A 288,358-nucleotide genomic window follows, 5' to 3' on the forward strand; every position below is an offset into this window, starting at 1 on the left:
TCCCTACAAATAGCAGGTTTGACATCAATGGAAAAAAAATGATTGGAAACATTCTTTTACAACAATCTCCCTCTTTGATCTTACAAAACAATGAGCTTTTCAATCAGATTTCCAAAAATCTCCCTCTTTGGCATTGATGAAAAACCAAGTTGACCAACCATCAGACTAAACTATTCCACCAAAAGCTTACTAGGTTAGAATAGAAAGTCAAATGCCAAAAAGTAAATTGTAACATCACATCTCCTACTGCTGTTCTGATTGTTTCATTTCACTTCTCCCTCTTTGCTATTGTATCCTTTATCTTTATCTTTCTCCCTCTGTATTATTCATCTTCTGCTATTCTAATCAACCTCTGAAATCTCCCTCTATCTTTATTCTAGTTGTCTACTATCTCCCTCTTCTTTTCTTATCCTTTATCTTGAATAGTTTTTTTATCACTTGTTCACTTCTCCCTCTTTGACAATAATGCCAAAGACATATTAGCATCTTAATATGCAGATGTAGCTCTTACAGGTTCATTTAATGTCTCCCTTTATCACCTTTCTTATGACTGATTTGAAGTTTCAACACTTCTACTACTTTAGGCATGGATCCCAAAGTAAACATCCTTTGCATCAATGTGTAGAATCTTCATCATTCAACTTATTTGATGCAAGGCATTCTTGCTTTTTGGTTCAAGTAGCCTTAGCTAGGGGTATCACCCCTAACTTACCACTAAGATGCTCAAAAGCATCTTTAGGTAGTGCTTTTGTGAAGATATCAGCAATCTATTCCTTTGAGCTGACATATTCGATCTTCACTTGTATGTCTTCCACCAGTTCTCTTACATAGTGATACTTGATTGCAATATGCTTAATTTTAGCATGCATTACTAGGTTCTTTGATATATTGATAGCACTTGTATTATCACAATAAAGTGTCACAGGCTCAATTACTTCTTCCTTCATACCTTGTAGAAAATATTTGATCCACACAATATTGGTGTAGTTTATAGCAGCTGCCGCATATTCAACTTCAACAGTAGACTGTGAGGTGCAACTTCAATTTTTGCTTGTCCATGTAATCAATCTCTTTCCTAAGAAAAGTGCTCCTCCACTGGTGCTTTTTCTATCATCAATGTTACCTCCCCAATCTGCATCAGTGTAAGCTTTTAGTTCAAACTTCTCATTTCTCTTGTAGTAGAAACCAAAGTCATCAGTTCCTTTCAGGTATCTCAATATTCTCTTCAGTACCATTAAGCGATTTTCTATTGGATTGGTAGAAAATCTAGCTACTATTCCAACAAATAATGCAATGTTTGGTCTACTATGTACAACATATTGTAGCTTTCCAATCATTGACCCATACAATGTTTGACTTACTTTAGCAGATTCATCATTCTTGGATAGTTTATGGCCTGTTGCCATTGGGGTGCTAACTAGTTTTGAGTCTTCTAGCCCAAATGTTTTGAGTACTTCCTTGATGTATTTGGATTGGGTCACAAATATGCCATGGTTCAATTGATGTACTTGTAATCCAACAAAGAATTTGATTTCTCCAAACATTGACATCTCAAATTCATGCTTCATTTGATCAGCAAAATCTTTGCATAAAACATATTTTCCTCCAAATATTATGTCATCAACAAAGATTTTTGATATCAAAATCACTTTACCTTCCTCAAATTTGATGTATAAATTGTTGTTGTCATCTGTTCTTTCGAATTCTATCTTTACAAGATATTTGTGCAACCTTTCATACCATGCTCTAGGTGCTTGATTTAATCCATAAAGTACTTTGTGCAACTTGCAGACCATGTCCTTGTTCTTCTCATCAACAAATCCCTCTGGTTGTTTTATGTAGACTTCCTCTTCCAATATACCATTCAAAAAAGAAAACTTTATGTCCATCTGGTAGACTTTGAAGCCTTTATATGCAACATATGCAAGTAATGTTCTTACTGCTTCCATTCTTCCAACAGGGGCAAATGTCTCTCCATAATCTAGTCCTTCTTCTTGTGCATAGCCTTTGCAAACTAATCTAGCTTTGTTTCTTGTTATTTCACGATTCTCATCAAGTTTGTTTCTAAACACCCATTTGGTACCAATCACATTCTTATCAACTGGTCTGGGAACTAGAGACCAAGTTTTGTTCTTCTCAATCTAATCTATCTCTTCTTTCATGGCCTTATACCAGTCATCATCTTGTAGTGCATCTTTGACTATTTTGGGTTCAACCTTACTCAGTAGACATGATTCATTCCTCAGTCTATTCCTTGTCATTGGTCTAGCATCCTTATCACCAATGATTTGATCTGCTAGGTGATATCTTCTTACATACTTGGCTAATCTAGGTTCAATCCTTCTTTCCATATTTGATCCTTCAGCTTCAGAGTCATTTCATTCTTCTTCATCTAGAATTTCATCATTTCTTTCTTGCATACTATTTTTAGAATCAGTATGTGCATTTTCTACATTCTACAACTTGGCCTCTGAATGTAACTTGACATTCACTAGTTGAGACTCAACATATACTGAAGTTTGTTGCTGATTCCCAATTTGATTTGCAACATTTTCTTCAACTGTCATTCCTTCGTAGAAGTATACAAAGGATCTATAATCCTCTATTTTCTTTGACTCATCAACCTGAACTTCAGCATGCTCATCAAAATTTACATTTTCACTCTTCACAACTTTGTTAGTGTTAGTATTCAAACACTTATATGTCTTACTTCTGGTGGAGTATCCAAGAAATATGCCTTCATCACTTTTTGCATCAAACTTGCCATTTCTAGTGTCTTTTAGAATATAGCATTTACAACCAAACACTTTGAAATGTTTAACATTAGGTGAATAACCATACCACAATTCAAAGGGTGTTGCATTTGTACCTTTCTTGACTTGAACTCTATTTAGTGTGTAGACTATAGTACTTACAGCTTCTCTCTAGTATTTTAGTGCAACATTTTTCTCCATCATCAAGGTTCTAGCACAATCAATCACTGACCTATTTCTCCTTTCAACAATACCATTCTATTGTGGAGTTCTTGTGCTGATGTTTTCCTTTTGATACCTTTGTCATTGCAAAATGTTTCAAACTCTCTTGATGTGAACTAACCTCCTTTGTCTAACCTTAGGCATTTCAAGTTCTCTCCTGTTTTCTTCTCAACTCTAGCCAAATATCACTTGAACATTTGGAATGCATCAATTTTTTTCTTTAAAAACATAGCAGTCATCACCCTGGAATAATCATCTACAAATAGCATTATGTATCTATCTCCTAGGTAGCTTTGCACTTCTATTGGGCCACATAAGTCTGCATGAACTAACTCTAGTACTTCTTTGGAAGTGTATGTTTTTCTTTTGAAACTAGGCTTAGTCATTTTCCCTAGTTGACATTGTTTACCCATTATGTTTTTAGGTTTCTTCAACTTGGGCAATCCTCTGACTTTCTCTTTCTTGCTGATACGAATCAAATTATAAAAGTTAACATGACATAACCTTTTATGCCATAACCACACATCATAAAGTCTAACAACAAGACATGTTGCTTCTTCCATATCTAGGTAAAATAGATTACTCCTAGTTTTTTCACCTTTTCCTATCAGATTTTCATCAGTGTCATAAATCTTGGTAGTTTTGTTTCCAAATTCAACTTTGCAACCTACATTGCCTAATTGTGATACACTCAACAAGTTGTAGTTCAATCCTTCAACATAGTATACATTATCACAGGAAATTTTCTCTATAATTTTGATAGAGCCTTTTCCTTTGATTTGACATGGAGCATCATTACCAAATCTAACACTATTTCCATCTTATTGAGTAGAGGTAATGAAGTTACTTTTATCTCCTATCATGTGATGTGAGCATTCACTATCTATGATCCACTTGTCATTCTTGTTCACATAGGTAACTAATTCTATTGCTTCATCTTCATCTTTTTTTGATTCATCCTTCATGGCTACATAGACTACTTCATCATCATTTTCATCATATTCTTCATCAACAATGTAGCATCTCTTGCCTTTATCCTTGTAATCTTTGCTGTCATCTTCTCTTTTGTTCCTAAACTTGTTTCCTTCTTTATAGTTTTTCTTCTGTGGACATCTTGTAGCTATATGACCTACTTCATTGCAATTGAAACATATGATAGGGAGCTTACCTTTGAATTTTCCTTTACCTCTATGGAATCTCTTGGCCAGTAGTGCTTCTAACTATTCCACATCTTCCTCATCTATGCTACTATCATTGGATGCATGTTTTCCTTTTCTTCTTCTCTTGCTTGATGTGTCCTCCTCAATATCTTTTATTGTCATCTTGGCCTTGAAAGTAGATTCAAGGTTCTCAGGTTTGTAGTTGTCAAAATTGGATAGCTCAAATGCAGTAAGTCTTCCAACTATTCCTTCAAAGGTTAGTGTGTTCTCTTGTACACACCTCAACTCTTGGATGGCTGAAACTCTTATAGCATAGATAGGGAGCAGAGTTCTTAAGTATTTACTAATGGATGTTTCTTCTTCTAGTTGTCCACCTAGACTTCTTATTGCACTCACTAAGTCTTTTGTTCTTGCAACATACTGAGAAACATTTTCACCTTCCTCCATCTTCATGTCATCAAACTTCCCTCTTAGGCTTTCTCTCTTTACTCTCTAAACATTTTGATCACCTCCATAGATATTTGATAAGGTTTTCCACATTTTGAATGCAATGTTACAGTCTTTGATGTCATCATATTCAACATAGCTGAGTGTAGATGCAATTTCCAACATTTCTTGGTTATGCTCCTTTTTATTTAACTAATCTGTAGTGAGGGGTCCTGTAGGAGTTACATGCTCTGTTCCAATTGAGGTTTGTGCATAGTCACCTATTGATCCAAGGTAAAATTTCATCAAACTCTACCATGCAACAAAATTGTCTTTGTTGAGCTTGGGAACTTCTCTCTTGGACATCTTGATCTTCCTACTTCTAGTACCTTGAAACTAAATTAGCAAATGGCTCTGATACCAATTGTTAGAATTGCTTTAGAATAAATAAGAGGGGGGAGGGGGGGGGGGGGGTGAAGCCTATCCTATTAAAGGCTTACAATAGACTGTTAAATGTGACCTTGTTAGAGGATTTAACCACCCTATTAGAAGTGGGCCTGGTTAGAGGACTTTAGAACATTCACTTGGAATGCCACCCTATTAAAGGATTTACAAATGGTTGTTAGGCCAACCTAAGTCCATAGGATTTTAAGATCTAATACAATTACTAGAGAATATTATAAAATCTTGACCTGACTACAACATACAACTTATCTTGCAGATCTTAGATCACTTCTTAGTTTATACCCTTGCTTGGCCTTCAATCTCTGTAACTCTTAACAGCTTGCCTTTTCTTTCAAGCTTTGTCTCCTTGAGTCTCCATACTCAATGTACTAGTGCAATCATCTCTTCATGACCACTCATAGAAGTAGAGCCTCTATGCTCTTCCTTCTCCTGGATGTCTCCTTCTTGAAACCCTTTCAACCACTTCGCAAATTTGGCACTTCAATAACAACATCATCAACAACTCTTTGCTTCTTGGTTTATGACTTCTTAAATAGAAGTCTTGGAATTCCTTTTCCCACTTGATTCTTCCATTTTTCAATTTCAATTCACATGGATTAGGTAGGATTCCTTGTATCTAACTCATATTCTATTTCCTCTAGAAACTTCTTGAATAATCCTTTAGAATTTGCCCAAAAATGGTTAACAAAAGATTCTATGCCAACAACTCATCATCCTTATCTTCCAACTCATTCAGAAAATTCAATGCAACCACTATGTGAACTTAAATTTGGAAAATCTTCACCATTTGAAATAATGCAGCAGCTTAGCACTATTGAACTACTGGTGCTCGACACATATTGTGTTAGTTAGCATCAACTATGTTTTTCCTGATGCTTGGCACTTGAACATCACTCGACATCAACTACAAATTTTTTGATGCTCGACACCTAATCTTTACTCAGCACTTGGAGATCACTTGGAACACAATAGAAATTTTTGTTACTCAGCTTTTTCTAATAATTTTCTTCTCTTCAACTACTGATGATCTTAGTTAAAGTTTTGCAGTCAACCTTGTTACAACTTCTTCTTCCAATGTATCTAAGTGTGACCAACCTCTGTATTTTTGAGTATGTCATCAATACATTACTTAACCATTGTCTTAACTAATCCTTGTGCTTCATTAGAACATCATAACTCAACCTTTTCTTTAGGTGCTCTTATTACATCTTGTTGATCAAATCCTCTTCATCAATCAACTAAGTGATAGTACTTGGATCTTATAAGCAAATATCATACCTAAAAATTGTAGGTTTGACATCAATGGAAAAATAATGATTGAAAACATTCTTTTACAATAATCTCCCTCTTTGATCTTCAACAACAATGAGCTTTTCAATCAAATGTCCAACATAGATGTCACTTCTTTCATAGCATGAATCCAAGGTCATCCTAGTATCATGTTGCAATTCATTTCAATGTCTAGGGCCTGGAATAATGTATTCTCAATAGATGGACCAAATTTGATGGGTAATATGATAACACCCTTAGAGAACCAGTCACCATCATCATAGGCCTTTATTGTGATTTTTCAAGATGGATCTACATATTTTTCAGAGTAACCCAAACCCTTGACAACTTTAAGGGTACAAATTTTCAGTCCCGCTCCTCGATCTATCAAGACACATCTAACCTTGGCATTATGGATAAAGACTTCAAGATGAAGGGGGTCATTGTGGTTGGGTTTTTCTTTAGGAATATCTTGAGGGGAAAAGGTGATATGTTGTGATGCAGATGGCTTCCCAACCATGGCCTAGAACTAGGGAACATCAATGTTATCTAGGACTACTGAGTCTTTAAGGGCTTGATCCAAGATCTTTTGATATTGAGGTGATGCATGTAGTAGGTCCAAGATGGATATTTGTACATGGGTCTTGCTAAGATGGTCAACAATGCTATAATCAGATGAAGTAGGAGCATTAAGTTGACTAGGGGGTGCAAGTCTAGTAGAGGCAATAGGTCTAATTGGGGTTGTAGGTCTAGTTGGGGCTCTAGGTAAGGTAATTTAAGTGTGGTGGGTAGTGATAACACAATGAGGGTATTCAGCTTTTAAGGTGAAGGAAAATATGCATGAATTAGACCCATTGAAATAGTTGATGGTGTAGTCATATCCCATGCATGTGTAGTTTACATTAGCCTGGGAGTTTGAGTTTGAATTGGAGGCCTTTTCTTTGTCATGATTACCCAAAGGATCTTTAAAGATAGTGTGATTAAAGTTGGATGCTAGCACTGAAGGATCTAAAATAATTATACCATCATCAATAATGTCTTGTATTGCATGTTTTAGGTGTAAAAATGATGAGGTATTATGTCCTTTGGTGTGGTGGTAATCACAAATTTTTTTGTTATCCCACCATTCTACTTTAGTTAATGGTTTATTTTTGATTGGGGGTAATTGCAGGAAGTTATTACTTAGTAATTGTTGAAGTTTCGTGTCGAGAGTTATCCCTAAGGGTGTGAATTTTTTGTCTTTGGTTCTAGGATGTCTTCAAGGTTTGTCCTACATGGAAGTCTTAGTTTCTATTGTTGAGGTAGTATTTGATTGGGAATTTGTGAATTTGTAGGGTTTGCACCTTTTAGAGTCAGTTGAGGTTGTACTGCATTGATTGTTCATGCATGCACAATGCCATCATTGGTTACATTCTTTTTTTTGGAGAAAATTTTTGCCTTGTCAGTAGATGAATTTGTGTTGGTGTTTTCCTTGTTCATTTTGAGGATGCCCTTATGGATGAGAGCGTCTTCAATACTAGCCCCCTTTTTCATCAACTTGGAAATGGTACTTAGAATTTTGATCTTGAGTTTGTACGTTAAGTTGGGGACTAGGTTTTCAATGCACATATTAACTTGTTATTCTTTAGGAATGTTTAGTGAGAATTGACTGATTAGGTTTCTCTAGTGTAATAAGAATGTGATAAACAGTTCTCTCTTCTTCTATTTAGATGAGCACAAATCAGAAAGTCTCACCTCATTTGTAATGTTGAAGGAAAAGTGGGAGATGAATTTGATTGCTAGTTCTGAGAAAGATCTTATGACACTAGGAAGTTTGGAGTACCATTCTAGTGCGGGCCCACCTAGAGAATGAGGGAACAGTCTCATGAGGTAGGTGTTCATCACTGAGTTTGGTACTAGAGGCACATAATTCTCTGATGTGATCAATAGGGTTTCCTTTTCCTCAATATTTTTTGAATCTTGGTGCCTCAAAATGTTTTGAAATAGAGGCATATACAGATATTTATCAAATGGATTAGGACATAAGTCCTTTTTTGTGTATAGAGCATGTTTCTTCTAGACTCCCAATGCCTCAACTTGTTTGGAAAGTTCTTTGAATTATTGTAGTAACTCTTCATTAGGGTTTTACATGATAGTCTTCTCTTTGGGTATTTTGTGTCTATGAGTAGATCATTTTCTATGGTGAGAACTATGCATACTCAGTTATGACATTTCTATGTTTGAAGAGTTCAGTGATGCATTACTAGGTGGTGGAGGTATGTTAGTACCTTGAAGAAAAAAAGGTCCTTGTTATGGTATTGATTGTGATTGTTGTAGCATGTGCTATTGTTCCATCACTTGTTGTGGTCATTGTTGTGACATTTATTATGGTTGTTGTTGAGATACCTCTATTGGTTGCGTGTGAGACCATGTATGTGACTATTGTTGAAGAGGCATCTATTCAAGTTATCATGGCATATGTTGTTGTTGTAACAAGTGTCATTGATAGAAAATGTGTTGCTTAAAGCATCTTTGGTATTCCAAATGTTGTTTTAGTTATTCTTGTTGTTTAGCAAACATGGCTTGTTATTGTTGGAATTGTTTCTAGTACATTGTGTGAAAGTCAAGTGGATCTACATTGGGTTGTGCATTAGGAATGTTGGATCCTTGAACCATTTGAGGTTGTTGTTGTGGTTTATGTTGTTAATGATATGTTGTATGCATGTTAAGTGGATTTTGATTTGGTTGTGCATTAGAAATGTTAAGTCCTTGTACCACTGTAGGTTATTGTTGTCTTGGAAGTTGATTATGTCCTTCAGAATTGAACATCATGTTTGGGTTGTTGATTTGATACCTTTGTGTATTAGATGTTTCTCCTTGGGACATCATATTGATTTGGTAATGAGACGTATTCTTTTTGAGAATGGGTGAAATGTCAATAAGGCTCTTCCTTTGTATGTCAAAAGGGGTTGTTACAATTAATGTTTCACATGGTATACTCATGGGAGGCTCCATAACATTTGGTAAAGTTAGGATCAAGGGTGTGCTTTGTTGATTTTCCTCTAAAGGATGTATGTTTGGAATTCCTAGAGTGCAATTGTGATTGAGATCAAGTCTAAATGTCCTTTTGGGATATTTAGGAAGAGTCTTGTTGCCATTTATTGATGGAGGTTCATCAAACAAGGGATTGATTTTGATGTGTTCAAATTCACTTTAGAGGATTTTAATGGTTGATTCTTGATGGGATCTTAAAGGTGTCATCATTGTGTTTCAAAATTCCAAAGGTTGTTTTCTGTTGTCCAAGTCCAAATTAATCATGGTTTGTATGTTTTCAAGTGTTGGATTGTTTTTATGTTTGGACTTAGGTCCCTCCAAGTGTGGAATAAATTTGACAATTTCTTGGGTTGCCAAGAGTTTGATGTTTTTACAGATATTCTTATCATGGAAAGCCCTAGCCATTTCTTCATCATTGATGCCATAATTTGTGTCAGAATCATCACTTAGGTGTAAAGTACCTTGTATATTTAGAGGATTGAAGGTACTTGTGTTAGGTTTACTAAATTTGAATGGGTGAGTTTCTTCATCCTTGAGAATTATAGGTACACTTCCACATCTAGGTGGTATAGGTATGAATATGGGTTCAAAATTAGGACTCCATTGAACCATTCCATGTGTAGGGAAAGTGATTGAAGGAAACTCATAGTGTTGTTTAAGGTTGGTGGTGTCATTCCTCGGTGGTTATGATCTTGTGGATACATGCTTAAGGGGTCCACAAGTAACAGTTGTGATGCTTTGATTTGGTCTTTGTCAAATGTTTGTTGTAATTTCTTGCCTTGCTTTTTCTTTTGATGAGATTTTGGTTGTGCTTTGGGTTGTGTTTGTACCTTGGAAAACAAGGATTGATATAGTGCTTTAGGTCTTTGAGCTGATTGTGTCCTTGTAAGTGCTGGCATGATACCTAAGGATGCAGATGCAATGGAGAAAACCCTAAATGGACACTCTTCCTCCCAAGTGTGGACCTAAGCTACCAACTATGATATGAAGTTAAGTAGTTGGGAAGCATAAGGTATGCAATTGGTAAAAAGAGGTGTTAGGCTAACCAATATGTAGAATGTGAATGATTTGAGTTTTTTTAGGTGTTTTCTAAGGTATAGGGATGTAGTGAAAGCTATAAGGATGCAAATTAGGGTTTTTGAATCTATAATGAAGTTCCTAATTACCAAGTGCACTTTGAAACTACCAATTATGTACTTGAAGTGTGTAGTTGGTAAAATAGTGGTGCAGTTAGAAAAATAGGGAAAACCTTGGAAATCTGGAAGTGGGTATGGAAGATATGAGTGTTTTTTGAATTTTTAAGTATTTAGGGATGTTATGCAACCTAAGGAAGTGGAAAATGAACTATGATTTTGATATGAAAGGTGTAAATTTTCTAGGGACACTATGAAAATGTAGATATAAATGACTTTTTGGATTTTGACTAAAAGGGATGAAAATGACTCTATGGTATGCAAAATGAAGACTAGGGCTGAACTTTGAAATTGGAAATGATGTTGGAAGTTGATGCATGCAAATTGGATTATGAAAAGGATGGTATCCTAAGGTTTATAATGATGTTTGGGATGTGTAAAATGAGGATATGAGATCAAGAAAATTTATGAGTTTGACAATGACAAGTTGATGGGATTTGATATTGGAGATGATGCCAAGGTTTTGAATTATGCAAGATGAAGGGGATATGAAACTAGGGTAAGTCAAAATTATATTTTGAGAGACTGAGAATATGATAATGCTATGACAAGGGTGTATGCAAGGTTTTGAACTTAGGATCAAATCTTTGGAAAATATTTTGTCTAAGAGTTTAACCTCATGAAGATGGACTTTGAATCTTGACCAAAAAGAGATAAAGACAAAAATATCAAGTTGATAAAGAAAAAAAGGTCAAATCCATCAAGACATAGATAGATTTTGACCAAAGAAAAATGATAAAAAAAAGACAAAAGGACTAGTCAAGATCCACCATCCATCAACACTAGGAGATACTCTAGGACTCATACTTTGTTCTAATTTTCAACTAAGTTTAAAGGTTTTGGGTTGAAAATGACATTTAAGGTGATAAAAATGATGGTTATTCTAATTAGATATGAAATATGAAAAGGTCCTAAGATTTTAAATGAAGTTTTGGGTTTAAGATGATGTTTTGGGTCATATGTAGAATGAGGACCTATAGATACTTCTAGATGCATATTTAGGGTCCCAAAATGTAGTTTGGAGGCCCAAACCGGTCTTCCTAGTCACCAAGTGTGCCCTGATAGCATCAATTGCACCTATGGTGCATTGAGGAAAGTTTGAGTGTAGTTGGTAGTTTCATGGCACAATTGGGATACTGGGTTGAATGTTTGCTAATTCTGGGCTAGGTGATTGCCAAGTTTCTATACGAGAGACTTAGGATGTTGGGGATGATGTTATGATTGGATAGGATGTGAAGAATGAAGGTTATGACCTAAGGAATGAATCCCTAAGTGATGATAATGATGGTTAGGACATGAAAAATGTAGATCAGGACATGCTAAGAAAGGGGGGCCTATTCAAGTACCTAATGACACTCCTAAGGTTTGAAAATGATGTCTAGAAGTCTAAACTGGGTTCTCAGACTACCAAGTGCACTCAAATAATTCCAAATACATACATGGTGCACTTGGGGCCAGTTAGAGTGTAGTTGGTAGTTTTAGGGTGTAGTTGGTAAGCTGGGCTGAAACTAAGGTGATTTTGGGTTCTATGGTTTCCAGATTGATGTGACAGTAAGCCAAATGGTAGAGGACAGTGCTAAGACTAGAATGAAGGTACAAAATGATGGTTAGGACACCCAAAATGATGGTTAAAGTATGCAATATGAATTTTGAGTAATGCAAGAATGCAAATGGGGTCATGCAAGATGTAGATTTGGGGTTGAAATGTAAAGATAAAGGGATACAAAGTGAACCCTAAGGAAGAAGATATGAATGATAAGAGACACAATATGAGGAATAAGAAGATATAATATGAGACCTAGAGGATGCAAGTATGAAGCTTAAAATATGGTAAATGCAAGTGGATGCTATGCAAAAGTTGAATCTAAGTCATGTCAAGCACTCCTAAGGTTACAAATTGTCATGTTTTCCAAGTCTTGAATTATTTGGACCATAGTTTGCAATATTTTGACAAGAGCTATAGTGTTTTGACAAGGTTTCAATAGTATCCAAGGTGTAAATTTTCCAATTTGGTTTTATCTTGATTAATTTTTTACACACACACAAAATACAATAAATAAGAATCGTTGTTGTTAAAGTGAAAAAAACACACCACAACCTAGGCTTTGCGACTGTATCCACTGAATTCCCACTAGAACTAAAGTTTAGTCATGCTTATGCAGAGTAGAAAACCTAGGATCTTGTCACCATAGGCTTCCCCTTACAACACACTCACTTCTCGGGGCTACCAAGATCTGAATCCCAAGGGTCATCACTTTCCAAGGGACTGTTGCCTCTATGAAGGACCGCAAGTATGTGGGATGTCTTCATGGGTGTAGGTGACCCCTAAGCCAGTGGATAGAAAGGTTTTTGGCCTCTAAGAAAAAGTATTTAGTGTGGGTATTCTATTTAGCAAGTGAATGATAAACTTTCTCAGAAGGTCTCATAGCCCTGAGAAAAAGGGTTTGAGAGACCACAAGGGCACTGGAGGAGAGCTATCACACAACAATACCACCAACATGACATTAATCATATCAAGTTTTTTTATAGCAGCTATAATGTTGACCTAGATTTTTTTTATTACCACTTCAATGTCATCCCCTAGGGCTCACCAAGTGGTGTGTCTTGGGTCCAAGGTATCTCTCTATAGAAATTGCATAGATTTCTCTTTCACCCAAGACCCATGAATGGTGAGGGGAGAGGATATGTCCATGTAACTCCTAGGGTTCTAAATAATGTAGAGACACCAAGTAGTATAGAAATTTCATTTTAGTGCATGAAACAAAGTGTTATCTAATCTAGAAAAACCACATATAGAGTTTGGACAAGAACACAGGTCTTCAAAAATGTCTTGCAAACAAGCATTAGTAGTTTTTCAATGAATGTCTTCTCCCAACGATTTCCACAAGCTAGAAATAGATCATTAGTAACACAAAATAATCTACTCTAGGTCCTAGAATGAAATTGAAATCCTAGATGTAGATTTTGACCAAAATAGGTGCTTTCTATGAACCAACTGCGCTTTGATAGAGTAGACTGCACCCCAGAAGGCCAAAATGAATTAGGAGGTCCCCAAGTATGCTTAGATAGTGCTAACTATGCCCATGGTGCACTTAGGGCCTAGAAGGGTGCATTTGGTAGTTTTGGTGTGCAATTGGGAGATCGGGTGTAGACTGTGGGGAATTGGTGCCTAAATAAGACCCAAAACTTGAAATTTGAAACCTAGTCAATCAAGTGCACTAGGATAGTGTAGACTACACCCATGGTACACTTAGGGCCTAGAAGGGTGTGGTTGGTTGTTTCTAAGCATAGTTGGTATGCTGTGAACAAAAGTTGGGGGTTATGGTGACTCCTAGGCCCCTAAAACAACTTCCTAGAAGCCCCACGTGCACCTTGACAGAGTAGAGTGCACCCTAGGACAAAAAGCTAACAAAATGCATAAAGAGAGCTTAGAATCATATTACTAGGCCCCCTATTTAATCTAGGTGTGATAAGAAAGAGCAGATAGTCATTATATCCTTCTGATTGAGCTCCTTCCTTGCACCTACAAGCACAAACACAAGGAAAACCCATGTTAGTTAATCATGATCTTCATGTTAGGTTCACCAATTGTAGGACCAAAAAATAGGCTAATATCTAACATACTATGAGAAAATCACAAACTCATTAAACATAAATTAATACCCTCTAGTCTACCATGAAATCCAAATAAAAAAAGAAAGCAACATAAAGTAAAAACCCCCTCTTTAATTTGTAGCTCCCATGTCCTTCTTTCTTCTCCATATGATGTAGCTCTAATTGCCTACAATGCACACAATTGAAAAGAAAAGTCTATGATTGGATATGGTATTGAGAATACTAGAAGAAGTGATTTGAAGCTTGATAATTATGGACTAAGGCATTAGGATCAAGGGACTTGAAGGACTGGAAATGAGAGGAAGAAAGCTTAGTTTATAGTCATCACACAAGAGGAGAGCATTGGACTTGTCACCTTGGATATGCAACTTGACAAGAGATTCCTTTAGGAAATCCATGACACATGTGACACAAAATGCCAAATGTAAGATTGTATGATGCTTGGAAGTCAAACATGGCTAAAAATGGTGGACGATCTCTGACGTGTCATGTGACACCTCAAAGCCACTTAAAGCCAAGAACCTATGAGAATGATGACTAAATATAGATATGTGTAAGGAATACAAATATATGGATTCTAAAAATTCTTAGCTAAGTGTAGATGGATAATTCATGATGTAAGATGCCCATGTCTCATGATGATGTAAATATTATGTGGAATAATTTAATTAAAAACCCATATATCCACACAAATGGAAATTAATGATGGAAAAAAAGACTTAGGAAATTATTAATTTCCATGGTTTGCAAATGATGAATCAGTTAATTAATAAATTAAATTAATTGAGGATGTTAGTTAGAAAGAATAATTAGCAATGCAAGATGAAAATGATTGGGATGATATAGGATTAAATTATGGGTCATCTAATCCTACAGAGAAAATTAGTAGATGATTGGCCAACTTGATTAGACAAGTGCAACAATATCCTTTGATGAAATGTGATGATTATGAAAAGTGACTTGGATGATGATGGGTAGATCAAAGCCATGGTCAAATTGATTGATTAATTAAAATTGATAACATGCCAAGGACACATGACATGAATTAGGGACATGTAACATTTAACTAACATTTCAAATGCTATGGGATTGAGATTGATTGATAGGGTTGATCATAATAACATCGACAAACACTGCCAATATTATTAAATGGTTGATAATGTCATGATTTGACACTTATGAACTCAAAAATGTCAATGATCATATGACAAAAATGATAGTTAGACCTAACACTGAGAGTCATGATAGTACTAAGGTTGAATTGATAGGTTTAATAGACTGGTAGGTTTCTAAGGCATTGAAAGCCACAAAAATTCCTAGGATTGGATAGATGATGATTGATTTAAGGTATTTGACATGTTTTGAGTTGATTAGGACTAATTTTAGGTATTTTTGAGTAGATTTGGGGTGATTCCAGGTTGATTTGATATGATTTAGAAATTATCTGCAATTGATGTGAAAAAGGGATATGAATGATGAAGAATATTGTTGAGATATATCAAGTTGGCCAAAAGATCATAATTAGTGAAATAAGAAAATGGGATGATTAGTATGAAAATGTGATTAAACTCTAGATGCGAACCATTTTTGAGTGTCTACAGTTGGAAGCAAGTGCCATATAAGATTCAAGGAATGGAAAATTGATGCAAAGAGTGATGAAGGTATATTCTTAGGTTATTCCACTAAGAGAAAGACATACAAGTGTTTGAATAGTAGAACTAACAAAATTGTGGAAAGTACAAATGTTAGAGGTAATGAATTTGTAGAAATAAATGAAGAAGAATGCAAGAAGGAACCTAAATATTACAAATTTTTTTGTATACTTCTATGAAAGGGAACCAATTAATTTACCTGAACAAGAAAAAGAGGTTGTCAAGCATTAGCAAATAGGTATTTTGAGTTACAATAGAGAATCTCTACCGAGCATCAACAAGCTACCGATTGTCAAGCTATAGAGGCTAAGTCACAGATAGAGGAGACCAAACATCAGACAAAGGAGGATGAGTTAAAAAAGGAAATTCCCTGAGAAGACAAGAAAGCTAGACCAAGTAAACTATAAAAAGAGAAAGAAGATATAAACCTTTTTTTAATCAAAATATGTAAGAAGACACCACACACCTTATCAAATCATTGGAGACAAAGATTCAAAGGCTATGAAAAGAAATTAGTTGAAGAAGGATACATGTCTACTATGTGAGTTTAAGCCAAGAAAATTCAAAGATGCATTGGAGAATGAAGATTGGATCAGAGCAATGAATTAGGAGATTGATGAAATAGAGAAGAAAAAAATATAGACATTGGTACCAAGGCCAAAGGATAAGACTGTGATTGGAACCAAGTGAGTATTCAAAAACAAGTTAAATAATAAAGGTGAAGTCGCAAGGAACAAGGCAAGATTGGTTTGGAAGGGATATGCACAAGAGGAAGGAATTGACTTTGGAGAGAGATTTTCTCTAGTTGAAAGGTTGGAAGGAGTAAGAACATTACTTGTATATGCTTCTTACAAAGGATTCGAGGTATATCAAATGGATGTTAAATCTGCATTTTGGAATAAAATCATTGAAGAAGTCTACATTGAACAGCATGGAGGATTTTTTCAACCTAGAAATAAGAACATGATATATATGTTGCACAAAGAATTTTATGGTTTGAAACAATTTCCTAAAGAATGGTATGAAAGATTACATACATATTTGGTAAAAATTAGTTTTGCAAGAACTAATGATAATAACAATCTATATTTTGAAAAGTGAATCTGAGGATAAGATATTGTTAGTTGATACCATATTTTGATGACAAGATTTAATGTGAAAATCATTTGCTAATGAGATTAAGAACAAATTTTAGATGTCAATGTTTGGAGTGATAACATTCTTTGTTTATTTGCAAGTTTATCAAGTGAAAGGAGGCATATACATTACATAATCAAAGTATATTAACCTTTAGAATGGAAGATTCAAGACCATGTGGAACACCATTGACTAATGGACATAAACTTTCAAAGAATGATGATTCTACTGAAGTAAACCAAACCTTGTATAGATCAATGATTGGAAAATTACAATATATTATTCATAGTAGACCTAAAATTAAATTAGCTATTGGGATTATTGCAATATTTTCTACTAATCCTAAGGAGAACCACCTAATGAGTGTGAAAAGGATACTGACATATTTGAAAGGAACAAAAGACTATGGTTTATGGTATAAGAAGAATGGAAAGTTTGAGCTGAAAGTTTACGCAAATGTTGGTTAGGTTGGAAACATTGATGATAGAAAGAGTAGAAGTGGAGGATCTTTCTTTGTAGGCAAGAGATTGATTTCATGAAAAAAGTAAGAAGAATTTTTTTATTTGACAATCCATAGCAAAACCTAAATATGTTGTGGCAATAATTATTTGCTCAAACATAGTGTGGATCAACAAAATTATTGAAAGGTATGAAGGGAGAGATTACTAAACTTGTGGTGATATATTGTGATAACACAAGTGCTATAAACATATCCAAGAATCCTATGATGCACACAAAGACAAAGCACATTGCAATCAAGTATCATTACTTAAAGGAATTAGTGCAAGATAAAGAAGTAATATTGGAAGATGTGAATACAAAGGAACAAATAGCTAATACATTCATTAAGACATTACTCAAGGATTCATTTGTGTATCTAAGAGGTAAGTAAGGGGTCATTCCCCTATCTCATGGAAACTAAAAAGGTATGGAACAATGCATCAATTGTTATGATAAAAAATAATTTATAGATTTATGGAGGAGATCAAAATTTAGGAGCTACCTAAAGATGTGAAAAGGACAATAGGATGAGTTAATAAGGATGCAAGTAGGCACATGGTGATATAGCTAAGGGAAAAGATAAGAAAAGATGAAAGAGGAATAGATATTTCAAAGATCAATTAGTACAGTGGATGATGTCTTGTCAAAGAGGGAGATGTGTGTCAAGTTATGATCCAATATCTAAAGAGAATGTAAGAAATGTCAATGAGGAAGCCAATATAATTGGTATTACAATTAGAATCTCAATTGGTATCATAGAGGGATAAGTGCAAAGAGGTAACATATCAAAGATCCATATAGATGAGAATCAGAATGAAAGTAAGCATATTGATGAGGATTTGATACATACTACATAAGGAGTTGACAATGAAAATCTAGAGAATAGTTTTGGCATTGCATGGTAAATAAAGGTGTTGCCATTAATGTCAAAGAGGGATATTGTTGGAACTATAATTGGAACAATTTTTACATTGTCATTGATATCGAACCTTTCAATTAAGACATTTTCTAATGGTGTAAAGTGTCATATTATTTGGTTGATGAAGAGGACTTGAAAAGAGAGATAACAAGATGAACTAGTAAATTAGTTGAGTAAAGAAGAGTAAGTGTGATGGATCTGTTGGAATTCTTTAGATTAACTAAGAGGAGGGATAAATCATTTATCCAAGGTCCAAATGTACAAATAAAAAATTTCAACACTTAACAAATTCATATCCATATAACCATATCATGCATGCATCCATTAGATCATCAAATACCTTAAACATTTGCATATTCTTGTCCTAGGTTAAAATAAATTTGTAGTAATGTAAACATAAAAAACCATGAACTCATTCACACATTTTGACACAAGGATTTTACATGGAAACCCAATTTGGGAAAAAACACTAGTAACTTGCTACCAAATTTAACTCTTCTAAAGTGATGCCCTGTGAAAAGCCAATCTTATTAAAGGTTACAATACATACTGTTAAATATGACCAGGTTAAAGGATCTAAATCACCCATTTGAAGTGAGCCTTGTTAGAGGACTTTAGACCATTCCATTAGAATGTCACTCCATTAAAGGATTTACAAATGACTGTTAGGTCAACGTTATTCCAAAGGATTTATCTAGACTGATACAATGATTCGAAAGTAACAACAGGACTTGATGTGATAACAAAACATAACTCACTTGTAGATTATAGATCTTTGTTTCAATCCTCCATTTTGCTTGGTATTCATCCTCTTCATCTTTGATAGCTTGTTCACTATTTAAGAATTCAACTTCTTAAGCCTTCTTGCTTAGCATGCTAGTTGCAAATTAACCCCTTCAGCCTTATGAAGCAACACCTTACACTTCTTGTCTTCCTTAGGTTATCACACATGACAACCTTTCCTTCTGACTTGCTATCTCTATAAATAGAGAATTTAGGTATTTTTCTACTTAACCACAATTTTCCATTTTAGGGTTAGGTAAGATTCAATGAATCTACCAACTTTTCCATTTTAGTCCCTTCTAGAAACTTCCTCTCTAATCTTCTTTCAATTTGCCTCAAAATGGTTTACCTTGAATTTCGTGTCTCTAGCTTAGCAAGCTTATCTTCCACATGCTTCACATATTTCAAGAAATCAACTTTTTTGGCTCAGATTCATCAAATCTTTGATTTAACACATTTTATTGTCACTCGACACTTATAGTTTTCTATCACTTGGCCAATGCTAGTTCACTTGGCACACACTAAACTTTACTTGGCATATACTAACTTTCACTTGGCTTCTAGTGTTTTTCTTCTTTGCTCTACACCTATTGATTTTCAGTTGGCTTGAACTAAATTTACTTGGCTTGCACTATTTACTCGGTCAAGCTTAACAAACACATTTTTTTACGTGATCTTCTTCCAATCTTTGATTGAGTAACCTTTCATTATGGGCTTTAAGTAGATAAACAATACACTATAGTATCAATGTCTTACTTGGTCTTAGTGTTGCTTTTATACACCAAATAACTCAACCTTTCTCTAGGTGCTCTTGTTATCTTTTCTTTTCAAATCATCTTCATTAATGAAATAAATGATAACATTCAAACCAAAAATAAATTGTCTCACCATCAGGTAGCAAGTTTGACATCATTAACAAAATAATGAATGTTCCTTGATAGGTTCCATTAATCTGATCTCAATAGTCTCCCTCATTATTGATCTCTTTCTCAACAATACTACCATGAACAATCTGAACTCAATAATTTCCCTCTTTAGCATTAATGGAAAATAAATATCAACAACAATACCAAAAATAAAAATTAATATCTTTAAAATTTCTCCCTCTATCAATATATGTCCTTCCTCTGTATAGGGTAATGTAAGCTTTACCAATCTCATTTAATGTATCTTCTCCCTCTGACTTATATCTTCTCTTTTTAGGAATTTCTCCCTCTTTCCTATATCTCTCTTTCTATATATCCCTCTTTGACAATAATGCCAAAGACTTGTCATCTATACATGTAGATATAATCGATTTAGGATCTCCCTCTATCACATTGCATGTGACTGTAAATCTTTTGATTTAGCTTTGTCATTACTTTAGGCAGCTTCTAAAGTAAGATCCACTACATCAAGTTATAAGATACAACATTTAGTTTAGTTGATGTAGGGCACAACACTTTCTTCTCAAGTAGCTTTGGATAGGGGTATCACCCCTAGTTTTCCTCTAAGATATTCATTGGCATCCTTAGGTAAAGCCTTTGTGAATATTAAAACTATCTGTTCTTTTGTATTCACATATTCCATTCTCACTTCTATGTCTTGAACCAATTCTCTCAAGTAATTACTTGATTGAAATGTGCTTTTTCTTTGTGTGCATTATAGGATTCTTAGATATATTTATAGCACTTGTATTGTCATAGTAAAGTACCATAGGTTCAGTAATTTCTTACTTCATTCCTTTGAGTAGTTATTTGATGCATACTATATTGGTACAATTCACTCCAGCAACCACATATTCATCTTTAGCAATCCAGGTGACCAATCTCTTTCCTAAGAAAAATGCTCCACTACTTCTACTTTTTCTATCATCAATATTTCCAGCCTAATTAGCATCTGTATAGGCTCTTAATTAAAATTTAGCATTCTTCTTGTAGTATAGATCATAATCTCATATTCCTTTTAGATATCTCATAATTCTCTTAACAACCATCAAATGATTCTCCTTAGGATTTGTAGAAAACTTTGCAACAATCCCAAAAACTAGTGCAATATCAGGTCTTCTATGCACCACATATTATAACTTGCCAATCATAGATCTATACAATGTTTGATTCACTTTAGCACAATCACTAGTCTTTGAAAGTTTATGTCATATGACCATAGGAGTGCTAACTTTTTTTGAATCTTCCATACCAAAAGTTTTCAACATTTCCTTTACATACTTAGACTGATTGATGCAAATAGCATATTTCATCTAACATACTTGCAAACCAACAAAGAACTTTGTCTCTCCAAACATAGAATTCTCAAATTCTTTCTTCATTTCATTTGCAAATGTTTTACATAATGCATTTGATCCACCAAATATGATATCATCAACAAATATTTTAGCTAGTAAAATTCCTTTACCTCCTTTAATCTTCAAGTATAAGTTGTTGTTATCATCAATCTTCTCAAAATCGATCTTCACAAGATAATTGTGAAGACTTTCATACCATGTTCTTTCTATTGGGTTCAAAAAATCCTTTAGGCCATTCTATGTAAACATCTTCTTCTAATATGCCATTTAGAAATGCTAACTTCAATCCATTTGAAAAACTTTGAAACCTTTGTATGAAAACTAAGCAAGCAGAGTTCTCACTCCTTCCAATCTTACAACATGGGAAAAGGTCTCTCCATAGTAAATTCCCTCTTCTTGTGCATACCCTTTGCAAACTAGTCTTACCTTATTCGTTATGACTTCACCATTCTTATCTAATTTGTTCCTAAATACCCACTTGGTTCCAATAACATTTTTGTTCTCTAGTCTAGCTATCAATGTCCAAGTTTTTTTCTTCTCAATATGATCAATCTCTTCTTTCATGGCATGATTCCAATCTTCATTGTCCAATGCATCCTTCACTAACTTAGGTTCATGCCTACTTTACAAACATGATTCATTTCTCAACCTATACCTTGTCATTGGTCTATTTTCTTTATCTCCAATGATTTGATCAGTAGGGTGATGTCTTCTTACATACTTTGATAGTTTTGCCTCTATTCTCCTTTCCTCAACATTAGATCTTTCATTTAGTTTAATCTTACAATCATTGTGCACTTCTCTATCAGGTAACTTGACATTCCTTTCATGCAAACTAATCTCCATATCAAAATGTACCTCAACTTCTAATTACAACTTGGCTCCTAAGACATCTTAGCTCTTGAATGCAACTCGACATTCATTGTATGTGACTCGACAGTCATTGATACTTGCTACTATTGATTTACACCTTGGTTCACATCACCTTCATCAATAGGCATATCTTCATAAAAGTACACAAAAGATTTGTACTCTTGAAGTTCCTTCTTAGGTTTAGCTTCATGTACCTTTGTATATTCATCAAAATTTACATTTACACTTTCCACAAGTTTGTTAGTGTTAGTATTTAAAAACTTATAAGCTTTTCTTCTTGTGGAATAACCAAGGAATATACCTGCTTCACTCTTTGCATCAAATTTACCCTTTACATTATCCTTGTGAATGTAACACTTGCTTCCAAATACCTTAAAATATTTTACATTGGGCAAGTATCTATACTATAGTTCAAAAGGTATGGAATTTTTACCTTTCTTGACTTGTACTCAATTCAAGGTATAGATAACTATAATTATAGCTTCTCTCCAATATTTCAAAGCAACATTATTCTCCATAATTAGTGTTAGAGCAAAGTCAATTACTAATATGTTCCTCATTTCAAAAATCTCATTTTGTGGAGGGGTCCTAGGTGCAGAAGTCTATCTTTTGATTCCTCTATCATTATAGAATATCTCAAACTTATTTGATGTGAATTCTCCACCTCTATTAGATCTCAGACATTTCAAGATTTTTCTAGTCTCCTTTTCAACTCTTGCCAAGTACCACTTAAAAATTTGAAAAGCATTAGATTTTTGTTTCAAAAACATAACTGTCATCATCTTAGAATAATCATCAACAAATAGTATAATGTACATGTCACCTTTGTAGCTTTTCACATTAATTGGTCCACACTAATTAGTATGAACTAATTCTAGAACTTCTTTTGAGGTATGAATCTTACTTTTAAAACTATATTTTGTCATCTTGCCTAATTAACATTGTTTGTGAATCACATTATCAAGTTTCTTCAGTTTTGGTAATCCTCTGACCTTTTTCATGTTACCAATACTGATTAAGTTATCAAAATTAACATGACATAACCTCTTGTGTCATATCTACACATCATCAAACTCTACAACAAGACAAGTGGCATCATTCATGTTGAGATAAAACACATTACCTCTAGTCTGATCTCCATTTCTAATTAGTTTTCCATCAGTGTCATAGATCTTTTCTTTCTTGTTATCAAATTCAACTTTACAAGCTGAACTATTCAATTGTGACACACTCAACAAGTTATAATTAAGTCCTTCTACATAGTAAGCATTGTCACACATGATCTTTTCTATCAACCTTATTGATCTTTTTTCTTTTATCAGACAAGGTGCATCATTACCAAATCTAACACTATTTCCATTGTAATATTCAAGGGTAATGAACTTACTTTTGTCTCCAGTCATGTGGTGTGAACATCCACTATCAATGATCCATCTGTTACTTTTTTTTACATAAGACACTAATGTAGTTGCCTCATTTTCATTAGAATCACCCTTCATAGAAACATACACAACTTCATCATCATGATCATTAGATCTATCATTTGATTCCTCTTTAGCAATGTAGTAGGATTTCTTTCCTTTGTTTTTATAATATTTTTTGTTCTCATGTCTTTTATCTCTATATTTGTCTCCACTTTTATTGTTCTTCTTCTTTGAACACCTTGCAGCAATATGAAAAACCTCATTACAATTTAAACACATGATAGCTAGCTTACCTTTGTATTTTCCTTTGCCTCTATGGAATCTCATAGCCAACAATACTTCAATCTCTTCTACATCATCTTCATTTATATCATTGTCACTAGAAACATGCTTAACCTTTTTCTTCTTCTTATCTTTAGGTTCTTTCAATGTTAGTTTAACTTTGAAAGCAAAGTTAATACTCTCAAATTTGAAGTTATCAATATTAGAAAGTTCAAAAGTAGTGAGTCTATCGACCAAACCTTCAAGATTTAGATTGCTACTAGGGGCACATATCAGTTCTTGAATTGCAGAACCTCTAATAACATGGATAGGAAAAAGTGTTCTCAATACTTTCTTATTATAGTCTCATCATCAATGGTTCCATTTTCTCCTGTGATTGCATTAACAATTTCCTTGACTTTTGTACAATACTTGACTATGCTCTCACCTTCTTACATTCTCATTTCATAGAACTTACCTCTTAAACTTTGAACTTTGGCTCTCAAAACATTTTTATCTCCTCCATAAATTGTTTGTATAGGATCCCACATCTTCTTTGCATTATCACATCCTTTGATGTCATAAAAAATCTGAGTAGCTTAGGGCAGAGGCAAGCTCCTTCATTGCCTGATTGTGTTCTTTCTTCTTTTTTAGAACATCAATAGGAGGGGCTCTAGTAGTGATGAAGGTTGCTCCACTTAATATCATAAACCCATAATAGAAACAAAGAAACAACAACAAATGCAAGAACACAATATGGACTTCTTTTTATTGCCAAAAATGTAGAATTACATAATTTACAAGTACAATATGCTAACCCACATGGCCACCTTTATTACAGTAATCTGTAAGAGAATGCTGTGAACTACACCTAGTAGACAATGTTTGGGCCTTTCTTAAATATGCAATCTTATGCTGCTCGGGAAGGTTTTAGACATTGAAACTTAATACCTAGGACCAAAAAATCCTAACAATACATATAGAGTTGACCAAATACATCTTTGACAATTATTTTATATATTTTGAGTATCCAAACTTTGGAAGGCCATAACTCTCAAACAGTTGCTCCGATTGGCTATTATAACCACTTTTCAAAAATGCCAGTTTTTGATCTACATGCCTTAAATTGTGTTAGCACCCTTTTGTCAAGTTCTTGAACCTCATATGGGCATTCTAAAGCCTTGAACAGTGCACCAAAATATTTTTTTGCAAATATTTCTACCAAAAATTCACAATAACTTCTTTGATACTTAAGTTGGAGCAATGCGATTTTAATGGTAGGTTTATAACTCTAAAATGAAACTTCTTGTAGAAAATGAGAACATTCTGAGATCATATGAAGAATTTACTAAAAATATCAAGTTCCTAGAAATAGAAACCCCCTTTTCTACTAGTCCTTTTTGAAATAAAAAAGACTGATATAAAAATATTTTTGGGGGAAGCAAGATTTCTCTTACACCCAGGGTGCTCTTGCATTAGACACCCGAGGTAATTTGACAAGTGACTCCATCACGTCTCAAGTGTTTAGAGGAAAACCAAGATGGTCAACCTCCTCCCTTGCTAGCCATGATGAATCCTCTACTTATCTCCCTTTCCATTTTATCGAGTATTCCTAATAAGTTTTATTTCTTTTACTTTTTCCAATACTACTGTCCAATATCTCCTCAATCTCCTTTTGTAGTTGAACTAGCTGCTAGAATACTTTACTATGCTTCTGCAACTTCATCTCCATCATCTCCTTCATAATACTCTGTCAAGTCTGAAATATTCAACTCAATAGGAAACTCCACTTCATAAGAATTTCTAGAATCATGTCTTTTCACAATCTTGCATGGTCCAAACTTCTTCATCTTTAGTTTGTTAAATGTACCCACTAGAAAATGCTCCTTTCACAAATGAACCATGACTTCATCTCCAATATGAAATTCATTATACCTCCTTTTCACGTCTACCTTAGCCTCATATTGTGTATTCATCTTTATGATGTGCTTCCTCACCTCCTCATTGATGTTCTTCAAGTGCTCAACAAGTTCTTCTGCTTCAGCACCACTTATGTCTCCTTTATCCAATGGCCTCAATTCAGAAGTATTTCTTGGAATACTCCCATATACAATTTGGAATGGTGATTTACTAGTACTCCTATTGATAGAATTATTATATGCTAATTTTTCCTATGGTAAAATTATATCTAATCCTTTTGGCTTATCTCCAACCAAGTATCTCAACAAGTTTCCAAAACTATGATACACAAATTTTGTTTGTCCATCAGTTTCTAGATGATGCAATGAACTAAACTTCAAATCTATCTTCAACTCCTTCCATAATGTATGCCATAAATATCCAACAAATTTGGTATCTCGATTTGAAACTATACTCTTTGGCAGATCATGTAGTCTCACCACTTCTGTGAAAAATAACTTTGCCACATGAACAACATCACTAGTTTTCTTGCAAGGACTAAAATGTGCCATCTTTGAAAACCTGTCAACCACCACAAAAATAAAATGATTACCACACTACATCCTTGATAATCCAAGAAAAAAATTGATGCTGACATCCTCCTACAACTTCTTTTGTACAGGTGATGGTTGATACAACCTTGTATTCTGCTTCACTCCTTCTACCATCTGACATACTCTACAACTCTATACAAACTTCTTCACATCTTGTTGCAACTATGGTTAGTAATAATTCTCAACAACCAAAACAATGGTCTTGTCTCTTCCAAAATGTCCAACCAATCCTCCACTATACTTCTCCTTGATCAAATTCTCTCTCATTGAACTTCTAGGAATGCACAACTAACTTCCTTTGAACAATAGACTATCCTAGATCATATAATCCAACCACATTATTCTATACAAGCTTTCCACACTTCACCAAAATTAGGATCATCTGGATACAAAGTACTGAGTTCTTGGAACCCAACCACCTCTATCTGCATTTCTTTCAGCAAAATTTGTCTTCTACTAAGAGCATCTAAAACTTTTTTAGACTTCCCACTCCTTTGTTTCAAAACAAATGTATAACACTAAAAAAATAAACTCACTTTAAAATGCCTTTGGTTAAATTTTCCTTGACTGTTCAAATATTACAAAGCTTGATGATCACTACACAAAACAAAATCCTTAGGAAGAAGATAATGTCTCCACTTCTTCAATGCTTGAACTATAACATAAACTTTTTGATCATAAATAGAATATTTTTTTTTTGCATCATTAAAATACTCACTAAAATAAGAAATAGGTCTACCTTCTTAGCTCAAAACAACTCCTATTTTAGTACCACTAGCATCACAATATACTTGAAACACCTTGTTAAAATCAGGAAGTGCTAAACCAAGCTACTTAGTAACTTTCTATTTCAACAGATTAAAACTCTTATCTTCTCCTACAATCCACTTAGATTATTTCCTATCCCCTCTCATTGTTTTAGTTAGGGGTCCACAAATACTGCTAAAACCTCTTATGGACTTTCTATAAAAACTAGCTAGTCCATGAAAAGATCTTACCTCTATCACACTCCTTGGAGTAGATCATTCAAGGATAGCCTTCACTTTCTCTAGATCCATTTTCAGACCTTCTACTAAGACTAAAAATCCTAGGTACGCCAACTCCTTCTTTACAAAACTATATTTCTTCAAGTTTATCATCAACTTTTCTTCCCTCAACTTATCAAACACCTTGCATATATGGACCAAATGCTCCTCCAATGTCTTACTAAAGATCAAAATAACATCTAGGTAAACAATGAAAAGCTTACCTAGAAAATACTTCAATACCTCATTAAGGAGCCACATGAAAGTGCTCAGTGAATTGGTTATCCTAAAAGGCATGACTAACCACCCATACAATCCTTCCCTTTTCTTGAAAGAAGTCTTCCACTTATCACCTTGTTTGATATGAATCTGACGGTACCCACTCTAAATATCTATCTTTGTGAAATACTCATCCCCAATCAAATAGTCCATAATATCATTCATCCTTGGTAATGAAAATATGTACTTGATTGTGATCTTGTTGATCATATGAGAATCTATGCACATCCTCCATCCTCCATTCTTCTTTGGTGCTAATATGGCTGGTACAACATGTGGAATGAAACTCTCTTGAATCAACCCTTTCTACACCAACTCATGAACTTTCCTATTCAACTCTTTACTTTTTGCTGGTGTGATTCTCTATGCTGCCTTGTTTGGAAAATTGGCTCCTGGAACCAAATCAATCTAGTGACTAATCTTCCTCATTTAGGGCAATCCATCAGTTACATTATCTAATACAATATCAGAAAACTCTCTCAACATATTTGCAGCTTCTGCAGGTACCTTCTCTACTTCTTCTTTACTATATTTTGGAATTATAGCAAAACACATATGCTCACACTTCATACCTTTGAGAAACTTTTTTTGATCAACAAAACATATTCTAGCAACACTACATACCTTTTCTTCTTTCTCCTTCAATGACTTCAACTAATGCTTCACTCCATCCTTGGTTAGAATGTAGTATTTGCTTACAAATCATGTACAACATGCCTTTCAAACTACCACAACCTACCTATAGTGCCTCTTATGTTTGCAATCTATACATTGTCTATTTTTATTCGAGGGATAGTTGATACTCTTATTGTTATTTATATTTTGAGATTTCTTGAGCATGGATGATATGCTTTGATTCAGTACCATATATGCTTTACTGCTATGTTGTTTAGTTTATCATATTTGCATGTAGATGCCATTATTTGAAATAATGGATCTTTACGCTTTCTATTAATGTGAGTGGTGTAAATGGAATAATTAGTTATTTAATGCATTAAGTGCTTCAGCTATTATATTTTATGAAATTGCACTTGATCATGTGTTTTAGTGTGCAAGATTTACATCTCTAGTAGTGGCACATGGAGTTAGTGATTCAAGCATTCATATTTTACCAATGTCATCCATGTATGGTCAATGTATCCTTATTTAATTGTTTTAAATTAAAACCTTTTAGTGATTAGTAAATCCAAACTCATCTGCATTATGTGATTAGACTAGTGAACATGTTCATGCATTTAGAGGTTTTCTCTGTCGCAAAAATATTAAGTGATTTTCTATGATTTTCGGTTTTCAAGTTTTAAATCTTTTCAGATTTAATTTTTTGCAGCATTTCTTTAGGTGAATTCCCATTATGGAGAATAACCTATTTTTGTTTGGGTTGATTCAAAGTCTAGCTACTCTAGTTGGCTATTTTTACCAAATTGACTATTCACTCGAAAAGTGAATAAGTATTGAAAAAGTAATATTATTATTCACTTCTCACTCTTTGAAATAGAAAATTTGAGAGCTTTTTGAGAATCCTCTTCTAAAGGATTCAAATTCTATTCATTCTGGGAGCTATGAGCATGGGTTTTTTGCAAGATCAATCCCGTCAGATTCGGCTTGGGGAGTTCTTACTTTGCCATAACTTTCAGTAGTTTCAGTGGGATATTTATTTTATTATGTGGGTTTCAGTTTCTACCCCTTTTGCTGTGAGGTACGACCTTCCTATTTTGTTGTTTTTGCTTCATTTCAGCTTTTGTTTCTTGTAGCAGTATGTTAGAAGGCTGAGAACTAGTGTCTCCTTTCGTTTCTATTTTGTAGTTCTACTTGGTTGGTTGGGTACAAATATTTTCCTTATTTTTGGGATGGGGGTTTGGGGTTTTGAGCTGTTATGTTGGCAATTTTTGTATACGGTGTTAGAACTCATTTATTATTGGATTTTTGTGATTTTTCTGCCCAAAGGTCAAATGGGTTTTAATTTTGAAAATTTTCAATTTTGGGGTTTTTACCTCATTTTGCATGCCACCCGATTTTCTCAAGTTTTCTTTGCATGAGTTGGGTCGTGGACCTAGATTATCCATTTGGATATCAATTAGACCTTTATTGAACTTTTATGTTGCATTGGGATGCATGTTGCATCCATTTTCTTGATTTTATTTTTGGTGCAGTGACTTATGCTTTGTGTTTTCATCCAGTCCTTGTGTTATGATCTTCATGATGGTGGTGTGCCACACACAAGTATGTGTGTTTACATCTATTAGGTGACTTGTGAGGCTCGATCTTTTGTGGTACTTCCCCAAGTTATGATCATTAAGGTTGGGTTGGGAATTTGCATGCTTACAAGTACTCATCATTAGATGAGCATGGGTAGGGGAGGATAGCATATGGAGGGGGCTTCTATCTCATAGCTTTGCATTCATGGTGCTGGAGGTTGGAAGAGGAATCTTTATATAAGTGATAACTAAATAAAACACTGGGTGGTAATAAAAGTTAAGATAATGAAAAATGATCTATGCTAGAGCCTTTTTGTTGAGGGAGCTAAATTTGCACAAACTGAGCTTGGGCTTGTTGATGCCATGCGACTCTCCATGATGTCAGCCCCTACTTAGTAGCCCATTGAGTGTCTAACTAGGACCTATAGTTTCTGCATTATCTTTGTCTTGGATTCAGTCATCATACTACTTGGCGTGTGTGTTAGCCATGGATGTTTTCTTTGTGTATGTTTGTGGTTGGATCATTATCTCCATCAACATGGTGGGCATGAACCTATGGGTGCCACATGGTTTGGAGGTGTAGCTACCTTCACCACTACTTGGGACTGGTGTATAGAGATGGTCTATTGTTCTAGCATGACTATTGTTTGGATGTTTTCACTTGGTACTTCGAGTTCTAGAGTATGCTTTCTTGTAATTTATGCTATCATTGGGATGCTTGTATATCATGTTTAGATGATGTCATATTTGATGAATTTACTTATTATGATGATTAGCATGTGATAGGTGATGTTATCTACTCATAGGATTATCTTATGCTTTACTTCTAGCATATTAGTTTTCCTTACGCTTAGTGATGTCCTTATTAGGATAATACTAATAATTTGTTTCATGGCTTGGGATGTTACACACGAGGGATGACTAGGTCACACACTAGTCTTATGATGCCATTGGCAGTTGGGAGTAATCACACATTTAGTTTGATGGTTCTTCTCATTGTGATGTTATTTTAGTACTCTGCGATGTTTCCCTTATGTTCTTTTTCTTCGCTATATTATTAGATGGTTAGATGTTATTTCTAGTTTTCTGTCTTTTAGCTTTGTTTGAGTGTTTATACCTCAAATTGTGGATCCATTACTCCTTGGTGTGGAGGAACTTTGTTTCTTAGTTTCCTTAGTTTTAAACTAATTTTTGTTCTTGCATGCTGATTTGGGATCTCACACAAGATTTCACTTTCTTGCACAAGGATGCAAGTCTTTGAACAATGTGATGGGTTTCTTCACATGGCTTGGCACTTTCTCATGCAAAACCTTACACTAGTTCTTGGGTGTCTTTTTTGTACAGCCAAACACTTACTTGCACCCTTGAGCACTTCTTTGCACGAAAAGACACTTCTTTGCACAACATGATGTACTTCTTCGCACAAAATTCTGGTATAGAATGTTCTCATGCGAAAAAATAGGGGCTATCTAGGCTTGTCAGAGAAAAGTTTGAAAGTTGGTTTTGGATACCCTTTTAGGTTTAACACCTTCCTAGTTCAAAATAGATTTCCTATGGGGTTTAAATATATCGTTTAAGTATAAGTTGACGTATATTGATATATATTTAATTCTCCTTTCAGTATTCAATGTTTAGTTTTATGTGGCAAAAATCTTCTTGTAGCTCTATGTGGCACACATTTTATTGTATATTTTGACACAACACAAATCTTTTCTTGTTATAATTTCTGATCAATTTTGATATTTTGAAGTAATTTTTTTTTTCTAATTTTAGAAAGATTATAATCTAATAATATGAATATGATGCCAAAATTTATTTATTCTATAATTCCTTATAATGCGAATTATCCCTGTTTTTGTTTATGCCTTAGATTGTAACAAATTACAACAAGGTATTTTTGTCTATGAATTAAGCAACACTTTTTGTAAAGTTTGCAAATAGAAGCACGTATTTTCATATCTTATACTTAAGATATATTTTAATATATGTAATGAGTCTTTTGATGTAGGTTCCATACCTCTGCTGGCTAAGATAAAGATTCTAGGAAATTTTAGGGCTTTAGAATTTCAGACTTAGCCAATTTTTAGGGCTTTAGGATTTCAGACTTAGGCAATTTTTAAGAGTTAGCATTTGTCTTTTAGCTTGGTTGATCTCTTATGTTTTCTTGTTTAAGTTTTAATCAGTGGTGATGCTTGGAGATCTTTGGTGGTTGGTTGTTGGTTAGTTTCTATTGTGACCTTTTTGATCCGCGTATGATAGTTGGCTTGTGCTTTCATACTTGTTTATTAAAATATCTTGCTTGTATTTCATCCTTGTTTCCAAGGATCTTTAGGTGGGACATTACATCTGGTATCAGAGCCCATGTTGCAACGTTGGGATCTCTATGTTATGCTTCCACTTTTGTTTTGTTTTCCATTGTGTTTTATTATATTATGATTGCTAGTTTGATATCTTGTTAGTTCATGGTTTTGACTCTTATGCTTGTGATCTAATTGTTCTGACATTATCTTGTTGTTCCTATAGTGATGCCTCCTACACATAGTCTTGGTGGCCATGGTGGTACCCGTAGTGATAATTGTGGAGATGAACACCAAGAAGAAGGGCATTAGGAAGGAGGGGGAGAACAAGGTAATACTGCTAATCAAAATGGCATGGAGGCATTGTTACCAGTGCGCCAAGAAATTCTTTTCTCAGTTGGACCCTTATGTTGAGGAGCACTAATATGATCATAATTAGGAAGAGGGATTAGATCATGGAGACTCCCATTATTCAAAGCATAGAGAGGAGGAACGTGAACATGAGTGTTCTTGTACTCCACCATGTGGTAGAGGACACCACCGGGGTGGTTGAGACCACAACAATGATGATTCCATTAGTTTGGATATCATGAAGTCTCTTCAGCAATCCAAATCACCATTGTATGATGGCAAGGGAAGTGGCTTCAAGGCTGAGACTTGGTTGTTGAAAATGGAGTGCTACTTCACCATGTATCCATATTCAACCAACACGAGGGCCCATTGTGCAATTATGTAGATGAGGGATCACACATTCATTTGGTGGAATATTGAGAGTCAGAAGATTCAAATTAGTGTTGTTAATCTAACCTAGGAGATCTTTGAGGAGAGGTTTTGAGAGAGATTCTTATCTCCTTAGTTCAGAGAGGCTCGTGCTGATGAGTTCCATGTAATTCAACAAGGAAACATGTCAGAGGATCAATATGATATCCGATTCTTTGAACTTAGGTAGTATTCATGCTACAACAATGATGATCTACTCCTAGCTCATCATTTCATATGAGGCCTTAAGGATGCCCTCATTAGAGAGGTCTATATGCATCAACCTAGGACTCTTCACACTATAGAAAAGACACAAATTGTAGAGGAAAATCTGGCTAGAGGTTTCAATGAAAGATCTGGTTCTTAGAAACAAAGTGCTCAAAATTTAGGATAGGACACACAGTATTCTCAGTCCTCAGGGAAGGGCCAAGCCTAGACAGAAGCCTCTCAAGGTGGTTATCATGGTAAGAGTAAGAAGAAGCTTTGGTAGAAGGGTGGCCAGCTTGCTAGTACCACCTAGAAGAAAGGAGATAACCAAAATTGAGGACAAAATTATCAGTAGGATCATCCTGATCAAAGTGCTCAATAGAATTCTAGTAGGGGTAGTGTACCTTATCCTAGTGCTACCTAGGGTGGTCATGAAACAGGTTCCAACTTTGGAGGAAACTATTATTCATGTGGCCAACTTGGCCATAAATCTTTTGAGTGCTCCATCAAACCATCCACAAGACTTGGTAAGGGTGTAGCCAAATATGAACCTACTATAGGAGCTCTGGGTCAGAATCATAGAGTCTTCGCGATGGTTGACAACCATCAAGAAGATCATCAAGGTATGGTAGTTGAGGCTATAGGTACATTGCATGGTATTTCAACTTCAATTTTGTTTAACTTTGGTGCTTTAGATTATTTTATATCACCATCTCTTGTTCAACGATGTGAGCTAGTGGCAGTGCATTAGGTTGATAGGTGGTAGGTTGAGTTAGCCATAGATTCCAATGTGGTTGTTGACTCATTGGTTCAGAGCTATTTTTCGAATTTGGGAACCTTCACCACTACAATGGATCTATGCATTCTACCTTTGGGATCGTATGAAATTATGTTGGGCATGGATTGGTTAGCCACCCATTAGGTGAATATCAATTGTCATTGTAAGACCGTACAGTGTGTTGATGACACAGGTGGGTAGGTGGAACTTTTAGGAGTCCAAAGACTAGTCTCACTTTGGATGATCTCAGCTAATCAACTAAAGTGGAGTGTGTGGAAAGGTTGTCAATTTTTTCTTGTTTCTATCAATGATCTTGAGGAAGTTGAGAGCCATATGGTAACACTTGATGATCACCCACTCGTATGTTGATGTATTTCTTGATGAAATTCTAGGTATGTCATTGCAACGTGACATTGATTTTCAGATTGATCTTGTATAAGGAGCAAAGCTGATTTCATGAGCTCCTTAGCACATGAATACTTAGGGGTTGAGTGAGCTCAGATTGTAGTTGGAGAAATTGTTGGCCAAGGGCCATATTCATCCTAGTGTATATCTGTGGGGTGCACTAGTCATCTTCCTGAAGAAGAAGGATGGTTCTTTGCATTTGTGCATTGACTATTGGCAGCTGAACAAGGTGATGGTGAAGAACCATTATCCTTTGCCAAGGATAGATGTCTTGTTCAATTAGATGAAGGGAGCATGAGTGTTCTCAAAGATTGATCTTAAGTCAAGATACTATTAGCTTCATATCTAGGTGGCTGATATTCATCAAACAACTTTTCGTACATGGTATGGGTATTATGAGTTCACAGTTCTACCCTTTGGGTTAACCAATTCACCATCCATATTTATGAGTTTGATGAATGGTGTATTTTACACTTACCTCGATCAGTGTGTCATTGTATTCTTGGATGACGTATTGTTCTATTCAAAGACTATGGAGGAGCACAATGTGCATTTACAATAGGTATTGCAGTGCTTGAGAGACCATTAATTGTATGACAACTTGAGTAAATGTGGGTTCTTCTAGTTAAGGGTGAAGTATTTGGGACACATCATCATGGGTGATGGAATTGCAATGGATCTATAGAAAATTCTTGCTATCATGGATGGGCCAGTTCCCACTAATGTCTCAGAAGTTCATAGTTTCATGGGATTGGTGGATTACTACCATCACTTTGTGAAGGATTTCTCACTAGTAGCTCATCCCATCACTTCTCTTTAGCGAAAAGGGAAGAAGTATGTTTGGTCAAACTAGTGTGAGGAAAAATTTAATGCTCTCAAGGAGTACTTGACAAATGCACCAATCCTTGTAGTGCCTAACCCTATAGGTGATTTCATGGTATGCACATATGCTTTGTTGGAAGGCATGGTGTAGTGTTGATGTAGGATGGTCGAGTGATTGCATATGAGTCTAGAAAACTCAAGGAACATGAGCTTAACTACCCCACTCATGATTTGGAACTAACGGCCATAGTGCATGCTCTTGTCCATTGGAGGTATTTTATTTTGGGACACAGGTTTGAGTTGCATAGTGATCATAGGAACTTGTAGTATGTCTTTACTTAGGCAAACTTGAATGCACGACAACATCGCTGGATGGAGTTCTTGCACAAGTATGACTTTGATGTACATTATATTAGAAGGAAGGAGAATGTCATCATGGATTCCTTGGGTAGGAGGCAACATGAAGTATCAATGATGTCACTGGGAGTGGATTTGTGAGGCCATATCTTTGAGGTTTTTCCTAATGACACTTGGTATCATGAGGTGAGGGCAGAGATTGATTCTAGACGTACCCTTGAGGGGAGATTTTTAGATTATGTGCTTGAGTTTGATGGACTACTACATCAGATGGGATGTATGTATGTACCCATGTCAGGTGATCTTCGTACCTTAGTTTTGTCGAAAGTGCATCATTCACTGTATTCCACACATCTTGAGGTCAAGAAGATGCATGCTGATCTCAAATAGTTGTACTTTTGGGTAAGGATGAGATGCGATGTTGCTGATTTTGTTGCTAGATGTCTTGAGTGCTAGAGAATGAAGGTAGAGCATCAACATCTGACGGGTCTTTTGTAGCCACATACCATTCTAGAGTGGAAGTGGGATACGATATCTATTGATTTTATCACAAGGTTGCCTATGTCATCATAGAGACATGATTGTATCATGGTGATAGTGGACAAGTTGTCTAAGGTAGCACATTTTTCACCCATGAGAGCATCCTACATAGCTTCTTCTATAGCACATGTTTTCTTGGTAGATATTGTTCATTTGCATGGGATTCCTCATCAGATTATTTCAGATAGAGATCCAACATTTACTTTTGCATTGTAGATGTCTCTCCAGCATGCTTTGGGCACTCAACTCAATTTTAGTTTGGCTTATCACCCAGAGACCGATGGTTAGACTGAGAGAGTGAATTAGGTTTTGGATGATATGCTTCACATGTATGTTATGTATAGACAGGCGAAGTGGGAGGACTATTTGTACCTTGTTGAGTTTGCATACAACAATGGGTATCATAGTTTTCTTGGCATGTCACCTTTTCAAGCCTTGTATGGTAGACTATGTTGTACCCCTTTGAGTTGGGATCACTTAGAGGACTGAGTTTTTTTGGGTCTAGAGATGCTTCAAGATATGGAGCAGCAAGTTGTTCACATTAGGGAGCATTTAGTTACTGCTCAAGATAGGTAGAAGAAGTATGCAGATGCCCATAGGTTGGACTGTCACTTTTCTATTGGTGACAGGGTGTTTTTTTGAGTGCATTTGAGGAAGAGCCCCATCCATTATGGGAAAGGATCTAAGTTGGTGGCACTTTTTGTTAGACCTTTTGAGATCCTTAAGAGGATTGGTCCTATTTCTTATCAAATAGCATTGTCACCTAGTCTATCACACATCCATGATGTTTTTTATGTTTCTATTTTGAGGCAGTATATTCTAGATGTGACCCATGTTCTTGATTGGGATGCTTTGCAGTTAGCGTATGAGTAACTTACTTTGGAGCCCATTTGTATCCTACAGTAGTGGAGGCTAACCTTACAAGGTTAGGATGTAGAGCATGTAAGGGTTCGATGGGACCTGATCGATGAGACCTCTGAAACTTTGGAGGATGCTACGCGACTGAGGGGATTGTACCCCTACCTTTTTGCTGGCTTCCAAGAGTAAGCCTATGCTAGTGGGGGAGGATGTAGTGCCTCTCATGTTTGCAGTCTATACCTTGTCTATTTTGATTCAAGAGATACTTGATACTCTTATTGTTATTTGTATTTTGAGATGACCTGAGGGTCAAATGATATACTTTGATTTAGTACCATAGATGCTTTACTGCTATACTATTCAATTTATGATATTTGTATGTACATGTCATTTTGAGATAGCAATAGATCTATGATGATATCTGGTTATATGGTTTTTCTTGGACATATTTATTTTTGATAAGATAAATAGGATTTGAAGGGACCCTAAAACCCTTTACAATTCAAGAATTTTTAATGAAGCCCAAACCAAAGAAAACTATAGTCCTAAGGAAGAATAGGTCATGAAATAGTAGTGACTAGAGTGACATTTCAGATAACACAATACTCATTAGCCACACAAATAGGTTTTGAAGGGTGCTTGAAACCCTATAAGAGTAATGTCACCAAACAAAAGGTGACCAATGTGGAAAAAAATAAAATAAGAAAACAACAACCAATTTTTTTTTTTTATTGGGCTCCTAAAACCCTATAATGAAACACACTGCCAAGAACAAAAGGCCAAAAGAGCTAGGGAAGAACTGGTCAAAAGCTAGGAGAGTTAGACTTTCCCTTTTGAATCCTTCTTGTAAGACCTCAGTGCCATATCAAATGAGGGAGTGGATGACTTTACCTTTTTTCCTTTTATTGTAGTCCATCCATCCTCCACCAAACTAGCAGCCTTCTACCACTAAAAATCAACCACATCACAGCCAGAACCTGAAACCCTAGAAGCCAGGGGAAAGGTCATAGAAGAGGATGTGATAGTAGAGACTTGAGACAGAATAGTGGCACCCATAAAAGCTACCACAAGAGAAGCTTCCTTGGAAACACTAGAAGATAGACCAGAAACCACAATAGAAGGAGCAAAAAGCAGATCCATCAACAAGAAGTTAGGAGTGGGCAGACCAACAGAGATAGGAGTAGAGTCCAAACAAAAAACTGAGAAATCCAGAGACATACCTACTATCACCACTAAAGGAGCAAAAGGAGGGGACATAATAATAGAGACAAAATCTAGAGATAGACTTGTAGTCACCATGAAAGGGGTCGATGGAAGAACCTTCTTCAAGATGCCAGGATAAGATAGATTCTGAGAAGAGACATTCTTAGTAGCCTTCTTATATGTGTAGTGGTCATCCGAGACACCCTTCCACCAATAAGAGGACATTTTTAGTCTAGATTTACTGGAAGAGCACCTAGTAGCCAGGTGAACTATCGAGTAGCAATTCCTGTAGCAAAAGGGGATACCCTCATAGTCTAGAAGAATATTCCAAGAACCAAGAGGAGAATCCACCAAAATCATATCAGGGAGTCCCTTAGAAATGTTGATCTCAACTAGCATGCAAGCGAATGTTGTCTAATACAAGCCGAAAGTAGCTAAATCGAATTTGACAAAGTCTCCAACAACATTCCCCACCTCCTCCAGGAAAGGTTCTAGCCAAAGATTATGTTATGAGCTGGATTTTATGCTATGGTTATTTACTTCATTCATGTATCTTTATGCTTTCTGTGAATGTGAGTGGTGTAAATGGATTAATTAGTTATTTAATGCATTAATTACTTAATCTATTATATTTTATGCAATTGCACTTGATTGTGTGTTTTAGTGTGTAGGATTTACATCCCTGGTAGTGGCACATGGAGTTAGTGATTCGACCATTCATATTTTACCAATGTCATCCTTATATGGTTGATGTATCCTTATTTAATTTGTTTAAATTTAAACCTTCCCATTTTGTTGTTTTTGCTCCATTTCAGCTTTTTTGTTTCTTCTAGCAATATGTTAGGAGGCTAAGAACTAGTGATGTCCTCCATTTCTATTTGCTAGTTCTACCCAGTTGGTCAGGTACGAATGTTTTCCCTATTTTTGGGATGGGGGTTTGGGGTTTTGAGCTATCATGTTAGCCATTTATGCATATAGTGTCCAAACTCATTTATTATTGGATTTTTGGGGTTTTTGTACCCAAAAGTCAAATGGGTTTTAATTTTGGAATTTTCTAATTTTGGGGTTTTTACCTCATTTTGTGTGCCACCCATTTTTCTCAAATTTTCTTGACATGAGTTGGGTTGTGGACCTAGATTATCTATTTGGATATCGGTTAGACCTTCATTACACTTTTTATGTTGCATCAAGATGCATGTTTCATCTATCCTCTCAATTCTATTTTTGGTGGAGTGACTTCTGCTTTGTGTTCTCATCTAGTGCTTGTGTTATGATCTTTGTGATGGTGGTGCACCACACACAAGTTAGTGCACGTACATCTGCTGGGTGACTTGTGAGGATTGATCTTCCGTGGTACTTCTAGAAGTTATGATCATTAGGGTTGGGTTGTGAATTTTCATGCCTACGGGCACTCATTGATGGATGAGCATGGGTAGGGTAGGGTAGCATATGGAAGGGGCTTCTATCTCATAGCTCGATGTTCATGGCACTGGAGGTTGGAAGACGAAGCTTTATATAAGCGATAACTAAATAAAACACTAGGTGGTAATAAAACTTAAGATAATTAAAAATGTTCTATGATAGAGCCTTTCCATTGAGGGAGCTGAATCTACATGATCCGAGCTTGGGCTTGTCAATGCCAAGCAACTCTTCATGATGTTAGCCCCTACCTAGTAGCCCATTGAATGTCTGACTAAGACCTATAGTTTATGTATTATCTTTGTCTTGGATTTAGTCACCATACTACCTGACACGTGTGTTAGCCATAGATGTTTGCTTTGCATATGTTTTTGGTTGGGTCATTATCTCCATCAGCATGGTGGGTGTGGACCTACAAGTGCCATGTGGTTCGAAGGCATAGCTACCTTCACCACTGCTAGGGACCGGTGTACATAGATAGTCTATTGTTCTAGTATGACTATTACTGGATGTTTTAACTTGGTACTTCTAGTTTTAGAGTATGCTTTCTTATGATTTATGCTTTTATTGGGATGCTTGTATATCATGTTTATATGATGTTATATTTGATGCATTTCCTTATTATGATGATTAGCCTGTGATAGGTGATGTTATCTACTTATAGGATTATCTTATGCTTTACTTCTAGCATGTTAGTTTTCCTTATGCTTGTTGTAGCATGTGTTAGTAGTGATGTCCTTATTACGATAGTACCTATGATTTGATTGGTGGCTTGGGATGTTATGCACGGGGAATGGATAGGGCTCACGATGGTCTTATGATGTCACTAATGGTTGGGAAGAACTATGCATTTAGTTTGTTGGTTTTGCTCATTGTGATGTTATTTCACTACTCTAGGATGTTTTCCTTTTGTTCTTTTCCTTCGTTGTATGATTAGATGGTTAGATGTTATTTCCAATTTTCTATCTTTTAGCTTTTTTCAAGTGTTTATGCCTCAAATTATGGATCTGGTACTCCCCGATGTGGAGTAACTTTGTTTCTTAGTTTCCTTTATTTTTTACTACTTTTGTTCTTACGTGCTAATTTGGGATCTCACACGAGATTGAACTTTCTGATGCGAGGATGCAAGTCTTTGTGTGATGTGTTGGGCTTCTTTGTGTGGCTTGACACTTTCTCATGTGAAACCCTACACCAATTCTGGCATTTCTTTGTTGTGTGACCAAACACTTCCTCATGCCCTTGAGCACTTCTTGATGCGAAATGGCACTTCTTTGAGCGACATCATGTACTTCTTGTTAGAATTCTTTAGAATAACTGAGAGGTGGGGTGAATCAGTTATTCAAGGTCCAAATGCCCTATTAATACTTTTTCACTACTTTTTATGAATCCATACACTTTTCATCCATCCAAACTTTTAAATCAACCATATTAGCAAGTTACAGTAAATCAACATGCAAAGATAAAACATGCAAGATCAACACATGACACAATGATTAATGTGGAAACCCAATTTGGGAAAAACCACTAGTAACATGCTACTTGATTCTCACTCTTTTGAAGTGGTGCCCTATTAAAGGCTTACAACACACTGTTAAATGTGACCTTGTTAGAGGATTTCACCAAACTGTTAGGAATGGGCCTGGTTAAAGGACTTTAGAACATTCACTTGGAATGTCACCCTATTAAAGGATTTATCTCATGACTGCAACCTAAGTCCATAAGATTTAAACTTTACTGTTACAATTTCTAGAAAGTAACGATAATGATCTTTTGATCTAATATAACTTACAACATACTTTGCAAATTTTAGATCACACTTTCAATTCAATCCTAATGCTTGGCTTCAAACACTTCAGCTTTGACTGCTTGACTTCTTCTCAAGCTTCGTCTCCTTGAGTCTTCTAACTCATTGTACCAATGCATCCATATCAGGGGTCTTCTTACTGAAACAGAGTCTCTATGCTCTCTTATCTCCTTAGCACCTCCTTTAGCATTTCATGCTTTCATGCTTGACCGCCTCTCTCTCTCTCTCTCTTTTCATTAACTTATGACTCCTTAAATAGAAATCTGATTTGCCTTTGTCGCTCATTTCTCCCTTTCCAATTTTAGGGGTTCGAATGGATTAGGTAGGATACAATATATCTACCTCATATCTTGTTCTTATCTTCAAATTTTGTTAGTTGTAATCTTAAAAATGTTTTACATGGTGTTCTATGCCACCAGCTCATCATTTTTATCTTCCATTTTAATTCACAAACTTTTAGATAACAACCTTGTTAGCTTAGATTTGGTGAATCTTCAATTTTTAAAATAATGCAGCAACTCAGCATTATTGATTTACTGCTGTTTGGCATCTCTGTGTTACTCGACACTATTGGTTTTACTGGTGCTCGACATCTTTGTGTTACTCGGCAATATTGGTTTTACTGCTGCTCGACATCTTTGTGTTACTCGACACCTATCTCTTCTCGACACTCGATATCACTCGGCACTTGAACTTGCTCGGCACTTGAAATTTACTCGACACTTGAACTTGCTCGACACTTGAACTTGCTTGACACTTGAAATTTACTCGGCACTTGAACTTGCTCGACACTTGAAATTTACTCGGCACTTGAAGTTTATTCGGCACTTACTAGGAATTTGCTCGGCACATACTAGCTTGCTCAGCTCCTTCTCTCTAATGAACTTAGTTGAGCTTTACAAATGTCTTAGCTAAAACCTTACATCTTTGATATGTTTTAGTGTGCCAATTCTCTATGTATTATAGTATGTCATCAACACACTTTTTCATCAATGGCTTAGCTGATCCTTGTACTTCATTACTGTACACTCGATTTGTGTCACACTCTAAACCCTTCTATCCAAACAATTCCATGAGTTTGAAATGTTTGGATGCCAACTTAGAGCTCTCTATCCATGGAGTGCAAGAGAGTATATTTCAAGAATAAGAAGGCTCTCAGATGAGCCTTAGAGATACTCTTCTTTCTAGTAAACCATGCAATGAGAGGTTCCAAAGACAAGATGCAAGAATGCAAATGAAGATTAAGCTAGAATGAGATGCAAAGTGGAGTTATGCTAAAACATGCATCAGAGTGTTACAATACCATTATTAAGCTATGTGAGATTAAGCTACATGTAAAAATGAAAGCTAAGCTAAGCTAGAATGCCATGATGCCATGGATGAGAGAATGTAGACAAGAAATAGAAGTTCTCCACAAAGCTCCAAAGAAACCTGTTAGAAAACCTGCAGCATAACAATATTCAAAATGAGAATTGGATCCATTTGAGGAGGAAAGCTCTCTCCCTTTTAAATTTGTATAGACAGTAGAGATCAAGATGAAGATGGTGGATGATCAACGGTGGAATTCGAAAATAGGTGTGATCCATGTGCACACACAACTAAACCAATAGAATATAAGTTGACTTTTCATATAAGACAAAAGTCTCACAAGCCTTTTCTTTTAATTGCAAAATAGAAAAAGGACTTTATGTGTGCACTTTAAGTGGGTTAGAAGAATGGGGTCTTTTATTTAATTAAAAGGGGACATGTTCTTTTAATCAAATAATGAACTTAGGATAGCATAGTCAAACTATAGGTTATAATCAAATAAATTGATTATTAGCAATTTGGTCTAGATAAATGATTAAATTAATTTAGCCAAAATGTTGAGAAGGGGGCTAATAGTCTAGATGACCATTTTTAGGTGATTACATTTGCCCCTCTTTGACTAATGCGTGATCGATCTGGGAACACATTATGTCAGAGAAAAATCAAAGCCAAGTAGGCGATGATATATATAGATATCTGATTCTAAGGAATGAAATGCAGAAATAGATAGCAAGTCTTGAATGCACAGCCTAATAGCGGTAGTACTGAACATTAGGAAGATGATGTTAGGATCCGAAAAGAATTCTAACATCTAGCAAAGTGAATAGATCGAGAGAAAGTGATAAGGTTGAACAAATGCTCCTAAGAAATAGATAGCTGTAACAATCAGCAATAGAGTATTTATGCCCCCTCAGGATCGAAATCGAAATGAGGTAAGAGGATGCAGAAACTAGCTAGACATGAGAAAATTAGAATGTAGCAATGTCTAAGATGAAAGATAGATGATTAGAGCCCAAGAATGACTATAAGAAAGTGATTAAATGCCCCAGTTTGACTAAGAGTTGACCATGAAGGACACAGTTGAAAATTATGTCAAATCTAGTAGAAAGATGATTTTAGACATGAAACAATGAATTGAGGTAGATATGAAGTATGGAAATGATGAAGACATGAAGAAATGAAGATGCCCTAGTGATGATTCAAAGATTAGACCTCAAAAGGTCAGTTAACTGCTTAGAAGAATGTAGAATTTTAAAAGACAATTTTGACCATCAAGATGAACTCGAATTTGGATTTTGATCCCGAAAATGAATCCAGGATGTCAAAATTATTTAAGAGGTAAAAACTTTATATAATGTGATGATAAGATAGAAAAGAGATGAAGCGAAAGATTAAGAAGGTGAAAAGACATGAACAATAAGAAAGTAAAGAAATATATGAAAGGAGTTAGCCAATATGTCTATGAAAAGATGAAGAGAGAGCTCTCCCCATATGCAAGAATGCAAGACTAAGCTAGAAAATGAACCCAAAATGAAAGCTAATATGCAAAGTGGTTTACCAGCAAGAAGCGCATAACATTTAGACTCTTAATTTCATCATTGAAGATTTATTAGGGACATCATGAGATCATACAACCATCACTAGTATAACTATGAGGATATGAATATGATCGATATCAGATAGGCATGTGGAAATCAATTCTAAGCATCAGAGACATGTAAGTCAAGATAACTACGCGATTAGATTCCCTAAGTTTAATTTAGCAAGATTACACCTGTATCAAGGCATAAGTGCCAGGATAAACCCTAAGTGTGGTCTTGCGAAATAGTCAAGGAATATACATTTGTAAGTCAACGTGTTGAATAGGACCAGCATAAATGCTTACAACACTATAGACAAACAAAAGTATACCCACAAGGAGAAATCAAGAAAATATGTCCCATGTCCCCAGTCTTCTAGTCAATGACATCCTTGAAAGACTATTAGGGAGGGAACACATGGCAAAGAAATCATTATAGATAGCACACAAAGTAGATAAAGATCAGCATAGCTCAGTCATTTAAGTGTTAAAGTCCGTGTGTGTAAGTCTCTTGGCCATTTCTTCTAGACTTGATTCTGATAATGAGAAATATCACGACATCGGAGACCATAGGTAAACTATCTGTAAAGTGTTGAAAAACACTTGATGTCAAAGTGGGTGGGGGTAGTGTTGAGAAAAATTGTTTTGTGAGTTGTCAAAGAAACCCTAATGCACAAGAATATCTCAATAGGCTAAGTAGATATGCCCCCGAGATGAGGACAAGAAAAAATTCCAAGCTAAGAAATGTGTAGTGAAGTGGATGATTGAGACTGATAGACATAGGTGCAAAGGTTTCAAGTAGTACCTGTTTCCAGGTTTTCACCACTTGACAATTTTTTTAATTTTTTTTTCAGGACTTTTTTCAATTTTTTTGTATTTTTCAATTTTTTAATTTTTTTGGTGATACATCAAAGTGCCTATTGCTAGGTTTTCACTAAGAAGATCTTTTTTTCAGGACATTTTCTAGTTTTTAGGATTTTTTCAGCATCATATATGATTTTTTGGATTTTTTAGAAGGTTTTAAGAGATTACTAGTTCTCGAGCAAGATCACATCATTTTCTCCTAATGTCTAGCAAGGTATAGGACACGATGGAGAAACAAGCTGGTGGATAAGCAAAGATGGATAAGAAAGGAGTATGAAGCAAGTAAAAGTGATCCTCAAGGACTGACTCCTCAAGAGTACCCAAGCTAGGGAAAGAGGTGAAATAGTCATATGAAGCATATTTTGGATAAGCAATGGAAGAAATGAGCAAGATAGCATGTAGGATAAGTAGTGAAGCCAACAAGTGAGATAGCATGAAGTGTGTAGTCCAAAAGAGTAGCCATGTCAAGAGACCTATGAGAACCATGTTTCATTTATTATGATCAAGACCAAGGGGTCAACTAGATAGTATGGCAATGGGATAGAGCAATAAGAATAAAGCTAAAGATAGAGGCTATGAGTGAATGGGAGAGCATAATAGAAAATCCGGTGGATAAGATAGCCAATATGGAAAGATAACTCAACATTGTCAAGATCAAACAGAGAAGAGGGGATAGATGGATGATGGAAGAATTACGCATGATGCCTGTTTGCCAATATTTCACCATGGTACTTACCCAAGGTGCCACAAGAAGTAGTTTTCACCATAGGATAAATTTATTTCTCTTTACTTTTGCTACCAAGGTGCCACAAGAAGTGGTTTTCACCAAGGCACATTTTCATTTTTTTTCATTTTTTCAATTTTTTCTTTTTCTTTTTTTGAATTTTTAGAAAGAGCTCAAGCTTTTTGAATGTAGATAGTGCTCCTATAGGAAAGATAAGTCATGATAAGCCAAGACCATAGAAAGGTATGCTCAAAGATGTTTATAGGGTGATGAAAGAGAAATGGTAGTAGGAAGAATATATTGAGGATAAGAGTTCATGTATAAAAGTAAGTGTAAGCTTTAGAGGATTTCATGAGGGTAGCTGAAATACTGGACAAGATCAACATTGACACACACCTTGAAGGGTATTGGAACAATGGAGGAATCATGGATGAAATAGCTTGAGATTTAGATGTATGAGGTGGTAGAAGAGATTTAGAAAAAAGTGGAGTGGAAGGCTTTGGAATATTTTTAGGAAGATTTTTGGAAGAAGATGGAATGGAAGCCTTTGGGAGCTTGAATGTCAACTTTGAAATATTTTCAATATTCAAGATTTTTAAAAGAGACTTGGGAATCAACATAGCTTTAGATTTTCCTCGTTCTTTGGGTGCTTGAGAGTGCCTTTGTATAATGATGGATTTAGGAACCCATATTTTCTTTGGTTTAGCTCTTTGAGTACTGGACCTTTGTGGTCTCTTTTGTGCATTCTCCTTCTTAGCATTCACATGTCGATTAGATGGGACATAGTGATCTTTCTTTTTCAATGGATTCTTATGTTTATTCTCACTTCCAAAGGACTTGGGATTTGTGGATGAATAAGGATGATATGACTGGTTTAGATGTATAGATGGGTGAAAAGTCATCAAGGATGAGTGTCTTTGTTGATCTTGAGGTAATATAGGAGAGCTAGGGAATGAGCTATGAGTGAATGTAGGAGATGGAGGAACATAAGGCCCCAATATGGATGGAAGGTTTGAATGCTTTAGCTTAGATGGATAAGGACTAAGGATAGATTTAGAGGATGCAAAGGGATAGTGGGAAGGGATATCAACATCTTTAGAATGAGCAACATGGTCAAAGCCATCAATAGACTCACAAGTACCTTTGATAGGAACATCATTTTTAATAGAAGCACTTGAAGCTTGAGCACAATTTTGAAGTGGATGTGGAGAAGTAGAACATGAGGCAATGCTTTGATCTTGACAAGTAGCTTTGGATAGCATATGAAGAGAACTTTTCTCATAATTTTCAGTAAGCTCAAGGGAGATAATGGAAGTGGTATCTTCATCATACTTGGGGGGTGGACAAGATATAGGATATGGAGGGGGAAAATATTGAAAGAGATGAAAGGGTGTTTGATCTTGATTATTCTTGACATTTATAGCTTTTTCTTTTTGAGAGTCCTCTTGACAGGGAGCCACTTCTAAGGACAAGGGAGAATGAAGAGTGAATGGAGTAGTGCTTGGATTAGGCATAGTAGTGCATGAAGGTTGAGGATTTTTAGGATTAGTAGCATGGAAAAGGTTTGCAACCAAGTGAAGGTTAGCTTGAGTTTCTTTTAGAGGTAGCCCTTGAGGATACACGTAGTCAATGTGGAAATCATTAGGTTCCTTTTTTGATAGAGGCATGTTGGAAAGATTTGAAGTGTTGGGAGATGCATGAGTGTTGCAAGAAGTGGAAGATGTAATGGAGCCACTACTAGACATAAGTTCATCAATGTAATCTTGCTCAAGAGAAGTATCCTCAGCACATGAGTCACTAGAGGTTCCAAGATCAACAATCTCATCATCAATGAGATCTTGGATTTTATGTTTCAGCTCTATACAATCAGAAGTAGCATGGTCATTAGATTTATGATAGGTACAATAGGTATCCAAGAATGGATTTCCATAGGAGCTAGACTTAGGCAACATGATGAGCTCAGTTTCAAGAAGTGTTTACAAAATGTCATCATAAGAATGTTCCAAGGGAGTAAAAGTCCTCTCAAAAATATGTCTAGGATATTCTTGTTGTTTCTCAAGTGAATAGCATGTGTCCATATCTTCATCATATTGGTCAAAGATAGGTTTTTAATGAAAACTTGGCATAGGATCAAAGGAGGTATCACTTTCTTTATCTCTAAGGAGGTCTTTAGATCTAGAAGATGAAGACATTTGATGTCTTAAGATAGAATATGCAGACCTAGAAGAAGAGGATAACCTTAAATAAGGTGACTCACATGCATGTAAAGACCTTAAGGAAGATTCATGTAGTGATTTAATCTTCTCCTCTAACCTTTTCTCAAGTTTAGAATTCATTTCCATCATGTGCTTAGAGAGATGAAGGTAAGAAAGATCATTTGTCCCTTCTAGTTCTTTGTATTGTGCATATAGATCTTGAAACTCTTTAGTGACATGGAGGATATCATGATCATCTAGATTTAGTTGAAGTTTGGTAGAACAAGGTTTGAATTCCATAGTTTTAGATGCAAAGCCAAGCATAAAAGAGCCTAGAAGATAACTTGATGTTGAAACTATAGGAGGTAGAGTGTTCACTTGCCAAGATAGTAGAGAGAGATTAAAGTGACTTGTCAAACAATATGTCCAAGAAACTTACGACATGAATGACTCAAGTCAATAGTTAGGCAAGATGTCCAAATAGCCAAATAGATAGAGCAAGCAGGGTGACAAGTGAACAACTCTCCAGCCCAAGAGTGTAGTCAAGAAATCAAGGCAACCATTTCAGCAAAAAGATAACTAGCAAGTGGACATAGACCATGAAGATAGAAAGACCAAGAGTGCTAAGACCAAAGAGCCACTTTAAGCATGTTTAAGCACTAGAGACATAACAAATCATAGCCAAATGATGAAACCCCCCTTAGTAAGTAACACAAGAAAATTTTTGCACTCGACATTTTGACTTGGTTGACAAAGTTTGACAATAATTGATAGCATAGCAAGTTTGATGTTCAAAAAGAAATTTATTTCCAAGAAAGATAGTGACACATGGAATAGTCTTCAAAAAATCAAGCAAGGGACAAAGAAACCTTGCATAATACAAGCATATCTGGGGTCTCAAAATAATTCCCTAGAATTATCATCATGTGTATGTTCAAAAGATTTTCACAGGTATACCACATTCGAGAACACATCAAGCAATATCTACCTAAAAGACATGGTTCATTACTCAAAAACTTGGCCCATGCTTGATGCTACTTTGCCTCACACCAAGTGGTTTCCCACAAGAGATATTGGCTTTGTCATGGAAATGCCATAAGCATAACCAAGGGAACACAGATGGTGAGTGTAAAATCTTGGGGTGATCCGGGTAGTCCACTAGGATCGATCCTTGCACCAAGAAGTTGAGCGGCTAAAAAAGGTAGTTACTAACTTAGGGTGTTTAGATAGGGCTTCCATTTATAGTGTTCCTCTTGCTCCCAATTATGGGACACCTCACCTTGCGATGAGTAACCGATCTCGCGACCACAAGAGTACCTTAAGCATTCTTGCCTAGTGATCTCCCTATGGTCGAAATTCCATAAGTGATCATATTAGGTGAAGAAAAACACTATGTCTACCAAGGTTTTGTGTCCTTGATAGCTTTGAGTTTATAGTGGGTTGGAAGAGCTGGGTAATCTACTTATCCCCACTTGGGTCGTTCCTCTCAGGTTGTCCAAGAGCAGGCTCTCTAAAGGATTCTAACTACACAAAGAGTGGATCAACTTTCAGAAGTCAAGATTTTTTATTCACCACAAGGGTGAAGAGAATACTCTCCTATTCCAATTATTTTCTCCCGAACACACCAGGAAGATTCAGTTACCCCTTGCTTTTGAGACCAAATGGCAAGTCAAGATTTCTGATTCACCACAAGGGTGAAGAGCATACTCTCCTATTACCAAAAGATTCCAATCACAAGTTTTATGTGCTTATGAAAAATAAAAAATTAGTCAATGCCACACATGAAAATGAAAAAGAAAGAAATTTTGAGTTTTTATGCTTTGGGCAGCCCTGCAAACAATGTTAGTAGCCCTTGCGCATTTGAAGCTTTGACATGTGTTCTTTTTATGCAATGTTTCAATTTTTTTTCCATAAGGATGGCAACCTGTAATCACAACTTGTTAGCACCAAAAGTTAGTGTGAAATAACATAAAAATATACAATAAAAAATGGTTAGTTGCCTCAAAAATCCAATTTATCTTCCAACCAAGTGCATGCAAAGAAAGTGCAAGTTAATCACAAATGCTCTCATTTTTACTCTTTGATTTTGGCCTAGTCAACAAGATTGGACTTGTTTGCTATGATTTCAAATCCAAAAATAGAAATGAAAAGAAGAGATCCCTATTAAAAATTAGAGAGCTTTCCAAAAATGTAAGAAATTCAAAAAAATCTCTTCATTTGCTCCCTAGAGATAGATTTTGTCAAAATAGGCTAGATTTATCAAATCGAGTTTTTGATCCCTAATATGACCTCAAAAGTCAAAACACAAAGAAATTACCCCTCTTAGAATTCAAAAAAATTTCTGAAAGTGTAATTTTTTCTAAAAAATGCACTAATTTGCGATCAAAAATGGCTTTTTATGAAAAATAAAGAAAAAATCATAAATCATGCCAATCACATCAAAATGCTCTGAAAATCGGTCTGCAACATGTTGGACACATACTAAACTTACAAAAAATATTTTAGAACTAAACTCCTAGTGGTTTAAAAGATATGATCAAATCTTTAAACCAACTAGATTTTTGGCCTTCAAACCAATCTACTTATGGGTTGGCCTTAAAATCAAAGTGATAATTCTACAAAAGCACTTGATTAGATCCAATATGCTGCTGTAAAAAATCAAAGATAAAAAATGAAATCAAATGGAGCTAGAAACTTGATTCAAGCCCCACAGTGGGCACCAAAAATGTACACTCGATTTGTGTCACACTCTAAACCCTTCTATCCAAACGATTCCATGAGTTCGGAATGTTCGGATGCCAGCTTAGAGCTCACTATCCATGGAGTGCAAGAGAGTATATTTCAAGAATAAGAAGGCTCTCAGATGAGCCTTAGAGATACTCTTCTTGCTAGTAAACCATGCAATGGGAGGTTCCAAAGATAAGATGCAAGAATGCAAATGAAGATTAAGCTAGAATGAGATGCAAAGTGGAGTTATGCTAAAACATGTATTAGAGTGTTATAATACCATTATTAAGCTATGTGAGTTTAAGCTACATGTAAAAATGAAAGCTAAGCTAAGCTAGAATGACATGATGCCATGGATGAGAGAATGTAGACAAGAAATAGAAGTTCTCCACAAAGCTCCAAAGAAACCTGTTAGAAAACCTGCATCATAACAATATTCAAAATGAGGATTAGATCCATTTGAGGGGGAAAGCTCTCCCCCTTTTAAAGTTGTATGGACGGTATAGATCAAGATGAAGATGGTGGATGATCAACGGTGAAATTCGAAAATAGGTGTGATCCATGTGCACACACAAGTAAACCAATAGAATATAAGTTGACTTTTCATATAAGAAAAAAGTCTCACAAGCCTTTTCTTTTAATTGCAAAATAGAAAAAGGACTTTATGTGTGCACTTTAAGTGGGTTAGAAGAATGGGGTCTTTTATTTAATTAAAAGGGGACATGTTCTTTTAATCAAATAATGAACTTAGGGTAGCATAGTCAAACTATAGGTTATAATCAAATAAATTGATTATTAACAATTTGGTCTAGATAAATGATTAAAATAATTTAGCCAAAATTTTGAGAAGGGGGCTAATAGTCTAGATGACCATTTTTAGGTGATTATAATTACAACATCATAACTTCAACCTTTCTCTAGGTGTTCTAGTTACATCTTATTGATTGCCTCCTCCTTGACAATCAACTAATTGATAGTATTTGGATCACTAAAGCAATTGTTATTCATGCAAGTAGAGTGTTTGACATCAATGACAAAACAATGATTGAGAACATTCTTTACCATTTCCATATATCATTCCAACAACTTTTCTTATGATCATTTCAATCATTTCCAACACTTCTTTGTGTAGAATTTTGGCAGAGAATTTTCTTGTGTGAAAAATAGTGGCTATCTAGGCTTGTCAGAGAAAGGTTTGGAAGTTGGTTTTGGAAACCCTTTTAAGTTTTACACCTTCCTAGTTCAAAATAGATTTCCTATGGTGTTTAAAATATATCATTTAATTATAAGTTGACTTATGTTGATATATATCTAATTCCTTATACTTAAGATATATTTTACTATATGCAATGAGTCTTTTGAGATAGGTTCCACACCTCTACAGGCTAAAATAAAGATTCTAGAAAATTTTAGGGCTTTAAAAATTCAGACTTAGCCAATTTTCAGGACTTCAAGATTTTAGACTTAGCCAATTTTTAGGAGTTAGCATCCATATTTTAACTTGGTTGATCTCTTATGTTTTCTTGTTTATGTTTTAGTTAGTAGTGATTCTTGGAGATCTTTGGTGGTTGGTTGTTGGTTAGTCTTCTGTTGTGACCTTTTTGATCCACGTATGATGGTTGGCTTGTGCTTTCATACTTGTTTTAAGAAAAAATTTATCTTGCTTGTATTTTATCCTTGTTTCCAAGGATCTCCAACCGGGGCATTATACTACCTAGAAACATATGAAATATGTCCATAGGTATGATATCACATAGTACCTCATCTTGGTAGCTTCCAATCTTGAACCTCACTAATCACTACTCATTGACCATAACCTTTTGGTCATTTTGTACCCAATCAATATGATATGGACATGGGTGTTTTTTTCTCTTCAGCTTCAAATTTGTTACCATCATTTCTAACACCAAATTTTTAGTACTTTCATCATCTATGATCACATCACAACACTTATCTTCACATTTGCATCTTGTGTGAAACAAACTCCTTCTTTGATCAAGTTCATTCTGAATACTCAATATGACTCTTTTGTTAACTAGGACTTCTCCTCTTTCAACATATTCAAAATGTGATGATCTAGCATCTTCATCAACATGTGCAAATCTATCCTAGCCTTCTATTCTTTAATCTGTCCTTCCTTGGGACTGGGAACATTCAAATGCTCTATGCCCTTCTTCTCCATAGTGAAAACATTTCTCACTGAAGCCTCCTCTTCTAGATCCTTGTCCTATGCCTCTTCCTCTCTGATCTCTATTTTTCTAATCATGGAAACTATTGGAATTAATTTCCCTTTGGTTGTGACTGCTACTTTCAGCATCATCCTTTTTCTTTTGATCATCATTATGGCCTCCATAAGATCGTCCACCAGATCTTCCACTGTGACCTCTTCCACTATTCTTTTTGTAAAACTTCTTGCTCAATTTCTTCTCAACTCTTCGGGAAAACTATTATGCCTCTTCAATATTGTTCATTTGAACTAGACTCAACTCATCCTAAATACTTGGCCTCAACCTATTAAGATAACAAGTCACTTTTTCCTTATCACCTTTTGCATGGTCGGTTCTAATGAGAACTCGGTAGAACTCTTAGGTATAATCTTGAATAGATTTTCTTGCTTGCTTCAACCCTTGCATCTTCTTCAATAGATCAAGCTCATAATCCATGGGAATTAATTATCACTTTAGTTTAGCTATCATTTGATCCCATCTGGTGATTTTTCCCTTTCCCTTTCTATTTTGCTCCAACTAAACCTCCTGCCACCATATCTTTGCATGTCCCTTCAAATTCACCTTCACAAAATTGACCCTATTAGGATCATAAATATCCTCATACTCAAAGTAATCCTCTAGTTCATTGATTCAATTGATGAACTCCTCTAGGTTAAGATTTCCCAAAAATGTGGGCACTTCAAACATAGGTCTTTTTCCAATCTTGGAGATGGCCCTAAAAAATATCTCTTTATTTGGGTTTAGAACTGCCTTTGGTTTGACATTTTCTTCTTCTTCTTTTTCATCCTCATTTTCATCTTTTATGGCAAGATTTATTCCTCTGCACATTTGTTCTTCCAAATCTTGCATTTGTCTTTGGAGGGATCTAAAACCCTCAAGTGTAACACCTACAACTCTTCCACCATGCTCTCTTCATGGAGGCATTTTTGCACTTCTGCTAAATCCCTAGTGCAAATTGCCTTACAATTGGCAATCTATCTACATGCTTAGCCCAAATCACGGTCCTGATGTCATAGTTAGTGATCTATCCACACACTCAAGAATTCTAGCTTTGATAGCACTTGATGAAGGGTGCTCCCTTAATACCATAAACCCATAATAGAAATAAAAAAGCAACAAAAAATGTGAGAACAAAATATGGACTTCTTAGTATCACTAAAAATGCATAATTACATAATTCACAAGTACAATATGCTAACCCACATAGGCACCTTCATTACAATAATTTGTAAGACAATGCTGTGAACTACATCTACAACTATCTTAGACAATATTCAGGCCTTTCTTAAATAGGTAATTTTATGTCACCTGAGAAGGTTCTAGAAATTGAAAGTTAATACCTAGGCTGACAAACCCTAACAATACATATAGAGTTGGCCAAATACATCTTTGACACTTATTTTAGATATTTCGAGTAGCCCAACTTTGGAAGGCCATAACTCTCGAATCATTTCTCTAATTAACTATTATAACCACTTTCCAAAAATGCCATCTCATGATCTACAAGCTCAAAACTATGTTAGCACCCTTTCATCAAGTTATTAGACCTCATTCGAGCACTATAAGGCCTCCAACGGTGAGCCTGAAGAGTTTTTTGCAAATATTTTCTTCAAAAATCTGCAATAACTTCTCTAAAACTTAAGTTGGAGCAATGAGATTTTTATGGTAGGCTTATAACTCTAAAATGAACCTACTTGTAGAAAATGAGAACATTCCAAACTCGTATGAAAAACTTACTAAAAATATCAAGTTCCCAAAAATAGTAACCACCCTATCTACTAGTCCTTATTAAAATAGAAAAGATTAAAATAAAAATATTTTTGGGTGATGCAAGATTTCTCTTACACCCAAGATGCTCCTGCATCAAGAAAGATCAACATTTTCAATAGTGATAGTTGACTAAGCATAATCTCCAAGTCCTCCTAGGTGTAACTTTATCAAACTTTTCCATGTAGGAAAGTTGTCTCTCTTAAGCTTGGGTACCTCCTTTCTATACATCTTGATCATTATCTTTTAGTACCTTCAAATTGTCCACTCACAAGTAGTTAGCTCTAATACCAATTGTTGGAATTATTTAGAATAACTAAGAGGGGGGGTGAATTGGTTATCCAAGGTCCAAATGTTCAAATAAAATTTTCAGCACTTAACAAATTCATATCCATATACCCATATCATGCATGCATTCATTAGATCATCAAGTACCATAAACATTTGCATATTCATGTCCTAGGTCAAAATAAATTTGTAGTAATGCAAACATAAAACACTATAAACTAATTCACACATTTTGACACAAAGATTTTACATGGAAACCCAATTTGGGAAAAACCACTAGTAACATGCTACCAAATTTCACTCTTCTGAAGTGATCCCTAGTGAAAGGCCAACCCTATTAAAGGTCACAATACACACTATTAATTGTGACTTGGTTAAAGGATATTAATCACTCTATGAGGAGTGAGCCTTGATAGAGGACTTTAGACCATTCCATTAGAATGCCACTCAGTTAAAGGATTTTCAAATGATTGTTAGGTCAACCTTAATCCAAAGGATTTATCCAAACTGATACAGTGATTAGAAAGTAATGGGACTTGATCTAATAACAAAATACAACTCACTTGCAGATTATAGATCTTTGTTTCAGTCCTCCATTCTTCTTAGCATTCATCCTTCTCATCTTTGATAACTTGTTCACTCTTTAAGCATTCAAATCCATAAGCCTTCTTGCTCAACATGCCAACTGCATATTCATCCCTTCAACCACCTTATGAAGAGAAACCTTAGACTTCTTGTCTTCCTTAGATTCTTGCACATGAAAACCTTTTCTTCTAGCATGCTAGCTCTATAAATAGAGAATTTAGGTTTTTTTCTACTTAACCACAACCATCCATTTTAGGGTTACGTAAGATTCAATTAATCTACCCACTTTTCCATTTTAGTCCCTTCTAGAAACTTCCTCTCTAATATTCTTTCAATCACCTCAAAATGGTTTACCTTAAATTATGTGCCTCCATATCATCAAGATTATCTTCTAGATGCTTCACATAATTCAAGAAATCAACTTTGTCAGCTCAAATTTGTCAAATCTTTGATTTAAAACATTTTACTCTCACTTGACACTTATAGTATTTTGTCACTCGACCAATACTAGTTCACTCAGCACACACTAAATTTTACTAATGCTCGACATCAACTAAACGTTACTTGACATATACTAACTTTCATTTGGCTTCCACTTTTTTCTTCTTTTCTCAACACCTATTGATTTTCACTCAGCTTGAACTAAATTTTCTCAGCTTGCACTATTTACTCGGTTAGGCTTGGTAGACACATTTCTTTACTTGATCTTCTTCTAGTCTTTTCTTGAGTAACATTTCACTATAGACTTTAAGTAGATAAACAATACACTATAGTATCAATGTCTTACTTGGTCTTAGTGCTCCTTTTATACACCAAATAACTCAACCTTTCTTTAGGTGCTCTTGTTATCTTTTCATTTCAAATCCTCTTCATGAATCAAACAAATGATAGCATTAAGACCAAAAATCAATTGTCTCACCATCAAGTAGAAGGTTTAACATCATTTACAAAATAATGATTGTTCCATGATAGGTTCCATGAATCTAATCTCAATAGTCTCCCTCATTATTGATCATTTTTCTCAACAATACTACTATGAACAATCTAAATTCAATAGGAACTACAAAGGGCACTTGAGTAGTTAGTATTTTACAAGATAATATGTTGTTTCATCATTGTATTAAGTGGAGAAGAATGACAAGTTTAAGTGTAGAAGAGATGCTTGATGCAAGTCAAGAAGTTAAGTTAAACACTAGTTTGATCGAGCAACAAGTTACTAGGTCAATGAAGAAGTTAAGAATTAATGAGCATAAGATTAAAGAGCTGAAGTATTAGCTGAGAAAAATAAGTATTAGTTGAGTGATGGTAATGATCAAGCAAGATGGTGATATGGGAAAAGTAAAGACAAAAAAGTAAATTTTAATGGATAATAAGGTTATGATGAAAGGAGGAGCAACCATAAGAAAGAAAGAAAAATTGGATTTATAAATATAGTTTTTCCACCAGTGCCAAAGAGGGATATTGTTACTTTAGACAAGATCTTAAACCCTATTAGTATGGTTTTTATAAGTTTTCATTATTGGTCAAAACTTTATATTATGTTGTGTGATATGTCTAAGACAGGAAAGTTCTATCAAAGTATAATATTCTATTAAGGACATAACTACATAACTAGACTTGATGTATTAGAGAAGTTAAAGATCTATTGGTGTGTCAAGGAAATGGGAGATCAAGGGAAGCATATGGAAGATTTTAGAAACCCTAATTAGGTCAGAAAGTGAAATCGGTAAAGGATATGGATGAGGTAAAGAAAAGTACTTGAGATGTTGGTTATGGGAAGACAAGAGGTAAGATAATAATCTATAAAAAGTAGTATTGGTATGAACAATTATTGGTGAAGGGACAAAGGAGAAGCTATTGGTGATATGTTTGAACAACAAGCTATTACAAGATGAATATTTAAAGCAATAGACCTATCAAGAAGAGGATAGGAAAGTACATGTCAATATTATTCCTAGATAGTTAATCAACAAGATTGTGAAATCCTTTAGCAAGGTGGTCTTTAATAAGACTTTGTAGTTCTATTTTGAACTCATTATGTGAATCTTTTAATTGGGTGAACAATGTAAGAGTAGGATAAAATCTCTTAATAAAGTATTTTTTAATAGGATTTTTTGTACCCTTAATAGGGTATTAGACACTTTTAATAGAGTGTAGTCATTAAGAAGATGGCACTATTGTAAAGCTCTTAATCGAGAACATTGTTACTACAGTGATGAGTTGTAGGTATCATCCCCACCACAATTTTTCCCTTTTACTAAAGGTTTTTTGTGATACCAAAACTAGTGTGTTATGTGTGTCAACTTTATAGTTAAATTATTTTATTCTTATTATTGGAAATTTACTAACTATCAGTATATTGAGAAGGTTATAAATAAAAGTATCGGTTAAATTTCTTAACTTGGCTATTGGTTAAAGAGAAAGAGAGAGTTTAAGAGTGAGATAATCAAGGTACTAATTCACCCCCCAGTACCTTACCATACTTGTAGTTACCAAAATTTCATAGACTAGTTAGGTCCACTCGATTAAGACATTTTCTCTACTACAATGGCAAGAAAGTAATAGTCAAATCATATGTTTAGGTTTATCAGTACCTTTACTTGTTTAGATCTCTACATTTCTTGGTCTTCTTCTTTCTGATATTTATCTAGCTAATTCACATGCACTTCCTCTACTTGATCTTTATTTCTCTATTCTGCTTGGTTCACTTTATTAATAATATCAACTAATAATCAACCAAAAATAGTCTCAATCATCTCCTTAAATAGTTAAATTATGACTTCCACATCCTTCCAGATATTTCCACTTAATTACATATTTAGATCTTCATTTTGGTTCAAGTTCAATGCTTCTATTCATTCGATCAATACTACTTCACCTCAAAGTTTGTGCTATTCTAAAGTAATAATTATTCTCTATATGATCATCTTTGAATTATTCCAACCATAGATCTCATAAAAAAATTTGTCCTTATCCTTTATGCTACTCAAACACTCTTAATTCTCATAATTTGTCAGCCTCAAATCTCATCTTTATATTTTCTCTCCACTCAGTGAACATTACCACTTCACTCGAGAAATAATATGCTTAGTTAACACTAAGATTACTTGGTTGATGATGAATTCCATCTTTACTCCATAAAGTGCTTGATTATTACTTTAGTATCTTGGGAAATATTGTAGTCCTTTCATTGACTCACTAGTCGTGATCTTAATCGAAAAATAATATGATTGCAAAACAATCAAACCAACATTATACTATTATTTTATAACTCATTCAAGTGCCTAGGGAATACCAATACTTATCAAATCTATCATCATCATTCTTTCTTCAATTACTCTTCATCAATCAAATGATATGGCATTCTATTGAATTAGTATAATGTCTAACCAACTAAGGTTTAACATCAATGAATACATCATAAATCATATGAATCTTTCACATACAATAATAGCATTCTTAGTTACATTATCAATTGGGGCTACAAACCATCTCTTTCTATCATTTGGGGCCTACAAGGTTTAAAATATTTGTGAACTTAGAAAACCTAATGATATTCCATCTTCTTTCCCTAATTCTTCCTACACCATCTACATTTCCTATGCATGCTTCTAATCCACCTCATATTTCTTCTAGATAAACTCCCTAGGCTATCTCTCAACCTAGAGTGATTCCTTCCATTATTCCTCCTAAAAAAGAAAAGGTTTAAATTTTGATTGATCTTGATCAATTTTTTTATTATAGAAATATCAAATTTAATCATCATGCTTGCAACCTTGATTGCAAACATTGTGCTAGAACCCATAAATGGGACTCTAAAAATATTGCTTCACCTCATGCACCTACTCATACTTTTCTTCCCTTTTACCATCCAATTCTTAAGTCCATAAAATAAGTACACTTAGAAATGATAAAAATTAGTAGACATGAAAAATCTATTCATATCTTATATTCTATTATAATTAATCTAGAGGAGGAAGATACTCTTGATGATGATGTTCTTGATGCTGACAATGATAGTCATGCTATTGATTCTAATGAAATGTATGAGACTATTGAGATTGATCATAATTTACCATTGAGGATTTCAAAAAAATCATCTATTACTCATGGTGACAAATTTTTTATCTATCTTTATGACATGGCCCTTTCTTAGAATTGGTGATTGTTCCATGTGTTATGTTCAATGTCTCTCCTCTAGTGATTTTCCCACCTTCTATGAAAACTATATAATTAGATGGGGGAGGGAGGATACACTTGACTAGATCCTCTTATCTAGTGGATTATATGTGTTTTCATTTTGTAATGTTCTTCTCCTGTGATGTGATTCATGTTATATTTTCTGTCTAAGTTTCTTTAGATGACTCTTTTTTCTCTATTGGTGTGAGATGATAAAGAAATCATAAATATAATACATATTATTCTATTTGTATCTCACTTCTTCTATATGTTGTTACATTTTATTTCATGTACATGTCATTTTTCATAAACTCTCCTTTTGTGTTTTCTAATTGAGGATGATGCAAAATGGCAACCAACTATTCTTTTTGGTCTCTATGATGCCAACCCAAACATTATCTTCTTCGTAACTCTTACATACTATTATTACATATTTTTTCTAGTTCTACAACCTTTAAGGGATGAAAAAATTTCATTTTGATATGATATCTCATGTATTATCATATGATCATATTGACCCAAGTGTTGGCATATTTATTCATGTTTTATTTGTTGACGCTCACATTTCCCTTGAATTTTCCTTTCTTGGGGGAATTTCACAGAGGAAACACTTCTTATGGATACATGTATGCTATGTTTGAATCCATTGCTCCTTTTAAGGTGTTTCTAGTCACTTTGACCTTGGATAATAAAATCCTCTCTATACTTCACATTTTTAACATAGACACACACATACAAATTGAATCAATGATATCTTTTAGTGGATCATTAGATTGACAACTCTCTTTTTATTTGGTCCTTGTTAGAAAAATGGTCAGCACTCTCCTCAAAATTTGTGACAAGAGACTATTGATCTCTAAGCCTATGTTGTTGATTAGTGACCAAAAACTTAGTCGTTTGAAATTTATTTAATAGGCAAGATTAAAAGGTCATCACTATGACCCATCAGTTATCTAGTAAAGGATGAGCAAGTTACACTTAGATTGATCAGAACACTGATTGTTGAGCATTTAATAGAGGCCAAGTAGATATATGAGCCAATGAATATAATATGAGCTAATAAATTTAATGACAACCAAGAATATTGAGAAGTTATCAAGTGTCGAGCATACAAACTTAGAGAAGTTGAGCAACATAATACATGACCGAGTGTTAGGAGCACTCAAATGCAAAGCAATATAGTTTTTTTATATGAGTTGTAATGACAAAAACTCATATGTGAATCATTTTGGTTGATATATCTATAAGATTTAATATTTGTAGAGGCAAATCAGATTCTATTTACGTGTCATTAGAAGAAGGTGATGATCCCTATAAAAACAATTCAAACAATAAGAAAAAGGGACATAAAGGGAAAAAAATGATAAAGTTTAACTGTTGATCAAGATCTAGAAGCTTCACATGAAGTCTATTTAAGGAGTATTTTAACCCTAGAATCATAAGTGGGATGAAATGTGAAAGGAAACATACACATGAAGGATTTGAAGAGTCGATTCCAACAGAGAGAGAAATCAGTGCAGTGAAGGATTGAACAGATTTATCAAATTAGGAGAATCAAATTAGAGACAAAGGAAATAGGAGATTGAAGATCATATTATAGAGAATACTGATGGTCAGGTACTAAATCAATTGTTTTGTAATTGAGATAGGGATACTCTCTTAACAGAGTGGTCCTATTAAGCCTATGTAAATATCCTAACAGAGTTCTTTTTTTATTGTAAGTGTCAAGCCCTTTAACAAGACAAGACCTAATAGTATTTTAGTCTTTAACAATACATACCTTTCATTGGGTAGATCATATCTTCATAACCTTAATAGGTTAACTTTATTGTTGCAATAATGAAGATTTGTGGGTCTCATCCCTACCCCAGTTTTACCTTCATCTTGAAGTATTTCTGGGTAACCAAATCATTGTGATATGTGTTGAACTATTATGGTTGTGAGAACTTATTTTATGTTTTAGTATTATAGTTTTAATGATGAATTAGGTATGATTTAATCCAATTTTAAAGTCAAAAGTTTAAGATCTTGATTCACCCCCCAACCCTAGTATCGTGTTTCCCATATATATTCCAACAATTGGTATCAGAGCATAGATCTCTTATCAGCAAGCTTAATAGCTTGAGAGTCTAAGATCATGGAGATGGAAGTATACAAGATGGGAAAGATCATTAAAAATTAGATAATTGAAATACAAATTGGGTTGCAACAATTAGAGTCAACAAGAGAAGAATTGAGAAAATCCCTCAAAAGGAGAAGAGAGATGGCTACAAAGCTTAATGAAACTCAATACAAAGAAGTTGACACAAAAGGCTTGTTGGATAATGAAAAGACTAGTAACAAAGATGAAGTAATGACAAAACTACTAGTGAAGAACAATGCCCTACTGAAGGAAGCAAAAGATATGAAGACAAAACAAGAAATACAATCTATCACACTACATGAAGTCATTGAACAAAAGAAGGAAGCAATAGAAGATAAGATCATAGCTAAAGAAGACAAAAGGAAAATATCAAGTAGACTTGAAGAAACATCATTTGAAGTTTATAAGCTTACATATACTCAACTTGATATGATAAATCAATTGGCAATTACAAATTAGGAAGGAAACATAAAAGATTTGGAGATCACAAATCTAAAGTTACAAAATGATAAATTAAAGAATGAGTTAAGGCATGAAAAGGAACACATGGAAAGGATGAACATACCAAATGAAGCAATCAAACATTTTGAAGACATGATGAAGTCACCAAGAGAAAAAGAAACATCAGGAGTTGGATACAAGTAATCTTCAACCATCGAAGAAGGAGAATCATCCAAAAGTGGAGAACAAAGGAATGCAAACTTAAAAAGGTAAACCTACATGCCATTATTGCTGAAAGATTAGACATACAACAAACATTTGCAGAAGAAAAAAGGTAAGAAAACTCTGAAACCTAAGCCAAGTGGTAATTGTTCTAAATGCAAGAAAGTAGGACATCAAGTTCATGAATGCAAAAAAAAAAAACACAAATTCAACTAGAAATGTATCTACATTCCAAGCTCACTGCTATAATTGTCAAAAGTATGGATGTAAGGTTTATGAGCACAGTATTAAGAAGAATTCACAATGGTCACCTGGAAAAAAAACTCATGCAAAAAAGAAAGGCAATTCCTACGATTGGGATTATAACACATGATACAATTGTCACTATTGTGGAGAATATGGACACACTCTAGAGAAAAAGGTAAACCTACATGCCATTATTGTGGAAATATTGAACATACAAAAAACATTTTCAATAGAAAAAATGATAAGAAAACTCCTCAACCTAAGCCAACTGGTAATTGTTCTAAATGCAATAAAGTAGGACATCAAGTTCATGGATGCAAAATAGAAAACATAAATTCAACTAGAAATGTATGTAGATTCCAATGTCACTACTATAGTTGTCAAAATTATGGATGTAAGGTTTATGAGTGTAGAATTAAGAAGAAATCAAAATGGTCACCTATAAATTCATGCAGAAAAGAAAGGCAATTCCTATGATTGGGATTATAAAACATGGTACTGTTGTCACTCTTGTGGAGAATATGGACACATTCCAGAGAATTGCTTTAGGGCACATTTCAAAGGAGATTACAAGAAATGGCTAAATGGTGAGATAATATGTTTTAGCTATCTTTGAGTGGGACACATTAGTAAGAATTGCAAAACTAGGACACCTACACTAGCATCAAGAAATGCAAATGACAAAGTAGAGAAGAAGAAGACATGGATAGAGTAGTAAGAGCAAGAAGCAATAGAGTAGAAGATGTTGTGACCACCCAATCTAATTGATTTTGTGATCAAACCACATCTCACTATAAGAAAAGAGGTATGTAGGAACTATATACTTGAATGCTATATTCTACATCAATTCCTAGCATTAAAGTGTTGAAAATATATATTTGCATAGTTAGAGATGTATGGAGAAATGTTGGTAATTAAGCATCAGTAAGTACTAAGCATCAGTGGTACAATCTATATTGACTGAGTCATACTGTATAGATTAAGTGATTAGGAAGGATCACATACTAACCAAGTGAGTTGGTTATGACCAAGTACATAATGTTGATCGAACTAAAGTCAAGGCCAAACATAATTATCATACACTATCTGAGTATGAAGACATTTATTACAAACCTAAATTGAAAGATCAAAGGTATATATCAAATCTGAACAATTATTTTTCTTACCTATCAATCAAAGAATTCAAGAGAAGACTAAAGATGATCTCAGAAACTAGAGCAAGGAATCACAACAATGAATTATCAAATTTGTGAAAAGAAGTAAGTATTACTCTTATTGTCAAGTAAGGTATTTTTTGAAAATATTTTATTGAAAATCCTAGTTCACAATGACGTTTGGAAGTAAAATGAAAAAGGAAAACAATGCACAAAAAATAAGGAATGATCACAAACCTCCACCAAACTTTAGAAACACAATTAATATTGAAACCCTTGATGATAATGTTGGAGCATTTTCATCTATTCCATCTAGATTCTTGACTATGCAAGACATCAGATCATGTTATCAATGCAAAATTGGAGAAATTGGATATTTTGAAATTGGGACAACTTATGAAAAGTTTTGTGTAGATGGAATTCTAAAAGATAAATTCAAAATCATTACAGAAAAGGGTTGAATTGTGCCCTATATTTTCCCAAAGTGTTCAAGAATGAATGGATAAAAAATATTCTAAGACAAGTTCATGACATGAAAGTATGGTTGGAAGGTGGACTAATCAAGATCAATAGGGAAATTATTAAAAGAGTAACTAGGTATCCTACATTGGATTGACCTAAGAGAATAAGGAGTGGCATACAAAAAGAAATTAAAAACCTAACTAAGGAAAATTGAATGGATGTGGAATTTCAATAGACTACATTGAGGACCCACTAGTTGAACTCATTGTTCATGTGATTGCACACAAGTTTTATCTATCTAGCAAATTGAACAATGTGTCATGTGTTGTAGTTGATTTGGGATATAAAATTGTAAAGAAAGACCATGAATACCATCTTGCTGAGTTGTAGTTACAACAACTTACAAAGAACTTGGAAGCAATCGGAAAAGCTAAGAACACATCTTGTAAGTTTGGATCTCTATTAGTTTGTATATTTTTCTATGTATAGAACTATTTTGTCATTGTTAGAAGGATTGCATGGGATAAAAATATAATTGTTGTAGGTTAAATGAATGAACTAATACATAGATTAGGATATAATTTTGTAGAAGTCATGGACAACTATTTTGATGAATTCAAAACTAAAATGAAGAACAAAATGAGGATTCCAAAATCATTTGTGATAAATATTATGATGAAATTTTTTTCATTATGGATGTACATTTTGTGTACACACAAGTAGTAACACCTAGGGTAGCATGGTTGAGACCTATGCCCTATGAGGTAAATGTTGATGATATATTAGCAACTGTCACTACACTATTGGCAAAAGACATAGAGGCTAGTGCCAAGAAGTTTGGCACATATAAAATAGTTATTGCTGAGCTAATTATTCAAGCTAGCGCACCTAAGGCAAGAAAGAAAAGAAAAAGAAATGTTTCCAAGGCTAGTCAAACTAAACAAGGAGAAGGGTCTGGAATTTTAGAAACAATAGTTCACCAAAATAACCGAGAGGGGGAGTGGGGTGGAATTAGTTATCCAATAATTAAAACACTTATCTTCATTAAAAAAACTTAACCATTCAACAAAAGTAAACAAAAACCATAATAAAGTGCACATAGACAATTACACAAGATATATTGACTAGGGAAACCCTTGATCAGAGGGAAAACCTTGGTGGGAATGATACCCACAAGATGATGTAATAATATAAATATTCCTTGTTAGAGGATGGATCCTATTAGGAGTCTATTACAAAATTTAGTACAATGAGTCCCTATTAGGAGACTTTGAATCCCTATTAGGAGATTTCAACCCTATTAGGAGTTGTGCCAACCTTGTTAGGAGTTGTGGTATAACATATGCAGGAAAAGCCCACTACCCAAACATGCAATTTCAACTACAAGAAGAGCTCCCTGCTCAAACAAGTAATTTACTATTATATTCATATTTCCTCTATCCTTTCCTCTATCCTATCAACTAAACCAATCACTACTAAACCTTGTAGACTAGGTCACAAACCTCAGATCCAAAGACCAAACCTCAAATCACTCAGCAAAATCTCGGCAATGAAGTTTCCTTCACTTTGGCATTGCTTTTCTCAACTTTGCATTCTGTACTCTTTGCTACTTATCATCAATCATTCAATCATATATTCACACTACTTGATAAAGGAAAATGTTCTCCCTTTATATCGAGTCCATAAAACAATTCCTGAAGTTGGCTATTAGTCCTTCTCAATTAATTATTATAGGACCACATTAAGAACATGTTACATTTAGTGATAACCTTAATCTTCCACCTTGTAACTTGAATAACTTTTCGTACACACAATATTATGATGAGTGAGTTTAGCCACATCATCGTCAACATGTCTCTTTCATATCCTTAACCTTGATCCTCAAGATATCAACTCTGTTAAGATATATAACAAGTTTACCAGAACATGATTCTATAAACTCTATCTTAGAAAAAATATCAACAAATCATACATAACTTCTTCTAGGCCTATCCTTTCTATTTCCAACATTAAATACATATACCAGATACTTAGAAGTATCTCCCATAACCTCAAGTGGTTATCATGCTCAACTAGCCATTTGTACCAACTTGATCTTTCTGCTATACTCCTATTAGATACCATAGAAAACATCAAACATACCATGTTGACATCAATGAAAAACTCAATCATGAACGTAACATATCAACATTCATGCTCAACATGATCTTTCTACTGTACTCCTATTAGAGACCACAAAAAATATCAAACATACTATGTTGACATCAATGACAAACTCAATCATGAATGGAACATATCATCAACATTCATGCTTCCAACCAATCTTCCAACAATCTCCCCCTTTGGCATTGATGGCAACATAGATGAAAAACATCTAGTTCTAGGAATACCAACAAAAGACTATCCAACTTTAAATCCTCCTCATCAATCATACTCCCTTATTGATATACCTCAATGTGCTTGTAGCAAATTGTTATTACAAATTCATGCAAAATTTCATTCAAAACTTCTCCCTTAGTGTACTATTTTTCATGTAATACTTCTCCCCCATTGACATCAATGTCAAAGGTTTCTACAACCAACATCTCTACATCAAAACATTTCAACTACTTAGTAGCTCAAGTGTCAAAAGAAAATTTTCAAAATAACATCAACAACAGTCCTAGATGACTTTGTCCATCACAGGTACTCCCTCATATGGGAAGCATCGACATCTAGTCTAGAAAAGTAATGGTGCTCTGTAATCTTGGACTGATGCACTCTTGCATCTTCTACTCTAATGTAGGAAAGGGTATAACCCTAAGCATACCTCGTAAATACTCAAAAGTCTCTTTGGTAAGCGACTTAGTGAATATATCTGCAATCTACTCTTTAGTGCTCACATACTCTAATCTGATTTCCTTTTCTGCAACTTTTTCTCCCAACATATGATACTTAATAGAAATGTGTTAGTCCTTGAATGCAATACTAGATTCTTAGACATGTTTACCATGCTTGTTTTGTCATAATGTATAACAATAGGTTAATTGATTTCTATCCTTATTTTCTTTAGCAACTGCCTCATCCAAATGACTTGATTACAATCATTTGTTTCTACAACATACTCTACTTTTGTTGTACTTTGAGATGTACAATCTTGCTTCTTTCTTAATCAAGAAACCAATCCTCCTCCAAGAAAGAAAGCTCCTCAATTGGTGCTCTTTCTGTCATCCATACTGCCTACCCATTCTGCATTAGTATAAGCACTTAAGAGTAAAATCATTAGATTTGTCATACAATAATCCAAACTCAGATTTTCCCTTCAGATATCTAAATATCCTTTTCACTACTACATAATGTGCTTCTTTGGGATCAGTGTGGAATCTTGCAACAATTACAAATTCATTTGCTACATCTAGCCTTGTGTGAGTTAGATATTGCAACCCTCTATATCTGGCCTTGTGTGAGTCAGATATTGCAATCCTCTGATCATAGATTTTTACTTCTTTTTCTCAATAGTAGGTGTCTCATCCTTTGTAAATAACTTATGTCTAGTTACCATAGGTGTTCAAACAGGTTCACATGTTTCCAAACCAAACCTTTTCAATAAATCCTTCAAGTACTTAGTCTAAGAAATAAAGATTCCTTCTTTATTATGTACTATCTACAATCCTAGGTAATATTTCATCTCCCCTATCATACTCATTTCAAATTCCTTCTTCATCTCTTCTACAAACTTCTTACTTTCTTCATCATTTCCTCCAAATATAATATCATCAACAAATATTTACCAAAATCATCAAACCATCATTAGTTTCTTTCCGATACAAATTACTATCTGCCTTACCTTTGCTATATCCAAGCTTTGTCAAATGCTTGTCCAACCTTGCATACCAGGTTCTGGGTGCTTGCTTCAATCCATACAATGCTTTTCTTAGTCTACAAACTATTTCTTTGTCATCTATCAAAGGACATCCTTCAGGCATCTCAATATATACATCTTCTTCAAGGTCTCTATTCAAAAATGTTGATTTGACATCGATCTGATATACTTTGAATTTCTTCTATGTTGCATAGGCTAAGAATAATCTTATTGCTTCTATTCTAGCCACTGAAGCATAAGTCTCCTCATAATCTATTCCTTCTTTTTGTGAGTAACCTTTACATACCAATCTTTTTTTGTGTCTTACAACTTCTCCTTACTCATTCATCTTGTTCATGAATACCCATTTAGTTCCTATCACATTCTTGTCTGCTGGTCTGGGGATTGCCCATGTCTCATCCTTTTCTATCTGATCCAATTCCTCTTTCATAGCTTGCTTCCAATAGTCATCTTTACATGCTTCATTTGCATTCTTAGGCTCAACTTGAGATATCAAGCATAGTTCTTCATTCACTCTGCTTCTTGTCATCACACTTTTGTCTTTGCTTCCGATGATCTGTTCAAATGGGTGATTCTTTATCATGTTTTTTGGTAAAGTAGGAGTTGCTATCTCAACTCTTTTCTCTATTGAAGGTTTTGAGTTTTTCTCTTCTTAATTCTATAAACCACTGTTAGTCTCAAGAAATGCCTCATCATTCCTTGGCTTAGTAACAACATCATCATCTCAATTGTAATAAACTATTCTCTCTTGTATTCTAAATTTCTCATGAATTCTCACATAGGCACTTTCCATAATAGTCTTAGTTCTCTAATTATAACATCTATAAGCCTTTCTTTTCAATGAATAACCAAGAAACATACCTTCATCACTTCTAGAATCAAACTTACCAATGTCATTATCTCTCTTTATGTAACACTTAACTTCCAAATATTCTAAAACACTTAACTGTAGGTGAGTGACAAAACCAAAATTCATAAGGTTTCTTGTTTGTGTCCTTCCTGACTTGTACTCTATTCATAGTGTAGACTATTGTATTCATAGCTTCTCTCCAAAATGTCTTGGATACATCATTCTTTGCTAATATGGCTTTTGTAGCTTTTGTACTTGACTTGTTCCTTCTCTTAGCAATGCTATTCTATTCAGGGGTTCTCAAAGCTGATAGCTATCTTTTAATTCCATTTTCCTCACAAAAAATGTTAAACTCATTTGAGGTAAATTCTCCTCCTCTATCTGATCTTAAACATTTAATCTTTACACCAAATTTATTCTCAATTCTATTCTTGAATATCTTAAACTTGTCAAATGCCTTAGATTTCTCTTTAAGAAATTCAACCCACATCATTCTAGAAAAATAACCAACTAGAATCATAAAATACCTTTCACCATAGAATCCTTTAGTCTTTTTAGGACCACTGAGATATGTGTGTACAATCTCCAACTTCACCATAGTGTTAAACTTCTTAGTGGGAAAAGAAGTTATGTTATGCTTTGCCAAAACACATTCCTAGAAAATGGTGTTAGTAGGCTTTTCAATCTTTGGCAAATCTCTAAAAACAAACATTCTACTGGTTCTCACAATACTATCAAAGTTTATATGGCAAAATATCTTATGCCATAGCCAACTATCATCTATCTTTGCAACCAAACATGTCATTTTAGTAGGATTCAATTGAAATACATTACCTCTAGATTTGGTTCCTATTCCAATTACCTTTCCATCTTTATCTTTGATCATGCATGTATTTTCTATGAACTAGAACTAATAACCTTTTTCTACTAGTCTTCCAACACTCAAAATATTGTTCTTTAAACCATAAGCAAATTATACATCCTCGGTATTAGTTTTACCATCAAGAGTTATAGATCCAATACCTTTTACTTGGCATGCTACATTGTTTCCAACTTTGAAAATTTCTCCATCCTGACTTTTGAAGTCAACAAACTTGTTCATATCACCAGTCATATGATGTGAACAACCATTGTCAATTATCCAATTAGATTTATTCTCAACCTATGATACCAAAGCTACCTTCTCTAGAACTTCTTCTTTAATTGCCACAAATCTAGTTTCATCATCACTAGCACATAATGCTTATTCATTAGAATCATTATCTTCATTTGCATACAAATAAACTCTATCTTTTCTAGGTTTATGATTTCCCTTATACTTTTTCTCCCTTTATGGAAACTTAGATGCATAATGACCATATTCATCACAAGTACAACATTTAAATATTTTCTTACCTCCTTTCTCTCTTCTTACCAGAAGGGCTACTACTTTCTTAATATTTTTGTCTTCCTCAGATTTGCTACTACTAGAAAAATCTCCACTAACACTTGTGCTCCTTGATAACTTAGGTCATATATTCAAGGCACTGAAAGTTATCTCTATTATGGTCAGTTCTCTAGACTATCTCAGTTCATTTTCAACTGCTTCAAGTCTTCCAAGCAATGTCTCCTTTGTGAAATCTTTGGTACATGATATCAACAACTGTATTATCTAAACTGCTGACTTGAATGGTGGTGTTAAAGTCTTTAATATCTTCCATATAACATCATCATGTTCTTTGGTTCCTCCTTGAGCTTTAATACCTATAGTAATTTATGATAGCCTACCTATATATGTTCTTACAGATTCATCTTCCATCATTTTACCATCTTGAAATGCACAAATTCAACTTTGTAGCCTCAACTTCTTTGAATGTGCATCACCTTCAAAACTATTTTCCAAGTCTTTCCAAATTAAATGGGAAGTAGTAAGTGATTTGACCTAATTGTACTCACTTTCAAGAAGTGCAATCAATAGTGCTTCTCTAGCTCTCATGTCACCCATGAAAAGATCTCTTTCTACTTTGGTGCAAATTTCCAAATCTTTTTCGTCAATGATTATCTTTGTTGATTTTTTCAAGATCCAATATCCCACACCCATACACAACAAATGTGTCTTCATCTTTTCTTTCCAGCTGTCATAATCTATTCCATCAAACTTTGGACTATCTTTCTTGAACATGTTTGCTATGGATCTCCCAAAGATATTAAACTTTTTCTTCAAGGACCAGAGGCTCTAATACTAATTATTACAAACAATAGTCCACCAAGATAATTGAAGGTGGGTGGGGATTTAGTTATCCAACAATTAAACAACTTATCTTCATTAAAAATATTAACCATTCAACCAAAGTAAACAACAACCATGATAAAGTGCACATAGACAATTAAACTAGATATGTTGACTAGGGAAATACGAGCTGTCATAATCTGTTCCATCAAACTTTGGACTATCTTTCTTGAACATGTTTGCTATGGATCTCCCAAAGATATTAAACTTTTTCTTCAAGGACCAGAGGCTCTAATACTAATTATTACAAACAATAGTCCACCAAGATAATTGAAGGTGGGTGGGGATTCAGTTATCCAACAATTAAAAAACTTATCTTCATTAAAAAAATTAACCATTCAACCAAAGTAAACAACAACCATAATAAAGTGCACATAGACAATTACACTAGATATGTTGACCAGGGAAATCGTTGATCAGAGGGAAAAGCCTAGTGGGAATGATGCCCACAAGATGATGTACTAATATAAATAGTCATTGTTAGGGGATGGACCCTATTAGAAATCTATTGCAACATTTAGTACAATGAGTCCATATTAGGAGACTTTGAATCCCTGTTAGGAGCTGTGGTACAATGTATGCAAGAAGAGCCCACTGCCCAAACATGCAATTTCAACTACAAGAAAAGATCACTGCTCAAACAAGTAATTTATTGTTATCTTCTTCTTTTCTCTATCCTATTAGCTAGAATAATCACTATCAAACCTTGTAGACTAATTCATGAACCCCAAATCCAAATACCAAACCTCAAATCATCGACAAAACCTTGGCAATGAAGTTTCCTTCACTTCCACATTGCTCTGCTCAACTTTACATTCTGTACTCTCTATTGCTTATCATTGATCATTCAATCACATATTCACACTACTTGATAGAGGAAAATTTCTTCCCTTTATATCAAGTCTATAAAACAATTCCCTAATTCAACTATTAGTCCTTCTCAATTAATTATTATAGGACCACATTAAAAACACGTTACATTTAGCAATAACCTTAATCTTCTACCTTGCAACTTGAATAACTTTTCGTACACGTAATCTTAAGATGATTGATCTTAGCCATGTCATCCTCAACATGTCTCCTTCATTTCCTCAACCTTCATCCTCAAGTTATTAGCTCTACTAAGAGATATAACACATTTACTAGAACATGCTTCTACAAACTCTATCTCAAAACAGACATCACCAAAACATACATAACTTCTTCTAGGCTTGTCCTTTCTCCTTCTGATGTTAACTACATATACCAAATACTTAGAAGTATCTCCCATAATCTCAAGTGGTTATCATGCTTAACTAGCCATCCGTACCAACTTGATCTTTTTGATGTACTTTTATTAGATACCATAGAAAATATCAAACATGCTATGTTGACATCATCGACAAACTCAATCATGAATGTAACATATCATCAACATTCATGCTTCCAACCAATCTTCCAACAATCTCTCCAATCTTCCAACATGGAAAACCCTTAGAAACCAAGGAAGGCAAAGGCAACGAACTTGTAGTTGTGAAACAAAAGGCACCAAAACAAAGAAAGGTTGTGATTATTGAACCTAAGATAAAGGAAGACCTCTAGAAGAACATGAGAGAAATGTTAACACCATCAAGGCCAAAGGGCAAGGTGTTCATCAAAAGAAGGAAATCAGCACAACCTACTATCAAGATACTACCAGGAAGCCCATTAAAGAAGAGAAAGTAGTCAGATGTGCAAGTAAAGACAAAGAGATTGATAGTTGCACAAGAGGATGAGGAAGATGAAGAAAGGACAAAGTCTCATAAGACTAGCAATCTACAAGTTGTAAATAGAGTCCCTCAAATGAGTATGGATTAGGTTTGTGAAAAATTGATAGAATCAAAAAATATTTTGGCTCTTAAATAATTACAATATGATACTTTCAGCAGTGAAGATCATGATAAACTTGACGAAGCTTTAATTAATATATTGATCAAGTTTATAGGTACACCTATGGAAGTGGAAACTGGAATTCCTATGGGATTGTATAATAGAGCGGATGCCAAATGGAAATGAACATTGACCACAGAGAAGAAAATAAGAGAAATAACATTGGCATAAATCATGCCAGATTTGGGAAAGACACATATATCTATAGCCCTTAAAGATTCTATTAAGAATCTTATGCCAAGGGACATGGCATACAAAGTTATAAAGAATAAAGTTCCTAAAGTAGAAAAAACAAGTATTGAATTTTGGAAAGAAGTATTTGGAGTACAAAAATTCAACTGTATAGGTGAGAGAAGGTCAAGATAATACAAAACTTATTGAAGAAGAAAAGCAAGAACTAGTCAAGATAACAATAGAAATGGATGAACTTAAAGGAGGAATTAAATTTAAGGATACTGTCACAATTTAAGATGATACTAATATCTCTCCAACTAATCCAAATGTAGTCACTAAAGAATAAATTCAAGGATTCATGAAAGAATCAAGAAAACTCTATACAAATCCAATTTTGTTATAGGTAATTGAATATCCAAGGCTTGAAGTTAAGAAGACTGATAATGTGTTAGTCACACTAGTTATAGAGGCTACAAGTGCTGAGCAACTTGGTAAGGCATTGATTGTATATTCACCATCAATGAATTGTATGAAAATATTGGAGAAGGAAGTTAATTCAGAGAAAGTTTCAGGTACAGTGATGGTAGATGAAGGAATTACACAAAAAGAGCAAGAGGCAAATCAATCTCTCATTCAAATATTGAGTGCAAAGGTTGTAGAACCTACACCAGTGACACCTATACAACATGTGATTTATACACTAGTGTAGAAACTAAAGGAGAGATCAAGGGAGAAAGGAAAGTAAATACAACTTCACTACCAAGTGATACATCCTCAAGATCTTAGACTATGACTCATGTAGAACAGGATGATGATGAGTCAGTAGACTTTAATGAGGTAATTACATTACCTACATATGATTTGAATAGTCTTACATTAGAGAAAATACAATAACTACAAATATTGTTGAGTGAAAAGGTCAAACAAGAACAACTAAAGAGAGAACAAAAGAGAAGACATGCATTGCATACTGTCAAAGACATTTTTATAGATGTTTTTGGCATTATAGATATCAATCTTCAACATACAAATTTTGATCAACTAGTATATGTTGTTGATAAAGTTCAGATAAGGGACATAGAAACAAATGAGAAGTTGTTACAATGGTCTGAAAGGAGAATGGAGCATAAATTTTTACAGAAAGTCTCACATGAACTTGTACAATGACAAGATGAGCTTTCTACAGCTATTACACAATTGGAAATAGTTTTGAAGATAGTAAAATCTTTATATTTGAGATTGTGTGATGTAGATTTCTTTACAGAAAATACTCAATGATCACAGTTATTACATTCAAGCATGAATACTAATGTTCACTCATTGAGCAAGAACACAAGTTCAAGTTCGTCTTCATTTGGTGAACTCATATGTAATCATACAAGGTTAGATGAATTTATAGCTAAAGATGCAAAAATATAGACCAAGCTAGCATTAATTCAACTTTAGTTATTGCCATGCATAGAGATAATTCAGAAGGTTATTTCTATTGCCCAGGAAATTTTGTAGAAAGGAAAAAAAATTGCACATATTTCAAGATTTATTGACCTAGCTATCGAACTAGAGATTCAGTTTTAAATTTTGGACAAGGTACAAGAAAGATGGAACCAAGGCTATTCTAATATTGTAGCAAATCATCAAATTTTTTTGAGAAGTTCCAACCCACCCCAATAGCCCCAACTACCATCAGTGAAAAAAAAGGGGGATATGGTAAGAAGGGAGAAGTAACAAGTAAGGGGGAGTCACAACTAGAGATTTATAAAGAAGAGGATATCAATCAGAAAATAATTTTTTTGGTCTCAAGGGAGAATATATTTTTGTAAGGAATGATTTCATGAAAAAGTGTTTTTTCCACTAATGTCAAAGGGAGAATTGTTGATCTCTAAACCTATGTTGGTGATTAGTGACCAAACACTTAGTCATTTGCAAGTAATTTATTAGGAAATATTACAAGGTCATCATTGTGACTAAGTTATCTAGTAAAGGTCGAGCAAGCTACACTTAGACACAGCAAAACACTGATTGTTGAGAATTTACTAGAGACCAAACAAATATTGGAGCTGAGGAATATAGTATGAGCCAAGAAATTTAATGGGCACTGAGCATATTGAGAATTTGTCAAGTGTTGAGCACATAGACTTATAGAAGCCAAGCAACAACATATATGACCAAGCATTAGAAGCACTCAAGTGTCGAGCAATATAGTTTTGTTATGTGAGTGTGTAATGACACAAAATCATATGTGAATCATTTTGACTAACATTTCTATAAGATTTAATATCTATAGAGGTAGATCAGATTATATTTACCTATCATTAGCAGAAGGTGATGATCCCTACGCAAACAATTCAACCAATCAAAAAAAGGGACATAAACAAAAAATGATGATGAAGTTTAAATCATTGATCAATATCTGGAAGCTTTAAATGAAGTATATTTAAGGATTATTATAACCCTAGAATCATAAGTGGGATGAAATGCAAAAGGAAACACACATGTGAAGGAGTTGAAGAGTCAGTTCCAATAGAGAGAGAAATCAGAGCAATGAAGAACTGAACAAATTTATCTAGTTAGGAAAATTGGATCAGAGACAAAGGAAAGAGGAGACCCAAGATCAGAGTACAAAGCATGCTAAGGGTCAGGTACTAAATTAGTTATTTTGTAATTGAGACTGGGATAATCTCTTAATATGGTGGTCTTAATAGACCTACATAAAAATCCCAACAGATTCATTACTTTATTGCAAGTGCCAAGTCCTCTAACAAGGCAAGACCTAATAGTCTTTTAGTCTTTAACAAGACATAAATTTAACTAGGTAGATCATATCTTATAGTCAAAATCATAACCTTAATAGGTTAACTTTATTGTTGCAACAGTAAAGATTTGTGAGTTTCATCCCCACCCAACCTTTACCTTGATGTTGAAGTGTTTCTAGGTAACCAAACCATTGTGTTATGTGTTGAACTATTATGGATGTGATGAAGTTATTTTATGTTTTAGTATTACAATTTTACTGATGAATTAGGTATGATTTAATGAGATTGATTTTAAATTCAAAAGTTTAAGATCTTGATTCAACTCCCCTCCCTCTCAGTATCTTGTTTCCCACATATATATATTCCAACAAGGACTAACCACATCCTATGGATTCTATAAGTCTAGTGTTTGTATAAGGTATTAATAGTTTGATCTTTTCTTGCAAAAACAACCACACTTGTAACAAGTGGTAGCAAAGCTTGGTCATAGATTCAAATCTAAGGGGGGAATTTTTGACAAAATGGTCAATTATCCCCTCAAAGTTTGTGAAAAGGGACTAACCACCAACTGTAAATTCTATAAGTCTATCAGCTATATCAAGAATTAATAGTTGATTGTTTGGTGCAACAACAACCACATTTGTAAGAATCCTTTAAGTGACTATCTTTTGGGTCCCTTATTGGACACACTTTCCTTAAGAGAAAATTATCCTTCCCTCTTTGATCTCTAAGGAAGCTTAATTACCCTTAGGACTGATCATTCCTTTGTTGGACCCCCTATTTTATACACCTTCCTTTAAGGATAGATCCTAGTATCCATTATCAATATACTTTCCTTAAGGGTATATCCTTGTTGATGGATAGAACTAGCATAAGGCAATTTTCTAGAGATCTAAATGCTAGATTTTGTAGAGCTTTCTTTTGTGTGATCCATAGTGAGATAATATCTTATTGGGTTAGTGGTCACACTTATCTCTCTTGTTATGATTCATAGTAAGACAATCTCTTACTCATCTAAAAGTCATACTCATCTCTCTCTCTCTCTCTCTCTCTCTCTCTCTCTCTCTCTCTCTCTCTAGATGCCTCTCTTATTTTGTTTTTGCATTTGATGAATACTTAATTTAGTTGGGGGCTTGAGTTTTCCTTTTCTTTTTCTACTTGAACTTGATGAGATCATCCTACACATTTGATCTACTTTATTGTGAACATTTTTTTTGCTAATACTCCTACTAAATTGGGGCATAATTGGATTATCCTTGAAAGTTAGCACCCATAATTGGAGGCTCTAGGGCTTATTAGAACCCATTTGGTGAATTTGAGGTCTAAATGTTTGTTCTTCTTTATTGTAGAAATATATAATTTCTCCCTCCATATTAAATAACATCTCCTTGATATCAAGAAGATTTGAAGAAAAACTACCAAGACTAGGTTGACCATGTTGGCCTTGTCCTAGACTAAGTCAACTAGGTCAACCTTGTCCTTGGCTTTTTTTCTTTAAATTAGTTTAGGTCATGATGATAGCATTGTATTCCAAGGTTTTTAATTGTGGTTGGATTTGATGAAAATTGAATTTCAAAATGAGCACAAAAGGACATCAACTCCTCTCAATCTCACATAACAGACTTCATAATCAAATACATGTAATTGGTGATTTCAAGAGAAACTGCAATTAACTAATCGAGAATATTGAGCATTTGGATTTAATATTTGAAGACAAGAATCCAATTTAAGGTCTCCATTTCTTCAAGATCCATTCAAGAAAAGGAAATATTCTCTCATTTATGCAATTTTCTTTCCCATGATGAACAAGTATAGGAACTCTCAATCAATAAAGAATATCTAGACATCTAGATTCTTCTTCTTTCTCCTTCTCCATCTAGGCTATCAAGAATTTCAACATTTTTTATCTAGGATTGGTTATCATAGATCCATTCATTTGTTAAGGCATCCTTGACTCTAAAATGTATTTCATTACAAGATCTACACAGACAAGCATCTTCGTGGTTTTATTGAATCAAAACATCCTTCCATGATAGTTTTTCATGCAAGATAAATCTAAAATTTATCTTGTTTTCATTAACTTCCTTTATGAAATATCAATTTAATTTCAAGGTTAACTCCTATATAGGGGGTTGACTAAGTAAAACCCCTTTCCACAACCTTTTCCCTTTTTTCTCTATGCACATGAATAGTTTTGGTAGTTTTATATTGCATTTAGGAATCTTAGACATAGCTATATGTCCTTGGAAATATTCAAAAAAATTAAAGTTACATGGACTAGACCTAATTTTGAAACACTTTTCTAGACTAGGCTTCCCTAGCCAACCTCGTCCAACACTTTTTGGTTAAAATTCACAAAGGAGGTAGTTATAGGAACTATAGTCCCAGATCTAGAATTATACCTAATTTTGACATTCCTCTGATAGAAAACTTTAGTTTGAAGTACATTTTCATCTTCTAACTTTAAGGTGAAACCATTCTATCCATTTATTTTTGCACTTAATTTTATGAACCAAATCTACATTCTTTAAGCATCAATCAAATTTACATAATAATCACAATATTATTTAAGCAATACCCAAGTCCCCTTATTACCTAGATCTTGCATTAGCATCCCTTCATTATTTTGGGTTATGCTAATCATATTGGTTTAAGGGTGGGTTTGATATTCCAATGTACAATATACCCCACATGTAAATTAGTGAATGATATAAACCCTATCATTTCTCTTCATTTTATATTATACAATAGTAACAAAAACTCTCTTGTTGATTCTTTTTTGAGTTTAAACAATTTATTCAAGATTTTGTTGATAGATCTCTTCTTTGTGTAAAAATCTATCTTATATATTTCCTTGATACCAAGGATAGACCTTTACATCCCTCTTTTCCTATTATGTTTCTCTTGATTATGTAACACTACACTAGTACATTTGAGGCCATTTTTTGACCAAAATTGGTCAAAATTTTGACCCAAATTTTGACCAAAGTTTGACCAAATTTGACCAACCTATTGGTCAAAGTTTTTCTTGTCAAAATTTCAACCAACCTACTAGTTGGTCAAAATTTTGACCAATACGTTGGGCAAAAATTGTCAAACATGTTGGCCCAAGTTCTGCCAAGCACTGGTCAAAATTTTGACCAACACTTGGTAGTTCTCGACCAAACATTGGTCAAAATTTTGACCAACACTTGGTAGTTCTCGACCAAACATTGGTCAAAATTTTGACCAATACTTGGTAGTTCTCAACCAAACATTGGTTGAGAACTATCAAACATGTTGGCCTAAATTCTGCCAAGCATTGGTCAAAATTTTGACCAATGCTTGGATGTTCTTGACCAAACATTGGTCAAAATTTTGACCAATACTTGGTCAAAAACTCCAAGTATTGGTCAAAATTTCAACCAGTGTTTGGTCGAGAACATCTAAGCATTGGTTGATCAAAAAAAAATTTAGGCTCACACTTGTTGAGGTCCACTGTAGCAATGGCCCTTCCTGTGAAATTGTTGTCTAAAACCTTTCTAATGAGATAATGTGTTATGAGCTCTTCATCAGTGGGATGGAATTTGAATCCAGGAGGCAGTTGTACATCACCCATATCATGACTGTAACTAAAGTTAAGAGCCTCTATTATTGAATTCTCTTCCCTATCACCCATATTCATTTCCTTTGCTATGGGAAATAAGGAATAGAATTCAATAATAAAGGCTCTTAACTTTAGTTATAGTCATGATATGGGTGATGCACAACTACCTCCTAGATTCACATTCCATCCCACTGATGAAGAGCTCATAACACATTATCTCATTAGAAAGGTTTTAGATAGCAATTTCATAGGAAGGGTCATTGCTGAAGTGGACCTCCACAAGTGTGAGCCTCAGGGAGGGTTCAATTCCCTCCTTTATTATTCACTATGCGTATAATCCCACACACCTATTTGATTTTGAATGATGATGTACTGAATGTTGAGTGTCTGTGCTGAGTGCTCCAAAACCATCAATTTCATGCCTTCATCTGTACACAATGTCTTTCTAGTTTCTTTCTACTCGCATGCCCATTTCATTTCATATGATCATCTGAAAATTGTGTCACTCTAAGCTCTCAATTGTTTCCTCTTGATTGATCATCTCATAACTGTTGAATGAGAGCTTTGGGATAAGCTATAGGCATCCATCAAAGCATAGGATTTTGTCAGATGGTGTAGATGAAGTAGTAGCATTTGGCTTGGGAGATATGCTTGCACAATGGAAGCATAGATAAGTCATGTGAACTAGTTGATAGGATGCCTGAACGTAATGTGGTCATCAAAAGCCATGGTTGCTAGATATGCACAAAATAGATATATTGAGAGAATATATTTGTTTAAGTTGCAACTGCCCTGGTAGACATGCATGCAAAATATGGAATCCTAGATGAATAGTTCAATTGAATCCTCCTCTTGGAGGAAGGCTACAACAAATACATAGTTTAATTGAATGTGTTGGTGTTTGAAACTGAGCAAAAAAATGCTCAATATCACAGTGAAATTACTCACACAATCTAAGGATTAGCCAATTCCTAGTAGCAATTACATGAATAAACCACTTTGACCCAACTTCAACAAAACCAAAAATGGTTTTCTACTCTTTAGGCTTTGCTAAACCAAGGTGGGTATACCTAGGGATGATTCTAATGCAAACTGTGGTATGAAATTATCTTAGTTTCATTCTAATTCTCATCTTTTACCCTTAGGCACATACATAGTTTATCAATTTTCTCTAAAAACTTCTCAAATCTATATGCATCCCCTATAAGTAGATCTAGTTACAAATCTCCTATTAGTTTACAAGTATTCCTAGAATTAGTGGCTATCTAAGACTTAGAAAACTATATACAAATGAGTGGTAACCAGCATTTGTAACTTTAAACAAAATTGAATTAAATAATTTTGATTTTTTAAAAGTGATTTGATATGTAGCAGCAGAATTCACCCTTGCCCATTTTTGACTCATGTGACCAGTGCCTTATCATTTGGGAAAAAAATTGACTATTGGCAAGAGATCTAATTCAAATAACTTGCAAATGAATAAATCAATTGTAATCACCCATTTCCCTTCTTATGAAATATCGCTTTTGTAAGCTCAAAAACCCTACTGATTCACTGAAGCATTTCCATAATTCCTTGAATTATAAGAAATAATAAAACCAACATACAGCCCATCTAGATTGTATTTAGCCAATTAAACCTTATTTAAGTGACTTAAAAGTAAACAAACTCATAAAATAGAGATAGAAATTGGTGACAGCAATATAGTGTTAATACCCCTTTGGATTATCCTTTTGAATGACTAATACAATAACCAATAGAATTCAAAGAAAACTCCAAAATATCTTGCCGATTCTATCATTTCAATATCACTAGAGAGTACAAGTGGAAGCAAACTCAAAAAAACTACACACTATTGGACCGACTATCTATACTTTTCTTAAGAAACAAAAAAATTATACAAGTTTTTGGACCATCACATTGCCTTGAAAACTCATTTATATGGACATGAGTTGCAACAAGAAAAGGGCAATTGTGATTGACAAGTGTCCTTCCAAACAAGAAACAAAACATCATAACAAGAGACAAAAATGAGCATAACAGAATGCTAAGCGCATCAAAAATTCTTTGGGTAGGCCCATTTCTGTTATTGCTGCAAATCATCAACTTTTGATTTGTCCCCTACTATTTAGAATCTTTAGAATACGTGGCTACCAAACTAGCCAACTAAGGGTTATCCTGTGGTGCCTCCGAATCAATTTTTTCCTATGGATTTTCACTGCTTTCACCTTGAACATGCAATATTACTTTTTCACCTTCATCTTCTATCAGATCTGGTGTTGATGTGTCAATGATATGCACCTCACCTTTCATTTCTTCATCATCATATATAACACCTTCTTCTAATTGCTGATTAGAAGTAATATCTGCCATCCAAGTGTTAAACTATGCATCATTAGGCCAGCTGAATTGCATGATATCATCTTGCTTCTTTAAATATAGTTAACCTCATTTTTGAGACCAATAAACTCTTGTCTCAAAGAATTAAAAAAACTAGACTTTAACCAATTCCTCTGTCGTGATGGCCCACCAGGCATGTCCCTTTTCATTTACAACTTTATTTATCCTAATGTAGAATAGGTCATCTAGTTCTTTACTCCATGCATCTTTATTTTTCAATTTACTTTTTCTATCCAAGGCACAAGGAAACAAATCAAATTTTTGATTCTTGTACTTGCTTAAATATGAAGCAATTTTTAGTTGTAGAGCAATTCTCCTATTATCAAAATTTGACAGGTCATTAGCAACATCATACATTTTTTCAATATGGTCATGGGAAGACCTTATAACTAAATAACATAAAAGGATGATTTCTTTCTCCCTTTTTCCCCACTTATTAACAATAGGCTTGAGGGTTTCATCATGGGTTTTTAGTTCCTCCCATATACTTGTTACTCTTGCCAACTGATCATAGAACAAGGGCCATTCAATTTTATCTACTAAATACATTAGGGCCTTTCTAAGCTTATCCTCATATTGCATATTTAACTCTACATGTAAGGCCCATAGCTTACTTTTCTCTTCTTCAAAATCCTCAGTTGTGTAATATTTTGGCCTTTAAGGCGTGTCTGGTATTTCTACAAGGGGGTGGATTTAAAAGGTTCCATTGGAGGATAGGGGTATGTTATTCTTGGCTTGGTAGACTTCTCCATTACCTTGTCTTCAAGCTCAATTCTCCTTTTTACCTCCTTATTATAGGCCTCAAGAATTGTTTCATATTTATTCTGTAACTCGAACATAGCTTGTTCCTCCTTCCTAGTAGTGGCCAAAAGAAATTTGGATGAATCCACATTCTATTGTGCTACTTGCACATGTGAAGTATCAACAACCCTTCTTACAATTATGTTTCCCATCAATCCAGACTCGTCTGATTTTGATGGTATGACTCTAGATCCTCTTGTTAATGACCAACTGATCAATGCAGCTTGATCCTTAAAAAATCTAGTGCCCCTGAAATCCTTTTCATTGTGATCTTGCAAATTCAATTTATTTGAAATAGAACTAAAAATTAAGGCATCAACAATATCCCAATTTGGTAACAATAAAATGTTAGATGCCTTCACCATTTTCCTCCCCTCCTCAGCGCTTATATTCTAAAATTATTTCATCATTTCTTCTTTATTTTGTTTCTGGATGGAAGCTTCATCCATTTTTGGATGCTCTATTTTTAAGCTTTTGCATCTCTCTTCAAAAATATCCTTGTTTTCCCTCTGTGCAAACTGTTGGAAAGCCCGAGATCTCATGAAACTATCATCAGCCAAAAATTGATGACTTGCCTATTCTAACACAAGGTCCAATTCCCTACCTCTATAGTCTACTACTGTTAGACCCAAACTTGGGAGGGGAGATTCTGGAGGGTTTCCCTCATCTAATTTTGCTTGAGTAATAAAAATACCTCCCTGTGATCCCATCTGTTCAATTTTCTCACCAGTGAGCTGTTCTTCTCCAATCCTCAAAGCAGATTGAGTGGGTGAATATTCCTCAATTTTAGGCTTCTCTTCTTTCATTACCTTCTACCTCTTGGGACTAGGTTCATTAGGTCTCTCCTCTTGGACTGTACTAGTGGATCCCATGATTTTCTTGCCCTTATCTATAGGAGCCCTTTTATTTTGAATTATAATGTAACTAGGCTTCTTTTGTACAATTATTTCACCAGCTCCTATATTAGGAGTGAAACCCAACCTCCTCATGACTTCTCTAGCCTTATCAAGATAAGAATCAATAAAAAATTGTTTCTTCTCATTCATAGCTTCCATTATTTCAGGGAAGTTATTCATGAGCTTATTTATTTTATCAACCTCTATATTAACATTATCTAAAGGACTATATCTCTGATCAAAACAATGAATGAATTCTAGGACCTGAGAATAAACTCTCCATTTTTCTTTTTAAGTTTCCTACTCCTGCAATGATAATTCATTCCTTATAATGTCCTCTGGATAATATGAATCATGCTTGACCTATCCCAGCTTAATTCTATGCCTCAAGGTCTGATCAAAAAATTCCTCAGAATCACAAAAATAGGGATGGGAGATAGCCATCATATACTGATCCAAAACTTTATTCAAAAAGATCCAACCCCCTTTGGTAATCACAAACTAATGGGCCACTATACAGGTAGGGAAAATTGACCCTAGTTGCCTTTTCAACAGAAACATTTCTTCTACTCCTCCTAATTGCCACAAAACTTTAGCCATTCCTACCTTCAAAGGTACTTGGTAAGGCAAGACATGAGGACTCCCTTTAAAACCATAGATTTTGAAAACTATAGAAACATGGTAAGGAATGATATCTCCCCAATTATGTGAAACTTTCAAGTTATGGGGTTTTTCCATAGGTTTGAGGAGGTCCATTAATACCTTAGGGATTCTAGGATTGTCTCTTAATATGAGACATCTCAATTTAGAAGCAAAATACCTATCAAATTTGAAAAAATTTGCATTATTTGCATCTCAAGTCATATCCGCACTCCACAACTAGACTGGTAGTTCTTCTCCATTCTCTTCTCTGTTCAATTTCATCTCATTACCAAAATATGTCACCCCCTTGAACAAGAACATATGCATCAATAGAGAATAGTGGCCAAAAGTTTTCTCCACTTTGCCCTTCACAATTCCAACTAAACCAATATGAATTTCCTCAGCCAAAAAGGAGGCAAAATCAAAGATAACATCTACACCGAAAGAAGCAATCTGAACCATCATATACATAAGGCCAATGGGCATGAAATCTTGCTCATCCTCACCAAAAACATGGCACAAGGTTCTATATATTTCAATAGCCCAGGAAGTGAAAAGAATCTTCTTAAAAGGTTCCCTAGAGGTTGTGGTAATTATCAAAAAAGTTCCTATTGTACCAATGTGTGCCCTCAGAGAACCTCCCCTAATCACATCCTTCTTTGCTTTGTATTCATTTTCTGGTTCTGGCAGATTTATTGGCACATGGTAAACTGACAATAGTTCTAGGTGAAAAACCTCTCTAATTTCTTTAGGACTAATAAAGATCAAAGGCACACCATCATTTCTTCTTACCACCTTAATAGCATGGTCATAATTCTTGGAAATGGCTTCAAGAAAATCATAATCCATGAAAACACTTGGGACTACTAGCTTAACCAAATCAAAACTCCAAACGTAAGCATGTGGGGCAAACAAATTCCTCTCTGAAAACCACTTTTTAAACAAGACAAGACCAGTTTGTGTAGTTGTTGCATCCCTAACCCAGTTCCCCTTGTCATATAGGCCATCAGCAATCTTAAGCCTAGGGTTTAAGGAAATTAACCTTTTGACTTGTCCAGGCTTGGTGGTGGATTCTAGGAGTAATTCTAGCAAATCATCATGGACATTTATATCCATATAATTAATTTGCCCAGAAAATGCTTTCTTAGGAGGCATCTTGATCATAATAATAGGAACTGGAATGCTACAGAGGTTGTATGTGAATACTTACTTGACTTTCTAGACTTGTTCTTCTCTGAACCTCTGCAATTGTTCTTCGAATAGATAAGAAATTGCCTCATGTCTTTACCAGGCTTAACACAATACAATCAATAGGCTCTTGTGCTCAGAAAATGCAAAATCTTTGTTTGAGTGAGACTGGAAGTGATGAAATCTCCTATATTGTACTCTATTTTTCTCACATGCGAAGCTTTCATTCATCATAAATGCACAAAACAGAGAAACATAGTGGCACCATACTTCCTTTTAAATTTGTGCCGTCAATCTTTGAAAACTCCTATGATCACAGAATGAAAATTGGGTTGACTCACATTTCCTCTTTGTAGACACCTAAAAACCTTTAGAAAATAAAGTATTTTTATTTTCTGAAAAATTCCTGATGACATCATCATTTATTAATTAATTAATTATTTAATTAATTTATTTATTTTTATGCCATTAAATCCCTTTATCTTAATTAAAAATATTTAATTAAGGAATCCCTCCCAAAAATGTTTAAATCTTATTTAAACATTATTTCCTTATTTATTAATTATTTTATTAATAAATTGACCAAAAAACCCAAAATAAATAAAAAAATTATTTTTTGCCCAAAACTTGGCCAATTTCCTTAAGACCACTAACCTCTTCCAAAATCTTCTAATCCTTCTTTAATTTTGATTAAAGGCTAATCCCATCATTTCCTACCCCTAATCCCAACTCAAAATATTTAATTAAGATTAAATATTAATCCTCATGTTTATTAAAAAAGTTTTAATAAATATCTTCTCAACCCAAACCCTTGAAATAAATAAAACTTTATTTATTTCCTAAAAATCTAATTTATCCTCATCCTAAGAAGTTCTAGACTCTTCTAGAAAGTCTTCATCCTCATCCTAAGAAATTCTAGACTATTCTAGAATGTCTTTATCCTCATCCAAAGTCTAGACTCTTCTAGAAGATGTCTTTAAACCTAATCCTAATCCCCTCCTAACCTTGTCACATTCTCTAAACATGGGTTAAGACTTACTAACCCAAGCCAAAGTTAACAAATATCTCCTCCTTCAGTCACCCTCATTAAATGCCATCCACTTGCCTATCTTTAAGCTAATCCTAAACCATCCTAATCCATCCTCTAATCATTTGCACAAGCCTAAGCAAGCTTAAAACCTTCCTAATCAAGCCCAAGTCAAAATTCCTCTCATCTCCCTCAAAATATCCCAACCATAAAACTTTATGAAGCCCACTAGGCCATAAATGACTCTTCCAAAGCCCTTTTATTGCTCTTACAAGCCATTATGAGGGTCTTTATGAAGATTTTATCCCTTGAGCCTCCTTTGTTGACTCATCCTTCCCCTTTCCTCCATCCTCTCACCCTGTGACATGTGTCACTCCTTGATTGGCTGTAAGGAAGCACAATCCATGTGCTCTCCTCTCATGCAATCTGAGCCCTCCATGAGCTTTTTCCCATCCTTGCATCTTAGCCCTCAATCCCTCAAGCCTCTTGCCTATAAATTGGATCCTTCCCCTTTGCAAAATAACACAATCCATGAAGTAAAGTCATAATGCCATTTTAAGAAGCCATTTTACATCAAAACCATACACTCACACCCAAATTCCAACTCCATTTGAAGCCCTTTTTGAAGCATAAGCTTGAGCATACATCCTATCTATTTAGACAAAGCCACTCAACAAGAGAGCTTCTCATTGAGAGAGTCCATTAATGGCTCATATTCTCAATTGAGAGTTCATCTTAGTCTATCTTGAAGTTTATGAATTTTGTTTAGTTTGTAGAAGCTTTATTTAAATTTGGTTTCTATTAGCATACTAACATTGCTCATATACACTCTTAACATGCTGGCGGTCAACCAAATAAAATAACTCCATTTGTACCTTTCCTCTAATGCTGGTATTTCAAAATGGGCCCACAGATGACTGAGGAAACATATCATCAACTTGCTACCTTGCTATACATAACTTTCAAGCACCTTTCTATAGCGAGCTAGTGATAACCATTGATTTTACTTTGATCCTGTGGCAGACATTTGATACAACCCTTAAGAGAACAATGGTCGGTCCCTCACTCACTACCTTGCTATACATGACTTTTGCCATCTTTCCATAGTGAGGTAGCAAGTATTGTCAATTTATGCTTGATCTAACAATTTAGAATCATTTACATGTTCTATGTATGGGGAGTGGGTCCAAGATACTGCTGTTGCTGAGCTGGCTTAACATGCTGGCACACATATATATTATTTAATTTTGAATGACATCATTTTTCCTTGACTCTTCTATGTTTGTCATTTTTAGGCATGTCGCTACCTTGCTACCAGCAAAAAACACAAACTTCCTGGTAACGACATAGTGAGCTCCAACGGAGTTAAAAATTTTGGCCTATAAATGCTAAGTAGGATGCCACCATGTCATTTAATCTACACAACTCATTTTTGATGAACCACTTGTTCAGGGCCCATCTCTTTTAAAATTTCCATTACATCACAACCCTCCAACTAGTTGCTACCTCGCTACCGGTGAAAACACCAACTTCCTGGCTAGTGAGATAGTGACTTTTGACGGAGTCAAAACTCTGGTGATGGAGAACAAAAACACATTGATTGAAAATTTGTCAATTAATACTAGTGTCAAAGAAGGTGGTCACTCATATTTATGAACTTGCATGGGAATTTCCACAATCACATTAGTTTTTAAAACAAATTGCCACTTCCTTTAAAATTTGGGCACTCACTATGTCACTACTGGCAGGTCACATAGATTTTTTGATAGTGACTTAGCGAGTCGCTAGAGAAACTTCAATTCTGGTGACACCATTTGTGGATTCCTCCTCATGCATCCTTTTTTGATACTAACAATCCTAGGCCAGTTCACTAAAGCCTTCTTTAATACTAACAATCCTGGTACATAGCATGTGATCATAATGTCTTCATATTAACACACCTTTTTTGGCACTAGACTTCATTTTTCAGCACCAGGACATAGTTCTTTGATGGTCACTACATTGCTATAGAAAACAACCTCACAACTTTTTATAGTGAGCACGTGACATCCATTGATTCTAACAAGATCCATCGGCAGGATAAGATTTTTCAAAAGGACTCAACAATGACCTCGACGTAGGTGAGAAATAATATTTAGTTGATGTTAAGACTTTCATGCCAAAATAAGATTTAAAAGGCAAGACCTAGGGTTTTACACAGATTTTAAAAAATATAAAAAAAATGAGACCAAAACCTGAAACCCTAGGACCTAACAAAAGAACTCACATCTAATTTTTTCAACATGATTCTAACAAAAATTAATATGTAAAAAATTAGACCAACAAAATGGTCTATAGATACCATTAGGATAAATCACAACTATGGATAAATCATCATTTAGAACTATTTTCACTAGTAGCTAAGATATCAATTTGCATCATACATGGAAGAAGTTGAAGAGTAGTCAATACACATCAACATCATGAGAAGAAGTGATTTGGTTAATGAATCGATTACTAAATCAATATGGAGTGATATAGAATAGCAAATGAGGAATCCGTAATGGGTATTCTGGTTCCCAAGTGCTGATTAGTATGATAGCTACTATGAAGACCAAAAACCAATTGATAATTGATCAATGATCATATGTATATCCAATGATGGTCCATGATTACTATGTAATAGGATGATACACAAATCAGGAGAAGTTGTATCAATAAACATAAATAATCAAGAGGACATCAATCAACATATGACTGAGCAATAATAAGCATACAATACTCATAAATGATACCGATATGGAGGAACAACAATATGTTATGATAATGATTAAGTGAAAAAATGACAAACTTTGAGATTTATTAAACTAATGAACCATATTATTATACTAGCTCATGCACACTGACTAGTGAGATTATTACTATTGGCATCCAATAAGGAGAATATTATAATCAATAACTAAAGGTTGATTAATTATTGAATGAAAGAATGCAAGTCTAACAAGGAAAAGGTGCGTCTAGAAATGAGCATGAAGGGATACAATCTTCATTATTAAAAAATGTTATACTAACTGATCTTATTTTTAAAAGACTTGTAACAAAAAGGTGTGATTAGAAAAGGAAACGAAGGGACACAAGACATGTCCCATACAATGGCACTCCTCACTCAAGGATGCAGATATAAGAAATCTTTTCCATTGATCATTCAGAAATACAATACAAATTATTCAAAACAAAAAATAATTTTAACACAAATGTCTTATATTCATTTAAAGAGGTTCTTCAAAATCTATTTCTTCTTTCAATCATTTTATCTTTATTATTCCTAGCTAAAAGAAATGAATATTTCTAAGTTTTGAATCTACATGAACAGTGCACAACTTTTATTCAACAGAGGTATGAAGAATACTCATGATAGATAGTCGTTGTCAGTACGCTCCAGAATACTGTCAGTTGGCTTCTTCTCGTATGTTTTGATTGTCTCCAAGTAATGAGCACATTCTTCCACACTACAATCTCCAAACAACAATCCTAATTAAAGACAAAAAAATTCTCCAATTTAAAAGAAAATAAAATAGCTTTTCATGCATGTTTGACCCTATGTTTTGAGTGTTCCTTGGTGGGGTAGTACAAAGGATCTGTGGTATATTCCTAGACAAGTTTGCAAGAGGTTGGAACACAGTAAATTAGAAACAAATCCTAGTAACAAATGTATAATGTATAGTAATATTAAAACTTGGAAGGATTGCTACCGAAGAGGAAAAAATGATGCTAAAGATAAAAATCTGATTTTGGAAGGTGAAGTAAAAGCAATTGCAATAGATGATCTAGTACTCAATTATGAAGTATTTTCCAAGACTTCAAAAATTGTGGCAAAACATTCATGTGAGCCATTATTTTAAGAAAGAAGCCCCATTTTAGACATTTGTGAAGTTGTATATTAAAAGTGTTACTCAACATTTTGAATTTTACTAGCTTTGAGGATGAGTCTCTTTAAGGAAAAGGGCATGTTGTGTGCCTAGACACAAAATACCATTATACTTGTTTTCTAGCCTATAGCCCTAGTTCCCAAAAATAGATCTCTTCTTTTCAAAATGCAATAGACAGAACCACCATTGTTTGAGTACTCTTTCTTTATAGTTAGGAATTTGTAGTTGTAGTTTATCTTAGGAGAGCATGTACATCCCATATTTTGAAAATATGGTGTTGTTTGATATTTTTATACAATTCATTCTATGAAGTTTTAAGGAACTCCTCAGAATCCACACTATGAAGGAAAGAAAAATATATTCAAAACTAAAATGAAAACCATTTATTTCATTAGTAAACAATAGGGAACACAGTCCTCTAATGGTAGAAATGATAGCTCAAGGTGAAAAAGGCTTCTAAGGAGATGCAAGCAAGATGATTAAAGAAATTTTTCATTCTTGATAGATAGAATCATACCTCAAAAATCTATCCACAGGTTCAATGATAGGTTCCCAAAAGTCATGCTTTTCATTGTATAACCTTGTCACTAATGACATATTTACTATTGAAATTAAGTAATTGACTCTTCCATGTAAACTAGACATGATGCCAATGAAACAAATGTTCAACAATGGAACCATCTACATGGACAAATGAAAAGTGAAAACCAATGTCAAATCACTGATGGATTCCATGATTTAAACATCAACATATAGATCAAAACTATTGAGATATAAGATTTACATAGCCATTTTCATCACTAAATTGTGAGTGTACATGCAAGTGAAGTGTCACATCGCAACATTATTGCCCATGAAATGCTTACTAGACCCCAAAATCATCAAAAAGTGTTTTTGAAATCCTTTATACTTGGGCATCAATCACTAAGTCATCTAGTTCATGGGAATTGGTCTGATCAGCCAGTCTTAGAGAAAACCTTCTTAGTGGCCTTTTTATTCCAATTCTTACAAGAAATGTACCAGCCTATAAATTTCCTCACATGGTCAGATTCCAAAAAAATAGAAAAAGAATCTCAATTATCCTTCTGCAAAAGTGATCAACAGATTATACCTCACCATCTAGCATCCATATGCTAAAGTCTTCTCTTGTCTGTTTAATTTCAATTGCATCCCAAATATTTTTATCAAGGAACTGAGCTCCAGTTACTAAATCATTGCAAATACAATGCAATGAATTGAATTCACTTGGTTTTGGGGGAGATTTTCTTGCAATGCATCCTCTTCATTTTAACAACTTCCCCTTTGTTCTTTACATGAGATTGAACTTTGACTCTACATTTTAAACTCCCTTGTTTATAATCTATGGCTTGGTCTTTGCTTTGGCCTTTTATAGCGTAACATTCTTTCTTTTTAACATATTGGTTCCTCTAACCCTACCATTTCACTCGGCAACTGTGGATCTTTTCATGCTGATGTGTGGGTTCTTTTTGGTCACAATGTGAATTTCTTCTTTTTAATGCATGGGTTCCTGCTTAACGCTGGTCTACCCTATGATTCAGCATGAAAACTTGCTTCTTTGTCTGGTCAAGTCATCCCTGTAGCTTGTTCCCTTTTGTTTTCATGCAGCGCATTTTCCCTGCTTCCATTCTTTACGTGAGATTCCTGCTTTGTTTGCAATGGATTCCTATGACTTCAACTAGTGATTTCTCATGACTTCTGCCTCTTTCACACCTTCTCTTTTTTACCTGCAAATTTTCTTGAGTGTGGAGCTCCCTATTCTTTGGAGGTAGTTTGCACACTTTCAATACGTGAGTTCATTTGTTTGACTATGGCCTCATGCTCCTATGATCATGGCATTTTTTTCTGGACCAACTGGTGACTGAGGACATGTGTCGATAGGTCACTACTTCACTATACATATAGAACAAGCACCTTGCCATAGCAAAGCAATGATAGCCATTGATTTGATCTTGATCCTATGGATGACAAATTACCACATTGCTTAGAAGAACAATGGTGGGCCCTTATTCGCTACCTCACTATACATATCCTCCGAGAAACTCTTCATAGCGAGCTAGCGATAACCATTGATTTTACTTCGATCCTATGGTAGACATTTGATACAACCCTTGAGAGAACAATGGTGAGTCCCTCACTCGCTACCTCGGTATACATAACTTTTGCACATCTTTCCATAGTGAGTTACCAAGTATCGTTGATTTATGCTTGATCTAATGATTTAGAATCCCTTATATGCTTTACAAATGAGTGGTGGGTCCAGGGTGCTAATGATGTAGGAAATTCTGCACTGCCGACAACAAGAAAAACCCTTTTTAATCTTAGTCATCTTTCCATGTTTCTTGAGGTCCCACCATGTGTTCATTTCATGGTGCCTCGCTATGACACGTGGCACAAAGGTGCATTCCCACATTCCTTAAATTTTGAGTAGTTCTTTATTGTTGGCTTGCACTAGCCCTTAATCTTTGAAGGATCTATGGCTAACCAAACTTTGATCACATTTGATAGGGAAACCTCCTTAACGACACAAATAGTAGTACATGTTAGAAATCACTTTTCAATTTGGTACACCACAGCATAAACTAAGAGCCCCTGACCCCACCTTGCTACGTGTCCAAAAAATTACTTGCCTACTTTATTTAAAAGCCTTGCATCTCAATATTGCAAGAATGCACTACCCATTGATCTGAACGAGATCAACAGTTACACAAAATTTGTATCACATTGGGCTTTTCTAAAGAAAATAATATGGTCAATAAGGTTTTAGACAAGCTTTTAAATAAAACCATGCTCGCATAAGCCCGACCTTAGGGTAAAATGATATATTTTCAAAATCATTTTTATGAAAAACTATTTCAAGGGCATTTCAAAACTAGGGTAAAATAAGGCATGGTACTAGGGTTTTCTGAGAAATTCTCTAAAGACAAACCTTGAGAATTTAATAGGATTTCAAAGACACAGAGATCAAGCTATGAACTAGGGCAATCTAAGGGTTTGAAAAATACAAGTAAAAAAACCCTAATTTGTAAGACACAAAGACTCAAATGATTTTTCACTAAAATTTTTCAAAATTTTTGCATTGTGAAAAATTAGACTCAAGTGATACTTGGACAGTTATGTGAAGTTTTGGTTATGATGATGAGATTAAGCTAAGAGATGAACTCCTTCCAACTGCACAGTTCAATCGAGCACCTGACCAAGTTTTTTTAAAGACTATATAATTTTTTAGGGTCCTAATTCATGTTTGAATATTACCTCATATAAATCAATAATCCACTTGGATATAGAAACTGAGTGACTATTACTTGCCAAATAAGGGTTCGGCAATAATAGCAACTGAGAGTTGTGCAGCATAAACAAGATATGGCTGGGAGTAAGGGTTCATGTATTTTGTGCAGTTGGATAGTCTATGAATGTCCCAAAAGGGATCAAACATATGTCATAAACAAAAGCAATGTTGTATGGTAAATTTCAAAATGTTATCCAATATGAGCAAGCCTCCTTCATGATGCTCCTTATTTTCCTATTCGAATATTGCCAGTTTTTTAAATGCAAGGTAAATACCATTCAATCACCTTTGATTACTATATTATCCATATTAAAAGCTTTGATCATTTGGAGGAAAAGAAGCGGAGCTTCAACACCTATTTTTCTAGGACGAAGTACCAATGGTGGTCAAGTCTTAATTTCATAATTAAGAGAATGTTGAACAAAAGGACATAACTTATATATATATATAAAGTTATATAATAATAAGCTAATACAACTTCTCTGAAAAGACTAGATAAAATTTTGTTGACATTGATCCTACTTGGACATTTCATTGATCATCATGATCTTCATCCATGTCATCATCATTATCACCACCATCATCGTAGTTGTCACTTTGATCATCATCGTCACCACCACCATCTTCATCACCATCATCATCATCTTGATAACTATCATCATCATGACCATCATCGCCATGATCATCACCATGATCATGATCTTCATCAGCATCATCATCATCATCATTATCACCATTATCATTACCATGACCAAAATCATCACCATCTTCTTCTTCTTCATTAGTGGGTAACTATCGTTCTTGATAATCATTTACTTCCTCTTGCACTTCTTCAATATCTTCTTCTTCGATCACATTATACTTTATCGGCCTTCCTCTTGGGTCATGTCTAACAACAAATAACCAACCTAGTTTGTGTGGAACACCAAAGTAAAACACTTGCTCGCATTGGCTTGGAAGAAGATAGGACTCATCTCTGACTGGCTCAAATGACCTTGTATTAATCATAGTAAATCCACTATCATGTTCAATAATAGTCCTATCAGGATCATTTTGATTCAGTCATAACCTGAACCATTTGACAACAAATAGAACTATTTTGAATGAATTAAAGAGTATATCATCCAAAATCTCATAATATTGATTTTTAGATTGTTGAGGATGTATACTAGTTCTAGATGAAATATTGGTGAACGCAAAGACAACACTTATCCTGAAATAACACGTTTTCTTTGTTTCATCTAACTTTTTTGTGTGGAATTTATAACTATGGTAGTACATAGCTTTGTGGTGTTTGACCTACAATTATTCAAACATGTTAAGAATCTTCTTATTGATTTGTGAGTTGATATTAAACTTATGTCTCATGACTAGTAATCTTATGTGTAACTTTGTCTCTCGTAAGCCATATATTAGATCAAGTACCATTGGCGTAACATTAGGATCTCTATTATGATGAGCTTCTTTAACCAACAATTTAACACCATCCCATGTTAATGAGTGACCATTTTTTTGAGACTGTTCAATCGATACTGTCATTCAATAAAGATTGTTTGCAATATACAAGTGTAGTGCATCCCACTCACAAACAACTATAAAGAAGACAATTAGACCAGTTAGAAACAACTTATCTATATTGATGATGGATAAGAATTATTAAATTACTAAAAAAAACTTATAATTACCTCTCACCCTCCTCAATCTACCTTTCCCTATCAGGTACTCCCCTTTGAATTTATCATTACTATTCGGATCCCAAATGCAATCTACATGGATATCTGCTACAAACTTTGGAAGATATTCACTAATAGACACCATGGTCTGGTATATCATATATCCCTCTATTATAGAACCCTCAGGACATTCTCTTTGTTGAACCAAGCCCTTCATAAATTTCAAGTGCCTCTCAACCATCCACATTGATCTAGCTTGTACAGGTCCACACAATTCAATCTCCTCAACTTGATGTATGAGGTAGTGTTCTTGAGCATTGAAAAACATTGGAGGTAAACACTTTTGCATTTCACACGTAAGCTGTGGAATTTTTCTCTTCCAATATTTTATATCTTTTTTATCAATTTCTTTAGATGATAACCACCTAAAAGAGATTCAACATGCAAAAACACATAAAGGAGATTTCAAATAAAATTATTCAATAGATTTTAGATAAAAAGTTACAAATCTAAAAAAAAAAACTTCTAACCTCATGTATTTTCCAAGATCATATATATAACTTGTTTAATACTATTGTCAAACTGTTGTGGAAGAGATAGAGGTAGGACGAACTGTAATCATTAAAAAATGATCATTTCAATATATTATTAAATAATGCAATTGGTACTACATTCAATCTTACAAATATACTATAAATAGAGAATATGACTTACCTTGAGGAAGGTATGCCAATCATGTGTTTTCAACCCTAGCCCAAAATCACCTTTCTTTGATAGAAGAGTGCTTATATTTGCAGCAAATCCTGTTGGAAATTTTTCTTTTTTTATGACTTCTTTTAATGCATCACTTTGTTGCTCCATTGATAACCAAGGAAGGGCACTTGTATTTATGCAGTCTCCATTGCTATTTGATTCAATGAAAAATTTTAGTGCATGATTGGATTCATGAATGTCAGTACAAATTTTGGCAATTTATTCTCTATCACGCCTTCCATCCAATATTTTTCATAGTGTCTGTATTACATTCTTTCCAATATGCATAACATCAAACAAATGCACGATTGGGAGATCCTTGTAGTATGGTAACCTACTAAATTGAGTAGGATAACTTTTCATTCCTCTAGGAAGTTGGTCATTAATGCCTTGATGACCTTCACGAGCATCAATTATAGCATTAGTAAATATAAGACAATATCAAAATACAAATTTTAAACTTTGGACAACAAATTGGACATTACCTCGACAATTTAGTCAATCATATTCCAACTTGCATAAATGAGGTGTCATTCTTCGTGGCCTTGATGATGTCTCTTCTTTCCCATTGAAAAGATTTTTTTTGGCAATTCAATACCTGTGATTATTGTGGAGAAAGTGTCTAAACTCATCAAACACTTGCTTTTCTAAATTTCTCAAATGACAACATTTCATCTTCGGACCACAAATTGGACATGCAAATTTTCCCTTTGTCTGAAGACCTAAAAGGTCATGTATAATTGGATCATGTACAATTATCATGCACAAATTAAGCATTCAATAGTAATGTGTAAGCACTATAATAGACCAAAACTATGTGATCTTAACAATATAACATACCGCAAAAATGAGTTAGCCCAGGGGCATCATGTATTGTCCATACAAGCATTGCATGGAATTGAAATTGTTGATGTCCTATTAGTCTAGAGATTTCATACATAGTGATGTCATTCCATAACTTCAACAACTCATCAATTTGGGGCTCAATATACACGTTCATATCTTTAACTTGGTATTTACCTAGCAATTGAATGAACATAAAAATTACATAATTATAATAACCATTTTCATGCACCATTTATAAATTAATTTAGATAACTATAAAAAAAAAAAAAAACTAGCACAATCATTAACAACATTATGTGCTTGCTCTTTATGGACATCCAAGGAGGAGTGTTATTGTTAATAACAAAATAGGCCACACTGAGTAAATAGATCGCTGTCAATGAAAGCTTCAGATTATGAGGTTCTTCTTTAAAGTGTGACCATGTTTCTTCTATCTCTTTAAATGCAAAACCATCGGTAGGCATTCACATAATGGCATCCTGACTTCTATTGTGTGCATGGTAATCCATAAATTGTGCCAAGCTAGTGCACCTGAATAACCGTTGAAGATGTGGAATAATGGGAATGTATCGAAGAACCTTGTGAGGAACTTTTTTTTTAATTTGATCTGACCGATATCTACTAACATGAAAACTAGGGCATTCTATTGCAAATTCATGTTGTTTATGATATAGAATGTGATCATTGGGATATGAATGTATTGTCTGGTACTTCATTCCAATCTGATCCATAATGTTAGATAATTCTCAGTACGAACAAGGCAAAATGTTTGATGGTGGTGAAAAAACTCACTAATCAACCTACAACAATAAATATGCATTATTAATATAATGAATAGTAATTGTATGCTAACACTGAAGATGAAAAAAATGACATACCTTAGCATACGTGACATTGCTACATTGGATATACCATTCATAACCTTTAAGTTCACTAACAACACTATAGCCGAGAGTAGAGTTGTTTGGGAGCCTTTGTATAAGGGCTCGCATGCCTTCTCAAGTAAAGGTATATCAAGACCATCTTCATCAACATTATCAGATTCACTAGTACCATTATTGTGAGCCTCTTCATCACCTGCCCCAATAGCATCTTCTTCAATCATGTCCTCTGGCACATTATCATCTTCTTCCATGGGAGTGTTATCCTCAGCTTGGATATTCACACCTCCATGTTCCTTTAGTAGGAAATCCACATTCAGAAATGGACAAAAATTGTGGCCCCCTTCAACATGACCATATTTCCAACAATGACTCTAGGCTATTGTCATTAGAATTCTTTGATTCTTTAAGCCCTTACACTTTTTGCAAGGACAATAACATTTATTAGGTTTTCTTCAGAACTAAGCCCACAATGCAGCCATTATCTGATTATTTTGTTCTAGGTTCATATTGTCAGGCGTGGTCTTTCTTCCAAGAAAATATACCTGCAAATAAATTGGACATGTCGTAGTTATTGTTTATATCTGCACATATGGAAATTGTTGATTAATGTTTTCAAATGTAACTAAAATGATCCTACAATTTTTAGAAGGCCTAGATGTTTGCAAAATGTGGATTTATAGACAATGTATCTTAGTTATTTGCAAAATGCCTCAAAGAGATGTCACAAGGTGAAATTTACTTAGGTGCTAACAATAGCATGCCATAACTAATCCTGATAGCAATGACTAATGTGATTAATGCATCAACTAATGAAGATGAATAAAAGATTGAAACATATTAATGCAATCTTCAATCAAGAATATGTGAGCTCAAAAGATGGGTAAATCTCAAAAACTTGTGAGCCTAAGATCATTACAATTTCAGCCATGAAATAATTGCAATTGAAATTTGTTGAAAAATAGGCCTAAGTGGGTTGGCCTAAGGGTCAAAAAAAGAAATCAGATTTCACTTAATTAGAAATCAATTAGCTTATGCAAGTTTGGCCTCATGATGGCTGCACAATTTTAAAAAAACTTAATCCTTAGACCATTTGGGCGTAACATCAAGGGACATGAATTTAGGACTCAAACATCTATAAAGGTTGGATGTTGAAATTCTTTGTAACATCCAAAACAATTCCATAAGCATATAAGAAGAGCAGTTTGGTAAGTTCCACCTTGGAGGATAATTTTGGAAAAGAAATTAGAGATCAAGATATCTAAACTCAAATGGATTTAGTGTTTAAATTAGAGTTTATAGAGGAATATTATATTTGGAGGGTTCAAATGCTTGTAGATCTAAGTTTAGAAATGTAGCATTGTGTTACAAGCAACAAGGTAATTGTTGATAAATATTTTGTGGGAATCATAGGTTTGGATGTGTTACTAGGTGTTGGGATAGTCATAGGTCTGGAGGTTCCATCTAAAGGAGAATTATATTTTATGACAAAGAAGGTCATGTTAGGACTATATGAAGGTGTTGGATCCATTGGAAGGATCAAGAAACATTTGGAAAGGTGAGTTTTGTAAAACCCTTGGCTTAGGCACCTAGGAAGGAGGGTTTGTTGGTTGGGTGTGTAAAACTTGATGAAATCTCATATGAATTTGAAAATTCTTTGTTTTGGATGACAAGACAACTTTGTTTAAGGTCAGATGGTTTTTGAGATGAGATATGTTAGTGGTTGCTTTGTAACATAAGGGCTAAAAGAGGGTTAATTGTGGGGCAACAGTGTTGGTTTGGGCATTTGGTCCAAGGGAGTAGCATTAGCATTTGAAGTATATTGTGTAGAATCCAAAAAAAATCTAGATATGGTTTTATTTTTCTGAGAGTTTTGGGAAAAGTGAGTGAAAAGTGTGAAAAATTGATTAGGCAGGGCTAATTGGGAAATAGGCCTAGTGAAGGGCTTGTAGTGGGTTTTTGGTATCAAATAATAAGATGAGCATTTGGTAACCTTGGAAATAGGTTAGTTTAAGTTGTTTGAGATGTGTGAAGGTGACAAAAACACCTAGTTGAAGTGAAGTCAAGATTGGAGCCTACTAAGGTATTGTGGGCATTTTATGGTTATTGAACAAGATTTCTTGGTGAATCCATTTGAGGGACATGGGATGATATCTAAGATGTAGAACCTATGGTGGCACAAGAGAATGGTATGTGCACTCTAATAAGGTTTGGAGTTGATTGGATCAAGGAGAGTGATCCTGTGAAGAAGCTTGATTGTGTTATGAGAACACTAGGAAAGTCCCTCTTATTATTTATAACTGAAAGTCCACCCAGGTCTTTGCATCAATGTCGAGAGCTACAGGTGGAATGATTTCAAGGTAGGAAAGCAAGCTCCAATAATTCCTCTTTAGAATTGTAGCCAGAGTCCTAAGTATTCCAATCCAAATGATTGTGTATCAATAAGATTTAACACAAAATAATCCTAAGAAAATTAAGTAAGTTAAGCTGAAACATATAAGAAAATGAATGAGAGAAATTTTGTTACCTATTACCTAAAAATAAAACTAGTTGAGGAGGCAAGGGTGCATGAGTTGTCAAAACTTCACGTGCTTCTCAATCAGTTTCTATGGATAACAGGCAAAGTCTTCAGATACCCTCATACATTTTAATATTGAAACACAATCAATATTTCATTGATAGGGAATGTTTAGTAAAATGAAGTAGAGAAAAAGAAACATAGTTGCAGTAGAAAAATAAGGTTAAATGTAGTAGTGATCATTGCAAAAATGCCAACAAGATCACCATGAACCATCTGAGAATCAAAAAGATCAAACATAGAGGCAGCCTAGTGTGGCATCATGCTCTTACAATCTTATCCTGATTTTCTTCCTATATCCAAATAACCACATTTTCTCACTGTGATGCTGACATTCTGATCTGATACAAGCCACAAGAAATTGGAATTTTTTTAATGTTTTCATTTGGGAATATTGTTAAGGCAAATATATGGTAAAGGTGATGATGAAGCTAGAATGATGAGAATTCCATTAGTTTCCTAATTTCCTTTCTTATTCATGTGCACTATGTTGTAATGTTATTATATTATCTAATCTACTATCCCCTAGTTCTTTATTGTATTCATCTCCAGCAGCTCAAATCTCTTGGACTGTTATATCCATTACATATTTCCCTTTTTAAATTTTAATAAACCTTCATCCTATATAAATGCAACTATATTTTCTAGGTTTTTGTCACAAAACATCCAGCTGCTCTGTGGTGATTTGCTAGTTTACAAAAATTGGTTTTGCCAATATGGAAAAACAATCCCAAAATCAGTCTGGTTGGGTTCGCTGTACAATATAATATATAATTTGATATTCCTATATATATTTATATATAACAATTTATATGTAAATACAATAATGAATAAACTAATAGGAAGATATATATTTCACATCCCTCCTATATATCTTTATAGGATTACAAGAATATTATATTAATTAATCAATTTACTAATTTATATATAATTTTTTATATAACATGATTTTGGGTTGCACATATTACACACATGTCATTGGCTATCCAATGGGGAGTGTAGATTATTCAAAACATCCAAAGCTATTGACGTCAACTCCATGACAAATTCCTCTACTTCAGGTCTGTCATACCAAACTCTAGCCCACTTGAAGCATTCAAACATGGTTGTTAAGCCTTGGAGAACCTTCCATAAAATTTTAAACAATGGGCACCTGGAAATTTTTTATTAATAGCATTTTGAGCTCCTAGACCTACAACATTATCTCCTTCACACTCTCCATGCTTTCTTTCTATAGATGCAAACAAATTTGTACTGGTCTTGCAACAACAACACCAAATAAATCTCAAATGCTTCGAATGTATGAGGATCACATGGATGCAATGAGTGTTAGGTGGACTATATGTAATCACAAGAGATGAGCTCTCTTAAACCACTACTCTTGCAATTGTTTCAAGATCGATACTAATTAAACATCACATAATTTGACATGACAAAAAATACCACCCAGTTGTTAATGAAGGAACTAAGCAGATCTATGATCAATGGTTCATAGGGCACATAACTTGTTGAAGGTTTTGCAAATGGCATGGCAAGCTAAGAAGGCTTAATCTTGGGCAAAACTTTATGGTCAAGGAAAGTTGGATTATCATGAAATTGAGTAGGCAGACCTTCTAGGAAGTTGCAATACTTCAACCTTGTAAGTGTCACCTCAATGCAATGGGTACTAAACAAACAATTTAAGTTGATGAGAAATGGTTGTTATGGATTCAACTTGTAAGCATCACCTCAATGAATTGGATATTAAACAAACAATTCAAGTTGATGAGTATGGGTTTTCATGAACCAAAACTCATGAAATATGCATTAAGTCCTAATAATGCATCCCAGTTAAAAGCCAATGATTGGTATTTATGAATGAAAATGGAAAAGAAGAATTAAGTCCATAACCAAAACTTTCCAAGATTCGACATCACCTAGAAATGAATGAAAGTTATATCTTTATTTTCAAATCTGGGCCCCATCCTATAGGATGAAGGGAAGGTTAAGAGGGAATCAATAATAATAATAATAAATCATATTTCATAGTGTAGCCTGTGGATTATCTCTCATATTCTACATAAATAACGAAGAATATAAAAGATTTATTTTGTTCCATATTCATATTTGAAAGACTAGGAGAGTTTCATTAGGACCAGCTACCCCATAGTATTGGAAAGACTTGTAACATATTATTTATCATGGTATCAAAAACAAAGATGAATACCTCACATTGAGTATGAGTATCAAGACATTCATTTGCAAGTGGATATAATATATTAATCAAGATCAACATTTCCCCAATAAGTGTCATCAACTATCAATTGATACCATGGTATAAGTAGAGTTTTGGTTTAGAAGTATTCTCTTATAATCAAATCATGAGTGAATAGTCCCTTATTCTTAGAATATATATAGAGCAAGGACATTACAGGTATAAACTGCCACCATTGCAAGTATACAAGTAAATATCAGAGGAAGAGTCAATAACTAATAGTTCCATCCATAGATATCTGAATGATTCTTTCCATAAACCATTATAAAGAGTCTGATCTGTTAGTAAGACTAGAAGATTATATTTGAAGGAGATTCTAAAACAAGATTCAGTGATCAGATTATTATACAATGAATACATCAAGTCCTTACCAAATCTAGTGACCATCAGTAAATAATTTAATTACTTTTCAAACTAAAGAAAACTATAGCTGAAACAATATTGATTATGTGTGAAAAAAATACTCTAGCAGATACATAAATATGATATGCAAATTATATTATTTAAAAAAATTGTTAACTAGGACAAAAATAACAATTGAAATGATGTATAACTTTTTCTACTCAAGTACGAGAATGGCCAGAGAGAGTAAGGAAAGTAAGTTATTGTCTTAATATTCAAAGGCATATGATTAAGGATGATTAAGATCCCAAATTTATTTTATTTCTTTCCAAACTAAGTAAATAATTTGAACAACTAGTGCATATTGAACAATTCTCTAGTTAAATGCCCAGATCCTAGAAACACTCAAAACTATGTTATACATCTAAGTCGAATGTTCAAAGATGTAGTGGAAGATATTGCAATAAGAAACTGTGCAAGAAGAAAATAATCCTACCTTGTCTATGAATAATGTCAAGAATCCTACCTTGTTTTGTGAAGAAAAGACATAGTGGAAGATAATGTCAGCCCTAGCTGAGTAAATGCCTCCGACTGCAAGGAGGAAGATGCAAAAAATGCACATAGTGACTGTTCTTGCCCACATCCACTGCTATAGTAGATTCTAAAATCTTCCCGCACGTACAAGTTTCTCATAACAATGAAAGAGGGAAACTGACTTTTTTCATTTTAACATAAGAAGCCCATGTTGGTCAAAATTTTGACCAACACGGGCTTCATTTAAAAAGAAGAAGATATTTTTTCTTGCATATACCGACGAATCTAAAACATTTTAATAGATGGTTGTAAATTTTGGTCTAAAAATGGGGTCAAATGTACTAGTGCTATTTACACAATGTGCATTAAGGGCATCATAATAGGGCATGCTCCTTGATTCCTTACTTGGGGGGTAAGATCTCATTATATTATGCATTTCATTATTTCAAATAATCTATTATCTCTTTTGACTATGATGTAATCCAATGCATGGACTCTTTGTGTAGGAGCTTAATCTCTAATGAGATTGACATCCTCTTTTGTAATTTCTTCCTTATTAAAAGTGTATATCTTATATAATTTTGTTGTCCACTAAGTTGGCATAATGTGGAATCATTTATTTTCCCATCTTCATCACCTCTTTATGGATTTTTATTATTTTATGATGGTAAACCCTTTCTAGTATGAGATAATTTGTTTCATGAAAAATACTTACATCTCTACTTACCAATATTTTTCATGCCTCCACGGGTATATCTATCATAAAATAGTCATCCATTTAGATACTATACAATTTCTATCATTCTTCTCTTCCTTTGATGACATTATTACTTTATAATGTGATATTATTTTTGAATTAAATATGTTTTTCTTACATTAGGAGATTTCAATTGTTTACAACTTAGTTTTCTTGTAATTGCATATAGATTAGAAAATTACTATCATTAAGGGTGCATAATATATTATATCTTTCTTTCACACTTGGGAGAGAAGGTTTTTTTTTTTCCATGTTCTTTTTATTTTCTATGGATCTACTTTCCTTAATATAGTGGAATTTTTATTAATATGTGAGAAAATTTTCTTGTAAATAATCATTTTGATTTAAGATTCTCTTTTATACAATAGTTGTAGATCCTTGATCACAAATTTTTATTTATTTATAAAACTATGTGTTAGCATGAGTGTTGATGATACTACTTTGGGGGAGTATCCTAAGCATTGAAGAGTATTGACATGTTGCATTTATGACTATGTTTGTCATTCATGTCAACATAGCAGTAAGTCTATAAAGACTGATAGAGTAACAAAGAGCGACTACAATTGTATAGAAAAGGTTTTGCTTATCTTGTGATGCATGGTCATGGAAATGTTCAGTACAGTGTCTTGATGATGTGGTTCAATGTGCAACATGTAATTTGAAGATGTATCAAAGTTGTACCTAATTTATAGAGAGCAGTACATAAATAGAGTATTAGGAAAGTAGTTCTCAATGTTTTTTTTCTATCTTACATCTGAGATGTAATGAAGAGATGTGTGGTTAGCTAGTGACATAGGATAGTTTGTTGGTGACGTTAGTAAGTACACAAGCTCTAGTATCAGATATGTGAATTTTTGTATAGACTATGAGCCAATAGTGCTATTGTAATTGTAATTAATTAATTATGTTGTTATAATTAATTGGGAAAGCCTCAAAGCCAACTCAAGGAATTATTTTGAAGATGTGGTAAAAAGAAATGTGTCTTCCTTGTTTGTAATGTGGTGCATTCAATTGTTGAAGTGCAAAGTACAAAAAGGAGCAAAGTGTTTACTGAATGTGAGTAAGCAATCCAAGGGATTATTGGATGTGAGATTTGTGATTTGGTTACAAGATTAGAATGAGAAGAGGTCCGGTTGATAGGATAGAGGAAGGAAGTACTATTCAATTCTATTATTTTGCAAGGAATAATACATAGATCATTTGGACAGAGGTTCATTGGTCTTTCCCTTGAAAATATTTGGGAAGTGGGTGTAGCTATCTTCCACAACTCCTAACAGGTTTGGAATCTCCTAATAGGGACTGATATGTACTAAATGTTGTTATAGACTCCTAACAGGGTCCATCCTCTAACAAGGAATATTTATATTAGTACATCATCTTGTAGATATCATCCCCATTGAGGTTTTCCCTTTGATCAAGAATTCCCCTAGTTAGCATATATGGTGTTATTGTGTATGAGTATCTTGTTGTGGTTTCTAATTATATTACTCATATGGTTAAGTTTGTTTAAAGTTGATAATTGTGATATTAGTTGGATAACTCATTCCGCCCCCCACCCCCCCCCCCCCAAATTATATTGGTGGATTATATATTCTAACAATTGGTATTAGAGCATCAAGTCCTTGAAGGATAAGCTTAACAACTTTGGGAGATTTATGGTGAATATTTTCAAAAAGGATAGTCCTAGATTTGATGGGGCCAACTATGATAGTTGGAAGGAGAAGATGAAGACTCATCTTTTGTGCATGGGTCCAGGTTACTAGATCTTGACAAAGAGTGAGAAGATAATTGTCGAAGAAGGGAAACTTGAAGAATGCACTAAAGCAGAGAGATCTATTCATGTCCAACAAGAGAGCTAGAGAATCCCTACTATCAACTCTTCTAGAGAATGAATACAGTCAAGTAAGTACACTTCAAACATCTCATAAAAATTTGGAAAGCATTAGAATCCATTTTCGAAGGTGATACACATACAAAGAGAGTAGGATTGCAAAATTGGATATGCACTTTTCAAGATACTAAGATGATGGAAGATGAATCTGTAAGAAACTATATTGGTTGGATATCAAAGATTGTTGTAGGAATCAAGTCACATGGTTCAACCAAGCAAGAAAATGAGGTTGTGTGGAAGATCTTGAAAACTTTGACACCACCTTCTAAGCAAGTTTCTCAAATGATTCAATTATTTATACCCTGCACTAAGGAGTATACCAAGGAAACATTGCCTAGAAGATTGGAAGCAAAAAAAGAAGATATGAAGAAATCAAGATGATTAATAAGAGTTGAGATAACTTTCAATGTCTTTAATGTTTGACCAAGCCTATCTAGAAGCACAAGAACACATGGAGATTTTATTGGTAGCAGTAGAACCAGATTTGATGAAGACAAGAAGATTGAGGAGGGTATAACTCTTCTTGTGAGAAAAGAAAAAGATGGTAAGAATATTTCTAAATGTTGGACATGTAATGAGTTTTTTCATTATGCATCTAAATGTCCTAAAAGAGAGAAAAAGTATAAGGGAAATTTTAAGCCTAGAAGAGATAGAAGTTGTTTGTATGCTAATGAAGATGAAGAATTTGATAAAAGAGCTCAAAGTGAAAGTGATGATTGTTGGAAATTTAAGAGGAGTAACTAAGAGGGGAGGGGTGGATAGTTACCACTAAAATAAATCCTAGATCCCTTAGATGTCAACATAGATCATAAACACTACTAAAGAATATTGTTGCTCAAAAAACACATAGGCACTCAATTAATACTAATAATATGTTGTAACTTGGTAACCATTGAAATAACAACTGTAACTTGACAAATACTTAACTTGAAAATACTAAGATATTATCTGTGATTAACCTTAATTAACTTAGTTGCATAGACATGAAATAAATAGCATGAACACAAGTGACACCAATATTTAACATGGAAACCTAATTTGGGAAAAACCACCAATTGTAACTAGTTACTGATTTTCACTCTTCTGAAGTGAGCCCTATAAGAAGCCAACCCTATTAAAGGTTACAAAACACACTATTAGGTGTGACCCTATTAGAGGGTTTAATCACCCTATTACGAGTGGTCTTGTTAGAAATCTTTAGACACTTCAATCTAGAAATTCCACCTTGTTAGAAGATTTAAAAATAGTTGTTAAGCTAACTCTATTCATTGCTACAATGGTTAGAGAGTAACAATGAGATAACCTAATTTTTGATGCAACTATATTGCTGATTTTAGATCTCAATTCTGGCTCAAATAATTGATCCTTCCTAATCAAATGTACCTTTGCAACTCCTCAATGATATTCTGTTTATCCTTCTAATTTGCTTCCTCTTAGCATCTTCTATTCTTCCATACTCTCTTACATTCAATCCTAAACTTAACCTTATATTTATATCTTACACATTGTCAAGTTAGCTTGAATACAACTTAGAATAATTAATATTCATCTCCTCATTTAGCTAGAACCAGCAAAAAAATCAATTAAACTCAATATGTAGAAATAAGGCAATCCTTCGTTAGCTGACCCTACTCGATAGACACTAACTCAGAATTGATTTTTCAGTGTTAACCAAGTGAACTCGGTTAACACTGCATCTTCAAAAACTTTCTTTGGTAACCAAGTGATCTTAGTTAACATTGGTTCCATCCAACTTTCCCTTTTTACCCAATCGAGCTCGAGCAACACTCAACTTCTGTGAACTTCTCTTTGACGCCTGAGTAAACTCGGTAGACACTGTCTTCTAAACTTGGCAAACACTAGAATGCTCAACAGACACAATAAATTGTCTTCATTTCCTGAGTGAGTTCGACATACACTGACTGGTAAAAATATGACATTTTGTGTAACATCAAAGACAATACAAAATTAACCAATTGTTTTCAATAATCTCTCGCTTTGGCATTGATGGAAACACAACATGTCATAATACAATGAAATTTTTAGAGAAAAATAAATTAAGGAAAATATCCTTGGTTTCATTTTGATTCTCATCAATGAGAACTCCCTCTATCAGTGTGATCTCCCTCTGCCTTCAGTTTCTCCCTCTGTCAAAAAACTTCATCTTTAACATCTTCTTCTAATAACAAACTCTACCTCTTCGATATCAGACCAAGTTCTTCTTTGACATCTCTACAAATTATTCCTCATCAAGAAACTCTCCCTCTTTATAAAATTTCTATGAGTATGACAACAAACTCTCCCTCTTTGACATCTTATGCCAAAGATAATATTCAGTGAATATCAATGTACCGTGTGTGTAGATTCATATGTAATATGTCCTTTCATTACTACATCAACTGACTGATCTTCAACATGCTCTAGTTGATGCATCACTAAACTTCATTTAGTAAACTTCAGATAGGGGAATGACCCCTAACTTACCTCTTAGATACAAAAATGCATTCTTAGGTAATGACTTAGTGAATATGTCTACTATTTGTTTTTTAGTATTCACATATTTTAATATTACCTCTTTATCTTGCACCAATTCTCTTAGAAAATGATATTTTATTCCAATGTGCTTGGTCTTGGTATGCATCATAGGATTCTTTAACATATTAATTGCACCTGTGTTATCACAGAAGATAACCACTGGATTCTTGATCTCAACCTTCATACCTGACAATAGTTACTTCAACCAAACAACATTGGAGCAATTAATTGTTGTTACAACATACTCTCCCTCTGCTCTCATGCAATTCTTCTTCTTACTTGTCCAAGACACTAGTCTTTTACCAAGAAAGAACACTCCACCACTAGTGCTCTTTCTATCATCATTCCTACCCAATCAACATCTATAAAGGCTTATAAAGAAGATGAACTTGATAGAGAAATTAGAGAAGAAAAAGCTCTAGTTTCCCAAGTTGAAAATAAATCTAATTGGATAATAGATAGTGGTTGTTCACATCACATGATTGGTGATATGAATAAGTTTGTTAAATTTAGGAACTACGATGGAGGTATTGTTAGAGTTGGTAATAATGCATCATGTCATATTACAGGGATTAGATCCATTACTTTAGATGGAAGAACTAACACTGACGATGTTTATTTTATTGATGGATTGAAGCACAATTTGTTGAGTTTTGGATAGTTGGTGGACAAAGGGTATCAATTTCAATTCATAGAAAAGACTTTCACTATCAAGGATAAGGATGGTAAGATGATTGGAACTAGAACTAGGTCTAGAGGTAATGTATTTCAATTGAATCCCACTAAAATGACTTGCTTGGTTGCTAAAGTGGATAACAATTGGTTATGGCATAGGAAATTCTATCATATAAAATTTGATAATATTATAAAGGTTAGTAGCACATTTTCAATTAGAGATCTACCTAAGATTATTAAGCCTACTAATGTGGTTTGCAAAGAATTTATTTTTGCTAAGCAGAATAAGGTATCTTTTCCCAGCAAGAAGTTCACTACCACAGAGAAGCTAGAGATTGTTCACACAAATCTGAGTGGTCGCTCAAGAAAAAGAGGATTCTATGCTTAAAGGTATTTCATGATTTTTGTTGATGATTCCACTAGAATGATGTGGGTAGTATTTCTTAAAGATAAGTTTGAAGCTTTTGAGAAGTTTAAGATATTTAAGAATAGAGTTGAGAATGAATCTAGTGTTAAGATAAAATGTTTGAGATTAGATAGCAGAGGAGAATTCACCTCTAGAGAGTTTAACATATTTTGTGAAGAGAATGGAATCAAAAGGCAGTTATCTTCACCTAGGACACTTGAACAAAATGAGATTGTAGAAAGAAGAAATAAATTAGAACCAAAGGTAGCAAGAGTGATGTTGTTTGAGAATGATGTATCCAAGACTTTTTGGAGAGAAGAAGTCAATACAAAAGTGTACACTATGAATAGAGTACAGATCATAAAATGTATGAGTAAGACACCCTATGAACTTTGGTTTGGTCATTCACCATTAGTTAAGTATTTTAGAATATTTGGATGTAAGTGTTATATTAAGAGAGATGATGATGTTGGAAAGTTTGATCCAAGAAGTGAAGAAGGTATGTTTCTTGGCTATTCATTGAAAAGTAAGGCATACATATATTTTAATCATATAACTAAAATAATAGTTGAATACACAAATGTTAAGATTGATGAAAACTTTGAAACTAAAGAAAAGATGGTAGATTACAATTCAAATGAAGAAGAAGATAGTTATGGAATTGTTAGACAAAATACAAAAGGTTTTTTTTGAGACTAACAATGATTTGTAGAATGATGTGTTAACTATTGTGCACAGAGCAGAGAAAAGATCTAAACCTAGAGATGAGATAAGGGTTGAAATGTCAACTCCTACCCCTATTAAGAATCTAGCAAAGAATCACCCTCTAGAGAAGATAATTGGAAGCAAAGACAAAGGTGTGATGACAATAAACATAGTTAATAAAGAGATATGTTTGATTTCTCAAGTTGAACCTAAGAGTGCAAATGAAGTATGTAAAGATGATCATTGGATTCAAGTAATGAAGCAAGAATTATATTAGATTGTGAAGAATGAAATATGGTAGTTAGTTCTTAGACCTAAAGATAAGAATGTGATAGAAACCAAATGGATATTTAGAAAAAAGATGAATGACCAAGGTGGAGTTGTGAGGAACAAGGCTAAACTTGTATGCAAGGGATATTCATAGAAATATGGCATAGAATATGAGGAGACATATGCACCTATAGCCAGAATGGAAGCAATAAGAATATTCTTGTCTTATGCAGTGAATAAGAAGTTGAAGGTATATCAGATGGATGTTAAATCAACCTTCTTAAATGGAGAACTTGAAGAAGAGGTATATATTGAGCAACCTAAAGATATTCCTTTGACATAAGACAAATAAATATCTATATGGTATGCAGGCTAAAGAAATATCTATATGGTCTAAAGCAAGGACCTAGAACCTGGTATGCAAGGTTGGACAACTATTTGGAAAAGCTTGGATTTGCTAAAGGTATGATAGACAATAACTTATATTTGAAAGAAATTAAGAATCGTTTGTTGATAATAGTAATATTTATTGATGACATCATATTTGAAGGAAATGATGAAGCAAGTGATAAGTTTTTTGAAGAAATGAAAAATGAGTTTGAAGTTAGCATGATAGGAGAAATGAAGTTTTTCCTAGGATTGCAGATTGTGCAAAATAATGATGGAATTTTCATTTTACAAGATAAGTACTTGAAGGATTTGTTGAAGAGATTTTGATTGAAAAGTTGAAAGCCTATTAATACACCTATGATAATTGGCCACAAGTTATCTAGAAAAGATGAGACACCTATAGTTGAGCAGAAGAAGTATAGATCCATGATTGGAGGTTTACAATATCCGACTCACACTAGACCATATATAGAAAATGCAGTTTGGATTGTTGCTAGATTTCAAACTGATCCTAAGGAATATCATTATGTAGTAGTAATGAGGATATTCAAATATTTGAAAGGAATATCTAACTATGGAATTTGGCATGATAGATCAAGTGATTTTATTCTATGTGCATATACTGATGCAGATTGGGCAGACAATATGGATGACAGAAAAAGCACCAGTGTTGGAGAATTTTTTCTTGGAGGAAGATTGATTTCTTGGCTAAGAAATAAACAAGATTGTATTTCTTAGAGTATAGCTAAGGCAGAGTATGTTGCAGCAACAAATAATTGGTACCAAGTAATGTGGGTTAAACAGATACTGAAGGATATCAAAATTGAGTTTACAGAACCTGTTATCATTTACTATGATAACACAAGTATTGTGAGTATGTCTAAGAATCTTGTATTCCATTCTATGACTAAGCATATATATATATATATATATATATATATATATATATATATATATATATATATATATATATATATATATATATATATATATATATCCATTAAGTATCATGTATTGAGAGAGAAAAGCAATAGAAAAAGAGATCAAATTAGAGTATGTGAGTAATAAAGATAAGATTGCAGATATTTTACCTAAAGATACATTTGATTATCTGAGAGGTATGATTGGGGTTATTCCCCCACCTACTTCTGAGTAGATGACACAGTAAGTGCATTAGTCTAGTGGTACAAAGAAATATTGTTATAATGGACTAAATGCTGATGCTTCCCATATGGGGGCGTATCTGTGATGAGTTGAGTCATTGAGGACTCTTGGTATTTGGTCTTGAACAATGTCTTTTGACACTTGAGCTAGTTGAAGACTTGGAGCATTAAATTGACATAATGAGGACTTTATCATTGATATCAATGAGGGAGAGAATATGCATGAAAAATACCCTCTATTTGAATGGGGGAGAGAATGCATAAGAAAAGTATGAATGGAAGAGAAATCTCTACTTTATTAGGGAGATTTAGAAAAATTCATGTAAAGAAGAAGGAGGAATATCTCTATGGGGGAGATATGTATTGCGATTTTTTTATTGTGAATAATTGTTGTTGATCATAAAGAAGAAGAATAGTGTTATGTTCTAGAGGATTTTAGACTTGATTAATGAAGAGGATTTGGGAAGATGAGAACAACAGTAGCAACAATAGAGTACTACTTTGGTATTCTTGGAACTTAGATTTTTTTCATCTATGTTGCCATCAATGCCAAAGGCAGAGATTGTAAGCATGAATGCTGATGATACTGCTATGGGGGAGTATCCTAAGCATTGGAGAGTATTGACATGTTGCATTCATGACTATGTTTGTCATTGATGTCAACATTACAGTAAGTCTATGAAGATTGGCAGAGTAACATAGAGATATTGTAGTTGTATGGAGAAGGTTTTGGTTATCTGGTGATACACGGTCATGGACATGTTTAGTACAATATCCTGATGATGTGGTCAAATGTGCAACATGTAAGTCAAAGATGTATGGAAGTTGTACCTAATTTATAGAGAGCAATATAGAAATAGAGAATTAGGAAAGTATTTCTTGACGTTTGTTCGCTATCTTACATATGAGATGCAATGAAGAGATGCATGGTCAGCTGGTGATAGAGGAAAGTCTGTTGGTGATGTCAGCAAGTGTGTAATCCCTAGTATCACATGTATGAAGTTGTTTATAGACTGTGAGCTAACAATGCTATTGCAATTGTAATTAATTAATTATCTTATTATAATTAATTGGGAAAGCCTCAAGGCTGACTCAAGGAATTATTTTGAAGATATGATACAAAGGAAAGATTTTTTCCTTGCTTATAATGTGGTGTGTTCAATTGTATGAAGTGCGAAGTGTGAAAAGGAGAAGAGTGTTTAGTGAATGTGAGTATGTGATCCAAGGGATTATTGGATGCAAGATTTGTGATCTGGTCACAAGATTAGGAGTAGAGTTTTAATTGATAGGAAAGAGGAAGGAAGTACTATTTAATTCTATTATTCCATAAAGAATAATATAGAGATCATTTGGACAATGAGTTCATTGGTCTTTCCCTTAAAGCTGCTTGGGCAGTGGATCTAGCTATCTTCCACAACTCCTAATAGGGTTGGCACAACACCTAACAAGGCTAATATTTCCCTAATAGGGATTCAAAGTCTCCTAACGGGGACTGATATGTACTAAATGTTGTTATGGACTCCTAACAGGGTCCATCTGCTAACAAGGAATATTTATATTAGTACATCATCTTTTGGGTATCATCCCCACTAGGATTTTCCCTTTGATCAAGGGTTTCCCTAGTTAACATATCTAGTCTTATTTTGTATGAGTATCTTGTTGTGGTTTCTGATTATATTACTCATATGGTTAAGTTTTTTTTAAGTTGATAATTGTGATATTAGTTGGATAACATATACACCCCCTCACCCCTTCTCAGTTGTATTGATGGATCATATATTCAAACACTATGTTCATCATAAGAAAATTCTCTTACTTTGGGTTTCAAAGTGTGTTATCCTTCATCAATAATCCCCTTTTCACCTAGCAATAGGGGGATAAAAGGGTGCATAATTTTTCTCTTCACTTATTCTTCTTCAAGTTGTTGTCTTTGTCCAAGAACTCTTCTTGAAGGTAGATGTCTTGTGACTACAATCTCTATCTTTCAAGGGTCTCTTCCCACAAGAATTCTATCCTTTCATTATTATATATTCTCTTAGACAACACATGTTGTCACCTAATGCTAACTTTATGACACACATTTTTGTCTTAAGGATATCATTCTTTTTAAAAAGTAGGTATCCTCGATTTTCTTTCATTATGATGCCATTTTTGTTTTTATTATAAGTAGGGAGGTATGCATGTAGCCTTCAATTTACAATTTATGAAAGTTTTTTTTTACTTGACCCTATGCATAAAAAATTCCTAAACTACCTTTGTGCACAAGATATTACAAAGCATCTTATGTGCACAAACTTTAAAGGTAGAATTGACTACCAATACATAACTTTCTATACTATAAATTTTCCTTCCTCTCTTTGAGATGAGTAGAAATAGGGTATCACATATTTATATTCTTATCCCCCCCTTCTTCTTCCATAGATCACCTAGAATAACATAACTTGCTAGCTCCCTTCTCCATCATCTCTCCCTCCCTCCCTCCATGCTCTCATATCTATGAAAATGGGTTAGATCATAGGGTTTTGTATTATCTTTGAAGATTCTTTTTCTCTTTCAATATGATCACTTATGCTCTTGAAATAATTTTCTAATATGCTATCAGTGGATGGGACATTTCGATTTGAGGTCTCTTCTACTAGATTATTTGGATTTTTATTTTTAGTACTAACCTCTCTTTGTGTTTTCATGCCTTTCATTTTTTTTTTTCTTTTTTTTTTTTCATGTCCTTGTGAATAGATTTTTGAGGTGAAATTATTTGTTCTTAAATTTAGTGATGCATTACCTCTCTTGAATTCTCCCATGATCATATTTATCTCATCTTTCTTTATTTTTTCTATCTCTTCCATTACTATGAGCATGGCATTGTATCATATACACTCTTTCTAAAGTGGGGGCCTAAATTGTATAGTCTTAAATTTTAGGCATATAATTTATGATCAATTTAGTATCATTTGGTGCTACTTTAGTGTATTTTCTATGGTAGGACCTCATCTAATACCAAAAGGATACATAAGTTCAAGAATGGGTTCTCTATTCCTTTTAATCCTTCTTTAACTTAAGATTTGACCTTATTTCTAGGAATGTTTTCTTATTTTCCATATGATCCCATAATTCATTTCATTACGCAGGACCTATCCATTTATTTATGTATTGTGTAATCTACTCTGACAATAAAATGAGTTACCACTGGAGAACTTGCACTAACCTTAAATCTTGAGAACCTAGACAAAATCTAGGCTCATTCCCTAGGTACACATTGTCAATGGAAACCTATTCTTGGGGACACGTCACCATTGGAAACCTAGCCTTGCAGACATATTTACACTAGAAACATGTCATAGGAGAATGGATCCAAAATTCATCCTAGAAGACCACACCAAGATTTAGGAGGGAGATTTGGTCTCATGGTTAACCTACTCAACTCTTGACCCTCAAAATTATATGATATGTATATAAATGATCTATCTCTCCTCATTTGGTATCCATTATTGACTCTTAGCATCGACCATCCATTATTGACAATCAAGCATTCAAGATATCGAGTGCAAGGAAGAAAATCAATAAATTAAGAGCCATTAAGTTCAAGTGGTGAAGTATTCACTATTCTCAAGAATCCAAGGTGTCTTCTTCCCTACATATAGATTTTTTCTCCATTGGATGCTAAGAAAAGGAGTTTTCTATAAAGGAAGGAGATTCGCATTCATCCATCAAGCTTCATCTTTCTCTTTCTCCTCTCTAATCAAATATTGTGGTGGATTTCAAAATCTACTCCATGAGGTTTTGTCTTGCATGTATACCTTTTAAGTTTTTATGTTTAGTCAAAGATATTGCATCAACATATTTGATCACATCTAAAGAAGTATTTGCATCTACAAGATAAGATATGGTTCATTGTATAGTTTTATCCTCTTGTACATGACAACACACTTTCCTTTATTTCATTTCATTTCATTAAGATTGATACCTATACATGTGTTTGATTGAATACAAATCCCTTTTCAACCTTCTTTCACATTTTTCTATGTACATGAATAGGTTGTAGAGTCACCAAATTAGGTTTTGGAAAATAGGTACAATTGTAGGATTTGTGAAAGTTTTAAAGCCAAAAACATCAAGAGAACATCACCAAACTCACCATGTTCCTAGTAACACGTTGCCACGTTCATGATACCCCTGCTATTTTGAGCTGAAAAATCTATCACAAGTATATTTTTCTTTTGATTTATGTTTTTGTCATTTTTAGCTCATTTTTTATTTGTATCAGTATGTTTATAATCTTTTTAGTGACCCTTCTAATAAAATAACTACATCAATTAATCATTCTACCATTTCCACAATTCACATGTGAAGGAAGGAAAATTCTTATCCCCATTTAGAGATTGATTCAACTCTTGAGCCTAGTGGGGTTATTCTTCCTTCCTAATATGAAAACTACAAAGTGGAAAGTAATTTACACATGTATACCCCATTATAAAATTACTTCATACAATATATAACTCGTACTTGTAAAGTTTTGTTTGGAGAACAAATGCATGATTCATTTCACACACTATTAGGATCTAATGGATGAGCATGCTATAGATATCAATCTCTATAGATATGAATTTATTGGAATTTGACAAATGAATTATTGTGAACCACTACTCATGAAATATGGGTCAACGAGCTTGACTTAAAAACTGCATAGTTCAACTTTGGTAGCAATAACATAATTTGACTTGTTGTGGAAACTAAATCCTACTATTTGTATTAGTAACTATTGAATAATGAATCAATACATGCTTGGGAATATACATGTCTATTCACAATTCACATCAAAGAAAAAACTAATTACATGGTAAGAGATAAGTTTATCTTTTTCTATATAAATTCTCCAGTTTAACTTGTTTTGAAGTGTTTTGGGGAACCCAACAAAGACATGGCTAGTTGAATTATAATTTTGTTACCTATGACCATAAATAGTAGCTTTAAGATTTTAATTAAGACACTTTTAAAGAGATACTATTTTATAATAAAATATTGATGTATTATTTAGAAATTTTATATGTATGATATTAAGGTACATGGCTACTAGATCCTCTCCCTGCTATAGTTGTCTTGAAGGCCAAACTAATGTTTATTTATGTTATTAAATTAATGATATGTGTTTAAGTGTTGTTTCTTGATGTAGGTGCACGATGAAAATATCAACAACCAAGCCAATTGTCCAATCTAAAATTATTTAAAATTTAAATGGTAGTGCTAATTTTTGGAGTCATTTGGCTTGCTATTGATTACATTTATTTCCACAACAAGATAGAAGAAAAAGATAAGGTACTTTTGAATTCATCAAATCCACTAATACTTGGATCTAGTGAAAAATGGTAGGTTTGAATTGGCCTCAAACTCTATTCAAGTCCATTTGTAGAACCATTTTTGAGCTCCTACATATTTCATACCCAATTGTAAGAAGGTTTTTCTAAGTTCTTATATAATAGTTTACTATTAAAATTTATTAACATATAATCAACATAAAAAAAAATACAATAAAGTGACCATCAACCTATTTATATGCTAAATAAAATTATAATTTATATAATAAGAAAACCAAGTTTCAACACATAGAGTCAAATTTTTGGTATCAAAACATGTAAGGTAGATGAAATGAGTATCACTAGGAAAAATTAAAAATCTGGGAAACATCAAATTCTAAATTCCATCTTTCTTTCATTATACTAGGAAGGGGAAAGCGCCTACTAGATTTAAGAGGAATCAAGTACTAGACGAGTGTAAGGTTTTCTCCCTAAGAGTAGATTGAATGGTGAAATCTAAAATGAAGAGCTGAAATAAATATGATAAAAAGGATGCAAGGGAGATGCTTTATGCAAATAGATAATAAATAGATTGATGTGCCGATTCCAAGAATAGATCTGAGAAGTAGAAAAAGCCATTGATCTACATAGAAATTTTAAACCAGATCTTTTTGTTAAGGCCAACCTAGGCAGCATGGGATGAGTAGTAGACTTTCCCTTTCTTATAGATTCACCCTTGAGCTACCAAAAAAAGATGAAAAAATCTAGGATTAGAAGAATACATTTATGTCTTCATAAATTCACATCCAAAAATGTCCCACCTATTAGTTGCACACAAAAAATGAGAATTTTTTTTAAGAGAAAGGGGTTAACCTTGGCCAAATCCCTACATATGAATTAATCTTGAAATTTAATTGAAAATTTATAAAGTAGATTACATAGGAGACACATGAAAAGGGAACACTACCTTTGGAGATAATCTATATGAGGATTTTGCCTCTCTTGTTCTTGGCTTGAAAAATATATTATAGTGATAATGGGTGACAAAATTCTCCATAAAATTTATAAATTTGGTTACTAAATTAAATGAAAACTCGAGGAACCGCTAAGACTTTTTAGGAATAACTAGAGAAGATAGTTATCACTATGTGCAACATCTTGGCATGACACATAAAATTCCTCAATATGAAATTATGAGGGTCGCCTTTTTCAAGAGGATCCACTAAGAATTTTGGGAATAATTAGAGAAGATGGTTATCAGTATGTGTAACCTCTTGTCATGCCATATAGAATTCCTTGATATGATTGTGAGGGTCAAGTTTCCCTTTGTATTTATCAAATGTAGATTTTTCAACATGCTTAGGAAAAGGGAGAATAGTTATTGATTTTTCAAATAGATATAGAAAAATTCTTAAAATTTATGTGTCTTCCCAAAGTTGTTATCTAGGAGATCTTTGAGAGTTACCTTCATCTCTTCTTATCTAATAGTGACTAGGAGTTGAGTCAGTTGTCTACACAACATGCTAGGATCTTGTAATGTCATGCCATATTGATACATTAACATTTTATAATTGTCTTGCGATGAATATGTGTAGCTATGTTGGGTATGTACTTTTTCATAAGTGGGTGTGCCTAGTTGGATGACTGGAGGTTATTTATAGGGAGCCATGTACTAAATGGTATGTGGAGGTTGTTCATGCGTAAAAATGTGTAGAAGCTTGACAAGATATTATACCTTCAAAAATGTTCTAGTGATGTTCCATGAATCGTGAAAATGCTTGAAAATTATCTTTATATAGCATTTACCTTGGATCTAGGATAGGAAGAATGTGAATGCCTTTAGTAAACATGCTAGGATCTAGACATAACTCCGTATCTTCCATTCTTGAAAGATCTTGATTTCTCCTCTAATGATTAATTTTATTGCCACTTGATTCTTAATTTTTAGAATGGAATGCTTCAAGATGGATGCCAAAATAAGGTCAATAGCCTTCTATTTATACACATCTTAGCCATTTTGAGGCTCAAAGTTGAAGAATGATGATTAAGGATTTGAAATCCTTCTCAGAATTAAAAATCAAGCCCCAATTAAAATTTGGTCTTATGTTAGCATGTAAGGGGTGTTAGAAATTTGTTCAGTGCTGCCCTCGAGATTCATGGCAAGGGCTTAACCACCTCCTGTGTACTATAAGTTGAGTGGTTGTATCAGGCATTGATAGATTGATCATTTGGTGCAATGAAAACCCCACTCTAACAAGTCCAGTATCAAACCTTGGTCACAGGTTTGAATCCTTAGACCCTCAAATAATGCTGAGGGGGAGATTGTTAGAAATTTGTTCAACTCTCCCCTTAGGATTCATGACAAGGGCTTAACTACCTCCGATTGTGTACTATAAGTTGAGTGATTGTATCAGGCATTGATAGATCAATCTTTTGGTGCAACGACAACCCCACTCTAACAAGGGGAACCTTCTAATATAGGGGTGATTTTTTTACAATGCGTACATCCTAGGTTGCCCCATAGTTTTGCTTTACAAGGTAAAAAGGCTTAAATTTTAATCGGGGATTAATTTTTGTATAAAGATTTTGAAAATATGTGCCAAATGAGGTGAGATCAAATATAACATGCATGAAAGCCTTGAAGAATATAATAGGCCCCAACTAAGGACCAAAATTATAAGCGCTTATAATTCACAATGCTACAAAACCTATGAGATTATGGTAGACCATACAAAAACCCTTTTTTATTGGGAAATAATATATTCCCTTTTCTTAATAGAATTATTATTCGTCCTCAAAACACTATAATTTTGGAAAGCATGCATTGGCTATTGATAGTTTGAAAATAATTTCTCGCTAGAAAATCAAGTGCAATCTATTAACATATTGTTATTGATCTTGGCTAGCTAACAATAGTGTGACAATATTTTAAAATTTTTACCCTTCAAGGTCAAGGATATCATTTGTAGAGATCTTTTTAGGTTAAAATAAAATATACATGTTAGAGAAAGCATGCATACCTTGTACATAATGAGCAACCTCTAAAAGGTTGTACAATTACATATTTGTCATGCTATCTAGTGGTTTTCAAGATCACAAATCTTTAAATAAACATAGTACATCAGGTTACCATGATCTGAAAACATATATCTAGGCTAATATTCTCAATATAAATTCATTTAGAGTTTTATAATTCAAGTTTGATTTGATAAGCTAGATAGCATAAATGTTTTAAAATATTTATTCAAACAAGAGTAGGTTCTTATAGTAATTAGAAAAATAGATAATATTAAATTCTATAAAGTTGGTAAGACATAAATTATAAGTAATTAATAGAGAATAAATGATATGTCATTTGAAAAAGTTGATTATACAATGAGCAATACAACCCATGTCTTATTAGTTCCTGCCATAGGGCAGGAAACTATTGCTAAGGCATGCATCATAACTAGTGATTAAATTTTGTTCCAACTATCAATCATCAAACAATTCTTAAGATATTTTTTTGGATTCCCATCTTTACTAGGAAGCTTGCATATTTCTTAACATGTATATTAATTAATATATTTTCTCTATTCTCCTATTGGACTATACAAACGGTTGTAGATGCTGAAGAAAGATATCATATTCCCTATGCAAGAGAAGACACGTTCCTCAAGACATTGTTCTGTCATAATTTAATTTGGAGCCATGACTGCAGAGGCTGTGGGCTAAGAGCATAATATATGCACACAAGTCTACATGTAAAAGAGACATGGCAATTATCATTTTAATGCCATGATCTTCTAAAAAGCTGCCTTATTATAGTTTCCTTCCTTAACAATAAAGCTTTCAATATATTCTGAATTCATCCAGCTGTGGAGCGGAGGTAGGCATTTACATTGTTTAAGAGCTATTGAAAGTGGTGAGTTGGGGATCAAATATTAGTCTTTCGTTTGATGCAACTCCACAATTTGCAACATTACAATTCTCTAGCTTTCGTAGACTCACCCATGTTGCTATGTTATAATGAACAGGACTCAGAGCTGATAAGATGGCTCTGTCCGAACAACATGTTGGATGTGAAGTCCAATTGTCATGTCCGTTCATTTCACATTCTTCTTATTTGACTCTTTGTCTTCTTTTGAAGAACTAATGTATAAATATACGGGCAAAGCCCTATGTATGTAAGCTGTAATGACTAAATAATATATTTGCTTTGCTCTCGGTGTAGAAGTAGCTACAGTTGTGGTGAACCACGATATATTCTGTCTCTTGTTGTATTTTGTGTATTCTTAGTTTATATCTTAAATTAACAATTGGTATCAGAGCATGTAAGATCTTGGAGAGTAGAGTCGACTTTAGGAGCCCAAGACAAGTAAAAGCCTATTAAAATGGAAGATTGCAGAGGAAGAATGGGATTTACCATAAGATTAGAAAAGCCCTATTCAAGATCCATTGCAGATACTCTCAGAAAAAGAGGTCTGAGACAACAAAGAGAGCAGTTCAATCAAAGGATTTGGTTATCATATTTGAATAGGGGGAAAATTGATTCACTACGGGTGTGTAGTGTTACAAAACTGGAGATGATTGAGATGAGTAATTGATTTTGAATTGCCCAGAGAAGATGTCGATAATTTTTTGAGATTTCGTAGGCATGACAACCATGAAAGGTCCTCATCATGTTGCAATAAAATTAAAGGAGGGCTATCTTTAAGGAAAGGAATTCAGAAAGCTTTTGACCGCAAGTTTGATAGCCTCATATGTTTTCTTGGAATTGAGATTAAGCCAAACCAGTTCCCTTGTCAATTAAGTTAGAGTACCGATAGAGATGAAGCGGGGAGAAACAAGGCACATGTTTAATAAGACAACAGTAGATGCTTCAAAATGACATCTTCTAATGAGAAGCGGAGTCTCAGGCAGTGATTTTTTGTAGGTGAAGATGAGAAATTTCCATAACAATGAATCTAGAAGTAGTTATGAGGAGGAGCAAGGTGTTCCATAATGGGCAATTTTTTTTTTCTCTCTTCCCTAGCAAGGAGAATGAGAAACAAAGTGCACATAGAGCAATTGGAGGAAAGGATATTTCTAGGGTCGAACTTGTGACTATTGGGATTCCTTCAAAAGAGATGGGCTCCTAGAACGTAAAGACACAGTGATTTGGCTATGGTGGTACTCTGTAGAGTGAAGACAGAGAGGAATTTTTTATGAGACTCTGTATTGTTTTAATGGATTAGCGAAGTAGAGGCATCGACTGTTTAAGAGTGGACAAAGAATGTTCATCAAGGTAGTCCTGTATAAGGAGACAGTTATGGGAGACTTCTCAAAATTTTATTGCAAGATGTCAGTTTTTCATTCTGCTTGTTCGGATTATGGAGAAATTGTAGCTTTAGTGTGATATTTGGTATCATTTATTATTATTTTTTGATACCATGGAAAGTTCACTGTCATCGTGTAGTGGGAGTTTTTAAAAATAAAATAATAAAAATTGTTGTCATGAGATGTTTTCCTCCATGTGATTGGAGATGTATTGTCATGGTGAGCTCTTGATTCTAGATTAGAGCATTGATAAGATAGGTTATGCAGGCATGTAGTGGAAGTTTTGACAATTGATCTTGGTTAGTGCTCTTGGTATCAGGTACTTTTGCGGATTGACCATGGAGGTGCTCTTGAAAACTAAGAGGCTTGGGTGAGGCTACTGTTCTCTTGGTTTAGAGAATATTTGTTGAGATGGTTTCTCTTTGGAGGTTTCAGCATGAAGTCCGAACAACCTACACCCGTAGATGGGCGCAAGTTCATTATAGACCTAGTAGAGATTGTTCTTGGAGAAGAGTCATTGAGACTTGGCATATCCTGGAAGAGCATTCTCACTCCCCATGCTTGGTCTATTTAGCAGATTTATCTCCTCGTACATTTAGGAGATGGTTGTTATTGTTCCTAATTTTGGAATGTTTGGAGTTTGATCTTCTGATTTATAGGAGCTTTCATTCATGGTGTTTGGGTGTTGTAAATGCTCTCATATGGGGAGGTTAAGGAGATCATAATTGACATAGTTGGGAACTTGATGGTGTTGGTAGAAGGATGAGTTATGATTTGTGTTAGTGTTCTTTCAAAGATTTTTTTGAGGTCATCTATTGTTTTTGTACTTCATTGTTTTTTAACAACAATACGTGGTCTTTTCATGAGGACTTGGAAGATGTCATTTTTGCAGCAGGTTGGTTGTGGTTCGTAGATCATCTCAAGTTAATGCAATGTCTTTTATGTGCTGATTGGTAGATTGAGTCAGCTTATAATTGACATTGCTCATGCAATTTAAATATCCTTATAATGGTCTTCTAGTTTTTTGCACATCAATAATCTTTAGGTGTGTTTTGTTGGAAGATGGTATATTTGGTGAGTTATTGTATGGGTTGGTTATGTGGTTATAAATCTACTACTATTGTATGGATAGTTGGATCTGATTAGCGATTAGCTATAGTTGCTATTCTGGCTACGAAGATTGTCTTTTGGCAATTGCTTACCATGGGATTTGGTAAGGGAAAGTAGAGTTTAAGTGGGAGGATATTCAGATATGAGGTTGTAGCATAAGTTGAACTTCAAGTGGGAGATTGTTGGATGTGAAGTCCAACTGTCATGTCTGTTCATTTCACATTCTTCTTATTTGTCTCTTCGTCTTCTCTTGAAGAACTAATGTATAAATATAAGGGCAAAGTCCTTTGTATGTAAGCTGCAATGGCTAAATAATATATTTACTTTTCTCTCGATGTGGACATAACCACAATTGTGGTGAATCACGATATATCCTATCTCTTGTTCTATTTTGTGTATTCTTAGTTTATATCTTAAATTAACACAACAATCTTCAAAATCCTTGAAATCATCAAACTCTTGTGCACAAGACTTGGATCTAGTTTGTGACTTCTTCTTTTTTTCTAGTGCACTTCTTTGATTCAGAAGGTAGACCCATTTTCTAAAAGAATCTCCTTACTTTTGCACAAATTTAACTTATTTTCATTTGCATTATGTTTAGGAGCTACAACAACGACATCCTTTCTTGGTTTGCCTCTCCTTTGCTTCTCAGAATGCTCCATGCCAACCAATTTGATTTCCACTGCCTAGGTGCCTTTTTCCTTGGCTACCTAGAATTGTTAGCATTCTTCTTTGGTCTACTACACTCCTTCCATACTGCTAAATTCTATACCAAACAATTTGATTCTACCACACCTAATGTACCTGCGTTTATGTTTCTGCTAGCATTAATAATTCCACATGCTTCCATTATGCTACCTATCCCCATAGCCTTCTCTTCCTCTTCATCGTTGCCTCCAGCCACATGATAATCATTTTTTTCTTATGAAATTTTACTAGCCTCAGAAGCCTTAAGAGGCCTTGTAGATTTGACTACCTTAACATGTTCCACAATTTCAACTGGCTTTGTGATTTTCTCTGCAAGGGTCTCTATGTATTTTGAAGCATTCACATCATCTCCCTTTTTAACACTAGTATTTTCCTCAAGACCTCTGCATTCCGCTAAACGTTCATCAAGATTCAAATCTTCTATCCTCACAAGATCTTTCTTAGCACAAATCCATTTAGACTTCTTACTACATCGTTTCCACTCCAATTTAACCTTCTTGTCCTTGAATTCACCTTTCATTTCTTCATGAGAATCCAAAATCTTACATAGCTCATGAAGCTCCAAATCCTCACTATACCCAGTTCTAGGATGGGATATTCTTTATAGCAAATCCATTGGAACTGCTCATGGTATGTCATACCTTTACCATAACTAAAATTTGGCAATTATGCATAGAGATTTAAAGTCCAACAATATGCTCTTGGATTTAGATATGTAAGCTCACATCTCTAATTTTGGTATTGTTCAACTCATTGGCAGATCCTTCTCTATTGATTCTTTCTCTATTTTGGGTACTATAGGCTACATTGTGCGTGGTGAGAGCATTGATATACCAATTTTGATGTAAGCTTTTTCTTCTTATTTTGTTTTTGCTTGGATTTCATTGGCTTTTGTTGTAAATCTCTATCATTTCTAAATATCATGGGCTTATCATGGGCTTTTGACAATCGTTCTGTTGACCATTGAGAAAAGAAGCCTCAACAATTGAACCTAAGTAAATCATTTTTTTACTCTAGATAAAAACTCATAGCAAGGAAGAAATGATTTCATATTGATTGGGCCTTTATTTGTTGGAAAAAATTAAATCCCAATTTTCCAAAATTTCAAACTCAAGCAAGATCCCATTGATGAATTTAACAATTTCGGCTTATTACCATCACATTTAATTTCAGATCAAGAATGTGAAATAGTTGATTCAGCAAAGTGCAAAATCAATTCCCTCAAGGTTCGGGACAAATGGCTTATCTTTCACCAGCATTGCCTGCATTTGTGGGACAATCTCTTCCCATTCTAGTCCCTTTCTAGCCTATTTATAGACCTAACCCCGATGAGTGACCACCCAAATTCCAACATTTTCGAACCTACAACAAAGATTTCGAAGGCTCCAGTAAATATTGATTGGGTTACAGGCATTTTAGAATTGAGTGTTAGCAAACTAGTAGGTTCAACCGGACCGTCCTGTTAGTGAGCATTTTGTGTAAACCCTCTAGACAATTTGCATTTCACGCAAATCTGTCTCTCAATAATAGTAGTTTCAGTTCTTCTATCCATCTCATCCATCTTTCTTAGGGCCCGTTTGGTTGCTGGCATAGGAATTAGAAATTAGACTAGAAAATCGAGATGGGAATGGAAATAGAGAATAGGAATGGAAAATTGCAATTCAAATCTTGTTAATCCCTTGTTTGGTTCCTAGTTAGAGTGCACTTGCATTCTGTGCTCAGTTAAGTGAAATGAGTCGACAAGGGCAGATTGGCTCTACCTTTGATTAACACCCCAAGCCCAGGATAGTCGAACCCTAATATGTGATGCAGGCTTCAAATTTTGATCCGATCCGAATGTTGGAAGATTTGGCCATGATGATGGCTAGTGCATAAGCTTTGCCTTCCCTTCCATGGCTACCGAAATAGTCCCTATCCCTATCACCGCTATAATCAAGGGCTCCACCTATTGCAGAAGCCATTTGATTGTCTCTCCATCAAATTTATGGCCAAGCTCCCGCGTGAGCTGGAAAACCCTAGCCATGCAAGTCGCAAGCATCCAAATCCTCCGCCCTCATCCGTGCACTAACATTCCCAACAACACTGAAAACCTTGGAGTTAATATGGGGAAGAACCAATTTGGTTTTTATTGACTGTGAATGATAGAGAAGAGGTTTCTCACATTCAAATTTTCAAGCATAAACAAAGGTTTCTCACGTTCATCATGTTACACTTCGCCCTCTTTAGGACCCTTTCTGTACCACGGATCTGAAAATATAATGCAATATGAAAAAGTCAAATTGGGAATAGAAATGGCCCATTCCAATTACAAGTATTTTTTGGAATGGACAAAAGCTCATTTTGGTGCTAAAATAGGAATACGAAATCCTATTCTCCATTCCTATTCCATGCACCAAACAAAGAATACAAATTATATTCTAATTTCCTATTCCTATTCCGATTGTATTCCAGCAACCAAACAGGCCCTAAGTCTTCTTCGAGAAAATGAATTGCAAAAGGACTGGACTCATTTATGGATCACCAATCATGCATAAAAATCAATTCATTCTATGGCAAACACGGTCATTGGTACCGTTTACAAGGCTGTAATAGTTTGAGGTGAGACTTATGTGGAAAGAATCCTGAGTCAGGAAAGGGCTCGGACTTAGAGAACTTATTTTTGTAGAATGAGATTGGAATCCTGGGTGAAACGAGATTTACATTTTACTTAACATTTTAATCTGATACATAATCAACCTTATCTCCCTCTATCCCTCTTTCCACAAGGCAGGAACTAGGCTACTTTGCGGCTCTTGTTAACTATTGGTGGTAGAGAGTGAATTTAAATAATTGTAAAGTCATAAATATAAACCTAAGTCTAAAAGCTAGATATAAAACAACTAAAAGCATAGAACTAGAATTACCAATAATTTCACCTAAATGGAATTCAAATAATCAAGAAACTTCACATGACCAAACACTCTTTATCAATCCATAAATGAACAAACAATGCTTTATGATATTAATGGAATTTTTTTTGCAACTATTGTATGAATGAATTTTTTTTGCAACTATTCTAATAAAATTCTAATTAGAAATATAAAAATGCTAACAAATGTAGCCCCACTCATGAATTGCATATTTCCTAAAAAAATTTAACTTATAGAGAATTTTTTGTATTCAAACATCTTCTTTAGATTCATAATCTTCACTAGATTAACAAAACAAATAACAAACAATACTGCAAATTTGAAATTAAAATTTGATAATAGAAAATAGGTTACATTAAAAAAAAATTATAAAATTTGTAGAAGATATTTATTTGAGTCAAAGACAAACTCCATTTTCATAACAAAATATTACATTTAACATATAATATTACAACATATAATATTACTCACTGTAATAATCAATATCCGTTTCAGTCTACAACTGACTATTTCTTATAACAAAACGAAGAACGTTAAATCTATTAAACACTCTCTGTAACCAAAAAAAACTATTTTACATTAAAACTTCATAAGAAACGCAAATGTTCCATCCATTCAACCCAAACGATATATTATTACAAGTTCTAGTGGCACGTGTACTTGTCTTATAGTTGAATTGTATTTGTATTAAATTTATCAAATTGTTATATGTTTTATAAATCTAATTTAATCTAAATATATTATTCGAATGTATAAAACTATGTGAAAAAGTGAGAAATTTAAGGGATAGCATGAATTTAAAAAATAAAATCAGTATTAAAATTTATATATTTTCTTATTGTATTTAATATTTATTTGTCTATGTTTAATTTACAATTGACCTTTTTAAAATGTATTAAATTCACTTCAATTATGTATTAATATTTATTTTGACATTGACTTCGATTTAACTATTTCATGTTTTTATATTAAATTTAAACTTATTTTTTAATAGACTCCCACTTTCTTCCTTCTCAATAAAGTCTAACATAACACAACTTACTAATTATAAATAAAATATTCCAACATTCCTTTCTAATCACAACACATCCACCTATATACAACTAAGTAATTTTATTTTATTGCATTTTACTTTCTACATTTTGGTATCAAAGGATATTGCATAGTTATTTAATGTTATTAGTAATTGATTTTAACTTTTGTTTTCAAACTAATATGCAAGGTTTTTAACTATACAATTTTTAGAAAATATTTTTCTAAAATTTTATTGGGTGAATTCATTTAGCTCTTATATTGGTCGGGTTTGATGGATTATATAGTTTTTTTTATTAAGTTGAATGTAATTCATTTTTAATATTTTTTTAGTACAAGTGGGTTGGTTTATATTTTTATATTTTAAGATTGCATTTTTTTATAATATAATATTTGTTCATAGCGCATGTTTTAGCATATTTTTTGTAGGTTAAATTTCCATTTTAAAACTTTAATAATTGTATATGTATTTTAAGATAGATAATCATACATTATAATAATATAATGAATAATTTGATCTTTCATATTTTAACTATTATAAATATTTTCTAAGAATTATAAATAAATACATTGAATTTTTTTTATTTTTTTAAAAGATTTTAAACATTTAATCTAATTACTTATTACAATTCTTAGTCAAGTCTATTCCATTCGATTCAATTTTTATTAATTAGAGATATTGTGAAACAAAAAAATATTATTCCACTTATATAATAAAATTAAAACTAGTACTATTAAAGGCAAGTACTAACCCATTGTGTGGCACTTGTTAGTGTATATTTTATTATATACATTGTAAAGAACTAATCCAGATTAAATATAAGCCAAGAGCCTACAAAAACGCATAAAGCCTCTTGAGGTTTGGGTTTGAATCTATTAGAGATTAACACATAATAATAATTCATCTTAACAATAATGATAATAATAAATAAATAATAAATAATCTAGGCTCATTACCTATAAAAAAATAATAATTTATTTTTATAAATTTTTTATCATTTATTTTTTTAAATTTAGATTTTTCATTTTTTATGTCTTTTTATATACATAAAAAATGTGATTGTAGAAATATTTGAATTATTCAAACATAATTATTTATGATTAATAGATAAATGATAAACTAATTAATACAATAGTTCTAGTCCTACAATAAGTACAATAATAAAATGTAAACTTGCTTTGTTTCAATTTTAAAAAAATAAACAATAATAAAACACCAAAACAACAAACATGATTTTCACTCATATATCTCTTTAACTTTCTAACACCAAACTCCAAAATGCACAAGGCAATTATTAGTCCCTATTGACTTGAAAGGTAAAATCCCACCTATCCACATATACTTCCAAATGACATAACTCTTACTTAAATTAAACTTTGGTACTCTCCTTGCATAGTAATCTACTTGTTCTCTTTCAACCAATTAAAAAGAACTACATGTTCTGTGTACCTTATTTGAATATGTTCTCTACACCTTGGAAAGTACACACAATCTCACTATCACTATTCCAACAATATGTGATAATGATTTTCTATCCATGCTTCTTCATCTACCGGTCCATCACCAACACATTTCACCTATTAAAACTAACATAAAACCACCACTTATATACTAAAATTCATGTGAACCATAGACTTATTGTTGAGTTCCTATGATTTAAAAAGTATATGACAACTTATAGACTTAAAGGTGAATATCAGAATGGCATATCACTACAATGTATAATATGCATAAATGTTACCACACCCAATACTTTTTCTCAACTCATATATTGCTTCATGAATAGAAATAATCACTATTGGATTGCATAGTACCATCAATACCTAGGAATTATTTGGTCTGACATTCTAAAGTTATATCTTTTCACCAAATGACTATGGTCATTTCATGTGTCATGAATTTATTCATTTTATATTTGAAATATGTTCAACATATTTGATATTTTGCAGCTTTTAACCCCTCTTGTCATTCACCTTTTTCTCCTCACTTCTCAATAATGTGGGTACTCTTGTAGGGCACTAGTTTACTATCAGCTTTGGAGATTTCACAAAAGCTATTGCAATTGTAATTACCTAGAAGAGTCTCTTATTTTAAAGGGGTCTAACTAAGAAGAAAAATGAAGAAATGGTTTAGGTTCTTCCTCTTATGTAGATTTCTTAGAGGTAGAATGAAAATTTGAAGTTTATGTTGGAAATGATAACCAAAAATTTACATTGTAGATATAATATAGTTTTTTTATTTGGATGCCTGTTAAATTTATATATTAATGGTTTTGAATTACATAGACTTTGTGATTCATTATCTTGATAAAAGATTAAAAGTATGTTTCAATTATTCTATAGTAGATTTCACATATTAAAATTTTACTAGATAATAATCTATAAGTCAATGGCCACTTCTTTCATGGGAAATGAAGTTAGCGATTAGATAGATTGTACATTAGTACTTATAGTGTACAATTATTAGAACTTTTGTACAAAAGTATTGGATCAATTGTACAAATTTTATAAGTTGATAATAAGAAAATAAGAAATATATTTCAAACAACACTAAATGACCACTTTTTGATCTTTTGACACAATGAATGCCACAACATTTATCTTTAAAAGTTAGAAACCAAAACAATAGTTATAAAAATTCTAATTACATTAACAGATAACAAAAATAATTATAAAAATCACATAATATCATTTACAATCTATAAATACACAAAATTTAACTATAACAACTACTACTGTAAACTTCTTTTAATAAATTATAAATAGATAAATAACCAATCTTATATTTTAATATGACTTTTATACAACTTTATGAAAAAAAATGAACTACTAATATGCAATGTGATATTGTAGCTACCTTAACAAGTTTTGAGAATCAAGGGCTTGCTAGATTGTAGTTGAGCAATAAAATCATATTTTTCAAGATAAAATTGAGTTGTAGGACGAGTTGATCATCTTAAATATCATAGTTTGACATTAACTTTATAAGTCATCATTTTCTAAGATGGAAATTTATATATATTATAATAATATTATATTATTTTAGAACAGATAAATATTTATCAATTGTCCAAATTATTTTTAATATTGAGTAAAAGTCCCTTTATCCAATTTATTAGAAACTGATAAGTCTCCATCACAATCAGTTCACAATTAGAATGATATTTTATTGTAGGATTAATGTGTACAGATGTAGGAGATTAAAAAATTTGACAGTTAAAAATGATTTTTAAAAAAAAATAGTTCCATGAAAAATTAAACATAATTATGTTTAAATTTTAAAGATGTTTTTGAAATAAAAAGCAACTAAAACAAGGGGGTCGGTTCTTACAACTAAAAAGTTGACAACCAGCACACTGACAATAGAAACAAGTAGAGGGCAACCATTGCTGTAGAGAACAACAACTAGTAACCAAAAAACACCACCCGATTAAACACAACTAACAGATGTTAGAAAAATCAATTTATTATTGTATATATATAAAAGAACTTAAAACATATTTTATTTGAAAAAAAGAGATTAAAAAATAAAAGATTATACTAAACATACTATATAATAGTATGGTTATAAAAATAATATATAACAAGAACTTGTAATAGTACTTATTTCATATTTATGAATGAAAATGCAAACAAGAGCCATGTAGTGGCATGTGTAACATATAGTTATAATTATGATTTTCATAAAATTAAATTTCATGTATATGACAAAAAAATATTATTATTAGCACTAAAATTACAATTAACAAATGTTCTCAAAAATGTTGAAGAAAGTGGAATATGGAGGAAGCTTTGAAAAAAAATAAAAAATCATTTGAACAAATGATAAATAGTGTATTTATTGAAAAAATAAAAAATAAAAAATAACACATGAATAAGGAAGAAGCGTCAAAACCTACCAAAAATGGTGGCCAATAGAGAGCTCCACTAGCCTACAAACTCTGATTCAGCAAGACTAGGAACTGGATCAACAACAAAAGTCAATATCATGACACATGATCTAACTGCCTTCTCCGTTACCTGAAATGTGGCTTCATAACCTTTCAAATCCTCGATGTTGATATCGATGATGATGTAAGTGTAGGAATGGTTAATATAGTCCATGTAAATGAGCTTTTCCTTGACCCTCAAAATTCCACCACCTGAGGACTTGGAAGGCTTGGACAATAGGGAGTTGATGCAGAGGCACATAATATATTGGCCCCACCATCACCATTTCTACAGATCCCTGACATTTGATGCATTTTATTCATCAAGAGTGGCAAGAGAAAACCCTAGGTTCCAATTTTAGGGTTTCAAAGGTCTGGAAGATAGGGAGTTGACACAAAGGCACATGCACTGGATATCAACTTCTGAAAAGTTGCATCAGAAAATTAGGTTGGATCAAGGAAAGTTAGAATCAGATTTGCAACCCAGGATACCAAATTGTGACTTTCGTTAATCATTAATTTGCTACTATATTTACATGAGAGGAAAACAGGATTTGTGACCTTCAACAAATCCAAATCTGCGATTTTGTTTACATTTACTAAGGTCTATAATTAGATTATTGAAACACAGATATGGCGCAAAGTGGGAAAAAGATCAAAAAGGTCAAGTGGTTTGATTCACAAAAGGGTTATGGATTCATTACCCTTGATGATGTCATCAAAGATATTTTCATTCACAAGACATTGATTTGCTATAATCGATTTAGATCCCTGGCAGAAGGGGAATTGGTTGAGTTTTCTATTGAGCATGAGTGAGGTGGAAAGACAAGAGCTCTTGATGTGCATGGGAGGTTTTTCAAACCAAGCTATTTTTCCTCTTCTTCTTCATCATGGTGGAAAAATAAGTGTAAGGGATTTCAACATATCATATGGCTCTGGCCATAGTTGATGTGGTGCAAAGAATAAAAAACATGGTCTCAAGGCTACCAAACCCCATATCTAACCAATTTTTGACATTTGTCATGGGCCACTTTAATGGCCCACACCTATTTTTTCTAAAATTGGTGAGGAGATCAGACATTTCAACTACCAACTCTCTTCTTATGTGTCATGGCTAAATAACATCTCCATTACCGATCCAAAAATTTTGTCTTATCCTAATAATATTTCACTTGGAGGTAAAAAATCTGCGGGAAATCAGTTTGCCAAAGTTTGGAGGGAAAAATTGGGGTCTACATCTTCAGTAAGATCAACTGGTCCCAATAATAATCTAGATAGTTCAAATGCCACACTTATATATGGTGATGCCCAACTTCTTGTGATTGAAGATGGACTTCTCGAACCACAGATCTCTTACATGCTTGACACAACAATCATTGGTAAGATTTGGTCCTTCCTCCCAGCTATAGATCTTCTTTCTTAGGTGAAGCATTACTGGTATGGTGTTACTAATTTATTCTACATTGATCATGAGTCTTCTTTTTTTATTGCTATATTTGATTTAAGCTTGCTCGGGATAATGTTCTTCAAATTAAGAGTTGGTTTTGTAAAGGATTGGGAATATATACCAATGCTTGGTTTCCAAACTTTAAACCAAGTCATACAACCTATGATTTTATGCCATTTTGGATTGATCTTCCTGCTTTACCAATGAAATATAGAGATCTACAAATTATTGAATTAATATCAAATAAAATTGGGGTATAAATCTAACATGATCTAGTGCCTTTTGATGAACCATCTCTTTCTATAAGGTTTTGTGCCTTGCTAAATCTAAACAAACCATTACCTTCTTCCTTAATTATGTCATCTAAATATGACATTGGAACCAAACAATTATTATTCAGGATGCACAGACTATGGTTAAGATGGCAGGATGGTTGGGTCATTTTACTAATCAATGTCGAGATCCAAGTTGCTCTAATCTTATAGTTTGTAGTAACCATAACTCTAACCCACTGAAGTGCACTTTTAGGACATAGTCTATTCCTTCTGCCTCTAATGATGCTAAACTATCAAGTGACCCATATCATTTCTCATTTGTAAAATCTAGTTGTTTACCATTTGCCAAAAGGTTGTTGTTATACACAAAAAGATCAATCCCATAGAGACTGTTTGGGTCCTAATAACTCCTAGTGTTCGTTTTCATGGAATTCTTTTTCTCTTATGGATTTTCCCAATTTAGGGTCTTTTTCCTCTAATTTTGCTAAAAAAATTATGTTGTTTTTGACCCATTCTTTTCTCTAAATGGAATACTCATCGAGATAAGTATATAAGTCTAGATTAGTCTCTTTTTACGTCATCAACATCTTCTAAACTTGCAATTACATATCCAATTGCCAATGAAGAAGATTTTATTTATCCCTTTCAGATGGATGTTGTTGTTAATGAGCTCATTTTTAATGATCAACCTCTTTCTTTCTTGTCTACATTAGAAGCTGCATCAATTTCCCAAGGACATTCATTGTCTTCTAAATATGCCCAAATTTTAGAAATAGAATGTAGTATACCAATTCCTCCCAAATTCTTTGATGAAGATAACATGCTCCATGACCTACCTGAGGATAATGCTCACTTTAAATTGGATCCCTTGTCACCTAGGATGGAGGGCTTTATGAATGTTTTAGATCTTGGCTTGGCAGTAAAAAAGACTCCTGCAAACAAATAGTTTTGGTTAGACTAGGTCTTACGTTGCTGATCTACTTCTTACTAATGTTATTTTTGATTTCTCCTAGAAATTGTCTGTGCTACAATCCCCCTCTCATCATCTCCTATAACTAAGAAATCTTCTAAGCCTAGGGGTAGGCCATCGAAAGCATCAAAAGCTAAAAAAGAAGTTGATGCAGGGATCCAATCAACTTTGGACAATAATTTTCCTACCTTTAAATGATCGACAAGGAGTGCCAAATGCACTGCTTGTTTGTTATGAAGATCTTTTCATGGAATGTCAGGGGCATTAATGCCCTTGACAAATGTAATAGGATCAAGTAGTGTCTTGATTCTATCCAAAGTGATCTAGTCTTGCTTTAGGAGACTAAGCTATCAACAAATAACTTTCAAAAATCTGTTGGATGTTGGTCAACATGGAATTCCTCACATGTTCCTAGCTTAGGTGCTTCTAGGGGCCTTGCTGTATTATGGAATCCTAAGACTATCAAAGCTTAACATCTTCGTCAAGGAACTAATTGGAAAATGTTATCCATTCAACACTATGAACTTTCATTCCATTTGATTAATGTTTATGGCCCTACCCTATGTCAAATAAAAAAATTTTATGGCTTACTCTTATAGGTTTGTTCCAAAAATCAGTAGGTGCCACATTTATTATTGTTGGTGACTTTAATGCCATTCTTCATCCCAGGGGTAAGTATGGGGGTATTATTCCCCCTCCCAAAGCTACCCAGAACTTTAATGGCTTTGTTGACAATAATACTCTATTTGATATTCCCCCACAAGCTGGACCTTTCACTTGGACTAATAAAAGAGTTGAGTTCCACTGAATTGCAATTAGATTGGATAGATTTTTGTGTTCACAATGTTTGAAATTGGTGAATTATGCTATCCAATCAAATATACTACCATATTCAAAATCTAACAATTTCCCTATTCAATTGTCCATTCTTCCATCAGATTCTCCTCTTACTAGTTTTTCTAGACCATCTTTTAAGTTTGAAAGTGTATGGTATCATCATCCCCACTTTGACAACCTCTTAAAACAATGGTGGAAGGATGCTCCACTAGAACTAGGTGTTAGATTGTGGTGACTGATCAAGAAAGTACTGTACATACTTCATAATTAGTGGAAAAAAATTTTTGGTACTATTCGCCAATCATTTTGGTACTATTCATCATTCGTAGGTTCACCACTAAAGTTATGGCTAATTATGGCTGACATGTTATAAACCTAAAGTTGTTTAATACTTGTATAAAAGGGTTTAGGGTTGGGTATTTTTTCATTATGTTGTGATGCAAAATTGGTTCTTGCAGCGGTATTGAGTTGTAAGGGATTACGGATTGTAATCAGGTTGTAATCACTAGATTGTAATAAGATCGAACTTGCTATTTGGTGGACGTAGCCTAGGGATTGGCTGAACCACGTTAAATCTTGGTGCCTTGTGTTCATTTTTGTGTGATCTATTATTTTCTGTTATTGGTTATATTTGCATGTAGTTTTTATTTCTGTCCGTGGTTTATCCTAACAAGTGGTATCAGAGCCAGGTTGTCTTTCAATTATCCTCTGCAGGAAAGTCTCACATTTAAGTGGGAGTCTCACAGTTGAGTGGGAGCAATGGCAGATGAGGGTAAGCTAAGGGTTGACAGGTTTAATGGGCAAAACTTCCAGTTATGGAAGATGCAAATGGAAGACTATCTATATCAGAAGGATTTATGGAAGCCGTTGGAAGGCAAAGCCAAGAATTAGGGAACTATGTCAGAGGCTGAATGGGATCTTTTAGACAGAAAGGCACTCGGAAGCATTCGGTTATGCTTGGCACCATCAGTGGCATTTAATATTACAAAAGCAAAGACGACAGAAGATTTGATGAAAACCCTAGTGACACTGTTTGAAAAGCCCTCTGCTTCAAACAAAGTATTTCTCATCAAGTATTTATTTAATATGAAAATGGTAGAAGGTGGATCTATTGCAGATTATTTAAATGAGTTTAATACCAATACTAGTCAGTTATCTTCTGTGGGTATCAATTTTGATGAAGAAATTAGGGCTCTCTTGATTTTGTGTTCTTTGCCTGAAAGTTGGAATGGCTTGGTAATGGCGATGAGTAATTCTGTTCCTAGATCTAGTACCCTAAAATATGATGATGTGATGGGTGTTGTTTTGAGTGAGGAAACTCATAGGAAATCCTCAGGTGGATCTACATCAGGAAGTTCTTTAAGTGCACAAAGCAGGGGCAGAATGACTGAAAGAGGAAGTAACTCTGAAAATCATGGGAAATCAAGAGGAAAGTCAAAGGGGAGGAGGTCTCAATCGAGAGGACCAAATGATTGCTGGTACTATGGGAAACCAGGGCACAAAAAGAAAGATTGTTGGAATCGAAAGAAAAATGAAGGAGATAAATCAGATGGAGACAAGGAGGCAAATGTGGTAAGTAACAAATCTGAAGAGGATGCTTTGCTTCTGTCTTTAGAGAGTGTTGATGATTCATGAGTTTTAGATTCTGGTGCTTCATTTCATGCTACACCTCGTAGAGGTTATTTCATTGATTATGTCCAAGAGGATTTTGGGCTCGCTTATTTGGGGGATAATGATCCCTGTCAGATTGTTGGAAAGGGAAAAATTAAGATTAAGTTATAGAATGGGAATCATTGGCTACTACATGAGGTAAGACATGTTCCAAGGTTGAGTAGAAATTTAATTTCAGCCAGGAAACTCGGTGATGAGGGTTGTATAGTTACTTTTAATGATAAAAATTGGAAGGTTTCAAAAGGTTCCCTAGTAGTAGAAAAAAGTGTGAAAGTAGGCACCTTATATCTTTGTACAGGTCATATTATTCCTACTACTTTGATTGTTTCAGAGAAAAATGAATGTTCAGGAACAATTATTGTAGTTGAGCAGCGAGAACAAATAGCTATTGTAGATTCTGATATAGTGTTGTGGCACAACAGACTTGGGCACATGAGTGTGAAAGGTATGAAAGTACTTGATTCAAAGAAATTTTTACCAGGTCTGAAATGTGTTAATATAGATTTTTTTGAAAGTTGTGTGTATGGAAAATAAAATAGAGTGAGTTTTGTAAAGACTAGGAAGGAAAACAAAAAGGAGAAAATAGAGCTTGTGCATACAGATGTATGGGGACCAGCTTAGGTATCTTCCCTTGGTGGCTCTAATTATTATGTTACATTTATTGATGACGCAACTAGAAAAGTATGGGTTTATTTCCTTAGACAAAAATCTGATGTATTTCAAAATTTTAAGAAATGGAAATGCTTGGTTGAAAATGAGACTGGTAAGAAATTAAAATGTCTCAGATTTGATAATGGTGGTGAGTATTGCAGTCATGAATTTGAAGATTATTGCTCCACTAATGGTATCTGTAGACAAAAAACTGTTCCAAGGACTCCACAGGAAAATGGAGTGGCTAAACGCATGAATAGGACTATAATGGAGCACGCAAGGAGCATGAGGTTGCATGCTAGGTTGCCCTAACACATGTAGGCGAAGGTTGTCAATATTGTAGTATATTTGATTAATAGAGGTCCCTCTACTCCTTTGGGTTGTGGTATTCTAGAGGAAGCATGGACTAGTAAGAAGGTGAGTTATTCTTTTCTCAAGACCTTCGGTTGTGAAGCTTTTGCTCATATAGACTCTGAAAATAGAACCAAGCTAGAAGCTAAATCAAAGAAATGTGTCTTTGTTGGATATGGCATTAATGAATTTGGTTATAGGCTATGGGATTTTGAAAATCTTAAAATTGTTAGAAGTCGGGATGTCATATTCAACGAGAAAGTGTTGTACAAAGATCTATTGTAGCAACATGAGAAGAAAGAAGATGATTATGTAGTGCTGGATGATACTCTAAATGCTGATGTTCTAGCCATTCCTCATGATGTGCAAAAACTGAAACAACAAATACCACACACACCAGTGAATGTTAGATGGTCAATGAGGCAAATTAGACTTCCACAAAGATTTTCTCCCTCTTTGCATTCTATTTTACTTATTGATGCTGGTGAACCTGAAAGTTATGATGAAGCTGTGCAGGTGTATACTAAGATTCAGTGGGAGTCTGCAATGAAAGATGAAATGGACTCTTTGCTATAGAATAAGACATGGGATCTTTATAAGTTGCCTACAGGTAAAAAGGCTTTACAGAATAAGTGGGTTTACAGGTTGAAAGAAGAGGAAGGAGGTAAGAAAAGATTTAAGGCCAGGTTAGTTGTAAAAGGATTTGCAAGAAAAATGGAATTGATTTTGATGAGATCTTTTCTCCTGTTGTTAAAATGACTTCTATCCGTATTGTTTTAAGTCTTGTGGCTATAGAAGATTTGCATTTAGAGTAGTTGGATGTTAAAAAAACCTTTCTTCATGGTGATTTGGATGAAGAAATATATATGGCCCAGCCACGGGGATTTGAGGTCAAAGGTAAGGAGAACTTAGTGTGCAAATTGAAGAAAAGTTTATATGACTTGAAGCAAGCACCTCGGCAATGGTATCTGAAATTTGACAGGTTTATGCATGAGTATGGCTATAACAGGTGTCATTCAGATTATTGTGTTTATTTTAAGAGGTTGGATGATGATAGCTACATTATTTTATGTCTATATGTTGATGATATGCTTGTAGCTGGGTCTAACATGGATCATATTAAGGGGCTGAAACACTAGTTATCACATGCATTTGCTATGAAAGATTTGGGGGCAGCAAAAAAAATCCTTGGTATGAAGATTTGCAGAGATAGGAAGAACAAAAGATTGACACTATCTCAAGCTGATTATGTTGAGAAGGTGTTGCAACGTTTCTCTATGGAGAATGCTAAAGCTGCCAGCACACCTTTACCTAGTCATTTGAAATTGACTAAGGAGATATGTCCCAAGACACAGGAAGAGGAGGATAAGATGTCCAAGGTACCCTATGCTTCAACTGTAGGAAGCTTGATGTATGCTATGGTATGCACTAGGCTAGATATTGCACATGCAGTGGGAGTCATTAGCAGGTATATGAGTCATCCAGGATTTGAGCATTGGAATGCTGTCAAGTGGATTCTCTGGTATTTGAGAGGAGTATCCAATAAGTGCTTACACTTTGGGGGCTCTACTACTGATTTACAGGGCTATGTTGACTCAGATTTGGCAGGGGGTATTGATACCAAGCGGAGTACTATAGGTTATGTCTTTACTTTTGGTGGGGCAGCTGTAAGCTGGGTTTCTAGGTTACAAAAGATTAATGCTCTATCCACTACAGAGGTAGAGTATGTTGCTGCTACAAATGCAGCCAAGGAGATGATATGGCTTTAGTTCTTCTTGGAAGAATTGGAACATCCTTAGAAGGATAATTATTTGTTCACAAATAGTCAGAGTGTCATTCATCTTGCTAAGAATTCAGCTCTGCATTCTAAGACCAAACACATACAGTTATGGTACCATTTCATTCGGTCAGTTTTGGAGGATGGATAGTTAAAGCTAGAGAAGATACATACCACTGACAATCTAGCAAATATGTTGACAAAGGTTGTAACAAGGGAGAAGTTGAACTCCTCTTTAGCTTCGGTTGGTCTTTTAGACTAAACATTAATAAAAGAACAGCAGGGGTGGTTTGATCCAGTGGGAGCCCCATGTGGTAGTGGTATTGCTATAGGATCAGTCTCTAAGTGGGAGATTGTTGTTTACTGTGGAGCCTGATCAGTCCCCAAGTGGGAGATTGTTAGATTTTGGTGACTGATCAGGAAAGTACTGTACATACTTCATAATTAGTCAGGTTCTAAAAAAAAAAAAATTGGTACTATTTGCCAATCGTTTTGGTACTATTCGCCATTCATAGATTTTCCACTAAAGTTATGGCTAATTATGGTTGACATGTTATAACCCTAAAGCGGTTTAATAGTTGTATAAAAGGGTTTAGGGTTGGGTATTTTTTCATTATGTTGTCTTGTGAAATTGGTTCTTGAGGCACTATTGAGCTGTAAGGGATTACGGATTGTAATCAGGTTGTAATCACTAGATTGTAATAAGATCGGACTTGATATTTGGTGGACGTAGCCCAGGGATTGGGTGAACCACGTTAAATCTTGGTGCCTTGTGTTCATTTCTATGTGATCTGTTATTTTTTGTTATTGGTTATATTTGCATTTTGTTTTTATTTATGTTCATGGTTTATCCTAACAATAGGAACCAAAATGTTTCAATTTCACAAGAAAATGCAGTATGTCAAAGGGCTTATCAAGATCTGGAATAAATATGTTTTTAAAAATATTTTTGAGGAGAAAAAGGCAATAGAAGAAAAACTAGCTAAGATTAATGAACATATTTTACTCCATGGTTTAAATGCTGATATGCATTCAAGATAGAAGAATTTGCAAGAGCAGTGGTTTGAATTATGTAAGTGAGAAGAAAAGTATTGGAGACAAAAGTCTAGAGAATTGTGGCTTCAACAAGGAGATCAAAATACTAAGCTTTTTCATGCATCTACCAAACAAAAGAAGGCTAACAACACAATCTTTACAATTCATGACCATCTAGGAAATTTGATTTATGACACTAAGGGCATTCAAATTGAGAGTGTAAGGTTCTTCTCTAATCTACTTTCCCCTCCACCATAAGTTCCCCCCTCTTCTCACCTTGTGGATGAGATCTTCGATTCCATTCCTTCCTTGATTATGCAACAATACAATCTAATTATTATGACCCCATTTACTCCTTCTAAGATTCATGTTGTAGTCTTTTCTATGCCTACTGATAAGTCACCAGGCCCTGATGGGTTCACTGCATTATTTTTTCAAAAATGTTGGGATGTTGTCTCTTTTGAATTGCTTGAGGTTCTTGAAGAATCCAAGAAAAATGTTTCCATTTTGAAGAGCTTTAATACCACCAATATTTCTCTCATCCAAAATGTTAATGATTCCTATTCTTTTGTTGATTTCCATCCTATTTCTTCATGTAACAGTATCTATAAGATTATCACAAAGGCTATTTGTTTGTGACTTAAGCCTATTATTTAAAAAATTATATCGACAGAACAAGGGGAGTTTTTTCTTGGTTAAGAAACAATTGAGGGAGCTATGATAGCCCATGAGACCCTTCATTCCATCAAAGAACATAATATTTCAGCCTTTGTTGCCAAATTAGATATGATGAAGGCTCAAAATAAACTGAATTAGTCTTTTCTTCTTCTAGTCCTTCATTGGTTTGGTTTTTCTTCTAAGTGGTGTAAATGTATTAAAGCTTGGATTTCAGGTGCACATTTTTCTATTCTCATTAATGGTGCACCAATAGGTTTCTTTGCCTCTTCCCAAGGAGTTTGTCAAGGTGACCCTTTTTCTCCATTCTTGTTTATCATTATGGCAGAGGCCCTCAGCAGAATTATTAACTCTTTTAATCAAAAAGGGTTGTGGAAAGGTATCAATATTATAGGTACATCTTTGTCCATAACCCATTCTCTTTTTGTTGATGATACTTTACTCTTCAGATCATCTACATATCAAGGAGCACAAAGTATGAAGAAATCCATTGACCTATATACACAAATTTTAGGTCAATGTATCAATGCAACTAAATCTAAAATTTATGTTTTTAATACATTCCAATTGGTTACTCAAAGAATAATATGTCTTCTTCATTTTCCCCATGATCATTTACCTTCTACTTATCCTTGTGTTCCCTTTTCTATGGGATTAAACAAACCCTCTTATTGGAAATTTGTAATTGATCGTGTCAATAGTAGAATTAATGCTTGGAAGGTTCGTTGGTTATCCCTCTTGGGTAGAAATTTTCTTATGAAAATTGTTCTTTCTACCATTCCTAATTATTACTTTTCCATTCTACAAGCCCCCAAAGGTATCATGTCTCAAATTGAAACTTTAATTTGCACCTTTCTTTGGTCGGATAATATGAATAGTTAGAAGAAAATACCGCTAGTTTTTATTCATGCCTTGTTAACCTCTTATAGAATAGGAGGTGTTGGACTTCCCAACATTACCAATAGGAATAGGGCTTTTGGTGCTAAACTTGTTTGGAAAATGTATGAAAAATCCTTTGCCAAATGGTGTCACCTTTTACAAGAGAAATATTTAGATAACTTGGAACCTTCCAGAGTTCTTACTATGCTAGACCCGCCAAAGGGGTCTATCATTTGGGATTTCATGATGTCTTCTTGAGAAGCTATTACCTCATTCATATCATGGCAAGTGAACAATGGGGATAGTGTCAATTTTGGGTTTGATTCATGGAATGGGTTCCCCCCCCCCCCCCCCTTGCCACTATTGATTCTCTAAAGGATTTTTCAAATAGAGTGATTCAAGCTTGGGGGACATCTTTATTCTTTTTCTACTTATGTCTCAGCTATTCGTAGATTCACAGGGCTAGTCATTTGGAAAGACCACTCAATTCTTCCTATATCCCACAATCAGGTTACTTCTTTCAAACAAGTACTAGGTGAAAGGAATAATTTTATGTCTAATCAACTAGATTGCCTCTTTTGGGTTCCAACTAAAGATAGTAAATACTCTATTAAACTAGGATACTTGGCTCTCCAACATAACCAGTTTAATTAGATCACATATTGTGCTTTTGAATTTTGTTGGAATAGCTTAATTTTGCCAAAAGCGGGATGTTTTGTATGGCCCAAACTAAAGAACCAAATTTTAACTAGTGATCATCTTCATAGATTGAACATTTCCAATCCCTTTAATTGTGTGCTCTATCTGCAACTTATAGAAACAAAAAATCACCTTCTCTTAAAATACCCTTTTGCCCAAGATTGTTGGCATTTTGTCCTTAATAAGCTTAATTTCAATATGCCATTACCTAATTCTCTATGGGATTTATTCCAAGCATGGCCAATCTTATACTCTAAATCAATATTTTCATGGTTTTCGAAGTCCATCCCTGCATCTGTAGTATGGGCAATTTGGTGGGAAAGAAACAGGAATTTTTAGACAGATGTCATCTCCAATCCCACAATTTTTGGAAGGATTAGAGAGATCAATTGTTGAGCTTATTAATACTTCACTGAGTAAATATAAGGGTAAATATGTTTTTTCTCCTTGGGATGGCTATGTTATTCATTGGTGGAAGGGTTTACTTTTTCCTCATCTTCTTGCTCCATTGTGTCCATCCAAGATTCCTCTTATCCGAGCACAAACCAAGTGGATTCCTCCAAGTGAGGATTATTTAAAACTCAATTTTGATGGGACCTATAGAGGAAATCCAAGCAACTCTGGCTATGGCATAGTCATTAGATATTTTAAAGGTCATGTGATTGCAACAAAATCATCTTCTCTCCCTTAGTGTACTAATAACAAAGCTAAGGCCTTGGCCTTACTTTTTGGTTTGGAACTTGAAAAATTACTTTCTATATCTAAGTTACATGTTGAATGGAATTCATCCATTACTATTAATGCATGTATTAAACTTCATGTATATAATTGGTCCATACAATATATATTGCATCAAGTATGGTCTCTTCTTGATTCAATCTCTGAATGTTACATCATGCACACTTATAGAGAAGGCAATCTTTTAGCTAATTGTCTAGCTAATTTGGGTACTGATGAGGTTTATATTAACTCTTTACTTTTTCCACTTAACCTCCTTGAACTTGGTTAATATTGTGACAAAATAATATGTTTAGAATAAGGTTGAGTCCTTCTCATATTTTGTTTGATAGTAAATCACGACTTCTCTATGATTTTGCATGTTTTTTATTTTATGGATCTCACTTATTTTTTTGAGATAATGTATGTAGGTCAGGATCTTGGATTGCACTTTCATCAGATGGCTTTCTAATATCATGGTCTCAATTGGAGTTTTTGATGCAGATCAAGGATGGTAATATTTATGATAGTTTGTTGGCTGGGCTCTTGGTTTTGTCTCAGGCACCAAACAATGAATTGTATTCATATGCATTTTGGGCTCTTTGTATCACTATATTATCAATTTGAGAATCTTGAGGACAAGATTCATTAGTGTTGATAGATACTCTCTCTTGATGCAGTATTTCTTCTTCTACATCTTTTTTGTATCAGGCAATGACCGGAGTTTTTCTTTTCTGATTCTTTTCTCTAGGAGCTATTTTGAACTAGTTATTATTAATATAAATATAATGTTCGCCAAAATAATAATAATAAAAATTAAAAATTAAAACTTTACAAAAACTATGACTATTTCTAAAATAAAAAAATATTGGTGGCAACTAATTGAGTAATGGTAGAAGTGAATACAATTGTATTGCCTTATAGCAAGTACAACAATAAGAAAAGTCATCTCTCATATTTTTGTATCCTAATTGATAATTATTATTAATATTTTTGGATAGGCCAAATACTATTGCAATCAATTTTCATTAGCTTGTGATTAAAAAGTATTATTTCCACCAATTACAATACACTCTTTTTTATTTTTTCAAATTTTGTATGAAAAGTCTAAAGTCTATATGTGAATTGTTTAATTTATAAAACTATCAAAACTATTTATCTTAATACTTATTAGAATTCAGAAGCACTACTTGTATTTATAGAGCTTTTTATTCTTAAAATAATTCATAACTTTTTAATGACACCACATAATTATTTAAGTAGGAAAAATATATGTGCACACTAGAATTTTTAATTTATATTATTCAATATTTTATATTTTAAAAAAAAAAAAAACCATATTAAAACAATATGTAAAATACTTTGGAATCCAAGAACGATATTAAAAAGTGTATATTATAATTCTAAATATACAAATTAAATATTAAAATTTTATCTTTCTAAAATAAGTTTAAAAAACTCATTTGTAAATTATTATTATCATAGGACCTATTAATTTTATAAAAACTTTTTTATAAATAATTATTATTATAAATAATTTTATTGTCATTTAAAAATTTATTAAGTTTTGATATTCATTTATTAAAAAATTATATTATAGGACCTATTTTAAAAATTAAGTTAAATGAACAATAATAAATTTACTATTATTATTATTATTTTGGGTGAATTCAAGATTTAAATTAAATATCAAACTCCAACATGTCATAAACAAATTTGGTAAACCCTCCTTTAATCTAATTTTTAACTATTTTGTATGATAATATCTAAACAAAGTTAAAATTAAATTTTATAATACTATTTTTTTTTTCATGATCCAGAATTTATTTGAATTAAAGTATATATTTGTATATTATTATTTTTACTTTAATTAATATATTTCTAATTACTAAATTATAATATATTTGTGAATTATTATAAAGATATAATATTGTAACAAAAGTACTAAATTTATTATTTAAATTCTAATTTCACTTGAACTTTATTATGACATCAAATATTCAATTGATTAAATATATGATAGGCCACTGAATAAGATATTATGAATAGATTATGAGTTTGATCATGGAATAATGTTTGATATAATCAAGAATAAAGTACATACACAATTCATTGAATTGAATTGGTGAATGATATAAAGTTAGTTTTCAAGTGCATTATGTGTTAATTATTCAATAAAAAGGTTATATATTGCTTATTCTTATATTTTGATATGAATATATTATGTACTTTTTATTTTTGGACTTTGGTTTGAGCATATCATCTACTTCTAATATGGTAAATTAGTCGTACCAAACATGCGTCTACTTTCTAAGGTTGATATTAGTAGTAGATAATTTTATATTGATGAAGGGTGCTCCCCTAAATACCACAAATACATAGAAATAGAGGACAACAAATTTTTTGCAAGAATAGAAAATGGGCTTCTTATTATCTCCACAAATGTGGAATACATATGTTCAAAAATACAATATGAAAATCAGACAATTTCTTTGCAATATTATTCAACATAGAGCCACAAACCCAAATAATAATTATATTCTTATTTATTACATAGGGTTGGCCCTAACTATAATCTTAGGTAGCCCAACTTTTAGAGGCCATAACTTTTGCATACGGGCTCCGATTTTCAACCATAAGTACTTTTCAAAATCATGAGCTCTTGATCTACAACGCATGATACACACAAGCACTAATCAACCTAGGTTTAACATCAATTTGGAGCCTCTAAGGCCTTCAAAATTGGGCCCAAAGGTTTCATACCCAAAACCTTGAATAACTTCTACAACACATATGGTATGACAATGCAACTCCACTAGTAGTTTGATGTGACTAATATGAACCTCCACCTTTGAAACCTGAACATTCCAAGATCTTATGACCTACGTACTAAATATAGTAAGTTCCCATAAATAGTAACTTTTTACTGAAATAGCCTTTATTGAAAATGATAAAACATGTTTTGTTTTGGGTGATGCAAAATTTCCCTTACACCTAGGATGTTCCTACATCACATATTCATCAAATGAACAGAATATTTTGATTTGGGTGATTGAGAAAATCCTTAATCCTATTTGGTCTTTCATTTGGTTTAATGATTTTTATTTGATTCTAATTAGTTGAAATATTAGTCTAGTATTTTTGAGTTGAGAAGGTTTATATGTCACTTAGTCTATTGATAAATATGATATTAAAAAAAAAAAAAAGTCTATAACAAATTATATATTCTTTATGACAAGTTTTGTGCCCGACTGGAAATATAAGAACAATAATTGTGCTTTCAACATTCCCAAGGATAAAATAAATAGAAAAGGTGGTGATCATACCAAAATCAACCCAAATCTTCTTTTTTAAAATTCCCATGAGTATGATCAGTTGGGTCACATTAGGAGATGTTACTTTCCCTTGACGATCATAATTATGATAAAAGTTGCCATTATGACAACCATCATAAGGAGTTTCTATTTTTTATAAAGAAAGAGCCTACCATTTTAATCTATAGTTTCATTCAATTATATTATCTACATTTTCTTACTATGGGTGGAGCTAAGCTAGAGATAGAACCAAACAAAATTAATGAGGTTTTCACAAAGAAAAAGAAAAAAAAGGGAATTTTTCCCTATATGGAGAGCATGGCTACAAAACATGGTGAAATTATGTCCTAACAACTTGCCTCCTCATGGAATGAGTGCAGGGGTATTGTGTGGGGCATCAATTTTTTACATAAATGAGGAGGTTATTGCAAACACTACTGACCTTTCCATAGAAGGAAAAAAATGGATAAACAACAAGAGTAATATCTGGCTCTAAAGTGCTCAACCATTTCTTAGGCCCCCTAAGGAAGAACCACTCAAAAAGAAGGGAATATATAGTAGGGAAGACCTTCCAGGCATTTGGCTGCATATTTGTCATGTCATTATGCAATACTTCACTTTCGAAGGTAAACTCACTATTTTTTACTTCATCATCTTCCCTTTCTCAATCATCTTAGAAAGTACCTCATCTCCATTTCATTCTTTTTGTTACACTTGATCAAAACTAATATTGAGGCCATTCATAAGGGTACATAGAAAATCATTCTGCATTAAGGCCTAATATATAGATTGTGCAAATTTCATCTTTCTCTATGTCCCCTTGTCAATGTTTCTATGCATGTTGTGAAAGAAGATATCCCTTCTAGCTCAATCGAGGAAGCTGGTACCTTATAGGCTAGAACCAACCAAAAATGGAGTATGAAAAATTTAGTAAATTTGAGTTTTCCTCTGCCCTTGAGCTCATTGACTCTAAAAGGAAGAGTGTTGAGCACACTCGATCACCAAAAAAAAATTAAAGAAAGAGGTCTACAAGGTTGATTTGGGAGACCACATTGAGACCACTGGTTTCTGCACGTCTAATAGAATTTCCAAGGAAAAATGCAAACATGCTCTTAAGGAGAATGGGTCCATGGAGTCGGATGACTCTGTTGTCAAAGCCACTGATGAGTTCTCCACCCATTAATTTAGCCAAGGAAGATAGACTACCAACCTCCCTAAGATAAATGTCAACCTAAGGGATACCCAATCCCCCATCCATGGAACCCTGTGAACCCTGACCCCAAGCCTAACTCCCACATAGATTACTTTTTAGGGGTTACCAAAAACTAACACCATTCCCCCTAAAATGAGTGGGATGATCTGAAATTTCAAAAAATATCTCGTAATTTTGGAGGGTTTTGTTTAGGGGCTGAAGAAAGATGTGGATGAGTTCAATAGGAACATTCAAGACTCCAACAAGTTTTCCATAAAGGTCATTGATTCCTTCTTTGTCACACTCTACATTATACAAGAGTGGGTTACTAGAAGGAAGTTTGAGGTTGATGAAAATTACAAGGAGCTTCTTGAATTCTTCAAGGATGAATGAGCTACTACACTCTTGATAAAGTAATTGGGATAAGATGCTAAACCCTAGACATTATGGTTTTTTGTTAATTTTTTCTTTGTGATTCATAACAACCCAACATGGGCTATGCAAACTTTATTTTAAAGACTATTATAATTTGCCATGTGTGGTGTAGCATGTATGTTATGTTTAGTTTAAAGACTTATATCTTCTTTGTTTGACTATTTTGAATCACTTTGGTTTGTACTATGTTTTTTAGAGAGGCAAGAATAGGGTTGCTCTAGTTTTGTGTGAATTTTCGAGTTGTGGTTAATGTGCTAGTTTTATTTGTACCACGAGACATCAACTTCTTGCTGCTTTTCATTTTAAAAATAAATCTATTTTTATTCTCAACTATTATTTAGTTCTTTAGTTCAATTTTCTATAGTTAAATTATAGTAATTACAAATTTATTTAAATTTTATACTTTCAAATATGCATTATAAAAAGGATATCAATTATTTTTTATTTATTTTTAATCATATTCTCTTTGATATACTTTTATATCATTAATAATGTATTTTTCTTATGTCAAAATGAAATGAATTATAATAATTGTTTAACCTCTTGAAAGTATTTGAAATTCAAAAAATTATGAATAGAAATTTGAATGAAATCTAGAGTAACTCAAAAAAATGCTATCATATTATATAAGCCTTCACCTTTTATTTTTGATAGGCAAGAGGTCATAGGCCCCAATATTGTGTTTAGATTAAAAATCATCTCAATTGTGCATCAAAGATCAGAGATGGATTGGTATCATTGGTGCAGTCCTTACATAAATATCTTAGGTAATTTAACCAATCTTAGCTCCTATTTGTGATATCTGAATTAATAGTTTTGTTGTTGATAATTCCTTGTAAATATAACTTGAAAATTAAACTTGGCTACAATCAATTTTTTAAAATCAAATGAAGTATGCTTCATAATCAAAAGGAAACTTATCTCTTTTTAACTCTAATTTTAATATCAAATGGCATATAAGGAAAAGTTTTGAATAACCTAAAATATGTCTCTTATTAACATTAAACTTCCATGATATCAGCTAAATTGGTCAATCATACAACTTCCACATAGACATACATAACCTATCAAAAGAAATTAACATGTTTATTTTGATAGTAAATCTTCTAAACCAAATTCACTGTAAGAACAAGTATCTAACTTATCATATAAGCTTTTCTTATTATAATCTCCTCTCCACATGCTCCTTTGTTAGTGAGATTATCTACTTCCTTATTACCTTCCCTATAAATATATTTTATGATTGTTTCTTCAAATTGATCAATGATGGCTAGGGCATATTTGAGTTTAGAATTAAGGATCCAATTTGGGGTTTCTCTTTTTCTTAACTCATTTAGGATAATTTGTGAGTCTACTTTGATCACTAATTTGTTGATACCTATCTCTTTACTTAGATTTTAGTCTTCTATTAGGGCCTCTAATTTTAATAATTTATTAGACATCACTCCTAAAGGTTTGGTGTGTGTAGTTAGGCATGATTCATTATATCAATAAATAATACATCCTAAGCCTATTGGTCCTAGATTGCCTCTAGAGGCCCCATCAAAATTTAACTTTGACCATCCTATAGAAGAAGGTTCTCATTTATATTATTTCCTATATATCTTGTTGGATTTTATGTATATCATTGGTGGATTAATTAGTTTAAACCAATTTTTATGCATATCTGCGTCCCAGTTTGAAAAGGAACCTTCCTCCTTATATGAGCTTCTAAGATTATTTTTAGGTACCTCAATAACACAAGCCTCCAATTTAGTACAAAAGGATGTTGGATCCATCTTTTCATTAAAAAATATTATTCTATTCATTTCTTTCCATATTCCCATAGGAGCATGGAAGGGGATATTTTTCATAAATTAATATAAACCTTAGAACAACCATGTTTTGGCCAATTTTTTTAAAAATTTAATAGGCTATTAGGAAATGTGGTTTGCTAATTTAATTTCTTACATAACCACTTGATCCAGATTATATCAAAGATCAAATGTTTGAAAGTATTTTTTAATATTTTAAAAAAGTTTTTCTATATCTTTTTGTTTTCCTTTTTCGGAGGTCTTCTGCTCAAAATTTCAAGCCCAAAATTTCATCTTATCTTAAAATTGGGCAGCCATAGGCTCGTTGTTTTAGAACTAAAATTAGATTTTTAGTTCTTCTTTTCAACAGTGTAAGTGGTTTCAAAATCCAAGTTCTAAGTCAAAAGTTATGACCCTGACAAGTTGGGATAATTAAACACCTAGTTTTAAATAGTTTTAGTTTAATTTTGTTATCTTTATTATAGCCACATAAACATTTCAAAGACTATGGTGACTATTGATATTCCATAATTGTATATATTCTTTTAATTTCAATCAATAAGATGGCTTTTGGTTTGCATACAACTCTTTCGAGTTTTGCAAGATTTTCCAAAACTTGAACATTGGTATCACAGGTATTTTGATTCACCAGATATCATGTTTGTAGCCCACTAATTAAATTCAAATCACCACTAGAAAAAATTCTTGGAAAATTGATAGTCATAAAGCAGGTGTTCAGAAGTTTTTGAATCTTTTTCACAAAGTGGACATCTAAATGGTCCTTAAAAACTCATCTTGGTAAACCTATCTACTGTAAGAATTCTCTTTTGAAGAGAAGCCCAAAGGAAGATACCTTCTTTCAAAAGCCATGCTGGATCCCAACATAGACTTAGAGGGATGCCAATCTTATCCCATTATTGAGAATTTATTATCCTTTCATACCCTAGTTTGACTTTATAATTTCCATCTTTCGAGGCTACCCAAATTACTTTATCTTTCCTATATTTATGATTTGTCTGTCCACTTTCTAAAAATTGATTAAAAATGTATTTTTCATGTGATGATAGTGGAGTTTCAGCTAGGGTTTTCCATTTCCATCCTCCATACTGATTATCATTAATTTTAGTTTTATAATCACTCACATTCTTTCCCCACAGAGCTAAAAGAGTAATTTTAATGTTGATAGGTAGATTTACACTATCTGGAGAAGGAAGCCCATCCCATCAATCTTCCCAAAATAAAGCATCCTACCAAAAATTGATATCCCAAGTTAATTGATTAGTTATTAATGGGTGATAGTTCAACATAAACTTTCAAATTCTTGAACCTTTTGGAGGATTTTTAGTCCTAAACAAGGACAGAGGATTATTTTCAAAAATATTTATGAAATAAATTTTTGGCCCATTTCTGTTATGTTCTTTAAACCTTCTCCAAATAAGTTTTTCCCCTAGTGACTCATTTTTCCAACTCAATCTTTTAATGCCTAGGCCTCCAAATTCTTTAGGTTTACATATTTTTTCCTATTTTATCAAAGCTTATTTTTTCTTATCTCCAATACCTTGCTAGAAGAAGTTTTTAAGTTTAGAATCTAATTTTTTTTTTACACCTTTGGGTAATGGAAGACATCACACATGATATGTGGGGATGACCAAAAGTACTTCTTTGATCATAGTCATTCTATCAGCTTTAGTTAACCATTTCCCTTTCCAACTTTCTATTTTTTTATCTAAATTTTCTAAAATCATATTGCAAGCTTTATGTTTTGTAATGCCCTTTTCAAGTTGAATACCAAGGTATTTGCATGGAATGGTTCCTTTTCTAAATTCCATTATTCTATAAATTTCTCTCTCCACTTCCTCTTTGGAATCAATAAACAAAATCTCTAATTTTTTAGCATTTACTTTTTGACATGATGCTTCCATATAATTATTTATTATTTTCTTAAAATTTTGAGCGATGTGTTATTTTAGGGACCTCCTTAGTTACTGTGACTCCTTTAATTTACGTTTTAGTTTGAGCCTTTATTATAGCTCTAACAAACTCTTATGCCATAATAATGAAGAGAAAAGGTGGTATAGGATCTCATTGTCTTATTCCTCTAAATATGCTAAGAAAATATTCAAGTGTGCCATTTATGAGGAGGGAGATTTTAGGTGGTGAAATACAATTATATATTAGACAAGAGAATCCAAAAGCTTTGAGTGTTTTACACATGAATCTCCAATCCACTTTATCGTAGGCTTTTTGGATATCTAACTTCATTAGCATACAAGGTTCCTTGTTAATTTGTACAAAATGAAATAACTCTTGGATTATGATAATACTATAGAGAATTGACCTATTAGGAAGAAAACATGTATGTTCCTTTGAAATGAGCTTCGGTAGTACTTTTTAAAGTCTATTGGCTAGTGCTTTTAAGAGTATTTTTTAGATTGTATTACATAAGGCTATGGGCCTAAAATCTCCTGGATCCATATGTTTAGTTTTCATTGGAATTAAAGCTAGGAATGCATTATTAATTTCAGTTAGAAGGGATCTAGAATTCCTAGTTGCCTCAATAGCCTTCCAAAGATCATCTCCCAAAATTTCCAAATATTTTTTTAAAGAAAAGGGCTTGAAATCCATTAGGGCCTAGAGATTTATTGAGATTAAGTTGAAAATGGGCATCTTTAATTTCTTTTTTGGTAAATTTCTTATTTAAGTTTTTATTATCTTATGTAGTTATTATTTCTGGAATAGATAGATTAACAACTTATTCAGAGCTATTAAATTTGATGATTCAAAATTATTAAGGATATATGTATAATAATTCACAAAGGATTTTGCTATCTCATTTGGGTTTTCAATTACCCTTCTTGAATTATCTTTGGTTTTTGTTATTCTATTAATATTTCTTCTATTAATTGTACTATAATTTTTTGGTATTTCTATCACTTTTTAACAACCATGTTTCTATTGAATTTTGCTTCTAGAATATTTTTTCTTTAGCTAGGATATTTTTCTATTAAGCTTGAAGATATTTTTCTTTGATTTATTTTTCATTATCCATTCCTACCATAATGATTTCTTCATTTAAGTTTTTCAATTCTTCTTCATTCTCTATTTTTTCTTTAATGTGTTACATCATTTTTCCTTTAAATTTTTCTTTGTGCCACCACTAATATATATTATTAAAAATTCTTTATCTAGAAACCACTTTTTTTCACAGTTAAATGGATTTTTTGAGGGTAAAAGCACAAACCCATGTCATCTTTTATAAAGAAAAAGGATCCCTGAAGGAAAACTGTTCAACTTTAATTAGAATTTGAGTGATAATTTATCCATTTTTAAATAAAAATTGAAGTCTTTTTTCTACCATGAAAAATAGGGCATCTTTAATTTCTTCTTTGGTAAATTTCTTATTTAAGTTTTTATTATCTTCTATAGTTATTATTTTTGGAATAGATCTTAACAACTTATTCTGAGCTATTAAATTTGATGATTCAAAATTATTCAGGATATATGTATAATAATTCACAAAAGATTTTGCTATCTCGTTTGGGTTTTCAATTACACTTCTTGGTTTTTGTTATTCTATTAATATTTCTCCTATTAATTGTACTATTATGATTTTTTGGTATTTCTATCACTTTTTAACAACCATGTTTCTATTGATTTTTTCTTCTAGAATATTTCTTCTTTAGCTAGGATATTTTTCTATTAAGCTAGAGATATTTTTCTTTGATTTATTTTTCATTATCCATTCCTACCGTAATGATTTCTTTGCTTAAGTTTTTCAATTCTTCTTCATTCTCTATTTTTTCTTTAAATGTGTTATTAGAATTTCTTTTAATCCATTTGTTTATTTTTTCTTTTAAATATTTCAATTTTGCTATAAAACAAAACATCATTTTTCCTTTAAATTTCTTCATGCCACCACTAATATATATTATTAAAAATTATTTATTTAGAAACCACATTTTTTCACACTTAAATGGATTTTTTGAGGGTAAAAGCACAAACCCATGTCATCTTTTATAAAGAAAAAGGATCCCTGAAGGCAAACTGTTCAACTTTAATGACATAAAAATGGTATTTATATTTAAAATTTGATTAATAATTTATTCATTTTTAAATAAAAATCGAAGTCTTTTTTCTACCATGAAAAATACAAGGTTTAGTTCCTGTCAAATGAGTATATGCAATTCATCTTCTTCTTCTTTTTGCTCTTATTAGAAAATATGTTATAGATGACATGTATAGCTAGGGCACAAAAAAATATTGATTTAAGATGTGTATTTTTTTATATAAAAACTCAAGGTCGACCTTATAAAAAACCAACAATTTTTCCCCATCACAACTTCCCTATCAAATCTACACTTTTTTGAAAAAAATTACACATTCTTTTAAAGGGCTCTCTCCTCTAGGTTAAATATAAATTTTAAATTTTTTTGATATGATTTACTATTTTTTAACCTTTTTTGAGGGAGCATCTTCTCAAATGTTAAAATATCTACTTATAATATTTTGAAATTATATAATAATAACTAATCAAAACACTATAAAATTTATATAATGATGATATTAACTCCAGGATCTATAAAAGGGTATTTTTAGTTTTTGAAGAAAGTTGACTTTTGATAGAGGGATAAGATTTCACCAAAATAGGTTTAGAGATCCTAAAAAGGTAACACAAATATGTACTTTTACCCTTGATGGTTTTTGTGATTCACCTATTTCTAGTCGAACTAGATAGTGATCACATCCTACATTTGGGAGAATGATTGTATTGAAATGATGGTTAAAATATATTAAATTTCCTTTAAATATAATTCTGTCCAATCTTTTTGCTGTATTATAGAATCCACCTTGTCTATTATTCCATGTAAAGACCCCATTAGATGTTGAACTGTCAATAAGGTTATCTTTTGCAAACCATGCTTTGAAATCTAACATATAACCCAGTTAATTGTTGTAGATCCGACTACTTTTTCTCTTGAATCTAGAATTGCATAAAAATCTCCCCCAATAAAAATATTTTATTGTGGATTTAATTCTAAATAAATGTGAATCTCATTCCAAATTTATTTCTTATTCATTATTGGAGTTGGCCCATACACATTAGTAAGCAGGAATTGAATTTCACTTTTGAAGCTTTTTACCCCCCCCCCCCCCCCATCCATTTATTATCAGATACAAGTGAAGTGAAATCTACCCTCCTTGGATTCCATATCATACCAATCCCACCTATGGCCCCTACTGAATCAATTAGTTATGTTTCCCAAGAACCTAGTTTTCTTCTAAATTTTTCTCCTTCTTCTTTGTTAAGTTTTGATTCTTGTATTGATACTATGTCTAATTCAAATAATGTTAAATTGTTCTTTAGTAAGCACTTTGTGTTCTAGGGGCATTTAGGCCCTTAACATTTCATGTTATTATCTTCATGACTATGTGCGAAGGAACTTCCCCTTCCATGCATTCAAAAAATCATTAATCTTTTTCTTATTACCAACCAGACATGTAGCTTCTCTAAGTCCATCTACGGATTTATTTCCTTTTTTTCTTTTTTCCACATTTTGGATATTCTTTACGCCTTGCAAATTTTCTACAATACCAAGGTTGTCTAGATTTTTAGTAGTATTATGCACACTTGTAGCAATAGATTCAACTTCCTATTTATCTAAATATTAATTTTCTAATTCTTTCATAACTTTTTAACTAATTCCTCTATCATCCTCGTTCATATCTCTACCTACTATTTTCTTAATTTGATTATTTACTCCATTTATTTTATCCATACCTTGCTGAAATACTTCTATTTCCTAGATCTTGAACTCCTCTAATTTCTCCTACTTTATCCCTATGTACATTATCTGAATTCCAATTATCTAGAAACTCTTCTTGATTTATCAATTCAAATTCTCTTTAAAATGTGTCTACCTCAATAGGAATATATCTACATGCACCTTCTCTCTTTTTAAAAATTTTTCTTAGAAGGGTGGAATAGATACTCTATTATACTTTTTTTATTGTTATTATTATCTAGACATTTATATTTCCCTACGCCTACTTTAAGACTATATTTTTATTTGACATTGACACACTATATTCCTTGGTCTCTACTAAATTGATGTTTTCTATATTTTTCTCTAAATCCCCATCTTCAAATTCCTCCTTATCCATTTCCATGATTCTATCAATTAACCAAATTTTCTCCTTTATCGCTTCTTCACTTTTTCCATCTTCTAATTCAAAATCAAGATCCTTAAAGAAGTATTTTTTAATCTAAGTCAACTTCAACCAAAAGAGATTTTGAAACTATGTCGGAGTTGTGTTTATCTTGGAGTACCACAATATATTTTTCCACTCTATGTGTGATATAATCTGTTGTTTTGGAATCTTTTCCCCCATTATCATGAAGCTTGGGAAAAGCCATTTTATTAGTTATTTCTTTACTTTGATCTATAACTCTACCTCTAGATTGAAAATAATCACTATTAGAAAATCTCCTTTGAATGGACCTATTCTCCAAGGATGTTTTATGGGTTTCAACTAATAGATGCTCTTTGTGTGCTTCCTCTAATAGAACTTTTTGATCTATCAAATAATCTTGAATAAGAATCAAATCCTAAGTTAGGATTTTATAAAAGTTATATTTCCTTTAACATCTTCAATAAAAGAAATTTGACTTCTGGATTGGTCACAGTGTTGAAGTTTATTGATATTATCTTCCAAGCCAGGGATTCCATCTTTCTCCAAAACTAGGATTTTACTTCAAGTTGTTGTTGTGACATTTCTGAAGTCTTCTTAATTTTCCTCTTGGGATTTTGTCTTTAGATTATTAAGGTTTAGTGAGTTATCATAGTTTTCCTGCTCTATTTCTTTCACTATTTAACATTCTTCATGCACTTCTTCTAGGAAACATATTACACTTGCCAACATTGATCATGACTTGTCTATGTTATTCTAATTCAATATTGTAAGATTATCAAAAGGTTGAAATTGCATACTTCTTTGGATATGTGTTACCTTATCTTAGTTTCTATTGGGAGGATTTGGGAGATCTAATTTAATATTTGTTTTTATGTCTATAGATTTGAATCTTACATTATCGTCATTCCTTTCTATTAGCACCATGTCTTACATATGACCTTCAAATTTCACTATTTGAATATTATATATAGACCTAAATTAGTAATTATTTTTATGGGTTTAAAATCATGTTGATATGATCTAATATTACCTAAAATCTTAACATAATATTTTTTTATATTTAGCATCAATGTCACAAAATTCTTCAATTATAGATCTTATACATTTAAGAATTTAGAATTTTAGTAGTTCTATTGGTATAGATTTAATTACCACCTAGGTTGGTAGTTTAAGGTTTTTGATAGAATCCTCATCAAAGTTAGGGGACCATTTTATAAAATTAATGCTAAACCTATTATAAAATAAAAAAGGACCTAAAAGAAAATTATCTCTAGTATCCTTATTGCTGCAATGAAAATAAGCAAGATGATTAGACATGGAGGATATACTTGTTGCTTGTAGAAAATTTTCAACCATATTGTTAGTTTAGGATCCTTTGTTTTATGTGACATGATTCCTATCTTTTATCTCATCTAATTGGAGGTCTTGGAGGATTATCTTTTGGATTCTTTCCCTCATCTTTCTTTGAATATTTGGTTTTGGAGAAAAAAATTATTTGCTTCTTTACTGCATTGTCTTCCACTTCCTTTTGGGCTAGGGTTGTTTTACAAGTGGAGGGTTGAAGAATTTTTCTTATTTTAATATTCTGACTGACCTCATCAATTATTTGGAGAACTTCACTTTTGTTTGATCACATGATCGATTTAGCATATTTCATTTTATTACAGTATCCAAATGATTTCACACCAAAATTTGCACTTTTAGATTGCTGCTCCATTTTCCTTTTTTAGATTGAGGATGATTTATTTTTGGTAACTCTTTTTTTGGTTCAATGAAAGAAATTTTCATGCATTGTGTTTTTTTTTTTTAATTTGGTTCTTATGCACCTACCAATGCCTTGTTGACAACCTTGAACAATAACCACTGCCTTTCCTAGAAAATCACTACCTTGTTTAGTACCCAAGTCTGCCAGTATGTAAAACACAATTTGCAAACATCTCCAACTAATAATTGTAGCTCACAAAAACTCACACACAAGCCACAACAGTGAATCAGTGGGTGTAATATATAGAATGCGATTCATTGGTGATTGTCACTTGGAGATAAACGGTTGTGGAGGGTTTTTTGATGCACAAGATTTCTCTTAACAAGAGGAATTATTTTGGTAAATGGAAATTAAGTGGGTAGGAAGATTAGGGTTTCTAACATCTTGAGAAGGAATTAACTGGAATAAAAAAGGGCTAAGGGATCCAGGTTAGACACATGTTTAATAACATCCTAGGAAGGAGAGGTTGAAGCAGGTGAAGTGCATCAATGACCACTCGATCAAATATTATTTACAAGATTCCTCTAACTGTTGTCTCCTATTAATGTAAAGCTTTGGACAAATTGATTTAGATTTCCATGTTCACAAATCACCAAGTTCGTAGTTTCTCCAACTAATATAAGAGGTCTATTTTCTTCATAGGCAGTCACACATTTGACAACAACAAGTTTATTAGCATGGATTATGCAACTTCATCTCTATTTTTCAAACCATACATAGGATTAGGTGAGGTTTAATGAATAAATTAATTGGTTTGTTGTTCGTATATTATCTTTTGATTGTTCACTGAATTATCTTCCCATTGTCGCTCTTATTGCAAAGTGGTTTTTATTCTTCCATATAATCTTCACCTTTATTTTAAATAGTATATTGATTTAAATTTTGTGAAGTTAATTAAATTCTATTCTAAATAGTTTTTTGTTTATTAATGCATTCAATTTTTTTAAAATTAATTAACAATTAGGTTTTGTTAATCATAAGAGCTTTGACATGCTTAAGGGATGATTCTCATAGTGTCCCCCAAGTGAATTTGGTAAAATAGGTACTCCTTAGATCTTATTTCAAAGTAGAAGGAAGATATAATTTGAATGTTTCCAACAACAAAATTACCAAAAAATATTGTAGAATGTTTCAAATATTATAATTAAATAAGTTGGAGGAACAAAACAAAGTAAACATATGCATTTCTTTGAACTATAACTTCTTCTAATGAAGAAACTATTGCAAGTCTTATTTGGAAACAAGATACTGAGAGGGTTGGGGGGTGAATCAAGATCTATAAAAAATTTCATAGATAAAAAAATTAATTGTATTCACGCCTAATCCATCTCACATCTTAGATCACATACCATATTATCATAAACTTGTAATGCTGAAATGAAATCTATCTTTAAGAATAACATCCATGAAAATATAAACACATAACACAGATTTTGGTAACCTGAAACACTTCAAGATGAAGGGAAAATTGGGGTGAGGATGAAACCCACAAATCTTTACTACTGCAACAATAAAGTTTGCTTATTAGGGATACAATTTGATCACTTTTGATGATCTACCCTATGAGGGGTCTTCTCTATTAAAATATTTTAAGACTGCTAGGTCTTACCTTGATTAAAGGATTTTGCACTTAAAATGAAGTAAGGACTCTATTAGGATATTTCAATAGGTCTATTAAAACCACTTAAGAGATTTTCCCTGGCTCAATTTCTCAAAATTGATTTGGTACCCAATCCTTCAGTTTTCTAAGAAAGCTGTTTACAGATTTCTCTCATCAATATCTCAAACTGATCTCCTTATCTGATATGCTCCATTTTTTTTTTCACTACTCTAGTTGTTCTATCTAATTTCCTTAGATGACTTAGCCCTCCTTGTTATGTACTTTTCTTGCTCACTCCTTCATGCTTGCTTCCATGCACACACTTCTCACTCATAATGATTTACGGTTAGAACCATTCTTAAATAGATAATCATATAAAGTTCTAGATCTTGATCAACAATCCATTTTTCATTTTGTCTTTCTAATTTTTTGATTGGTTAATCTTCTTTTCTTGGGATTAATGCCTTCTAACAAAAAACAACTTCTCCTCAACCATCTCTACAATCTTTAAATGTTGTGTAGTTGTCAACTAAAATGATTTGCATAAGTGTTTGTGCCATTATAAACTCATATGTCAAAATTGGTTTACTCAGCACTTGAATGTTCCGACTTAGGTCATAACTAACATTCATGATGTCACTTGGCTTTGTTGAAAATAGATTATTTGAAGTGTAGAACCTATCATGAAACAATAATTATTTTGTCAATGATGTCAAACCTATTACTGTCTAGTGAGACAATTACTTTTTTGTTTGAATGCTATCATTTGGTTGATTGATGAAGAGGATTTGAAAAGAGAGGATAATAAGAAAACCTAGAGAAAGTTTGAGTTATTTTCTATATAAAAGGAGCACTAAGACCAAGTAAGAGATTGATACCATAGTGTATTTTTTATCTATTTAAAGTCTATAATGAAAGGTTACTCAAGAAAATACTGGAAGAAGATCAGGTAAAGAAATGTGTCTGCCAATCTGAACTGAGAAAATAGTGCAAGCCGACCATAAAACAATAGAAGTCAGGTGAAAATCAATAGGTGCTGACCAAAGAAGAGAAACAATAGAAGCCAAGTGAAAGTTAGCATATGCCAAGTAAATTTTAGTTGATGTTGAGCATCAATAAACTTTAGTATGTGCCAAGTGAATGAGTATTGGCTGAGTGACAAAACACTATAAGTGCCAAGTGACAACAAAAAGTGTTAAATCAAAGATTTGATGAATCTAAGACAACTAATTTAATTTCTTGAATTATCTTATGCATGTGGAAGATAACTATGATGAGTTGGTTGCACAAAATTCAAGATAAACCATTTTTAGGAAAATTCAAAGAAGATCATAGAAGAAGTTTCTAGAGGAACTAAAATGGGAAAGTGGGTAGATTCATTGAATATTACCTAACCCTAGAATGGATGATTGTGGTTAAGCAAAAAAAGATCTAAATTCTCTATTGTAGAGATAGTAGGCCAAAAGAAAAGGTTGTCCTACGCAAGAACTTAAGGAAGACAAGAAGTTGAAGGTGTTGCTTCATTTGGTGGCCTTACAGAAGAGACTGTAGTTGGAATACAAAGAAAGAAGGCTTAAGAGGATGAATGCTTGATGGGTGAACAAGTTGTCAGAGCTGAAGTGTATGAATGCCAAGTAGAATGGAGGATTGAACTATACATCTATAATTTGCAAGTGAGTTGTAATTTTTTATTAGGTCAAGTCCTGTTGTTGCTTTCTAACAACTATACCAGTGTGAATAAATACTTTGGATTAAGGTTAACTTAATAGTCATTTGCAAATTCTTTAACCAAGTGACATTCTAATGGAATTTTCTAAAGTCCTCTAACAAGGCTCACTCCTAATAGGGTGATTTAAATCCTTTAATGAGGTCACATTTAACAGTGTGTATTGTAACCTTTAATAGGGTTGGCCTTTCACATGGCATCACTTCAAAAGACTAAAATTGGGTAGCATGTTACTAGTGGTTTTTCCCAAATTAGGTTTCCACGAAAAATCCTTGTGTGAAATTGTGTGAATGTGTTTATGGTATTTCATGTTTACATTTATGAAAATTTATTTTAAGCTAAGATAGTAACCTACTAAGTTAAGGTATTGTATGATCTAATGGATGCATGCATGTCATGGTTTTATGGATATGAATCTATAAAGCACTAAAATGTTTTATTTCTACATTTGTACCTTGGATAACCTATTCACCCCCCTTCTTAGTTATTCTAAAGAATTCCAACAATTGGTATCAGAGCATTGCTTCTTTTGAGGAATAGGTTGAAGGTACTAAAAGCTAAAGATCAAGATGTACAAAATGGAGGTGCCCAAACTGAACAAGGAAAACTTTCTTGTATGGAAAAACTTGATGAAGCTACATCTAGGAGGTCTTGGAGACTATGCAAAATATATTATCACCATTAAGCATGATGATCCCATTGGAGCCCTTATTGTTGGTGACTTGAAAAAGAAGAAAGAACACAATTAGGAAATGTTAGAGCTTGTGTCTTCCCTAAGCTACTCAGAGTTTGATGATATCAAAGGATGTGATATTGCAAAGAAGATGTGGGATGCTATACAAAAAACTTATGGAGGAGATAAAAATGTTCTAAGATCCAAAGATGAAGGTCTAAGAGGAAAGTTTGATGACATGAGAATGCAAGAAGGTGAGATTATAGTCCAGTATTGCAAAAAAATCAAAGATGTTTTGAATGCTAGCAGAGAAGTTAATTGGTATTGTTTAAGATGAGATTGTGACTAGCAAAGTATTGAGAACCCTACTACCTATCTATTCTATTAGAGTCTCTACCATACAAGAACTAAGGTGTGCTCCTGGTAGAAATCCGACCCTTGAAGGACTAATGGGTAGGCTCACTACTTTTGAACTCTCTAATTTTGATAATTTCAAAACTGAAAATGTTGAATATGATTTCAAAGCTAAATTGTCACTAAAAGAACCTAAAAAGAAAACGAAAAGAGTAAAGCATGTTTCTAGTGACAATGATATAGATGAGATGGTGTAGAAGAGATTAAAGCATTGTTAGCGAGGAGATTTCACAGAGGCAAAGGAAAATACAAAGATAAGCTACCTATCATATGTTTCAATTGTAATGAGGTTGGTCATATTACTACTAGATATCTAGACAACAAGAATAATAGAAGTGGAGACAAATACAAAAGTAAAAGAGATGAGAACAAAAAAGATGATAAAGAAAAAGGAAAGAAGTCTTGCTACATTGCTAAAGAGGAAGCAAAAGATGAATCTAATGACCATGATAATGAAGTTGTGTATGTTGCTATGAAGGATGATTCTAATGAAGATAAGGCATCTATATTAGTATCTTATGTCAACAAGAGTGACAGAAGGATCATTGACAGTGGATGTTCACACCATATGACTGGAGATAAAAGTAAGTGCATTACCCTCGATTAACACAATGGAAATAGTGTTAGACTTGGTAATGATGCACTCTATCTAATAAAAGGTAAAGGATCAATCAAACTAAAAGAAATATCATGTGTGACAATGCTTACTATGTAGAATGACTTAACTATCACTTGTTGAGTGTGTCACAACTAAATAGTTGAGGTTGCAAAGTTGAACTTGAGAACAAGAAAGCACATATCTATGACACTAATGGAAAATTGATTGGAAATGGACATCAAACTAGAGGTAATCTGTTTTACCTTGACATGAATGATGCTACTTGCCTTGCTGTAGAATTTGATGATGTGTGACTATGGCACAAGAGGTTATGTCATGTTAACTTTGATAACTTAGTCAGTATTAGCAACATGAAAAGAGTTAGAGGTTTTGCAAAACTAAAAAACTAGATAATCTGATTTGTAAACAATATCAGTTAGACAATATGAAAAAATCTAGTTTTAAAAGTAAGACTCATAACTCTAAAGAAATTATGGAATTAGGTCATATTGATTTGTGTGGACCAATTGATGTACAAAATTATAGAAGTGATAAGTATATTATCCTACTTGTTGATGATTATTCTAGGATGATGACAATTATGTTTCTGAAATAAAAATATGATTCTTTTCAAATGTTTAAATGGTACTTGGAAGGAGTTGACAAGGAGACTAGCAAAATCTTGAAATGCCTGAGATATGAAAAAGGTGTAGAATTTACATCAAATGAGTTTGAGATATTATGTAATGATAAAAGAATCAAAAGACAAACTACTACACCTAGAACCCCTCCACAAAATGTGATTGCTGAAAGCAGGAATGAATCCGTAATGGACTATGCTAGAACACTAATGATGAAGAAAAATGTTGCTTTGAAATACTAGAGAGAAGCTATAAGTATACCTTTATATACCTTAAACTAAGTACAAGTCAAGAAAGGTACACATTAATCCACACCTTTTGAACTATGGTATGGATACTCACCCAATGTAAAATATATGAAGGTATTTGGAAGAAAGTGTTACATTCTTAAGGATTTTAGGAATGGTAAACATGATGGTTAAAGTGAAGAAGGTATATTCTTAGGCTATTCCACAAGAAGTAAAGCTTATAAGTGTTTAAATACTAATACTAACAAAGTTGTGGAAAGTGCAAATATAAATTTTGATGAATATATAGAGGTACATGAAACTGAACCTATAAAGGAACCTAAAGAGTACAAATCCTTTGTATACTTTTATGAAGATATGCTTGTTGATGAAGGTACTATGAACCAAGGTGTGAATCAACAACAATAAGTATTAGTGACTATTGAGTCAAATACAATGGATGTCAAGTTGCGTTTAGGAACTGAGTTGTAGACAGAAGTTGAGGTACATTCTAATTTTGAGATTAGTGTACATGAAAGGTATTTATCTGATAGAGAAGTAAAAAATAATTTTGAAGTTGATAGACCCATTGAAGAAAGAAGAGCAGAACCAAGATTTCCAAAGTATGTCAGAATACATCACCCTGTTGAACAAATTATTAGAGATAAAGAAGGTAGATCAATGCCAAGAAATAGGTTCAGAAGTGATACACATTTTTTGAGAATGCATGAGCTTGAGTCATTAAAGTATGCATTAGAGAATGAAGAGTGGAGTAAATCCATGAAAGAAGAGATTGATCAGATTGAGAAGAACAAAACATGGACTCTAACTCTAGTACCAAGACCAAAGAACAAGAATGTGATTGGAACCAAGTGGGTGTATAGAAATAAACTAGATGAGAATGATGAAATCAGAAGGAATAAGGAAAGATTAGTTTGTAAGGGGTATGCACAAGAAGAAAGAATTGACTATGGAGAGACATTTTCAATAGTTGCAAGATTGGAAGGAGTAAGAACTCTACTTGCTTACTCTACATAGAAAGGTTTCAAAGTTTATCAAATGGATGTGAAGTCAACATTTTTGAATGGTACACTAGAAGAGGAGGTATACATAGAAAAACCTAAACGATTTGTTGATCCAAACAATAAGAACATGGTATATAGACTACAAAAAGATTTATATGGATTAAAGAAAGCTGCAAGAGCATGGTATGAAAAGCTTCACAATTATCTTGTGAATATTGGTTTTGAGAAGATTGATGATAATAGCAATTTGTATTTGAAGACAGAAGGAGGAAAAGGTATTTTACTAGCTGAGATTTTTGTTGATGATATCATATTTGATGGACCAATTGCATTATGTAAAACATTTGCAAATGAAATGAAGAAAGAAAATGAGGTGTCTATGTTTGGAGAGATAAAGTTCTTTGTTGGTTTGCAAGTATATAAGATGAAATATGGTATTTAAATCACTTAGTTTAAGTATGTAAAGGAAATGTTGAAAACTTTTGGTATGGAGGATTAAAAATTAGTTAGCAATCCTATGGTCACAGGACATAAACTATCCAAAACTAATGATTTTGCTAAAGTAAATCAAACATTGTACACATCTATGATTGACAAGTTGCAATATGTAGTACGTAGTAGATTTGACATTGCATTAGCTATTATAATTGTTGCAAGGTTTTCTACAAATCCTATGGAGAATCATTTGATAGCTAATAAAAGGATCATGAGATACTTGAAAGGAATAGAAGATTATGGTTTATACTACAAGAAAAATGGTAAGTTTGAATTTAGAGCCTACACTGATGTTGATTGGGCTGGAAAAATTAATGACAGAAAAAATACAAGTGGTGGAGCATTTTTCTTGGGAAAGAGATTGGTCACCTAGACTAATAAGAAACAAAATTGTATATCACAGTCTATTGTTGAAGCTGAATATGTGGTTGTTTTAGTAAATTGTACAAATGTGGTATGGATCAAACAACTACTCAAAGGAATGAAGAAAGAAATTACTGAACCTATGGTACTTTACTGTGATAATACAAGTGTTATAAACATATCAAAGACAAAGCACATTGCAATCAAGTATCATTACTTGAGAGAGTTGGTTTTAAGATAAAGAAGTGAGAATGGAATATGTGAATACAAAAGAATAGATAGCTGATATATTCACAAAAGCTTTACCTAAGGATGCCCATGAATATCCTAGAAGTAAACTAGGGGTGATACCCCTATCCAAAGCTACTTAAGAAGAAAGAGTAGTGCCCTACATCAGCTGAGTTAAATGTCATATTTTAAAACTCTTGTGTAAAGAGTAGTGCCCTACATCAACTGAGTTAAATGTCATATTTTAAAACTCTGGTGTGGTGGAGCTTACTTTAGGAGCTACCTAAAGTAATGAAGGAGCTAAATTAGAAGATTTATAGTCACATGCATGATGATAGAGGGAGAAAATAAATTGATTATATTTGTATGTAAAGATGACAAGTCTTTGGCATTGTTGTCAAAGAGGGAGATATAGAAAGGGAGAGATACTCTAAGGAAGGGAGATATTCCTAAAGAGGGAGATATAAGGTTAAGAGGGATATAAGTAAGAGGAAGAAGATGCATTGAAGGAGATTGATAAAGCTTACATTACCCTATATAGAGGAAGGCACATATATTGATAGAGGGAGAAATTTCAAAGATATTAATTTTCTTTTTGGTGTTGTTGTTGGTATTGGTTTGCCATCAATGCCAAAGAGGGAGATTGTTGAAAATAGATTGTTTGAAATATAGAACCTATCATGAAACAATCATTATTTTGTCAATGATGTCAAACCCACTACTTCCTGGTGAGACAATTTTTTTTTGGTTTGAATGCTATCATTTGGTTGATTGATGAAGAGGATTTGAAAAGAGAAGATAACAAGAGAAACTAGAGAAAGGTTGAGTTATTTGGTGTATAAAAGGAGCACTAAGACCAAGTAAGACATTGATACTATAGTGTATTGTTTATCTACTCTGTAATGAAAGGTTACTCAAGAAAAGACTAGAAGAAGATCAAGTAAAGAAATGTGTCTCCCAAGCCTAGCCAAGAAATAGAAGTTGAGTAGAAAATAGTAGAAGTCGAGTGAAAATCAGTAGGTGCCGAGCAAAGAAGAGAAATAGTGAAAGTTAGTATATGTCGAGTAAAGTTTAGTTGATGCCAAGCATTAGTAAACTTTAGTATGTGCCGAGTGAACTAGTATTGACTAAGTGAAAAAATACTGTAAGTGACGAGTGCCAACAAAAAGTGTTAAATCAATTATTTGGTGAATCTGAGCTAACTAATTTGATTTCTTTAATTATGTGAAGCATTTGAAAGATAACTATGATTAACTAGTGGCACATAATTCAAGATAAATCATTTTGAGGTGAATTTTATGCATCAATTTTCAGGAATCATAATTTTTGACTCAAATATGGGTTTTAGCTAAAAATTTACAAGCAGTTCTACGAGGAGGATTTATTTGGATTCTTGATTGAGATTAACTAAATAGGTGGTCATTTCAACATTTTTTGGGAACCTAGAATATTGTATTGACCTTCGAAATTGATTTTTTAATTTTTTTCCAATTTTTTAGAAAGTTGTTTTTTTAGTAAGTTTGAAATCATACCCTTGATTTTATAGATTAGTTGGCAATTCATCTTTCTTTAGTTGGGGGCTTTTCTTGGGAAAAATCAGGATTCATAGGATGGATTTTGGAAATTACCAAAAATGAAAAATTTTATTTTTTCCAAAATTTTTCCAAATATGGTAATTTTCATAATTGTATTAAGTAGGTGTTTTCTTTCATTGTAAGGTAGAATAGATTTGTAGAATTTGAATGAAGAATCTGGTATTTTGAAAATTTGTGCTGTGTTATTATTTTCTTAGTATTATTTTGAAAGGGGTTTGGCTACATCAGAATTCAAAGAAGATTGTAGAAGTTTCTAGAGTAACTAAAATGGAAAAGTGTGTAGATTCATTGAATCTTACCTAAGCCTAGAATGGACGATTGTGGTTAAGTGGAAAAACATCTAAATTCTCTATATGTAGATATAGAAGGCTAGAAGCAAAGGTTGTCATGTGTGAGAACCTAAGGAAGATAAGAAGTCTAGGATGTTGCTTCATTTGGTGACCAAATAGAAGAGACTGCAGTTGGCATACAAAGGAAGAAGGCTTTAGAGGATGAATTCTTGAAGGGTGATCAAGTTGTCAGAGTTGAAGTGTATGAATGCTAAGCAAAATGGAGGATTGAACTAGAGATTTGTAATCTACAAGTGACTTGTAAGTTTTTATCAGATTAAGTCCTGATGTTACTTTCTAACAATTGTATCAGTGTGGATGAATCCTTTGGATTAAGGTTGAATTAATAGTCATTTGTAAATCTTTTAACTAGGTGATATTCTAATGTAATGTTCTAAAGTCCTCTAACAAGACTCACTCCTAATAGGGTGATTGAAATCCTTTAACTAGGTCATATTTAATAGTGTGAATTGTAACCTTTAACAAGGTTGGCCTTTCATAGGGAATCACTTTAGAAGAGTGAAATTGGGTAGCATGTTATTGGTGATTTTATGTAAAGTCCTTGTGTCAAATTGTGTGGATGTGTTTATGGTATTTTATGGATATGAATCTATTAAGCACAAAAAAAAATTATTTGTACATTTGGACCTTGGATAAATGATTTAGACCCCCTCTACGTTATTTTAAATAATTCCAATAGGCTTCCATACGCTTGACATAAACTGATTCACTCAATATTAACTAACTTTCCAATGCTCGATCTTTACTATGTTACTCAACATGTATGCTAACTCAGTCTCTACTGGGGTGCTTGGAAACCTTTCACTTGTTCGACATAGAAAGAAATGTAAACAAGTCCTTTGTAACTCAATTTTCTTTGGATGGCTTAGCCACAGTGATGAATGACCAACATTGCCTTGGAAATGACTAAGTGTTAGACACTAATAGGCAACTTGGACTTAGAGATGTTGGAAATGATTGAAAAGCTCATTGATTGAAAAGCTCATGAATGAAGAGTAATGGAACTGGTAAAGAATGTCTTTAATCATTTTTTTGTCATTGATGTCAAACTTGCTACTTGCAGGAATGACAATTGCTTTAGTGATCCAAATACTATAAGTTGGTTGATTGACAAGGAGGTGGCAATCAATAAGATGTAAATAGAGTACCTAGAGAGAGGTTGAAGTTATGATTTTGTAATAAAGTATAAGGATCAACTAAGCCATTAATGAAATAGTGTTTTTATGACATACTCTAAGACACAGAGGATGGACACACCAAGATATATCAAAGATAAAGAGCCGTGCAAGCTAGTTAGTGCCAAATAGATTCTCAATTGAAGCTGAGAAAAGTTCAACTTAGTGTATATCGAGTGGTCTTTAGGTGCCGAGCAGTCTTTAGGTGTCGAGTGAAGATCAGGTGTCGAGTAGCAGAAAAGAAATAGGTGCCGAGTAAGTTTTCAAGTGCCCAACAAGATATAAGTGCCGAGTGATATTGAAGTGCCAAGTGAATTTCAAGAGCTGAGTTTCATAGAATTTCTTCAAGTGCTGAGCATCAGTAAATCAATAATGCCAAGTTGCTGCATTATTTTAAAAATTGAAGATTTTCCAGATCTGAGCCGACATGGTAGTTATCTAGAATTTTTTGAATCAGATAGAAGATAAGAATGATGAGCTGGTGGCACAGAACACTATGTAAAACATTTTTGGTAAATACAATTGGATTCTAGATGAAGTTTCTAGATAAGAGAAAGATAAGTGATAGATACATTGTATCTTACCTAATCTGTTGAAACCCTACAGTTAGAGAGGGAGAATCGAGCAGGAAAGGTATTCCAGATTTCTATTTAAGGAGTCATAAGGTCGCAAAACAAGTGGTGGTCAAGCATAAAATTATGAAGTGCTGAAGAAGGTGCTAAGGTAGAAGAGAGCACAAATACTCTACTTTGATAGGTGACCATAGATATGATTGCATTGGTATGATGAGTAAGAAGACTCAAGGTGACGAAGCTTGAGATGACAAGCTTACAGAGCTGAAAAGATTAAAGCCAAGAAAAGGATTGAATTGAAGTGTGATCTGTAATCTGCAAGATATGTTGTAAGTTGTATCAAATCAAAATTCATTATTGTTACTCTCTAGCAATTGTAATAGTTAAAATAAATCCTATGAACTTAGGTTGGTTTAATAGCCATGTTGTAAATCCTTTAACAGGGTGACATTCCAAGTGAATGTTCCAAAGTCCTTTAACTAGGCCCATTCCTAACAGTATGGTGAAATCCTCTAACAAGGTCACATTTAACAATGTGATCCAGCCTTTAACAGGGCAGACCATCAGAAGTGGATTGCACAGTTATTTTTGTGGGTATCATCCCCACTCCAGTTTTACCTTCTTATTCTTGGAGGGTTTCTGGGTTATCAAATTCTTAGTGTTATGGTGTGATGCATGTTTACTTTTCATAGTTGTTTAAATGTTCAAATTGCATGTATGATAGTTTCAATTATGCACCATTAAGAATTTGTGAAAAAATGGCATTGGACCTTGGATAACTAATTCACCCCCCCCCCCCCCTCTCTCAGTTATTCTAAAGAATTATAACAATTGGTATCAGAGCATAGCTGCTGACCTAGTTTAAATGGACTAGAAGCATAAAAGATCAAAATGCCTAAAAGAGAAGTTCCCAAGCTCAACAAAGATAACTTTTTTGCATGAAAAGCTTGATGAAGCTACATCTTGGATCCATAGGAGATTATGCCCAAAATTCAATTGTTACTGAACATGTTGATTCAACGGGTACTCTTACTACAGAAGATTTGAAAAACAAACAGGAACACAATCAGACAATGCTGGAAATTGCTTTTGCACTCAACTATGTTGAATTCGATGATATCAAAGGATGTGATACTGCATTCAAGATGTGGAAAGCCCTATCAGACATTTATGGAGGAGATCAGAATGTCCAAAGAGAAAAAAGAGAAAGCCTCAAAGGAAAGTTTGATGATATGAAAATGGAAGAAAGTGAGAATGTTGTTCAGTATGCCTCTTGAATAAAGGAAGTGGTAAGTGCAATAAGATGTTTGAATGGTCAATTAGATGATGATATTGTTAATAGTAAGTTTTTAAGAACCTTTCTCCCTATATATGCTATTAGAGTATCAGCTATACAAGAGCTAAGATGTGTGCCAAGAAACAATCTAAGTTTTGAAGGTAGAGTGGGTAGACTCACTGCATTTGAGTTATCTAACTTTGACAACTACAGACCTGAAAATGTTGAATCTATTTTCAAGGCCAAGCTATCATTGAAAGATGTTGAACAGGTAAAATCAAAGAAGGGAAGAAAGATGAAATATGTATCCAGTGACAGTAGCACTGATGAGGAAGACGTGGAACAATTAGAAGCATTACTAGCTAGAAGATTTCACAAAGGCAAAGGAAAATTCAAAGGTAAGCTGCCTATCATTTGTTTCAATTGCAATGAAGTAGGACATATTGCTGCAAGGTGTACACAGAAAAAGGAATATAAAGAAGGAAACATGTACAAACATAGAAAAGAAGATGATAAGAGAGATTACAAAGACAAAGGAAAGAAGTGCTATATTGTTGAAGAAGATTCTGATGATAATGATGATGAAGTTGTTTATGTGGCCATGAAGGACCAATCTGATGAAGAAGAGCCTATAGCACTGGTAACATGTATGAACAAGAATAATAGATGGATCATAGACAACAGATGTTCACATCACATGACAGGAGACAAAAGTAAGTTCATTGACTTCATTCAGTATGATGGAAATAATGTTAAATTTGGTAATGATGCTCCATGTCAAATCAAAGGAAAAGGTTCCATTAAGCTTACAGAAAAAATTTCATGTGATAATGCATACTATGTTGAAGGATTAAACTACAGTTTGCTAAGTGTCTCACAATTAGGCAATGTAGGGTGCAAAGTAGAATTTGGAAATAAAACTGCAAAAATCTATGATACTAATGGTAGATTAATAGGAAAAGGAGTTCAAACAAGAAGTAATATGTTTTATCTTGATATGGAAAATGCTTCTTGTCTTGTTGTAAAATTTGATGATGTGTGGTTATGGCAGAGAAGGCTATGTCATGTCAACTTTGATAATCTGGTCAATATCAGTAAAATCAAGAAAGTCAGAGGTTTACCTAAACTGAAGAAACCTAACAATATCATATGCAAACAATGTTAGCTAGGAAAGATGACCAAGTCAAGTTTCAAAAGTAAAAACTATACATCTAAAGAAGTACTTGAGTTAGTCCATACTAACTTATGTGGTCCAATAGAAGTAAAAAGCTACAAAGGAGATAAATATATAATGTTTTTTGTTTATGACTATTCCAGGATGATGACTGTTATGTTCTTAAAGAAAAAATCTAATGCTTTTCAAATGTTTAAGTGGTATGTGGCTAGAGTTGAAAAGGAAACAGGAAAGAGTTTGAAGTGCCTGAGATCAGACAAAGGTGGTGAATTCACATCAAATGAATTTGAGACATTTTGCAATGACAAAGGAATCAAGAGACAAACATCATCTCCTAGAATTCCCCACAGAATGGAATTTCTGAGAGAAGAAATAGATCTATGATTGATTATGCCAGAACATTAATGATGGAAAAGACTGTTGCTCTGAAATATTGGAGAGAAGCTGTAAGTGTGGTTGTTCATACACTAAAACAAGTACAAGTCAAGAAAGGTACAAGTGTGATGCCATTTGAATTATGGTATGGTCACTAGAAGTAAAGCATATAAGTGTTTAAATACTAACAGTGACAAAATTGTGGAAAGTGCAAATGTAAACTTTGATGAGCATGCAGATGTCCAAGTTGAAAAACCAAAGAGAATGGATGACTATACAACCTTTGTGTATTCTTATGAAGGAATGCCTATTGACGAGGATACTATTAATCAAATTGGGATTCAATAGCAAGTTTTAGTCTCAGCCGAGTCACAACTAGTGAATGTCGAGCTACATTTAGAAGCTAAGTTGTAGAATGAAGGAAATACTCATTCTGACTCTGAAATCAGTACACATGACAAAAATGTAGAACTACCTAAAAATGAAGTGCATAGTGATCCTGAATCTGAAAGATCAAACATGGGAACAAGGATAGAACCAAGATTGTCCAAATATGTGAAGAGGCATTGTGTGCTAGAAAATGAGACCTGCAAGAAGCATGGGTTAACAAACAAATATTAGCTAAAAACCTTGAAATTGCATCAAAGATTCATCAAAATGAAAAGAACAAATATCAACTAATGCTTGCTTGGGTTTTGCAACCCTAAGCAACAAACAAATCCAACCTTCTAGCCACCTCTACAGCTCAACAAAGGCACCCATGAGAGGCCTTGTTGGTGTGTTAAGATGGGGAGGTATGTTTGGTGTGCTCTCCCAAACACAACAATAATGAAATCTCTTGAGTGAGTGAGTGCAAGTGTGTATGTAAGCAAGATATGTATCTAGACTAAATGAGATGAATAATACCTCAAGAAATGGCTATGGAGAGAGCCATTCTTGAAGGCATTCAAGGATGGAGATGATATGCAATGAAAGAACTAACTAGATATGCAAACTATGATAAAATGCAAGCTAAAACTACCATGAAAGCTCAAACTATGGATGCAAGCTCAAATCTCAAATCAACATGATAACAATGCAATAATGGGAGATGCAAATGCTTGAGACAAGCCCTCTATTTATAGGCTTGAAGGAGGGCTTGGTGAGGTGGCATCCAAGTAAGTGCCACATAAGGTGACATGCAAGCCATGCAAATGGTCAAAAATTCAAAGTTTTCTCACACATGTGTGAGAAAACTTGAGAAGAAGAGTGGGAGACAAGAGTGTGTAGGCATGCCATCTCACACATGTGTGAGCACACTCTTAGGCTAATAAGGGGGATTAGGTAGATGATTAGGAATTATTAAGTGGGATTAGAGAATAAATAGGCTGAAGAGGATGAAAATGATGGGTGTAGACTAAGCTCTAGGTTAGGCTTAAGACTAAATTAAATGAAATTTAATTTAATCATGGGTTTAGAGAAATTAATAGGATGTGGGGAATTTAAATAAATAAAATTTATTTTAAAATGGGGGAAAGATGGAGGATTATGTGTTAAATTAATTTAACACACTAGAGCTAGGAGTATTTAAATTAAATTTAAATACTTAGGAGAATGAACTCATTTAATTAAAATATTTTAATTAAATAAGTAGAGGAATGTGATCAATATAATTAATTAATTAATAATTAATTAAAATGTCACAAAAAATATTAAAATTAATTAATATAGTCTTTAGGGACAATTTTAATCATCTACAGGCATCACCCTGCTAAACAAATAATTTGTGACAAAGATGCAAGACCAATGAAAAGGAATAGACTAAGAAATGAATAATGTCTATTAAGCAAATTTGAACCTAAAATAGTGTATGATGCATTACAAGATGGTGACTGGTATAAAGCTATGGAAGAAGAGATTGATCAAATAAAGAAGAACAAAACCTGGAGTTTAGTTCCCAGACTAGTTGACAAAAATGTGATTGGCACCAAGTGGGTATTCAAAAACAAGCTAGATGAGAATGGTGAGATTACTAGAAACAAAGCCAGACTAGTATGTAAGGGTTATGCTCAAGATGAAGGATTAGACTATGGGGAAACATTTGCCCCTATTGCGAGAATGGAAGGAGTAAGAACTTTACTTGCATATGCTGCATATAAAGGTTTTAAAGTCTATCAGATGGATGTAAAGACTGCTTTTCTGAATGGTATATTGGAAGAGGAAGTCTATATTGAAAAACCAGAGGGATTTTTTGATGAGAACAATAGGGATATTGTTTGTAAACTACATAAAGAACTCTATGGTCTGAAACAAGCACCTAGAGCATGGTATGAGAGACTTCACAAGTATCTAGTGCAAATAGGATTTGAAAGAATTGATGATAATAGCAACATGTACATCAAATCAGAAGAAGGTAAGGATATTATTGTATCTGAAATCTTTGTGGATGACATAGTGTTTGGAGGAAAGGAAGTGCTTTGCAAAAACTTTGTTGACAAAATGAAACATGAGTTTGAGATGTCTATGTTCGAAGAAATCAAATTTTTTGTTGGTTTGCAAGTACATCAACTAAAACATGGTATATTTATGACACAATCAAAGAACATCAAAGAGATACTTAAAATGTTTGGATTAGAAGACTCCAAACCATTTAGCACACCAATGGAAACATGACATAAGCTATCCAAAAATGATGTATCAGCTGAAGTTAATCAAAAAAAGTACAGATCCATGATTGGAAAACTACAATATGTTGTACATAGCAGATCAGATATAGCATTAGCAGTTGGAATAGTGGCTAGATTCTCTGCTAATCCTAAAGAGAATCATCTCATAGCAGTAAAAAGAATAATGAGGTATCTCAAAAGAACTGATGATTTTGGCCTATATTATTAAAAAAATGAAAAGTTTGAGCTCAATGCATACACAGATGTAGATTGGGGAGGCAACATTGATGACAGAAAGAGCACAAGTGGAGGAGCATTATTTTTAGGTAAAAGACTAGTTACTTGGACTAGCAAGAAGCAAACATGCACATCTCAGTCCACTGTAGAATCAGAATATGTGGCAGCAGTAGTCAATTGCACAAACATTGTGTGGCTCACACATTTATTGCAAGGAATGAAAGAAGAGGTAACCAAACCTATGATATTGTATTGTGATAATACAATTTCTATAAACATATCCAAGAATCTAGTAATGCATGCAACAACCAAGCATATTGCAATCAAGTATCACTATGTCAGAGAATTAGTAGAAGACAAATAAGTGAAGATGGAGTATATTCACACAAAGGAACAAACTGTAGATATCTTCACCAAACCATTGCCCAAGGATGCTTATGAATATCTTAGAGGAAAGTTGGGGGTAATGCCCCTAACTCAAGAAGTTTAAAGCAACAAAGAAGCTACCCTACATCAACAGGAACAAGTCATTGAAATATCATCAAGTGATTAGTTTGGTTTGCCATCAATGCCAAAGAGGGAGATTGTTGGAAATGATTGAAAAGCTCATTGATTGAAAAGCTCATAAATGAAGAGTAATGGAACTAGTAAAGAATGTTTTCAATTAGTGTTTTATCATTGATGTCAAACTTGCTACTTGCAGGAATGATAATTTCTTTAGTGATCCAAATACTATAAGTTGGTTGATTGACAAGGAGGTGGCAATCAATAAGATGTAACTAGAGTGCTTAGAGAAAGGTTGAAGTTATGATGTTGTAATGAAGTATAAGGATCAGCTAAGCCATTGATGAAATAGTGTATTGATGACATACTCTAAGACACAGAGGATGGACACACCAAGATATACCAAAGATCAAGAGCCGAGCAAGCTAGTTAGTGCCGAACAGATTCTCAGTTGAAGCCGAGAAATGTTCAACTTAGTGTATACCGAGTGGTCTTCAGGTGCCGAGCAATCTTCAAGTGCCAAGTGAAGATCAGGTGTCGAGTAGTAGAAAAGAAATAGGTGCCGAGTAAGTTTTCAAGTGCCGAGAAAGATATAAGTGCTGAGTGATATTGAAGTGCCAAGTGAATTTCAAGAGCTGAGTTTCACAAAATTTCTTCAGGTGCCGAGCATCAGTAAATCAATAATGCTGAGTTGCTACATTATTTTGAAAATCAAAGATTTGGCAGATCTGAGCCAACATGGTAGTTATCTAGAATTTTGTGAATTAGATAGAAGATAAGAATGATGAGTTGGTGACACAGAACACTATGTAAAACATTTTTGGCAAATACAATTGTATTCTAGATGAAGTTTCTAGATAAGAGCAAGATAAGGGATAGATACATTGTATCTTACCTAATCTATTGAAACCCTAAAGTTGGAGAGGGAGAATCAAGTAGGAAAGGTATTCCAAATTTCTATTTAAGGACTCATAAGGTCACGAAACAAGTGGTGGTCAAGCATGAAATTATGAAGTGCTGAAGAAGGTGCTAAGGTAGAAGAGAGCACAGATACTTTACTTCGATAGGTGACCATAGATATGATTGCATTGGTATGATGAGTAAGAAGACTCAAGGTGATGAAGCTTGAGATGACAAGCTTACAGAGCTAAAGCGATTAAAGCCAAGCAAAGGATTGAACTGAAGTGTGATCTGTAATCTGCAAGATATGTTGTAAGTTGTATCAGATCAAAAGTCATTATTGTTACTCTCTAGCAATTGTAACAGTTAAAATAAATCCTATGGACCTAGGTTGGTTTAATAGCCATGTTGTAAATCCTTTAACAGGGTGACATTCCAAGTGAATGTTCCAAAGTCCTTTAACCAGGCCCATTCCTAACAGTATGGTGAAATCCTCTAACAAGGTCATATTTAACAATGTGTTGTAGCCTTTAACAGGGTAGGCCTTTAATAGGGCGGACGATCAGAAGTCGTTGAAATTAATTACACAATTATTTTTGTGGGTATCATCCTCACTCCAGTTTTACCTTCTTATTCCTGGAGGGTTTCTAGGTTATCAAATTCTTAGTGTTATGGTGTGATGCATGTTTACTTTTCATAGATGTTTAAATGTTCAAATTGCATGCATGATAGTTTCAGTTATGCACCATTAAGGATTTGTGAAAAAATGGTATTGGACCTTGGATAACTGATTCACACCCCCCCCCCCCCCTCTCAATTATTCTAAAGAATTATAAAAAGAGATCAATAATCTCCCCCTTTAACATTAGTGGAAAAAAAACTTTGTCATGACTTAGCTATCCATACAAAAAATATCAAAATGTAGCACTCCCCCTAAAACTGTAACTTGATCTTCAAAATATATCTATGTTATACAATATATACATATCTATAAACTCTGATGTTGACTCATCCAATAATGTAGTTAGGAGATTTCCACAATCCATGAATTATGCAACTATTTTTCTGGGCCAAGATTGTGTATAAATTTTTTTGCCATCAACATTTTGGATCATACTCTATGATCCATTCATCTAATAATTTTTGTTTTCTCATTTTTGTCTCCCCCTTGATAGCTCCTATTTTCAATAAGTGGTGAAAATATTGAATTGATTTTTAGGGTTGCATTTATCTTGTTTCCATTTGTAAAAGAAACCATAGAATTTTTTGCCTTGATCTAATTATTTATGTTGATTATCCTAAGTGTGAGGTTTAGTGCTCTAGGTTTTGATCTTCATCTCATATTGCAAAATCTTCATGAATTTGGTCTAAACCCTAACCCTAGGTTTTTTGAAATTAGTTTTCATTTTTTATTTTAACATCTTCCCTTATGATGTTATGATAAAGGGTTTAGTAGAGTATCATAGATAATGTATTTTTTCTTTCCGATCTTACATCTTCTTTTTGTTGTAAGATCATGTCGCAAGTTTTAAATGTTTCAATGAGTATCCATCCTCGATATTACAACAAGGGAGGTCATCAAGGGATCGGGAGGAATGAAAAGGAATGCTACAATATTATGAAGCCATGTATATCGTAGGATTGTGAAAGACAGGATGGAGTGTTGTGATGATACGAAGTACCAACAGTCATAAGATTGTAGAAGTCTTGAAGTTAAGCAATGATGATGGTGTGTTGGTAGATAGGTGTCTAGTTTTTCATTGGTCAAAATAGAAGGTATGGTACTAGGTGTCTACTGGGTCAAAAAGGGTGGGACCAAAGGAAATATTTTATTAGTTTGAAGTGGCATATAACATTCTTTGATGCTAAAATGAATGGTTTATTGTAGCATCTCAAAAAAATAAAGTGTGGCCCGATGATATGATGAAGTCATGATCGTAAGATCACACATCAAAATTATAATGATTGTGATGCTACGATAAAGGGTTAACCATTATTGAAGGATCGTAAGAGTTCTAAATGTATCTTGCAATGTTAGAAACTAGAAAATGAGACCATGATTGTAAGATCATATGATGGGAAAGGTCAAGCTATAATGCTACGAAGATTTTTGTCGAGAGATCATAAAGGGAGAAAAGGCTAGTGCAAATGCCGCAATAACAAGGTGATCATAAGATCATAGAAAGGTTTTTCCATGGGACTTGACTGATCGACAACAATTTTTTAAGGGTTTTCATAACACTGAAAAACTATTTTTGCAACAATAAGATGTTACAAAAGGTCTTTTCATCTATCTTTTTCATAGCATCATAGGCCCTTCTTTGATATTAAAATGAAAGTCATTTCTCTAAGCTAGAAACAATAGTAAAGTTCTTGACCAATAGGATCTGAGTGTAGTACAAAAAGTGCATCATTGGATAGTCATGACAATGCTCCATTGAGTTGACATAATAGATTGATATCATATTTCAAGCATGCTAAAATCAATGCAAAGTGAATGTTGATTTTCATATATTAATTTGTGAAGATCTTCCCTTTTCATAATCACAGTTTGTCATTTGCAGAGAGAAATAATTTGAGCAATTCTAGAGTTTTTAGTTCATTCCAATTTGTTATTCCAGAGCTCTTGAGAATAGATCAATTTCTATATTCAGTGTTTACTTGCATAATATCAAAATTTCTAACAAAGAAGTAGAAGAGATTCAAGCTTCAGACATGGCAGTTTTAGAAACTTCAACCTCTAAAGGAGGCAAAACCAGATAGAAGAAACCATAAAGATTTGCTGAAGAATGGATAAAGCTTTTTCCTAATTCTTCCAATGCAAATTTTGTAGATGATCAAGCTTTCATTGATCCGTATGCCCTATGTAGAGATGCCATATGCCCTAGTGTTATGGGTTCAAAGCTTTTCAAATACTTCTCTCATAACAGGGAGAAGAAATTCTTGTATGCAACTCGTGGAAGAAGAATCTCACCAAGTTGATATTTCCAAAAGTCTTTGTAGATGTAGACCTGATGAAGGCCCTATTTCAATGCTACAATCTAGCCAAAAAATCTTTCCATAGGAGCGATGGAACTATCCTATGCACCCTAGACCAGGAATCATTCATCAAGGCCTTTGGATTGGATGGAGCTATGTTTCAGCCTATAGATTTAAATGGTTTATAGAGGAATTTTGAAGCAAACACCAAGGCATACACTAGGAGATTAATGCTACAACATATTCCCATGGACTTGAAGGAAGTGGGTGATTACCCTAAGAAGGTTGATAAGATGATACCACTAGACAAATGCAAGATTTTTTTTGTTAAAACTATATATGGTGTCCAAAAGGTAGTTGGCAAGGATAGGACTGATATGGTCTATGGAGCAGAATTCATAATTGCAAGAAATGTATGGGACACCTACCATGGTGGGGAATATGATTATGTCAATCATATTCTAGAAGTGATGAAAGAGAATATTGTCAGGGCTCAGAGTGGGGAACTAAAGGATTTCACCTTCCATCATTATTCATTGTTGATGCACTTGATTCTATACAAGAATATAGGGTACATGAGCTTTGATTTCATTGATCAAACTTTTGATATAAATGGAAACCTACCAGTGTAGCTATGGACACGTGTATGGGATAACACTTATCACTTTTCTGATTCAGTCTCATTTTAAAATAATTTCAGTGCTATAATCATGATAATGTTAGATCTAGGATACTTTAGGGCTCCTAACATTTTGAAAGGCCTTTTGAGACCATCCTTGCTTCCTGAGGGAAAGAGACTTGACCATAATTGGGGAGATATTTTCCTATTTCCCACATTTTATTTAATGAGAGTCTATGGTTGTCCTCAACCACCCCATATATTGCCTAAATTTATCCCTCCTAGATTAGGAATAATTGAATTTATCTGGCCATTATTTATGGTCAATAGGGAATACTTGGGAACCAAAGTGCATAGAGGAACATTTTTGTGTCGATGTTTTAGGATTGGTGATTTTACAATTGGCAAAGAGACCTTAGAACCAATTCATTCTTTCCTCCATCACTACAATTTTTCTACTGGCCCTTACAAAATGTATGACCCTGATAATTAGATGAGGTTCACCCCTAAGGAAATGAGAAACTATGTATTTCTTAGCACCAAGGAATTGCCTCACAAGGATATTACTCCAAACATAGTAGCAAAAGGTGATGCAACTAAAAAGCTAGCAAAGCTTGATGATGTTTTAAGGGTAGAAAGAGAACTGAAAAGAATAGATCCCAAATTTGTGGGATTCTACATGGATATCCCTTATCCTCAAAGGATTAGGAAGATGGTCATGGACCATGCTAAGATCATGGCTAAAATTCCAGAGGGCCCAATAGGAGAAGAAGATAGAGTTTTCCCTAACAACCCTAAGCTAGATGTAACCCTTGAAGTAAAGGAGGATGATGTACCTCAGGTATCATGGATGGAAAAGAGAAACAAAAGGTAGAAGATTGTCCACATCCCTACTCAGGTCAAACAAAGGACATTGCAAATCTTGCTAGGAAGTAGTAAGTATCTTGCTGACTTAAGACAAAATTATTTACAAAACAAAGTTAATGCAGCAAAAAATACTCTCACAGACTTGGAATTAGCAGCAACAAGTCTAGATGATAGGATCATCCAAGCATAGTAGTTCTTAGAGGATAATGAATTCATCAAGTCCACTGAATTCAAGAGTTTCTTATATAAGATAAAACAGAGTGAACTTGTGTTGAAGATGAAGCCAAGAGAGTCTAATGAGCAAAAGATGGAACTTATTGAGAAGTTGCATGCCTATGATCCTAAGAGTGAAGTAGTGACTCTAGAGGAGGCTAGGAATCTAGTGTAGAGAAGTGGCATGTTACTGGTGCCTAGATGGGATTTGGAACAAGCATTTATGCTTGATCAGATAAGGAGGTAGGAGAGTACCATTTCTTATGAGGCAATTAGTGCAGATGGATTGAAGAGAGGAACTAGTTTCAATATTGATACTAAATCCCTAGTAGTCTGGAGTATGGCCCCTACCTCAAATAAGAAAAAATTAATGAATATAAAAAGTACTAAACAAGGTAACATGATTGTATGGACTCTACAGGGCACCTCTAGCATAGAAATTTCAAAGGCATTCAAACATTTTTCATTTCTGAATGAATAGAAAGTAGAGGAGATGGAAACAAGATTATCCAAATCCATACATGATTACATTGATGTTAGGAAGCTCTATGAAGATGAGCTTAGGAGCAAACATGTATATAAATAGAGAATTGCAAAAATTGAGGCCAAGGTTCAGGAACTTGAAAATGAGGTTGCATCTCTCGAGGAGCTACTTGCATAGGTAGAGCAGAGGGTTGTTCTAGTTCAGAGAGAAGAGGAACATGAAAGACAACAGCTAGCCAAGGATACTATTGAGGCCCTAGTGCAAACAGAGGATATGGAAGAAGAGGAGGCATCAAACCAAAGAAGAATGAGCATTGATGCTCCATCTACTCAATAGGGAGGAGATATAAGGACGAGTGCCCTTTGAAATATGATGAGTCACAAAATTGAAGTGTTGAAAAACATGTCTCAGTAGGCTCATCATTTTTATGTTACTTTACAAAGTGCTGAGCAATTTTGCAATGAGGCACTGTCATGGCTCTCATCCACATTCAATCTTTGGGGGCCATATATTCAATTCTTAGAGAGGCTAATTGTACTAATGCCTAACAATCCAAATTTTCCTAACAAAATAATTACAGTAAAGGAGGGACTAGAGCTAGTGAAGGAATTGATGGGTTTCTTCACTGAAAAATTAGAAGTTATACAAGGGAAATTGAATATTTTATCTCAAGGAATACAACCCTATATACCATCAATTTTGGATACTTCTAGCACATTGAAAGACTAGGAGTGATCATCTTCATTTGAAAATATTTATACCCAAGAGGCTATAGTGTCAATTTTTGAAAATGTTTCAGATATTCCTTTTAATAAATTGATTGATTCTCTGTTTAAGGCAGCAATATATTTAAATAAATTCATTATTGAATCTAAAGCAGTCATGGATGCTAGGTGGACTAAGGCCACTCAAGACTTACAAGAAGTAAAAGCTACAAAATGGCCCACCAAGAGGGAAATATATGTATGGGAAGCATTAGGAGAAATTAGAGCTCTTCCAATAGGAGGTAGTTGAGATAATTTGTAAACAGGATGGATAAAGGACAAAGAAAAAAAAGATTAGATGCCCGATATAAATGTTCCTTTACTTCCTCAGCTACTTATCTTTTTTTGATTGATGTTTTGGAAGAATGTTCTGTATACCTTTTTTGTTCCCTTCTTCCAAAGTTTTTTATCCATTAATATCTTGACATGTGTCCTCCTCTCATCTGTAGCTTGTTGCAATCCTATATATGCATTTCCAAGATGAGAAGTAGAGGTCAATTGTCTGTAGAATTTTTCACATATGTCATGTATTATTTTGCGGTCCATCCATTTGTTTTGTAGTTATCTGAATGAGTTCATTTGTATGCATACTTGAAAACAAAAAGTGAACATTTGGGACCTAATTCTTTGTCTCTATGTTGTATTATGAGTTTTTATTAGCAGTATTAAGATCTAAATGAGAAGGATTTATGTTTAATTATCATTATCTTTGAGGTTTTGTCTCTTTTCCATATAATTGTAGCCTTGGGACTGAATGGATAGGTTTCCTTCAGTTTAATGCAATTCAAAAGGTTGTATATCTCTTGTTGATTGTTGCTAATTTAAAGAATTGGGTAATTGCTTTCTATAATTGATAAGGTTTAGGGTTTTTGAAAAGGATGAGAATCAAAATGAAACTTATAGTTTAATGTTGACACTTCTAATCACAAATTGATTATAAAGGTCCAAATCTTCTAATCTTTGATTCTATATCCCATTAGGCACTGGTCCATTCCAAAGTTCAAGGTTACACTGATGATTCATTTCATTGCTAAACATTCACAACAAAAAATCAATTTACTTTTTAATGTATCAAGAAATTAATTGTTGGTCATCACTTCTTTTCATTTACTTTTCTAATTATAGTTAGCTACTATTTTCAAAAGGTTTATCAACAAATTACAGAAGAATAAAGACCATTTCTACTGTAAGGAATAATCTTAAAAGAGAAAGTGTTAAGTTAATTAGATTAATTCCTTAGGTTTGGCCACCTTGGCCTTGCAGAGCCAAAAGTGAAGTGATTCCTGGTGACTCTATTAATGATTGGCCTAGAACTAAGTTGTAACCTTGCTAAGCATAGGATTTAGCTACTCAGGCTTGTCCCTGACTTTGTTACTAGGTATCAAGTTTAAATCAACTTGATATGTTTTGTACAAAAAGAACTCCAACACCCCCTTTGTCTCATCTTCCCTTTTTGTGTCTTTCATGATTGGATTTATGTCTTGTTAGAGTATTTTCCCCTTATGTTTCTCACTTATGGCTTGGGCTTTGCAAGGGTTATCTTGTATTTATCCAAAAATGTTTGATGACTGGCAAAAATTTCTTCAAGTCCCTTATGTCATCTATCTATTTTTGATTCCATGACTTAGATGTGAATTTATAGCTAAGTAGCTAGATTAATTAGGCTCTTCACAGTTGAAAGATGTGGATCTTTCCTTGTTAAATTCCAAGCCACAGGCACAGATAATTCCTTTTGAATTATCTCCAATGGGGTAGTAGAATGAATTGAATTGAAATTAATTTATTCCTTATGCCACTATCTCTAACCATCAAGTTAGCTAATTTTTGTTGATCAAATGTCAACTTATTATATTAAAGTGAGCTTGAACTTGTGTTCTTGCTCAATGAAATTGCACATGCCTTCATATCTACATGTATCAAATCAATAGAACATTGATTCTCCAATGTGAAGAACTCAGCATCACAAAGTTTCATATACAAAGAATGAATGAATTGCATAATTCTTTCCAACTAATTGGTAAGATTAGAAATATCAACCTGCCTAATTGCAAGTTCTATTGAGACTTTCTCAAAAACTTTGTGCTCAAATTTCTTTTTAGACGATCTCATCATTTTTTCACTAGTCTCTATATCTTCTGTCTGAACTTTATTAACTAGGCACACTAGCTTATCCAAAATTTGGTGTTGCTCATTAGCATAAAAAATATCAAAAGAATCAACAAAAATATCCTTTATTTTTTGTAATACCTATTTCTTCTTGCATTCTCTTCTTAATTGTTCTTGGTTTGTCTCGCAACTCAACAAGGTTTGTAATTCTTGCATTTTTTCTAGTGTCATGTTATTCAAGTCATGCATAGACAATGTAATTACCTCATCTAATCTCAATGTCTTTCCTATTGTATCATCTTTGTGTGACATTATCTATGATTGAGGGGTGTTATCACTAGGTAGTGATATTTGCAGTTGTTTTCCCTTTGTACTCAATGTAGGTGTCTTCTCCTATTGAGTTGATTTAAGCTATTGTACAGGTGTAATAGTCAGTGTCTCTATTGACTTGGCACTTGATAGTTGTATAAGAGCTTGAATAGCCTCTTGTTCTTTGGGTTTCTCTATCTCTACCATCTCTTTTTCTTCTTCTACCTTTCTCTCATCTCGTTTATCATTTGTGACATCGATAAATTGTAAAAATGCAATTATTTCCTTGCCCTGTTGCTCGACACTCATGTTAGAAATCACTATAACTGATGTGACTTGAAAATCATCAATCTTTGCACTTTTAATGCTTGGCTAATCTTGTATCTATAATAACACTAGATTGGTGCATGGTAGAGAGGGATCTGAAGCATCTAGTGTAGCATTTTTTAAATCTTTCTCAGTCAACACATTCTAATTATATGGCAATGAATTAGGAATGTCCTTAATTGTGACAACAACTTGTTGTTCACACCCTTCTACCAATTGCCTCATTTCTTCTACTAGCTTGGAAACTTCATCATCTTGACCTTTTAGCTCTTCTTCATCTCTTCCTTCTTTTACTTCTTCTTCTTCTTCTTCTCCTTCATTTCCAATGGAACAAGAAATCCAAATGCTTCCTTCCATCTAAGAATGCTCTCTTTCTCAACTTTATGAGCCTTAATCTTTAAAAAATTGTTGGCCCTCTCTTTAGGTAAGAATTACTTTACAAAATCTTTTAGGGCTATAGACATATGTGTTTTTCCCAAATTAGTCATTCTCTGGGCTAAAGTGGTCTCCCTTATTTATCGTTTAGTGGAAAATGCCCACTTCCACTTTGCATCTACTTTATTATATAAATTCTCAGGAATGCCTTCACCTAACTCTATAGGTGTGTATTTAAACTTTATCATGATATTTGTCTTATCTTTTTCAAGCTTCACTTGATCATATTTATTTAAAGAATCAAAATTAATTGTATTCAATGTTGTTATAATAGTTGATTCTTTAATCATTTCACATACCTAGGTAATAGTCATTGGAGGTGGTCTGGGTACACTCTAATTTTTTCTCAAATCATTAGACTTTGTTTCTTCATCATCTTCCTCCTCATCAGGTGTTATGACCATTTTTCTCCTCGATCTCTTAGGTAAGCTTTACTTCTATGCTTTGGTCAACTTCCTCTTTGTTGGGCTATATTTTTCTTTTGTAGCTAGGGATTGAGCTAACTTTGATCTCATGATCACTCTTCTCTTTGGATCTGGCTCTGGTGTTGTAATAACCTTCTTCAAAAATTTCTTTAGATCCTCTTTCACTTTTGGATCAACAATCACTATTTTCTTCTATTTTATTGCCTGCGGGTTGGCAACAACTAGGTCTTTGCCCTTTGATGTTTCATTTTCAGCTTCTCCCTCATATTCCTCATCCTCACTTTTTCCTTCAGTTATCTGAAGCTGACCTTGGCCAAATTTTCCCTCAAGATCCTTAATCATCTTCTTTCTTTTCCTATCCATCTTGGGAACTTTAGTTTCCATCATCATCTTAATCTTCATTGTGTCACAAGTAGCAAATGGTTTGGCATTCGTGTCAATCTCTTCAAATAATAATGCAATTACTATTGTTGTAACTTCATCAACATTAACTTCATATTGCATCATCCTTAGCCATGCAACCCTTGGTAGTACTGCCTATGCATAGATGCAATTTGTATCTACCATAAAACATATATTCTCAAAATAGTTGTTTACAACCGTATCCTCATCCTATTTTTCATCTTGTTCTTGAATTCTTCAAAATAATTATCCATTACAGCTTCAAAATTTTCTCCCAATTGATTGATCAAATCACTTATTTTCTCAATAGTTGTTATGCTTCTATCCCATGAAATTGTTCCTAAGGTGGGGAATTAATTATGTACATAGAAAGATATACAGATAAGTAGGGAATCAAACTTACATGTTGATTTCTTCGCTTTTTTTATTGCTTCAAGATTCTTAGGTAATTGTTACAGTTGCAACTCGACAAGATCATAACTATGATCTTTCTTTACAATCTTATATCCTAGGCCCACTATAATGCAAGGTACACTATTTAGTCAATAAGATTGATAGAACTTTTTTGCAATGACATGTATTGTAACTTCAATAGTTGGATATGTAATCTCATCGATCGACATACCATGACCATTGCATTTTGCCTTTCTTTTTTTCTGCTCAATATTATCCCTTGCGACACTTTTTATCTTCTTTAGTCTATCCAAAGTAGGATAACTAGTAACTCAACTAATGATTGCCTTGTTAATATTCACTGGTCCTTGCTCGAACCAAATCTTAATGTCATGAACTTGGTTCGACACATTCTTTATCCACTCAACCTTCAAAAACCTTGGAAAGGCTAGAGAACGGGTCAACCCTTTCTCGGTAACAATGTTTTGTTCATCCCACAATACTCCATTATTACATAATTTCTCATATACTTCTTGAAGTTCATAATCTCCAATTTCTATCACTTTGCACATGTAACATGATCTTACATTGTGAATCATAAATACTCTAGGTGTAATTGATGATAGGGTGCCAAATTCATCACCAGTCAATGCAATGTTAGGATATTCCCTGAAATTTGGTGGACATTGATTGTTCCTCATAATTTGTGCATTGTTCTCCCTCAAAATTTCCTTAGTAGACACAAATGTAGAGGATGCCATTTTCAAACTAGGGTTCAAACAAATTTTCTTCAACAACTTCGAAAATAACTTAGCTCGGTATTGAAAAATTCACTTAATGATTTCTTCAAATTTTGTTAATGGCATGTTGAGATTCACTTTTGATGTCATTGAAATCACCTTAATCACCTTTGAATCACTTGGTAAAATGAAAATGAGTACCAATATTTGATATGTACCTTCAATCTTGTTTATTTAGGTCTACAATAAATGTATTTGTACTCTGGTAGTGCACAATAGTTGTCTTGGCCTTAAAAAGTTATTTTTGTACTTCTTTTATTCCAATACTTAGACACTATCACCTTGCTTAGTTAATACCATTTCATTCGTCCCATACATCAACTCGGTCAATGTAATCTCTTGTTCAATATAGATTGTATTACTGCTACTCGACACTTGATAGTGAAACATATTCTATTACACAATTCTTCTCTTAGAATTTTTTCCTAATGCATCTTTATTCATATTGATGTGGACTTTTACTCACATTCCTTATTAGGAACTAGTGTATGATATAGCATTCAAATATATATTCCCTTACATACCTTCTTTTCTTAGTTAGATGTAATGTGATCACTTGATCCATTGGATTGGGTGATCTCAACCTTGTTTTATCTACTGCTTCCAAATTCTACTATCTCTTTCCATGATTTATTCATCTCAACTTTCCCTTTTACTTTGTTTCTTTTATTGTTTGGTGTTAGTGCTCAGGTCCTCAAGTTCTTACTAACATGTCCAACCTTAAGACAATTAAAATAAACTAGGTTTCCATTTAACCATTTCTTATAATTACCTCTGAAATTTGTCTTAATGCATTTATCTCAAATGTGCCCCATACTCTCCACAATAATGAAAATTATACCATGTGTTGTAATCTAAATTGTACAACAGTTATCTTGCTTAGGTGCATGTGTTTTCCTTTTAGATGTCTAGTTGGATTTTTCTTTGGATTTGCATTCATAATCTATACGTCCATATTTCTGATAGTTGTAAAAATGTCCTTCAAATCTAGGTGTAGTAGGTGCATTACTTGTCTTTGACTTGCATTCATGTGCTTGGTGTCCTTGTTTCTTGTAATTAAAATAATTACCAGTAAACTTAGGTTTAGGGTTTTGCTTACCATTTTTGCTTCTACAAATGTTGGTTGTATACCCAAGTTTGACACAATGATGACAAGTAGGTTTGCCTTTGGATTTTGTATTTCTTTTCTCTCTACTCTTTGATGAATTTCCTTCCTCAGTAGATGTAGAGTGCTTGTTATGTCCTAGACCAAAAGTATCATTGGATGACCTTGGTGATCTCATTAGTTCTTCAAAGTAGCTGATAGCTTCACTTGGTTTCTTCATTCTTTCCATAAGTTCTTTCTTGGATCTCAACCCATTCCTTAGTTGGTCACTCTGTGATCTCAAATTTGTGATCTATATGTCCTTTTTGTTCAACTCCTAATTTACAAGTAACAGTTAATTCATCATATCCAACCAATTATTTGCAAGATTTTGCACATCAATTGTATTTATTAAAGTCTAGTAGCCATTTGTCTTTTTTCTTCTTTTGCCATGATCTTTTCTTCTTCAACTTTCTTCTTTTGTTCAGTCACTTCACATAGTCTTACTGATTGAATTTCTTGTTCTCTTTTGAGTTCTTTGACTTCTTTACCTATACTGTTGTTATTCTCCAATAGATCTACTATTGTTGCATCATTGTCACCAGTATTTCCACTATTAAGAAAGTCCATGACATCAAATTCATTATATAGCATGTCATTCTGTTGAATGATAATGTTTTTCCTTTTCTTTAAGGATTTCCTTAACTCCTCTTTTTCTCCTTCAATTTGTTGTAGTATGATTTGGATTTCAATCATATGGTTCTCAATGATCTTTCCCAATTTGTAGTCCTCCATTTCCAAGATCTAATCCTCTCAAGTTGTTAGACTTCTTTCAAGAGAACTAAGCTCTAATATCAATTGTCTGAAGTCTTATTGGGAAACAAGATACTGAGAGGGGGGAGTAACATAGGATCTATAAAACTTTTCACTGATTAAAAAATAAACTGTATTCACACCTAATCCATCTCATATCTTAGATCTCATACCATATAATCATAAACTTGTAATTCTGAAATGAAATCTATCTAAGCATAACATCCATGAAAACATAAACACATAATACAAATATTTTGGTAACCCATAAACACTTCAAGATGAAGGTAAAACTGGGGTTGGGATGAAACCCACAAATCTTTACTATTACAACAACAAAGTTTTCCTATTAGGGCTAAAATTTGATCACTTCTGATGATCTATCTTATGAGGGGTTTGCTCTATTAAAAGTTTTTAAGACTACATTAGGTCTTACCTTGATTACAGGATTTTACACATACAATGAAGTAAGGACTCTACTAGGATATTTAAATATGTCTATTAAAACCACTTTGTTAAGAGATTTTCCCTAACTCAATCTATCAAAACTAGTTTAGTACTTGATCCTTTCTCAGAAAGTTCTTTACAAATCTCTCTTCAATATCTCAAACTGATCTCTTTATGTGATATGCTCTATTATGTCCTTCACTTCTCTGGTTGTTATGTCTGATCTCCTTATCTGACTTAGCTTTCCTTGCTCTGTACTTAGATTGTTCTCTCCTTCACACTCACTTCCACTCTCACACTTCTTTCTCATAATGATTTAGAGTTATAACCCTTCTTAAATAGATAATCGTAGAAAGTTCTAGATCTTGATCAACGATCCATATTTCATGTTTTTGTTATTTTATCCTTCTAATTTTTTGATTGGTTAATCTTCTTTTCTTGCAATTAATACCTTCTGACAAAATGCACAATCTTCTCCTTAACTATCTCTACAATCTTTAAATATCATGTAGAATTCAACTAAAATGATTTACATAAGTGTTTGTGTCATTAAAAAATGATATGTCAAAATTAGTTTACTTGGCACTTGAATGTTCTGATGCTTGGTCATAACTAACATTCATATTGTCACTTAGCTTCTATATGCTCAGCATAAACTAATTCACTTGACATTAACTAACTTTCCAATGTGTTGTCTTTAATGTGTTACTTGACATGTATGTTGACTTGGTCTCTATTGTTGTGCTCAACAACCTTTGACTTGATTGGCATAGAAATAAATGTAAACAAGTCCTTTGTAACTTAGCCTTCTTTGGATGGCTCGGTCGTAGTAATGACTGACCCACACTGCCTTGGAAATGACAAGTGTTAGACACTAATAGGAAACTTGAGCTTAGAGATCAATAGAAACAACCTTGTGTTCCCTTTGGTTCTTTTATCAACCATTTCTTTTCCTCACTACAATATATTTTGAACATGTTGCTTTGTCAGAATGCTACTCTCTTATTTATGGAATTTCAATTTACATGATTTCAAAATCATGCATGCAAATAATGTTTAAGAATAATTATTATCTTATATGTATTCTTGTATTATTTAACAATGTACATGGTGATGAAGAGGCACATAGAAACTAATAGATTCCACCCACAATTCAATAACTTGTCTCAAACTTATTTATAGCACTTTACTTGAGACACTTATGAACTTAATCAATATAGTTTAATTTGGACCAATGAAACTATGAAAATATTTCTCATTACTAGGAAACTTTCTATCAATCACCCAATCTTTATAGATACAACTTCTTACATCAAGAATCACCTCATGTTGTCTGATCGCCCTTGATTACACAAGTACATGAGTCCACTTTTTTTGCATAAATATATTAGACATATAAAAGTTGCATTTATAGACCTTAGGGACCCCAATTATGAAGAAATAAGGACACTTACTCAATACCCAAAGCCAACAAGGATTACTTGTACACACAAACAAGCCTTTTGTAAAATACAATACAATTGAGATAAGTGTTATGTTGTCATTGATGTCAAACCTTATTGGTAAGACAATGTTAGCTAATTTGAGTGAAATATCAAGATGATTGATGAAAAGGACTTCAGAAGATGGACATAACAAAAGGATCTAGAGGAAAGGTTGAGTTATGAAAAGAACTACAATGGAGACTTGATTAGTTAGACCTTGGCAAGATAAAGTCATTGTTTAATCATAACATAAGTTAAGAAGATGGGTGTACTAAAGCCTAGAAGAAGTGATCAAGGAATGTCCAAATGCATAGGTTTGACCGAGCAAAAGGGAAGAAGAGTAAATAATTCAAAGTTTAAGCCAAGTGATGCTAGTGTTGATCGAGCACCAGTACAAGTTGAGCAAAGATAGTGTCTTCAAAGTATCAGTATAAGTGTTAAATAGAAAATTTAGTAGCGACTGAGTAATCTAGTGATAACCCAGTGTCAGAACAAAGTGTTGGTCGATGGACAACATTTGATAGAAGATGAGGAAATAATGATTTCGAGCCAACATAGTTGATTTCTTGGAAAATGTAAAGTGTGTGGAAGATAAGGATAAATGACTTGGAACATTTAATTCAAGGGAACCATGTTTGATCATTCCTATGCAAGAATTCAAGGTGAAGTGTGGAAAATTTTCTAGAAGAGAAAAGAGGAGATAAAATGATGGAAGAATTTGATCAATCTGATCTAACCCTAAGATCTAGAGCAATGTTTAAGTGAAAAAAGATCAAAATTACCTATTTAAGGAGGTACAAGAGCTAACCTAAAAGAGGTTAGAGTAGTTGTTGATGCTATTGATTAGCAAACTTGAGCAGAAGGATGAGAAGATTTATGAAGAGTTGAAGTGTGATTTCTTGAAGGAGTGTCAAGAAGATCAGAGATTGAGATGACAATGAAGGCTAGTTAGTGGATAAGCATGTGAACCGAGCTATGATATGTATTTGCAAAGTGAGTTGTATTTGTCAAATCAAACCTGTTGTTACTTTCTAATCATTGTATAAGTATGTAAATAATTTAATCAAGGTGGCATTCTAATGGAATTTTGTGAAGTCTTCTAACAAGGCCACTCCTAATAGGGTGATTATATCCTTTAACAAGGTCACATTTAATAGTATATTTTGTAACCTTTAATAAGGTTGACTCCTAACAGAGCTCACTTTTGGAAAATGAAAAATGGTGACACATTACTAGTGGTTTTTCCCAAATTGGGTTTCCATGTTAAATCTTGGTGTCATAGTTGTGTGGATGTCATTTGAGATGTTTTACTGTTAATGTTTTACATTTTGCAAGTTTGATAAATATTAGGATAGTGGACTGCAAGTTTATGTAACTGATCATTTACTATAGAGATCGAGGTATTGTGTAGTGCCTGCCTCTAGTTTTCATTTTATTATTATTGCTAAACTCTTTTAGGCCAGTTTATGCTTGTTGATTAGTAGCACTATCTTTCAGATTATCATATATTGTTTCATATTCAGTTGATTTTATGATGATTATTATAGTGATTTCAGTTATTGATGATGATTAGTTAGATGGATTATCATATGTGTTTTCTTATGGATACTTACCGGATATTGCATGTGTATATTTTCTTTATGAATGATGTTTCTGATGTGGTTAAGAAAGGGAGTTGTAGTCACTTACTAGTCAGGATCTAGACAATGCACAATTTCCTGCCTTTGCCTATTTAGTTTAGTATATATGTTTTTGTACATGCGTGAATTTTATGCAAATTGCAGGTATTGGGTATCGACTTCCCTGAATTACCAGGATGAGCATACCCTATCACATTATCTCAATGATAAGAGAGGGGAGATAAATTCTTAAGTCCAAATCCTAAACCTTTAAACCATTTGTCCTAGAAAATTAGGACAATTATTTGAGTTGTTTACCTTTTGAATACATTGGATGACGTTAATTCGTGATTATAACCCATTAGTTTGATCTTGTATGTGTTTTTCTATGATGGGTTTTCATATTTTGTTTTATAAGTCTTTGGTGATTTTTCTATTAATTAAGTCAAATTAAATGATTTAATTAATGGAAAATTATTATGATATTTTAATATTTAATTAAATTTAATTAATTGGAAAATTAATTAAATAAAAAGAATTAAATTTGAATAAAAGTAACAAGTTTAATTTTAGAACGTGATAATATTTATTTAATTTAATAATAATATATTTAGAATTTATTTTTAAATAAATGATAACTGCTATTATTATTTGAGGTAATAAATATTTTATCAATTAAACGTTCGAAAATAAATTAAAAAGTAAAAAAAAAAAATTAATTTATTACAAGTTTTAAAATTGCATAATGCGTGCATGAGATTAAAAGTTAATAAATTAATTGGAAAGAGAAGTCAAGTGAAAATTAAATAAAGTTATCTTATAATTCAATAAACGTGCATGGAAAAGATTAAAAAAAGATAAAGAAAAGTCAATAAAGAGTTGAAGTCTGGTGAGCAGGGAGTCCTCTCGGGTGAATGCATAATTAGTGCCCCGATTTTAGGAGAGAACTCCTTATCACCAATTGAGGGTTCATTTTTGAAGGATCGCAAATTTTGGAAGAGGAAAAGAATTTCAGAAGAGAGAAGGTTTTGAGAGGAGAAATTTATCTCATGATCTTCTTGGGCATTGCAATTAGCATTAGAGTCTAGGTAGATGCTTGTGATTATTTGCATAGTTTATTACATTTCTTCTTTTCCTGTCTTCTTCGTGTCTACGAATGGTTTTCTGAATGATTCCTTGTGATGAGTGTTTCAATCTGGTGAAATTATAGTATGCATGTGAAATGTTCTATATGCAGAAAAATTAATATATCAAATAATCCTCCTTCAGTAGATTTAAAAGTGGAAATTGAACGGGAAGGGTTTGTATTAAATTCAAAAATTTAAATAGAGAATTCGATCAATCGATCGTATTTTCTCTATTAGATTAAGGCTGGAACTTTTTATTTAAAAATATATATTATAAAAAGGAATTTGTTTGATTTAAATTTTGTATCTATAAAATTTAATAAAATAAATTAATTGAAAAATTTTTTATTTTTTTTTAAAAAATATATATATATAAATAAAAATTAAATTAAATGAGGAAGGCATGGGGAAAAAACCCATACCCCCCCACCTCCGTACGCCAATAGCCACTGCTACTGCAGGTACTATGATAGTAGTACTATCACAGACCTACATCAATAGGTCTCCGCCCTTTTTAAAAGGATCGGTGGTTGTTTTAAAATAGTGCCTACTTTATTAAATCGTAGGGTTTAATCTTTATTAAATTTTAATTTTTTAAAAATGTTTTATATGTTATTTAATATAAATTTTAACTATTATTTATTAAATAAAGTTATATTAATTGTTTTTAATTTTTAATAATTAATTAAATATTTTTATTTATATATATAAATTATTAATTAATTTAACATAATATTTAATTTAATTTAATTAATGATTGGTAAATATTATTTATTAAGAAATTTGTTAATATATCTTTTTTATTAATTAATTAATAATTATTAATTTAGTAATGTAAATAATTATTGGAATTAATTTGAATTAATAATAAGTATCAATTAATAATGTTAATTATATTTATTATTTAATAATTCGATTATTAATAGAATTGGGAGTATTGTATTTAATAATCAATAATTATTAATTTAATAATTTAATAAATGATTATTATTACTTTTAAGCCATCTTATGATTTGTAATTGTAAATATGAGAATGGGATAAGTAGTAAGGTTAAAATATTAATTTTATGTACTCAAAAAATTATATTGAAATGAAATTGAAATCTTACTGTAAACTAAAACTATGTGTGTTCCAAAATCAAACCAAACTGTGAGACTATTTTGCTTTCTATGTTTTGTCTATGCTTTTGGGTTTTAGGATTTGACCTAGCTTTGACCAGTCTTAAGATGTTACCAAAGGCTTGGGGGTTATGTGATTGTGATGTTATGATGTTTGATTTCAATCTTTTAAACCCAACCATGGTAATGTGCCTAGTATGCTCTATGATGTGTGTTGGTCTATTGATTGTTATTGCTTTCAAGTGTTCTTGCGTGATGCTAAAGTGAATGTATGACCTACTTGACTTAACCTTTTTGGAGTCCTCAATCAGTTATATTTGGATTGCTTTCTAGTCACTTTTATAGGACTGAGGTGTTTGGTATGATTTGTTCTTGGTGATGTCATGTTATGACATATTTGACCTAACCATTTTGAGTCTTCGATTAGTATTTTTGGGATGCTTTCCAGTTGCTCATTGAGAACTGATGTGTTATTGTGAATTATCTTTTGATGTTTTCTAGTCACTTGTATAGGATTGAGGTGATTTTATATGATTATTTGATTTGTGTTTTTATGAGCCTAGGGTAGGTTATCTATATGTAATGTCAGGAAGTGGCTTGAAATGGAGGTCGGGGCCCTAAGTGGCTACTAGGGTAACCCATTGTAAGTTGTTTAATAAGTGAAAACACTACACTAAATGAGAGTAAAATGAACCTAATAAGATTCTTTATATGTTCTTGCCCATGCCTCGAGTGCTAGTATAGACTAGGATGGGAGTAGAGAATTCTTGGTTGTGACCTTGCATTCGTAATATGCCTTATCAGTACAAGAGGATATTAGTGGCCACATAGGCATCACTAGGGGGTCGAGTTCCTGAGAGATTGCTAGGGTAACTCTAGTGTGATTCATGCGATGACACTTGCCCACTTATATAGTAGGTTTCCTACGTGTCTTTATGTGCCTTTGGGTTTAGATGTCGATTTATCTTGGAACCTTTGAGTTAGATTACTTTTAGGATTTTCTAGACTTAGAGAGTACTTTTGATATTTGGATTGATATCCTATTTGGGACTTGAGACTATCTCCTTAGTGCGGTGGGAGTGGGCTTTTTGGGGTTACCATGCAGTCGGGTGGTAGTGCTTTTTACTCTTACCATTGAGATCCATCTATTGATACCGTGCTGGAGTTTCCTTGTCTGCATTTCCTTTCATTTTATCTTTGTATCATTATGATGGATGGTTATATCTTATATAATGGATGGTTTCATTTATTGAATTTACTTTGTGTCATGGATCTGAGGAGGAGGATGTAATTCTATTTTTATAAATGTATATTCCTTTAGCCTTTCATACCCTATGACATGTATATTGGATGATTGAGCATTTGAAATTTTATTTGCCAAGTGGCATTTGGAACAAATGTATATTATTTAAATGGAAATTGGACTTTTAATTATTCTTTCATATGGATGTGGTATTTGTTAGACTTAGTATTAATTAAATTTAAATGTAATTCAATGTCTTGGGTTCCTTAAGGAATGTAACCTGTTATGTATGCTTATTGATGATTGTATGTTATTGCTTCCGCCACATTATGTTTAACATGTATGTTATTCTATCTTTAAAAAAAATGTTTGGAAAACTTAGTAAAACTTTAGGTTAATTCTTTTGGATCCCTTGGCAGGCAAGGTGTTACATATTGAATGTTTAGATTTGAAGTATTTGAAGTGATTAAAAGATCAATTGGTACATCAAGACCAAAATCAAAATCTATCATATGGGTACACAAATAAATTACATATTCAAAAACTAGATTTCGAACACTAAAAATTTTATTTTTGAAGTTTTTTATATTCAATCTCTAAATACCTCAAATTTTGAAATCAATTGACAAGAAATTTCAAAAATATGAAAAACACTTCCACTTTTTGCCCAAAAGTGAGACCCAACTTCTTGCACAGAAAATAGTTTGGGATCAAGAGTTGTATCTTGGTTCAGCAGGAAGCAGAAATCCGTGGCTCTGAGTTCAGTAGAAGTAGAATACATAGCAGCTAGTGTGGCGACATGTGAAGCTATATGGCTTCAAAAATTGTTAGTAGCTTTGTTTGGTCAGAAGGTTGAGACTTTTGTGATACACTATGACAATTAGAGTTGCATCAAGTTGTCATGTCCCCATTTTTGGGTGACAGTTCGATTTAATTAATTTAATTAATCTGGTTGTCTAAAATAATGAATATTTTAAGGACGACTAATTAATTATTTTAATTAAATAAATAAATATTAAAAGATAACTTTATATTTAATAAAGTGACTTGGATTATAAAAATATTTAATAAAGTCACTTGAGGGATAAGATCAAAAATGTTCTAGAAGTCTCTGGAGAGGATGGAGAGAAAAGAATAAATAGGCACCCCGGGGCTCCATTCGAATCAGGCAGTTATTTTATCTCTCTTGTTTTCAGATTGTGATTTAATCACAGGTGCATTGTGGAACCTAGGGTTTCTACAATTGTCACAGTTGGCCATCGAGAACGATAACTCTCAATTGGTACGCAATTTTGAGGGTGTGAAATATCATCTGAATTATTGCAGATTGGAGGTGATGTTATAGTCATTTCATCAAAGAAAGAATCTGTGGGCTAAGGCCAAATCTAAGGATCATTGATTATTGGAAGGTTAGCTAGAGCAGAATTGATTGTCATTTAGACAAACTATTGCAGTATTGAGTGGGAATTCGAAGAGAAGCCGGGAAGAGAGTTAAAAGACAAGAATTCGATTTCGGTCAACATGTCAAGGAAATGTTCAAATTTTAAAGGACATTACTAGAAATGATTTATTTCCAGCAAGCAAAGTTTCGGTCACCTGTGTCGGCATCTTTTCTCATGATAATTTCGCCGTTTGTGGTCTAGCAGATATCGCAGGATTGAAGGTTTTGTATTGTAGATGAGCTCCTGTCATCACATCGAAGTTTGCCACACTTAAACGTATATATATATTGGTCGATCCATTTTAATTACTGAGGACGCATTATCTCTGGAGTTATCAGATTTAGCAATCTATGAGCCGGCAGCTACTACAAAAATCTAATTTGAGTGACCAGCGATGGCAAATCCGATAGCACTTTCACACATTGTCAGGATTCTGCACGGTGGCAGCAGCAACACCGTTTTCATCAGTCTAGGGGTTCGAAAATGAAGGTGGTTAAAAAATAATAGATAATTTGCAGTGGACGCTGGAATTGGGCAAGAAGCCATCATGGGTCAACAGCTCCGATTTGAGATTGTGGTGTCAGTCGACAAAGAACCTGTGCGATAGTTAGAGTGGAAAGCAGGTCAAGAAAATATCTAAGATCCAAGCCACCAGCATCCATCACCATTGGAGGTTGGGAAAAATTGCAAATTTGGATAATTTTGCAGGGGTCAGTATAATTTCTCCGCAAGTGGCAAATGCGATCTTTTCCAGATCAAGCGGAGTTCGAGTAGAATCAAGACTCAGACAAATTCAGGTTTCTTCTTTGACATTGCTTTAGATATATATATATATATATATATATATATATATATATATATATATATATATATATATATATATATATATATATATATATATATATATATATATATATATATATATATATATATATATATATATATATATATATATATATCATGTCCGGGCTCTGTATTCAATTATTAAATATTGAAGGTTTTTGCTTGTAATGAGAATCTTTCCTGAACATTGTTGGTTACACTGTTACTTTATGAATTTTGCTGGAGACAATACAAAATTAGCGAATACATCTCAAGTGCTTGACAAATTGTTATAGCTCAGTTTTGGGCATAATATTAGTAGCACTTTAAGACAGGATTATCTCAGTGGTATCAGAGCGTGTTTGCAAATTATTTGACAAATTGCCACAGTACAATATCAGGATTTAGTGCTTTTATAGTAAGGGTCATCACAGTGGTATCAGAGCGGTTTTCTTGCCATCCTGTGGGGTGAGAACCGACTTACATGAGTGATCAGCACTCTACTTCAACCAAGATGGACAGGTACAACACAAAATCTCTGAGGACACAGTCTTGGTCAAGTAATAGACATAGTATTCAGAGTCGGAATTGTGGAAAGGAGGACTATTCATGCATTCAGGATGAGCTCAGAAAAATCAGACATAACATGTCTGAACTGTTGGTTAAGCACCACCGTATGATTGACAGGCTGTCCGTCCCAGCTAAGGTGAATAAATCAACTAGATTCCATTTTGGAAAATCTTCTCACAAAGCGTTGACTGATACAATGAGAGATGTTACTAGGAACCTTAATGAGGAGTTCGAGAAACAAGTGTGCAACCGGTCAGAGGTTTCAGTTTGGTCACAGGAAGAAGTGGTGAAGGATATTACGCTGATGGATAGTAACTGTCAACTTGACACTCAAGTTGAGACAGTTGAATATGAGTTTCCCAAGGGTGATGTCTCAAGTACTCAGGGTAGTTTGGTTCTGACAAGCAATGATTACAGTGAAGTGAGTTCAGATGATGATGAAGATGTCATTGTGCATGATGATGAGATACCTGGTGAAAATGAGCAGACATCGAGCTTTTATGATTTTGCTGACAGAGAATACCAGGCTCAGTTAGATGCTTCGTCACATGAGGATGAAATTGGTGGTACTTCACATGATTGGTCCAGCCAGCTGAGGGTGAGCGAAGATAGTGTTGTGACTTCTTTATCTCATCATGACAGGATGCGGGAGATGATAGAAGAGCATATCTGAATGATTCAGTCACAAGGAAGACATAAGGGAGTTCAGGCAAAACCTTCTTGGTTTGACTTACAGGCAATTAGTGAAGGAATGGGAACCATGAAGTCAAGCTATTTACATCTTCTATCAGACCGTGACCATCTTCTTAGCCTTACCAAAGACTATTCAGATGCCTTGAGGAGGAAGGAGGAAAAAGTTTCCAAGTTTTCTTGTGAGCTTGAGGACAATCAAGCAACCTTGGTAAATACTCCTTTGGCTTTACAGGACTGGGAGAGACATGGGAATGAGCATGGCATGGAGCTAAGCTTAGTTTCATCTGGCACGTCTGACACTCAGCTTTCTACATTTGATGGGTCATATGTGGTTGTTGATAAAGTTACGCATTCATCTAGCATTCACATCCAGGATACAAGTACAAGGTCAGACAGGTTCATAGAGCTAGTTGATCACATTACTCAGGTAAGGAGTTTTCTTGAGCTACCAGCTGTTCCTTGTTTACGGATATGGACTCAAGAATGTTTCAGGGGCATTTGGGGTTCAGTTAACTGGAGATCTTTAACACTTAATAGTAGAAATGTTTGTTTGAGTGCTATCATGGATTTGATTAGCAGAATACACGGTGTTGTCTTTCCTAGTGCCAGCAGCTTGTCCGATGTTGGTATTGGTTTTTATACACTGGTATTGGGTCTGGTTTATATATGCAGACGACTGTTCTTGCTAGAAGGTGTTGAAGATTTTTCATATTTGGCAATGTGTACGGATGAGCCCTAGGATCATTTTGGCCTTGATGACATCTAGGAGGATGAAATGGACAGTTTTGAAGACACAACTTCTTTGACAGTTTCTTTGGGTACAGAAGAGCTTGACAACAGTACTACAACTTTTGACAATTTGGATATTGATATGGACCTTGGAGATGATTCGAGAGATATGGATGTTAATATTGAGGATACTCCTTTAGACAGAGCTCCAGAAGAAGCTTGTAGGAGACAGTTCAGCCAGAGCCATCGTGTGACTAGCCAGTTGAAAGTTAGTGAGCGAGACATTGCTATCGCTTGTGAGCACTTTGATATTGCTCGTCATTTGTTGGCCGTTATTGGTTGGGGTACTTCTATGATAGATGAGTTCAGCGGTGGTTATTTTTCTTTGGCAGAGATTCATGCCTTGAGTGAAGCTATCCGGATTTTGAAGCAGGATTACTTACGATTGGTAGCCGACCGTGATCACCTGGTTGAGTGGGGGAGTATAGCCTATAAGGCACTCTTGGATTGTGAAGAGGAGGTGAGTGAGCTTTCCCAGGAGCTCATAGTGACTACTGAGGCTTTAGAGGACACACGACGGGATCTACAGAAGTCACAGTTTCAGTTGAAGGAGGTGACCGTGGAGTTGGAGCATTTACGGTCAAAACCAGCCCCAGACCTAGTTCATTTGTCTATTGAGGTGGTTGGTGGTAAGTATACTCCTACAGTCGTTACTGAGGAACATGTTGTTGGGACTGACACACGTGTTCAGGGTTTGGAAGAAGTTGGTCTTAATGAGTTTGGAATACCGGTAGAGTCGATTGATTCTTCTCAAATAGATGACAGTGTGGTTCAGTTGAAAATGCCACCCTTACAGGAGGATCAGTTGTGGTGTAAAGGGAAGTATGTTAATGTTTCCTCATATAATTTTTACTGCACTGAACCATTCATGGAGTACTTGTTGGATAGTGCATGTGTTCATTTGGACTCACATAAGGTGACAGAAGGTGTTCTCATCCAAGATACTAGTGTTATTTGTAGATTGGTTGAGAAGATTATAGGGGTCCTTTCTACTATGCTACCTCACAGGGATCTCGAGGAGGGGTTAGTTGAGCAGAGTGCACAGGGACCTATCCGACTTACAGTTACTCAGAGTCAGAAATTGGAGCCATATGTTGATCACCAGTTCAGTGATGATGAGCTAGCAGCAGAATTTGGAGGATCTTACCGGCATTATACAGTAGGGTACGCTCATCATTTTTCTTTTGATACAGAGATAGAAGATTTTATTTCACGCAGATGTAGATTGGCTCCAGTTTCTTACCATCCATTAGGGGATAGATTGGCACCATCGTTTGAAAATAAAATTGGTAGTAGCAAGTTACTCAGCCTGCAGCATCGAGACACCCGGAGTAGTTTTTCAGAGATTGGATTTGATGGCAATGATTCAGGTACCTATGGCTGTTGTCATATCTACAATGCAGTTGGGTGCAGGTGTCTTTTTGACAGGGGCTTGAGTTTTGATAGAGTTGATGTTTCAGTTGGCTTGAGTTCCGCAGAATGCTTTCTTCTACCAACATTTACAGTTGGTTTTCAGATAATTTCATTAGAGTTGTCAGTTGTTTGGATGTTGAGTACAGTTTCTCAGATACTGGTATTGATGATTTCTCCACGGGAGTATGATGCGGATTGGGATGATACACAGATTTACATTTGGGATCCAGGCAGACTGATTGGTTCATGGTTCAGCCATTGCTTGGGGACAAGCAATTTCAAGAAGGGCGGACTGTCATGTCCCCATTTTTGGGTGACAGTTGGATTTAATTAATTTAATTAATCTGGTTGTCTAAAATAATGAATATTTTAAGGACGACTAATTAATTATTTTAATTAAATAAATAAATATTAAAAGATAACTTTATATTTAATAAAGTGACTTGGATTATAAAAATATTTAATAAAGTCACTTGAGGGATAAGATCAAAAATGTTCTAGAAGTCTCTAGAGAGGATGGAGAGAAAAGAATAAATAGGCACCCCGGGGCTCCATTCGAATCAGGCAGTTATTTTATCTCTCTTGTTTTCAGATTTTGATTTAATCACAGGTGCATTGTGGAACCTAGGGTTTCTACAATTGTCATAGTTGGCCATTGAGAACGATAACTCTCAATTGGTACGCAATTTTGAGGGTGTGAAATATCATCTGAATTATTGCAGATTGGAGGTGACGTTATAGTCATTTCATCAGGGACAGAATCTGTGGGCTAAGGCCAAATCTAAGGATCATTGATTATTGGAAGGTTAGCTAGAGCAGAATTAATTGTCATTTAGACAAACTATTGCAGTATTGAGTGGGAATTCGAAGAGAAGCCGGGAAGAGAGTTAAAAGACAAGAATCCGATTTCGGTCAACATGTCAAGGAAATGTTCAAATTTTAAAGGACATTACTAGAAATGATTTATTTCCAACAAGCAAAGTTTCAGTCACCTATGTCGGCATCTTTTCTCATGATAATTTCGCCGTTTGTGGTCTAGCAGATATCGCAGGATTGAAGGTTTTGTATTGTAGATGAGCTCCTGTCATCACATCGAAGTTTGCCACACTTAAACGTATATATATATTGGTTGATCCATTTTAATTACTGAGGACGCATTATCTCTGGAGTTATCGGATTTAGCAATCTATGAGCCGGCAGCTACTACAGAAATCCAATTTGAGTGACCAGCGTTGGCAAATCCGACAGCACTTTCACACATTGTCAGGATTCCGCACGGTGGCAGCAGCAACACCGTTTTCATCAGTCTAGGGGTTCGAAAATGAAGGTGGTTAAAAAATAACAGATAATTTGCAGTGGATGCCGGAATTGGGCAAGAAGCCATCACGGGTCAACAGCTCCGATTTGAGATTGTGGTGTCAGTCGACAAAGAACCCGTGCGGCAGTTAGAGTGGAAAGCAAGTCAAGAAAATATCTAAGATCCAAGCCACCAGCATCCATCACCATTGGAGGTTGGGAAAAATTGCAAATTTGGATAATTTTGCAAGGGTCAGTATAATTTCTCCGCAAGTGGCAAATGCGATCTTTTCCAGATCAGGCGAAGTTCGAGTAGAATCAAGACTCAGACAAATTCAAGTTTCCTCTTTGACATTGCTTTAGATATATATATATCATGTCCGGGCTCTATATTCAATTATTAAATATTGAAGGTTTTTGCTTGTAATGAGAATCTTTCCTGAACATTGTTGGTTACATTGTTACTTTATGAATTTTGCTGGAGACAATACAAAATTAGCAAATACATCTCAAGTACTTGACAAATTGTTATAGCTCAGTTTTGGGCGTAATATTAGTAGCACTTTAAGACAGGATTATCTCAGTGGTATCAGAGCGTGTTTGCAAATTATTTGACGAATTGCCACAGTACAATATCGAGATTTAGTGCTTTTATAGTAAGGGTCATCACACAAGTTGTCTGAGAATCCAGTGTTTCATGATAGGTCTAAACATATAGACATTAGATATCACTTCATTAGAGATTGTGTACAATGAGGGGTTGTTCAGCTATAGTACATACCTATGGAGGAGCAGGTAGTAGAGATTCTAACAAAGGCATTGGGGAAGACAAAATTCATCTTCTTCAGAGATAAGTTGGATGTCATGTAAAATAGCTTCCTCACTAAGAGGGAGTGTTAGGTTTAGGTAGCTTGGATAGTTGTTCATCCTCATTTGATTAATTGGAAAATAATTGTTAAGAGTTACGATAATTGTTTGTTAATTAATTGACTCCTTCTAGAAGCCACTAGTAACCTATTGGTTAGGTTGTTTTAATCAAGAAGCAACTAGAAACTTCTTGGTTAGGAAACAACTGGATACTTCTTGGTTGAGTTGTCTTTATCAAGAAACAAGTAGAAACCTCTTGGTTAAGTAGTATAAAAGGGGGTCAAGCGAGGCATTTGGAGAACAGAACAGAGAACAACAAGGGTTGTAGAAGCATTTGCAGTGTTAGCAAATGAGTTTGCAACGATAGGAAACATTCTTGTAGTGTTAGCAAGGCTGCAGTGATAGTGTTGGGGATAATAGTGGAAGATATCAGCAAGAGAAATTAGGAGGTTGTCTGAATTCTGCCAGTGAGAGGCAAAGAATTTTGTATCTCTTGATTTGCTGAAGTGAATATATTTCCTATCTGCAGAACTAGTTTTCCCTTAAGGGTTTTTCCAAGGACGATTTGTCCAAAAATATTGTGTTCTTTGTGTTCTAAATTTCTTTCTATATTTTATTGGTGAAGTTGTAGTTGTGTTATTTTTCTATATTAGCTATGAATTTGTTTCCAACAGTTTAATAATCGTTTAAGATAGGAGATTAATAATTAGTGATTGCAACAGTGTTAATTTTCACATCTAAGATCTAACTTCTTATATGTCCAAAAAAAATATTGATTAGGTTATGTCAGATGGCAATGACTATTAAGGAACCGTGATAACCCACCCATATCCATCCCTTAATAGTAATCACAGTGGAAGGACACATGAATTAGAAATGCATTTATTACTATGAGTGAAAATGCACTTTTTTTAATTTTATGAATAGTCCTTTTCAATTAATAAAATTTACTAAGATTACAATTCACAAAAAAAGGGCCGAGGGATACAAGATCACCCCGCGAATGAGTTCACACGGCCGAAGCTAGAAAAAACAACATGGCCTCAGCCAGAAACTATTAACTATTCATCAAAAAAAACTTTTAACTTTTAAAATGCACTTTGATTTGTTATTATTATTTGGATGTCCCCATGATAAAAATATTATATAAAAATAAATTAAAAATTAAGTTGAACAAAATAATTATATAATATTATAATATGTTATGTATTCTTTTTCCTTAAACAACATTATAAAAATAGATTATAAAATATATCATTAGTAATTTTTGAAAAGAAAATTTATCTTTTTTAATTCAATTTTTAATTTTTTCTTAATGTTCTTTGCTAATTTGTATTTAATGTTATAATTGTTATTTATTCTATTATAAAAATATTGTAAAATAGAAAAATAAATCTAAATTGTATACTCTATCAATTATAAATTATACTAAATACAAATATTTAAAACTAATAACATAGAATCTTATATTTTTGTAACTCTCACATATAATATAGAGTTAAATAAATCTTAAAAATAAAAATATATTATAAATAGTTTATAAATTAAAATATATGTCTATTGAAATATTTTAAATATTGCTTAACAAATTAATGAATTCCGATAAATTAAATATAAGAATTATAATATATTTATATGCTCGGTTTGAATATATTGTGATTTCAGATCAATTAGACTCGTCATATATATATGTTATTATATTAATTTATAGATATTTATAAATTTGATATATTTAAATTATAGATATCACATAAAGTACAATATAAATAAAATTATCATAATTTAAAATAATATCATAATAAAAATAATATATATCATAATATGTGTATATTAAGTCAAAATTATGTATATTAACTAAATTATTTGTTAAATTATATATATTCTTATATGTGATTAAATGAATTTAATAAGTATTGAATATATGAATTGATTAAATATTAAATAAATATAATGTATTATATAGTACAATAATCTATCTAAGTTATCAAGAAGAAGAATAAGTAATCTATCCAATTTATCAACAAGAACAATAAATATATATTCAAGAGCTATTATAATAATTGAAAATAAGACTTGCTTGATATCATTAGATATTTTTAAAAACTTAGATAATAATATTATTGAGTTTTTATATTCATTAAAATTTATAAATAATATATTAAAAAAAGAAGAAGTTTAAATACAATTATAAATTGTACTTTAGTTTAAAAAAATAGCACTTCCATTCATAATATTAGTATACATAATTAAAAGTCATATATACCTTTAAAACATAATTAAAACTCATGTATACCTAAGTTGGTATTGCTATTATTTGAGGGTAGGAATCAATCAATGTCAAAGTACAATGACATAACCCAATCATGTCAAAGGTACCTACTCAAGGACTCGAGGGGGACCTGCAAGAGGACAGAAAAATGTTGTTTGACTTCCTTGCAGAAGATTGGGCTAACATCCTCTTGGGAAAGAAAGAGGCTAACATACTCTTATAATTATGGATCAGCTCGTTGTTTTTGTTTTATTAAGTGGTAGAGGTAGTTTTTGTTGATGGTTATCTGCTGGTAGTTGACTAGTTTGATTGTTAATGGGCCAGCCCCCTAATTTTAATTGATTTTAATTCAAAAACTCAAGCATAAACATGGGTTCCCTAGCGGTACCTTATGTTCCAGAGTTCAATATGACCATCTATATGATTTGTTCAGTAGTACTACTTTCTATTCAAACTGAAATGCAATCATCTCTTTACAACCAATGACTTCGAAATAATTGAAACAATAAACTAATAATAACATGTCTGTATGACATCATTAGCTTATATATACATCCCTCCAACAAACTCATTTAATTATATATCGATTTATCTTTTGATAAAACACTGAATTAATTTTAAAGACGCCTTACCCATTTACAAAGATCACCAAGAAAACACATTAAAAATCTTAAATTTTCATAAATCTTTAAGCACTATTTCGTTTAATTCTTCTTCCTATCATCCATACAACTTCAATATAAGACCAGATATCTGAAAGTACACATGGATTTTCTCATAGCTCTTACTTGAAATCTTTTAATACGCCCACCATAAAACCATTACTTCAAACCAAGCCTTCTATCAAAGGAACAGAAATCAAAAGAAACATGAACATGACCATCCTTGCACACTAAAAAGCTTAGGGTAAAATGTAATACAAAGGCCATCTGCTATTAGCTTAAAGCTTTGGCAGTGCAGATTTTAGAACTGTATGTCAGTTAAAGAACAGCTGTAATTGTGATTCTGACAAGACCCATAAATTCTCAAGATTATATCAGTTTTAGTTACAGGGGATCTCAATATAATCTCCAAAACACTTGAATATACTTCAAATGTTAACCACGTTTGTCTTTATATATGACCCAAGACATCTTTAGGTTTAATTGATTCAAGCTTATGAGAATTTTCATTATAATTTCAGTTCGAAGAAAAATGTTGAAAAAAAATAAATTGTAAGGGAGAAATTTTCCATTAAGTTGTAAGAGAGAAATTTTCGAGAGAGAAATTTTTCATTATTTTTTCAATTAGAATAAGAAGAAAGACCAAATGAAAACTAGTTTTCTTCACTCAGACAGCTAAATAGAGTGTACTATAGCAATAAATACCTGAACTATATCTTATTCAATACCATGTTTATTATTGCACAAATTCAATATTTGGATCACACTCTTTCTTATGGTAGAGAGGAAGAAGAAAATAACAAACACATAAATTTCTCATGCGCTCTACCATTCTGATAGTAGATCATAGTATGTAATCTAAAAAGCAAATTTCTTATGCTCTCTACCATCATTATAATAGATCATAGTATGTAATCTAAAATATAAATTCCTTATACTCTCTACCGTTCTAATAATAGATCATAATATGTAATCTAAAATGTTCACAAACGAATTCAAAAACAACAACATCAAACAGTCTCATAGACTGTGCAAATCTACTGACAAAAATTCAAACTACCCTTATCAAGAAAATATAAAAACTTTTGAAAATACTAAAACAAAGAAAATGTTTACCATTGTTGATATTGCTCTGAATACTGCTAAACAAACTGTACATAGACATGATGAACCTCTCCAACAATCTCACCTCAGTGTCAAGAGATATATACACACCTCAAGACATAGTTGATGAGAATGTTGGAGAGGTCAACATGTCTTCACACAAAATCAATAAAACCCAAGTCTTCCAATGCATTTACTCCTTCGATTCAAAGTTCAAACACATCTATCAGTCCATTGATTGTGGATTACAATATGAAATATGGAGGATTGATGGGGCCTTTTATAGGCCTCTTGACACTTTATCTTACACTAATATATAAAAATGAACCCAATTGAAACGAAGAGGAATCTCGTGATACATTTTTCATGTTCAGTGAAGATCAGCTTTGGTTTTTTCTGCTGTCTGAGTTTGGCTAGACAGAGAGCCCGTGAGTTTGCAGGAAAAAAAAAGTGTACCAGTTTGACCTTGGCAGTACTTTGGCATTTATGGCAACATTTCACGTGAGCTATCATTTTGTCTATCACAATCAGTTCCCATTCAAAGGGAGGATCTTCATTCTTACCTTGGTTTTTTACATTTTCAAGCTCAAAGGAAAAAACATGGTTTTCAAACTTTGGTCAAGAAAAGCTCTTTTTCTATAGATTATGATGTGATCTCTGTCCATAAATTATATGCTCTGGTCTTGAATTTTCGTACTGTGAAAAAATTAATGGCGAATCAAATGGACAAAGAAAAGTACGTCAGGGAAGAAAAAGTTCAACATAGAGTGAATCTTAATGTGAACTCTCTTAGCCCTATGACATGAAAACAATGACATCCCTTGCTTTATCTTGCGATTCTTCTTGTATGAGATCATTAGGTTCATGTAATCAAAAGCTAATTCTACAATTCTTATTCACAATTTAGTGTCTTTGTAGTGTGACTTTGAGTTTCACTTGTTTTAAAGTTTGAGAGCAATGGTAATCATGATTTTATAATGGTAAAAGTAATATCAAAATTTAGATGAATAATACAATGACAAGGAGTAGGAAAGTTAGCAGGAAGAAATGTTTGGGACTTCGTGTCAATATAGAAAGGGTCTTTGATATTTCTATTCTATAGTTTAATTACATGATCTTTTAGTCAAGCTCATTGATCATATTTCAAGAGTAGTTTGCATGAACTCACTTTGTATGGGAATGAATGGTTTGTTTAGTACTCATAGCATCTAAGTGACGCTCACAAAGGCAAAACATTGGGACTTCCTAAGAGGTCATTCATGTACTACTAGACAACTCAAGTGTGTTTAACAATAGATTTTCACCCAAGATCAAGCCCACATAGCTTTCTACCACACTTGGGAGAAAATACATTGTTTAGTGCACTTGATTTGCAGTAGAATTGGAATGGATGACTTCTTCAGAAATTCTAATGCTTCACCTCTATGAGTATCACCTAGATGAAGTGAGTGCCAATAGTAGAGAAGTACCTAAAGGGAAGGTGTTCCACTAGACTTATAGATTCATACAGTCCACACAACATCCTTCCTTCTAATGAAGAGGACATGTGTGTCAAAAATGAACATGGGGTTTATGTCTTGGATCCTTTTAGATGTTCATAAGTTCCTCTTATGGAACCTCTTCTTATTCACCTGGGATGACTAATGCAGGAGCAGCCATGGGTCATTAGCAATCTTGCATCATCCAAAAAGATTTTCTTTAAGTTTTTCTTTTTATTTTTTGGAAAAAGAGGGGTAAAAATTTATTAAGATAGAAAGAAATACAACAAGGAGAGCTCAAAAAGGAGCTTGATCCTGAGCAACAAGTTCATCAAATTCTTCCACCATCTCAAAGGAAAGTTGCCCCCTATCCATAATATTCCAACTCAGAGCATGACTAGAAGCCCATTTGGCTAAACAATCAACAACTCTATTCCATTCACGAGGAATAAAAGTGAACCTAATGAACTAAAAGAGGTAAAAAAGAGAATAATTTGATTAACAATAGTGGCCAGCTACCAACTAACATCCTCAAGCTCCTGCGAGGAAAGAAAGTTCACCACCATTTGGGAATCAGACTCACAGATAATCTTACTCCATCTCGCAAGCAACATTGTTCCACAACATATAAAATAGCCTGAGCTTCCATGAGATTGTTAGTGTAATCACTCTTATGAACTGAGAAAAAGAATTTAACATCACTAGAACTGCAATGAGCCACTCCCCCAATACCAACAGGGCCTGGATTCCCTTGGGAAGAACCATCAGTGTTAATTTTCAGAACTCCACAAGGAGGAGGAGTCCAATGCCCATCCCGATTCACTGTCTGACCTTTCCTTTGATGTTGAGGTTGCTTGGACATGGAAGGAAACCTTTGAGCTATAGCCCCATCCCAAAGATGAAAATTGAGGCAATTGCATATAACAAGATCAATTGGATCCATACCCCCATCTAGCTCACACTTCACTTGAATAGTTTCTTGAATAGAATGTGAGATCTTCCACCAAAGATACAAAACATCAAGCTGAACATCTTGGAAGATTCAATGATTCCTCTCCAGCCAAATATGCCAAAGCATGAACAATGGGCCAACAATCCAAGCAACATGGAGAGGAGAAGACCTGGAGGGAGCATTGCCCAAGTGGGCCCAAAACTTAGGCAAAGAGGAAGAATGCCTACAAGAGCAACCCCAAGTACTCCACGAAAGGTGCCATAGCTGAATAGAATAGGAGAAATGGAAGAACAGATGGGAGACAAACTCCTCCCCATTACCATACAAAACACAATAAGAGGGGCCCTAAAATCCACATTTACAAAGATCATCCTAGGTAAGACAGTGGTTGTGAGCCACTAGCCACATGAAAAAATTTCACCTGGACCAAGAAACTTTATTCCAAACTTGCTTCTACCAAGGGACCTCAGCATCCCCAAATAATTGTCTAGTTATCTCTTGATACTCAACAGAGATATGATATTTACCAGACAAGGTACCTCCCCAAGCCAAAACATCTAGACCTAGCAAAGAGGAACACTCTCTAGAGGCCAAAATTTGAGAAAGCTCCTGACAATCCACATCTATGCCTCCAAGAGGCCAATCAAAAGAATGCTTCCATCTGTAATCAACAACAGGTCCCAATTGATAAGGAGTCTTGTAATGAGCCACTTTATCCCATCCAGTGGCATGAAAAGAGTCACAAAGAGTCTGAAGATGAGGGTACATGGATAATATGGATGAGAATTCATCCCAAGTATTAGACCAAAACAAAGCCTCAGAACCTCCCTTGCATATCCATAATAGACCCCTCTTGACTAACACCACACCTATCTTCAGAGTATACCAGACCATTGAGCCATGACCTTCAAGAGGAAGTGCAAAAACAAAGCAAGGATCACAACCATGAAAATATTTATGAGTGATAATACAAGCCCAAAGTTGATATTGTCTAGAGCACCATCACCAATAAAGTTTAGCAACCAATGCTTGACTACTCAAGAGAGTTGAACGAAGACCAAGACCACCCTCCTTTTTAGGCCTACAAATAGTCTCCCAATTAATCAAGCTCCATTTAGTACTATGCAAATTACCACTTCAAAGGAATTGTCGAGAAAGAGCATCAAACTCCTTGAGAAAGTAAACAGGAGCAGCCTGAACCATGCTTCTATAAGTAGGAAGAGCTTGGATAATATATTGAAGAAGAGTAACCCGAGTAGTAGTAGAGAGCCATCTATGAATCCAATGATTTACCTTATCCTAAAGCTTGGTAATCAAATTTTTCCAGAAGAGACATGGCTGCCTAGAAACAACAATAGGAATGCCAAGATAAGTCAAAGGAAGTGACCCAATCTAAAACTGCAGGATACCAACAATCTTGTGCTGAATAGAATCAAGAGTGTTAAGAAAGTAAATGGAAGATTTGTGCTCATTAACTTTCTAGCCTAAAGCTTCCAAATAAATGTCCAAAGCATGTCGAAAGGCTTTAGCTTCCTTGATCCTAGCAAGATCCGCAAGAACAAAATCATCAACAAATTGAAGATGGGAAAGAGAAGGTAAACCATTACCCCACCACCACCCCTAAATAGAATTCTGGGACACCTGATACTTAATGAATCTTCCCAAGCCCTTAGCCATGATGATGAATAGATATGGGGAGAGAGGGTCACCTTGGCAGAGGCCTCTAGAGGCACCAAATAGCTAAGAAGGCTGACCGTTAAGAAGAATAGAAAAAGAGGTAGAATTAACACAACTCATAGTCCAACTCACCTAGTCAGAGCTAAATCCAAAAGAAATAATAATACTCCTTAGGAAACTCCATTTAACTATATCATAGGCCTTAGCCATATTTAGCTTAACAAACATTGCTCTCTCCCTTCAAGTAGTTGGACAATTTCATATTGTTTTAAGAAGCAACAGTCTCAATTGTCTAATTGTCTTATATGTGATCCTTATGGCATGATCTAGGCATCATGGGGATCCTATGTCTAGATTCACAATTTATTTTGAAATTTATGGGTAATGCTATCCTAAGATTGGTCTAGACCTATATTTGGTTTCTTATTCTAATCACCAAGATAGAGAGATTCAACTTGCAATGGAGTTTCACAATTTGTGATGCTAATTGGTGCATTATTTTATGTTGTTATATATGTGGCCAATCTTCTTGTGTGTTCACATGGCATGATGCACCTTATTGGAGGTGTTATTGTAGATTTGGGTCCTAGCCTATATATTTGTAACACATTTCCTTTATCTTGGAGATCTTGTGGATCGAATAAGTTGACTTGTAATTGGTGATCTTGTATATAAGTAGGGTAGTAGTCCTTGTTTTAGAGAGAGGAGGAAAGAGTTTTAGGAAGTGTGAAGAAGATAGTTGGTAGACTAGAATTTGATTTAATAAACAACCATGCCTATATGCTTGGAATGTGAGAAGGCTTAGGTCCTAAATATGAAATCTACACTTGTAGACCTCAACTTGATAAAAAATGAAATTTCATTTCCTTGTGGATGGTGTTATTATTGATTTTTTTTATTATTTTCACTATGGTGTTTCTTGCTACAAGATATGACATCTCCTTTTGGGGACTTTTGTAAACTTGATTGCATCACTATTAGACTTTATTTTGGTGATCTCAAGATTCACATATACATTTATGCTTGATTTCCCACAAATTTAGTTCTCTCTCTCTCTCTCTCTCTCTCTCTCTCTCTCTCTCTCTCTCTCTCTCTCTCTCTCTCTCTCTCTCTAAATATTTTCACACTTTCAAAGTTTTGAATCTAATTTGGAATTAACCTTACTATGACTAGGCCAACCTAGGTTGGTCATATCCTAGACAAGGAAAATCTAAGTCAACCTTATCCTTGGGGATTGGTTTTGAGTGTGCTCTAGATCCAATATGGAGATATTTTATTTCTCAATCTTACTTGTGGTTGAGTTGACAATATTGAATCCCAAAATGAGTATAAAAGGGGATCAACTCCTCTCATTTTAAAATTCCACAATCATATGTAATTGACCCTTCTATGCAAGATATCCATTATTATCAAGCAATTATTATTTATTTTATGAGAAAGTGCAATCAAGCTAATTGAGGATTTGAATTGAATATTTTAAGGAAGGAATCCATTTCAAGATCTCAAAATTTTCCATTCTTCAAGATCCATTTAAAAAAAGTCAATCATCTCTCATTAATGCAAGTTTCTCTCTCCCATGGTGGACAAGTAGAGGAATTCATAAGAAAGCAAGAACATCTACACCAAATTTTTTTCTCTCCCCTTTTCAATTCAAATGATAAAAAATGCATTGATTAAAGATCCAGAATTCAGAAAGCATATATCCATGAATTTTTAAGGAAGTCCTTAATTCTCTAATAAATCTAAAGAAAACATAAAAGCATCTTAATAAGTTTATCATATCCTCAAATTTGTCCATTAGGTTTTTTCATTCAAGGTGGATACTTACATTTATCATTTTTACATATAATTATTGTTTCATTTTAAATTTTATTACTATACATGGGCTTGACAAAGGCAAGCCCCTCCCAACCAAAAAATTCATTTTTCTTGTGTTTTGGAAAAGATATCACAATTTAAAATCTAGATTTTTCGAAACCAGTGACAAGTCTACTACAAATTTTAACAATCTTTATGCCTCCAAGAAAAGGTCAACATTCTTGGACAACGATGGCATTGTCAAGATTGTCCTAGGAATTTGTAATTTTCATAGTTAGGAGTTAGAAGTCTCAAAATTCGAGATCTTAGGTCTTCAACTCATTGCTCCTCTTCTATTTTCAATGTGAGTTCTTTATTTCTATCTTCCTTTAGAACTTTTATGCATTAATTCCATTTTCACATCTTGTTAGTAATTACTTCCTTTATAAAAGCATAAATATTTTTCATACATTTACATTACAATTTATCCATATAGAAAATATCCAAATCCACCTTTCCTAGATCTTGCATTTGTACCCCTTAATGATTTTGGTGTTGTTCTAATTAGTTTTATTTCTCAAGGAGGGTTTGTATTCCTATACATAATAAGAAAACAAGCCACCCCTCCCCCTCCCTCTAAATTGATGAGTGATAAATTCCCTCTAAATTATTGCTGATTTTGAGAGGAAGTGCAATTAAGATAATTAAGGATTTGTGGTGCATGAAAACCTTGAAGACAAAACAACACTCGTGGAATACCATGCACATAAATTGATGTACTTAGGTGTCCCTGAGTTATTTGGGTCCTATGGACTATAATGTCCCTATTTTTAGCAAGTTCCTGTAATTGGCTTAGTCAGTTCACCATTGTGACCCCTGTGAGCTGATAATGGGATTTAAGAGTCTTATTTGTGGGATTATAGGCTTTCCAATAGCCTATAGTACTTTTTGGCTCCATTTGAAGGACTTACTATTTTTCCTAGGTCAACTATTAGTTATGATGGGCTCAATTGAGTTTGAGTTGTTGGGTGATGCTCTTAGATTTTTTTTTGGATTTTGGCTTGGGCTCCAAGAATCTTGGAGGGAGACTATATTTATAGTAAGTCACCCCTTCAGGTTCATTAATCATCTTTCTTCATCAGGATCACTCTGGTGTTGTCATATTTTGATTTTGATGCTTCTTCAATTTCCTTTGCAAGACAGGTGAATGATTATTATTATTCATCTAAATATGTTGAGGTTTCTATTTTTGTTGGTGTTGTACGTGTTGGAAGTCTTATTGGAAAATTTAGATACCAAGAGGGAGGCATGAATCAAGATCTATAAAACTTATAACCTTTTAAACAAATATCAAATCTAATATCTTTTACCTTTAAACCCTTATCTCATAAATGTCATAAATCACATAAATATTTACTACAATGATGTATCAGATCTAACAAATAATCACATACATAAATATTTAAACAAATGATCAACACATAACACAAAGATTTGTTACCCAAAAACCCTCCAAGGTGAAGGTTAAACTGGGGTGGGGATGACACCCACAAATCTTGACTACTATAGCAATAAAGTTTTCCTATTGTGACTACAATTTTGATCAATTATGATGATCTACCCTATGAGGCATCTACCATTTTAAGATCTTACAAGACTTATTCATTCTACCTTGATCAAATAATTTTAACTTACAACTGAGTAAGCACTTTGTTAGGAGATTTACAAAGGTTTGCTAAGACCACTGTGTTAAGAGATTTACCTTAAAACACTTTGCAAGAATGTATCAGAACCTGATCTTTGGTTTGCACTTAATATGTTGATTATGAATCTTCTCTTTCCAATCTCTTATTTGATCTCTAAACTAATATATATGTATTTTGTCCTTCACTTCTCTGGTCGATCGCTCTATTTGATTCTCCTTCAAACTTCACTTGTAGCTTCTAAACTTAGCTTCTCTCACACATACATACACACATACTAAAGATGGGGTTTGGATCCTTCTTTTACAACCAACTGGAGAAGTTTCTTGATCCAAATCAAAAATCTAGATTTCTTACTTTTGTCTCTTAATCCTTCCATTTTTCTGATTGGTTGATCACTATGTATAGGGATTAATGACCTTCAACAAAATATGTAATCATCTCCTTAAATTACTCCTCGATCATTAAATCATGTATTAAGTTAGCTAAAATTGGTTTACCTCAATGTTTGTGTCATTCCAAACAAATAAACCAAAATTGGCTTGCTTAACATATGAATATTCTAACACTTGGTCATAACTAATCTTCATGTCATCCCTCGACTTCTATCTTCTCGACATATACTATATGACTTGACATGAACTAACTTTGGATAGCTTAGCTTAAACAATGTTCTGATTAACTTAGCATGTATTGTCTTTTGTCTCACTTGACATGCATTAGAGTACTCGACAATCATACACTTGCTTGGCAAGAATAACAAAATTTAGCTTCAATGGAAATATGAACAAGTCCAATATACATAGCTCAACCTTTATACAATGGCTCATTCACAGTGATGACTAACCAACTCTACTATAGGAATGACTAAGTATTTTACACTAATAGACAACAAGACTTAGCGATCAATAGTACATTTTTCACCTTAGTATCATAGCTTGTTAGAATTTGTTTGAAAATTTTTAAATCATGGGTACAAGAAATAATGGCCTTGTGTATCAGAATATTGTGTTATGGTGGAAAACATCATTTTTGGGTGCCAAAATCAATTAACAAATTATATTATAATGGCGGTTTATTATATTTTAATGTTGTGTTGAGTAAGCTTCTTAAGTGGAGTTCATTTGGGAAACATATGTGATTTGGAGATTATAAATACGAGCCCATTTGATGAGAAAAGCATCTAATTGAATATTATTTTTCTTTTGTTATCTTTGTGACACTTCTGAAGTTCTAAGTTGTTGTGCCAAAGTATAAGGGTTTGGGATCTACAACTGAAGTATTGTAGATTCAATTATGAGAATTACTTTGAGATTTCTTAGCAAACTATGCTAAGGTATACGAGTTTTCATTCCTCTTAACTATTGCTACTATTTTTAAGGAGAGGCTTTTAGATGACTAAATCAATGAAGAAAATTTGAGGTATTATTGATACTTGTATCTACTACATAGAGGCACATTTTGGGCATTTAAGGCTGTTGATTCACCTCAGAGGCAATGTTCTTGGCAGTATAGACTTCTGCATTCTTTCTCAAGGTTGAAATGTCATTCATTAGAAGTTGCAACTTATGTTTGGTAGCCTACATAAAGAATAAAGGCTTTGTAGTTGAGATTTAGGAAGTTGTGATCAAGTCTGGAGGTATGTAATCCACATGTCTCGAAGCTATAGGTTCACTATTATCATTTGAAATTAATTGACTTATTATTTGCAAATATGTATATTGTAAGTCCAATTAATGATAGTAGGAACTTCCCATTTTTATTCATCTTGGTTTTGATTTACATTTCAGCTGACTAGTGTAGACAAACTAGCTTGAATTTGATCATGACAATGAAGATTCAACAATAGAATTGGATATTTGCAAAGTTATTACTCCAATAATAATTCCAACATTTTTTCCAAATTTAGTATACAAATTTTCTAAATGAAAAGAAAAAAATTACTAGTGAGATTTAACATTATAACAATATTGAGTTTGTTTGTCTAGTGTTTGACAAAATATCAAACCATCTAATTAGTAAAAGATTGGTGAAATTGGGGTTTTTAAAGATATAGCTAGGTTAGGTTAATTAAAGTGGTATTAGAGTAGTTTCATACCATCCTTTGGAGTAGGAAAGTTATTTTTGTTTTAGATTTGTTATTGGTTTGGGAGTGACTGGAACACTTTAGTATTTTCTAGCTATGGACAAATACAAGAGGACTAATTGTTCTAGGAGTTGGTGGGGCAGTATAGAAAATAGTGAGAAAATAAATTTAGTATTGAGAAAATTAAGCTTCATTAGTGGAGATTGGCAGAGAGACTATTAGATATGGTGGTGGTAGATAAGAAAGTGAGATACATGGTTTCTTCTTTTTTCCTACCTCCAAGGATGAAGGGAAGGAGATTTGGGTTTTCACTGATAGGAATTCATAATGCAAATGTACCTATGTTAAATAAAACACCTACCATTCTTATTCAAAATGTTGATGATGTAATTATTTTATAGGGACATGTGGTTGTATCAATGACACCAAAGGATAGCTGCACTAAGCTTCAATAGGTTTAGGATTCTAGAGTTGTCACTATAGCTAGAGGAGGGGCTATTGGGGCAATTCTTACCACTGATTGTTTAGACTCTCTTGAGGATAGGATTATTATTGGAGATTTATATGTCATTTTTCGTAATGTTTCTTCAAGGAGAGAGGCAACATCTTTCTCAAGAGGGCTCAATACATATATGGAGTCACCTAGTTGTGATATTGGTGATATATGTATTACAATGGAGTTAGTTGATGTTGGATCATGGTCAAGTATTATTGACTCGTAGCTTGACATTAAGTCATGTCTGTAGAGTTAGGTGATGGTAGTTGAGCATCTATTAGGAGATGTGGATATAGAGAGTTGGACAACTATGATGATTTGTTATATGAGGTTATGAGCTACACCAAGTGTGATATCCCTTGCTAGGTATTAGGTGATGACTTCGAGGAGGTTTTGGATGAGTCCTAGGATCAAGTTGTATAGGGACTTGCTATTGAGGGGAAAGTAGAGTCATTTGAGAAGTGTGACATTGCATGGGCTTATACTTTTTTAGAGGAGGTGTTGGTTGAGGTATCAACTAGTTGTTTCTCAATTGTAGATGTTTGCAAGGACAATAGCACACATATGGTGAGTGGTCTTGTGGTGAATTTTTTTAATTTAGTTTCCTATCATAGTATAGATAGTGAGGCAATGAGCTTGCATAGGAGGTAAGGGCTATATAGGAATCATGTGTCTAGTGAACTAAAGGTGAGTGATAGTAGTCTTTTCCTAGTAGAGATTTATGCACTTCAAGAGACTATTATGATCTTGAATCATAATTAGTCACAACTAGTTGCTGACAAGGATTACATTATGGAGTGGGGTGGCACCTATTATAAGGCATTGTTAGGGAAAGAGGAGAGGTAGGAAAGCTCATTCAAGAGCTTAAGGTGACTATAGACTCTCTTTAGTGTACTTAGTTGGCTCTTTAGGAGTGACAAGCATGCTTGGATGAGGTGACTATGGTTTTAGAGAATATTTGGTCCACACTATCCCCAGATCCAGTTTAGTTGCATATTGTGGTGGTTGAAAGTGGGTTTTCTTCTACATTTGAGGATGGTGGACATGATGATGTAGCTAACACACCCATCTAGTATATGGGTGTAGTAGGTATAGAGGAAGTGAGAGCATCAATCAAGATAGGCTCTCATGATGATTGTCTTCCTTCTACTAGAAGTGAATCTATTTCTTCATATCATATAAGTGGTAGCACTGAATAGTTAGTAGTGCTGCGATTTTAGAGGGACCATATGTAGATTATAGGGGAAGTAGGTTGATGATTCCACATATAATTTCTATTTTACTAAGTCATTCATGTAGTATTTGTAATTTATGGGAGGATTCATATAGAGTATCTGAGGGTAATCTCAATCAGGGCTTTTGTGCTATACGATTATCAATGAGGAAGATTGTAGAGACCTTGGCTACAATGCTTCCAAACAAGGATTTTGTGGTTGGGTTTGCTAAGAAAGTTTTCCAAGATCCTGCCCAATCAAAAGTATGGAATCAAAGATTGGAGAAAACTCTTGATTCCCAGTTTGGCATTGATGAGACCTTGATAGAGATTGGGATTTTTTTATCATCATTATATTGTGAGGAGTTCTCATCACTTCCCCTTTGACTCAAAAGTAGAGAATTTGGCTTCACATCAGTGTGGGTTGGCTTCAAATTCATACCATCCATTATGGGATGGGTTAGCACCATCTATTGTAGATGGGATTGGCTATTGCAAGTTAGACCACTTGCAGTATCCACATGCCCAGGATAATTTATCAAAGGTTTGATTTGGTGATAGTGATTCAGGTACTTATGGTCGTTATCATCTCCACAATGTAGTTGGCTGTAAGTGCCAATTTTTTAGGGACTCAAATATTTGGATTGAGTTCTGATGAGTTATTACCATCATTAGAACTTGCATCTAGTTTTCAGATGATTATGCCATTGGTATTAGTTATTTGGGTGTAGATGCCATAGAAGTTTCTTGTACACAACATGGATAGTATGGAATTCTACCCTTGGGATCCAAGTGGATTGTGATGTTCATTTTTCTCTGGAATTCTTGGGGACAAGCAATCTTAGGGAGGGAGGACTATAATGTACCTATTTTTAGCATGTTCCTATAGTTGGCTCGGTCAGTTCACCATCATGACCCTCATGAGATAAAAATGGGATTTGCGGGTCTCAGTTGTAAGATTATAGGTTTTAAAGTAGCCTATGGTGTGTTTTAGCTCCATTTAAGGGACTTATTATTTAGAATTTTTGGGTCATGCTCCCAGTTTTTATTCTAGGCTTCTAGTTTGGGTTCTAATAATCTTGGAGGGAGCATCTATTTATTGTAAGTCACCCCATCAGGTTGATTCATCATCTTTCTTCATCACAATTACTCATGTGTTGTAATATTTTGGGTATGATACTTCCTTAGTTGTTTTTGCAAGAAAATTGAATTTTAATTTATCCTCCTCTAAATATGATGAGGTTTCTATTCTTTTTGGTGTTGTATGTTGGTCACTTTAGTACATCATAGCTCATTGGAACTAGGTTGAAAAGTTTTAAATTATGGACACAAGAAATAGTGGCCTTGTGTATTAGAGTATTATGTTATAGTGGAAAAGGTCATTTTTTGGAGCCAAATGTTATTAATAAATTATATTATAATGACACTTTATTATATTTTAATTTTGTGTTGAGGAAGCTTCTAAAGTGGAGTTCATTTAGAAAATTGTTCCATTTGGAGATTATAAATACGAGCCTATTTGATGAGAAAAATATATGATTGAATATTAGTTTCCTTTAGTTGTCTTTGTGACACTTTTAAAGTTTTGATTTTTTGTGCCCTTACTAAAGTATAAGGGTTTGGATCTACAACTAAAGTATTCTAGATTCAATTATGAGATTTATTCTAAGTTTTCTTAGAAAATTTTGCTAAGGTATACAATTTTTCATTGCTCATGATTGTTGCTACTGTCTTTATGGAGAGGGTTTTAGTTGACTAAAATTGTGAAGGAAATTGGAGGTGTTATTGATACTTGCATTCTCTATATAGAGGCACAATTTGGGCATTTAAGATTGTTGGTTCACTTGGAAGGTAGCATTCTTTGCATTAGAGACTTCTACAACCTTTCTCAAGGTTGAAACAAAACCCATTGGAAGTTGTGACTTATGTTTGGCAGCCTGCATATAGAATAAAGGCTCTGTAGTTGGGATTTAGGAGGTTCCAATCAAGTTTGGAGGTTTTCATTTCATGTGTCTTGCACCTATAGTTTCACTTTTATCATTTGAAATTAATTAAATTGTAATATGCAAATGCCTATTTTGTAATTGCAATTAATGATAGTAGGAATTGTCCATTGTTATTCATCTTGGTTTTGATGTTACACTTTTGTTGAGTGGTGTAGACAAACTGGATTGAATTTCACCGTAAAAGTGAAGATTCAACAATAGAATTGGTTGCTTGCAAGGTTATTACTCCAATAATAATTCCAATGTTTTTTCAAATTTAGTATACAAATAATCTAAATGCAAATCAATAAATTACCAGTGAGATGTAACATTACTACGATATTGAGTTTTTCTACCAAGTGTTTGACAAAATGTCAAACCATTTTATTAGTAAAAGATTGGTGAAATTGGAGTTGTTCAATATATAGCTAGGTCCAGGTTATTACATGGACCATTTATTTTTGTAATAATGACCCAGATTCTAGACCATTATCATGAGTAACACATATAAGCCCTCATGTTAAAATTGGTAAAAGGGTCTGTGGTAGATTAGGATATGATTTTTTTAATATTTTTTAGTTTTTTTAAAGTCATAATGCACCTATTGGATAAGTTTTCAAAATTTATTAAGTTGACAAAATGGCGCTTGACAACATTTTGCCAATGTAGTGTAACTTTTCAAAATGCTAACCAACTACTCATTCCAATGGTCACAACTTTTAAAATTCTATTTAGGGAGTTATTTTAGGTCTTTATAAGGTCATTTGGATCAAATTCATGCACACATTTGTATGTTGGATAAGATTGGTATTGAAAGCAATAAAGAGTTTCTCGTCTTTCTTTTAAACTATCACTTTTCACACATCACCAATGGTCTAAATTAATTTATTATGATCTCAAATTGATATGGTTAAATTTAGGTGAATGAATTAAGACCATATTAAACTTGATTGCATTAGTTTTGGTGGAGTTCCAAGGAATCTAGAGGCATTTTACTCATAATGGCTCTAAAACCCTAGGTTTCAATTTGTAATGTCTCTAACTCTATTTTTGTTAGTCTTAAGGGATTAGATTACTAAGAGGGGGATTAAATTAATAATTTAGCAAATAAACAAATTTTCAACCTTAAAACCCTTATGTCAAGATAACTAAGTACCAACAAATGAAAAATTCAAATGCATAAACACATCCACAAAATAATAGAATACTTAGAATAGATATTTGGTCTCTTGGAAACACAATTTGAATGAAAATATGGTGGGATTTAGTATATGCACTCTCCTAAATTATGCAATATTAGAATCTTAATCCTATTAGAAGTTTACAAAGACATTATTAGGTACCACCTAGCTAAGGGATTTACCTCTAGCCATGTTAGGATTTTTACCCCTATTAAGAGTAGCCTTATTAGAGGACTTAGAAAACTACTTAAAGTGTCACCTTATTAAAATATTTACAATAAAGGACCTATTAGGTTCTATATAATTAAGGTAACTTACTATTGTACCTATTAGGGAACAATGGGTAGAATAATCTACTAAAAGAATAACTAATTTGCATGATTAGATCTATTGTAATCCACATATTCACTTCACTTCATATTCACCTACACCCTAGCTTCATTGTACCTTCACATTCATGTCCTCTTCATGATTAATACAAAATAATTTCTCCTTCATCAAATATATAATGTTCATAAAACCCTAAAGCCTTCCACCACCTTAAACTTTTCTAAACATATTTTAGTTTGAATTTAAAACATATAAGTTGTATATCATGTGCCCAAGAACACATCTCTATTCACAAAAAAAAAATCCTATACAATGTTGTCTCATAATTTATTTCACATTCAAATTCATGAAGAATAATCTAATACATTTTGAAAAAATAAACCCTTCTTCTACAATCTTCATGATACACTTGCATTGATTAATGAAATGTGAGATTATAACCTCTAATCATTAATACATGTCACCAAGTTATAACTAACTTTCTTGTACTCACCATATCATCCATGCCAATCACTGATCCAAGATCTTACATGGGTAATTTAAGAACATAAACACTTTATCTAGATACCAATCATCCAAATGAGTTGTTGTTGCAACCATAGAACCTAAGAACTATTTTCCAGATTCTCATATGACCAATCTACTTATATTATGATCAAATCACCTATTGTATTTACCTTGTTGCTAGCGTTTGCACTATGAACCTTCATCTGATAATAATTTTCTAAAATCAATACTTCAAGAGTAGCATTCATACATTTAAAATTTGAAAACAATCCCAACTCTCTCATAAGGATATCTACAATTTAAACTCAATACAACACCTTGTACATCATATTTATACTAAAACACATACTAGGAACACTAGGTCAATAGTTGAGACAATGACAACACAATAAGTGATCATCATGCAACCAAATTCATAAAATGAAAACATCATACATCACCTACCATCACTGCAACAATTATTTTAATAAATATCCCCCTTTGGAATTGATGAAAAGACAAAAAACATCTACTTACCTTCTCAATATTTTTGGATTCTATAAATTTTAACCCCCATTTCTAATCTTCTATCTTCTTGTTGTCTTGTTGCAACATTGCAATACTCCTATGTATTTTGTGATCTTCACTTCCCAACTTCATAGTCTCTTTTTATATTCTCTCCCATTGTCATATGTATTCTTCTTGCATTTTTCCCATGTTTCCCCATCTTAAGTTTCTCCCCACACCCCTTGACAATATTGCCAAAGGTGCCAAATAATCTCACTAGCCATATGTACCTGGAATCATCTCACTCTCCACAAATCATGGAGGGGGAGAGACACTATCGATAAGACACCTACTACTAGTGGGAGTATAGATATGATGGATCTGATACCCACTAGTTCTCAAAAGAATTCTAAATTTAGACTTAAATTAATTTAGTTTTCACATGTGTGTGTGTGTGTATTTCTAATGAATTGTTGTACTAAATTTTCAAGGCTTGGTGGATTTCTAATGATTATGATTTGATCAAGTATGTATGTATTGACATATATGTACATGTTGATGGTCCATTTATGATGTCTTGCATATTTATATGATTAAACATGTTATTTATGTTTCAATTTTATGCTCCATGTGATATATATTTCTAGTTTATGATTAGACATGTGATCTAGATATATGTTTCTAGTTTATGATTAGACACCTTAGTGGTTTGATTTAAGTGATTTAATTTCTAGGTTTATGATTACATGTGATTGATTGAATTATAGTTTAAACATTAATTACATGTGATTGATTCTTGATTATGTATATATATATATATAGAGAGAGAGAGAGAGAGTTTATGATTATACATGATTGGTTCAATTTAGGTGATTCAACATGTTATAACTTGCACTTGAATAATGAAATTAGATACTTCTCTAGGTAACTTGCATTCAATTGACTAAATATGATTAAAAATTTAGATTTAAGTCCTAAACATGAAAAAAAATACACATATCATATGTGCATACAAGTATTAAATAATAATATATATCATATCTATTTTCTCATAAACATATAAGTCCTAAAAATGAAACGAACATGTACACATGAAGTCCTAAACATGAAATGAGAATACACATGTTTCTATGATTTATATTAAATGAACATGTAAATATATATCATTTAAATATGACCATGAAATGAACATACACATATAAGCCCTATTTACATGAAATGAACATACATGTATAAGTCCTTTAGATGAAAACAAACATAAACATATAATTCATAAACATGAAATGAGCATACATATAAATATAAGTCCTAAGTTACATTAAATGAACATGTATACACATATAACTCCTAAATATTAAATGAATATATATACACATGTATAGAAGTCCTAAAAATAAAATGAGTGCACATACACACACACACACACACACACACACACACACACATGTATAAGTCCTAAGTTGTACATGAAATGTACAATCATTTATATGTATAAGTCCTAAATATGAATGAGTTCATGTATTTGCATATAAGCGGAATAAACATAAAATGAATTCATTCTTGTACATATAAGTCCTAAGCAAGAAATAAAAATGCATATACATATAAGTCTTAAACTTGAAATGAATGTATGTACATGTATATATGTCTTAAACATGAAATGAACATGTGTACACATATACATATAAGTTCTTAAACTAAAATGAACATATAAGTAGATGAACACATATACATGTATATAAGTTATAAACATGAAACAAACATACATGTGTATATAAGTCTTGAACATGAAATGAAAATACATGTAATTAAGTAGTAAATGTATTAAATGAACATATATACATATATATAAGTTATAAATATGAAATGAGCATACATACATACAAGTCCTAAATGTATTAAATGAACATACATTTTAAATATCTCTTGAGTGAAGGTAAATATGAAATATCTAGGAAAGCCCTACAAATGGAATATCTCCACTGGTCCCAAGTGGTTACAAATGCTCATGGAGAACATTTAATATTCTTCCATGGTCCTCAGTATCTAATTTCCACTTGTGATGCCCACTTTGATGTTTAATTAGATGCAGATAAATGGAGGTAGAAATAACATGGTGACTATATTGAAGCACCTTGTTGTTAGGTTGGTAATCAACAAAGCAAATTTCATGTTTCACTAATTTGGTTTGCCTGAGATATGTTCCCTCCAAAACAACTAAACCTACACACCATGCATTTAAATGTTATTTAGATGTGTACATGTGATAAATAAATTCACTATTTAATAATAAAGATGATAAACCCAAAGTGAATAACATTCCATTGCTTTCTTCAGTTCTAGTTAACTTTATCCTTTCTGTAGTGCAACGTAATAAATAGCAACTCACACTTTGTACATTTCCAGACTCAACAATAACTACAAAGACTTCCCCTACACACAAGGAATACATACATGTATATGTGAGCCAAATTTTCCTTGCAAATTTAATTTATATACATTTATTAATTATAAAATTAAAAATACTTACCAATTCAAACTAGTCTAGAGATATGGTTATAACCAATAGAAATGAAAGGGATGTCATCAAAGTTTTCATCTTTATCTGCATTAACTATATTAGTAACATATCCTAATTGATATATTCAAAATAATTCTTAGCAATGCAATAACAACAAAACACGAATACTCTCTTTTGTACAATCTCCAATTATGATGATTTGTACTTGTAACAGAATGCAAGGATCATGTATTTTCTACCATCTTTCAATCGTGCTTAATTTTTCTATCCACACCTGAACACACATATTATATATATATATATATCTGTGTGTGTGTGTGTGTACACACACACACACACATGTGTATAACTTAAATAATTTAAATATATACACATACATGCTAGTTCAATTATATTTTTAGATACACCTTGTGTTTGGTTTTTAATTTAATTTTGAACAATTGGATTTGAATCTTCCTCAAAGTGAAATCCTCAAAGGATATATCACAAAAACTTGTGCTAAGTTAGTCATGGCCCTTGGCTAATTTTTGGTCAATCAAAAGGATCATGTGGTGTTAACATCTAAATTTGGACATGGAAAACACTGAGGTCGGCTCTTGACATACAATCTGATGACATAAGTGACAAATAGGTGATATGCAAACAATGAATAAGGGAATCATGAGAAAGTGCATCTTGTACAAAAGCATTGAATGTTAAGTGTGTAGAGAAGTACATTACATAAGGAACAAAAATCTAAGGTAACCACTTGTAAGAATAATGATGATTAAATAAGAGGTAAAAAGTGAAAAGACATCAATTTATGGAAATTACATTGAATGGTCTTATGATATAGTACTTTCAAGTGAGAAAAAATGTCCAAATCCCACCATCATAATTGTGACGCCCTGCCAAGAGATCCAAAAGAATTAACCTAAATTTTCACTAAGTTTGGTAGCAATTTTTTTTTTTGAAACATGAAAGTTAAACCATACACATAGTAACAAAAACAATAACAACATTTAACTGAAAGTATACATACATAACAGGTTTCATTCCTTAAGGATCCCTTAACATTGAATCACCATTAAATTAACTAATATTAATTCCATCTAATACCACATCCACATGAAATAATAATGAAAAGTCCAATGTTCTTAAACAATATACTTTGGTTCCAAATGTCCCTTAGTAAATTACATTTCAGAATGCTCAATCATCCACTATACATGCCACAAGGTATGAAAGACATAAAAGAATATACATGTGTGAAAATAAAGTACATCATCCTATTCCAATCCATGATGCAAGTGCAATAAAGTAAATGAAACCACATGTCATACATGATACATCATCATAGAAGATATAAACATCCATTGTAAAAGATAACCATACATCATAAACACAACTAACTAAGTGCACAATTCCTCCCAACCGTAAATAGCATCATTAGACCATCATGGGCCCTAGCCATCCCTCTCTGCATAACATCCCAAATCACCAAAGAGATCATCGATATTAACATAGTAGGAATGCCACTCCTAAAACATACTACATCATATGCAGAAAGAAATCTAACATGCTACAACATATGCATCAGAAATCTAATCATGCAAAATAAGACATAAGATAAGTAAATAACATCATCTATCATATGCTAATCACCAATATAAGGATACGTGTCCATCATCATAATCTAAGAATAGAAAGAAGATAGATGCCAACAAAGAATGCTTCAGCCACAGTGTCTCAAACGGATCTCAAATGGTAAGAGTGAAAAAGCACTACCACTAGATCGTGTGGGACCTAAATTGACCACTCCCACTATGTTGAGGAGATAGTCTCAAGTCCCAAATAGGTAATCAAATCAAATAACACAAAAACTTTCTAAGTCTAGGAATCCTAAAAGTATACTAACTCAAAGGTTCTAACATAAACTGACATCTAATCCTAGAGGCACACAAGACACGTAGGAACCTACTATGTAAGTGGGAAAGTGTCATCACACAGATCATGCTAGAGTTACCCTGGTAGTCTCTATATAGACCTCGGCCCCCTAGTGATCCCTATGCGGCCACTAGTATCCTCTCATAATAACGAGGCATACTACAGAATGCAAGGTCACAACCAAGCATTCTCTCTACTCCCATCCTAGTTTGTACCAGCACTCGAGGCATGGGCGAGAACATACAATTATCTTATTAGGTTCTTTTAAGTCAATATTAAGTGTAATGTTTTTACTTATTAAACAACTTACAATGAGTTACCCTGGCAGCCACTTAGGGCCCTAGCCCCCATTGCAAGCCACTTCTTGACACTACATGTAGATATCCTATCCTAAGCTCATGAAATTGCATAATCACAAAATTACCTCAGTCCTATACAAGTGACTAGAAGGCATCATAATGATCATAATAACATATCAGTTCTCTGTGAGCAACTGAAAAGCATCAATAACAAATCATAGTGTCCATCAGTTCTCGTCGAGCAACCAAAAATTATCCCATAATAACACTATTCAAAGACTTCCAAAAAAAAAGGGTCAAGTCATACATGTCTCATCATGACATCATCAAGATCAGATAATCACTTCAGTCCCATTAAGGTGATTGGAAAGTAATCCAAACACAACTGATCGATAACTCATAAATGGTTATATAAATCATAGCTTACACAGGAAGACTGGAAGCAATATCAATCAATAAACCACATACATCATAGAGCATGCCATATCATAACCATGGTTGGGTTTAAAAGAATCAAAATCAAAAGACATCATCATGAAATCACAAATCATAACCCCTGAGCCTCTGGTAGATGTCCTATAACTAGTCAAAAAACTAGTCAACCCAAAAACCCAAAATAGATAGCATAGAGAAAACACAAAATGCAAGCACATGTTTTGGTTTGTAAAAATCTCATAGTTGAATTTAGTTTTTGTTTCAGTTTAAAGTATCAAGTGAAGGAACATTGTTTGTCTTCCTTATAACTAACCAGTGTATTAATTTTAATAAGTTAAAGATTTTCCCCACCCCTAACTCATTTAAATCAATTTTCCTAAAGTGCTCAAAGGATAAATACGTATTTGGACAATAACCCTCATCGTGATCCAATTAAACATGAATGATTACAAACTTCTCCTCATTATTATCCTTCATTCTAGAACAATATTGGATTCAATTAAACAATTGAATTAAATTTATATTAATAATCTAAAATACTATAAGACAACTAATTATTAAAGAAGAAAAACTAATAATAAAATTTCATTTATAATAAATATAATGATTATTAATTATTAATAATAATATATATATTATTTAATATTTAAAACTTAATAATATTTAATAATATTTAAAACTTAATAATATTTAATAATATTAATTATGAAAATCAAAATATTCAAAAATCAATTTCATAACACATATAACAAAACATAATTTTAAAAAAAAAAAACTTAACTAAATATATCACCCGCTACCACAGGTATGCAGTACCCTATTATCGCAGCGCTTGCGATGACGGTGGGTACAGAGTACCCCTGTCGTCGCAATACCTGCGACGGCAGGGACTCTATGACCTACAAAGTGCATGGGGCACGGGTTTCGTCCCTCCCATTGCGATTTAATAAATTTTAATTTTTTTAAAAAAATTTAAATGTTTTTAATAAACGCTCTTCCCAAAAGCAATTCAAAATAATTTTATTAAAATGTTTTTCAATAAACGTTTATATAAAATGCTTCTATATTCGCAGACATATATATATATATATATATATATATATATATGTATGTATATATGTATATATGTATACATATGTATATATACATATATACATATATACATATATACATATGTATATGTATATATATATATATACATATATACATATATGCATATATACATATATACATATGTATATATATACACATATATAAATATATGTATATATATACATATATAAATATATGTATATATATACATATATATATATATATATATATATATATATATATATATATAAGCAATTTCATCTACAAAAAAGTTAAAGCGTTTTTCCATTATATTTTTTTTTTAATGCAACATTTTTAATAAACGTTTTCAGATTTGTAAACATATATGTATATTTTTAAAAGAAAACATTTACAATAATGCCTGTGAACATATACATAATTTTTAAACAAAACGGGCTTTTCCAATTTTGTAAAATAAAAATTTTCCCTATAATGATCGTTCTTTAGATTTACCTATTTAATCCATCTAATAGGTTTGTCCATAAGCATTTAAACTCTAATCCCATATATTCCTCAGATCTACGCATGTGGGGTTTCTCATATAGGAATTTATATATCTAAGACAAGAATGCATACAACCAAGATATTCAACACATGAAGTCCTTAGAAAGCATTCAAAAGACATGAAGAAGACAGGAAGTGGAAGAAGCGGAAATAACATAGGCAGAATCACAAGTGTCTACCTGGACACTGATGTTAATTCACTTCTCCTCAAAAATTGCAGAGCAAGCTCCTTCCTTCTCCAATGTTGGTGGATCCACCCAAATGCGCTCCCCAAGCTACTAGGAGTGCTTGAATATAATGAACTCTTAGGAAGCACATAGAATGTCTGTAGAAGCAACCAGAATACAAGATAAGCATTGACAACTAAGCACGAGCCTTTTCCAACCTTCTAGATGAGTCACAAGGTTGTAGACACCATGTGTTTAATTTGTGCACTAACTCCTACGTTGTAGACATACGTACATTCAAGAGGTGTGCTTACTCCTAGGTAGACTTATAAATTTTATTTTAATTCTTTTATTATTATTATTATTATTATTATTTATTATTTATTTATTATTTTTATTATTATTAATTTTAATTTTCTTTTATTTAATTCTTTTACTCAATTAATTTCCCATTTAAATATTGAAAATCAAAATATCAAAATATCATGATATTATATTAATTTTTCCAAAATAATTAAATTATTAATTAAATCTTTTAATTTTAGACTTAATTAATAGAAAATTCACCAAAGACCTCCAAAATAAAATATGAAAACCCATCATAGAACAATCCATACAAAATCAGTCTAAGGGGTTAAAATCATGAATTACGTCATCTGACACATTCAAAAGGTAAAACATCTCAGATACTTGTGCTACCTTTCTAGGACAAATGGTTTAGGGGTTTAGGATTTGGATTTGAGAATTTATCTCCCCTCTCTTACCATTGAGATAGTGTGACAGGGTACACTCATCCTGACAATTTAGGGAAGTTGATACTCCATTCTTGCAACCTGCATAGAATCCATGCACGTACATACTATATATATATATATGCTAAGCTAAATAGGCAATGGTAGGAAGTGGTGCATCATGTAGATCCTAACTAGCAGGTGACTACGACTCCCTTCCTTAACCACATAAGAAACACCATACATATGGAGAACAAACACACACACCATACACATGCATTATGGGGTAAGTATCCATAAGACAACACACACATATAATAATCCATTTAGCTAAACATCATGCATACATGAAATGTAGAGTCTAAACAATCACATCATATATCAACTGAATCTGTAACACAATATCTGATAGTCTCAAAATAATGCCACTAACCATCAACATAAAACTGGCCTAATAGAGTTCGGCAATGATAGCAACAATTTATCTAGAAAAATGTAAATGAGGATACGCACTACAATAGTTTAATCATAAGGTTTGGTATTGTAAAAGTTTTTTCTCAAAATGGAAAGTTCATTATTTCTCTAATTATTAAATATGGAGAACACAAATTTAGGAGTTTCAATAAGGGTTGTTACTGCATATTAAATGTAAACTTTTGATAATCCTTTCATTTAGTTTTTAATTCTTAGTAGTTTCTCTATGAGGCTAGTCTAGAGTCATGATTTCTTTTGGAATTGTAAAGTATGAGATCTTCTCTTCATTTTTTTGGAAATAGCACTATTATGAATTGCAAAGGTCCCCTACTAACTAATACTGACTTAAACAGAGTTAATATAGACATCATTTGTGATAAAATGCATGAAAATGTAGAGGGTGAATTTATGGGTGAAATCATAGATAGTGGTTTATTACTAGTTGTAGCCTTTCCCCAAGATGTGATAAGCCCTGAATAGATCCAAGAATGTATAAACCATTATGATATCAAGTCTTAATGTATCCAAAAGAATGATGGAAAGGTATTTCTCTTAGTTACCAAGGACACAATGATATTTGTGTTTAAAATACCCATCTACCAACTTCACTCCAACTTAGTCCTATTTAGTGAAACCCTTGACAAACACCACGATGTCATATCCTATCACTAGACTAAAAAGTTCTATAAAGGAAGTTCATGGCTCCCAAAGAGATTAAATAAAGATCACATGAAACCTTACATCCATAATCTTGTAGTTTTGTTACATAGGGTCAGGGGTTCATTAGAGGCATTTCTGTTTGAAGATTAGATGTTTCACTTCATTGAAATCATATTGGAGGGAAAGTAGTAGCTACACTAAGCTTAGATCGTAGCTAGTTCTATAAGAGTATAGTTGAAATTAACCTAGACCATCAAAAAGGATTTATTTATGTCTTCCTATCTTATGTGCTCTCTAGCTTGTACTCAGGATCTCTCTCCTCTGCCTCATGAACCTTTGGATCATGACATCCTTACATAGAATTACTATGGGTAAGTTATGTTTTGAGCTAGAGGGTATAATAAAACAAAGAGTTTTAATGGAAGCTTAAAATTGACCCAAATCTATGGTAGTTTGTTCATTTAGTTTCCCAAGTTCATATACCTTAGGATAGGTGATTTCAATGAAGAGCCCCTAAGATTATGTAAATCCATGGACTGCATTATACTAGCATAGATTTATCAGTAACTTGTGGTTGTAACAAAGAAATTTATTCCTAAAGATAAATTAGATAGTTTGTTTGATGTAAAGCTTGGTAAACTTGCATGCAAAAGTTTAGAAGATGCCATGAATATTGGAGGTGACTTGTGTGGTTTTAATTTCAATTTTTATCACATGAGGAAGGAGTTAGACAATAAATAACTCACTAGAAATGTCTTGGAGTCAAAATATCAATTCACACCTTTACCTCACTTGGAGGATTACTAGGGAGATTGCTTAAGTAAAAAAAAAAAGGCTTAGAGCAGAGACAACTATTGAATTTTATTGTCACAAATCTATATTTTCTAGTTGAAATTGAACATTAAAGGAGATCAAGAGGACAATTTGGAGGTTCTTGAACCTGAGTACCTAAAATAGCAAGAAACACCCATACCTCCCATTGATTGGTCTAAACCAGAAGAAGATGACATAGTACAGAGGACTAGCAATTTCATTGAATGCACCAAAATGCAAATTCAACAAAAAAAGGAGGGCATTCCTTGGGTTCAATCTGAAGACACAGTCTAGGAAAGTTCATTTCTCCCTTAATGATAGAATTATCTTTTCCATTAGTTTTGCAGGTGATAAGAAGAGATTCAAAGAATTGGTCATAGAACTAGCTGAAAACTAGCCTATTGTGTAGAGGACAAGGTCAAGGACCAAGTTCAAGAAGTAAAACAAAATGGCATCTCAAGGATAGGTTCAAGTAGATCTTGATACTGAAAAGCAACATAGCACAAGTTCAATGGACATTGAGTACAATTAACCTTAGACAACATTTCATAGGTTCACAACTCCCTAAATACACCAATAAAAGACATAGGAAATGTTGAACCCTCTCCATCAGTACCGAATTTGCTGAAGAACTAAACAAGCAAGAAGAGGTTTCTTGTACCATTCTTTGTAGCAGTGAAATATATGGCGAGTAAATACACTGCTAAAACCCCAAAACCTAAAAGGATGAAGAGTGTCACTTAGTTAGTTCTAGATGCCAAGATAGGGGAAGGCGAGGTCATGATTGAGGTCTCTTTATATAAACCCACATATGGTTCTACAAACCTAAGCATTGGAGAATTTGAAATCAAAAAAATGGGCCTAGGTGTACTGAATAGAGAAACCAAAGAACATTGGTTAGCATAATATTTTCAACATATGTTGGCTCAATCTCAAAAGATGCAAAGGAGAAAATGGAGTTGAAACAAATGATCAACATAATGGAAGAGTATATTAACTTTTTGAGCGGTTGTGGTGCTCTACCCTTAGTTCAAGCTCCTCAAAACTTTGACCCCACTTCACTAGAAAACAAGAGGATTTTGAACCAATTATAGCATGGCAAGGCCATAACAATAGCTGTGGATGAATGGGTAAATGGTCTAATTAAGAAAGGAAAGGAGTTCCTTAAATAGTGTGTTGCATTTTTTAATGATGTTGATGTAGTATTAAGCAAGGTTAAAAACAGAACTATTAGCCAAGGAAGGAGGAGAGAAAGCGGTCTTTCATTGTTACAAGAATCTTAGACATGGAACAATTTTTGACGAGGAATAGACCAAAGATAGAGGTCATAGTTCACCTCTATAGTGAATCTTCCTTTGTTTTTCTTTATGTTAATTTGAAATTAGAGGACACATGTTGCTCTTTGAATCATTGAGTTTTACTTACTATTATTGATAGCTATTGGAGGGTGGAGTTTTCAAGGAGACCCTTTTGACAATCTAAGATTATAAGTATGAAACTTTTAGATGGAATAGGGGTTAGAAAAAAGTGGTAGAAAAGGAGAATTAGTAACTTTTTGATGGCATCAAAACAGATTACTTTTTGGATGGATGTTATTGATATGATTTTTGTCTTGAACTTTGGATTAAGATAATAATATTGATTTTATGGGAAAAATGTAAATCAGTGTCATTTTGGAAACAAATATTTCTTTGCAAATGCTTTATTTCCATGTGTTGCATTACTGTCTTAGAGTATTCAGTTATGATGATCTCATTTTCTATTGTGTAAGTTTATGTTTATTTTAATTCATAAGGATATGAAGAGCTTTGATCTTTTTCTATTATGGTGATATTAATGGTATTTAATTTGTTTCAGCCCCTTATCTGAGAGTAAGGTGTGTAACCTTTATGCTTTCAAATTAAAAGCAAATGAATATATCAGGTTATTTAATTCATTGAAAATAAATAGAGAGATCTATACCTCATAAGAATTCAGATGGAGGTGAATCGTTGAACCTACCTAACTATTGTGAACCTATTTTTTCTTCAATTGTAGTGTGACAGAGTTTGCTAATAAAATATTATTAAGAAGATAAATTATGTGTTCACCAACATATTTTTTACAACTCTATTAGGGAGTCAAGCAACAGATGACCTAGTTTGAAATAAATAAATTAAGAATAATGTTCAACCTATTGAAAAAGAAGATTGTTGAAGTATAGAAATGAGGGAGATTAATGAAGCCTATCATTGAAATAATCATTATTTTGTCGCTGGTGTCAAATCTACTACTTACTGGTAAGACAATTGCTAACTTTAGTTTGAATGTTATTAATTGATTGATAGATGAAGAGGGTTTGAGTTATATGGTGTATAAAAGGAGCACTAAGACCAAGTAAGACTTTGATGATATAGTGTATTATGTATCTACTTAAGGCTACAATAAAATGATACTTGAGAAAAGACAAGAAGAAGACTAAGAAAAAAGAAATGTGTCTACCAAGCTTGACCAAGAAATTTAGTTCAGGTTAAGCAAAAAATTAGTTGTGACTAAGAAATTTTAGTATATGCCAAGCATCAGCAAACTTAGTATGTGTCAAACATTAGAGAATCACAGTAATGATCGAGCAAAGACTTAGTGTATATCAAATAACCTAGTATTGATCAAGCATCAAAAGTCAGTTATTGCTGAGTAAACAACATGTTATTGTCAAGTGATAGTAAAAAGAGTTTGATAAATCTTAGCCGACAAAGTTGATTTCTTGAATTATGTGAAGCGCCATGAATATAAGTATGATGAGCTAGTGGCATAGAATTCAAGAAAAACCATTTGAAGACAAATTTTAAGAGGATTGTTATAGAAGTTTCAAGAGGGAGCATAATAGAAAGAAGGGAGGATTCGATGAATCCAACCAAACACTAAGGTGGATGATTGTGATGACATGACAAAAGATCAAAATTATCTATATTAGGAGATATAAGGCTAGAGGAAAATTGTGAAGTGTGAAGTGTGTGAGCAAAAAAGAAAAGGATTTTGGAGGTGTTGCTTCATATGGTGGTTGAAGGAATGTGTTTGAAATGTTATAACAAGATAAGTTAGTAAGAGGGGAGGGTGAATCAGTAACTTCTAAAAATTTTAATCATATTAGTAATTAATCCTTTATATGAATTCTACTCTAACTTCATGCATGAGAAACTTAGAAGACATGAAAGCATACATAACACTTTGACGCAAAGATTTGGTGACCTAGAAACCTTCCAAATACAAAGTAAAATTAGGGTGGGGATGATACCCACAAGCTTTAGTACTGTAGTATAAAGTTGGCTTGTTAAGGTTTACATTGATCACTTCTGATGATCTACCCTATTAGAAGAAATAAGGACTACTAGGTCGACCTTGTGAAAGAATTTACAAACATACAATGAAGTATGCACTTGGTAAAAAGATTTGCATAAGACTGTTAGGTCTCCCATGTTAAAAGATTTGATTGATCCACCTATTAGGATGAAGCAGTAGCTAATCTCTAATCTACCACTTGGTTTGCTGAATGAGATTCCTCTGAGTGTACAAATCACCTTGCTATGATAGATGAATCTTTGTTACTCCTTATACTACTGTAGCCTTTGTAATTAGCACTTTTGCTCTTCTATGTTGATCACATTACTTCCTTATTGATTCCATACATACATTCGATGTGATACAATACATTACATATATACCAATCCAATTATACAATTACAAAGTTAGCCACAATACAAGTTTACACAAATATTACAAAGTTGGCTCAAATGTAGACACTTGAGTTTTGAAGACTAACTTAGTGAGGTTCTGATACTTGGTATCCACTATCAATGCTCAACATCATCATGCACTCAGTAGATTTAGAAGCTTGGTCCAGACTGATCACTTCCAAGTAGTCTTGAACTTGGTCTGTACTAGTGACTCGACAAATACTATGAAACTCATCATATAAACTAAATCACTTGTTTACCACTGCATATCTTGGTAAACACTATTACCTCAAGCTCAGTATAAATAGAGCCACTTAGTTAACACTGACTAGCTTAGTCAACACTGGACTAGCATCACATCAATTGCAAACTCAGTAACCACTGTACAACTTGGTTTGCACTGGTAAACTCAGCATAAATTGAGATGCTTAGTTTACAGTGATGATCTTCACAATAGTTGTAACTACTTGGTATACACTAGAATTTGTCCAAATTACTTGATAATAACTGTAGAACTCGGTGACAACTAAAATGCTTGGTTAATGCTATTAACTATACAATAAGCTTGATAGATACTTCCAATCTGATTAAGTGTGTGTCACTAATAAAAAACTTGATTGATATGTCAACAATCTCCTCCTTTGGGATTAGTGAAAAAAACACATATTAGCCAAAACTGAATTCAAAAAGTTCCTAAATATCTTTATCCATCACCTTGTGATTCTAGCTCAGTAGAGTATACTATTTTTGTGTTTTTTTAAAATTGGTTTTGTAAGATATATTTATGTACATGGTAAGGCTCTATATACTATAGTGTACATCTCCAATATAAACTTTCTATACATTCTTCTTTGAATCATTATTTACATCTATCTCACATCTATCTCCCTCATTTCCTTTTCAACTTATGTATCAATTCTTACATCTTTCTACCCCATAACTCATCATTCCCATATCTTCTCCCCCTTGTTGACAGTAATGCCAAAGATTTATTCTATATATTTACATATTAATGCAAAAATGAGGCAAAAATTTTGAATGTACCCTGAGTATGATAGCCAAAGTTTTGTCCCAATTATCCTGCAAGACCTTACATGTGTGTAGTGAAAACTACACTTCTACTAACAACTCATTCATGTGATCTGTTATGGAGAAGTTGTTGTCATGGATGAGGGTTTTTACATGTGCAATATGCTTTTGTAGTGCATCCATGTTGGGGAGAATCATATTTTGAATATCTACCAATGTAGATATGATTCTGAACTCTTCTTTAAGAAATTCTAACTATATATCTATGTTGTTCTCATGTTGGTTTTGATAATTGAGTGTCAACACACTTAAGAAAAATCTAAGGTTGAAGCCGAGTATGATATAGATGTCGAGCTACAATATGTGCTGAGCTAGAAGTTCAATAGGTGCCGAGTTATTCAAGTGCCAAGCAAGTTTCAAGTGCCAAGTGACAATTGATGCTGAGAAAAGTATAGGAATTGAGTAAAGTATAGGTGCCAAGTGAGACAGAATCCAATATGTGTCGAGCATAAGTAATTAGTAAGTGTCAAGTAACATAGAATCAACATATGAGTTTGTGCCTTCACAAACTCATATGTAAACCATTTTTGAGCTGACTCAAGATGAATCTCGAAGGATCTAAAAGATAAGATTGAATCTATTGCATTTCCTATGTAATCAACATGCAACCAATCAAAAAAATGGAGAAAGCATGCAACCAATCAAGAAATATGGAAATAATTGAGCAAGAAAGATTGATGAATCTTGATCATAGATTCATACCTAACCCTAAGTCTTGAAGCCTTTATAAAGATATTGAAACCCCATAATTCATATAGTGAAAGTATGTAAGAACTCATGTGGGAATGCATGAAAGAATGCTAGCAAAGTTTTGAAGGAAGCAAAAGGGGTGTTAGGACTTAGAGAAAGAGTAGCACTGTAGAATCAAGTTGATCAAAATAGAGTATCAACACTACGAATAGAGTTATATCAAATCAAGAAGGATCAGATCAAATTGAGAAAAATAATGATTTGGAATTAGCAATTGAAGATTGTAAGTCATTAGGTCAAGACATTATACTATACTTTCTAACCATTGTATTAGGAGAACAAAAATCCTATGAAGATAGGTTGGCTTAATAGCTATATTGTAGATCCTTAACAGGGTGACATTCTAACTGAATGTTTGTATATCCTTTAACTAGGTCACTTTTAATATGGTGTAAAGCCTTTAACAGGGTAGGCCTTTCACAGTGCAGACCATTGATGGTGGTCAAAGTTTGTAACCTTAACCAATGACATATTACTATAGTGATAATTTGTGGTTGTCATCCCCACCCTAGTTTTACCTTCTCATTTTGGAGGGTTTCTAGGTGACAAAATTTTGTGTTATCTATTTTCATGCATGTCTTTACTTTCATGTTAATTAGATATGTTAGATGCATGTGATTGATATCAGTTAAAAGTTATAGAGGTTAAAGTTTGTTACTTTTGATTCCCCCCCCCCCCAGAAGTAAATCTTCTCAATTGTAAATTCCAACAATTGGTATCATAGCTAAGTTCTCACAAGGAGAAGCCTTACAATTTGGAGAAAAAGATCTAGAAATGGAAGTCTATGAAATTGGGAAGATCATAGAGAACCAAGAATTTGAGATACACCTCATTCTATATTCTTTGGAAGAAGCCAATGAAGAATTGAGGAAATCCTTAAAGAGAAGAAGAGAGATTGCCATAGCTAAGAATGATACACAATACAAGGAGATTGACACCTCAAAACTGTTTGCAAATGGAGATTCCAAAGAGTTTGATGAACAATAGTAAACTTGATGGAGAAGAATAGAGCTCAAGCAGAAGAGATCAAAACTCTCAAGCTTGAACAAGAATCACAAGCCATGATGCTTTGTGAAGTGATTGAACAAAAGAAAAGAGCCATTGAAGATAAGGCTATGATAGAAGAAGACAAGAGAAACCTTAACAACATATTGGAAGAAAAGTCAATTTAACTTGCAATAATTGTTAGATTGTGGTGACTGATCAGGAAAGTACTGTACATACTTCATAAATAGTGGGGTTCGGGGCATCGCCTCGAAAAATTTTTTTTTGGAAGTAGCCGACATGGTAGCCGACATATTATGGCTGACATATGGCCAACATGTTATAACCCTAAAGCGGTTTAATACTTGTATAAAAAGGGCTTAGGGTTGGGTATTTTATATGTGTGGTGATACGAAATTGGTTCTTGCGGCAGTATTGAGCTGTAAGGGATTACGGATTGTAATCAGGTTGTAATCACTGGATTGTAATAAGATCGGACTTGCTGTTTGGTGGACGTAGCCCAGGGATTGGGTGAACCACGTTAAATCTTGGTGCCTTGTGTTCATTTCTGTGTGTTCTATTATTTTTTGTTATTGGTTATATTTGCATGTAGTTTTTATTTCTGTCTGTGGTTTATCCTAACAAGTGGTATCAGAGCCTAGTTGTTTCTCAGTTATCCTCTGCAGGAAAGTCTCACAGTTAAGTGTGAGTCTCACGGTTGAGTGGGAGCAATGGCAGATGATGGTAAGCTGAGGGTTGATAGGTTTAATGGGCAGAACTTCTAGTTATGGAAGATGCAAATGGAAGACTATTTATATCAGAAGGATTTATGGAAGCCATTGGAAGGAAAAGCCAAGAATCAGGGAACTATGTCAGAGGCTGAATGGGATCTTTTGGACAGAAAGGCACTCGGAAGCATTCGGTTATGCTTGGCACCATCGGTGGCATTTAATATTACAAAAGCAAAGCCGATAGAAGATTTGATGAAAACCCTAGCGACACTGTATGAAAAGCCCTCCGCTTCAAATAAGGTATTTCTCATGAAGCGTTTATTTAATATGAAAATGGCAGAAGGTGGATCTGTTGCAGATCATTTAAATGAGTTTAATACTATTACTAGTCAATTATCTTCTGTGGGTATAAATTTTGATGAAGAAATTAGGGCTCTCTTGATTTTGTGTTCTTTGCTTGAAAGCTGGAATGGCTTGGTAATGGCAGTGAGTAATTCTGTTCCTAGATCTAGTACCCTAAAATATGATGATGTGATCGGTGTTATTTTAAGTGAGGAAACTCGTAGAAAATCCTCAGGTGGATCTACATCAAGAAGTGCTTTAAATGCACAAAGTAGGGGCAGAACGACTGAAAGAGGAAGTAACTCTGGAAATCGTGGGAAATCAAGAGGAAAGTCAAAGGGGAGGAGGTCTCAATCGAGAGGACCAAATGATTGCTGGTACTGTGGGAAACCAGGGCACAAAAAGAAAGATTGCTGGACTCGAAAGAAAAATGAAGGAGATAAATCAGATGGAGACAAAGAGGCAAATATGGTAAGTAATAAATCCGAAGAGGATGCTTTGCTTCTGTCTTTAGAGAGTGTTGATGATTCATGGGTTTTAGATTCTAGTGCTTCTTTTCATGCTACACCTCATAGAGGTTATTTCATTGATTATGTCCAAGGGGATTTTGGGCTTGTTTATTTGGGGGATAATGAACCCTGTCAGATTTTTGGAAAGGGAAAAATTAAGATTAAGTTGCAGAATGGGAATCATTGGCTACTACATGAGGTAAGACATGTTCCAAAACTAAGTAGAAATTTAATTTCAGTAGGGCAACTCGGTGATGAGGGTTGTGTAGTTACTTTTAATGATAAAAATTGGAAGGTTTCAAAAGGTTCCCTTGTAGTAGCAAAAGGTGTGAAAGTAGGCACCTTATATCTTTGTACAGGTCATATTGTTCCTTCTACTTTGATTGTTTCAGAGAAAAATGAATATTCAGGAACAATTACTGCAGTTGAGCAGGGAGAACAAATAGCTGCTATAGATTTTGATACAACGCTGTGGCACAATAGACTTGGGCACATGAGTGAGAAAGGTATGAAAGTACTTCATTCAAGGAAAGTTTTACCAGGTCTAAAATGTGTGAATATGGATTTCTGTGAAAGTTGTGTGTATGGAAAACAAAAGAGAGTGAGTTTTGTAAAGACAAGGAAGGAAAACAAAAAGGAGAAATTAGAGCTTGTGCATACAGATGTATGGGGACTGGCTCAGGTATCTTCCCTTGGTGGCTCTCATTATTATGTTACATTTATTGATGACGCAACTAGAAAAGTATGGGTTTATTTCCTTAGACAGAAATATGATGTATTTCAAACTTTTAAGAAATGGAAATGCTTGGTTGAAAATGAGACTGGTAAGAAATTAAAATGTCTCAGATCTGATAATGGTGGTGAGTATTGCAGTCATGAATTTGAAGATTATTGCTCCACTAATGGTATTCGTAGACAAAAAACTATTCCAAGGACTCCACAGGAAAATGGAGTGGCTGAACGCATGAACAGGACTATAATGGAGCGCGCAAGGAGCATGAGGTTACATGCTGGGTTGCCCTTACACATGTGGGCGGAGGCTGTCAATACTGCAGTATATTTGATTAATAGAGGTCCCTCTACTCCTTTGGGCTGTGGTATTCCAGAGGAAGCATGGACTGGTAAGAAGGTGAGTTATTCTTTTCTCAAGACCTTCAGTTGTGAAGCTTTTGCTCATATAGACTCTGAAAATAGAACCAAGCTAGAAGCGAAATCAAAGAAATGTGTCTTTGTTGGATATGGCATTAATGAATTTGGCTATAGGCTTTGGGATTTTGAAAATCATAAAATTATAAGAAGCCGAGATGTCATATTCAATGAAAAAGTGTTGTACAAAGATCTGTTGCAGCAACATGAGAAGAAAGAAGATGATTATGTAGTGTTGGATGATACTCCAAAAGCTGATGTTCCAGCCATTCCTCATGATGTGCAACAACTGCAACAAAAAATACCACACACACCAGTGAATGTTAGACAGTCAACAAGGCCAATTAGACCTCCACAAAGGTTTTCTCCCTCTTTGTATTCTATTTTACTTACTGATGCTGGTGAACCTGAAAGTTATGATGAAGCTGTGCAGGTGGATACTAAGATTCAGTGGGAGTCTGCAATGAAAGATGAAATGGACTCTTTGCTGAAAAATAAGACATGGGATTTGTGCAAGTTGCCTGCAGGTAAAAAGGCTTTACAGAATAAATGGGTTTATAGGTTGAAAGAAGAGGAAGGAGGTAAGAAAAGATTTAAGGCCAGGTTAGTTGTAAAAGGATTTGCACAGAAAAAGGGAATTGATTTTGATGAGATATTTTCTCCTGTTGTTAAAATGACTTCTATTCGTACTATTTTAAGTCTTGTGGCTACTGAAGATTTGCATTTAGAGCAGATGGATGTTAAAACAACCTTTCTTCATGGTGATTTGGATGAAGAAATATATATGGCTCAGCCACAGGGTTTTGAGGTCAAAGGTAAGGAGAACTTAGTGTGCAAATTGAAGAAAAGTTTATATGGCCTGAAGCAAGCACCTCGGCAATGGTATCTGAAATTTGACAGTTTTATGCATGAGCATGGATATAACAGGTGTCATTCAGATTACTGTGTTTATTTTAAGAGGTTGGATGATGATAGCTACATTATTTTATGTCTATATGTTGACGATATGCTTATAGCTGGGTCTAACATGCATCATATTAAGGGGCTAAAATGCCATTTAGCACATGCATTTGCTATGAAGGATTTGGGGGCAGCAAAACAAATCCTTGGTATGAAGATTTGCAGAGATAGGAAGAACAGAACATTGACGCTATCTCAAGCTGATTATGTTGAGAAGGTGTTGCAACGTTTCTCTATGGAGAATGCTAAAGCTGTCAGCACACCTTTACCTGGTCATTTGAAATTGACTAAGGAGATGTGTCCCAAGACACAGGAAGAGGAGGATAAGATGTCCAAGGTACCCTATGCTTCAGCTATAGGAAGTTTGATGTATGCTATGGTATGCACTAGGCCAGATATTGCACATGCAGTGGGAGTCGTTAGCAGGTATATGAGTCATCTAGGTTTTGAGCATTGGAATGCTGTCAAGTGGATTCTCAGATATTTGAGAGGAACATCCAATAAGTGTTTACACTTTGGGGGCTCTACTACTGATTTACAGGGCTATGTTGACTCAGATTTGGCTGGGGATATTGATACCAGGCGGAGTACTAAAGGTTATGTCTTTACTGTTGGTGGGGCAGCCGTGAGCTGGGTTTCTAGGCTACAAAAGATTAATGCTCTCTCCACTACAGAGGCAGAGTATGTTGCTGCTACAGAGGCAGCCAAAGAGATGATATGGCTTCAGTTCTTCTTGGAAGAATTGGGACATCCTCAGAAGGATAATTATTTGTTCACAGATAGTCAGAGTGCCATTCATCTTGCTAAGAATTCAGCTCTGCATTCTAAGACCAAACACATACAGTTGCGGTACCATTTCATTCGGTCAGTTTTGGAGGATGGACAGTTAAAGCTGGAGAAGATACATACCAATGAAAATCCAGCAGATATGTTGACAAAGGTTGTCACAAGGGAGAAGCTGAACTCCTCTTCAGCTTCAGTTGGTCTTTTAGACTAAATGTGAATAAAAGAACAGCAGAGTCCAGGGTGGTTTGACTGATCAGGAAAGTACTGTACATACTTCATAAATAGTGGGGTTCGGGGCATCGCCTCGAAAAAATTTTTTTTTGGAAGTAGCCGACATGGTAGCCGACATATTATGGCCGACATATGGCCGACATGTTATAACCCTAAAGCGGTTTAATACTTGTATAAAAAGGGCTTAGGGTTGGGTATTTTATATGTGTGGTGATACGAAATTGGTTCTTGCGGCGGTATTGAGCTGTAAGGGATTACGGATTGTAATCAGGTTGTAATCACTGGATTGTAATAAGATCGGACTTGCTATTTGGTGAACGTAGCCCAGGGATTGGGTGAACCACGTTAAATCTTGGTGCCTTGTGTTCATTTCTGTGTGTTCTATTATTTTTTGTTATTGGTTATATTTGCATGTAGTTTTTATTTCTGTCTGTGGTTTATCCTAACAATAATTTCTAACATGGAGCTTGACACCCTAAGCCAGATGATGAATGCACATCATGAACTAAATGTCAAGGACATTAAGATCTCCACACTAAAGATGCAAAATGAAAAACTAAAGAATGACCTAAAAAGAGATTAGGAGATTGTAGAGAGCTTCAACAAACCCAATGAAGCTATCAAGTACTTTGAACAACTACTAAAATCACCAAGAGCCAGCAATGATACTTTAGGATTCAAATACACCAGCACTGAAAAAGGAGAGTCATCCAAGAATATAGAAGAAAGAAGTGACAAAGGTAAGAACACTAAACCTACTTGTCATTTTTGTGGTAAAAAATGACATACTTCTAATGTGTGTAGGAGCAATAACACCCATCAACATGACAAACCTAAGAACATGGGTTGCTATCACAAGTGCAACAAGCAAGGACATCAAGCACATGATTGCAGGACTAGAACCATCATAACACCAAGATTTTAAGGTCACTGGTACAATTGCAAAAAGTATGGACATAGAGCTTTTGAATGCATATCAAAGCCTATGTTGACACCAAACCAATCAGAAAAGACCAAAAATCATGGATATCACTACAATTGGGACTACAACACTAGGCATAGCTATCACTACTATCAAGAATATGGACACATTTCTAAAAATTGCATAAGAACACATTTTAGTGGAAACTACAGCAAATGGTTGAGCCAAACTACATGATTTAGTTGTTTGAAGATTGGTCATATCAATAGAAATTGCCTAACAAGGTCAAAGGCACCCAACTCAGATTTCAACAAAGGAAAAGAGAAGGTAGATGTCGAACACATTAGAGGAGAGATGAATAAAACATAGAAGAAGAAAGATGGAAGTAGCACATCCAATGGAAGGATCACTTCACCTAAAAGGTCAAGTAGTCACGCTTCATCCAAATAAGCAAAAGAAGGTATGCGGAACTGATATATAACATTTTATCATACATCAGTTCCTAGACAAATAAGTATTAAAAAGGATAGATCAGCATGAATAGAGATGCAAAGTTAAAATTTAAGTTTTTCACAAGTGTTGTCGAGTTTCCTTTAGATGCTGAGTAAAGATCTAGTACATGTCGAGTTGTTTGCCAAAGTCAATAGAAGCTGAGTGAAGGGAAATTCTAGTTGAAGCCAAGTAAGGAAAGATCTAGTATATGTTGAGTGTTGGAAAGACAATGGAAGCTGAGTTAAGTAGAATTGCTTAAGGAGCCAATTGGACAACTATAAATGCACTAAGCATTAAATGCTATGAAACAATGGTATATGATCACATTTTGAATCATTTTTCACCATCGTGAACAAAAGCGCAAAGATGAGAAGAGCGATGGATGATTTCCAAGTAGTGTTCCAAAAATTTGAGTAGATTTCTACATAGATTCAACATAGTTTCATTGATTTCAAGGTATTTATACTTTTGCTGAGCTACATAGTTTCAAAATTTATTCATGTTTAAACCCCAGATTGCACAAATGGTCTCCAGTTCTAGAAAACCCTAGGAGAAAGAATCGTTTGAAGTTTAGTTAGTATCAAATGAAGTTAAGCAACCTAATTTTCTACCTATCCCTGAAGTTTTCTATAAGAATGACCCAACGAAAGCCCTATCTATAATTCCTCCTAAGTTAGTAATGGTGCAAGATGTTAGGAGATACTATAACTAAAAAATAGGAGCTATTGGAGACATGGAAATTAGGAAAGCATATGATAGATTGTGTGAAAATGGAGTCTTGAAGGAAGAATTCCAAATTATTGAGAGGAAGGGCTTAACCTAAGCCCTAGAGTTCCCTACTATTTTTAAGACCAAATGGATCAAAATTGTGTTGAGTAGGATTCATGATGGTAGTTTTTGGTTAGAAGATTTGCTAGTTAAGATATCGCAAAGGATTGTTCATAGGGTAACAGGGTATCCAACCTTAGATCGGCCTAAGTCCCTAAGGAGTGACTCCAAGGAAGCTATTGAGAAGAATACTAGAGCCAAATGGAACAAGAGAGGCATGACCATAGATACCATTAAGAATCCTCTTGTTGATTTTGCTGTTAGAGTCATTTTCCACAAATTTTATCAATCAAGTAGACTCAACAATGTTCCATGTATTGCAATAGATGTTGGCTACAAAATTGTTAAAAAGGATCATACTTATGACCTAGCAGAATTGCAATTATAGAAAATCAATGAAAATTTGGGAGCTATAAGAGGAACAAAGGGAGTCCAATGTAAATGTGGTGCAATTTTGATATGTATATTATTCTATGTACAAAATGAATTCCCATCTTTTGGAAAGTTTAGCTAGAAAACAAACAAGTCCATTTAGCCCAAGTGAATGAATATATTGAACAAATGGGGGCAAATTTTGAGACATTAATGACCAATTATTTTGAAGATTTCAAGAATTCAATGAAACAAAGACCTAGTATTCTAGTCTCACTTGTGGAGAAATACAAAAATGACTCTTTTTTTCTTGTTGATATTGATTACACTTACATTCAACTAGCCATACCGAAGGTAAGATGGCTTAGACCACTTGGGTATGAGATAAATATTGATGAAGCATCTGTAGCAATAACAACACTACTTGCAGAGGAAGTAGATAAGAGTGCCCCACATTTTGGCACATATGATGTGGTGAGATCCAAAGTAGATATGGAGTTAAAGACTACTTCTACACTTAAGAAAAAGGATAAATTAGTAAAGAAGCTCAAGAACAAGTTTGGAGAAGGCACAACAGAGGCAGAAGAAGAAGAAGAAGAAGAGGAGGAATAGGGGCAAGGACCTCTAGCATTAACCCAAGGCATGGGTGAAGATGTTGAAGAGGAAGAAGGTGCTAAGCAAGAAGAGGAAGCACCTAAGGAAGAGCCCAAAAAGAGGAAAGCACAAAAGCAACATGTTCCATAGGCCAAAGGCAAGAAGAAGACAAATAAGCCAAGGCCAACAAACCCCACCACATGGGTAGATACAAGGGCTACAACTAAGGTGGCCAAAGAAAAAGAGAAGAAGAAAGCCATAGAACAAGGAGGGCCAACAAAGAAAAAGAGGAGAAAATATGTGGCACCTCCAGAATCAGATGAAGAGAAGACAGAGCCTGATGATAATGAACAATTCAGAGTGGTAAGTCACACCACAAAATTAGATTTGGAAAACATTTGTGATAATATAAGAGACAATGCAAACTTTTTAGGGCTAAAAGGCATTGATTTTAATAAGCTGACAAGAGAGGACCAAAACATAGTGGAAGAGCCAATTTACACTATGATGGCCAAGTTCAAGAATACTCCACTTGAACTTGATAATACTATGCCTAAGGAGATATACTCCATTGTAGAGAATAAATGGCATTATTGCCTAAATATGGAGAAGGAATTAAGAGAATTAGCATTGGCTCATGTGATGCCTGACCTCACAAAAGGTCAAATAAGAAAGGAAAGTAAGAAACATGGGAGCAAATTTGCACCCAAATCTAGAGCCTTCAACATATTACAAAATAAAAAAGAGGATGTTGTGAAAAAGTCCACACAAATGTGGAAATTGATTTATGGGCTGACTAAAGTGAAATAAGGACAAGAATATCCCTTTGAGGGAAGGAATAATGATAAGGAAGAAGAGGAAAATGAAAAGGAGGAGGAAGAAGTTACAGTGGAGAAGGAAACACAAAAAGGTGATCTGGCAATAGTTGAAGAGCAACAATAGAAAAAAAGTGTGCAAGACACACAACTGCCACCACCTAGTCCTCCACATACAACACCTACACATGTAGAGATAATAATTGTGAAGGATGTTCCTAACACCTCTAGTCAGAACATCAACTCATTGACTGCAGAAGATCTTAAAAAGATCCTTCACCAGACCACACTGCAAGCATAATTGTGTACCAATCTAGTCTTAGTGATTGTAGAGGAACTACAAAAGGTAGTAGTTGAGATAATAAAGGAGAAGGTGAATCCACAAGAACCACCTTCACATACTCCAACAGCTACAAGTGGACAACCACAAGAGAAACAACACAATATGCATCTGCTAAGGTTGATTCTATAATCACAGTAACTTCAACTATTGAGGAGCAAGAAAAGGAGCAAATAGGATAGAAGGATACCTTTGCTCCTACAACACAAATTCAAGGTGCACCTCCTCAGATAACTATAATTGATCAAGGTAGAACTAAATAAGACAAGGAGGAGAGCCCTAAGGAGAAGGAACAAGAGGCAATCCAAACATTGGTCAATTTTCCTACTACAAGGACTCCTACTAGAACAACACAACAACCAAGCACTGATGCAGTACTAGAAAATATCAGCACTAGGCTCAAGGTCTACCAAGGTAGCAAGGGTACTTCACTATGGAGACCCAACACTTCTTGAAGAGATAGTCATACCAAGCTATGACTATAAAATAGTGAACATAGAACAGATCAATGAAGTGCAAGATACACTGGAGAAGAAGAAGAAGAAGCAAGATATACTCAAAAACCTGTATAGGCAAAGGCAAGCACTGATTAAATCAAAGACATCTTTTAAGATGCTTTCAGCTTGCAAATACCTGATGAGACAAAGCCCATCATGGAACAATTATCCAACATGGTGGACCAAGTATAGAATGAAGACCTAGATACCAATGCTAAATTTCTTGAATGATCTGAAAAGAAATTATAGATGAAGGTAAATGAGAAAATATCTAGTGAAATAGCACTTTCTCAAGTAGAATTGGCTAAAAAGGTTGAAAAGGTGAAAACAGTACTTGAGAACATATTCTCATTGTACTCCAAATTGTGTGATTCCTCATACTTCACACAAGAAACAAGCTAGAGGATATCGAGCTTGGAAAGAAACCTCAAGGTATCTAGCATGCAACTACCAAAGGATCTAGCTCAAAGTGAGAAGTATTTTGCTACAATGCTTCACACACAAAAGGAATTAGGTGTACTCATAGTAGATGATACTAACACCAAGGCCAAGTTGATACAGATACAATCTACAATAACCCCTCACATGGAAGTTTTGCACAAAGAGATGGCCTATGCAAAGAATGTCTTGAAGAAAGATCCCAATCTTTCTACATTAGAAGGCTTGGTACACCTTGTAGTAGAGACAACCATCCAGCTTAAAGCACTAAAAATTGCATTAGACAATTGGAATGCTAGTCTAAAGATCATTATGGAGGTAAATAAATCTTTTTGGGCCAAGTATTCAATTCATTCATAAAATGCTTTGAAATAAGTGTCAAAAAGGGGGAGATTTAATAAATTGGGAAATATAATAATAATAAATGAGACCCAAAGGGGAGATACCCAAAAGGGGAGATAATAAAATTTTGATTTTTGAGGAGAAATAAGGAGATAAAGCAAAATGGATACAAAAACTGCAAGGGAAGATGTGTGAAAGGGGGAGCAAAAATAGAGCAGACAAATGAAAGGAATGACAAGGCAGAGATAAAGAGTATCAGAGTAATCAACATGAGACAAATCTAGCATAAGGAGTCTTGGATACATAAATGGCACATTAGCTCAAGGGGAGTTACAAGTTTTAAGGTATATAGTCTTCTAAAAAAAAATTGAACAAGTTTTTGAAGTTTTGTACATATGACAAACAAGATGTATATTTTACTTACAAAGATCAAATTCATAATGCTTAAGTGTTTTTGACACTCATGTCAAAGGGGGAGATTCTTGGTCTCAGATTGATTTTGACAATTGAGTGTCAACACACTTTAGAAAATTCTAAGGTTGAAGCTAAGTATGATATAGATGCTAAAAAATTATAGGAACTAAGTAAAGAATAGGTGTTGAGCGAGATAGAATCCTATATGTGTCAAGCATTAGTAATCAGTAAGTACCGAGTAACACAAAATCAAGATATGAGTTTGTGCCTTCACAAAATTAGATGTAAACTATTTTTGAGCTGACTCAAGATGAATCTTGAAGGATCTAAAAGATAAGATTGAATCTATTGCATTTCCTATGTAATCAACAAGCAACCAATTAGAAAAATGGAGAAAGAATGCAACCAATCAAGAAATATGGAAAGAATTGAGCAGGAAAGATGGATGAATCTTGATCATAGATTCATACCTAACCCTAAGTCTTGAAGCCTTTATAAGGAGGTCAAAACTCAATAATTCATATAGTGGAAGTATGTAAGAAGTTGTGTGGGAATGCATGAAAGAATGCTAGTGAAGTTTTGAAGGAAACAAAAGGGGTGTAAGGACTGAGAGGAAGAGTAGCACTGTAGAATCAAGTTGATCAGAATAGAGTATTAGCACTACAAATAGAGTTATATTAGATCAAGAAGGATCATATCAAATTGAGTAGAACAAGGATCTTGAATCAGCAATTGAAGATTATAAATCATCAGGTCAAGACATTCTACTATACTTTCTAACCATTGTATTAGGGGAATGAAAATCCTATGAAGATAGGTTGGCTTAACAGCTATATTGTAGATCCTTAATAGGGTTGTAAATCCTTTAACAGGGTGACATTCCAAGTGAATGTTTTTAAATCCTTTAACCAATTCACTTTTAATAGGGTGTAAAGCCTTTAATAGGGAAAACCATTGATGTTGGTCAAACTTTGTAACATTAACTAGTTACATATTGCTATAGTGATAATTTTTGGGTGTCATCCCCACCCTAGTTTTACCTTCTCATTTTGGAGGGTTTTTGGGTGACCAAATCTTGTGTTATCTATTTTCATGCATGTCTTTACCTTCATGTTAATTAGATATGTTAGATGCATGTGATTGATCTTAGTTAAAAGTTTTAGAGGTTAAAGTTTGTTACTTCTAATTCACCCCCCTCTCAGAAGTAAATCTTCCCACTTGTAAATTCCAATAATCTATCAAAAATCTAATCTTATTGAAATGTGCAAAGCTTGAACTTGGGTCAAGCTACAATTGCTAAGCACTCGCCTTGAGATCTTCATCAATCTTGGACATTTTGTCCTCTATTTCCTTAGTGAAATTTGAAACACCACATAACTTACCCAAAAGTGATGATACATTAGTACAAGAGGTTTCTAGAGAGCCCAAAATGGTAGAGAGTTCTACTTGGTAGATGGCAATCTGTTGGGCAATGTGTTCTAACACTTTATTCTCAAATTTCTTCTGTTCTTTCTACAATAACTTGTCTTGTCCATCTACATCTTCATTATACTTCTAGACTATTTTCACTAATTGATACAAAAATGGTTGAGATGAATCAACCTCTATACCTATAGCCTCTACCAAAATATCCTTGGCATCCTCAATGATTTTAAATTCTTTGTCTATTTCCTCTCTTAGCCTCTGTTGCTTGGCTTTCTTTTGGAGATGTTCACCAAATGTCTATGTTTGATCTAGATTGAGTTTGGATATGTCCCAATTTGGGATCACTATATCCTCATCAAGGTCTATTTCCTCCTCCTTTTCTTTTCCTTGGCCCAAAAATTTTTGTGCTCGGTTGAGGCTTGGTCTCAACTATCCTTACACTTATTTCTTTCTTACTATGAATAGAAACAGTAGTAGACATAATAGGGCTAGCCACAAAAATTGATATTGCACATATTATAGAAAAATAGTAGAAATACCTATAGTAGCCAATATTGATGTGTCCAAAACTAGTGTATCCAACATGATAGAAGAGGGAAGAGTCTGCAACTTGTAGATGAAGTGGAGGTCACTTCAGTCAATGGTGTGTTGAGTTGAATTGGTACAAAGAGATATTGGATGTTAGTGTTCTCATTGGTAATCAAAATCAATCCTTCTGAGGTTGTCTCCATGCTTGATGTTGTCACTATTTTTCTTGGAGAATGAGGGAGTGAGGCAATAACTTCTATAGCAATCTTAATTGGGTTAGTTTCCTCAGTATCCTGAGTTCCTTCCTTGGTAGCCTCTTGCTCTTATTCCTCTTTATAATCATTAGAATCAAAATGTTTTGTTTCTTCATCATTTCCTTCTTCATCTTTTTCCTCTTTATCATCATCATCATCTTTCACATCAATAGAAAAATCACTTCGTTTATGAAGATGATATACATTATTCCATGTATTTTTTGCATTCCTTACAACATGCTCAATATCTTTCATCAGAACTAGACAAGTGTTGAATTTTAGAGTTAATTTCTCCTCATTTTTCTTTAGAGATTCCTTAACTTCCTTGTCTATTAAGCTTGGAATAAGCTTCCTTAGGGTTTTCCCATAGATTTCTTTCACAGTTTGCATGTAAAATTTCCATCTTGTCTTAATCTTATCCATCAAAATATTAGGAATTTGAGAAGTAAGCTAGTTAGGTGAGTATTTCCACTTACTGATTTTGTCCATTACTAGATCTTCAATTTGGTTTTTTTTTTCATTTGTCTTAATTTCATACTTTAATGCTTTAAAATTTGTTATACCAACCCCTTCCTATAGTTCTTTTAGTCTATCTTGGAAGGTGGGTGGAGGTTTTCTAAATATTATATCTCCCCCTTCCTTATCAGCTTTCTTCTTTGGGGATCTTCTGGCAAAAATAGTAGTGGATGTTTGGTAGGCTTGGTAATGATTACCTTGCCCTTCTTTATTGGTTCCTCTTCCTCTAATTCTTCCTCATCCTCTACTTCTTCATCCTTACTTTTTCCCCCGGTCAACAAAAGAGTAGAACTAGTTTTGAACTTGGCAATTCTTTTCTTGCCTTTGTGTACAACCTGAGGGAGTTTGATCTCTAGTTCTATCTTGGCTTTGGCTTCATCTATTTACCAAAATATGCAACCGTGGGATTGACAGGTTCATTTACAAGTGCCTCAATTATATCCTTAGTTTTATCTATATTAACCTCATATCCAAGAGGTTTCACACATGCAATTCTAGGCCTAACTGCCTAAATGTATACATTAGCACTATCTACCATGAAACATATATTATCCTTGTAATCCTCAACTAGTTTCTTGGGGATTCAGAATCTATTATTCATTTTTTCTTTAAAAGCATCAAAATAGTTATCCATGATACTATTATATTTCTCTCCCATATCAACAATATACTCATTACTCTAGTAGAGTATTGGCACATCTTTTCTCCATACAACTGAATGTTTTGAAGAGAAGAATTTATGAACATAAAAGAATAAACATGTCAACAAAAAGCCAAACTTACATGGGTTGTTTTTTGATGTTCTGATGCTCTCCATGTTCTTGTTGAATTGAATTAATATTAGCTAAGCAAGGTCAAGAGAAAGATTATTTTTGACTACCTTGTATGCTAGGTCAATTGCTTTGCACGACACACTATTCAACCTGCTTGAACTATAGATCTTGTTTGAAATAATATCAATACTACACTTTAATTCCATGTTAGTGACATTGCTTATCTTCATGCCTCTACTATCCCATTCTGCTAGGGTTTTGGTCATTTTAACTTTAGCCAACATTAGGAGACTAGTGATTCTATGAATTATCTTTTTCATGATTAAAATTGGTTGTTCCAACCATAACTATCCATTGTGCACCTGACTAAGAATAAACTTAATCCATTTCACTTGGAATTCATGGGGCATGTGAGGAACATGGATTAATCCTTTTGTCTCGAGGTGTTAATGTTCGAGTTTCAAGATGCCATTTACACACAACTTTTCTAGGGCTTTGTGCATTTCCTAAGTACCAATATCTTAAATCATGCATTTAAAATGAGAATTAATTTTTCTAATCACCAATACCTTTGGAGGGATTTGTGACTGTTCTCCACTCAAATCTAGAGTTTCAGCAATTGTAGGAGTGGTCTTCAAGTTTGGAGCTTTCCATTCTACACCACGAACCAACATGTTTGATCCTCATTTTTCCTTGTTGCAATTGGATGCCATCTTCACTCAGTAGGGTTTGAGAGAATTTGAAATCTTTTGGTAACAATTTTCTCAAATTGCTTGGATTCTTTTGAAGATCAATCTACACAATTTGATCTCAAAAATTCACGATGAAAATGACTTTGATTTCATTCCTTTTATCAAAATTTTCCATAAATGCCTAGCATGAGTGGTAGATCAAATTGACAAACTGGCATCCACTTCCTTTTATTAATTACTCGATAGAGTCTTCCATCATTTGGTAACAATATGAAATTTAGTTACTCCTAACCTTGCCCGATAGACTCTGTGACCTAACCTCACTCGGTAAGGAAAGTAACTCGATAGTAGCTGGAATCCTTTTACTCGATGATCTCTTTGTATCTTGAATATAGATATGGATCTTTTTTCCTTTCAACTAGAACTTATTTGGGTGTCTTCTTTGGTAGCCTAGTTCCAATTCTCCTTTGATAAATCAAGTAGAAATTGTGGAGCCACCCGATTCTTGAGTGACTTGTTCATCATTGTTTGGACTTGTGTTCTTGGTAGACTTTGGAACCCATTGTTGTCTCATCTATTTTTTGATGTTACCAGCCTTTGTCTTCTTTTCATCTTCAGTCCTTCCAGTATTCATGCAGTTGTTGGCAAGATGACCAAGTTTAGTAGTATCTCTTTTCCTCATATGATGCTTTACATAATTCATTCCAATATGTCCAAATTCTCCATAGTAATGACATTTGCACTAGGTGTTGTAGTCACAACCAAATATGGCTTTTATAATTTGTTCTACTAGATTTAATATCTTGGTTTTTCATTTTGATTATTTGTGCCCATGCTTCTTACGTTTGTGACATTTTCCTTCAAATCATGGTTTCTCTTTGCATTCATTTGCTCTATGACCATGATGATTACAATTGTAGCATTTTCCATTGAATTTTGTTTTTCCATTGCTCCAACATCTCTTTGAAGTATGACCTATCTTACCATAGTGATTGCAACTAGATCTTTGATTATTTTGAACTCCTTGCTTGGATGATTCTCCTTCTTCTATATATCCAATTCCTACTTTTCATTTTTGTCTATAGAGATTTTGTTCATTCAATTGATTCATGTTTGCCTGGGATTTCATCATTCTTTCATTGGTTTTCCTTTTAGAGTTTAGATCATTTTGCAATCTTTCATTCTCTAATATCAGGTTCATGATTTCTTCATTTGCATTGGTGAGCTGATCAATGAAGTCTCCTTGTTGAAGGGATAGGTGTTGGATTTCATTGTTCTTTCCTTCTATCTCTTCTCTTATCTTTTTTTTCTCTTCCATAAATTCACATAATCTTACTAATTGAATTTCTTGCTCTCTTCTTAGTTTTCTTACTTCTTCTTGCAATGAACCATTCTTTTTTGGGAGTTCTTTGATTGCTTCATTGGTTTCATCTAGACTTCTTGAATGAAGGTCTTCAATTCTTTCTTCAATGTAGAAATGATCATTCATTTGAATTGCAAGATCTTTTCTTCTTTTCAAAGATTGAGAGAGTTGCTCCTTTTCTTTCTTGAGTTGGGCAATAGCCATTTCCAAATCTAGCTTCTCATTGTCAATAGCCTTGTCAAGTATGAATATCTCCATGGCCTTTGATCTTTTCTCAAGTTGTTAAGCTTTTCTCTGAGAACCGCAAAGCTCTAATAAAAATTGTTGAAAATATTATAACAAGCAAAGTTATTGAGAGGGAAGGGGTGAATTAGTAACTTCTAAAACTTTTAATTGTATTAGCAATTAATCCTTTATATGAATTATGATCTAACTTCATGCATGAGGAACTTAGAAGACATGAAAGCATACATAATACTTTGACACAAAGATTTGGTGACCTAAAAACCTTCCAAATAGAAAGTAAAACTAGGGTGGGGATGATACCCACAACTTTTAGTATTGCAATATAAAGTTGGCCTATTAAGGCTTACATTGATCACTTCTAATGATCTGCCCTATTAGGAATAATAAGGACTACTAGGTCCACCTTGTGAAAGAATTTACAAACATACAATGAAGTATGCACTCGGTAAAGAGATTTTCATAGGACTATTAGGTCTACCTTGTTAAAGGATTTGACTTATCCACCTATTAGAATGAAGCTATAGCTGATCTCTGATATGCAACTTGGTTTTCTAAATGAGATTCCTCTATACAAATCACCTTTTTGTGACAGATGAATCTTTATTGCTCCTTATATTGTTGTAGCCTTTATAATTCACACTTCTTCTCTTCTATGATGATCACATTACTTTCTTATTGATTCCATACATACATTAGATTTGATACAATACATTACATATATACCAATCAATTATACAATTACAAAGCCAACCACAATACAAGTTTACACAAATATTACAAAGTCAGCTCAAAGGTAGACACTCAAGTTTTGAAGACTGACTTGGTGAGGTTCTGATACTCAGCATCCATTGCCAATGCTTGGCATCATCATGCACTTGGTAGACATAGAAGCTTAGTCCATATTGATCACTTCCAAGTAGTCTTGAACTCAATTTGCACTAGTGACTCAGCAAATACTGTGAAACTCATCATATAAACTGAATCACTTGTTTACCATTGCATAGCTCAGTAAACACTATTACTTCGAGCTTGGTATAAACTGAGACACTTGGTTACATTGAGTATCTCAGTCAATACTAGACTAGCATCACATCAATTGTGAACTCAGTAACCATTGTAGACCTTGGTTTGCACTGGTAAACTCAGCATAAATTGAGATGTTCAATTTACATTGTTGATCTTCAGAATAGTTGTAACTACTCGATATACATTGGAATTTGTCCAAAGGACTCAGTAGCAATTGTAGAACTCAATGAAAACTAAAATTCTTGGTTAACACTATTAACTATACAATAAACTTGGTAGATACTTATAATTTGAATAAGTGTATGTCACTAATAGTAAACTTGATTGATATGTCAATAGAATGAACTTGCAATTGGCATACTAAGCATGAAGGCTTAAGGTGGTGAAGGCTTGAATGGTGAACAAGCAATAAGAGATGAACAAGAATGAATGTCAAGTAGAATGGAGAGCTAGATGAGGGATCTGTAATCTACAAGTGAGTTATTTTGTTATTAGATCAAGTCCTATTCTTACTTTCTAGCAATTATATCAGTTTGGGTAAATCCTTTGGATTAAGGTTGACTTGACAATCATAAGTAAATCCTTTAATCAGGTGATATTCTAATGGAATCTTCTAAAGTCCTCTAATAAGGATCATTTTTAATAGGGTGATTGAAATCCTTTAATTAAGGTCACATTAACAATGTGTATTGTAATCTTTAATAGTGTTGGCTCCTCACAAGGCTCACTTTAGAAGAGTGGAGATTGGTAGCATGTTATTGGTGGTTTTTCAAAAATTGTGCTTCCATATTAAATCCTTTCATCAATTTTTGTGATTGAATTTATGGTATTTCATATTTACATTTATGCAAAGTTCATTTGACCTAGGACATCAAAATACTAAGGTTTGAGGTATTGGATGATCAAATCAATGAATGCACATGTATTTGCTAAGCACTAAAAAGTTTTATTTGTACATTTGGACCTTGGATAACTAATTCACCCCTCTCCCATTTATTCTAAATTAATCCAAAAATTGGTATCAGAGCTCTTGGTGCTTGTAAAGGAAATAATTTAAAGGTACTTGAAGGTAAAGATCAAGATGTACAAAAAGGAGGTGCCCAAGTTAAACAAGGAAAATTTTCCTACATGGAAAAGTTTGATGAATCTGCAACTAGGAGGTCTTGGAGATTATGTAGAGTCAACTATCACCATTGAATATGTTGAAGTAGTTGGAGCCCCAACTACTAAACAATTGAAACAAAAGAAAGAACATAATCAGGCAATGTTGGAGATTGCATCTGCCCTAAGCTATTCAGAGTTAGAAGACATCAAAGCATGTACTACTTCTAAAGGAATGTGTAATTCCCTATAGAAGATCTATGGAGGAGACAAGAATGTTCTGAGAGCCAAAGCAAAAAGTCTAAGAGGAAAATTTAATGAAATGAGAATGCAAAAAGGTGAAAATATAGTCCAGTATTATGCAAGAATCAAAGATGTTGTAAATGCAGTTTGAGAAGCAAATGGAATTATTGAAGATGAGAAAGTGATCATAAAAATGTTAAGAATTCTACTTCCTATCTATTTTATTAGAGTCTCTACTATAAAAGCACTAAGGTGTACTTCTGGTAGTGATCTAACCCTTGAAGGATTGGTTGGTAGACTCACTACTTTTGAACTTTCAAATTTTGATAATTTCAAATCTAAGAATATTGATTCTTCTTTCAAAGCTAAAATGGCACTCAAAGAACCTAAAGGAAAGAAAAAGGTCAAGCATGTTACCAGTGACAGTGAAACAGATGATGAAGATCTAGAATAACTAGAAGCACTATTGGCTAGGATTTTTCATAGAGGAAAAGGAAAATGTAAAGGTAAGTCACCCATTATATGCTTTAATTGTAATGAAGTTGGTCATATTGCAGAAAGATGTCATGAGAAGACAAACAACAAAAATGAAGACAAATCAAGAAGTAGGAAAGATGAGAGTAACAAAGGCTATAAAGACAAGGGAAAGAAAGTTTGTTACATTGTTGAAGAAGAATATAATGATGAATCAGATGATCATGATAATGAAGTTGTCTATGTTTCTATGAAAGATAATTCAAATGAAGATGAGGCAACTACATTAATATCTTATGTAACTAAAAGTGATAGATGGATCATTGATAGTGGATGTTCTAATCACATGACTAGTAACAAAAGTAAGTTCATTTCCCTTGGTCATTATAATGGAAATAGTGTTAGATTTGGTAATGATGCACCCTATCTAGTGAAAGGTAAAGGATCAATAAGATTGACAAATAAGATCAAGTGTGACAATGCTTACTATGTGGAAGGACTTAACTACAATCTATTGAGTGTGTCACAGTTGAATAGTTCAGGATGCAAAGTTGAATTTGAACACAAGAAGACTAATATATATGATGTTGATGGAGAACTCATTGGGAGTAGTGATCGAACAAGAGATAATCTATTTTAACTTAACATGACTGAAGTAACCTATCTTGCTGTACAATCTAATGATGTGTGGCTATAACACTAAAGATTATATCATGTAAATTTTGACAACTTTTTTAGTATCAATAAGATGAAAAGAGTCAGAGGTTCACTAAAAATGAAGAAACCTGATAATGTGATTTGCAAACATTGTCAGTTAGGCAAGATGAAAAAGTCTAGTTTTAAGAGTAAGACTCACACTTCAAAAGAAATTTTAGAATTAGTTCATACTAATTTATGTGGACCAATTGATGTGCAAAGCTTCAAAGGTGTCAACTATTTTATTCTATTTTTTGATAATTACTGTAGAATGATGGAAGTGATGTTTTTGAGAGAAAAATATGATGTTTTTCAAATGTTTAATTGGTATTTGAAAAAAGTTGAAAAAGAAACTAGTAAAATCTTAAAATGTTTGACATCTAACAGAGGTGGAGAGTTTACATTGAATGAATTCAACAATTTCTACGATGACAGAGGAATCAAAAGACAAAATTCTGCATCGAGGACCCCTCCACAAAATGGGATAGCTAATAGGAGAAACAAATCTATGATGGAGAAGAATGTTGCTTTCAAATACTAGAGAGAAGTTGTCAGTACAATTGTTTATACCTTGAACCGAGTACAAGTCAAGAAAGAAATACATGAAGATGAAAACAATAAGGAACCTAAGAATTACAAAACTTTTATGTACTACTATGAAGGCATGTCTACTAATGCTGATGATACTATGAACCAAGTTGCTAATCAACAAGATTCAGTGGCTATCGAGTCACATACAATGGATGTTGAATTGCATTCAGGAGCTAAGTTATAATCATAATCTGAGGAGCATTCTGATACCAAGATTAGTTTATAGGAAAGGAATGTCAAGTTACCTAATAGAGAAGTATATAGTGAACCTAAGATTGAACTTCATCAATGACCTATTATTGAAGAAAGAAGAATAGTGCCAAGATTATCAAATTATGTCAGAAGACATCATCCTACTGAACAATTCATAGGAGAAAAAGAGGATAGACCAATGAAAAGGAATAGATTAAGGAATGATACATGTTTGTTAAGAATACATGAACCTAAATCAGTGAAGGATGCATTAGAGAATGAAGACTAGATTGAATGCATGAAACAATAAATTGATCAGATTGAGAAGAACAAAAGCTAGACACTACTACCAAGACCAAAGGATAGGAATATGATTGGAACAAAGTGGGTATATAGAAGCAAATTGGATGAGAGTGGTGAAGTCAAAAGGAATAAGGCAAGGTTAGTCTACAAAAGTTATGCACAACAAGAGGGAATTGACTATGGAGAGACATTTTCCCTAGTTGCAAAATATGAATTAGTAAGAGATCTACTTTCTTATTCTTCTTATAAAGCATTCAAATTTTATCAAATGGATATTAAGTAAGCATTTATGAATGGTATACTTGAACATGAGGTTTACATTGAACAACCTGAAGGATTTGTTGATCCAAATAGTAAAAACATGGTGTGTAGATTGCACAAATCCTTATATGTTTTAAAGTAATCTCCTAGAGCATGATATGAAAGATTGCACAATTATCTTGTAAATATTGGTTTTGAGAAGATTGATGACAACAAAAATCTGTACTTGAAGATAGAAGGTAAAGAAATTTTACTAGCTGAAATATTTGTTGATGATATCATATTTTAAGGACAAAATACATTGTGTAAGACATCTACAAATGAAATGATGAAATAATTTGAGTTGTCTATGTTTGGAGAAATAAATTTCTATATTGGATTACAAGTATATAAGATGAAATATGGTATTTGTGTTACTCAGTCCAAGTATGTAAAGGAAATCTTGAAGACTTTTGGTATGGAGGATTTAAGACTAGTTAGTACTCCTAGGGTGACAGGATATAAACTATTCAAAATTGATGATTTTGATGAAGTAAATCAAACATTGTATATGTCTATGATTGGAAAATTACAACATGTAGTTCATAGTAGACCTGATATTGCACTAGATATTGGGATTGTTGCAAGATTTTATGCAATTCCTAAGGAGAATCACTTAATGGCTATTAAAAGGATTATGAGATACTTAAAAGGTACATAAGACTATGGTCTATCCTAGAAGAAGAATGAAAAGTTTGAATTGAGAGCCTATACAGATGTTGATTGGGATGTAAACATTGATGACATGAAAAGTACAAGTGGTGGAGCATTTTTCTAAGGAAAAATATTGATTTCTTGGACTAGCAAGAAACAAAATTGTATTTCACAATCTATTGTTGAAGCTGAATATGTGGATGTTGTAGTGAATTGTACAAATGTGGTATGGAATAGTTACTCAAAGGAATAAAGGAAGAAAAAAATGAACCTATAGTAATATACTATGAAAATATAAGAGCTATAAACATATCTAATAATCTTGTGATGCACACAAAGACAAAGAAAATTGCAATTAAATATCATTATTTGAGAGAATTAGTTTATGACAAAGAAGTGAGAATGGAATATGTGAATACAAAGGAATAGATAGTTGATATATTCACAAAGGCTTTACCTAAGGATGCACATGAATATCTTAGAGATAAGCTAGGGGTGATACCCCTATCTCAAGCTACTTAAAGAAGTAATAGTAGTGCCCTACATCAACCAAGTTGGATGACATACTTTACAACTTGATGCAGTGGATCTTCTTTAAGAACTGCCTAAAGTAGGGAAGGAATTGAAATGGAATATTTATAGTCACAAGCAAGGTTATAGAGGGAGAACCTTATCAAGGAAGCCTAAATTGGAGATATCTACATGAATAGATGACAAGTGTTTGGCATTGTTTTCAAAGAGTGAGAGTTTTATTAGAAAAGAGGAAGAGTTTACATTGGATATCTTAAAGAGAGAGTTTATGTGAAGAAGAAGAGAAATTGCAAAGAAAATAGTAGCTTATATAGAGGGAAGGTCACATACTAATAGAGGGAGAGATTTCAATAAAAGGTATTAAGTTTATTTTTGGTATTATTTATGGTATTGGTTTTCCATCAATTCCAAAGAGGGAGATTGTTAAAAAAGAAGATTTTTGAGGTATAAAAATGAGGGAGATTGATTAAACCTATCATGGGAAAAATAATTATTTTTTCATTGATGTCAAACCTCCTACTTGATGGTAAGACAATTGATAACTTTGGTCTAATTACTATCATTTGATTTATTGACGTAGAGGATTTGAAAAGAGAGGATAACGAGAGTACCTAGAGAAAGATTGTATTATATGGTGTCTAAAAGGAGCACTAAGACCAAGTAAGATTTTGATGATATAGTGTATTGTTTCTCTACTTAAGGCTACAATGAAAGGATAGTTAAGCAAAGACAAGAAGAAGACTAAGCAAAAAGAAATGCAACTGCCAATCCTAACCAAGCAACAAGTTGAAGCTGAGCAATTTAGTTCAGGCTGAGTAGAAAGTTAGTTGTGACTGAGAATTCAGTATGTGTTGAGCATCAAAAAAATTAGTATGTGTCAAGTGATAGAGAATGACAATAATGTCTGAGAAAGGAATTAGTGTATGTTGAGAAACCTAGTGTTGATCGAGCATCAGAAGTCAGTTATTGTCAAGTAACAGTATAAAGAATTTGATGAAGTTTTGATGAATTTGAGCTGACAAAGTTGATTTCTTGAATTATATGAAGTGTTTTGAAGATAAGTAAGATGATTTGGTGGCACAAATATTAAAGATATACCATTTGAAGACTAATTTGAAGAGGATTGGTAGAGAATTTTCTAGAGGGAACATAATGGAAAGAAGGGAGGATTTGATGAATCTAACCTAACCATAAGATAGATGATTGTGATGAAGCATAAAAAGATCAAAATTATCTATTTAAGGAGATACAAGGCCAAAAAAAATTATGAAGTGTGTGAGAAAAAAAGAAAAGGATTCTGGAGGTGTTGCTTCATATGGTGGCCGAAGGAATGAACCTGCAGTTGGCATACTAAGCATGAAGGCTTAAGGAGGTGAAGGCTTGAAGGGTGAACAAGAAATCAAAGACAAAGGGGAATGAAAGCCAAGAAAAATGGAGGGTTGAATGAGAGATATATAATTTTCAAGTGAGTTGTTTTTTTATTTGATCAAGTCCTACTGTTACTTTCTAGCAACTGTATCATTTTGGATAAATCCTTTGGATTAAAGTTGACCTAACAGTCATAAGTAAATCCTTTAACTGGGTGAAATTATAATGAAATGTTCTAAAGTCCTCTAACAAGGATCAATTTTAATAGGGTGATTTAAATCCTTTAATCAAGGCCACATTTAATAGTGTGTATTGTAATCTTAAACAAGGGTTGGCTCCTCACAGGGCTCACTTTAGAAGAGTGAAAATTGGTAGCATGTTATGGGTGGTTTTTTCCAAAATTGGTTTCCATGTTAAATCCTTGTGTCAAATTGTGTGATTGAATTTTTGGTATTTCATGTTTACATTTCTACAAAGTTCATGTGACCTAGGACAATAAAATACAAAGGTTTGAGATATTGAATGATCTATACAATGCATGCACATATATTTGCTAAGTACTAAAAATTTTTATCTGTACATTTAGACCTTGGATAACTAATTCACCTCCCCCCCCCAAGATATCCTAAATTATTTCAAGAAAACCATGCTTGCACCACAAGATGAGTTCTTTCCTATATTGGAACCAAATTTAGGATTACATGATACATGGGACAATATTCTTTCTTATTTGAATCTGGTAGCTTAGAACTTATAAACAAACAAATATCAGTATCAAAAAGTATTCAGAGTCCTTCAACAAGAAGAGAAGTTAAGTGAAATATTAAAAAGGATTCATATTGTTCAAGAAAGGGTAGCAGTGGATATGACTTCTCAAAATTATAGGAGGAACCAGATGGCATAACTATTTGACAAACTAGCTAGACCCAAGTACATTAGAATCAAAAGGTATGAAGGAGTTACAAACAAATATTTTGAGGTTTTAAGAAGTTGAATTTAAATCTTGATCATACTCAAAGGAGAAAGAAGAAGCTAAAATCTATCAATAAACCCTCTTCCCCACCTTTATTTTCACACCACTTACCAACGATGCAAATACTCACCACACTAGGAACAATCATTCCTCTCTGTATAAATATATAACCTCTTAACTTTGTGTTACCAAATGTGAACCTTGGAAATTTATCCTAAGGACCTTGAGACGTATTGCCAAAATTTAATAGTAATGGTAATTTATTTGTTGAAGACCATTTGAGTTCTTTTCATTCATCTTGTGGGATCCTAGATGTTTCCACAGACAATGTGGTTTTATGGCTCTTTTTTTCAAACTCTTATTGATAGCAGAGCTGAGTGGTTTCATCACCTACCTTAAGCATCCACAACCACTTGGAATGAAATGGTAGTTGTTGATCTCAGATTGGTTTTGACAAGTGAGTCTAAACACACTTAAGTTATTTACTTAGTTCATGTCTAACTAGTAGTACATGTCAAGCACAACATGTATATATTAGACCATGTCGATTCATAGTGAGTGTTGAGCCACTCATGTGCTGAGTCACTCAAGTGTTAAGAAGACAGTATATGCTAAGTGACATAGGAGCCAAGTAAATAGTGGATTCCAAGAAATACAAGTGTTGATTCACAACAAATAGATTAGTGTATGCCAAGCATTAGAGACTTCATATGCCAAGTAAGATAGTCTTGACATATTTATTTGTAAAGGCACAAAAAACTATGTAAACCATTTTTGAGCTAACTTAAGATTGAATTTTGATATTTTGGACATAAGAATGAATCTCTATTTGGATTCCCATGTAATTACATACATCCAATCATAAAATGGGAAGGATTAAGCAACAAAATAGATGAATCTCAATTGTAGATTCATACCTAACCTAAGTCACCAAAGTCTTCTTAAGGAGGAAAAACCCTAAATTCTCTATGAGTGAGTTTGTAAAGAATTGAAGGAGAAAAGAGAGAAGTTTGCATGCACAAGTAGAACATTCATGGTGGCTTAGAAGTTATGAAGTGAAACAACATAGCAAAATTAGTTAGAGTGGAACAAAGGAAAGGAAAAGGATATAGCAAAGAGACATCTGATTGAGAAGGATCAAGAAGACATTGTTTAGAGGTGATTTGTTATCAAGCAAGAAAGTTCTAACCACATGATCAAAGCTGAGACATTCTAACGAGTGATTTTAGTCAAAATATCTTAACAAAGTAGTCCTAACAAACTATATGAAATCCTCTAACAAGGTGCTTACTTAGTTATAAATTAAAGTCCTTTAGCAAGGCAAACTTCTAACATGGTGTTGAAATCCTCTAACAAGGTGAGACATAACATTCTTTTTAAGCTTTTAAGGGCAAACCTTTCACAGGGTAGATCATGTTTCATGGTCAAAACATTGTAACCTTCATTGGATACACTTTATTACCATAGCAGTAAAGATTTGTGTGTGTCTTCCCCACCCCATTTTTACCTTCTCATTGGAGGGTTTATGGGTAATCATATCTGGTGTCATATGTGTATGATTGCTTATGTGTTTACATGATTTGAATGTACATGCTTTACATATTTTTCTATTTTACTCATTGAATGTATGAGATGGATGTATAGTAAAAAGTTTTATGGGTCCAAGTATAAACTACTGATTCACCCCCCTCTTAGAAGTTTACCTTTCCTAATATAATTCCAGCAATTGGTATCAGAGCTTTGTTCTCTAAAAGAGAAGCTTTGCAACTTTGAGAAAAGTTTTTGAAATGGAAGTCTAAAATTTGGGAAAGACTATTGAGAATTAGGGAATTAAAGTGCAACTCAATCCACATCAACTGGATGAAGCAAGAGAAGAACTAAAGAAATCTTTGAAGAGAAGGAAATAAATTTCTATTGCAAAAAATGACACACAATACAAAGAGATAGACACTACTAAGCTATTTTCATATGGAGACTCCAATGAATTTGATGCAATAGTTGCAAATCTAATGGAAAAGAATAGAGCATAAGCTAAGATAATCAAAAATCTCAAGTTAGAGTAAGAATCACAAGGTATACTGCTATGTGAAGTGATTGAACAAAAGAAGAAAGATATAGAAGAAAAAGCCATGACTGAAGAAGAAAAAAGAATTTTGGCCAACATATTGGAAGAAAAATGATTAGAACTAACCAAGATTTACAACATGCAATTGGATAGACTAAGTTAAATGATGAATGCCAGCTATGAATTGAATGTCAAGGAAATTGAGATAACTACATTGAAAATATAGAATGAACAATTACAGAGTGACCTAAAGAGAGAAAAGGATTTTTTTGAAAGTTTCAACAAGCCAAATGAAGCCATCAAATACTTTGAGCAACTATTAAGATCCCCTAGATCCAATAATGATACATTTGGACTGGGGTACACAAGCACTGAAGAAGGAGTCATCCAAAAGTGTAGAAGAAAGGAACAAAAAAGGTAAGAACTCCAAACTTACTTGTCATAATTGTGGTAAGAAAGGACATGCTGCTAATGTGTGCAGAAGCAAGTCTACAAATCAGAATGTCAAGCTTAAGGATATGGTACACTACAATAAGTGTAACAAGCAAGCTCATCAGGCACATAAATGTAGAACCAAGACCATGCATACACGTAGATTTCAAGGATATTGTTACAACTATGAGAAGTATGGACATAGAGATTTTTAATGCAAATCCAAACCCATGTGGTCATCAAATAGGCAAAGAAAGGTAAAGAACAATGGAAACTCTTATAATTGGGATTATAATACAAGATACAGGTATCATTATTGTCAAGAATATGGACATGTTCCTGAGAATTGTATTAGGACACACTTTAGAGCTAAGTACCAAAGGTGGTTGAGCCAAACCACATGTTTTAGATGTTTGAAGACTAGTCACATCGGTAGATATTGTCCAACTAGGTCAAAGGCACCAAGTTGTGAATTTGATAAAGGCAAAGGCAAAGCAGATGCTGAACATATTAGAGATGAAATGAACAAGAAATAGAAGATAAAGGATTATTGTACTACATCAAATGGAGAAGGGATCACTTCACCTAATGGGTCAGGTGATCACACCTCATCAAACTAGGCAATCAAGAGGTATGTGGGACTAATAGTTAAAGGTTATATCATGCATTAGTTCTAAAATGACTTAGCACTAAAAAAATTACATTAGCATGAACAAGATACAAAATTTTATTAGAAATCCAAGATAAATCTTTAAGTTTTTTTATGTTGTTGCCAAGCATGAAATATTTCTTATGTGTGCTGAGTGAAATGCTAGAAGATGTCAAGCTTACAAACTAGCTAGTTGGTGCTAAGCTTGTAGTGGTTTCCAAGTGATTAAAATTTTAATGGATGTTGAGTGAGCTTGAAATTGGTTGATGCCAAACTTACAACTATGTAAGCACTCAACATTAATTGCAAGGTTTTCAAAGGGTATTTGATCAATTTTAGCTCATTTTTCATCGCTTAAAATTAGAGAAAGAGTGAATAGAGTAGAAGGAAATCTAGAAATCCATTCAAAGCAGTTACAAAATATTTGAGCAGCAATTCTACACTAGTTCATCAAATTTTGTAAGGTATTTATCAAGAGTCGAGTTATGCAGTTTAAATTTTGTAAACTCTAGTTTCACATTATGGCATCTATTTTGAAGAATGTAGAGGGGAAGCAACTTTTGAATGTTTAGTTTGTAAGTAATGAGGTCAAGCAACCCATTTTCAAAGCTATTCCTAATATTTCTCATAATAAAGACCCTTTTGGTGCATTGTCGATGATTACACCAAATGTGATAATGGTGTAAGATGTAAGAGAATGCTATAACTATTAAACTAGTAGTATTTGTGATATGGAGAGAACAAACTCTGTGATAATGGTGATTTGAAGGAAGTGTTCAAAATCATTGAGAGGAAGAGATTAACATGAGCCCTAGATTTTTTGAATGTATTCAAGACAAAGTGGATAAGGATAGTGCTTAGCCAAATTCATGATGGTTCATTATGGCTATACAATGGACCTATCAAAATTACTAAGATAATAATTCATAGGGTTATTGGTTATCCAACCTTAGATCATCCTAAGACACTGAGAAGTGATTCAAAGGAAGTGATTGAGAAGAATACTGGAGCTTTCTGGAACAAGAGAAGAATGAGAATTGATACAATCATTGATCCTTTGATAAACTTTGTTGTAAGGATTATCTCACACAATTTCTATCAATCTAGTAGATTAAATAGTGTGCCCTATATAGCTATGGATGTGGGATACAAAATTGTAAAGAAAGTTCACACATATGATCTAGCAGAGCTATAATTGCAATAATTAATGGAGAACCTTAGAGCAATAAGAAAGACAAAGAGTGCATAATGTAAATTCGGTTCTATATTGATTTGTATATCTTTTATGTCTAAAACACATTCCCCTCATTTGGCACTATGGAATGGAAAACCAATAGATCAGTAGTAGTACAGATTGGTGAGTACATTGAGCAATTAGGAGAGAATTGTGAATCTTTGATGACAAGTTATTTTGCAGACTTCAAGAAGTCAATGAAGGAAATATTGAGAAGACCAATATCCTTAGTAGAGAAACACTATGATGATGTATCTTTTCTTGTCGATGTTGATTATGCATTTGTACAAGCTTCTACACCAAGGGTGAGATGGTTGAGACCCTTAGGTTATGAAATAAATGTGGATGAGGCCTCTGTAACTATAATAACTTTACTGGTAGAAGAGGTAGATAAAACTACAAAGATATTTGGAAATTATGAAATGGTAAAGTCCAAAATTACCATGAAATTGAAGATTGTCTCTACCATGAAGAAAAAGGAGAAGATAGAGAAGAAATTGAAAGCTAACCTTGAAGAGGGTGCTAAGGAGGAAGAAGAACAAGAAGAAGAGGATGAAGAGGAAGAAGAAACCCCAGCACAAGCAACACTAGCTTTGACACAAGGTATGAGAGAAGACCAAGAAGAGGAGGGGACTGAAGGTGTCAAGGGAGAAGAAGCTAAGGAAGAACCTACTCCTACCAAGCCAAAGAAGAGGAAGGCTAAGGGTCAACTAGTGACTAAAGCTAAGAAGGTAGCTAAGCTGAGTCAGCCCAAGCCTACTACACCTACTACAAGAGCTAGTAGATGTGCAATAGCCCAAAAGGCCAAGGAAAAGACAAAACAAGAAGAACAAGGAGGTCAAGAGTAGAAGAGACCAAGAAGGAACTATGTTGCATAAGAAGATTCTGATGAGAAGAAAATAGAGTCAAATGAAAATAGCCAATTTAAGGTGGTGAGTCATAACCCTCTTTTAGACCATGAAAATTTATTTGAAAATGTTAAGAATGGTGCAGACCTATCAGGATTTACACATTTAGATTTTGATAATTTGGGTAATGTAGATAAAAATCATGTGGAGGAGGCCATATATGCCATGATCAAAAAATTCAAGAAAACTCCACTAGAGATTGCCAACTCAATGCCAAAGAGTCTATATGACAGAGTTGAGTAGAAATGACACTATTGTTTAGACTTGAAGAAACAAATTAGAGAAACATCTCTAGCCCAAGTGATCCATGAGCTAACTAAGGCACAAATTGCTAAGGTTTTAAAGAAATATGTAGTTAGGTTCACACCTAAATATGGAGCCTTTAGCATCTTGCAAAACCATATTGAGGATATTTTTAAGAAGTCCACATAGATGTGGAAGCTCAATTTTGGGTTTCATTCTAGTTAAGGAAGAAGAATAAGCACCCATTGAAGTGAAAGATGATGAAGAAGATGATGAAAAAGATAATAATGTTGGAGAGGGAACATAAATGCAAGTAAATGAAAAGGAAACAATAGAGCCAGAGTAGCTAGAAGAATAGAGTCTGCAAGACACACAATTGTCAAGTGTCATTCCTCCACATGTCACAAGTGAGACTACTAAAATAGTAACTATCAAGGATTTTTCTGATCTATTAGCTTAGAACATCAATCCCCTTACTAAAGATTATTTGAAGAAGATATTAGATCAATCTATACTATAGGCCAAACTTTTTGATAATCCTATTTTGGTCAATGTGGATGAGCTAAAAAATTTAGTGACTGATGTTGCAAGGGAAAAGGTGAATCCACAAGAACCACCTTCTATCATCCCTCCAGTCATTAATGTACAACCTTTGGTCCAAATTCTAGAAGATACATCTAACAAGGTTGATACAATTGCCAATATTGATACTATAGAGAAGAGCATAGTGGAAACAAAAGTTGCTACTATAGAATAGCAAGAAATAGGTTCAACAAACTTATCAACACCTACAACAAAAGGACAAGGTGCAAGTCAAGTCATTATGGGAGAATAGGGAAAGCCTAAAGAGAGTGAGATGATACCACAACTAAAGGAGAAAACTACCATCCAAGCCCTGGTAACCTTACCAATATTTGCCACTCTATCAAGTCATACTCTTTAGAAGCCAAGCACATATGCTACACCACTATAGACCTCAGTGTCGAGCTTTAGTTCATCAAAGGTAGAAGAAGTGATCCAATATGGAGATGTGAGCCTTGATGAAGAGATCATTTTTTCCAAAGTATGATTATGATACCATGACTATAGAAAAAATGGGCATATTGCAGCAAGCCCTAGCAAGGAAAAAGCATCAAGAAATGCTTAGAAGGGAGCACAGGTAGAAGCAAGCACTACAAGATATTAAAGACATATTTTTAGATGCATTTATTCTACCAATTCCTAATGAGACCAAGCCACTAATGGAACAACTGACATATACAATGGATAAGTTCAATAATGAAGACCTAGATATTAATGCAAAGTTACTTGAATGGTTAGAAAAGAAATTCCAAAACAAAGTCAATGAGAAAAATATCAAGTGATATAGCACTAACACAAGTCACATTGGCAACTAAGGTTAAGGATGTGAAGAAGGTACCTAAGAACATATTCTCATTATACACTAAATTGTGCAATTCCTCACTCTTCACCCAATAGACCAAAAGTCACATTCTGAGTTTGGAGAGCCAAATTATTGCATCTTGTGCAAAATGACCATTGAATCCAGTTTAGAGTGAGAGGAATTTTAGGACATTGCTTTGAACACAAAGTTAGTTAACTATATTGATAGCATACAAGGCCAACATAAGGGCCAAACTAACTAGAATCTAGGAAACTCTCATCCCCCATATGGAAATTTTGCACAAGGAGCTAGGCTATGCCGAAACCTTAATGAAGAAAGACCCAAATCTTTCTACCTTAGATAATCTAGTCCACCTTGCTACCAAGCTAGCAACCCAAATCAAGTTGTTGGATGTAGCATGTGAGAGCTGGGATGTAGCTCTTAAGATGATATTAGATGTCCATAAATATTTTCTAGACAAACACACAATAAGTGTATAGCCCATTGACATAAGTGTCAAAAAGGGGAGGCATATTTTTGGGGGAGAAATAGAGTGAAGGGGGAGAATTAAGTAAGAGAATGGGGGAGATATTACTTTTGGGAGTAATAAAGAATAAACTTTTTGGGGAGATACAAGGAGAGTAAGAAAGGAATAAAGAAAAGCCAAAATCAACTAAGGCAGAGCAAGCATCAAAACATATCAGAAGTATCAAATGAAAGAGTATAAAAAAAATAGAGCATGAACTCAAAGTGTATTATTAGAGACACATTTTCTCAATAGGAGTACAAAATTTTGGATACATAATATACATATCAACTCAAGGGGAGTTATCATTTTGACGTATCCAAGTGTTTACAAAATTTTGACATTTTGAAGTTTGTATATGAAATGTCCCTTTATCTGATTTTATATGATATTTAAAACCTCAAATCAGATCTTTAAAATCAAAAAACCAATATTTCAAAGATCCACCAATTTCTCAATAAACCCCAAATCGAGTATGCTAGAAATAGTGCCAAAAGCTTCACAGCTTCACTTGTTATTAATATATCTGAAAGTGGAAATTTTTACAGAAATTTGAGCAGCATAACAGCCTATAAAATGACATTTCTATATCTGTATAACATTCACACAATAGCTCCCAAACGGAGGACAAAAACAATGCTCATCGGGCTCTCGAAAATAGCACAAAATAGCCCGGAATCACCACAAAAACTTAATAATCTATCACAGAAGTATAATCATATCCAAATACATATTTTTAGCTCTATTTTAAAATTTAAAAGTCTGATATACAGCAGAAACCCAAACTGATATGAAATACTCAACCAGAAACACCAAACTCTTACAAAAAATACACCTGAAAACCCACAAATCTGCATTGTTCAGCACAAATGCAAACTCTGCATGAGCATGCACATGGAATGGATTCAAAATACCATCCTTAGCCTTCTTGGAAACCTGAAAACTTCTGTTCTTGGGTCTCCTTCTACACAGGTTTGGCAACCTCTGAAGAATAACAAAGCAATGCGCAAAAATCAAGTTCTGGAATGAGCCCAAAATGCCTTCAAACCCCTTAAAAGAGGGCATAACCCTAACTCACGTCCAAGAGGGGTTAATAAAATATAATTTAATAATAATTTTTATTTATTAGTCCATTGGTTTCCAAATATTAGCCCCCTTTTTCGAAACTTCACCTTTTCGGAGCTTGCTTGCCTTAGCAAAGTTTATTATTTTTATTTATTTGAAAAGGGGACATGAAAGTATATAAGCCGAGTTAAGATATGTTATTCTTGTGAGATAAAGGATATTAATGTATATTCAAGTGTTTTGACACTCATTTCAAAGGGGGGGGTTATTGATCTTAGATTGGTTTTGACAAGTGAGTGTCAAAATACTTAAGTTATTTACTTAGTTCATGTCGAACTAGTAGTACATGTTGAGCACAACATGTATATATTAGACCATTTTGAGTCATAGTGAGTGTTGAGCCACTCATGCGTTGAGTCACTCAAGTGTCGAGTAGACAATATATTTCAAGTGACACAAAAGTCAAGTAAATAGTGGATGCCAAGAAATATAGGTGCCAAGTCACATCAAAGAGATTAGTGTATGCCAAGCATCAAAGACTTTAGATGCCTAGTAAGACAGTCTTAACATATTTGTTTGTAAAGGAACAAACAACTATGTAAACCATTTTTGAGTTGAATTAAGATTGAATTTTGATATTTTGTAGATAAGGACACATATCTAGTTGGATTCCTATGCAATTACATCCAACCAATTAGAAAATGGGAAGGATTAAGTGGCAAAATGGATGAATCTTAGCTATAGATTCATACCTAACCCTAAGTCACCAAAATCTTGTTCAGGAGGACAAACCCTAAAATCTCTATGAGCAAGTGTGTAAGGAATTGAAGGAGTAAATAGATAAGTTTTCATGTGCAAATAGAGCATTCATGGCGGCTTAGAAGTTATGAAGTAAAAGAACATTGCAGAATTTGTTAGAGTAGAATAGAGGAAAGGAACAGGATACAACAAAGAGACATCTGGTCGAGAAGGATTAAGAAGACATTGTTTAGAGGTGATATGTTATTAAGCAAGCAAGTGCTAATCACATGATCAAAGCTAAGACATTCTAATAGGTGATTTCAATCAAAATCTCTTAATGAACTAGTTGTAACAGGCTGTATGAAATCCTCTAACAAGGTGCTTACTTAGTTGAAAGTTAAAGTCCTTTAGCAAGACACACTTCTAACAAGGTGTTGAAATCCTCTAACAAGGTAATACCTAACAGTCTTTGTAAGTCTTTAATAGGGCAGACCTTTCATAGGGTATATCATGTTTCATGGTCAAACATTGTAACTTTTGTTGTATACACTTTATCACTATAGTAGTGAAGATTTGTGGGTGTCATCCCCACCCTAATTTTACCTTCTCATTAGAGGGTTTCTGGGTAATCATACCTAGTGTCATATGTATATGATTGCATATGTGTTTACATGATTTGAATGTACATGCTTTACATGCTTCTCTAGTTTACTCATTGGATGTATGAGATGGATGTGTGGTAAAAAGTTTTATGGGTCCAAGTTTAAACTACTGATTCATCCCCCCCACCCCCTCTTAGAATTTTACCTTTACTATTGTAATTCCAACAATAGTGATATTCAAAGAAATTTTCAAGACATCAAGAGATGAACATACCTCTCTTCTTCAATTAGCTCAACTAGAGAAGGAAATACAAGAATCCATTAAGGATTTTGTGGAAAAGCTCAATAACATTGTACAAAATATTCCCATGATGTCCAAATCAAATGCTGAAAATGAAAAAGAATTCTTTCGTAATGCAATTCCCCCTAAAATTAAATATCATCTGCAAAAAGATGGGGTTCAAGATTTGGTGGCAACTCAAAGGTTTTCTATACAACTCAAATATGTGCTTATTACAACTAGCAAATGGAAGAGGGATGTACAAATACTAGGCGCTTCATCATTAGTCACTAATGATCCAATCATTAAGAGACTAGTGAATGACATTATCACCTTGAAAAGGCAGTGTACACAATAGAATCACATATTCATGAGACCTTAGTGTACAATGAAATTAGAATAATAATGAACTAATCTAGACCCAAGAAAACATTGTCAACTAACGACTCTATAAACATGTCATGTTTCCCTAACTACATCTGCTAAAATAGCTCTCGAGCTAGCATCTTAGTGATAGTTCTAGAATGGGACTATGCTTATTAATGCATATCTATAAAATTCTATATGAGATCTATGGAATGCAAATTATATGAAGATAACAACACTAAAATACTAAGATATGTGCATGCATAAGGCTAGACAATGTTAATTAATACTAAATAGATACTAAACTGATGATAAAATGATGTTAAAATGACATTAATTCTCTACAACAATGATACTAAATGATAGCTCTAATATGCCTATAGTATGGATGCATAAATCTTGGGTCCTTTTACTCTTGATTTCCCTTGTATTTATAGGATTTTAGAAGGGGGTTGGGGTAAGTATTTGGGTTTTATCTTTTACTTGGAGTAATGGTGAAAATGAAAATATCTCATAAGACCCAAAGAGGAACAGTCCAACAGACTTGGTTTGTGAGGATAAATAGGGATATTCAATTCTTTAAAATCTCAAAAAGCTGAATTTCACTTTTGAGAGGATAAATGCATTTTTGTTGATTTATTAAATGTTGCATTTATTTTCAACTTTTTTCTTTACCTTTTTCCTTTTTATTTTGTTTTATGATTTTATCAATTGGTTTTCCTCTTTAAAAGTGATTTTGATCTTTTTTGGATTTTTCCTCTTTAAAATTGATTTTGATCTTTTTTAGATTTTATAGGTCATTAATTAAATAACCACTCAAATGACTTGAAGTTGGAATCAATTTGAAAGTACCTTAGTTTCCTCATTTATTTGATTTTGTCTTTAATTCTCATTGTTTGATCAAAATTTACATTGTTTTAGGTCTTTGTCAATTTTAGGGTGTCTAAAAATGCCCCTCTTTGAGCTAATATGTGAAGCATATTAGTTCAAAGAATGTCTTGATTTTCTAATTTTAGACCAAATTTTGATTATTGAGTGTCTGATCACTAATTTTTTGCTGATTTTGAGGTTGATATGATGCTTGATTATTGATGATTTGATGTTTGATCACTCTTTTTTTTTAAAATTCTTTATTTAGAATGGTTTGCTTGGATGCCCTAGTTTATTTGATTGATGTTGAAATTGGCTGGGGTAGAAGGTTTTTGATATTTGAAAATTTTTGATGCTCTAGATTGATATAGGTATACTGCCCCTTCAAAAATAAAATTGGAATGTATATTTGTGAGATATGGAGAATCCAATTTTATTTCTAAAAATTTTTGATGACAAAGTATGACAGTAGATTGGTGCGATGCATGTTATTGAGTTGAAATGGAACAATACCCAGTTCAAGGAAAGTGGTTTAAAGACATTAAATGGGGTGAATAATGTTCAAAAATAAGAAAAATGTCTGAAGTAAGGGTTAAATAGGTCAAAAGACCTTTTTCCCATTTCATTTTTAGATGCTCTTTTGACCTTGCTTTGTTTTGAGCTCTGAATCGGCAAGGATGGTGGTCCCATTATGAGAGCACAAATTTGAGAGGGGTCATAGATACGAGCATCTAGCTCACTATGATGCCCCAGTAAGTCATTGAGAACACCTCTGAATTTAAATTTTTTGATTTTTTGTGTAAATTTTGAGGTTTTGTGTGATTGCAACTAGTAAATGCTCAACTTCTACATTTTAACGCATTTAATCTTTTGTAATGTATATGAATAATGTAATAACACATCCATGATGTGAAAAAATGCATTCAAAAGAGTTTTGAGATAGAAAAATAGCATATAAGATAAAATTGTAGCACATATGTAGGTTTCCATAACACTTTTAACTATTTTAGCAAATACAAAAAGTAGTTTAATGCATATAAGTTGTAGAATAGTGCAAATGATATTGAGGGTTTGTTGGTCCAAGGTGATCAATAATGGTGAGTTGGGTAGGGTTTGTGTAGTGTATGTACAACTTATCATAATGCATTCACTTTGTGGGATAGCACATATGATGAACATCATAGTGCTTTCAAGCCAGATAGCACATCTGATTAATGTACTAGTGCATATACTAAATTTCATAGCAAATACAATTCTTGTAGTGCATCAATGTAAATGAATAGTGCATGTGATTAGTATTACAAAAAGGTTTCATTATTATAGTGCATACACCTCAAGTAATAGCACATATGATGTATGTAATAGTGTAAAGTGATCTTGTAACACATTGGGTGCATTAGATAGCGTATATGGCTAGTTTAGGATTTGTCCAATAGTAGAGTGGTCAGATAGGTAGATGGGAATGTGTGCAATATTGATCAAATAGAATCCTAATATTGAATCAATGATCTTGGAGTTGACCCAGAGACTTTTCCACATAGTGAAAAAAATAGGTTATGTGTGATATGTAGGATCAATCAAGTAATTTTGGATAGATAGAAAAAGTGCCCCCCGCCCCCCCAGGATATAGAGTAGGGAAAACTAACATGTCTATCTTGAGTGAGACAAATAATAGGTTCAAGATAGAACCATTAGTTGGATAGCTAGATGTTTATTTTTTTTTGATGTAGATAATCACTTGTGATGAAAAATTGATGTCCTTTTTTGGTTGTTTGGTGAAATAGGTACGTGGGAAAAAGCTCATGGTTCAGGGATTGTATCCAAGGCCATTAGAGTCCATAAGTAGATTATCTACAGTTGAGTGTTAGGTGATTGATAGATGTGGGTTCACATATCTTCTTCAAATGCCTCATGTATGGGTGAACAAAGGATTATTGATAGTTGTGGCTAAGCAGTGGCACTCAAATCACAACACACTTCACATGCCCCTTGGGGAGATGATGATTACTCTCAAGGATGTATATAGGATTGTCAGGATCCTTACAATGGGGGATCTAGTCTATTATGATCAGAAAAATGATGGGACTACTTTCAGAGATGTATTTGGTGATGATGATATTAGGGATGATAGTGTGCCATGGTTCTAGATGTTGTAGTATGATCCATTACCAATTGTATTAGCTATATTGATAGGAGGATTTCTTCTACCACATAGGTAAGGACACAGATGCCCAATTGGATGGGGTTGCATCATTTAGGATATGATCAATTGAATTTAGAAATTTGGCCCACTTGTGTCATGACTTGCATCAAGTGCTATATCCAGGGGCAACATCTCTTTCAGTGGAGGTGATATTATTGCAGATATGGACATGGGTGCATATTCTCATTACCAAGCCGATATGTGTGTGTCAGTGACTATAGGATATGTCCTACATATCTATGTATTTAGGTGTGATCATCCAGCCCCATCTTGGCAAGAAAAAGTATTGACTATGGATGTTGGAAGACCTTGATGAGGTCGTGTGGACACCATATAGGTTCACAAAACCATGGGTTGAGGATGATGACCAGATGGTTTAATTCTTTTCTCCTTGATATTTTCTTGGCCAAATCCCCTCAGTGATTGGGAAATTGTATTTCAAGAGGTTATTTAGACAGTTTGGATGTCATCAGGGGATGCCATAAGGATTGACACATTATGCCTATGTTCAAGCAGAGAGACTAGTGTAGTGTCTAAAACTAGAGTATGAGGCATGATGAGAGGCTTTTATTCAGATCATAGGGACCCCACAAAGATGTGCACCGAGGGATGGAAATGCAGATGTAGGGAAGGAGGGGAACTATGCTTGATGGTTCAGAGAGCATCCCTTTCTAAGATATATAGATCTGGTAGAGCTAATACCCAGGATAGAGGACTAGTCGAGTGGGGAAGAGGATGGTGATGATGAGGGTGGCAAAGGGAGAGGAAGGGAAAGAGGTAGAGCTAGAGCTAGAGGTGGAGCTAGGGTGAAAGGGAGGTATGGGGGTAGAGGTAGGGTCCTAATATAACCATAGTGGAGAGGCCAGACATAGGGTCCAGTACAGAGGCAGATGCCAATGCAAAGGCTAGGTGATGTTGGTAGTGGTGGGCCTAGAGAGGTCTATAGGTGAGGTGGGATGGTGATGGGAGAAGTTATAGGATGTGGTGCAGGGCCTAGCATGAGGATAAATGTTTTGGATCGAGGTAGAGAAGTGCAACATAGGGCCCTATTATTAGAGGATGTTCAATTTGTTAGGAGATAGAGGCCTTGAGTTTAGGATCCTACCACAAGGGTATAGAGCTCACATCCATAGGTATCTATAGCTCCAGTGCCACCACTATTTAGAATAGGTGGTTCATTCAATATGGAGGCATGTATGAGTGCCATGGAAGCATAAGTCAGATTGGTTGGCATGCAGATTAGCCAGTTATCAAGAACAATGCAAGAATTCACAACTTCAATGACATTGAGGCCTCCACCTCCACCATCATCACCAAGGATAGATGGGGCGACCACTAATTAGGTAACTCTATCCATTCTTGGGACATAGGCTATAGATTCTTTAGATCAGGATCCATAAGATGGGATGATTGCCCCCAGTGATCAGGAACCTCCTGATCAAACACAAATAGATAGGGTTGGGGGCCTAGTTGGTGAGACGTGAGAGTGATCTTATGTATAATTTTTTATGGCATGTATTGACCCATCATATGTATAATTTGTGATGGTGACCTTTTGATATATGATTATCTCGAGAGAGTGTTTATAGATGTGTTTATGTTGGATTTTTATGTCTTTGTATCATGGACTTTATATTATTGATGGCATGGATGATGTGATGTGCATATGTTATTTTATTTTTATGATACTTGTAGATGTGGACTTGATGTGGATTTTAAATGCGTCTATGAACAAATGCTTACTATTATGAAATAATATGTAGATGATGAATATGCTAATGAAATAGATAAATGTAATGTAATGTAATGAGATGATAAGGAAAATAGGATAAAAGAATAGATGGTAATGTGGAGATATAAAAATGATTTAATGTAATGATAAAAATCAAAATGAGATAATATGATGACATGAAATGATAAAAATAAAGAAAAAGAAATAAGAACGTATGAGTGTGATAAGATGAAATGAATATGATGTAAAATGAATAAAAGAAGATTAAAATAATGATGGACATGAGATAGAAATGAATGAAAGTGAAAATAAGTAAAGAAAATGAAATGAAATGTAATGCAATGAAATGGATTAATGACAGATAATGAGATGAGTGTAATAATGAAATGGAATGAATAATAATAATAATTTGAAAATGCCTCTAGTGAAAGGAAAGTAGAAAAAATGGAAAGAAATGATAAAAATAAAGAGAAATGGTTCAATGTTTGATATGTAATGAAGATGGAATGAAAACAAATAATTGAATATGAAATGCCATAAAATGGAAAGGAAATGAAGATGATAATAAAATGAAATAGTCAAGTAAAAATGGAATGGAAATGCACACTAAATGATGGTACATGATGGAATGTAGATGATTTAGAATAAATAAGAAGGAATATAAGGAAATGTGATAAATTAACTAAATATGAGAGATGTAATTAAAAATGATAAAAGAATGATAAAATGGAAATTTAATGGGAAAAAAAATGATGGTAGGAGATGAAATGAAATGCGATGAGTGTAAGGAGACAAAAGTGTGACTCAAAATTTGTAGATTCAAAGGCCACAAAGAAACCTATAGGCACTAGTGAATGAATAGAACATAATTTAATGGAAGAAATAGAAATGTAATGAGAGAAATAGTTACTGGAACTTCTGAGATTTGAAGGTTACATAATAAAATAGGTGGAATGAATATTATTGGATAATGAGGTGATGAAGTGTGATGAATGGTTGTGGTGTTGTGATGAAATAAAGTCCACAATACTTGAGTGTTAAAAGCTCACGATGATGTTGATGTTGTTGTTCACTATTTTATTTCCATATCTCAATTTTGTTACTGATTTGTTGGATGATGTCGTGTATTAATTCTTTTGTATTCCCATTTATATGCCAACCATTTGTTTTTAAGGTAGCCACTATGAAATGCAAACTAGATGGATGCAACTAACTATCACTTTCTATAAAAAAATGCAATTTAAATGTCATCATTGAGCACCTAAATAAAAGTCATATATTACAATCACCACTAGAAGAGATATGGTAATATGAATACTCTATCATGCCAATCATTTTCAAAGAAAAAAAATAATGTACAGGAAAAGTATAGTGCCTTTTAATAAAAGTTCTATTGTGTACACTCAAAAAGTGCACTTCTCTAAACCCTTTTATCCAAGATATTCCATAGATTGGAAAGCTTGAATGGTGGCTTAGAGCTCCCTAGTCATGGAGTGCAAGAGGCATAAAAATAAGCATAAAGGAAGCTCTCAGTTGAGCCTTAGGAACATAGCTCTTGCTAGTAACCCATGAAATGAGAGATTCTTTGAGCAAGAGCAAGAATGCTAGTGTCAAATAACTCTTTGAGTATGCAATGTAAGAATGAAAGTAAGCTAAGATGAAATGCACAATGAAACTAAGCTAAAAAAATGAAAGTGTTACTTACATTCTAATTAAACTATGTGAGCTAAGCTATTGTAAAAGAACTACATTAACATGCAACTAGACTAGAATGCCATATGATAAAAATGTCATGGATGAAAGAATGTAGACAAGAAATAGAAGTTCTCCACAAAAACCTCTCAAGAATTTGAATAGTAAACCTACAACATGATAATACTCAAGAGTGTGGATCCTTTAAGAGCAAAGCTCTCTCCATTTTAAAGTCATATGAATGGTAGAGATCAAGACGAAGATGGTGGATGATCAACGGTGGAATTTGAAAAGAGAAGTAATCCATGTGCACACACAAGTCAACCAATAGAATATAAGTTGACTTGTCATATAAGACAAAAGTCACAAAGTCTTTTCTTTTAATTTGAAAATTAGAAAAGGACTTTATGTGTGTACTTTAAGTGGGTTAGATGAATGGGGTCTTTTATTTAATTAAAAGGGGACATGTTCTTTTAATCAAATAATGAACTTAGGATAGCATAGTCAAAACTATAGGTTAGAATCAAATTATTGATTAGTAGCAATTTGGTCTAGGTAATTGATTAACTAAATTTAGCCAAAATGCTAAGAAGGGGGCTAATAGTCTAAATGACCATTTTTAGGTGATTACATGTTGTAGTAAAAGAAAACATATACGCAAAGAGACACATGTCAAATAAGAAACCTCACTTGAGATGTTATGCAAAACTAATCAAGGTACACATGGCCTTCCAAATGAGAGGAGGCACTTACAAGTGGACACCAATAATCTATAAAATCAAAAGACCAGTATATCAGAATAGTGAAAACCAAAAGCAAATAAAAATTCATGGCTCCATCCCAGTCTCTCTAGTCAAATGCATCATCAAGGTACTAGAAGCACATGACAATGAAAAAGTTGGTATATACAGACCATTATGCTGATAGTTGTATACAATAGTGTCAAGTTTGTTTAATTCCATGTGGATAAAATTTGTTGGAGGATTCCTATAACAAGCCATGGAGTGTATTAGGGGAAATTTTGCAGTGGTATGCATGGACATGATTGCACAAGAAGATATATATTGATGGGGGATACTGGCATCATAATGTCAAAGTAGAGTGGCAAGAGTACTAGGTATTGGTGCAGTGGGTTCCATAGAGTGAACACGTGGCAAGACTAGTGAAGGGTAGTGCGCGTTGAGTAATGGCCATAAATAGATGAGTATGCACATATGAAAAGAAGCATGGTGAAGGAATAGGTAGCATAGCTATTGGGGGATTCACTTCTTAGAGGGGAAAATTAAGTGTGTTTAAAAGCATGGCAGGCTCACCAAACTAGTCACAAAAAGACACAGAGATGGGGGAGTCAATTAAGGAGGTTGGATGAGGAAAGGATAGAGGGAAAAATGTGTTCAATATATATCAAGTGAACTGGTGTATCATTTTGAGCTGGAGGAATTGGTTTGTAAGCATGGCAAGTTGAGTCAAGTAGGGCTAGTGCAAGCACAGCCTGAGGGTTTAGGAGGTAGGGTGGAAGAAGCTCCTTTGTCAAAATTATTGATTTTATTAGGGTGTGTAGTGCAACGGGCATCGTAGGAGGAACTAGGTGGAAATTCTATGATGCTAGCAAAAAGTAGTCCTCCTGGGGTGACAAAAAGCATGTCAGAAGTATCGATGGATGTGAAGGAGATGGAGACTCTTGGGAAGGCCATAGGAAAAGCGTAGAGGGGATAGAGGATGTTAGTGTGGGTGAGGTGATGAGCACAGCAAGTCAATTGATTAGCCTTGAAATCTTGGTACAAAGATCAATGAGTGAGAAGATGGGTATATGAGTGTGATGGAATCACACCCAAAGGTGAAGGGTGGGGCGCAAGCAACAATCAAAGTTGAAGAATTACAAAAAATGTTGGCTACAGAGAGAGTCCAGGCAGAAAATGCAGAATAAGAAGTCACATTTTTTTTGGTTTAGATGGATAGAGCTAATGAGGATGAAGCACAAATAGAAGCTAGATGACTCCAAGTTGTGGTGAATACAAAATGGGCATGACTGTGACCATTAGAAGCTAAGTTGTGAGTGGATCATTCACAAGTAGAAGGGAATGATGTGGGGATCCAAGCTAAGAAAGCATGGGCATAAAGGTTACAGGATTCTCTAAGGATGGCACAAGCAGGTTTGGAAAGTGCGCAGAATGAACTGGCATTACTGCAGGTGCAATTAGAGACTTAAGAATGTGGTTTCAAAAATGAAAACTATGTCATTGTAGCTACAAGAGTGGTTGGTGGCTAGTGAGGCAAAGGTGAGGAAATTGTATTAGTGGCTAAGTAAGATGAAAGCAGATGAGGAGCACTGGAGAATGGTGACTGATAGATGCAATAGGAGCAGGACGTGGCTCAACAAGCGATCACTGTGCCTAGTATAAATAAGTTGGTAGACAATGTGTTTGTGAGTATGCAAAGGAATGTGAAAGTACATAGGGAAGATGACTATTATATGGGGTTATATTATCAGTCAATCTCATTGGATCAGTGACGAGAGACCCAATTTTTGGATATATAATTTATGCAAATGTTGAATGCTTAACTGTGCATTGGGAGGTTCCTTATAAAAATGCATGGTGTTTGGGTGTGACAAGGATCCATGCAAGGAGCCTCATCTTTCAAGACTGTGCTAGGGGAAATGCCCCTAGCCAAAAATTTGAACATGTCACCTTCATAAGGGAGTCTAGAATAAGTGATTTGATAGGTGTTGCTATGGATGTAATTATGTTTTCTCTATCATAATATAATAAAAAGTGTGTTGTATATGGTGAACAAAGAGGGTGACTGGTGCTCATTTTGTGTTTATAGACAATGTAATTTAAAGTGTTTGATTATTATTATCATTTTTGTTTTCACATATTTGTTGATATGTTTTTGTTGCTTTTGGTATTCCTAAAATTACTTGGATGTTTTTGGTATTTTGAGACTATTTGGATGTGTTTGGTATTTTTGAAATTGTGGAAGGTTGCCAAAATCCAAAAAAAGCATGAGTAATGGGATATTTACACAAAGATTAACCTTCACTTATGTGTGATAACCGAATGCCAAGGTGGGCTCTCAATGAAAGATGAGTACAAACTTGTATAACATTTTGAGAGTGGAAGTGCACGAGGTGGAAAAAGTAGGAAGTGCTAACTCATGAATTTTAATCAGATACGAATTATAAAACTTTGTGTATATTGATTGCCTTTACAGACATGTTATGGCCAAAGTCAAGATTTTTCTCTAGTGTATGCCAAGACGAATATTTATAGTGCTAGTAAAAAGGCATGTGGGCCTAAAAAGGTGCTACGTGGCCCAAAAAGGGTGTTTGGACCTATACAATGTAGTAGATGGCCTGAAAATGTGCCTAGGGGCCTTGAAAAAGATGTTTGGGCCTATAAAAGACTCTAATGGCCTAAAAATGTGCTAGGGGACTCAAAAAAGGTGCTTTGGTCGTACAAAAGGTGCTGAGTGGCCTAAAAAGGTACTTGGGGCTATTAAAGGCATTGGATGACCTAAAACGGCACTAAGGGGCCTTTAAAAAGATGTTTAGATTTATAAAAGGCTCTACTGGCCTAAAAATGGTGTTTGGGCCTAAAAAGGTGGGGGAGGTCATTGCGGTCTCTCAAACACTTACTTATTATGTGCCACCTTTGGCTCCAACGGTCAATGGTTCAACTAGTGTGGCATGAAGTCTCGTGGATTACTTCTTATACCAACCTGATAGAGTGCTAGCAGTATTGTTGGTGCACAAAAAAATGGTGGCCTACTTCGATGGTGATGAAAG

Source organism: Cupressus sempervirens, chromosome 7, assembly GCF_028749045.1.
Source record: "Cupressus sempervirens isolate cs-2001-9-10 chromosome 7, ASM2874904v1, whole genome shotgun sequence".
In the NCBI taxonomy this organism is placed as follows: domain Eukaryota; kingdom Viridiplantae; phylum Streptophyta; class Pinopsida; order Cupressales; family Cupressaceae; genus Cupressus; species Cupressus sempervirens.